The sequence below is a fragment of the Siphateles boraxobius genome, unplaced genomic scaffold (genome assembly GCF_051911475.1).
Source record: "Siphateles boraxobius isolate OS27281-9 unplaced genomic scaffold, OSU_SipBor_1 8, whole genome shotgun sequence".
Taxonomy (NCBI): Eukaryota; Metazoa; Chordata; class Actinopteri; order Cypriniformes; family Leuciscidae; genus Siphateles; species Siphateles boraxobius.
Genome location: NW_027509208.1, coordinates 3,741,543 through 3,946,073, shown reverse-complemented (window position 1 = coordinate 3,946,073; position 204,531 = coordinate 3,741,543). Strand labels below are relative to the sequence as shown.

Genomic DNA, 204,531 nt, shown 5'->3' with positions numbered 1-204,531 from the left:
TAATTATGAGTTGTTAAAAATATTTTCAAAACAGTTTCAGTCTTGGCTACTATACTTTAATATATATATACAGGGCCTGAAATTAACACCTGACCACGCGCCAAATGCGGGTGATTTTGCAATTGGCGGGTAAAACTGTCAATCTACCTGCCACATCGGCGGGTAGCCAATGAGAATTGACTGATTCATTATTATTATTTTTTTTCGTCTGTCCGATAACATCAACAATTTTCATTCAAGCAGCTGATTTCTGTGAATTCATGTAAAACTAAATGTATATTGCATTACAGGGTGAAGTCAGTATATACATTAACAACGATTTGAGACAAATAAATGTACATTTAATGTAAAACTCTGTAAACGGCGCTCTGTGGCGCGGCAGGATTTGGAACAAGGTAGGCCTACTGAGCTGTTGCCGGGCGCCGCGGACAGACGCCGAGTGGCGCCGCTGGTGTGTGTACACTGATAGAAAGTAATGTGTTCGAATTTTAAAGACGTGGTTCTGCGCGACGCGGCCCCGCGCATCCGGTGTGAAACCCCCTTAAGAGTCATTATTACTTGTAATGATTTTGTTAATTACTTGACAGCACTTAAATGTGAATTCTTACAAGTTAAAGAACAATGTTTGTGTGATTTCTATTCTTCACCTTTATGAGGCAAAAAAACAAAACAAACAAAAAAATTGGCTGGTAAAAAGTTACTGTGGCAGGTGTTTTTTTAAATCCACCTGCCACCGTGGCTGGTGGCCAAAAGAGTTAACTTCAGGCCCTGTATATATGTGTGTGTGTGTGTGTGTGTGTTAAAGGGGTGGTATACTGCCCATTTTTACAAGATGTAAAATAAGTCTCTGATGTTCCCAGAGTGTGAATGTGTTTTTGCTCAAAATACCACACAGATCGTTTTTTATAGCATGATGAAATTGTCCCTTTTTCAGGGTGAGCAAAAACGCGTCGTTTTGTGTGTGTCCCTTTAAATGCAAATGAGCTGCTGCTCCGGAGCTTGGAGCTTCAAGAGCTTGTGTGTGTTAGTAACTCCGATTACCTCACGCAGACACTGATAATATCCTGATAATAAAAACCTTTAGCCTTTTATGTTCAAACTGGAATCGGACAATGATGGAGAGACTCAAGAAGAAGTGACAACAGGTAGAATGCAACAGGACGTTTCTGAATGGTTAGTTGATGAATGTATAACGTTATTTGATGTGGAGTTAACTATCTTCTAGGCATTGATTAGCATATTCTGTCATGATAATCTATAAATCGCTCGTGGTAACTGTTGTAAGATGCCTACAGAGTGACATGCTATTGCATTTGTGTTACATACTGTATTGCACGTGAAAAGACAGATGTGACAGCTTGACCAGACTTCGAAATGTGCTCTACTACTACAACTCTTCCTCTTCTCATAGTCCTTGTTGGAGAAATGGACACAGCGACCCCCTTGATTTCATTTTCAACGGAGAAAAGTGAAGCCCGATTAGAACATAGACAGTAAAAGAAATGGACACAGCGACCCCATTGATTTCAACGGAGAAGACTGAAGCCCGATTATTGCACTTCCTGCCTGATGGCTGAGCGACTGCGCAGGCTCAAACTGAGCTTGACGACATTCTGACAGTTGTGAATCTTCTAGTAGCTGTGCCAAGACAAATCTGAATCACCTAATTCCTCAAAAACGTTGTTGAATTATTTTGTCCCATTGATTTTATGGACTCTCTATCTATGGGCTTCTCCCTTGACTTTATGCCTCTATGTCTCCCCGATTGCCTCATAGACAGTAAAAGATTGCCTGCGAGCTTCTCCTGCTGTCTATATGGTACTTTCTCTACTATGCGACAGATAGTCGCGTGGTTATGACCAATCGTTAGCCTATTTTTACAAAAACGGCTTCTACGGGGCCATACCATAAGATACAAAGTAATGGAGCCTTTTATACATTGTCGTGTTTCTTTAGAAATAAATAATGGACAAATGAAGTCTTCGGACGCCTCAGGTGTAAAGTTATTCGCTGTCAAAGTGACGCCAAAATGAATGGGAGTCAATGGAATGCTAACAGCAGGTGAAGTTCTGCTACAATGTCAGCCCCCAGGAGGCTTCAGTTTCCGGCTGATTACCCCCTTGGGTATAAGTAAATTTGAGGGATAGTGATGTCACTAACCCGGGAGGAGAAGCTTGTGTAGTCCCCATCAGTCGTTTGTTGTAGTCCTTAAAAAACGATTTCTTTAAAAGAAAATATCTCCCTTTGGTTTGAACTTTGAGTGTTAACTTTACTGCACCCGTAACTTTGCAGGTGTTGTATATGCTCAAACAGCAACAACTAACTAAAGTTAGAAAAGTGAAATCATAATCAACCACCCCTTTAATATAGGCTATTCAAAACCTATGAAAAGCACATAACATAGTAGGCATGTATTTTGTGATCATGCATTTATTTTGAAATAGTACAAAACACAGTAATCTGTAATATTACAATAATACATGACTAAAATCCTTTCCAAGTTCCAGGCCTAAAGATCTTATCTGCAAGCTTTATGATCGGGCTGTTACATACATGAAGAAGATCTTTGTGAAAACCAAATTATGAAAACCAAAGAAAATAAACAGCACAGCAACACCTTGTCTAACTGCTTAATCACTGTTACAGTGACACATGTGAATATTTGTTTCAGAACTGTAATATTAATACAAATTATACAAACTCGGCTAGATGTTCTATTTCCATAGATCTGTTATATACTATATATATATATATATATATATATATATATATATATATATATATATATATACTATATTCATATATACACACACACACACACACACACACACACACACACACACACACACACACACACACACACACACACACACACACATATGTATATTGTCTCTATATATAAGCTACTTTACTTAGCCTATACAGTATCCATAGAGTTTTTAATCTTTAAATCTTTAAGTGTCTAAGCCATGAACCCGTAACAACATGTTTTAGGAATTAAGTCCAGACGAGGACTTGGATGTTTGGGCTACTCCTTCACGCATGCAGAAAGGATGGAAGCAAATATGGTGTCAGGTGCAGATGTTGTCAGAACACGTTCTCGTGAAGCGCAGACGACCTCGTCGCACGATATAGCAAGAGCTCGCCGTGAGACACACAATACGTTACCACAAAATCATCAAACCCTGCAGGCCCTCTGTGGGTGTGTCTGCATGGCTTGGCCCTCAAGAGAAAATATGTTAGTCTCAAATTGGTTTGCATGTCTTTTTCAAAGATGGAACAGTCGAAAAAAATAATTGCTCAGCGACCCCACAAGCTGATGCAATTTTGTTGCAATTGCTGTTGAATTTGTTCTGAACTATGGTGAAATTAAAAACTCTGATCAAATACTGATCAAAATTAGTTCTTTAAATCCAGTAATAAGATTACTTGACTAAGCTGATCAAAAAAAGATCACTACTGCACACTAGGGGTTGAACGACTTCAGATTTTTTTGCAAGTCGACATTTGTGTGATGAAAGCATATGAGTTGACATCGACTAGTCGCTGATGATGTCATTAATTAACAAATAAGCCTGAATCTCGAGCCGAGACTAAAATGTGGGTCGCCATGTGCTGAGCAATATAGAGAGCCTAAGTGCCTCCCCTCCGCTTCCGGCTTATGGGACCTTATTTCGGAAAAAATATGTATGGTAGTCAATGGCGAGAGACAACTTATCTTTTTATTCCGTCTGAACTGTGCCCTGAATTACACATATGATGTTTATCAATTTAAAAGATAATTATGAAAGTCACAGTTTGACATAAAACACAAGATTAACATTTAGTTTTATGTGAAAATCGCTCAATGAAACATCTCTCGTCTTGCACTATGTCACCAAGCTCGTATGTGTGCAGTCTGGTACAAAACACACAGGCATGGCGGAATCACGTTACAACTATAACATTAGACTATAGAAAAAATGACAGACGTTAGCTTCAGTAAAGTTAGCTTCATTCATGAGAGAAAAGGTATGACGTCACATGCGCGCCTTTTGGGTTTGTACTCTTTGTAATTACGTATTTTCACAGTCTTATACCTCAACAGTTTTACATCAAATATGCGTGTGCGCGATCTGCGAGCAATATAAGCTGTATGTGAGTAGGCCTACATTACAATGCTGAACGGCGATTCATTTATGTGTACAATAAGCTGTTTAAATTGTGCATTCTCCCGATCAATTTTGAGCGTATAGATAGAAGCCTATAACCAAACATCTTATGGAGCACTTATTTAGAGTATGCATTTATTTGTCATTTTAACTGTTTGGACACAGAGCTTTAAAGTAGAGGTCTGCACTCCCGCGGGAGTCCCGCGGGACCCGCGGGTCCCGACGCAAAACAGTGCGGCGCGGGACAAATTTTTAAAGGTCATTGCGGGAGCGGGCGGGATGATGAGGTGCACTTGCGGGTGCGGGCGGGAGGGATGATACGCTGCACTCCCGCAAATTAAATATGAGTATAAAGTAAAATATATAAATTATTAAAGTAGCGTACATAATTTGTAGTTGTGAGGGAGATTCTGATTGGCAGCAATAAAAACGTTTTAAGCAGCCTAAACTTGTGAATGTTGTCGGGTAGGGCGGGGCCTAATCTCACGCACACTTGTTTAGAGACAATTCCTTTCCCGCTGCTCCGAGTTCGAATTCGAAAGCTAGTTCAAGTTCAAAATAGACAGCATGGACGAGGAACAGAGCGCCTCTAGTGCTTCAGATAAAGTACTGTTGTGAATATTATGCTGTTCGTAATATGGGACCAATAAATATGTTACCAAGTATTGGTAAGGAATTTTGTGTGCACGCATTTTTTCCCCCAAGACCTTTCGTCAGACAGAAAGTGCGGGCGGGAGCGGGACATTATATCACAGATGCGGGCGGGAGCGGTACTAAAAATGACAAATCTTTGCGGGAGCGGGCGGGAGCGGGACTGAACACTGCGGGAGCGGGCGGGAGCGGGTCTGAAAATTATGTCCCGCGCAAACCTCTACTTTAAAGTGAACTTCCAAGATTTCTTATCCTGTTGCGCCCTCTATAGGCCATAACCAGGCAGCGACTAGTCGACGTCAAGCTTAAAGTGCCCTGGCAGAGCATTAAAGTCGACTAGTCATGCAACCCGTATACTGCGTACACCAGTCATTAAAGCTTGACAATATGGTAGTCATATATTGATTGTTGTTAACAATCAATATACAGACCTTTGTCTTTTAAGACAACGGCGTAATTTTATTCACTCCGAAAAGCCCTGGCCTAGTATACAAACTTTTAAAACGGTAGCACACATGTCTTTTGCTGGCTCACTTCTCCATAACCCATGGTTCATCTGGAGTTCAACTAAATTCTGATTATTTCCCATTACTGTGCAACTCAACTCAATGGAAGATTCCCATAAATACATAATTAGAACATGTCAAATTATGGGACAATTATTGGAAAATGAGCAAATGTGCATTATGGATTTGTTCTTTTAATATATATTGGAACGTTTGAATCTGCAGGTCAGAGTAAAGTCAGTTCCAGTGATTGTGTTTCAGCAAGTGCAGTCTCGCTTCTCAAACCACATTAAAGGAAGGTGCAAATTCTCTGGAATTTTACTTTATTGCTCTCATGATTGATTGTTCTTCAAATGCTTTTTTTTTTAAGTGACATGTAATTTTTTCTGTATGTGGAGCATGTGTTTAGGTAATCAATTCTATCTGAGGTCTACCTTTTTTTTCTTTTACTAAATCTATAATACAGGCTATAGAATAGGCTATAGAACGCTGAACGTTTCCATTTGAATTTATTTACTTATGCCTAAAAAAATACAATTTACATCAAAACCTCCTGGTTTATGCAAAATTGCAAAATGTCAGCCTAACCAGTTTACAGTAATACAGCTTGTGCATGCAAACCAAAAGTAAAACAATCCAATTTTACTCACGGTAGAGGAAACTATAAATGTTTTGTACAGTTTTAAAAGCAACATGAATGGAATTAAGTCAAGAAATGACAATAATAATAAACTATTATGTTTCCTCTTAAGTGCCTGATTGTGAAATAGATAAGAATGAATAAGTGTCTACTTATGTACATATTGAGTGCATGTAGCAAAAGATTATACAAATAAGAATGGCCCAGGATTGTTTTTAGAGCTCTTTCTTTAGAAGCAGCAAAACATCATATTTTCTAATGGCTTCCAAACTGTGAATTGCTTCTTAAACTATGCATGCTCATCTTTTTGGTTTTCTGTGTACAGAAATTTCATGAGGTTTAAGCAGTACCGTGCTCAAAGAGATCTTTACGTTGAGCTGTGTGTGCAAACGGATGCATCTCATCATGTTAACTGAAGAATAATGAAACTTATTCTTGTCAGATTCCTCCCATTCATTTCATCCATTCTTACTTTCTGCCATCTTTCATCACTCCACATCTGCTTCGTCCTCCTCAACTCCAGCACCACACTCCTTCACTGGCAGCAGTCCATATTCATTGAGGAAGGCCTCCACATCCGTAGCAAAGAACTCCTCGTTGAAATGCTGCGTAACAGCTAGGAAGTTCCCCAGTAGCTCTCCAGCCTTGTACACTAACAAGGTAGGCAGAACGTCATCTGAGAAACGCTCGCTAGCTCCGGTGGCGGCTGCTCGAATGCGGCAGAATTTAACACTGGTATATTCGGAGGCCAAGCAATCCATGCAGCTGTTAAGCGCATCGCACCCCTTCACTCCATCTTTGTAGATGTGCACCACCACCACTGTGAGCCGGTGCTCCTTCTCAATGACCTCTAGAAAGGCCTCGCCACTGTCAAGGTCATACACAGTCTCGAATTTGGGCCCGAAGCTCAGGTGCTCGTGCATCTCCTGCATGCATTGCTTGCGGTACTTACGCAGACTTTTTTCATCATCTTCCTTTATTAACTCATACTCCTGTGCGCTCATCTGGGAAGGGAAAGAAAACGAGGGAAATTGAAAGCTCGCAGAGTTTTGGGAGTAACTGCATTTATATTTGGGAGCAAATCCATTAAATCAGGGGTTTTCAGTTTTTGATGCCAAAGACCTTGTGAGGAACTATTGTTTTCATGTAAAGAAAATTACCTAATTTAGAAATGCATCGTTTTTTTCTCCAAAGTGCTAATTTTTTATTTTGAAATCATAGTCAAAAGGGGCAACCTTGCGATTGAATCCACCCACACAAGCGTCTTTGGGTTTCTGAGGGGATGACATCTGTCTTAGCAGCTCTCTCTTGCTGGGAGGCAGAACCTCCTGGTCCATGCTCTCCAATTTAAATTTACGCCAGTCATTGATGACACCCTTTGGGCCTAGAGATGGTTGGAGAAGAAAATGCCATAAATGAATGAACTGGATTAGATCAATACGTAGACAGCCGTTCATAAAGACAAGCTATATAGCCTACTATAGTCAGTTTCAATGGTGGATGATATCAATTCAGGTCAGACATATTTTAAAGAAATTGATTTTGTCTCTATGGTTAAGATGGGGCGGGCAACCGTTGGTGTAATGCAGGGATTCTCAAACTTTTTTGTCAGGTAAACCTCTTTGACCTTAAATATTTTCTGAGATTTTAAGTTAATATTTAAATTATTTAAGAACACATATGCATGTTCATGTACATGGTTCTCTGATGTCTGTAAATGGTCACATGACGAGCAGGTAAACACTTTTTTAAAAACATTTTTATCTTGATTGGGTCTATTTTTAAATTATTTATTTAATTGTAAATTTTTATGATTTAATTAATTATTAGCTTTTCATCAACTCACAAACTCCCTGCAGTCCTCTCACAAACTTGAGTTTGGGAAACCTTGGTGCAATATATATATATATATATATTTTTATTTTTTTTCTGTTCCCATTCTGCATGCTTTTGATTCATTAGATCACTTCCCCTACCCTATGACACGTAAACTTTACAGTCTCACAAACAATAAGAGCCATACTGACCTGTGTGAGTTACCAGCACTGGTTCCTCATCCACCATTCTGTCAGACATTTGTATCTGTTAATTATCTGTGGGCAAAGATCAAATCTTTATCACATCTATACAAAATTTCAACAAAAGTAAAAAATGTTATACGTCTCTGAACTACTATCTAGTTCCTAGCAAAGAAACCAATAGACATATTAACAGTTATTTTCAGGCTTTTAAGGCACTCAAGAGACATTTAATCAATGTATTAAATTCGTTCATCAAAACTACTTAAGTTGGCATGTGGACAGTGTCTCTGTGTCGCCGAACCTGATCACTCTTTCTTGGAAGGAATAGGTTTATCAGGAGTAAGAAGATTAGATTACCCCATGATCCAATTTGTTTGCACGAGTGGACGTCGACAATATGATGTCATGGAATGACAAATGATCTGTCCTCGATTAATTCAGGACATGCATCAACTCCCATTTCAACCCTGACACTTTAAATTGGATTTAGTCAGTTTGCTTTTTAGTCTTTTTAATGCACCTTACTATTTGATTCTACAAGCAATACAAATAATAGCATTACATTAAACTCTTACATACCACCTTAATGCCAATATTGAAATTACCAATGTAGATATAGTTGTTTGTGTTCAGATCAGACATTAAACAGTTTTTTCCCCCACTTCAAATACATGGATGTCACCGCAGCAGATTAGCAGCTTAATACTGGAGCTTAGAGTCTTCATTTTGCCCTGCTAGCCTCTGACCTCACGCCCCCGCAGCACCAGTACCTTTCACTACTCTCAGTAAATCACAATCGCTAATTGAGATTACAGCTATGATGCAATTCCTCGGCTCAGGTGGCAACAGTTCAAATCCTGTCAAGTTGCTTTGGAGGTTGCTTCAGTTTTCTTAGTTATCTTTTTTTTTTAAAACTTTGACAGTTGTTTTGAGCACACAGATTACTCTTTATGGGTTAAAATTTAATGTTAAAAAGCATGATTTTATCACAGTCTTCCATTTCAGTTTGTGTCTTGGAAAATGGTGTCTTAAGATTCCTATCTTTTCAAAAAAATGTATAGGGGTTTCAGGATAGGACACTTTCCCCCAGTCATCTCAATTGCAAAAATTGTCCCAATAATCCATATTTTCATGTTTAAACATTTATGATTATCGAACATTAAATTTGAGTTCCTCAAAAACTGTTCAAATTTGATGATGGAAATAAGGCTTTGCAATACTGTTTTTAGCCACATTGATTCTATCAAAGTCTTTCTGAATGTTTTTCTTTCATACTGATCTGAATCTTTAAGTCTTGTTGAATCATGCAGAATAATACACATGGGATGAAAGTTTGCATACTTTTCTAAGATAAATATACTGTAGAAAACACTACATAAGATGCATACAAGCATGAAACTGAATAGATTTTAAAAATTCTGTTACTGTATGAGTAAATCAGTTATAACCTGCAAAATCAAAACGTTTGCCTGCTCACCTTTTTTGTACCGTCCGAGTACGTCCCTTCAGTCAGCTAGCCGTCCGTGAGCTGTTATGTGGTCACTATCACCGTTGGCTTGTCCTTCATGCTTTTTGGAGTGTGCATGGGGAGGGCACAAAGAAGCTTTCTTAGGTCAAGATACTTTGGACAATTCTGTGCTGCAGAAATAGCACAGGGAACTTAAGAGGATTTAAGTGCAGTAATTAGACACTATTTAGAACACAACCAATGATAAAGGTACCATAGCTGAGAGAGGAGAGTGGTAAGAGTAGCCTACATGAGTATAAGGACGATATTGAGAATAATGTGGGGAAGAATGAGGGAAAATGTGAAAAAATGATGCTGAAATGTTTTGGTTTCTGACTAATCTAAACTAATCTTAACTTATATGTGTCCCTGGATCACAAAACCAGTCTTAAGTAGCACGGTATATTTGTGGGAATAGCCAACAATGGTATGGGTCAAAATTATCAATTTTTCTTTTATGCCAAAAATCATTAGGATATTAAGTAAAGATCATATTCCATGAAGATATTTTGTAAATTTCCTACCGTAAATGTATAAAACATTTATTTTTGTGAGTGAATACAGCACAATCGCGAACATAAATGGACAACTTTAAAGACGATTTTCTCAATGTTTCGATTTTTTTGCACCCTCAGATTCCAGATTTTCAGATATTGTATCTCAGCCAAATATTGTCCTATCCTAACAAACCATACATCAATGGAAAGCTTATTTATTCAGCTTTCATGTGATGTATAAATCTCAATTTAAAAAAAAAAGACCCATGTGACTGGTTTTGTCATCCAGGGTCACATATAGAGGGATAGCATTTATATATTAAGTGTTTTGGACACTGCAACATTTTAATAGTTCTAATGCTGATGACTGTGAGCCAGAATGTAACTTAAACTTGGTAAAAAGGACAATACTGGCATCTGATATAGTGACTGAAAGGGTTGATTTAGCCCACTCTCTCTCTCTCTTTCTATCTCTCTCTCTCTACTATAATAAAAAAATACACACTACCGTTCAAAAGTTTAGGGTTAGTACGATTTTTCAAAAGAAATTAATGCTTTCGTTCAGAAAGGACACATAAAATGATCAAAAGTGACAGTAAAGACTTGTACCTTGGTACAAAAGATTTCTATTTCAAATAATAATATAATAATAAGAAATGAGCACTAAAGCACTAAATTCGCAGCATATTAGAATTATTTCTGAAGGATCACGTGACACATGCAATATGCATTAAATATGCATTGTAGTTACTAAATATTGGAGGGATGGATGGGTGGATATAAATGAAGAGAATCTGGATAAGTGAAACAGAGACAGAGAGAGCGAGGAATATGGAGATGAGATAAAGCAGCACTGACAGTTCTGGCTCATTGAATGTAAACGCACAGATGGTACATAAATAGGATTGGCGTCATTAGTGCAAAAAAAAAAAAACACTCATCTTTTCAGCCTAACTATTAGCTGTATCCTTCCTACTGACATCACAAACAAAAGTCACTTGACATGACACATCATTTTATTTCTTAAAAACAAAAAGCCATTCTTTAATCTTACAGATTTTGACTATAAACAAAATTATGTATTATTATTATTTAAATTTTCTTATTTTTTCAGGAATTTAAAGTAAAATGTATAAAAACATGATGTGCTCATCTTTAATGGTGACACAATGAACAATGTAACAAAATACACAATTTCGACTGAATAAAAAAAAAAAAATGCATGATAATTTTATTTAAACCATATGGTTTATGAAGACGTGCCAGTATTTCTTTTATTTTCCTTTCCTTTCATTTTCTTATTAATGTAATCGAGAATGTAACCCGTTCCATGGAGGTATACGACTTGAAATGAACAGTCAACAGGGCAATGATTCTGTTTTAATCACACTTTCTGTATTTGTCTCCTGTCAGTGACTAAAGGGAATGTCTCCACGTTTTGTGCTTATCAAAGAGTGGTTTGACAAACCTAAAGTGTGGGAGGTGAACTGTAAGTTATTAGTCATTCGAGGTAAAAGTGTCTGTTTCTGCTCATGGAGAGACACACCCATATCGGGATCACCAGCAGGTAAGAATGCACACCGCCACCCCCTTCAGTAGTTCAAATGGTTTGTCATTGTAACTGGGTGTGGTGTAAATGTAGGTAAACCCCATTAGCATACCTTTCAGGGCTTGCCATGGCACCATTATAACAACAGGGAGTTGTAACCGCTGGTTTTAGGTGAAACCTGCTATGGGTGGGCTTCTTCTTTTTTCCTAGCGTCTGTCCCGCATTTGCCCTGCAGGGTCTGCTTACCTGCTAGGCATGGGCAATATGACACAATTCTTATTTCTGTCAGGACCACTATCGTCAAATACGATTGAAAATTAGCATACAGTTTGGATTGACGGTATGGTTTTGTTCTGGGCAAGAACTCCTTGTGCATCCATGCAGCCTAGCTTAGATAAGAGCAGCAATAAACCCCACTTAGGGTAAACAGAACAGAACCGACATAAATGTATGCAGATATCATTAATTCAAGATTTTAAAGTACAACATAATTGGAGAATTTATTCTGATTTAAGGTGAATCAGAATGCCAAATCCTGACTGAGGAGCTGGGGATGGAGGAGGGTAATTAGCTTCTGAAAAACATGATAGCTGCTGATAATACTTAAGGTGCTTATATATGTATACAGTGATAGGCGTCGTATTCCTATAGGTAGACGTGGATTAGCTGAGAGTCAGCTGATGCGAGTTTGACGAACGTGACCTGCCAGAACTGACGCTACGCTTTTATTTCACGATAACGATATATATCATGATATAGTTATTTTGTGTTATTTTCTCATTTTGTTAAAAATAAGAAAAAAGAAGCAAATTACAAACAACAGGACAAATACTATATAGCAAAAATATGAATTCCAGGTACAATAGGTTTATTTAACATCTAATTAGTACAGAAATGTAATAACCAGATGTTGCATAGTCTTCACTGTATTAATAAGGTCTGTGCACCTTCTGGTCATTTGATTTTCTACTTGATTTTTTCGTTTTATTTATAAAACGGTAAAATGAAAATTAAGCTAGATTTTTCGTATTTTTTGTTTATGGGTAAAAATTGAGATTATGCTCTACTCTTGAGACGCACTGACCCGACTTTGAGTTTGATTTGTTTCGAATGTGTGGGGGTCCCTGAGACGCTCCTTTTCAACTCATCCTGTCATCTGTATAAAGCCTGTTCCATGCAGAGTAAGAGTTCGTCTGATATATGCTCTGTAAATTAGTAACAATAAAGTTTTTTAATACTGTTTGGCTGTTGCATATATTTCTTGCCAATATACATCTTGTATAGAGCACATATATAGAGTAGAGAGAGTGTATATGGATTGTATAAGTGTGATCCCTTGCATTGGTCATTTTGGTCATACAGATCATCATTTGAAGACATAATTTGAAACTGTAAAGGGTTTACTTTTGTTTGCATACACTCACAATAACAAAAAAAAGTTACAAAACAATTTTGAGTGAGTGCACTTTCTACTGCCTCTATCTCCTTGAACAACTTTCTGAAACTCGGCCAATACTTGCGTCAAAGGCATGAGAAACATGTCTAAAGAAATGTTTACATACTTTTCTGATAATGTAATCCGTATGAAGCTGATCCCCTCTGAGATCATTATCATAGGCGAAGCGCAGGCTATATGTGGTAATCATCCATGTGACCATGTAAACATCACCATCGACTTTTTATCGTTTTTGGAGTAATTTGCACTGAGGAATAAGCCTTGAATTTACCTCAGCCTCTGAAGCTCAGAGGAAGAACACGATGCGATGTGCTGCTTGATTCAGGATATCATTTTTGATGAGTTACTTACATTAGTTAAAGTGCTATTTTTACATAAATTTGTACACATTATACTAGTTGGTTTTTCCCAAACTATATCCTACAAAAAAGACTGAATCAACGCAGCGCTTTAAATGATCCGGAATAGTGAAAGTAAAGGCATTAATATGATCTGGCTTCAGTTCATAATTCCAAAGTAGGCCTATAGCATAATAATATTATATATTAAGACTAAAATATTACGGTGAAAATTTAAGCAATATTTTATTACAAATAATATTAGTTATTTTTATGTGGGGTTGGGTTTTTGCCATGAAACACAAATTATTAAAAAAATAATAATAACAAATAAAAAAATAAATATGCTGTTGCTTGGCTCACCTGAATTGAGCTTGCGGTTACTGCATACTATGTAGTACAGAAGACTGGGGAGGTTTGACTAAAGGGGCGTTTCAGGGCCGCCCACACATGCAAAACAAATATTAAAGCATAAAGCATTGTTACCCATGAACCAAAAACACGAAAAACTTTTATTTGTACTTTTTCCATTTCTTAAAAAAAAGTTTCTCATTTCTCTTTAAGTAGAAACTCATATGACCAGAAGGTACACGGACCAAGAGCAGTAAGTTATTTTGTCTTTTGTTTGATTCACATTAATGACAAAGAGCAGCAGGTAGGTATATTAGGCTGCTGTCACTTTAAGACCAAATGCACAGATCCATTATACTGATACACATCTGGTTTACACCCAACTGTTTACTTTCCCTTGAGAAATAACTGGTTGTGTTTTCATGAATACTCCACACGATGGGCATTTTGACTCAATTGTATGTGTATTTGACCATTCAAGCGCAATAAGATGTGAAAGAGAACTGAATTTGCGATCGCATGCTGAGAGGTGAGGCTTTCTTTGCACAAGCGTACGTAGTGTGTCAGTCACCGTGTGCACCGCATTGACTTCTTTTCCACTGCTTATTGTGCATATTGCTTATTGTGCTTTTTAACATCGAGCACGTCTCAAATTTGCATTCGCTTCTGAGAGAGGCAGGTTTCTGTCAGCACTTTAGCAGTGAGCCAGCACGAACACCGCACCGAGTTACTTTTCAGGATATATTGTGCTTATAACTCTTTTTAACTTCAAGCACCGCCCTTTAAATTTTCATCCATGCATTTCATCACTCTGAAGTGTCAATAGTGGTATATATTTATATACCGCGATATACACGACAATATAGCAAAATCTCAAACAATATATATACTGTGGATATATATCGTCATAGTCTAATACCTGCAATTTTTTTCCAAAGCTATTCTAGACTTCTGTTTTTAAATTGCTTTCAGATGTGTACAGTCTTCTCTACACAGCTTACTAGACATTGCATGAATGTTTGAATACTTCTGAGAGATAAGTGGACTAGGTAACGTTCACATTTTCAGTCACTTTCATAGTTTTAGTTGTCGCTATTTCTGGCCATTTATTGGTTTAACAGATTAAAGGAATATTCCAGGTTAAGGAATATATGTGACCTTGCGTCACAAAACCAGTCACAAGTCGCACGGATATATTTGTGGCAATAGCCAACAATACATTGTATCAAAATTATCGATTTTTCTTTTATGCCAAAAATCATTAGTGTATTGAGTAAAGATCATGTTCCATGAAGATGTTTTGCAAATTTCCTACCGTAAATATATAAAACATCTATTTTTGTGAGTGGATGCAAAAGTGTAAACATAAATCGACAAATTTAAAGGCGATTTTCTCAATGTTTCCTTTTTTTTTTTTTTTTTTTTTTTTTACTCTTAGATTCCAGATTTTCAAATAGTTGTATCTCGGCCAAATTTTGTCCTAAACCATGAATAAATAGAAAGCTTATTTAATGACTTTCAGATGATGTATAAATCTCAATTTAAAATTTTTTTACCCATGTTTTCCCTGGTTTTGTAGTCTAGGGTTACATATAAGTAAAGATCATTGACAGCATGTTGACCACAATATATACATGTATATATATAGGCCTATATATTGACTCCTCTCTTGTTAACTTTCATTTTTGGGAGAACTATCCCTTTAAAATTGGTGTGCCCTCTTTTGAAACAATACAGGTAACACTCCCATTTCCTTTTTACAAGCATCTACATGCAAACGAAAGCCAGTATGCACAAAACATAGTCTTAGTGTTTCCCAACCTGTCTGATCGACTTTATGAAAACCACTGACTCAGACTACAGTGGAGTTTCTATTTTCTACCTTTTCAAATGAATGAGGCTGCATCACAATGACCCACAAAGTTACACCTCTCTGTCCTGTCATACGCCCACGTTTCCTTTTAAGTTGAATAGGAATGATCTGAAAGCAAGTAATTCCTCAAGGCTCCTCATTTCCTCTGGCCAGACTGAGAAAACACTATAGGAGACCCACGCTAGCTGAAGTCTGTTCTCTTACGAGAGGTTCTCTCGTATTGCGTAAACTAGCTTACGCTACGGGTAAAGTCATCTTTGCTCGAGATATTAAAGCCAAAAATTATCCTTAATTTTGTATTCATTGTCAACGCAGTGCAGCAGCCAGCAGACCTAGAGCAGGCCATATTGCGTGCTCAGTGGCTGCCCTGCGGCAACTGCTGCAGCCTACCACTGAGCCTCGCGAGTGACGTCACATCCAATGAGGGAGCTTCGCATAGCCCGCCAAAATGGGGGTGGCTTAGCGTATAAAAGCCAGGCTCGTAGGCTTAGTCACTGATTTTATCATCTTCAGCGAAGCTTTCCGCATCGCTGGACTCTGAGAGAAGCCTTCCGCCATTGAATCCAGCGACTAGCAAGCAGAGGAAAGTGCCTGAAGAAGCCGGCCGTCTTCGCCACCTTCAGCCATCCGTGCCTGCTACGCCATCCGGCGTGTATCCTTTTGTACTCTGCAAACTGTGTGTGTTCGCCGCTGCGACACTCACTCTCTCTCACTAAAAGAGTGCGAGCGTGTGTTGCAAAATGCCTCGCCTTTCTTGCGGGTCGTGTAGAGCCCCGCTCAGTGCAGATGGCGAGATGGCGCTCAAAGTCTGCCCTCCCGTCCAAAGCCTGCAGGACCACCTCAGCCCTTGTTGGCCGCGCTTTCGCCGCCGCCGGACAAGCTGCTTCAACCCTGCACTCGATGGCCATGCTGCAAATCCTTCAGGCTGATTTCCTCCGTGAGTGGGACGAGAAAAGCAAGGACCCGGCCGCCATTACGGATTTGAGGAGCGCGGCGGATTTCTCGCCGTTCGAGGGCAGACCGGCCTTTGGCCTGTGGTCAGACCAAGAGAAACGCTTCCACATAAACTGTCTGGAAATGATAGCGGTCGAGAACGCGCTCAAACGCTTCCTCCCGTTCACCTCTGCCATCTGACGGAACGCCTTCTTATATGGTCTCAGGGCCGCCTGCGCTCGCTGAGAGGCATGTGCCAGGCCACTTGAACGACGGTCCAGACAAACTGTCCAGGAACCACATTCCCCCAGGGGAATGGTCCATGCACCCCCAAACAGTCCAGTTACTGTGGCGCCTCTTCGGTAAAGTGAAAGTCGACCTGTTTGCATCAAAAGACAACGCTCATTGCCCGCTGTTCTTTTCAAAGAACGAGGATGCGCTGGCCCAAATCTGGCCCAGCCTCCTACTTTATGCTTTCCCTCCGGTCTCTCTGTTACCACAGGTAATCAAGAGAATCAGGGAAATGCGCCACTCGGTGCTCCTTATAGCCCCGCGCTGGGAGAATCAAACTTGGTTCCCGGAGCTGATGCGGCTGTCCCACACAGCCCCTTGGCCGATTCCGGTGAGGAGAGACCTCCTCTCTCAAGCCCGCGGCTTAATCTGGCATCCCCATCCAGAGCGCTGGTCTCTGCACGCATGGTTGATCAGCGGATACCCGTTGTACTGCCAGGGGGTTAGATGGACACGATTACGCAATCCAGAGCTCCCTTTACGAGGCGGGTTTACGCGTCTAAATGGTCGGTGTTCTCCAAATGGTGCGCTGATAGAGATCTAGACCCACGAATGTGTGGGGGATAAGGGCAGGTCCCTCATGGTAAGCAGATAAAACCCAAGAATTATGAAGTGAGGGGAAGACAACCCAGAGAGGGTCAAAAGTGTAATGGGACTTTGTAGAGTACAGGAGGGGGTAAACAAAAGTGCTTATTGAGATTGAGAGAGGGGGGTGTTAGGTAGGACTAAATCAGACTTTGGTTACAACAAGGGGCAAAGTAGCAGAACACCTCTCAACTTTTGATTTCATGGTCTGAAAGGCGATAATGCTTTGTGGAAGGAAAGATACCGGAAAAATAAATATAATAATAAATAATAATTTATGTATTTTCATTGTAGAAATTATATTTGTAAAAGTGCATTTCTTTGAACTTGATTCCATTTGAATTCTACTTTTTAATTCTGGATACTGTTCAAGAAAATAATTAAAATTTAAAAGGCATTCTCAGTTCACACACACATATTGACCTGCACATTAAACACAACATAAACATGATTTACGCCTTTAATTTTATGCAGATATCAGTAGATTATATTGTTATATTCTATTTGATTGTATTTTATAAAATAATTACATTTCAGTGAAACAAATTAAAGAGTTTCTAAGGCAGTCATTGAAAAAGAGAAGAAAACCCCCAGAGAGTACTGGATTAACACAAGAACAAAATAACCAAGCAGGAGAGAATGGACCACGTCATTAGGCTTTGCATATATCTTAGGTTGTTCGCATACACACAGCGTCATGACAATGACCTCTTTCTTCTGTCACATCAAAGCCTATTCATTGTGAAATCCAATAGTTCTGCTCATTGTGCCCAAAGCTTACGCAAGGGAAACACGATGGTTCACTTTCCTGTTCTTCTTACACACCGATCTTAGTCATTTACTTTCTAAACTTACTCACGCTCATTCATATGCTTTTTGCTATTCTTTCTGTCTGAGGTCCCCTCTCTCCCACTGCGAGAAAAATAAATGACTCATGTAGGGTCTCTTTACTGCCACCAGGTGACAGTACACGCACAGCAACCACTTCCTGTTTGATCTTAAACTGAAGAACAGATACAAACATCATGGAGACAAACTTTATTACACAGTGAATTGTCATTTATCAAATGTTTGTACCCAGAGTAACGAAAAGTACACTTATTAGGGCTGTTGGGGATAAAGGGATTTTTCTATCAAAAATAAAAATATAGGCTAGTAGCCTACTCACCCTCGTGCTGTTCAAACTCTTCGCAAACACACATGATTGTATTTAAAATAATTTGTATAGAATTTCCAGAATTTTGGCTTCTTTTGTGAGAAAACTAAATTTAAGTCGTTATTCATTGATAAACTTGACAAGCTCTCCATGGTGAGTTTATAAGAGAAGTCTGATCTGGGCCCGTAATTATCAAGCTTCTCAAACTGCCATTAGTCTGAAGTGCTGAGAATTCGTGAAATTTACTTCTACTTTCAAACTTATGAATAAAAGCAATTTATCAAATTTCTTAAATAACTGGGAGACCAAGAGTGATTCTTAGCTTTAAGACAGCTCGAGAGGTCTCTCAAGTGGTTAGGAGTTGCCAGTAGGGGCTTGTGATGGCACTGAGGGGACGTGCAAATCTTTCAGGAGAGGAAAAATGTTTTTGGTGACGAGCAGTTAATCAAACGGTGTCATTTGGACAGAGCATTCATCATCTTAGTCAGCGCTGGTTAATGTTGGGATGAACTTTCCTTTTATAACATGTGTCCGCTGTTTGACTAATTCAGCATGCAGTATAGCGCTTCTTCCTCTCACCAGTTCGGTTTTTTTTGGAATCCATGGTGGCTGATTATATCATAAAATCTAAGCTATGGTCAGTTAACAGCACACAGGTTTAAATTTTTAATTTAAGTCATGGTGGAAAACGTGTTTATCTTTCATTTCCAATGTGTATCTACATATATTCCCTTGAAAATTATTTATTGTTGAATGTAAACTCTTAGGAATTTTACCATTCAATATAAATTTATCTGAGAATATCTCATAGATACACTGTCGACTTGGGGTTCCAAGTATGCGTCAAAACTTCCGCCATCTTGGAACAGGGGTCTTGTCATAGGAAGTAGTTAGTTAACGCTGAATTCATGGATGATGCTGGACTTTTGTGCTGGTATGGATATTCACACGAACAAAACTAAAAACCAGACAGCAAGGGATTACATTACACAAGAATGTGAAATTTTGTACATTTTTTAAAATTTCTCTGGACTCATGTCGGACCGTTGGAACGAACCAAAACAACTAAAAAATCGCGTTCATGACGATTTATGGTGATTTTATTTCCGTTTGACATTGACGCTGATGCTTAAAGAGGAGGGGCTCCCCTGTTCCATGATGGCGGCATTTGTTCCAATTAACTGCCGTAGCCAAGGCAACATAGTGTATATATCTATGAGAATATCTTAATTAAGGAATTCTATTCAATGATTGGTCCATGCCTATGTCGTCATCCAAAATCCCGTTTTTGGCACAGCAAAGTGTCGTGAATCATTGCTAAGTCTGACAATTAAGATTTAGTCCTACACTTCACTTAAATTATGACTGAGATGCTTGATAACTAACTTTTAAACGCAGCTTTTACTTTTCTTGTGAGTAATTCCATGAGGCTTGATAAATACGGGCCCTGGTTCGTGAAGTCGGGTCTCTATCATGAATAAATAGTTTGATCCAGTTCATAAAACTACGGTGGCAACAGAATTTTAAAATCAAAAATTCAAAAATTAATGAATCAGACTGATTAAGACTTGAATACGCGAGCAGCGGCTTTTTTCACTAGCCGTTTTTTTTTTTGCGCATGTGTAAGGATGGCGTCAATTTCAAATCAATTGGTAATACTGTGGTAAATATACACAGTAATCGATCACAAAACCATGGTTGATTTTCCTAAGTGGTGGTGAACAGCCTTATTAAAGCAAGAGCTTACAAAAGCTACAGTAAAACACTATAGTAACAATGGCCTAATGTACTAGAGGCAAAGCTTTTTCCTTTGTTTACATTGTAGCAACAACATAAAACTTATAATAGGAACTGTTAAAGCAGCACTATGCAGTTTTTTTTTGCTTAACTGAACAGCTTCGGAGTTATTCGAATGGTTATACGACTCATTTCGGGTTGAATGGTGGTCGTCTCGCCCCCCTCTGGTGCCTGTGATTGGAAAAACCGCACTTGCAACTTTGGGCCGGCGGACCACCGCGATGTAACAAATTGCTTTACGGCACTGCACACATTACACGGATACACGCCCCCATCCAGGATCCGGCTAGCTATAAGAACAACTATTGTCATGGCTAAACTGGCATATAAGAAGCAGAAAGCTAGGAAAGCATTGTCGGAGGAACCGAGAAAGAGGAAACGGCAGACTGACCAAGACACGAAAGACACGAGTAAACACCGGACCTGCGTTTTCAGAATGGTGAAAAAAATGAAGAAAGCGCGGTAGGAAGAGTCTAGAAAAAGGAAAGGAGAATCTGACAGCGCGAGGAACCGGACAAGAGTCCCCCTCGCTCAGGCTTTCACTGTCAAAGTTGATTCCTGCGATTATCATGAGAACAGTTGTCATTATCTCACATAATTATCAGGACATAAGTAAGCCTACACGTTGTAAATAGTGTAAATGAGGGCAATTTGCAAACTATTATGATAAATTGCAATAATCATGTCTAACAACATCATAACGGACATTGTCACAACGGACATTGAAATAATGCGTCATACATGATGTAACTTTATTGATGTCATCTGGCATTTAGGCTCAGGTTAGCCTAACGCGGTAGACTACTTTATTATTATAAATTGCAGAAGCCGTGAGTGCAGATCATAGAATGTCACGCTCTGCGTGAGTTGTATTTACCACAGTACAGCGACTATAGAGGTCGCTGTTTGACAAAAATCCGGGAAATCCTGCATAGTACCGCTTTAATAGAAAACACAAGAAATAATAAGACATAGGCCTACTTACAAATTGTAATCCACCAACTACAGATTGTCCTGACAAAGTGGGAACTGTTCCATTTCAGGAGAAGCTTTTGTGTGTAGCCTGCATTGTACTCTCTTAGGTTCTGAAAGCTGTTCTCCGTAAAATGTGCAGCACACAGATAAACGTTGGGGTTATAATGTTCAGGAACAGTGTTTAAAATAAATTTTAACCACTCTAAGTTCGTCAGCCTTAAAGGGATTTCACCCAAAAATGAAAATTCTGTCAGTATTTACTCACCCTCATGTTGTTCCAACCCCGTAAGACCTTCGTTCATCTTCGAAACACGAATTAAGATATTTTTTGATTAAATCTGAGGGCTGGATCATACTAGTCACACCCCTCTCCATACTAGTCCATAGGCTTCTTCAGGGATTGAAACTTGCCAGCCTCGAAAAGTTATTAAAGACATCGTTAAAATAGTCCAAGTGACTACAGTGGCTCAATCTTAAGTGACGAGAACACTTTTTGTGCGCAAAAACAAACAAAAATAACGACTTTATTTCAACTATTCATTTCCTTCTCTGTGGTCCACTAGTCAGTTAATCTAGTGTGATTGCGTAAGCTTCTGTGTTGTACGTCACACGCATCACACACATGACCAGCGTCGGCCAATAGTGAGTCTATGTGTGACGTAGCTCTATGCTATCACACTAGATTAACTGACTAGAGGCCCACAGAGAAGGAATTTTGTTTGTTTTTGCGCACAAAAAGTATTCTCGTCACTTGATAAACTTAAGATTGAGCCACAGTAGTCACTTGGACTATTTTAACGATGTCTTTAATAACTTTTCAAAGCCGGCAAGTTTCAATCCCAGAAGAAGCCTATGGACTAGTATGGAGGAGTGATACAGCTCTCAGATTTAATCAAAAATATCTTAATTCGTGTTCCGAAGATGAACGAATTTCTTACGGGGTTGGAACAACATGAGGGTGAGTAAATACTGACAGAACTTTCATATTTGGGTGAACTATCCCTTTAAGGTCCTTGCAAACTGAGTCTGAAATTCTTGTCCAGAATTTTTGCGCGTTAAAAAATAAATACGACCTCACGTTGTGTCAATCATGTTTAACCATCGCTTATGAAACTTTCGTCCGTCGTAAAAAAAATTCGGATCGGGTTAGATTTTCTGCGTTTTTCGCATCCGTAGCAAGCATTTTGAGAGGTGTTTTGACAATTCAGAGCCACCGAATGACAAATTCGAAAAAATGCATACGAAAATTTCGGACTCTCTGTGCATGGATCTTTAGGAAGGTCAAACAAACGTGTTTTGGAAACAGGTGGAAAAAAACAGCATCTGCTTGGCATAGCAACAGCACTGTCTTCTGTAATGCAGCTAAACCAGGCCTCGTCCCCTTTTTTGTGTATTCCGTGGGCGGGGATTATTCAAATGAGTAGCACTGTGACTTCACAAAGCCTGGAAAAACGTGCTGTAGTCCAAACGAGTCATTTGTTGTAGTTCTTGGAAAGTGAATTCTGTTCCAAGAAAATGTCTTCCTTTGGAGTGGACTTTGAGCTTTGTAACCTTGCTGATCTTTTTTTCTGCTCAAAAGTTGAAATAGCATAATAGAGGCAGATGATTTCTTTAGCCATTTAAAGTACATTATTATAGTGATAGCAGAAACTAAGTTTTTTAAAACTCTGAAACAATGAATTGCTTCACAATGAACCACTAAACTCTCAACACCTGCTGGTCAAAGCCAGTAAATGCAATGCAAACACAAACCACTCGTGCATAGACCTTTACGAAGCAAACCAATTACAAATCTGTTTTTTATGAAAGTGGACACTGCTAAATGTAATCTAACCCCCCTGATGAAGGCTCGTTAACGCCTATAACGAGTGTACGCCTATCTGTAAACTGATTTAAATTGCCTAAGCGACGACTAAATAAACGCTTTTTTTTATATATAGGCTACAGTATTCACTTAAATTGGCTGAGTGCCAGAGAGCCTTGGCTTGATACGTTTTTATGAGTTGAATTATCCCTACACCCAAAAAGAGCACCGGGATACGGATTTTGCACCCCGTGCAGCGCTTTTTTGCACTCCTTGTTTTATGTAATCTAAAAATCCTTAAATACAATTTTTATATAAAGTGTCTGTTTAATTTGTTTTATTTTATTAATTTTATTAATTTCTTTGTTTTGTGTTTTAGGCACTATATCAGACTTTATCAATTAGATTAACTTAAAAAAATGACAATTAACTCACAAACTATCATGCATAATTATTTAAATTCATTAAAAATGAACCTACATTACAAAAAACTGACCCGAGATCTGTTAAAACCACATATCCAACACTGATTCATGTGTTCACCAGATCAACACCCTTTAGCTATGAGCCATCAGAATTCAAAAAGTATGAAGTGATGAGGCTGCATTTGCTGAAATCATGTGACTTGGCCAGTTTGATGCTGCGAGCTACTGTGGTTAGAAACAAAAGTTTTCAAATCTTCTTGAAGAAGTGCTTCGAGAATGCCAAGCATTGTTGCGCTTCCTCAATGAATGATGAGTGAATAATACATTTTAGTCTGTTCATCACACAATGATATTAAATGGCTTCAGAAGACATGGACCATCTCACAAGTCGTATTGACCACTTTTATGGTGCTTTTGGGTTTTGAACAAAACTTGAAAGCTCTTGTCTGCTTTCACTCAATAGAATAATAGAAAAATCTCAGACAGGTTTAGAAAAACATGAGGATGAGAAAATTATTAAATATTAATTATTACATTTAATTTTGGGTGAATTATTCATGAACATTGTGCATGAACTATTATGATCATTAACCAATACCGCACATTAGCCCCAGCATCACTGTCATGAAAGTATGACAACACTTCCAGAATGATGGACTTCAAAAACATTTTTTTCCAGGTGTTTAATGACTGATTTACCTGTTTCGCCTAAGCCTCGGGAGACGTGAGAAAATCCAGCAATTAGACAGCTGTCACCTACACATTTAGATCGGTTTAACCTCTGCAAAAGGTTAGAACATCCCTGTCATCCCCAGCTCTTTGACACAAAAGATTAAATTCTGTCTTTAATTACTCACCCTAATGTAACCGTAAGACTTCCATTCATCTTCGGAGCACAAATGAATATAACTTCTAATAGAATCTGTCACTCCATTGACAGCTACGCAACTAACACTTTGATGCTTCATAAAATTCATAAAGTAAAAAGATCGTAAAACTAATTTCCTAAATTCAATCTGTTCATCATATAAAGTGATCGAGACTCTTCAGAAAATTTTGACTAAACTACACAATTCACATCAATTAGTTTTACAATCTCTTTATGAACCTTTTGAAGCGTTAAAGTGGTAGTTGCGTAGCTGTCAATGGAGAGTACAAAACTGGCTCAGATTTTATAAAAAAATATCTTCATTTGTATTCCAAAGATGAACAAAAGCCTTACGGGTTTGGAATGACATGAGGGTGATTCATTAATGACTGAAATTTCCTTTTTGGGTGAACGATCCCTTTAATATAATGAAAAGGTTTTGCTTTTATTTTTAAAACTGACTAAATAATATGAATATCTGTATGTGACTAAGAAATATTGATCTGGTATTTTATAGAAGATTGATCTTGAGCCGCACCCAAATACTTACATTAGTCTCTGATGATCTTAACATGATAAAAATATACCCATGAATTGACTTTACAAAAACTTATTACCAAATACAGTTTGTCATGCCTGGATGTGAGTTGTATGACGCAGGTTCTTGTTTATTTGCACCTGTGTTTACATGAGCACATGTGTGTGTGTGTGTGTGTGTGTGTGTGTGTGTGTGTGTGTGTGTGTGTGTGTGTGTGTGTGTGTGTGTGTGTGTGTGTGTGTGTGTGTGTGTGTGTGTGTGTGTGTGTGTGTGTGTGTGTGTGTGTGTGTGTGTGTGTGTGTGTGTGTTGACCTTTAAGAAGTCTTCATGATTCGTCAAGCTTGTTTTAGTGTTTTGTGCATATCTTTGGTTGTTTGCGATGATCAATAAACAAAATCAATCAAATGCAGGACTTGCCAGCAGCAGCCAACCATTTGCTTCAACTAAAAATGTTGTCTTCATGCCACCTGCTAAACATACTGCTTTTTCTTCTCAGAGCCTCCTCAAAATGTTTATATAGTCTAAATCAATGTAGTCACCCTGTTTACATGCTGTAAACAACTGAATAAGTTAGTTGAAGTTACTCTCCTGATAGTTCAGTTTTACAGCCATATACCAAACCAAAAATTACCAACATTTCATATAACTTTTACTCTGTCTTTGAGACATATTGCAAATGAGCAAACATAAAAAAATCATCTTCCAGATGTAAATGCAGACATCAAATAGACATCTCTGTGATGTACGTCATGTGCTATAGGGTTAATAATTGAATATAATTGAGTAATATAGTAAATAATATTAGTCTATTGTCTTAAAATGTAAAAAAAAAAAAGTTTAACTAATTTGGTTCTGATAACCTCAAATTGTTGTCATTTTCCTACAAAAATGTAATTTATGAGGATGTGTCCGTTATTGACATGCATTTTATGTGGCAGCATAAGCTATGACTATGTAAGGATGCTTGGCTGACCTGTGTATCCGTGTTATGGAAACATTCCCCCTCATACAAACAGAGTGAGGAAGTATCATGGAAGCTGGTGCTGTCCCTGATGGGTCTCAAACAAAACCTCTCTGTTTCAGGCTTTCCTTATAGATATCGGTTGTATCAGAGATGTAGTCAGTGGGAAATTCCCCCAAATTACTTAATTATGGTATTGGTGGCACTTTCCCTGAGATCTCTCTCTCTCTCTCTCTCTCTCTCTCTCTCTCTCTCTCTCTCTCTCTCTCTCTCTCCAAAAATGGTCACTATTTGTTAGGGCAAATACAGGTAGAGTGGGGCACTTTTTGACAATTCGTCATTGCTGTTGTTTTTAAAATATGATCCAAATGGCTGCATCAATGCCATCCCATTTTGGTTTAGGGTGAACGTAATGATCATTTTTCATCATGGAAGAATACACACACATAATAGATGATTAGATTCAAATTTAGAATGCCATTTTTATAGCTCAATGTTTGGGACATGTTTAAATAGAGTTTAAAATCACGATGTAGTAAGTAATGACAGATCTTTGGATTGTTACGTATGCATTACAATCAAGTGAAACGGATATCGGAAAAGAAAAAAAGTAGGACGGGACATGGTTCTATCCAAGTGGTTGATTAGATGGAGCTAGATCTAAATGAAACCTTGCAGACTAAATGATTGGACAAGCATACTGGATTACTCCAGCATACTGTCGTTTCACCTGAAGATCAAGTTATGATATTTTGGTTAAGAATTTACGAGATCAAAAATGTATTCATTTAATTTCATGCTGAATTTAAAAACCTGATTTGTGAAATTGTGCTTAGGTAATATAATTTTCTATAGGAATACACAAACTTTTTTTTCATATAAAGAATACTTAAATATAAAAAATTAGGAGTAACGCAATTAGACTGCAAATAATGGTTGAAAATGTAACCTGTAGCTGTCCCTCAGTAGGCTAGGTTGACACCACTTGATGGCTTACTGATACATTTATATTCCTCATAAATAATAATAAAATATCTTTGTTTGATCTGTAGTTTTGCGATAACGTTGTGCTGCAAAGTGTATGTGTTGACCTAAAATGAATGTGACATTGTTGTTCTCCCAGTGACTTAATTTCCAAATTGATGTATGAATGGGGATTTCCTTCTCTTTGTTTTAGTTTAGAGATCAAAATTTCCAGTTTCAGGTGACTGATCACAAAATTGGAGATGCAAGCCAAATATTAGCAATTAAATCAGATCTGAGTATGTGTGCGTGTCGGGGTGTGTGTGCATGTATAATTATTTGGACGAAAAACCCAGTAACTACGTGAACATTTTACATTTTAATTAACATTGATTGTCTGTACAGTCATCTAAGGTTCTGACCTGATCTGCCAGAACTGTTCAGTTATTCCATGAGAACAGACTGCTAATTTACTGCTATATGAGTTTAATAAGTCATTTGATATAATTCAAGTAGAGAAAAGGTTCAAAATTGATCCGAAATAAAATGTGGAATCATGATTAGTAATATATAATTATAATTATGAAAGTTTATTGTTAGATCGAAAGGAATTTATGTTTCATCAATATCAGAATGCACCCATAATCAAAATTATTACATGTGAGAACAGTACACTATTTTTAACTGTTTTTTAAAATGAATTGCACTCATTTGAAGAGGGTTTTGTGAAGACATTTTTTAGAGACTTTTTAGATGATAGATTATTTAGAAGATTATTTATAGATTATTTAGAAAGAATCGTCGTCCCTGTAACAGGATTTCTTAAAATGATAGAATAACAAAAAATATATATTTTTATAATGGACCTATATAGGTGACAATAAATTGACTAGTAACTAGATGCAATAAATCAATTTTCCCAAGAAAGAGTATGAGGAAAAGGTGTGCCATTGTTAATCATATCACTAATTGCATAAGAAGCTAGACAGAAACTTTGTCTTTGTTGCAATGCCTCATTCATGCCTAGAATATACACTAAAACCTATAACTCACTGACGCTTATTATAGCTACTGCATACTTAGTAATCTTAGAGGTATTTTAGGAAGTGTCAATATCAAAATATTAATTCTTGGGAATCAGATAAACATACCGTTTAAGAATTTTCTTTTAATTTTTAATGCATTCTTTTGAAAATGGTCCATAGCAGTGATGAGAGGTATTTGTGACTAATCAAACACTCATTGGGTAACTGCTGCTCAAGACTCGTGTGTTAATAGTAAACTTCAAATTACATCATTTCCTTTCACACCTTGGATTAAATGCCGTTTTTCTGCATGCCATGAGGCAGAAGAATAAGAGCAATTCTACACATAAATACCTTTTTGACATTTTAGTGTTATAGTTTTCATTGATTTCCAGTATACCCCTGCCAGAGAAGCATTACATTAACATTATCAGTAGAGTAATTGCACAGGTGGCTCCAATGAAGTGTACGACGAAGGTGATTAATAACAAAACACTCTTTATTTAAATCTACGTGGAATACTCAGGAGATCATATGAGATCATACAAACACAACCACGTTAATATAAGACGAAACCGGACACTGAACAGAAAGAACTCAAGGATTAAATGCATAGGGAACGTAATCACGGAGAACAGAAACAGGTGTGTGGAAACTAATTAACAACCTGGGAAACTAACTAGGAACTCCAATGGAACAGGAAGGAAAACCAAAACATAACACAATATACATGTTACAGTAGGTGTTGTAAAATAACAAACACTAATAGTGAGCTAGCTTTTCTTTGGCTCCACATCTTTGAGTAAATCTTGAGAGCCTCAATAGAATCATTAATCATGTTATAAGTCTTATGGAGACGCTGGCAGAATGGGGGGGAAAAAGCAAGGTCTCGATGCTCGAAGTTGAACTGATTTTAACTTGAGCGCCGCGTTTTTATTACGCTGTGTCATGAGCGAGACGCTGCAAAAGACGCAAGACGCGAGCGCAATGTTATACACATCCGTCTAGCGAGTGTTTACATAGAAAAACCATGGAAAAGTAGAGCATTGGAATGGAAAAACGCATTTTGTGTGAACCGCCCCTTACTAATATGATTGGCATGTAGTCTGATGTAGGCTATATGCAAGAAGAGTTGGAAAGTAGCAAAGTGTGTGATGTGGCAGTGTTATTGTGAGTAAAAAGGATATTGAGACATGCTGGTTTCTCTGCAGATGTTGTGCAAAGACTGTCTGGTCTAGAATGAGACACTGACCAGTTGATATAGCTCAAGCTGGAATTTTTGAATGGAGGGGTCCATTAGTAGTAGGGTCATGATGCTGATGCATGTGATGTCATAGTTACAATGACATGGTTTTATGACCAGAATGTCTCTACATGAAAGGGCCCCAGGGATCACAACATGCATGAAAAAAATTATTTATTTAAGAATTAAGGAAGACATCTTACCAAAGAACCATTAACTCATTCATGTTTTTGGTTGGGTTTTTCCTCTCTGACTATAATATCCTCATTCCTGTAGTTTCTGACTCAGAACATCAATCTGAAAGATGCTTCAAATAGCACTGACTGCAATGATAAACTCTATGATTTATTGTGCCAGGTCTGACATTTAATACATCATTCACTGATAATTTTGCATTCAAACTTGCCACTTCGTGTTAAGTTATGAGACTTGCGAGAATCGTTTACAATAATGATCTCAAACGGCTTCTTCATGTGACAGTTTATGTATACACATACGCAAGGCCAAGATTTTCAGATTCACAGAGAGAATTACATTTTTTGATGAAAAACAGAGGAGAGCATCAGGAATAAGAGTGTGGCTATGTATTATGCCACTGCATGGTTTAATGTGTTTTATTTATTTATTGTTAAGTATGTGTTCTTTGTAGAAAATTCCACTGTACACTTGTATGGCTGAAATATCAGTAAAGCAAAGTAAACAAAACTTTTTATTATTAGGTCAAGTGCATTTTTGGCAAAGTCCCTGGTTTAATCTGTTTATATTTATTATCTTCCGTTAAGGAGACCACACAGAGAACAAAGTCTGGAATTTTGTTGGGAGATAATACATTCTGAGGCAGTTCAGGGCAGGCTGAAACTTTTATATCATTTTAAAAAAGGTTGTATTTTTCTGTAATTTCAAAGGGGAAAATATCGAATTACATGCCTGTATGTTTCTAAGATTGATGAAGAGATGTCTGTTACTTATGAATGCCAACTTCCTGTTGTGTTTAACTCCCATTTCTTTTAAAAAAAAATATTAAAAACCGGAAACTGTTGGATTTCGACATGCGGTGTGAAGTGTGAGCAGCATTTCCAAAGTATAAAGATGCCTCTCGCTCAAAATAAACATACAGTAATTCATTGTTTGTCATTAATTATTCATCTTTCAAGATAAGAGGGATTCATCTGTAAGGTGCAGATGGGTTCTGAGTGGCTCAGATTGCCTAAACTGGGAATTTTTGCTTCTTCCTTCAAGGAAAGTGAAATCATTTTGAATATGTGAGATATCCATGTGCAGACACAGGCAGACTCTCCTATAAACACAGGCATACGGGAAGGTTCCTTCTTCACTGTCCTCTTCTTTTTTTAAACAAAGATATTACAAATTCAAAACAACCAAAGACACGCACTGTCATCTGACCCAATGAATGAGGCGAGTGGTACATACTGAAGATGTTATATATTTGTCTCTCCTTTTATGGTCTGAGAATGTTTACAGCATTAAATGGAGGGCCACAGACAGTGTGACACACTGTAGTTTCAGTATTGATGAGTTAACACTGTCATCTTGCTCCGGGACCAAACTAAAAGCATTTTTATAAGCATTACCTCATTTGTGTCAGCAAGTATTAACAGGTTTATAGTTTTCTCCAAATATGTTCATCTATATTCAAATTCCTTTACAGTGTGTGTGTGCTACAGTGTTGAGATTTTAATATTAGAGGGTAGTTCACCTAAAAATGAAATTTCTGACATAATATAATCACTCTCATGTCTGTTTTTGTTTGTTTGTTTGTTTTTTGGTCCATGCAATGAATGAATTATTTTTGACCCCATTGACTTTCAATGTAGACTACAGACAACAACAAAAATATTTAAAAAAATATAAAAAAACTTTCTTGTCTTCTACAAAAAGATGTAAAGTTAAAGTAAATGATGACATAATTTTAATTTTATGGTGAACTATTCCTTTAATATGTAATGTGGCTCATGGCAGTTTTTTACACTGAGAGCTCATACACTGTAAAAATGATTTTGTAACAAACAAAAAAAAGATAAAACAAAGATCACTGGAGTTTGCTAAAACAGATTATTGTAGCGTGGTATACAAGGAAATACTATTTCAGCTGACTGTTACATTTACTAGGAATTTCTGATTGAAAATGATTTCTACACCAATTTTCTTTTTTCAGTTAAAGAAGATCATTGTAATTCCTGTTAAAATGAATGTTGAAAAGTGCTTCTTCCTCTGATTCTATTTCTCTCTGCCAAGTTCACACACTGGGAAGTGACCAGGGACCGGATCCAACTGCCCCTCATTTTCATCACTTGTCAAATGGCACGTATCTCCTCTCGAGCCTCACAGCCACACAGGCTTTTCTCGGTTGCACGTCCCCTGGCCAGTGAAAAAAACCTCTACATACACTATCAATCGCTGAGGACACAGTCTGTGCTGAATCACAGATGCGCTCGGAAACATGCGCTCGGCTCCACAATCTTCCCTTCTGGTCCGCGGTGCCAATTTTATGCCAATTTATCACAGAGAATGGGAGATTGTCCTTTAGTCTGCCCACAGAAGTGAGCTAGATGGAGCTCATACAGTAAAGCTTTGGAAAATCAGAGATGACCAGAATGCTCAAATGCAAAGTCCTAATCACTTGAACAATTATGGGGCCTTATCGGACACTTTTCGTCAAAAGCTTTACTCATTGCGATGCTTCTCTTCACTTCACTTTGATGTGGTTCAGTTTTATGAGAAATTTTTGAAAAACCTACTTTTGCGAACTAGTCCTAGGTTTTTGGCCCGATCGGAACCAAACCAGCGCAGCTAGATTCTCTGGAGTCTGATTGTCAATAATTATCAAAAAAAGTAGAAATTCCTTTCATACCTGTCATGGCGCTGTTCTGAATAAGGTCTATGCTAATTGGGCAGAGTCTGTCAGCAGTCGTGACATCACATTGCTAGAATCTACAACCGGCTTGTTTTGAGACACTGCTTATGATTTATGGGGATTAAAAAGAGGACTGGGTGGATTTTTACCATTATAGGGTGGTTGTGTACACACAGTGCCAAAACATTTATGTTCGAACACCATGTAAAAGTAAATTTAGTAAAATAGGTCCCCTTTAAATAAGAAAAACGAACCACAATTAGTGGGGAAATGAGGGAGTCTCAAACTCTTATCGCTGTTCACTATACAAATTAGTATGTTGATCATGTTGATAAATATGTTTTACATGTTAAAAAATAGGTATTCTGAGAAAAAGAATACCACCTCCAGTTCATAGTGAAGTCAGAGCTCCTCATCTTCCCGGCCAGAGGTGCGTTTCCCAAAAGTTCAGTTGAATCGTGTTGTAGTGACAGAACTTGGGAAATGGACCCAAGCTACAATACATGTCTTTTGAACAATAATTTTTATTGACCACATCACACAGAATGTTCATGCAGATTTGTGTTCTAACATCGTGAAAGTCAGACTCTTCCTATCTGAGCATGCTGAACAACTCTTGGACTCTTACTACTGTTTAACCAGCCTTCCTCCATTCATTCCCAAACATCTGCAAATTATCCAGAATGCAGTGGTGCTTTGCAATTCTGTTAATCCCTGACAATGTCATTGATGTACATTCTCAAAGTTCTGAATTGCTCTGCCTGAGTGAGATGTAATTTATGATACAGACTTGCAAATCATTTCAAATCACTTTGAATTTTTACTATGGTGTAATCCAATGAAGATATTTGTATTTTTCAATGTTGGTTTCCAACAAATTTGTGTATGCAAGTCATAAAGCATTCTCTGTAGACTAACAATAATAACATCTGTCATCATAAAGACTAATTTATTGCCTTGGAATTTGCTGTGTGCATATTTTTATTTTATACATTTTCACACTACCACTCAGGGTTGTTGGAATTGCAAGTTACGTCTATTTTATTTATGGAAATTGCTCAGATAGCTAAGAAACCTTGGTCTAATAATTTATACAAAAAAAAAGATTATCCTGTTGCAAAACGTTAATACAAATCTTTTGAAAGAAATTCATTTTTAAGAATTCACAGAACACAAGGTAAAAATATTAATTTGTTGTGATTTATTAATTCATAGTCAAATTTCAAGTATAAAACAAGAAAACATCAATACTTTTTTAGATCAAACAAGTGTTTAAAAAGTTAAAAAACAGTGTGAGACATTTTGTTTAGTTAGTATTCTGAGATCTTGAGATGTTTCATTATGGAGATTGAGAGAAACAAAGGAAAAAAAAGGGAAGACAGTAAACAAACAACACAAGTTAAACCATTTAAACATTGTAAACAATTAGAAATGGGATTCAAGTAAAATCAAGACACGGTATAACAGAATTAGCTGATCAGCATTATAGCGGTGCTGAAATCTGAGGTCTAATGTAAACATTTTTTACAATACATACAATGTACATAATATTTAATAAATAGATACAAATAAAACATCAGATTTGTACAAAACTATTCATCAAAAATACAAAAAATAGGAGTAAAAAGATATTGTTCTCAGTACAATAAATACAATAAATATCCTATAAATAAATAAATAATTAATTAATACATTTTCTTACAGAATGCATCTGTCAGAGCTCAGACGTCCGTTCTTTTAGTAAAACTGTCGGGTTGACGTTTTGATCTGAGTGGGAAGTACTTGCATTAATAGTGGTTGGTACCGAATCTTTTACATTAGGCACATAAAAGGACGCCATAGGGCAGGGCCCTTTGACATTATTGCAAACCAAATTCTGCAGAGAGGCAGTGTTGATAATCTCAAAGCCCACTTTGCCACCAAATGTGCTTGGTTTCCAATACTCAGGGGAACAAATGGGATTTCCCAGAAGTCCTTTGAGGGAGTAGGGGGCACCCATCTCCACCATGGTCTCCCCAAAGATGGCATTGAGCCTGGGTTTCTCAACCAGCAGACCAGTATAAAGCTCCACAGCGTCTACGTCTCCGTACATCTCTTCAAGTTCAGCAGCCATTTCCTTTTCTCCTAAAACATAAAACAAGTTCAGTCAGCTCAAACTGTGGACTGAAATACCACTGATTTTACAATATCTGCAGGGTATCCTTATAAAATACAGCTGAGCTTAGGCAAGTTGATATGCATATTTGTGTGTGTGTGTGTGTGTGTGTGTGTGTGTGTGTGTGTGTGCGGACTAATTACTGTAATAAATATTGTATTTATATTTATAACCCTAACCCTTGCATTAGAAAACATCTATTTTCAGACCTGATAAATATAAATACATTAACTCTCACCTGTCATTTCTTCAAAGGATTTGAATGGCTTCATGTTGAAACGTTTCCTATAGGCATTGATAGATTGGTAGCGCATTTTCCTGCTGTCTTCAATTGACTTTATGGCCACCTTTAATACAGCCGGTGGAACATTACGCCCTCCAGCCACCTGGAGTAACAGAGAAGATTTAAGATTCACCAAATCCTCACCACCAGCGGTAGACTACTACAAAATATGGTAAACCAAACGTATTTATCTTGTCTTACCCTTCCAGCTATCTGATTGGTGAAGGACTCAACCAAGCTGTTGACGCCATGGTCTGTCACTATAGATGTGTTAAAGAGAAACTGCTTGTAATTGTAGACTTCGTCCTGGATGTGAAATTGATCAGGCATAAGGGGGTGCCAGTGGTAAAGGGTGTTGAACTCAGAGGAGATCCGGTTCTGGTACTGGAAACGCTCGTTGAAGAGAAGTTCAGGATCAAACTTGAGCTTAAAATTGTATCCACTAAGGTGTTGGACATAATCTTCAATCACAATTTTAATCGTCTCACCTATTAAGTCAGAATACAGAACAAACGTTAAAACCATAGAACAATCTTGTAAATGTATTTTGAGGTACATCCATTAACACATCCTGCAAAATGTCCAGTTTAAATATTGATCTGAATCTAAATGTCCTTCTCGACAGGACACTTACCAATAAGGATGAGCCGTGCGGTCTGAAACAGCCTCTCGTCATCCCAGTCAGGATGCTCCTGCTTTAGTATATCACACACTCGGTTGTGTTCACGCAGCCAGATGGTGGCATACATCATGAGTCCAGGAACCAGTCCAAAGGCCTCGTGACCCACAGCAAAACGTCGGGACTCAGGTACATGAGGAGGGTAGTGCATGTCTACTTGAACCTCACTGACTGTTGGAGGATAAACCTCACCATCCAGAATCTGGTTAAAGCAATGAACATGAATATAGTCACATTTTCAGACGACCAGGCTTGCGATATGAAAGAGGTAAGTAACAAGACAGGAGAAATGTCAAAATTGCCTAATGGGGAGGGAGGATGTGGTGACTGAGTTCGGTGAACTGGAGGAGGTTTTTTTTAAGTTAATTCTGGGGTGGAAACATTCCTTACCTTATATCTCAGTTTTCCGTCCTTGAAAAGTCTCAGCTTGTGTTGGCGTTCAAGCTCCTGTCCATATATGTGACCCAAGTCAACCTAAAGACACCAAGCAAAGTCAGTCAGATACCGAAGTGAATGTGAGAGGACCATTAATAAGTGCTACTTGAAAAGGTTATACAGTATGTATAAGACACCCACCCCATGATTCAGGGCTCTTGTGAAAGCTGGACCTTTCTTCATGTCAGTTTTAAAGAACTGGTGAGTAAAATGTTGGGCAAAGAAAGCGAACATAAGACTGGTGCGTTGAGGGTCTGGGATGAACTTCCTCCTGAGAAGCAGTTTCTCAGCCAGCAGCTTCACATCTGGCAGCTCTTTCTTGCCTGCAAAAGACAGAACAACAAATGAGTAAAAGACCTCCACTGTATATCTATATCTTCATTTTTGAGTGTTTTCTCGTCCACACACCCAAGACATTAAGGCGGACAGGTTGAGTCCGCAAGCTTCCTGTCTAACTGTGAAGCTAGAAATGTGAAAAAACAGGTCTGAGGAGAAAGAGACTCACCTGCGACTCCCATTGGTGTTGGGCAATCATTCGCGACAGGAGGCAGCGTACGGGTGTAGTAGGAGAGATTGGAATAGGCTTCCCAGCTTTTGTAACCATAGTCAGCGTTGAATGTAGGGGGGCTGTCAATCAAATGCGCACGTGCTGGACCAGGAGAAAATAAACTTTTTAAAGTTAAAGTTTTAATTATAACTAAAAATTAAAATTTAAATCATTATAATTATAATTAAAAGATAATGTATACAAATATATAAATTATAATTTAAAGTAGGCCTATTTCAATTATATCAAATTATAATTGGAGATTTTATTAAAAAGATTATTTCAGGCATGAAAAGAGTCAACTTACATGTTAGCACGTATCGCATTATGGCATTTCTCAAAAACGACACTTTGTTGACAATATTCCACAAGCTTTTGAAGTGTGTGAGAATGTAATGCACCGTGTTGGGAGAAGGCTTCAGAGAAACTTTAACCCATGTGAGAAACTCGGCTGTAAAAACGAAATCAAAGTTAAAAAGTTAGTTGGGTATTGACAGAGAACAGGAAGCTTATTAGTTTACAGAAGTCTATGCAGTTTTCACTTACGTGTTGTGCAGTTTTGACCGTAAAATCCAGTGCGTGTACAGTCACATTCATACGAGTCAGAGCTAGTTTCAGTACAGACACCGCGATTCTGACATGGCTGAGAGCAACAGGGGTAGGCTGCATCAACAAAAAAAAGTTTTATTTTAGACGGCTTGACTTATAGCACATAGGATTAAGTAAATCATTAAAAAAGTCATTTATGAATAGGAATAGAAATTAATGAAGAAAATGGCTTACCTCCTTGGCAAACCATGAACCCCAGGTGCAAAAGAATAAAGAAGATCAAACTACTCATTCCAGTGGCGTGTATTGGTATAGGTCTTGTGTCTTTCCTCGCCAGTTCAGATCAGAGAATGAATTATCTTTCGAGTAAGGGAGTTGTAGTTATATGAGGAGTCAAATGTGACGCAACGAGCTTGACTCATCGTCTACATCATGTTGGTAACGTTAGCATATTGGATGCCATAAACTAATAACCCAAAGGCTCTCGGAGATACGATAATAACCCTTATAGTTTATTTATGTTTTCCTAATTTTTCATTTTTGTCACTTAGCAGTAGAAAGCAAAACAAAACTGTTTTAATAGATTGTAGCCAGCCTAATAATAATAGGCTAATCATATATTTTAAGTTGTTGAAAAGTACATTAAAAATGATAATAAATACATTTCCTTTCAATCTATTTTTGTGGGGCGATGCTGTAACCTCCGGACATTAAAGCATGCTTTTATTAATTATTGAAAACACGAAAGTAGTCGTGAAAACATTTTACTATTAAATTAGTATAAAATAATCATCGTTAATGCATTAACTATATTTGTTGAAAATGTTTAATAAACATTTCTCAAAATTTATGAAACCAACATGAATGCAAAGAACTGCCATCTTGTGGAAGAAATGAAACATGGCTCGACCGCTCAGCAGGTCCGCTAGCTAGAGAAACCTGTTTTTATCTGCTACCTCGGGATATTATAACTCTTTCTTTACTGATTGTTTTGCACAAAATTTAACAGTGAGTGCCGCCCCCCCTTGCCTTTGTAACTTTTTCAGTCTTTAAAACGATGTTCGGTAAATTTTTTATTTCATTTTGTTTTTACTGTAGCCTATAGGCTATTATCATGTAACGGGTATTTTGACAGCAGAATGAAAAGCAAATGCGCACAGAGCGGGACAAGAAGAGACTGACGAAGATGAGATTTTACCATCATAGGAAGCCTGCAGTTCCTCCTCCTCTCCTCTTTAAAATGATAGCTGACTCAAGCGCACTCTCTGCATAGAAGGAAAACCACGACTGATTTTCCCCCCTCTGGATTTCTGGTTTGGCGTGCACTCCAGCCCAGGGGTAAGATGAAATGTTGATTACTCGGTCAGTTAGGCTAGTTGATTACTGTAGGTAAACTATGTTGTTCCTGTAACATCGTGTCAGTTGAAAATAGCGGTGCGTAGTTCGAGGGAAACGTCAGCTCTTATCTGCGGAAAGTTTTTAAGTACGACTGCATGTTTTAGAAGTTTCCATTCGGTTCAGAATATGTTGTTTTATGTCAAAAGCACATCTCTGTTCATCTCGGACACTGAAGGACTGCTGCGAGAGAATGGCTCTGTTGACAGAGAACCAATCTGTCTCAGATCTTCAGTTTTGAGAAGTGAGAAAAACACGGTGCAATCAAATTAAAGTGTAAATTACTTAGCGAGAATAATGCAGAACACAATGTACCTGGTCTGAGTGTAGCGTGTTTGAAATTTTTTAGGGAATGAAGTAGCAGATTTAGAAGCAGCATCACTTCATAAACCTTAGCCTTCTACTAGCCAATATGCTTAATCGATCACAGTGCAATATCATATAATGTTTATTAATGTTAACGAGAGTTTTGAGGCACTGTTAGCTATATTGATTTGATTTGCCGTCATGTCAGCAGTGAAGTGAACGTGCTCTACCCAGCGTGATAATGACACGCGCTGATGAGCATTAAAAGCGTTCTGTGGCACTCAGGGTCCCAAGGGCCAGTTTGGGTAACGACTGATTTGTGTTGCCTTTTTTTTGCGCCAGGATGGGCTAGTTTAGCTAACCAGAGCATCCGACATTCTCCGTTATGCAATTTTAGCTTATGTTGGATTGTGCACTAATATTCACTCCATCATACATATATAATATAAATATAATGCTAGCACATATGCTGATGATGTTTTTGCTGTAATTAATGTCGAAGTCATTGCAACTTACTGTGTGCTCAGTCAGTATAAGAAAGCAGTTTAGACTATGAAAGTCGTACTTGCACAATTTTACCCTCACCACAGACACTATCGCGCGCGGTTGACTGGTTGCACACTTCCCGTTTCTAGTATGATTTCCACGTCTTTTCATTATGTCTGTAAAGCCTTGCCTATATTCCTTCCTTTTTCTTACACACACACACACACACACACACACACACACACACACACACACACACACACACACACACACACACACACACACACACACACACACACACACTTTTTTTTAGTATTTTATTTATTATACACATATGTTCATTTTACATTTTAGTTGTTATTCATTTTACATACTTTAAACTGTACCACAATGCCTTGTACTTTTTTGCATTTTACTTGTCTGTAATTATTTTTTTTAAGTAAGGAAGGTTACATTTAAATGCATTTTTGTTAACTTATTTAGAACTTGTAATATCATCTACCATCCTAACCATGTGTCTAGTCAGGATACTGTTAAGTTATATTATGATAATGTATGTTATGTTCTATCCATGTTTTTAGACAGTGAGTTTAAAGAACTTTAACTTTCTCTTTCCATCACATGTAATCTTTTCATACATTTGAGTTTAGTACCCAATTCAGATCATGAGGAATCAAATTTTTATACATTTTTGATGTAAAATAATTTTCTCTCATCCAAAAAAGGAAACGTATTGTGAAACTGTAAAAAACATCCAGAACTCAAGGTAAAACAATAAAATTATTTAAAAAAACAAGATTAGAGTGTCAGTAATTTCACTATAAAGTATACCCTGTCATTGTAGAATTGAGTTTTGTTTTTATTTTTATTCATAGATATTCTTATTTTTTCAGTGCATTAGATGTCCAGTAGCATTGCTAGAAGATTTCTCTGGGAGCGAAGTTCTTTGAAGAGGTCTTAAGATAACCAGCCTGTTTTGTCTAATTTGGCTGTGCAGCCACCATGTCACTCACAGATCATCACATCTTTGTAAGTAGAACAAAAATCTTAGATTTATGCCTAAGAATAGCTGTAAAAGCCTAAATCAGTGGAGTCTGAGTTTTCAAAGTGGTGAGCCAAACATAAGGTAGTTTGTCAGCACAGATATTTTCGGGGATATGCACTATTTTGGTTTCCAAGAACTTCTTGTATTTCTGTTAAGTTTACACCAGGGATGCTGATGTCATGAAATGTCTCTGGTTGTCTAAGGATCATACATAGGATTTTTGGACTGGCTCTTTGTGCATATATAGATTGTTTCATGAGTAATGAGCAAAATTGGACATATTCTGTGGCATCAAATCAACAGAAACAGAGAAATCAAATGCTTTCAGCCATACATGTACATTAGCCTCCACATAAATTCTGGTGAATATATTAAGATAGATTAAGTTTAAGATAGATATTTGCATGCTGCTGGCTAACTGCCTCAAAATGTGTATTTGTTGGTGTAAAAAAAGATAATAAAGATATATGTTCATCACACCAACCTCGCATTAATCAGCACTTCCCTTTTTTCTTGTATTAAGACAATATTTCTAAAGTTTTTATTTATTTATTTACGCATAATGATGATTATACTGATTGTAAAGATTGAGTGTTTATTTCTTAGGTTGAACAGCAAATTTCACACAAATTCCAAGTGAAAGTTTTGCGGGCTAAAAATGTCACCAAAGGAGCTCTCGGAGACCTGTGTGAGTATACTTTATATTTCATACTTTTAAAATGAAAAGTTTAGGTACTTACAGAACAGTGATTGTACATTACACAGCATCATGCATTGCAATGAGACCTGATTTGAGCACTACAGAGAATGCTCCTAACACTAAACATGCTTGTAGTGGATACCCCTGACCCATATGTGGAGCTGTTCATCCCCACCGCCCCCGAGAGCAGGAAGAAAACACGACATATAGATAATGACATCAATCCAGAGTGGAATGAGACCTTTGAATTCATCCTCGACCCCAACCAAGACAACGTGCTAAAGGTAAGTAAAGAGAAACTGAAAATTAACTTCCGCTTCTAATCTAAACTTTGTCACCTCTTCTCGAACACCACAGTCTTAATAATTGTGAAATTTGTTATTCATTATATGCAGCGAAGGAGCTGAAATTAATATAAAATTGTAAATAAAGTAATGAAATCTTCCACCATAAATGATCATTAAAGGTGTAAAAGTGTGTAATTTCTGGCCAACTAGTTGCACCAGGTTTAAGTGCAAAATGACTGTTTCCAAACAGGTACGCCTTTGTCTATTAGTTTGCTGTTGGGCTGTCTCTGCGTATTAAACTGGAATAGGAGAAGTGTTTTTTTGAAACGCTGAATAAATGACACACTTCCTGATTGCAGTGCACTCACAGTTCAGGTTACTTTAGGAAGGTCTTGCTATTTCCAACTACATGTAGTATTTTGAACCTTCCTTCGAATGTTTTATGCTGATCAGGCTTTTGGAACTTGTTGTTCTTACTTGGTAGTGTATGTACAGTCAATGATATGGTTTCTGTCTCTTGTTTCCAGCTGACATTAATGGATGCTAACTATGTTGTTGATGAAAAGTTGGGTACGGCCTCATATGACATCTCTAAACTCAAAGTTGGACAAACAGTGCTGGTATCATTTCTTATAGGAAAAGTAAGTTATATCTATTTGAGGAGCACTTTCCCTTTAAGAGCACATGACACATGAGTTGCTTATATTTTCAAAGATTTCAAAAGGAAAACTGAATGAATGTACCTTTATGTTGTACATTTTAATGCTTCGATTCCTGAATTCACTTGTTGCATAAAATCATACTATTCATTTCTATACATTTATTTTTTTAATGTTTACATTTTTTATTATTTCATTAATTAATGATGTACTTATTTTTCATTTTTATAATGTCAACCATATTTCAGTTATTAACCATAACATGAAACTAATAATTAGCTTATTATATCAGCAAGAATTTCGAAATCAGTGCATCCACTTTTTTTTCTTTCTTTTACTTGTGCCTAACTAGAAATTCAACATTAAAATCGACAGTTTGTAAATAATTCAATGGTGTGTCACTCCAAAAAAAAAATAAAAAAAATTTGTCTTTGTAATCTTAAAACAAAATTGACTTCCTATGAAACAAATTTCCTTTTCTGCTGATGTCACATTTATTTTTTGTTCTTTCCTCATTGCCGTCTTCCTCCCTTGATCTGACCTGTGGTATTAATGTTTTATCACAGATGACCAATGTGTACTTAGAGCTTTCCTTGGAGGAGTGGTACGTATCACAATGAACAAAACTGGCTTCTGTTGTGTATGTAAGAACATTTATAGTTTAACCGCCATAAATATGACTTTCTTTTTAACTTTTCTCAGCTACACGATGGACCTGCGATTCAATCTGGATCTGTGCTCTAAAGAAAAGCTTTACAGACAACAACGGCGTGATAGAGTCATGCTGGGCATCAAGAAATTGCTGCACATGGAGAAACCTTCCTCCCTTCCTTCCTCTCCTCATGAGGTACCACCTATTAATGAAATGTTTTTGTAACCCCTCCGGTCCTACTCGCCCCACTCTGACCGGGATTCAGGGAAGTGAGGCTTACTCGCACAGCTGATCTCGGATACACTTTCTCCACTGGTCGTGCAGCTGAAGAAATAGTACAGTATGTGTTTGATGCAGATTTGTTTCATTCAGATGGAGACAACTAATAAAGTACAGAAAGCCAAGACATACATTACACATTAAGAAAAGAAAACAGACTGATTAGAGCTGCTGACGCAGGACTCACTCAAACAGCTCAGATTTTCACATAATTTTAGCAAAGTCATTATCTACCAGATTAGATATTTGCCCACATTAAGCAGACGTGACTAAGACTCTTACTGAAAATTAGCACTTTGAAGACTGACAGTGTTTTTGTGACATTCTCTGTATGTCACAGGCCCCCTTCATTATCAAGTTTCTGTTTTCTTTGGTGCATTTATCTGACTCTGCTAGTTCAATTTCAGACTTGGCTCTGCATGTGAAAATGGACATAGTCCAAATATAAAGAGGATGTGTTAGCTAATACCTGTGAGAACTCAAAGGACTGGTGTATTACTTGGTGGATTTCATAAGCCCCCAAAAAAGAAAAAAAAGAACCATAGGCAGGAAATTACAAAAGTTGAAGTGCTTTTCTGCACATAAACCAATCTGGTTTCAATACAGTTACAATGCTGTTAGAAATGCTAGCCTTATGGCTAAGGATCTGCAGCGCAAACTCAAAGATTCTGCGTTCACATCTTGGTAGCACAATTATGATTTTCTGCAAGCTTCAACTTCTCTCACTTGACTTTTAGCCAGGAAAAAACAATCAAAATATCTTTGTTGTCAACCTGTCCACGTTTCGGTTTGGTGTCATTTATCAAAGCCAGTGTTACCTGGTGCGCTTTCCTTGTTCTGAAAAAGTTGTGATGTAACAGAAGTAGCAACTGGTCTTCGCTTCTGTATTGTCGTGTACATCTGAGTGAAATGGATTAACAAAAATCAAAATGTAGGGTGGTTATTAATTATGTCCATCAGTTGTTCATTGGATGGAAGCAGATCTGAATGCGAGTTTGGAATTGATTACATCCGAGAAAGTTAGTAAAGACATCGTTAAAATAGTCCATATGACTACAGTGGTTCAACCTTTTTGTGCAAAAAAAAACCACACAATAACGACTTTATTCATCAATTTCTTCACTTCCGTGTCAGTCTCTGATGCTGTTCACTTTGTAAACAGAGTAGCGTTTCTACGTCAGAACGCCAGCTCAGTATTGGCCGGATCCTGCGTCAGCATCACACGCATGCGCAAATAGGTTGAACCACTGTTACTGGACTATTTTAGAATTGTCTTTACTACCTTACTGGGCCTTGAAAGTGGTAAGAACGCTAAATGGGGGGTCGGGGGGGCAGGAAGCTCTCGGATTTCATTAAAAATATCTTAATTTGTGTTCCGAAGATGAACGAAGGATTTACAGGTTTGGAACGATACGAGAGTGAGTAATGAATGACAAAAAATTTATTTTTGGGTGAACTAACCATTTAAGCTGACAAAATGATTGGAAAAGTCCGGCGTACATCACCAGAGAGAAGTCTGGTCACTTTCACCGACATGCATGAAACATGCATGGATGAATCGTTCACAATCGGATTAATAGCGTGTATTCAGAAATGATTCAATTTAATTTTGACGTTAAATGTTTTGCAAGAGCATGCAGAAGTGAATTAAACTTCAAACTTTTAAATCAACTTTAAACTAGTTCTCATGTTGCATTTTCAATAACTCCACAATGACATAAACGCTGCATAAATTAATGAAATCCACATTCAAGACAATCCCATAATTCTTTACACTCTTTGCAGTAATTGTACAGTAAATCTTTTTGGCTGAAAAAACTATGAAAAGATAAATGTGATGGCTAGCCTATTGCTAGTATTTCACTAGCATACTGCTGTGCTGCTAACATTTGTTTTCTTGCATTCAGGTTCCAGTGATTGCTGTGCTGGGCTCAGGGGGAGGTTTCAGGGCAATGGTCGGGTTCTCTGGGGTTATGAAGGCTTTGTATGAGTCTGGAGTTCTGGACTGCGTCACATATGTTGCTGGACTCTCCGGATCCACCTGGTATGAAGACATGTTCATCTTTTAATTCCTTCTCAAATAAATCCCAGTGCAAACCTACATTTGCTTTTCTATCTCTCACAGGTACATGTCCACTTTGTACTCCCACCCAGAGTTCCCCACTAAGGGCCCAGAACAGATCAACCAGGAGCTGATGAACCGTGTGAACAGTAACCCTCTCAGACTACTCCTTCCCAAACACATCACTAAATACGTACATGCCTTGTGGAGCAAGAAGTCCTCTGGGCAGCCTGTTACCTTCACAGATATCTTCGGGATGCTGATAGGCGAGACGCTCATTCCCGCTGTGAGTATTTGATCTTTTGGAGAGATTTTCCTTTGCTTTTGCCTTTACTTATTTAGACAAATACAATGCACAACTGGCAATACAAAGGCTTCTTTTTCTGCTCTCTCAACAGAGGATGGACACCAAGTTGAGTGAATTGCAGGAAAAGATAAATGAAGCTCAGGCTCCTCTGCCCTTGTTCAGCTGCTTGCATGTAAAACCAGATGTCAGTGAGCTCAAGTTTGCGGGTAAAAGGGCAATTTAAATTCTTCTTTTTTATTTTTTTTATAAATGAGTCTTTCTTAATGCAAAATGTTTCATTATAAACCATATTATCAGTATAACAAATTTCTACAGTTTCTATGATTACAAATGTCAAGGATAGGGTTTTTTTTCACACCATTGTGCCGACTAATTGTGTAAGGTAATACTATACCTTGGAAATACATAAAAGATCATTATCAGCTACATTGTTGTCAGTGTATTCACTGAATGAATGAAGGGGGATCCCATTTATAGTAGTCTGACCTTTTCAATTGCCTGGGGAGAACCTGATTACGTCAGAAGATTAGTTCAAGAATGTGTATAACTATGAAGAATATCTTTTTTTTTTAGTATACTTGTATTGCTTTTCTAAAGCCCTGAAGTGCCACACGTTTTAGTTGTTTAAAGATCTGTCTGTAATTGAATGTATGCCACTCTTAATTCTGTTCACTCACCGATGTGTTTACTAACCATAAAGTCCTCTAAATTCAGTCAAGTTTTTGTTATAAACATGCATCAGTATGCTTTGTAATGTTTAACTGCGGCTGAATGAAAGCAACTATTTAGAGACACTCAAGGGAATCACCCTCACGTCACGTGTCATTGAGTTTCCAAAATAGTCCTATGCAACAGAAAGACATCCGAACCACTCCTACCTCTACAATAGACTAAAACTGTGGTGACTGTCAATACTTCAGACTTTGATTAATCTTTTTTTGTCTAAAAAAGCGTCAGTCGATTTTCCGCAGGCCTTGTTACACAAAATAGCTTTTGTGTTGTGAGCATTTTGTTCGGTTGATTCATGCATTTGCCTTCGTCAAGTGAAATCTGAAACATTGCTTTCGTACATTCCCAGAAACTATTTGAAATATGCTCTTTGTCATTCATTGTGTTTATTTTTAAACTAGTCTTGGTCTGTTGTCCAAAATTATAATTCGACATCCTATTCTTACTGTACTTGTTACTGTTTATTTGTTGTCATGGGCATGTTTGCAGACTTCTGTTGATTGTGAATACATTTCTATTGAGGTTATGGTTGTGTTTTGATTGGCATGTTTTAATTGACAGACTGGGTGGAGTTCAGTCCGTATGAGATCGGAATGGCTAAATATGGAACCTTCATGACCCCTGACCTTTTTGGAAGCAAGTTCTTCAGAGGAAATGTGATCAAGAAGTACAAAGAGAACCCTCTTCACTTCCTTATGGGTATGGACTCTTTTTCTGAATTCTCTAGTAAGCAGAGATCCATGATAAGAAAGAGAAAATATGGAAATAGTGACACCACATAGTTGGAATCTTCACTGTCACCTGATTTAAGGTTGTTGGTTCAGTCATTTGCAATAATCTCATCCTTACTGTATTGCAATGCGAGACAAGTTAGTGTTGCAATTCAGTGGCGCATACTCAAAAATATCAATTGTCGCTGTGACCGTGAAGAAACATTCTTCGATGGGTGTATCGCCAGAGTTTCTCTGCAGATTTACTCTTTATTTTTAAAACAGTGACGTGAAGATCAGCAAATTTGTAATCCACTGTTTCAGGCTTCACATCATCTATACAATGGTATGTTTTAAATTTCTCACATTTTACAATTTTGCATCCTTGCAAAATAAAGACAAAGATTAAATAAATTAATAAATGTCTGGATTATATTTCATCCTAATATTAATTATTGAAATTATGATAATGATAATATGAAGGATCTTTTTAGGACCATTAGGATTTTTATTAAAAAAAATTATAATCATTGGTTGTACTGAATTTATAAATTATTTTTATGCTTTTGATTTTGAGGTAAAACATGATCAAATATACAGCATTAAAGCCCTGTTTACACCTGGTTTTAAGATGCGCTTTGGTCGCTTCTGTCCTGCTTTCTTGATGCGCTTTTTGGACACTTCTGTCCTGATTTCTTCGATGAGAGACATTGTGCTTGGTACATTTTTCGTCTTCAAACCAAATTTGGGTCTTCAGCCAATAAAGTTTAAATCCCATCTGGCTACTGCACTTCCCATAATGTTTATGCATTATTATTATTATTATTAGGCAGAGATTAGGTGGTCTTTTGTGCTGTTTGAACACATTCGACTACATGAGCGTTTACACCACGAAAGCAATCCGTTCTAATGCATTTTCGACTACCTCTGGAAGTGGTCAAAAGTGGACAAGCTAAAAACGTTTTAGACCTTGTTTACACCTGTATTTAGCATCGTCCACTTGTAGATGGTGTGTTTGGATATGTTGCACAGGTGTGTGGGGCAGTGCCTTCTCCATCCTGTTCAACAGAATTCTGGGATTGAATGATGCGTCGAAAGGCAGCACCATGGAGGAAGAACTAGGTACGATCACCAGCTGTATTAAAGATCCAAGACCAGTTTCACATTGCACATTCTACTCTTTTTAGCTACATGTGCATAATCATCTTTTTTCATCTGCATGCCACAGAAATTTCCATAGACTTATGTAGAATTTGAATGTCCTTCACAGGTTTTACATATTCTTTGTCCCTTGTGTGTTATATCTATGTATTAATAATATTCATGTTGCGTCAAAATAGTGATAGAGGAAAATTTTTTTGCAGAATGATGGTGCCTTTAGTGTTTGCATGTCTGATGGTAGCATGAGATTCATAAAACTGTGATGGTTATCAGGCAGCTACACCAAAATGTGATTACAGTTGTGCACATGCAAACATCCTGGTACACACACACACTCTGTATTCTTAGATGACCTGAAAGATTGTGATGGTATTAGTCAGACATCAGTTGGAGATGGTTTGCACTGTGGCTTTGACGCTTGTTTTTATTTTTACTCTACAGAACAGATCAAACCGGAACACATTGTGGGAGAGGACAGTCTAGATAATGATGAAGACTCAAATAAAGGTGAGATTTTAGACCATGTACATTACACAGTAAGTAGTTAGAATAGGGGTTTTCCAACATTTTGATGCCACGGATTCCAAATGTCCCTGCGGATAGGGTTGCCAACTTCTAGAAAGGAAAATAAGGGACAGAATAAGGGACACTCGAAATATTTGTAGACTACTGTGCCACACAGTGCATGTCATTTCAGCATCTGCAGTTGTACAAAAGATGTATAAAAGGTTCTCAGACAAACACATCTGGGTCATTTCGTGTCAAAATCAACCAAATTTCAGAAACTTTCCTGGCTCAAATTTTTGGTTTTGTTAAAAAAAAAAATCTGAAGAAAGACAAACATAAATGAAGAAGAAATCAAAAATATTACATGTGGTTGATATATGTTTACTGAGTAATTTACTGTTTTGTAAAATGGGTCAAAATGACAATTTTCACCTGGGATTTGGAGTCAGATTACAGGGGGGTTAAAATGACATTAGAACAACATCATTATTGTGCTTTTACACAGATCTATTAGTTAAATCGGTTGACTTTAGCCATCTTTGTTAAATTATATGCCAGTGACATTTCAAAAATGGGAAAAAGTAATACTTTCGTTTTTTGCCCAAAGTTTGCATGCCTGCAACTCATATTAAAGATATCTTAATATCCTTTTAGATTCTAATACTTAAAAAACTTTTCATTTGGTTTCTTAATTTTTAAGGCCGAATATGGTTAATCTTAACGCCTAATATACTGGGATGTTAATGTGGCTCTATGAGTAAATTGGAATGCATTTTCAATGGTTTCTGAAGAACACATTGAAGCACATTTTCTGAAGAACAAATAATGTTGAAGCTAGAAATGTATCTTGTTTTTTATTTCTATCAACACCATTGAACATTACTGAGTGCCATAAATAGTATTTTTCCAAAGTTTGTGTGCCTGTAACTCTAAACGTATCTTAATATCCTCTTTATTTTAATTCTTAATAAACTTTTCTTTTGTATTCTTAATTTTAAAGGCCCTATATGTTTCTATCCCATAGATATTCAAATTGATGTTCAAATTGTTGAATTTTACCCATTTTCAATATATAGCTAAACCAATGGATATTACTGTATCATCAACCTCTATTCAAAACGATAAGCATAACAGTTTTTTTCAGGAAGATACATAGATGGCATAAAATTTAAAAGCAAAATAACTGAACATCTTTAAAAATTCCAGTAAAAAAAAAGCATTTAAACAATGGCACTTAGAATTTTGAACTAGGCCTAAATGTTGTTGCAACCATGAATAAATGAAAAGTGCATACTTTCCAGATAAAGAGAACTTAGATATGGGCTGCTTTTGGTGCTTGTGATTTTATTGGTTATTTTGTGTTTCAATAACCAGGTCCAACCAAGTAGCCTACGGTACAAGGTACTTTGATGGAAAATGTTATTCTTTATTTAACATTAGGCCTATCTTACAATGATGAATTTTTTTTTGATAACGTCTTCCCTCAGGTAGATTGCATGTTTTCTTGCGTTCTTGAATTTTGGACTCTTGAACAAAAATCTTGTTGTTTGCAGCCAAAACGAATTAAAAAGCGGACAGCGAAAGAATGGATTTGCCGATTAGCGCGAGTCCCGATGGCTGTGAAGTGGGAGCGACAGCCAGTAGAGGATTCTGCTGGGTCTTAAAACCTTCTGCGAACGGCTATGTTCGTAAATCAAACAAAGATTTCCCTCAAAGAAATGGTTAATTCTCAATTTAGAGCGTATGCCTGAAAATATGGGACAAACCGCGTCCCGTATGGCTTTCATAGGGGACGCTTCATTTATGCCTTAAATACGGGACGATTCTGTGTTATACGGAACGGTTGGCAACCCTACCTGCGGGGGACCTCCTTCTCAAAATATAAAGCCAGCTATGTATTTGCATGTATAAAGGCCAAATTTGTACTGAGGAAAATTAAAAAATATAATTATGTTCAAAATATTATCTGGAAAATATAATTAATGTATACCATTGTGGCCTTATTTTTTTTTAGGAAAAACCCTGATTAAAACTGCAACCTTTTGTTTAACAGCAAAGGCATTTAGGTTTTAGAAGAAAACTTAATTTTTACTCAATGAGATAAATTCTTATTAGAATATCAATGCAAATCCCTAAATATAAAGGATTTTGTTTTTTTGTCTTACACGTACAGAGGACGAGTATCAGGCCAGCTGGATGCAGCGCATGGTTAGCTCTCTCTTCAGTGACTCAGTTTTTTTTAATACACGAGAAGGCAGAGCAGGAAAAGTACACAACTTCATGCTGGGCTTAAACCTAAACAATGACGTGCCATTTTCGTCTTTCACTGAGACCGTCAGTCCCACAGAGGATGAGACTGATGCGGTCACAGGTCAGAGTTCATGTTTGTTATGGTCATTTAAGTTTACTGAAAGGACAATTCTGTCATTAATCACTCACCCTCATGTCGTTCCAAACACGTAAGACTTTCGTTCATCTTCAGTACACAAATTAAGATATTTTTAATGAAATTTGAGAGCTTTCTGTCCCACCATTGACAGCCTACGCAACTACCACTTTCAAGACCCAGAAAGGCAAGCAATTCATATGACTCCAGTGGTTTAACTTAAATTTCATAAAGCGATGCGAGTGCTTTGTTTGCACACACAAAAAAAAAAAACCATAATGTACCACGTTATTTATAAAATATAAATCTCCAACTTGTGCTCACGTAACAACGTCTTCTCTTGCGTCAGAACACACATGCATCATCGTGAACTGTAGTTGGAGATTATTGTTTTGTAAATAAAGTGGTACAATTTTTTTGTTTGTGTGCATTTTTTTGTTTTTGTTCGCTTCATAAAATTAAGGTTAAACTATTGGAGTCATATTATGGATTATTTTATGATGTCTTTACTACCGTACTAAAGTTTTTACTAAAGTTGCGTAGACTGTCAATGGTGGGACAGAAAGCTCTCAGATTTCATCAGAAAGATCTTAATTTGTGTTTCGAAGATGAACAGAAGTCTTAGGGGTTTAGAACGACAAGAGGGTGAGTAATTAATGACAGAATTTAAATTTGCTTTATTGTTCTTTTCTGATTTTGGACACTTTCAGACCCATGGGAGTTTGACCGTATCTACGAGCCATTAGATGTAAAGAGCAAGAAGATCCATGTGGTGGACAGTGGCTTGACCTTTAACCTCCCTTATCCTCTGATTCTAAGGCCTCAGAGAGGTGTTGACCTCATCATCTCCTTTGACTTTTCTGCCCGACCGAGTGACTCAAGTCCTCCATTTAAGGTTAGTGCTAGGGCTGTCAGTTTAACACTTTTATTTAGACTGATAAATTATAAAAAACAACAAAAAAATGATTATCCATGCATAATTTTTTTTAGTGTAAAGAACTATGTCACAGTAAATATTGAAAAATGTGATTTATTTTATTGATTAATTAATCAGCATATCATGTAAAATCATGATCATACGTGCACAGACAACATGAATGACATGTAGGTTTTGTAAATGATTGGTCCTTTGTAGGAACTTCAGCTAGCTGAGAAATGGGCACGAATGAACAAACTTCCGTTCCCCAAGATCGACCCAAAGGTGTTTGACCGGGAGGGGCTGAAGGAGTGTTATGTGTTTAAGCCCAAAAAAGGAGAAAGGAACTGCCCAACTGTCATCCATTTCGTCCTGGTCAATATCGAATTCAGGACATTTAAAGCCCCAGGTGTGTGTCGATTTGTTTGTCCAAGCATCTGTTTACATTAAAAAAAAATTATGAAATGTCAGCTTTGCAGATTTACAATCAAGTCTAGGGATCTCCTTTCTAAAAAAAACTGAGATATTTCCAGTTGCGTCTTTATCTGTTTGCACTGTCCTGTGAATCGCACATTTGTTTGTGTAGACAGTTTGTGTTTGATGCTTTTATGAGCTGGCTGATTTACATTCCATTTTCCATTCCAAAGCATGAAGTGGGTGTGTTTCTATATTTATGTATTCAATCTGTTTATATGCTTTGGAAGACAAAGATTATGTTTTTTTAACATTGAAAATCAATGATCAAAAGATTGGGGACTTGGTCATCGAAAGATCAGTCATTTCAGATCAGTCAAACTAGTTAAAAAAAAGAAAAAGAATAAAATAATATCAAGATGTTTTAAACAAAAGTGTGGTTTATATTGAAGGTGTTCCACGTGAAACAGACAAAGAGAGAGAATTTGCAGACTTTGACATCTTCGATGACCCAGAGACGCCCTACTCCACATTCAACTTCCAGTATTCCAATCAAGCTTTCACTCAGCTGCATGATCTTATGGAATTTAACACACTTAACAACATAGAGGTCAGTCCAGCTCAGATTCATGCTTATTTATATTCTTGTGCAGGCTTGTTTGAATCAGGTTCTGAACTTCAATGTTTCTTTTGCTTCATGTTTAGACTTATTTATGCAAGTCACGTTTTAAATAATCTTTCATACTTTATCTAGGTCATCAAAGAAGGCATAAAGGACAGTATCTTGTATAGGAAGGAGATTCCATCTCGCTGCTCTGTGTCTCTTTCTCTCAGTGAAATACAAAACAAAAAACTCCTGAAGAAGGAATCCAAAGGACAAGCATGCCAATAAGGAGGTGGTGTATCATGGCATTCTTGCCAAAGGAAGTTTACAGATGTCACACATCTCATCATGGAAACTTTTTTTTTTCAACTGGAAACTAACTCAACAGACTGTAGACTGTGAAACCAGATGGTCTGGTTTGGTTCATGAAGCCTTTTAAAGGAGGAGTGAGAACTTGTGACGGAAAATGTAATTGTTGTCATTAAGTTGTGCGGATGTAGCAATTCCAGAAAGTGTTGCGTGAAGTGCCAGAGTAAATGTAAACAAATCAACTATTTCTTTCATGGTACGTAGTTTAAAGTGCTTAGAGATTTACTTCTTGAAGACTTAAAAAGGTTTTTCCCCCCAAAATAGACTTTCATCATCATTTACTCACCCTCATGTCATGACGTTCTAAACCTGTATATTTATCATCTTCTGCAGAATATAAAAGACATTTTCAAGACAGTTGGGGTCCAAACAGCATTTAACTTTCATTGTATAGACAAAGAAGAAATTCATACATGTTTGGAAAGACATAACTAAATGATGACAGATCTCTCATTTTTGGTTGAACTATCCCTTTATTGCATAATTGTCTTCTGATTATAATAAGTGAATCAATCCCAAGAATGTGACTGAAAGCACCTTTGGGCATTTGGTGTGTTTGTGTTCGGTTTAATGGCAACTGCTAAAACAACATATGAGTTCTGATTTATCTTTTATGAACTAAGGAGTGCCTCCTTTTAATAACTTTTTGGAGTGCCTCAAACAAAAAGGAATATCCTGAGGTACAAAACAAAACAAAACATGAAACCATGGAAATCCCACCATCCCACAATCTTGCTCGAGTCTGTTGAACAGGTGTTTTTTTTAACCCTGTCTTGTTATTTTAAGTTTCCCTTTAAATGCAGATAGTTTTTATTTCAAGCTGAATCATTTGCTTTTACCATTAACCACTATTGTCTGTTAGTAAATGAGTAAAAGGGGAAGGAGAGGAGGTGTTAGTTAATCCTCAAATGACAAATCAATATCAGGATGATTTTATAAATTCCTATTACACAGTAAAACCATGCAGTCAATCCCAGTAGGTCACGCAGGTAGCACAAAAAACACTGACTTTATAATATTTGCTCCACTATACCTGATTCATCAGTGAATGAGGACTGGCTGTTTTAGATGACTGAATGTAAAGTGTCGCTCTGATGTCGTACTATAAAGCATATTTTAACATTTGTTAACATTATACCCTAATGGATGCTCATGTGTATTAGCTTATTAGATTTATTGACAGGGAAATTGGTAGTTTGTACGTGTAGACTCACACTGACTAAGTATTAGTTCACTATTTATTCATATAACCATCAATAATAATAATAATAATGTTAAAAAGAGTTGTATGTTTTACTACAAATGATTTGTATGCATGGTTTACACTTAATAAAACATCTTATGATGGTGTGTAAATAAAAAAATCTGACTTTATATGTGTGAACTATGAGCTATTGTCCTTAAAATGCATTTCAATGCCATATCATATTAGTCGAAACTGATGTTTTGAGACCTTTGCAAAAGCTAGGGCCATTCTGACCTACATTTATAAGAGGATCTGTTTTCAGCTGAATGGTCTTTTACCCTCTTATATATTAGAAAAACATCTGAATACTTTAGCAGATGCACATATGTTCTCACAACTGATATCATCTTTCATGATCACATAAAAATCATACTGATAGTTTCAAAACATGCACCATAATATGTAATGTTACGTACAAATACACAAAATATGTATCATAAATATAAATGGCTTTTGTAAGTAGGCCTACAACTAAATATGATACTTTGACTTGACTTTAAGTAGAATATAACAAGCAGTGTTATTTTAACTGTAATCCAAAATGTATACACTTTACAGACATAAACGTGTAGATAAAATGAAGGTTGTTTATTTGGACCTGATGATGCTTTGCGGTTTCTCTTAATGAGGAACGTCATAAGGAATGCCTTTATGTATGTGACCGGAGGCGAACTGTAATGCAAAGTATGAATCTCTCATTTTAAACATCCGCTGCCCACGTTTATTGCATCACAAACACATCACGTCTTTCTTTCAGACAATTGCTCTGAATATAATAGGCTTCTAAAAATAGACACAACAATATATTGAATTCCTAATGTCTTTCAACTCGTTTTAAAGATAAAAAGTCGGTACGGGTGTACGGGTGAGTGAATCTTCAAAAGCTTCTTTTTTTTTTTTTTTTACAATTGTGGGCTGTCAAACAGTGTATCTGATAATGGCCAGGGTAAAGCATCGTTTCACACTTGTATTTTCTACAAGTGTGAATCGATGCTTTACCCTGGCCATTGGGCGCGCACTTTTTTTTAAAACTTTTTTTTTTTTCACCTTGTGTCAAATACAGTATCAGTACGAATTGTGATGCCAGAATGTTTCACAAGTGCTTACCTCAATAAATATCCAAGCACTGCCTATGGTTGCACGAATGTTCGCTCTGTTTGGGCTATATTCATCTGAGGAAAACAGTAAAATATGTTCAATGTTGAGTTAAAGGTGCATTGTGTAATATTTATTTAGTAGGATCTGTAACAATATCGATTATCAGGTAAAATAATCTTACAAACCCACAGTTTGTAAAAACAAAGTTGACACATTCATGCTGTCAATAGAGCTTTCACCATAATATTCCATTAAAAATATACAAGTCAGATCATCAGATGTATATTTAACAATTTATTATTCAATCACACGCACACAGTTCGATCGCGTCTCTCTCTCTCTCTCTCTCTCTCTCTCTCTCTCTCTCTCTCTCTCTCTCTCTCTCTCTCTCTCTCTCTCTCTCTCACACACACACACACACACACACTCCAGCATGCAATTGCAATCTTGACATGAATTCTGACTGCATGAAGATAGATGAGAGAGAGCGAGGAGTGTGGTGCTTAAAACATTAGCATACTTTTGAACGGACGACAGTTTTCTGGTATGGTCCGACAATGTTTTCTTTAGCCCGCTGCATTTTGTAGGATTATATTCTGTTTTCACGCTATTTTTTTCATGCCAGAACCATAGAACGTAAAAAAATAGGCCAGAACACTAGCCTGCTATGCCAGCCCATGTAAACGGGCCAAACATACCCATAATTCTTTGCGTTCTGATGACGTTGCCGCCCAGTTGGTCACATGTCTTAGCGATCTCTATAGTCAGCGAAAACTGACACAATGATGAACAAGTAATAATAATATTCGAATATTGTTTTACTGAATAATAAAGTAAACATAATTTCTTAATTTATCTTCATAAAGAGACCTTATTGCTTAACTGGCTGCTCTCTGCTGTCTCAGGCGAGGACATCTTCTGTCAGCAAACGTAACTTTTGATGGTTGCAATTCGTAACCGCACCACTAGATGCGGATAAAAGTCACACACTGCACCTTTAACTGGTGAGTGAGTGGTGAGAGAATTGTTTATTATTTTTTATGCTTCATAAAACTTAATACAACCAACCAAAGTGAATTTACTTTGAACAATATTTTCACAAACGGACCTGCAGTTATCAAAACATGTAACGTAGGCTTACCATTCGAAAGCGTATTCATTCAGTTAATATCATTGAGCTTAGCTAACAGAGAATGTAAATAGGTTAAGCCCCAGGGTTTACGTCTACAGTGTGAAATCTCGAAACCTGTAGTAGGATTAATAATTTACCGAGAAACAGTGTGAAACAATAAGATTGGATTGAATGAATACGCTTACCCGCCGTTTAGAATGGGTTAATAACATTTTGAAGTGTGAAAACATTTAAAGACAGCGAAAGTGTTCTGGTGCCATCTACCGTCACCCGACCACCACTGCATATTGACATAATAACTGTTGCTATTATATCGACAGAATTAATTAATTAATTTAATTTAAATTAATTTAAATCATATTTTAACATTACATTATAATATTATTATTTTAATTTACAGGCAGGAGCATAAATTTAAATTATAGGCTGGAGGCCAGGAGCAGAAAAAATATTTAAACATTTAAACATTACATTTTACATTACATGCTAATATTGTAAAATATTATTAATTTAAAGTCAAATTATTTAAATATTTTAACATTACATTTAATATTATTATATTTAATTTATAGGCAGGATCAGAAATTGAAATTATAAGCCGGAGGCAAGGAGCAGAAAATGATTGAAAGTCGTCTTGCAGACTAGAAATTTGCTGAGGTCCCCTAGTGGTTTTTTCCCTTTCTTTCTTTCTTTCTTTTTTAGGAACTTCACTGGACTATTTAGGAGCCTCCGCTGTACCCGATAGAGGGCGCGCTATGCGGAAGTAATGGAATCCATCACTGATTACAGACAGTAGGCTGCAGGAACCGCCAGGCTCGTTTAGCATAGAGGACTGTTACATTGTGCCCGTGCAAAAGCGTTTAGCTTAACATCAGACAGGGAATAAGGTGCCATCATCATGTCAAAGAATACGGTGTCCGATCGTTTCCGGAAAGTGGATGTGGATGAATACGATGAGAACAAGTTTGTAGACGAGGAAGAGGGTGGAGAAAACCAGCTGGGTCCAGATGAGGCAGAGGTGGATTCTCTCATCAGACAATATCCTTCTTTATTCACCGACATGTGCATGATTTGATAAAGTCTTGCATTTTCAGAACCTCCAGCTCCTAAAATAATCTCCGTGTGCTTATGCTTGAGTGGGTAATTATGACATCAGTAAAGGACGTAATACGGCTAATTAAATATTTTGCTCCATTAAGTGTGCATAAATAAATAATTGAAAGTAATACCACAAAGTGCTTAATTGGCAGTATAAGCAAGGCAATTTAATTATTTTGTTTTCATTCACCACGTTATCATGTCATGACATGCACTGATTGTTCATAATTCATGTTGCCTGATAGCAGCTGGCCTGGAGATTTCTGTACTTCACAGACTCGACACACACAGAACTGGGTTGTGTGCATTATTCTACTCATTTACATTTATTTACTGGACGAACACCCAACAATGAGATGCAACAATGATAGCGTGGTCTATACAGTGTCCGTCTTTTACAACTTACAAAGTGAGGGTCGTCACAAATGTCCTATCGTGCTGCATCATGAACGGACAGAAGCTCAAATCAGATCTCTGAAATGTCCAGACATGTCTTGACATTCCAGAAATTGTTTGAATAAAAGTGTTTCTGCAAAAAGATGCGGATCTTTAAACTACAACATATTATTTTCCAGGCTGTGTGGGGTTTATAAAAACGTTTCTGTAATTTGAAACGTGCATTATTTTAGTACAAGGAAGTTGAATTCATGTCCTTATATGTCCATTTTGGAGTACCCAGAGCTTTATTTCCTGTTTCTAATGTTTTTTTTAAGTCCCTGCGGTTGCCTTGTGATACCTCAAGTGCAGCCTGTCCACAGCATGCATAGATGATGAAATCGTGTTATTATTCAGATGGTGTCTTTCTTAACTCCACTCTGCAGAGGGAACCTCATGGGTGCTCTCCAGGCAGTGTTAAAAAACCCACCAATCAACACAAAGAATCAGAACGTCAAGGTGAGCCATGGCACATTTTTTCCTAAAAGGAAAAAATATTTTCCTTTGATCAGCTGTAGAAAATCATAGCATTTTTTCAATTCAACAGAATTTAAAATTGTATAGAAAATGTTGCATTAACTGTGTTTGTTCTAGACAAACTCTGTTACTTAAATGTCCTATTAACACTGTAAATCTGCTACAATCCAATTGTTAAAAGCGCTATATAAATGAAGGTGACTTAACTGGACGTTTTGCTTATTAACATAAATATGAAACAACACCTGTGAACATGCAGCTAACTTCTCTATTAATGCATCATACTTGTGAAGTGATAGGAACCAGATTTTTTCTGACCTTTTGAAGGATCGTGCTGAAGGTCTGGTGCTGAAGGTGCTCAGCTCCTTCAAGAGTACTGACATAGAGAAGGGAGTTCAGTCTCTGGATAAGAATGGAGTGGACCTGCTCATGAAATACATCTACAAGGGCTTCGAGCGGCCGTCCGAGAACAGCAGCGCTGTCCTGCTGCAGTGGCATGAAAAGGTAGGGTTAATAGTAAACATAGTAATGTTTTAATAGCAAAGTAGTGTTGTGCTCTTAAAAGAGGTCAGTAGCTCAATTCTCTTCAGGCTCTCTCTGCAGGTGGAGTGGGCTCTATCGTGAGGGTCCTAACCGCCAGGAAAACTGTGTGAACTGCAAGACGATTAGCACAGCGCACAGAAAACAACAACAACCTGCCGAAAACACTCAGAACAAAGCGATGACTTTCCACAGGGTACTGAAGAGGATCTCTCATCAAATTTCAATGCGTTTTCACCCTCTTCTTTTATATCACTCTTCACTCACATAGTCAAAAAACGCATTACCGTGCCATCATTTGTATGTTAGACTTACCGTAGCTTCTCTCAGGAATACTTTTCTATGCTCTTCTGTTTTGTATTCAGCAATTCTGAATACAAGGAACTTGTTAGTTTTATAAAATCTTAAGTTAATTATTAATTTACACCATGTCAAGCCATTCACACACATGCAGACTAAAATAACAGTCACAGATTGGTCGGTGTGTTTTACTGGCACTACGTCTGTCCACATTGACTGTCGGATTATGAATAATACTCTCTGGTGCATTAAACCTTCCTGTCACTGATCACTTCTCGTTTGTTCTAAATCGGCAGACGTTATCCCACAGAATTTAATTTTTCATAAGCAAAGCGCATTTGCTGTTATACTCGTATAAGACAAAGTTGCATTGCTGATCTTATGCATCATCTGAAACAGCTGCTTTATTTTCTTAGCAGATGTAGTTATCTCACTAATCCGTGACTTTCACTAATGCAGTTATAAATGTCGTGTCTTAATGTATCTGTTTCAGCGTTCCAAAGCACTTATTGACATGGACCATTGTTATTGTAGGTGTCATGCATATGTCTGTATCCACTGTATGTCTGGAGGTGTTTTTAAGTCAACTGTGTTGAATACTGCCTCAAAGCAGATCATTACTGATCTGTGACAAATCATCTGACCAGGGACCTGCCTCTACAATGCTGACAGTGCAGACACTCAATAAACCAAACCGGTATAATGACTGCCTTACAAAATATTCCTTTTTTTATGTTTGTGCTTTTGTGATTTAATAATAAATTGTTAAATATACATCTGATGATCTGACTTGTATATTTTTAATGGAATATTATGGTGAAAGCTCTATTGACAGCATGAATGTGTCAACTTTGTTTTTACAAACTGTGGGTTTGTAAGATTATTTTCCCTGATAATCGATATTTTCAGTGAAATAGCATTTAACCCAGAATATTCTTTCTAATGTACACTATAATTCAAAAGTTTGGGTAGTAGTAGTTATATTTTTTGTTTGTACATTATTTTATTTGAATATATTTTAAAATTTAATGTAATGTAAAGCTGAATTTTCAGCAGCCATTCCTCCAGTCTTCAGCGTCACATGATCTTCAGAAATCATTCTATGTTGATCTGATGCTCAAGAAACATTTATCATAAACAGTTGTGCTGCTTAATTTTTTTAATCGAAATTATTTTCCAGAATTGTTTGATGAATAGAAAGTCCAAAGAAAGGGCTCCGAGTTGTGAATTTACCCACCATCCCCCCATCCCTGGCTGGGATAGGAATAATCGAGTGAGAATTTTGAACTTCTGAAGCTCTAGAATGAATGTATCAACCAAAAAAAAAAAAAAAAAAAAATAGATTGTACATTTTATTGCTTTTTTAAAAAAGGGAATACAACATAGTATTACAAATAAAAAACCCAAATACTTATATACATATTATGACACCTTGATTACTGACAAAGTTACAAAAAAATAACTCCAAATGTGTATAAACCTGTAATGGTAATGAGACATTGCTATTATGTGCATAATTACTGGTTGACAATACTCGCGTCTTGAGTAAAGGTAGTGCTTACCTGAGGTGGACTTCCTTTTAATTTTTACTGTAGATGTGGCTCAAACTCAAACCTCATCATTGTGTTAACAAACACAAATTTAAACCGATAAAACCTTCCCCATTTCATAGAAAGCAATGGAGGGAATTGAGTTTCTTTCATATATTCAAGCAATTCCCAATAATTTAATAGGTAGACATATATGCAAATGTATTCTATAACACCACCCATAGTCTTGCTGTACATTCTGCTGAAGGATTCTTGCAGCCAGCGGAATGGCTGAACCGTTAACCCGCCTGCGGTCTTAAAACTGGCTTCAAGTCTCTCCACTGAACTCAAGAGAGCAACGTCATCTGTCTGCAGGACTCTGCAAAAGCTCTTCCAGCCTACAAGGCCTTACACGTCAACATGACCTGTGAGAATCTCTTCAAGTGGCGGATCTGCACTCACACAAACACACTCTCATACAAAGATGTACAGTTCTCAGTCATGCTTGTACAAAAACGGCACCATTCTCAGAGGTTGCGCTTTAAAAAGATTTTATCCACATGGACTGGGTTGTAAATTTTCTATCATGCTCTGTTTTTATCTGTCAGTAAATTTTTTCTTTTAAATGCCACTAATATTACAATAACCTCTGTGCCATGAGCTCTTTGAGTCTTTTTTGGCCTTTTCTGACACATACTTTGGTCTCACGAGCTCGTCACTTGCTTTACTGATCAATATCTCAAATTATTCCACTGACATACACTTGCAATCTCTTGTTTCTTTCCCAAAATCCTCTCTCTGTCAAAACTTAATTTTCTACCCTTTTCTTATCCCATTAAAAAATCCTTAATGTGGGAATATTTCTAACGTAGAGACATTTAGGAGACCAGATTCCTTATTTTTTATCTGTCAAAAATTCATGAAATGACTATTCTTAAGCACAACCTCTCATCATTCCCTCTCTTCGTAGGCTGTGGGATGTAGTAAAGTGCTCAGTATGGATAGGCTGAGACAGCGATGTAGACAATGAAGGTGGTCTGGTACTCTATTCCTCCGTCTGCGCTGTAAGACAGGGCCCGTACCTTCATGCGGTACGTGTGAGGTTCGCGCAGAGGCCGGGTGGTGAACAGAACACCTTTGAGGTTTTCGTCCCGGAGGGCGAAGGGCAGAGTTGTGTCCTCGTCGACCACTAAGAAGGAAGTGCGGGGGTGGACAACTCCATCCTGGGTGTAGGCAACCAGCCGGATCAGGTCCTGATTGGCGGCGATGCCGAAGGGCAGGGACAGCAGTTTGTACTCCAGTGCATACGGGCTCAGGGCGCACTCCAGATCATTGGGTGGACAATTCTTCAGGCAGAACCTAAGAGGAGAAGCAGAACTCACTATATTTAGAATGATCAACTAAGTAAAAACCGACAATTGCAAAGAAAAGAGCGGCAGTCTCACCCTGTGGTTGGATCCCTCTGATAGTTGGGAGGGCAAGGTGTGTCGATGCATTGGTAACTCCCTCTCATGTTGAAACACATCCTGTTTGCACCACACTGAATGTTCAGCTCCAGGCATTCATCTATGTCTGTCCATATAAATACCACAAATGAGCAATACAAAACTCTTAAATTTTGTATATTTAGACTTTTCTTTAGATTTTGTTAGGTTGCTCTCTAGACAAGTTAGCACATGTATTATATGTTTTTTATTGTACGTCTTCATATTCTTACCTTGGCAGGTTTTGCCATTGTTCATAAGGCGATAGCCGTTGGGACACAAACACCTATGGCCGCCTGGTGTGTTCATACACTCATGTTGACATGTATCCCTGTGTTCACATTCATTAATATCTACAAACACAAGATGAGTAATTATTAATGGGGGATTTTCTGGAAATCATGCAATACAAGTGTCTCCATGCCTTACGATTAATATGACTAATAGGACATGTATATATATACATACATAGATCTTTTAAAATGTGTGACTTAAAAAACACATTAAAACTGAGAAATACTCAGATCTAAATTTTAAGCAAAACTACTTCCTAAACTTTTTTGGCACATATACCAGTTTTCACAAAGTATCATAAAAACACACACACTGCATACTTTTTAATACATTCGCTTATCAGTTACAGTAATAGTAGAAGTGTACAATACTCTAACCATTTAAAGATCAAGAATACAGTATAACGTGTCATATCCTAAATATACATACAAGTAGCATTTGACGTGAAACCCAAACTCCACTACAGATCAACAGTTACTCTTGTAGTTACCTAAACACTGGCCATTTTTTGCCTTAAAACCAGGGGGGCAGGTATTAGTATCCCTACGACTGCGTGAAGGGGCATTGTTCAGTCTGTTGGCCACGTGACGCCCCCCGATGGGGACATATGAGTGGTAACTCTGGGAAGTCAGGCTATGGTAGCGCTGCTGGTAGGAGCTCCGATCAGAGGAGGACTGTGATGTTCTGTACCCATATGAGAAACTTTCATAGTTGGGCAAGCGCTCGAGTCCGGCACAGGACTTGCCATCACCCAGCAGGTGGAGCCCAGGTGGGCACAGGCACTTGTAGCTGCCAGGGCCGTTCACGCACTGATAAGCACAGGGCACTGGTACCAGCTCGCACTCGTTTATGTCTGCTCTCACAACAAGGCCAACACAGAGATAGAGAAATTGGGAAAAGAAAAGTAAAAGAAAAAAAAGGAAATAGAGTTCAAATGAAAATAAGAAGATCAAAAGAAGAAAATACAAAGAGGGGGATGAGAAAAAATACTGGACATGAGTAGATATCCCTCAAAAGCATGTTTCTCATGCAAAAATATTACTGTTTTTGTTGTAAAATATTGACTGTATTTAGCAATTCCTCGTTATTTAGATTAAAACCCCCTGTGGTGAAAATGTTTCAAGTTTTTAATGTTGTTTATGTGTCTGTGTGGTGTTATAAATTTGCACATGGCTTGTCTTATAGCATACTAAAAAGTCAACACCATTTCTGAGTATTTTCTCCTGAAAATTGCAGTGAAAAAAAAAAGACTCTCAAAAACGCGGTTTGAAATGGCTGGTGTTTCTGACGTCACACACTACCTTGTAACCAATCACGTCAACGTGTGGGATTTAGCATATCATCATTAGGGGTGGGACGGTTACCACATTACCGCGGTCACGTGACTCCAAGCTCTGAGCCTCTGAGCTCTGGTCTGAACTCCTCACCGTCATCACCGCAAAAAAACAAACAAAAAAAAAACATTGGCCTTCACATGTGTGCACGTTGTGTCTAATGACATGGATTCATTGATCTATTGACATGGATTAGGCTATGTCTAATGATATTGTGTCTTACATGGATTCAAGGTTTTCTAAACAAAAATTATCAAAAGATGGAGCAAATCCGATCTTTCACGAGTTGGGGAGCGCAATGTTCCATGACACATAATAACATTCCATTTGTATTAGAGATGCGCGGTTGTGCTATTATTTCATCCGCAACCGCATCACAAAACTCATCATCTGTTTGCACCAACATTTTTTGATCAATTTTCGAAACCGCATGCGCGACGCTGACTGCTTTAGACCTTATGAGCGATGCAAGGCGCTGCTGCCGCAAGGATAGAGATCTTGGCTGTTCTAGAAAGGAGACTGATCCAATGCAGCAAAGATATTTAAAGGCTAAAGTCCCTAGCATAGCCTATTGGCTATGTTGTATCCCAAGAATATCAGCAGTGAACTCCGTCTCCGATCGGCGCACAGGGATAAAAATAAATAAAATAAATAGCCTATAACGCACATCGGCAAACCTGACATTACCCGACTAGGCTACTGTAGCCTAAAATTTTATCATTTCGTTTTGAATTTTGTTTAAAAGTAGACATTTTAAGCTTTCTATTTATTTCTCATGTCTGTGAGGCTAGGCATAGCCTATACGCCGAGTTTCGGTTCATTTATGAGACGAGCTCCAGTTCACGCGCAAGAGATCACACCGGCGCTTCCACTTCCTCCTGATTATATGTCTGCTATATTTGCTTCTTATTTATTAATTCCAGGCAATTAGTTAATGAAACAGTGAGTAAAAATAAGATACAATTTATACAAAACGAAATTTAATTTAAAGAAAGGCTTTCTACAAAACAAAACTTTGAAAATCATGTCTGACTCATCTTATGATCCTATCTTACTAATGCTGTTCACTTTTCATATAATCGACAATATATTAAATAAATAATAAGATTATATTATGCAAACATAAATATGGAATATAATTTTTGTAATTAAGACATGTTGGAAAAGGTGTTCATCTTTCATTTCTAATGTGAACATCATAATTTATTCTCCTGAAAATGATGAATTCAATGCGAATGTATCTGAGAATATTCTTAAATAAGAAAATCTATTCAAGAATTGGTTCATGCCAAATTACTGCTTGATGAAAATTTGACTATTTCAAATTGTGTTAATTTTTTATCGGATGTAGGTGACAATTTTAACAAAGTCTGTATAGCAAAAGCGATTTCTGGTGTGTGCTCGAAAGTCTGTCTGGGGGTGGTTGTGTATATTTGAAGCGGTTTACCGCTATACCGCGGGAATATCTTGCTTTTCAACCGTGTTTAGAAAAAATCCATACCGCCCCAGCCCTAATCATCATTACTATGCTGCGAAGCTGGGGAGTCTCAAGAGAAGCCAGGTTATTCCAGTATATTTTTCTATTGATATGAAAAATTGGGTACATTTAGCAATATGCCTATAGTGGGTGAATTATGTATATGATGTATATTACGATGTTCTGTTGAACTATATGCCTTATATGCCTATTTTAAAGGCATGAATAGATTTTTTTCACAGGATTTTTTTAATATATATTTCATTTTGGGGATCAACGATGTGTTTTAAGGGATACAATTATGAACTAAAGGGGGACTTTAATACATTATATTCAGTTAACTCAGTGATTCATCTTCTGAATTCAGAACTGAAGAAAAACTCTGAAAGCTAAAACTGTCACTAAAGGACATTAAAAAATTGCCACAGCAAAGCATAGCACTTCTGGGAAGAATCCCAAGCAGGAAGTTGAAGGGTAAGGTCAAAGATGATAGACACAGATAGAGGAATGACAGAGTCATTATAGTCGTGCTGGCCTTGCTGTGAGTGTGAACCTTACCAGTATAATATCACTCACAATTACATCTGAAGCAGCTCAGAGAGACTTGGATCCTTGATTTGGTATCAGTGACTGTGCCTTCTTTTTTTCTTACGGTTATAGGTTGGTTAGTTTAAAAGCACTGTGGCAATATAAGCAAGCTGTGTGGAAAGAAGTGACATCACAGGTTCTGAATGCTGTTTAGGTGAGGGTTGGTAGACAGAAATGAACTGTAGCAAAAGAATGAGGTAGGTAAAGATGAAGGGAGGGATGCAGGTTGGCATTTGGCAGGAGAGCAGCCCGGGATGTTGGGTTGTTGGGAGAGGATTAGAGTTAGGTGTGGGGGACACTACGTACCAAGGCAGGGGCGGCCCACACCCTGAGAGCGGTACCCCCTCGGGCAAGTGCAGTGGTAGCTACCTCTGGTGTTTTCGCAGATCTGATTATACCTGCACTGATGTGTGCCGTCATGGCACTCATCAATATCTACAAGCAGAATGAAAATTTATTATTTGATTTGATCATAATCTAATTATGTAATTAAAAAAATTATAAATAATAACACAAAAATTTATATTTATTCTAAATATAAACAAAACTTGTTTTATTAATTTAAAATTTTACTCTCTCTCTCACACACACACACACACACACACATATATATATATTTTTTTTTGGGGGGGGGGGGGGGTACATAATGGCCCTCAGCCCAAAACATAAGCAACAAGATCTTCACAAACCTATGCATGTGCTATTGCCTCCTTTGGTCATGCCAGTAGGGCAGAGGTCAATACAAGTGTATCCACCACGTGTGTTTTTACACTGTTGATCTGAGCGACACACTCTCTGTTTGCATTCATTTATGTCTGAGTAGAAAGAATCAGCACCTTAGTTTCAGTTGGATAATTTTAAAAACCCAGCAAGACTAAGCTATAAAGAATGAGACAGGTTTTTGGTGTACCAATACAGCGACGATTCCTGGGTTGGTACCCCGGCTCACAAGCACAGCGGAAGCTGCCAATGGTGTTTAGACAGTGCTGATGACAAGGGTTGGATTCCTGACATTCATTCACATCTGGAGAAACAAGATAAAAGCAATTGAAATGCATGCTAGCATGAAGATAAATTAATAGAGAGAATTAATATAAGATGGAGTATGCCATACAAAAGTGCACATATAAATAAAATACATAAATATAAAACTAGGGACAATTGTACACCTAAGCAGCTCAGCCCATCTGCTGTCCTCCTAAAGCCCCGCCCACAGCGCATCACACAGCGATATGAGCCAATGGTGTTCTCACAGTCTTGTCCATCATGGCACATGTGCCCACCCTGTGAACACTCATCAATATCTACGGTAAACAGAAATTAAAGCAACAGTTCAGCTTAGATTACATAAATAACAAATCATACACTATCATTCAAAAATTTGGGGTTGGTAGGATTATTGTTTTTTAAAGAAGTGTCTTATAAATGAAGTCTCTTATGCTCACCAAGGCTGCATTTTGTTTGATTGAAAATACAATAAAAACACTAATATTGCGAATTATTATTAAAATTTAAAATAACTTCCGTACCCTGGCATGTTCTGCCATCAGCTGAGATGGCGAGTCCTCTTGGACAGGAACAGTAGTACATGCCTATAGAATTGTGGCAGGCATGTGAGCAGGGGTTTCCGTCCACACACTCATTCTCATCTTCATCAGCAAAAAAAGGACAAGCAAGCACAGAATCTCATCAATGAAAAAACTCCTTGAATATTCACAAATGTAGACTGTTATCTGTATTATACAGTAAAAGCAATACTGTCTGACTGTACCTGCACAATATGGCCCAGCGGGGTCCAGTTGAAAACCGCTGGGACACTGATTACTGCGCTCTCCTGAGGATGAAAATACATTGTAATTAAAGAAGAATCGCTTTAAAAACTCATATAAACTATTAAATAAAACAAAACTAAAACATAATGATAGGCTAGAATTTAATGATGTTTAGGGATGCACTGGACTATTCATTTTGCATTACATTAAATTAAAAAAAATTTAACCAGGCTTTAAAACATCGTAATATAGAGAATAAAAATGGAAAAAGGTTTAGTATTTCTTAAGTCCAGCATTGAAAAAGCTTGATTTGGAAACAAATAGATGATAAATGATATCTTTAAATCAAATCAAATCAATCAGTATGATGACTGATATATCACAGATACTAAATGAAATTATTTTCTAATGTATTTGTGTATCGTACCTTTAGCAATAGAGGCATGGATGGCAAACTCTAGCATCTCTTCAAGTGGACGGTACAGAGCGCTGATAGCCGAGGCGTGGAGTGTCTGCACCAGATAGGGCATCTTTCCTCTGGAGGGTCCGTATGTGATGGTATGATTCCATGAGTAAGGCACGCTGACCCTGTCTATACTGAACATACGTGTAGACAGAGCATACAACTGACCAGGACCAGTCTGGATGTAGTCTTCAGTGTAGTCCTGGAGTTTAAAATATATATATTTCAATGTGAGTGATAAAGTTTACATTGTTTAGCATTCTATTTTCAAAGTATAAAAAGGTAAAAAAGTTTATGAATTCAGTGATGGAGAATCAACCTTGAGACTGATGTCTGCATTGGAGGGCAGTTGCAGGATGTGTCCGTTCACTACGATGTCCAGCAGAAGCACTCCATCTGAGTCGAGCCCTCGTGCCACATGGGTCATTCGGAGAATCTCTCCTATAGTCAACACAAACAAATTAAACAAAGAAACCTTTGAGGAAAAATGCAGTTTACAAGGATTGCTACAGATCAAGTTGATTCCTCTTACCTGTGGCAAACTCCACCTGAGTTTCACGTCTGAAGATGCCATCTGTGAGGGTGTAGCCATTGACAGCTTCCCCCAGCTCCTGTGCTGTGGTCCAGTAAATGGGGTCCAGGATGGAGATCAACTTCCTCATAGCAGACCCTGGATGATTTAGCAGAACATATACAAGCACAAACTTTAATTGCAGTTTTATTTTAAGTTTTTGATTCATAATCTTCAACTATATGACCTTTTTTCCACCAAAAAGTCATATACTGACTAATACTTTACATTTGGAATATTAAATATGATGCATTGTTGCTCGTAACAAAAACTAAGCAGCAGAGACTGACCCAGACCCCTGGGTATATTAGTGATGGTGGCCTGTATAACTCTCCCTCCAGTGGGACTGCTAGAGATGGTGGCGTTGAGGATGGCAATGCCAAACTCCACATCATTAATGTTCCCAATGATACTTCCTCTCGCTTTCTGAGGGCCACCTTAGAGAGAAAAGTTCAGACAATGAGTACAATCATATCTTGTTTAGTTAACTTAAAATAAAGGTCAGAAAATAACCAGTTGTTGGGGAAAGTTTTTTGTCAAGTTCTCTCATTCTTTTCTAGGCCTATACATAGATTTTTCTCAAAACAGGGTTTTGTGCCTCAACAGTTATTGTAGTGATCTATAGCTAAGTAATCATATTACTTTTTTCAAGTAATGAGAAAAGTATTGCATTACTTTTAAATTTGCAACAAAATATCTGAGTTACTTTTTCAAATAAGTAAATCAAGTTGAGTTGTTTTCCCATTTATTGACTGACACCTCTCCTCTCCCCATGTTGAGAAAAATTGTGAGTAAGTGCAGAGGCGTTGTGTACGCTGTGTTAACATGATGGTTATTGTAGTTCTAGACTAAATGTTAGCTGACATTTATTCATCTCACTAGCACAAAAACAGATACAATATTCCTCAAAACGCATAAAAACAGGGACATGCAAACTCAGAATTTTACAAAAACCTATGTTAAATAACAGATATACTTTATGTAATTAATCTCACTGTCTCGATGTCTTTGCTGCTGACCTTTGATGATCCAGTTCAACCATTCTAATAAGCAAAATTACTTTACATTAACAATACATTTGTGTTTTATTTTATTGCTGAAGTAAGAGTGTTGAACATTCTTCTTCTGTGTAATTTTACATTAGGTGTGAAAGGGCCTTTACATTCGCCAAAAAAAGCACTTTTGTTGTTCTGTTATAATAAAACAAACAAGCAAGGCCACTCCAGGAGAGAAAAAGTAACATAATACATTACTTTCCATAAAAGATAACTTAATTTGTGTTATTATGATATTGTGTGCATTATTTACAGCTATAATTGTATTTGATTAGATTTTATAGATAAGTCATAATTATAAAATTATAAAAATATTAATAAAACATTAATTAAAAATAAATTTGAAATTAAAAATAGATTAAAACTATGTAAAACTAGATGTAAAACTAATAAAAATGAAAATAAACTAATATAAATTAATTTCTGACACCCCTTGTTAAAGACCATGTTAAATTGTTAAAAAACAAAATATTGATGAACGTCTTGATTAAGAACGATACATATTTAGTGGTAAATGTACCTGGACATGGCTGTATGTTACATCTTGATAACTGGGTGGAGTCTCCTGGGCAGGGTCGGCCGCTATTGCTAGGTGATGGATTGTTACAAAGTCTAACACGTGTCCGTTCTCCACCTCCACAGGATGCTGAACACTCACCCCAGGACTCCCATGAACCCCACTTACCATCAACTTCACACACACAAAGACAGAGCACAGAAAGGTGTGTAATCAGTTATGGTCAAAATTAATCCAAAAAAAGATCTTCTACATCGGATGTGGTTTGCATCCTCCATTCAAGTGTTTGTCAATCATAATCCCAAATTCAGGTAGCTTCTCTTGTATATTTATTAATATATAGCAACTATAGAGTGTAGGTATTTGTTGTGCAATATACACTACAGTTCACATGTTTTGGGGTCAGTAAAATGTTTTTTTGTTTTTTTTTAGGGGGCTGCATGCAATTAATCAAAAGGGGCAGTAAAGAATTTTACATTGGTACAAAACCAAAGTCTCTTTCAAATAAATGCTCTTCTTTTGAACTTTCTGTACTAAAATAAATGCTAAATGAGCACCAAATCAGCATATTAGATTGATTTGAAATACTGGCTAGAGAATTGGCAGATAAAAATTCAGCTTTGCCATCACAGAAATAAATTACATTTTAAAATATATTAAAATAGATAAATTATTTTGAGCATAAGAAACTTCTTTGAAAAGAAATAAAAAATCTGACTGATCTCAAACCTTTGAACGGTAGTGTATGTATGAGTGCTTTACCAGGGCAGTTGGCTGTGTTGCACTTCTGGATTTGAGAGTCTGATCCAGTACACGCTCTGCCTCCACTTGCTGGTCGAGGATTGTCGCATGTTCTGTAGCGACGCATTTGTCCTCCGTTGCAGGTCCTGCTACAACTGCCCCAGCTGTTCCATGGGCCCCAGTTACCATGAACTATGAAGAGAGATAATTTGTACTTATAGCCTTCTTCATCACACCAACCTGCCTGTGTTTTTACCATATATAAAATGTATTTCCTCACTGGGACAGGGCTCATTGTGGCAGAAATCAATGTGGATGTCATTTCCCTCACACTGCCGTCCCCCATGCTGGGGGGCAGGGCTTGCACAGATACGTGTCCTTTGCCTCGTACCCCCTCCACAAGAAACACTACATGCCCCCCAGCTTACCCAGGAAGACCACTTGCCATCCACTGTTGAAGATGAGAAGAAAAGATAAGTCTTTTTAAATTTACACTCATGACGATCCAAACTTGTATGACTTTGTGTAAAACACAAAAGGATATTTAGCTGAATGTCCAAGCTGGGGACAGCTGTTTAATTTCACATTTTCATTTCTGAGTGAACAATCTCTTAATAAAAAAATCATAATTTTCACCAAAACGCTTACCAGGGCAATTCCTCTCATTACACACTTGTGTCTGTGAGTCAGGTCCTTCACACGATGGCCCTTCAAATGAGGGCGGAGGGTTGTTGCAGAGTCTGAGTCTTGTCTGCATCCCTTTGCCACATGTTTCACTACAAGGGCTCCAAGGCAACCAGGCACCCCAGTTCCCTGCCACTGACAGATAAGAAGCCAATCAGACTGATAAAGACAGATATGCTCATGTGTAAGCAGGAGAAGATATGTTCCTCCACTCACCTGGGCATGGCCTTATACTACACATAATGGCCTCCACTGCTTTGCCCTCACAGGCTCTGCCCCCATGTTGGGCAGGAGGATTACTACAAGTCCGCACCCTAGTCCTGTTACCCTGACCACAGGTACGAGAGCACTCCTCCCAGGAAGACCACTCGGACCAATTACCATCCACTATGGGGACAAACAGTTGTTTGACAAACTGTTCTCCATGCTTTTATCTATTTTTTTGTTTGTTTGTTTGTTTAGGAGAGATCTTGATGAGTACAGTGAAAAATTCAAGTGAAGAGCTGAACACCTTATGAACAGCTATCAAACCAAATATATTAATATTACTTTACAACACTTAACTCATGTTTACAGAGAAACACTTAAATATTCAAAAATATACGCTATTGTAGTTGGTAAAATTTATATCTACTATTAAATGTTTTTACTGTCACTTTTTATTATTCAATTTAATGTGTCCTTAAAACTGCAAAAAAATACTAACCCCTAATTTTTGTGTATGTGTATGACAGCAGTGTATGAATCTATCAAATATAATGTTTGTTAATGTTTTAATAACAGTTATAACGCATTAACAACATATCATCTATGAAGTGCACATAAACTTCATCGATGATATATGATACAGGCCTGTCACTTGCAATGGTGTGCCCAAATAAAAAAAAAATCAGTTTTGCAAACAGTACAATTTTTACTCACAAATGGTGAAATGCTCACAATGTAGAGCCCTGCAAAAGTAGCAAAAGTGATGAAAAGGTATAATAATTTACCTGGGCAAGGTTTGCCTTGACAGCTGCGTGTTTCTCTTGCTGAACCAATGCAGTGGCGTCCTCCATTTGCAGGAAATGGGTTATTGCACTGTCTCAGTCTCCTCTGCACTCCTGTACCACAGGAAACACTGCAGGCTCCCCACTCCATCCATTCAGAGAAACCTCCATGAACTGCGAAACACACATAATTCAATCCCCCATTATAATACATCTAACTGCATTATAATCCAAATAATTACAAAAGTCCTAAGCTCACCTTGCACTGTTAGGGTCACGCGTACCAGCACAGAGCCTAACAAATTTCTTGCAACGCACTCATACTCAGCTGTGTCCTCTTTCTGAGCACTACTGAGCCGAAGAGAACCGTTATTCAGTGTGGTGATGTGCTCATTACCCAACAGGGGACGCCCCTGACGGGACCACTCAATGACAGGCACAGGCTCTCCCTCTGCTTGGCAGTTTAGCACCACTGTGGAACCAGCATCTACCACTGTCTCTATTGGCTCTACTGTGATGGTAGGAGAACCTATGGAATATCACTAATGTTATTAGAGCAAGAGTCAAGAGTCAAGAGTGAAGCAACACAAGCAAGTGCTTTTTTTAATATCCTTATTAAGGTTTTTATTTTATGTGTGATTATTATATTTGACTTTTACTGCAAATTAATAACTAAAGGATTAATTTTTGTTTTATACAGTAGACTTACTCTGTAAGGTCAGTGTAACTGTTCTCTCCACCACTCCTGCATCATTTGTGGCCACACACATGTAATTTCCAGCATCTTCGATCTACAAATATTACAATCGATACCATTAATTATTTATAAACGTTGCAAAAGGACAGAAATACAAAACATCTAGAAAATGAGGGATAGGATATCCTAGGATAGATGGCAAAAACGTAGCAACTATATTAACCCTCTTGTATCGTGGTAAAAATAATGGGAAAAATATGCAGAAAATGTAAAAATAACTAATATAACGTATTACACACAGCAGAAAATATAAGGCAGATATTAGACTCAGGAAGGCACTTAAACTTTTTTCAGTATATCATTTGCTTTGATATGATTAGCATTCTTGCTTTGATATGATTAGCATTCTGTTGCAAAAGTTACGGAAATATATCTTCTGGAACTACATAGGGGTGAGTAAAAAATGAATACTTTGATTTTTGGATGAATCATCCCTTTAAAACATATAAATGCAGAGCAGATTATATGCTTTCATTTGTGCAGTTGTATCTGCAACTGTAGTGTGCAGTCAGGACTGTTGTGCTGTGTTTGTGTACCACTGTGCTGTAGATGGCTAGAGATCCGTTGTCAAGTTGACGGATTCGATTGCTTATCTGGATATTGATGCCCTTTTTGCTCCACTGGATGGTGGGCAGAGGGTCTCCTCGCACCTCACAGTTAAGTATGGCATTCCCTCCCAGGTTCTCAATGTGATTTGAATGAACATCTCCGTCTATTATTGGTGGTTCTGGAGAAATTGGACAAGAGATTCAAGTTTTTCACAATGGACAAGCAGAATAGGTCATCATTTAATTGAAGATTACCAGATGTATACCTTTAACATAGACAGATCCCAGAGATTTGATGGATCCCACGCTGTTCTCAGCCATGCAGGAATAAGTGCCTGAGTCGTCTTTACTCACACGCTCAATAACAAGCTCACTGTGGCCATTAATACGACCATACTGGGCTGTTGGCAGAAACAATATTTTCCTGAAACTCACATAACAGCCTATTGACACATGCAGCATAACTAAAGGTGCAGAACTACAGAGATGCAAATTGGGGATATCTGTAGGCTCAATTTGAGGGATTATCTATACCAGGGATGATATTGTTGTTGAATGCCCACGTGATCTTGGGTGAAGGGATGCCGGTGACGCCGCAGGTCAGCAGGAGGCGCTCTCCCTTGTTGAGAGCCACATCCCCAAGGAGCTCATTGAAGACTGGATGTGTGTGGATGGACAAATCAATGGTGCGACTGTCCTGCCCAATTGAGTTGGTTCCAACACACGTGTAACTTCCAGAATCCTCAGGCTACATACACAAACTGTCACAATTTGTAAACACTCTGAATGCAAGCAGTTTATAGATTGGGACTCACCTGTGCAGTGTCTATGAGCAGCTCTCCTGTGGGGAGGATTGTGTATTCTCCAGTGGTTTCGATAAGTGCAATATCATCTTTCTCCCAAGTGATGGTGGGCTGTGGGACCCCATCTGCCACACAGGTCAACAAAGCTTGGGTGTTCTCCACCACCGACACCTCTGACTCTCCAACACGGATGGAAGGAGGTACTAAGGTAGAGAGGGAGAAGAAATAAATAATTAAATGTATGACATTATTATTATTATAATTCATATTAATCATGAGACAAATTTAAACAAAAATCCTTATTAATATTATTATTAATCACATAAATCAAATAATTATTAAAAATGATTAAAACATTCTATTTATAAAAGTTATTCTACTGGATCATCATGATTATTATTCACATACAACATTAAATAAATTATAATTACTAATAACATCAACTAATTAAAAAAAAAAAAAATATATATATATATATATATATATATATATTCTACCAACATTCTGCTTAATATTCTACCAATATTCTACTTGACAAAAGTTCTTCTTCAAGATAATCATGATTGTTATTATTACTATTTATCACATAAATCATAAAATAAATTATTATTGCTATTATTATTAATAACATAAACAAATTATTATAATAAAAAAATCTACCAATGTTAATAAAAAAAATTATAATACAAAATAAAAGTTACTCTACCAGATGATCAATGCACTAAACAATATTATCAGTCAATTATAATATGTAAATATTCGTCCATCCATCCAATTTTCCCCTAAATCACTCTGTATAGTGAAGCCATTTATTCAAACCAGTCTATCTATTTCAGTATCCCACTGACTCACTGTGTACAGTTAGGCTCATCTCAAGACTGCTGGTTCCAGCCACATTCGCAGCAGTGCAGGTGTATCTGCCTGTGTCTCCAGGTTGGGAAAAGGCGATCTGCAGCGCCCCTGTGCTGAGGACCCGGTGGTGCACAGAATCACTCAGTGGCTGCCCGTCCTTGTACCAGGTGATCGAAGGAGTGGGGAAACCCTCTGAGTGGCATTGCAGAGTTACAGATGCATCTAGTGCCACAGTGTACACCCTTATGTCTGATGTTATGACAGGGGGCACTGCAAGAGAAGTGAAACTTATAACATTTGAGAGACCATTTCCTACAGACATCTTCATTTTCCTTACAGCCTATGTGTGAGCCTAACCTTGCACTCTGAGTTTGGTTTTCCCCAGTGCAGTGCCTGCTGGATTCTGAGCCACACACATGTAGGTTCCAGAATCCTCAACTCTGGCTTTAGATATCTGCAGACCACCATTGGGGAGCACTGTAAAACCACCTCCTGATGATGAATGGTATTAAGTTGTCAAATTATTTAAAGGGAAATTAAATTAATCAATTCATAATTAAACATTACATTTTAAATAATAATTACAACCATTCAAAAGTTTAGGGTCAGTAAGATTTTTTTTTTAAAGAAAGATTAAATTAAATTTCATTAAATTGATTCAAAGTTACAGTAAAGTCTTTACTTTACCAGTTACCCCCCCTGTAAGTCACTTATCTCCATGGCATGCCAGATTTTGCTTTCACCTGCGGTAAAAATGTTGATGCCCTCTTTCTGCCAGGTAATAGTTGGGTGAGGGGAGCCCGTTGCTCTGCAGGGCAGGGTCACATGATTGTTCAAAATCACATCCAGTGTTGATGGGTGTGACTGTATCACAGGAAGTTCTGTAAAATGTAAATGCATACAATTATTAATTGCATAAATATCCAAATTACAAAAATGGTATAGAGAGAAATGAATGTGGAGCCACACATGGACATTTGTTATTTGTCATCTTATTAGACAAAAATAAATTTAAGAGGCATATTTAAAAGCATGATATGTTTAAGTGTTTCTGCATATCTTATACCGTGTACTGTGAGCTGAACGTGTCGGTGTGCGGTGCCTGCATCATTCTTGGCCACACAAGAGTAACGGCCTGAGTGACTCAGATCTGCAGCTGTGATCTCAAGAGGACCTGAGAGAAACCAAGGAAATAGAAATGTAACATTTAGATTAACTTCAAACATCAATTGTTCCTTTTTTTCACTATAACTACATAAAGCTAACCTGACGGTAGTATCGTATAGCCCTCTCCCTCTTTAGCTAGTCTCAATCCGTCTTTGCTCCAGTATAGGACAGGATGAGGCACTCCGGATGCAGTGCAGCCAATGACCACTGGGGACAGTCTGCTCACCACAAGCTCTGTGGCCTCATCAGCAATAGAAGGAGGAACTGTAGAAGGGAATGAATATTACTTCCTCTTGAAATGCACACGTTGGCTGCGTCCGAAATCGCATACTTCCCTACTATGTATGAAAAACAGTATGTACCAAAAAAGTATGTCTGAATTCACAGTACCCATAAAAGACTAGGCTAAAAGTAACCAAATGACCTATTTCTTCCAGCGAGATTCTGGAGTGTGCATATGTTGGACACTTTATTATCCCATGAGGCCACAGGAGAGTAGTGCGAATAGTAGTGAAGTGACACTGGTAGGTCACATGACAGTGACAACAAGCCAAATATAGTATATCCGGATCACAGTCATACTATACACAATCATACTATATAGAAATATAACATACTTTTTAGCTCCTGCAGAGTAAATACTTTTGTACTCAAAATAAGCACATACTTAAAAAAGTATGGAATTTCGGATGGAACCACACATGTAAATGGATGTCATATATGGCAATACGGATTCACCATGTATAGTCAGCTGAATTTCTCTGCTCTCCTGGCCTGCCTCATTGGATACAACACACTTGTACAGCGCTGTGTCCTCTACTGTCGGTGCGATGACAACCAGAGAGCCTGAAGACAAAAGCCTGAGGACAGATTACAAACTGATTACCTGGATACAAACATGAATCTGTGCAATGTTGAGCATCAAGGTCATATTGTGTCCCAAACCAGGAGTAATGCTCATTTGGTTGATGTTACAGTAAGAGGAGATAAGAGGAGAGGGAGGAAACCTGGCTGAACCTGTACATATTCTGGTTCTGGTCAGTGTTAAGGGCTTGGGTGTTTTTGGTCCAGCTGACTGAGGGTTTGGGGATGCCAGTGGCCTCACAGGATAGCGTGGTCTGGACGTTCACCGTCACAGTGATGTTAGTTGGACCCTCGGCAATGGAGGGTGGCACTAGAGAAGGAGAGAATATTTGTGCTTACTGTATATTAGGACATTTGCTTGGACAAAGAGCCAATATATGAAACAGTTATAAAAAAAACAGTAGCTCAAACAGTAGAGCATGATGCTAGCAATACCAAGGGAATGCATGAACTGAATTCAGTGCTAATTGCTTTGGATAAAAGCGTCTGCCAAATGCATGAATGTGTAAATGTACATGAAAAGACTGAAAATACAGGACTGAAAATAAAGACTGTAAGCTTTAGATCAGTAGTTCCCAAAGTGGATGCCGTGACAACTGGCTAGGGGTGCCACAGAATCTCAGCTTTTTCCCAACTTGAACAGTAATGGCGCTTTTCCACTGCATGGTACGGCTCGGTATGGCTCAGTACGGCGCGGCGCGTTTCGGCTCGCTTTGCTTTTCCACTGCGTGTTACGACTCGGCTCGGTTCGCTTTAGCTCGGTTGCTTTTCCACTGCAGTTAGTACCGCTTCAAAGTGGGATTATGACTGATCGTTATAGTTTATCCGCTCCTCGGCAACCAACAAGAGGAATGTCTGCGCTTCTCGTCCACTGACCACGATTCAGCCATTTCTTTTTTGGAAGTTTTTATTCTTCAAGCAAGTCAAGCAAGTAGTTTTAAAACAGGTGCTACAGCGGTGGCTGTTACTGGCTATTTAAATCTAGCAGGTTTGATATCTCGCAAATACAATGACGCTGACAGTGACGATTCTGTCTGTCTGACCAATCTGTGATCTACAGTGCTTCCACGTCACACTTTAGTATCGGTACGGTACGCTTGGAACCTCAACAGAGAGCGAGCCATACCGTACCGTACCATGCAGTGGAAAAGCGCCACAAGTGAGCCGTGCCGAGCCGAGCCGAGCCGTACCGTACCATGCAGTGGAAAAGCGCCAAAGCGTGCCGTACCGTACCGAACCGTACCATGCAGTGGAAAAGCGCCATAAAATAACCATCCTATCATATAATATTTTTTATAGTATATATTTAGAAAATATATAAAAACACCAACATAATATGAGCATGTCCAATCGGATATAAATAAGCGAAACAACAATGATATATTTCATTCATATTTAAAGTTTAAATCGCCCCACCACTCAGCTCTGCCCTCTGTACTGGTGCGCGCTCAGTTTTATATATCACACAGAGATTGACAGGATAGGGCAAAGATGCGCTAGCGTTCTCATCCCTGGGATACGTAAAAAACAAAAAACGCAGCGCCTGTCAATGGCGCACGATCTACGAGTTGCACTATCCTTGATCTACCCCCGTTTATCAAGAGGTTGTACTCGCAAAAGCAGGCACATGTATCCCATAAAAATGCCCGCAACCCAGTTCCATGCACAGATATTTTAGTTTCACTTTTTTAAGTTAGAAGGTCAGGTTTGAACAAAGCAAATGAGAAACTAAAGAAAAAATGTAATTGGAGTCTGTTATTAGCTATTATTGAAATACACTTGTCTGTTAACTATGAGTTGACAGTTTGAACGTTTTTGTTCACTTTTATTTATTTTGAAGATCTGAGGTGAATTGTTGCTTTCAGTACGGATATAAAATACAAAACATTATATTCAAACTCACACAGACGCGTTTAACATTAAATAAAGCACATAAACAGTACCTGAGATTATCATACTTTCTGTTGTTTTTCCAGCCGCGAAGTTGCAGAAATAGAATATTTGTAAAATAGAATCATCGCGTGTCGCGGCTGGTTAGGACAAAAACTCTGATTAACATGAAAAATATACCTTTTATCGTGTGTCGCGGCGTGTCTGGTTAGGACACGGTGTTAGGCCTATGTCTGTTGTAATGCATTCATAATAAATTCATGCTGCTGTTTATGCTTCCATTTGTTGTTTGCTCCACTGGATTTAATTTTACATATGGGACAAAATCACTATAAAGTGCCTTTGGTGTCCTCCTCAGAATCACTCAGTCATCATGAACAATGCAAAATAATGAAATTCTGAGGTTTTATGATAAATCCACAAACATTTACACACATAGAAGTACAATGATAAATCTCTTGAAATGTGTTTTTCTCATTTTATACCATTTTCTTTGATTGGATGTATGTGACTTTGGCATGTTGCACACGCTGCTCAGCTAACTTCAGTGGGTGTAAAAAGTGGTTAAATGACAAAAAATTTAAAAAAAAATTTTTATATTCTTATTTCTCTCAAGTTGTTTTATAAAACAAGTCAATTTGATCATTTAAATGCTATTCTCATAATAATATTAAACATATGTATGTACCGTGGGTGCCATGGGAAAAAAAAATGCTACAAAGGGGTGCCATGCTTTCAAAAAGTTTGGGAACCAATGCTGTAGATATAGTGAGTTGATTAGTTCTAACTGTTATCTTGTGTTAAACAAGCAGTTCAAAACTCATTTGTTTGCGATTTGAACTAGATTAATCAGAGCTGGCTTCAGACTGCGCTCAGCACGGGGCATTTATTTTCAATGGGTGGGCACTAGGTATGGGGACTTTTTTTCGGATATCAGATATCCTATATTTATTATTGCTACTGCCTTTTCTGTTAGCTATTACCATGAAGTGATGCAACCCATACAATAAACACATAAACCATTACACATTGTTGCAAGACGTGCAACTCTTAAGAAATTTGATTAAATAAGGGTTAAATAGGCCTATACAAAAAAATTGCAAGACCGACTCTGACCACAGCTTTATTATAAACAAAGCTAACGAACATGCACACAGTCTCTCACTGACAGGATAGTAGTTTAACTGCTATCTCACTGGCGGAAGAGAGAAAAACAGCTACACATCTTTATTCTGCTTTGCTCTAACATAAGCGTGCGTTTACAGTAGCCTACCATTAAAAAAGCATCATGTAGTTACCTTTATCAAAACAGTTTATCAGTTTTCATATGTTTGCTTTGTTTTGAATGCAGTCAGGAATCTCGCGCCAACTGAAAGTCATTTCATTCATGTAGGCTATTAACGTGCAAGTGATTGGGGGGGCGGCAGGTGGGTTTTCTCACAGCGCCACACTGTGGTTTTAGGTCGGCTTTATTATATTTTCAGCTAATAAGCAGTTTGTAGACATATATTTTTATTATTTCTCACTGAAATGTGAATTAAATTAAACTGATATTATTTTGTAAATTATATCATAATTCAATTTAGGGGGATTATAAAAGACATTTGGGGGGGCATTGCCCCCTAATGCCCCCCCCCATACCGCCGGCACTGATATTAATTAAGTTGTAGGGTTGTGTTTCAGTACAGCAAAAAATAGCTAATTTCTCTTTTTAGTTTTCATTTTAAATTTAGTTTAAGTATTAGTAATTTTGTTATGTGGTTTTGTCATTTTTATTTTTCATATATATTTTGCCAAAGCAAAATGCCTAATTTTCATTTAAGCTTTTTTTAAAAAGTTTTTCATCTAATATTTATATTTTATTTAATTTCAGCTTTATTTTGTTTATCAAAACGTATTTTTAATAGTTTTTAGATTTAGTTACAATAACTACACTGTTTTTTTTAATCATATTTAATATATGTACAATTACAGTATTGCATGTATTGCTTAAACTTACCATAAACCTGAAGATCTACTCTCTTGCGCTCTGTTCCCGCCTGGTTGGTGGCCATGCAAAGGTAGCGACCCGTATCGGTCACCTGGGCTGAGAAGATGTGGAGTGAACCATCTTCACCAAACCTGTATCTAAACGTATAGGGCGTTTGTTATTTCCCATGAACACAATTGAGTTATGAAATGCTTTGAAGTGATCTGTGCTGCTGACCTGGGATTGTTTCCTGCCAGGTTGGATCCATGCTTCCTCCAGGTAATGCGTGGGGTGGGTACTCCATTCACAACACACTCCAGAACCACTGATTGATTAATATGAACCAACACAGACTGAGGACCAGCCTTTATTGTGGGAGGGGCTGAAGAGAGAATGTATAAATTAGCATATTAGCTCATTCACATAAGCAGTGCTTTAAGTGGCCCAAAAGAGGTGCCGGTACTCTATTATTAATTTTCGTTTTTCTTTTTTTTGCTGACTCCCCTCCTCCCCTGGGGTAACAACAACTATATTGAAGGTTTTTTTTATATATATATATATATATATATATATATATATAGTCAACAGACGACCTTATAAACAATAATTTAATTGTGGATTTGCTTGAGCTAGAAAGAGCTACTGAACATAAATAAAATGTGCAAAAGGGTATTGAAAACATTTTGAACAAAATGTAGGCAACATGAAATAAATTATAAAACATAATAACATAACCATAGAACAGTAGAACATAAACATGAGTCTTGCTATGGTTCATTCATTTCTTTACCCGTTTCACACTCCCTCTCCTGACCACGTTGAGTTGACACCATGATTGACACATGGACACTTATAATGGATTGACGGCTCGATCGGACTAAAAAACCCTCATGTAAACACCTTAATCGATCCGATTGAGCTCGATCCGAATGACATTTCGATCGGATTGAAAGGGGTCGTTCATCCCTTATGTAATCCAATCGAGAGAACATGTAAACACTTGATTGAAAACCGAAACTGAAAGGACTGCACATGTGCAATGACGTTAAATAAACATAATGAGTAGCCTATAACGCGCGGAACGAGCTGTTTTTCCTGTTGAATAAAGTGTCATATTAATAAGCTTCCCGTCATTCTAAAATTCTCATTTTACTCGCGCGTATGTGAAGTGAAGCAGGACAACGTCCCACCAGTCCTTGTTGTGGATTCTCATCCACAGACGCCTGGTTTTGGCCGCGGGGAGGGGCATTTTTACTTCGTGATCAGCGCGGCAAAACGGTTAATATGCTCTAAATTATGACCAGAAACGAATTAATACTACGTCTAATGTTTAAAACAAATAAAGAACAATAGAGGAGAATATTTATGCGCGAACAGCGGGAAACTCTGTATATTCGTGCAGTTTGTGCATGTCAAAAAATCAGATCCGATTTGAAACTTGTGACATATAAACGCTCATAACAACCCGATTACTTTATTTATCATTCATGTAAACACCTTGTTCAGATTCATCAATCGTATTGATTTCATTCCGATTGAGTCCATGTAAACGTAGCTACTGACAGCGGCAAAAGCGACGCATGCTCTTTTCACTTGTAAAACTCAAGGGTGTATGGGTAATGTAGTCTCTGCTCTCGGTGGGACGAATTAGGAAGCGTGCATTGTTAAGGGCGCTCTGAAAAGCGACAGCGCAGCCAAAGGATTAAAACAGATGTGCATTAAAACAGCGGTGACGAGCGCGTCGGAGCTGTGGTCCTACACGCCGGGACGAACGACATCAGGCTGCGGCAGACGGAGGTTCTGAAGAAGGACTACAGAAGCCTGATCGAGACGGTTCACAGCACATCGCCTGAAGCAACGATCATCGTGTCTGGACCGCTTCCCACGTACCGACTAGGACAAGAAAGGTTCAGTAGATTATTTGCTCTAAATGAATGGTTAATGTCATGGTGTAATGAACAGAAACTGCTCTTTGTAAATAATTGGAATCTGTTCTGGGAGCGACCTAGGCTCTACCGCGCTGATGGCCTGCACCCCAGCAGAATCGGAGCGGCTGTTCTGTCGGACAACATCTCCAAGACGTTACACACCATATGACTAGTAAGTCAAAGTCCAAATCACAGTCTTTGCTGTCCCAACTTAATTGATATAAGTAGTGTAGAACATTATATAGAAACTGTGTCTATTCCTCGCTTAGTGAGGCCAAACAATAAATCTAGTGTAGGATCTAGCAAAAATCTTATTGTAATTAAACCAGAAAATCTAAATATCAGTGAACAAAAACAATTTCTAAAGCTAGGTCTTCTAAACATTAGATCGCTCACACCTAAGGCGGTTATTGTAAATGAAATGGTCACAGATAATAGTTTCGATGTACTTTGCCTTACTGAAACCTGGCTTAAACCAAATGATTATTTCGGTCTAAATGAGTCCACTCCACCAGGATACTGTTATAAGCATGAGCCCCGTCTGATCGGTCGTGGCGGCGGTGTTGCAACAATCTATAGAGATATTCTTAATGTTACTCAGAAAACAGGTCACAGGTTTAATTCGTTTGAAGTACTTGTGCTAAATGTTACGCTCTTAGATGCAAGAAACAAATCCATATTATCTCTAGCCTTGGCTACCCTATATAGACCTCCAGGGCCCTATGCTGATTTCCTAAAAGAGTTTGCATACTTTCTCTCAGATCTATTGGTCAATGTCGATAAAGCAATAATTGTTGGAGACTTTAACATACACGTAGATAATACAAATGATGCGTTAGGGACTGCGTTTACAGATTTATTAAACTCCTTTGGGGTCACGCAAAACGTCAGTGGTCCCACTCATCGTCTAAATCATACACTAGATTTAATTATATCATATGGAACCAATCCAACTGATATAAATATTATACCGCAAAGTGATGATCTCACTGATCATTACATGGTAACTTGTATAATACGTACTGCTGAAATTTGTCACGTTGCGCAACGTTATCGACCAGGCAGAACAATCCTTCCAACCACTATAGATAGATTCTCAAATAGCTTACCTGATCTATCTCAGCTGCGCAGTGCACCCAAACAAACAGATGAACTAGAGGAAATGACTAGCAGTTTGAGCACCATGTTCTCTAGTACACTAGATATTGTTGCACCAATTAGATTAAAAAAGGTAAGAGAGAAAACTAAAGCACCATGGTACAACAGTGCTACGCATGCAATCAAGAGAGAAACTCGTAACTTAGAGCGTAAATGGAAACAAACTAATTTAGAGGTCTTTAGAATCGCGTGGAAAGACAGTATGTCACGTTATAAAAAGGCTCTAAAAGCAGCAAGGGCTGAGCATCTCCGCAAACTAATAGAAAATAACCAAAATAATCCAAGGTTTTTATTCAACACCGTGGCTAGACTAACAAATAAACAAACATCACCAGAGCAAAATATTCCATTACAATATAGTAGTAATGATTTTATGAATTACTTCAATGAGAAAATAGAAAGCATCCGAAACACAATTGTAAATATACAATCCTCTATGATGTCTTATGATTCAGCCTCAATTATGGCCCCTCTAGAACAACTACACCGCTTTACAACTATAGGACAGGAAGAGCTAAATAAACTTATCATTGCATCGAAACCAACAACATGTTTATTAGATCCAATACCCACTAAACTACTGAAAGAAGTGTTACCTGTAGTCGAAGAGCCTCTTCTTAATATTATTAACTCGTCTTTATTTTTAGGTCATGTTCCAAAAATATTCAAGCTGGCAGTAATAAAACCTCTCATTAAGAAACCGCAATTAGATCCAAATAACTTAGCAAATTACAGACCCATCTCAAATCTTCCATTTATGTCTAAAATACTAGAAAAAATTGTGTCCGCTCAATTGTGCTCTTTCTTACAAGAAAATGATATCTATGAAAAATTCCAGTCGGGATTCAGACCGCATCATAGCACAGAAACTGCGCTAGTTAAAATTACAAATGATTTACTTTTAGCTTCTGACCAAGGCTGTATCTCAATACTAGTTCTACTCGATCTAAGCGCTGCGTTCGACACTATCGATCATAAAATACTCCTGGATCGACTACAAAACTACACTGGTGTTCAGGGACAGGCATTAAGCTGGTTTAGATCTTACTTATCAGACCGTTACCATTTTGTCTGTCTAAATGGGGAAAAATCAAAGATAACGTCAGTAGACTATGGAGTGCCGCAAGGATCGGTGTTAGGCCCTCTGCTATTCTCAATATATATGCTGCCACTTGGTAATATTATAAGAAAACATGGAATTAATTTCCACTGTTATGCTGATGACACTCAATTATATATCTCATCACGACCAGATGAAAACACTAACTTATCTAAATTGACAGAGTGTCTAAATGATATAAAATGCTGGATGACGTGTAATTTCCTGCTATTAAATTCAGATAAAACGGAGGTACTACTTATTGGTCCAAAAAACTACCCACAAAATCCCTTACAATACAACTTTAATTTAGAAGGATGTCCTGTTACTTTATCCACTACAGTAAAAGACCTGGGTGTTATACTAGACCGCAACTTGACTTTCGAAAATCATATTTCATATATTACAAGAACAGCCTTTTTCCACCTTAGAAACATTGCTAAGCTACGCAACATGCTATCTGTTTCTGATGCAGAAAAGTTAGTTCATGCATTCATGACCTCGAGACTAGATTACTGTAATGCTTTATTAGCTGGCTGTCCTACATCCTCAATCAACAAGCTACAGTTAGTGCAAAATGCAGCTGCTAGAGTTCTTACTAGATCAAGAAAATATGATCATATAACACCTATTTTATCATCTCTACACTGGTTACCTATTAAGTTACGTATCAATTACAAAGTATTCCTACTGACCTATAAAGCCCTAAATGGTTTAGCTCCTGTGTATTTAACAGACCTTCTATCGCCATACAATCCATCGCGCTCTTTAAGATCACTAAATTCGAGGCTTCTGGTCATTCCTAGGATATCTAAGTCCACTAAAGGAGGGAGGGCGTTCTCGCATTTAGCTCCTAAACTCTGGAATAGCCTTCCTGATATTGTACGAGACTCAGACTCGCTGTCCCAGTTTAAAACTAGATTAAAGACGCATCTCTTTAACCAAGCATTCACTTAATGCTTAACCTTTGATACTGCTGAATCAGTTCGAATGCATTAACATTATGAACATCAGCTATGCTAATTATTTCCCATCTGCCTTTCTGCTGTTATCTCGGGACGCTAGTCCCGAGGTAAATAGCGTTCGTCAGCTCCAGTTTGTATCCAGCCTCTCACGGAGACTTCAGATGCCCCAACGCCTGTGAAGAGACGACTCGACGCCTGTGAAGAGACGACTCAAAGCCGGCGATATGTTATGCCATAAATTAATACTTGATTAACTAACTGTATTTTTCTATGTACATTTCCGAAATGCAATTTCTGTAAAGCTGCTTTGAGACAATGTGTATTGTGAAAAGCGCTATACAAATAAATTTGAATTGAATTGAATGTGCAAATGAGCGTACCGGTACGTTAAAAGCACGTTCTGGGCGCACAGAGAGGTGGCGGTACGCTCAAGAGCTATATTTGGAAGTGGCGGTACTGAGTACCGGCGCGTACCGGCCCACTTAAAGCACTGCACATAAGTAACCCCACAATTTTCCTCAGGAACACAGGAGCCTTAATGTGTATAGAAATTGCTGGTCACCATTGACACTAAGGTTGAAGTGGCGTCTGGTTTCTCCAGCAACATTGCTGGCCACACAAGTGTACTGGGCACCATCTCTCAGCTCTGCATTGTTGATCTGCAGGTAACGACCGCTGGACAAAACACGCACTCGTGGAGACATCTGAAGAAAACATTGTAAAAGCTATTTAGCTACCTGATTTAGTGTCAGATTAAAAAAAGAATAAGAAATTAATACTTTTGTTTAGCAAGGATGCATTAAATTGATCAAAAGTGACAGTAAAAACATTTATCATGTTACAAAAGATTTCTATTTCAAATATATGCTGTTCTTTTGAAACAGAACGATTGGTTACAACATTGATAATAAGAAATTTTTCTTGAGAACCAAATCAGCATGTTACAATGTTTTCTGAAGGATCGTGAAGACTGGAGTAATGGCAGCTGAAATTATAAAATCTATAGAAGAGGGGGGGGGGGGGGGGGTTATAAAACTAAATAGTCACTTAACCACATTCAATATTTGTATAAACAGGAAAACCTCTAGAAATAAATTAAAAAAAACTCAAAAAATAAAAAATACTGTTTCCATCGGATACCTCCAGTGGTGCTCCATCTTTAAGCCAAGTGAGAGTTGGAGGTGGAACTGCATCTGATTTACATTCAAGGATCACCTGTCTGTTTTGCAGGACAGACACATCTTGTAAAATTGTGTCTCCAGCGATGTTGGGTGGCACTGTTGGAAAAAATTATCGTTTAGCAAATTACTGTAAATGAGGTGAAATTTTATGTTGATTTGATGGGAAACTTTGTAATTGCTTTTAAGACTCACCATGTACTCTGACTAGAAACTCTTTATCATCATCTCCAGCCGGGCTGGTGGCCAAACAGGTGTATCTTCCAGTGTTCTCCACCTTTCCAAAGATGGGAGATAACACAACATGATTTAGGAACATGTGACGCTTGTGTCACATTGATCAGCATGGGAGAAAAGATAGGAGCAAGAATACTTCTACCCATTTTGACAGCACATTTGTAGTTTTTACCTGAGCAGAAGCAACTCTGAGCACCTCTCCATCTCTGAGAAGCCGTATGCTGTCTGTCTGAGGCAGCGGTCGCCCATCCTTCAGCCAGGTCAGTGTTGGTAAAGGTATGCCGTCAGCTTCACAAACCAGCTCCAAGACATGATTCACAACCACAGAGATCTCAGCAGGCACACCAGAGCCATTGATCCGTGGTGGGTCTGAGAGAGGGGATAGATGTCAATGAGTCTGTGACAGTCACTTTGGTCTTGTTTTATTTTGTCGTACTTTCTCTCACCCAGTACTTTGAGGCTGAAGTGGCGGCTTGCGTCTCCAGCTTGATTATGTGCAGTACAGGTGTAGCGTCCGGTGTTGTTGATGCTCACATGGGAAATCTGCAGGGTGGTGTTTTGGTTGAGGATTGACAGGTGAGCATCTTTAGGCAATGCAGCACCATTTCTTAGCCAAGTAATGGTTGGACTGGGTGTCCCATCTGAAATGCAGATGAAAGAGACCGTATTTCCTCTCACAATTGTTACTTCTTCTGTGCTGCCCGCCCCGTCCAAACTTGGTGGAACTGAGAAGAATGACACAGTAAATGTATGGGGGTTTAATACTTCATGGCATTATCATATTCCTACATTTTATCTCTAAAAATGCACAGGCAAGTTAACTCACCATACACCTGAAGGTTGTATTGTCTGTTGTCCACTCCAGCTCTGTTGGAGGCCACACAAGTATAGCTCCCACCATCTGAAACCTGTGCACGAGCAATGCTAAAACCAAAAATGACAATCAGATGCCGAGCGTTTAATGCCATCAGCTCCATTCATAGCGGGATATTGTAAGACTGAAAAAACTGGAAGAACTGGAAGAGAGGGCAACTCTCTGAGAAAAGAAAATAAATTAACATTTGAACTCTCTCTTGTGAAGTTAGATGCAAGTCTCACCTCAGAATACATCTCTTTCCCTCTTCCCTCACTCCTTTCTCTCTCATGCTGAGATCATCAAAATTCACCCAAAAATCTATATGGTTTAATGTGAATTTTAATCCTACAGTTTTATACATGTTTGGTATCATTTGAAATGTCTCAGTGCGACTGGTACAAATGTCTCATTCCCAAAGAAGTAAACCAAAAGGTAATAAAGTTCTTAAGAGTTTAGAGATAACTAGCACACAGAGGAGGGTAAAATCTAAATGCAAATTCCCATTGTTAGCAAATTTTCCATGTGAAAGAAGTTTCTGTCTATATAAAGAAATGCAGCAAGAGGCTCAGGGTGATTCTGTAACTCAAATTAGCCCATAATGTTGAAGGATCTCAAAGACTTTATGTATTTTCTCAAAATGTCGGGTTTAACCTTCATCTTTTACTCTTTATCTCTGAGCTTTTGATGTTATTGTATTGATTATCTTTGAACCGATTATAAAATTGGCATGATACATTTACCTGACATAATAAATTGTTATTTTATTCAGACTGACTCTGAATTTGTTTTCCCAAGTAGACTAAACGGATTTGTATATTACCGCAAGTTTCGCGTTAGATTAGTGACGACTAATATTTGGATCAGCTGTTGGTCAGCTTATATCTGTAATAGTGGCCATACGTCTACTGAAGTAAACTTTACTTTAATTTCAAGTGTATGCAACCATGGGGGGTATACCAAAGTATCTTTGATTGTGTAAGCATGAATGCGACCAATCTCTTGGTATATAGCAATTACCTTCACATATAACAGAACACAAAAATTAACTTGTGTTCTAAAGATGAATGAGTCTTTACGGGTTTGGAACAACTTAAGGGTGATTAAAAGATGATAGAATTTTCATTTTTAAGTGATGTAACACTAAAATACAAAAAAAAAAAAAAATTGAGAAAAGCACAAAAGTAAATATATATAAAAGCTACTCGGTAACTCAAATTAATATATACTATAATACTATATAAATAATACTAAAATAAATATTAAATTATTAAATAAATTTGAAATAAAAATAGCTTGTAAAATGTAAGACTTCATCTCAAATTTAAAGAAATTAGGCAAGGTATGGCTTAGAAAAAATTATTTCCCAAACTGCGATCATCATGATTTAAACATGTTAGATCTCTTACCGGAGGACCTGGCCAGCAGACAGCAGGCGGATCTGAGACGATATTGGAAGCGGCAGACTGTTCTTTAGCCAGTTGAGCTGTGGAGGTGGAGAACCACTAGCTACACACTCTATATTTATTGAACTGTCCAGCACCGCGGTCAGTTCCTTGGCAGCAGGTCCGTTGCCCTGGATAAGAGGAGGAACTGGGAACAGGACATGCAGCTATCAAATGTTTGGGAAAATACTACTGCTGTGTAGTGAAAAATTATGTTCCCCTTCTCGCACTCATGTAAAGATACAACTCACCATATACATTCAGGCTGAATATTCGGTCTTCCTCTCCGGCCTGATTGGTGGCCACACATGTGTATTTTCCACTGTCGGATATGTGGATGGCTGTCACAGTCAGTGTGCTGCCATCCGTGCCAATTCTGAGGAAAGGTTGACTTACGTTCACCCTTATGACTTGTGTTGTCTCATTACCAAGAGAATCATTATGCAAAAGTACTATGCAGAGAATACACTGGATAGTTTTACAGCATAATGGCACAAAAATCTAACAATGCTCTTACTTGATGTTCTTCTGGGCAGTTCTGCTAAGTGTCTTTCCATCCTTCAGCCACTGGATCACAGGGGTTGGAGTTCCTTCAGCACGGCACACAAGCTGGATGCTGTCATTCAGCAGAACACTCATCTCACTAGGTAACTCAGATCCTACAATGATTGGTGGGACTAAAGAACAGACAATACAGATGGTAATTTGGTAAAACTACTAGATGCATGTGTGTTTAATAAATACTTCTGTACCTTGTATTGTAAGAAGGTAGTTTTTGCGGGCCTTGCCCTCCACATTGGACGCCAAACAGGTGTAAGTGCCGCTGTCAGATAACTGTGAGCGGGCAATCTGCAGCTTACTGCCCCCGGACAGGATATGCATATCCACAGACTCTGAATTCTCTAGAAATACAATAAAAACAAGCATAATTTGACTTTAAAATGTGAAATGTAAAGCTTAAGTGATCTGTAGATCATCTATCTCACCAATCACTCTGCCGTTCATCAACCAGGTGAGCGAGGGAGGAGGGATCCCTGAAGCATCACAGGCGAAGGTGACAGGATTACTGATGGTTTCCACCACACGCTCCACTGCTGGGCCGTCCAGCCGTGGGGGAACTGCATGTCATAATGTCAAAGTGTGAAGAACACCATAATTGTAGCTCTATGCTGTAATACTAGAGGTCTATCCGATCAAATTTCTTCCGCGCGGGATTAAATATCTGATTGAAAGACGGTAGCGGTCTGTAACTCTACTGGTCTACTTTGGACGGGAGTGGGCGGTCCGGCCGCCAACTTCCTTTGACAACACCGTGTTCGCACTTTACTTGAAATGAACACAAATTTTTACAGTGGTGGTGTTCACACAGTAACAAGTTCCCTGCCCTGAGCAACCTGGCAAGATGTGTTCTTTGCATCCCTGCTACAAGCGCAGCTTCAGAGAGAACATTCAGCCTTTGTGGTCAGATTTTGGAGATATGTAGGCTACTGAAACTGTCGTCAGTCAGTGAAATTCTGTTCTTGCATGGATGTTTGTTTGTTTTTTAAATGTATTTGCATCACAGCTAGTAAGCCAACAGTTTTCGTTTATTCATATTCTTGGTTTAGAATTTAAGTATTTAATTCAGCCTATTTTTCGTTTATTATTATTGACAGGTTTTTTTTACTGTGTTGACAGTAAAATATGGTAAAAGAATTCTGAATCATGATAAGGCAAATAAAAATACCAAATAAAATTCTTGTATAGCCAACATTTCATTTTTGTTATCCCCAATCACTCTGTATTTTTAGGGGAAATTTAAATGTGAGACTCTAAAAACGAGATCTAAATTCAACAGGATCAGTCGGGTCGGGAAAAAACTTATTCTAAGCAGACAGCGGGTGAACACTGTGAATTTTAAACAGGAGCAGACAAAAAAAACAATCCCGTGAGACCTCTATATCATACTTAATATAACATGACCCAAAATAAATAAGAGTTTTTTTTTTGTTTAAAGCAGCATGAGGTAAATCTTTTCAACTAGATATTAAGAAAAGTTTCTTGAGCACCAAATTAGAGTCATGCGACACTTAAGACTGGAGTAATGACTGCTGAAGATTTCCGCTTTGCCATCAGAGGAATAAATTACAATTTAAAATGTTATATTAAAATTGGCATATAATACATTTTTAATAATTTAATCATTAATTCATTTATTTGAATATTAATTGAATTAATATAAACATTTTAAATCAATAATTTAAATTGTAATAATATTTCACAAATTTAATGTTTTTTGATCAAATAAATGGAGCCTTGTTAAGCATAAGATATTTGTTTTCTAAAAAACACACACACACACACACACACACACACACACACACACACACACACACACACACTTTTAAGTATATACACACTGCAGTTCCTGTTTCTCACCATGGATGTTGAGATGAAAGTTCTTGTCCACTTGACCTGCTACATTTGTGGCCTTACAGACATACTGCCCAGTATCTGACAACTGAGAGAAAGAGTGATTTAAACTTCTTGAAACAAACTTTTTACTTTATTTTCTGAAGTAAATGTGAGTAGTGCTTGCACATGCATATGCAGTACAAAATTCACCACCATGAATTGGTTGCTAGGTGGCTGCTCACTGGCCTATTATATTTTTTTTCACTCATTTTATCATTACCAATATCAGACATCCAATTCACTTCATCCAAAGCACCTGCTAATTTTCTCACACACACCTCTGTTTCTCTTAGTTCCAGCATTTGTCCATCAGCCAGTATGCGCAGATTAGCAGTCTCAGTGATAGACCGTCCATTCTTGTACCAGGTAATGATGGGAGGAGGCACTGCATTAGATTCACACTCCAAAGTAACAGATTTGCCCACCAGTACATTTAACACCACTGGAAGATCCCCACTGCTGTGTCTGATACTGGGGGGGACTGGGAAACCAGATACCAGTAAATTAGATCAGTGACTTCCAGAAATGTTGAAATATTAAAAATGTGGTTAGTCATATTAAAACAAAGATTGTCTGCCATACTTCACCAAATATTTTTGCAGAGACATGTTTCACTCCAGTTTTATAACAAGCAAATATAAAACACTAAAAAAAACTGTACATACTGACCATATACTGTAAGATAAATTATTTTTTGAGCTTCTCCTGCTGGGTTCATGGCCACACAGTTGTATTTCCCACCGTCAGACATCTTTGCTTTCAGGATCTGGAGAGTACGACCACCTAGACAGAGAATGAGAGTAAGAGGTGGAGTAGAGGAAGAGAGATTTTTGTGTAATATGTATACAGTGAACACTATGTAGTCCCTCTATAATGTGTCAGCATGTGTACCAGGGATTATGAGTGCATTGGTGCTGGCCTGTACAGGTCTCCTGTCTTTGAACCAGCTGAGGGTGGGAGGTGGGAGTCCAGTGGCCTCACAGTTTAGAGATATGAAATTATTCACCACCACAGTCACATTCTCCTCTCTGATGCCCACAATAGAGGGAGACACTGACAACAAACACAAACAAACATGATATCACCAATAATTAGTTATAAGAGTGAAGAGTGAAACTCTAACAGTAGAGTATGGCACTAGCACTCGCAACGTCATGGGTTTAATTCCCAGGTAATGCATGAACTGATAAAAAGCATAACTTAAATGCAATGCAAGTTACTTTGGACTAAAGTGTCTGACAGATGTATAAATCCAAATGTAAAGTAAAACACAGCAACACAAACTGCAGTAAACCCCTAGGAACCATACAGAGACTTAAGACAAATTCTTACTCAAAGATAGACTCACCATGCACTTGGAAGTTGAAGGATTTCTCTGCTGTTCCAGCAAAGTTTTGAGCCACACACACATAGCGTCCTGTATCGGTCACCTGTGCATTCAAAATCTATAAAACACAAAAAATATTTATTTTTACATTTATTATTTATACAGTAAATATTTTATACATATATTAAAAATAACTTCAATATTATATATATATATATATATATATATATAAATCTGTCACTGTTCACTGTTGCATCACAGTTGTTTAGTCTCTCACCTGCAGTGTCCTCCCATTGGATAGAAGTTTGTGTGTGTTGTCTGGGGTGAGGGGTTTACTGTCTTTGATCCAGCTAATTTTAGGAGTGGGACTTCCATCCACCTGACACTCCAGTAATGTGGTCTTATTAACCAGCACTGTGACCTCATCAGGCAGGTCAACATCAGCACCACGAATCGAGGGCGGCACTATCAAAATCCAAGTGCACAGACAAAAAAAGACAACCAATACTTTCAGTTGTTGGCCTTATAATGTTTAGCATTTAAAAAAAGGTAAACACTCAGGTTGGACTCACATAACACTCTGACATCATATTGGATTGAGTCTTCTCCAGCCTCATTCACAGCCACACAAGTGTATCTCCCAGAATCCTTTGCTTGAGCTCGAGGGATCTGGAGGACTCTTCCGCCTGTGTGAGAAATAATGTAAAAAAAAGACAAGAAAAAAAGTGAAATTCTTGTTTACTCATACAGAACATAGTATCAAAGTATCAACATATTTGACAAATTATTTTTCCATGATATAATCAAAATGTTGCAATGCAGCCTCTCACCAGGAAGAATGAGCATTTTATCATTAGAGGTCAGCAGGTGGCCATCTTTGTACCAAGTGAGTACAGGAGGGGGGACGGCATTGGTCTCACAGTACAGGGAGAAGGGATTATTAAGAATCACATCCTTCACGTCTCTATTATTACCAGAGCCAGAGTCAGAGTCACCAAAGCCTCGGAAACTTGGGGGAACTGAGACACAGACAGGATTTAAGTATTATAAACAGGGATAAAGCCTGAAGATAAATTGCACAAAATCCACAGATAAAACAAGCTGAAAACGAGATCCAGACATAATACACTAAGCAGCCGCTAGGGGCAGTCATACTTCTTTAAAGTTGGCATTTCTCAAACGTTCTTTTGAAAAAAGTTTCTTATGATCATTCCTCATAATTCCTGTGATAGCAAAGCTGAATTTTCAGTAGCCATTACTTCAGACTTCAGTGCCACATGATCCTTAAGGAATCATTATATATGCTGATTTGGTGCTCAATCAGAAACATTCAGGATTCTTTGATGAATAGAACATTAAAAAGAACAACAGTAATTTGAAAGAGAAATTTGTAACATTTTACATGTCTTTACTGTTACTTTTAATGAATTAAATGCACCATTGCTGAAAAGTATTTAAAGCCCCCTGTGGTGAAAATCAAGCTTTTAAGGTTGTTTATATGTCTATGAGGTCTTTTTAATAATTATCCTTTAAGACAAACCATGTGCAAATTCATAAGTCAACACCGTTGCATTATTTTCTCCTTAAAACTGCAGTGAACCAAAAACAGTCTCAAAAACAAGGTTTTAAATCGCTGGTGTTTCTGACGTCACAAACTACCTTGTAACCAATTACAACAACGTGTGATCATCAAAGAGTGGATCTCTAAACTGGTGTGAGTGAGTTGAGGCGGGGCTAATTTTCATATTCATAGAACCGCTACACTAAATGAGGCAAGGGTGTAGTTACATTCAAGCTATTTTAAGGCAAGAAGAAAAAAAAAATCGTATTGACCCCAAACTTTTGAACGGTAGTGTATATATAGTGTATATTTAATTCTGCATTCTGAACTTGTAAAACCCTTTTCACCTTGTATATTTACATCAAAGTCCTTTTCATCCTCTCCAGCGATGTTGGTGGCTACACAGGTGTAACGACCTGTATCGGACACTTGAGTGTATTTAATCTGAACTATACGACCGTTTGCTGTGATACTGAGGTGACCATCTGCTTTCAGGATCTGCAGAGAGAGAGAAACACAGTGGAGTGAAAACTCAGAACTCCATATATTTTCTCAAAGGAGTGAAAACCTGCATAGATTTGTCATATACTGTATTCTATGTATATATTTATTTCTCACCTGGCCATCTTTGTACCACACTAGCGTAGGTGTTGGGATAGCCTGAGCTTCACACTCCAATGTAAGGGTGTTGTTAACTTTAATTTTCACCTCTTTAGGGGCCAGACTCTCTCCTGGGATGTCATTTTTATTGATAACTGGAGGGACTGCAAGAAAGAACATATATAAATAGATACAGATAACTGACACACAAAGAGTGTTATATTCCTCTACACCAAAAGGTGGCGATGTAGCTCAGTTCTCACACGCACCGAAAACTTTCACCTCATAGTTCTTCAGTGTCTCTCCAGCCTCGTTAGTCGCCACACATGTATATCTCCCAGCATCCTCTTCTTTAGCGTTCAAGATCTGTAAAGTGCGACCACCTGTCACAAGATACAGTAGTAAGCGAGCTGGTCGCATAACAAATGTTGGATATGAACATCTGAATTATTTTATGCTACAGATTCATAAAGATACCTGACCTGGAAGTACCCTGACGTTGCGGCTGGTTTCAAAGGGTGTGCCATCTTTGAGCCAAGTGATGATGGCAGGGGGGTATGACTGGGCTTCGCAAACAAGAGATGTAGGACTATTCAGTGTCACAGTAACATCTTCAGCTGAACCTTCTGGACCAGAACCAGCGATGGTGGGAGAAACTGGGAGCGGAAACATAAATAAGTACACACACAAGACTACAAAGAGACATTTTAACTCCCCCCATCCAAACATACCTAACACATTAAGGTTGAAGTGTCTGCTCCTGTCTCCAGCGCTGTTAGAGGCCAGACAGCTATACCTGCCTGTGTCGGGCACTTGCGATCCACTGATCTGCAGGAAACGCCCATTTGACATCACCTGCAGCCTTGCGTCACTAGTCAATGGTTGCCCATCCTTCAGCCACGTGATCTCTGGAACTGGTTTACCTAGACAACCCAAAAAATTGGTTAATCAGAGGTAAGAGATCAGGACAGAAGCCAATCTTGTAATTTGTGTCACTCACCGGTGACCTCACATGCCAAAATTATGTTCTGTTTTTCCTTCACTTTCAAATCCTCCACTGTGCCCTCGTTCACAATGCTGGGCGGCACTGAAGTTGACAGAATAAAGATGAAAATAAACATTTCAAAGTCTAGTGATATATTCCTAAACAACATGTTAAGCGTCACATGTGCGCTCCAGACTGAAAGCTTGCTTGGTAAGTAACAAAAGTATGCTAACCTCTAAACTATGCTCGTTGTTTTGTTTTTGCATGGATCCATGGATAAAAACTAATCCCAGAATGAAACCAGTGGAAATTTCCATCCAAGACTGTAGACATAGTCAAGGAAAATTGTTTAAATACAGTATAGCTATTTTCAGAACAAAAATAAAAAAATCCCTCCATATATTGAGTTGTTAGGGTAGCAAGCTTTGAGTCGTAAGCTCATTTGTTGTAAATTTTAGACATAAACTTGACACAAAATTTAGACACAAACTGTTGAGTCAAGCTCAAGATATTTTCATGTTTTATTAAATGACATAAAATCCATTAAGTTTTTCACGTGTCTTGAAAAAGCCAGTTGCTAAAAAGTGCTGTGTTCATTTGTTAATAATTATCTTGATGAACAAAACATGAAAGTATCATAAACTTGTGTTGGTCAGAGAGCATATTTTCTACAATAATCCAAATCCCAATGGTAAAATCCTATTGACTTTTTTCAAGGGAACCAGGGTAATGCTAACTACCAGGTCGGCCTTCAAAAATATGCCACTCTTAGCACTCTAATGGAATAATCTGTGAGTATTAGTCAGTTTTTGTGAGAAGTACTACTGTTGCGAAGTTGTTGCCTATGAAGATTGTTTCAAATCAAGAAGCTAGCTACCTATGTAAACAGCAGACAGACAGCTATAAAAAACAATTCTAACTCATGTACAGTGCTGTGTTACCCAGGACATTTAAGTCGAAGCTCTTCCGCTCCTCTCCAGCAGAGTTGGACACGATGCAGGTGTATCTCCCAGCATCCTCACTTGCAGCATGCATCAAACGCAGGCCTCGTCCTCCTGAGATTATTATAGACATATATGAGACTCATATGTTGCCATGGTAACTGGTAACAGCACAGGTGACTGAATGATGGAATGATTTCTGCACACTGAATTAAAAAGATAGGCCAATTGTACTTCTCTTAGGGAATTACTTAATCGGCTATAAATCAAGAGCCTGAGATTTACTCAGAGGAGAAATGCATCTGCAGAACAAATAACGAGTTTCACTTTGTCTTTGAAAAAACAGGCTTCATAAATGTCCCTATTGTTTTGGAAAGAAACTGGAGACCTTCAAGTTAACAGCTGTTCAAACAGAGCTTAACCCATCAACACAAGTCAAACGTCGCATTTTCACTCTTTAAACGAATAATTATCACTCCCCAGGAGAGCGCTAAGCTGATCACCTGAACAAATACGTCATCCTCTTTCCTTCCCTGGTGTACTTTTCTCTTACAATGAGGAAAGGAGTTTGTGGTCAGCCATAAATGATATACAATATATCTTTGGATGAGCTTTGAAATAGGGGTGGGAATCACAGGCTACTCACGATATTATACGATACATGATACATGGCTCAAGATACCAATAATATCACGATACAGCAATTCTGCGGTAATCAATATATTTCCAGACAATCCTTAATTGATACATCACGATATCTGTCTAACTGTGAAAACAAAATACCTCAAAAGGTTAAGTGCAGGTTTTCTCTCTTTATTCAAATCCAAACTGTTAGAAAACAGCACAAAAATGTTTCAGTCTGTAAATTAAATTGAACATTTTAAGTAAATAACATTTTTTGAAGGAGATCAGACTTGCATTGCAAGTGGCTTTGCAAGTTTGTGGTATTACTTGTGCACTTTACTTTTACCAGGCACTTCTTGTATATTGCGTACTCTTTGTCAATTTCGTTTGTCCCATCTATGGTATAAAAGCCAAACTGTGTCCAGACTTAAGACTTAAACGTGGCTGGGGTATCTATGATTTTACTTACTATGCTGTCCGCAGTCCCGTTTAAAACCTCTTTTTCTTAGGCTAGTTAACTTATGTTCACGTTTCTCCATTCATGTGTTAAGCACCACCTCAAGGAGCCATGAAGTAGCGACGCTGGGAGCAGGGAAATCTATATAGAGCGCCTTATCTTATTAATTAAAATATCGATATTTGGTGCCAGCGTATTGATTCTGGAATTGCACGGAGAAGGGCAACGATATGTTTCGCTATCGATATTTTGTCCCACCCCTACCTGCAAAACAGGCAATAAGGCTAGCAACACTTCTAATCCTTTATGGAGTGGTAATATTACCGACTGAATATGTGATCAATAATGTGTCTATCTTACATATTGTGGTCCTATTTTCTGTCCAGCTCCATGTCTTTGTGGCATACTGGCGGACAGTCTGAGAATAGCTCAGCACAGACTCACTTACAATGTGGTTCATTTATGCAGGTGACCTCCGGGAAGTTTATGATGTCTAAGGTTACAGTGATGGATGTACCTCATACTTGCTGCTAGCAGAGGATCAGTCTCTGTTTACACTGGAAGCCGAAAATGGAGAGTTTATGAGAACATCTGTCTAGCTATTTTTCTTTTCAGTTACCCACTGATTTGTGGTGTTTGGCTGCTTACTGAAGCTATCTTGTTACTTGAGTTATTACACCTGGTTAACCTAATCTGATAACTGGTACTGAGCTCCTTACCTAGACTCAGTGGTGTAGACATTTTGGAGCAAGACAAATGCATTCATTAAAGGTGTTGGTACCTGCGATGACCCGAACAGAGCTAGACATGCTGATCAGTTGGCCGTCTTTAAGCCACGTGATGGCTGGTGGTGGCATTCCAGAAGCTTCACAGGTGAGAACAACCGGGTTCTTCACAACAACACTCACATTCTCAGGCATTTGCGTCTGACCAATGATGGTGGGAGGAACTGAATAGATGATGCACATAAAATGTCAGTATATGTGAATAATGACAACAACAACAAAAAACCTATACATATGGAATATGTATCATTACTTTACTAGTGATTTGAAAAAGTTAGTTTGAATTTTGTTAGTATTATGAACAACAGTTACAGCTGAATTGATTTAACACTAAAATAATAATAAATAATGGAATAAAATGATACACTAAAATAATAAAATTATAAAAATATTTTTAAATAACGTTAAATTAAAATAAATAGTTAAACATTTGGAAGACCAGTGGAAATTGAGAAAAGTTTTCAGGATAATTCATTTGGTGATGCTAGTGACTCAGAAACTGCACAAAGAAACTTTTTTGTTACCATGAATATTGATGTCATATTTCCTGTCAGCCTGTCCTGCCACATTGACAGCGATACAGGTGTATCGTCCGGTATCAGCCACTTGAGCATCCTGGATGCGTAAAAGCTGGGCCTCGTTAAGTATTTGAGCCCTGTTGCCGGTGCTCAGGGGTCTACCGTCTTTCATCCATGATATGGCAGGTCTGGGCACCCCATCTGCTTCACACTTCAGAGTGATATCTCCACCTTGCGTCACTGTCTCCTCATCCTGATTTGAGGAGCTGATGGAGGGACGAACTGTTTGGAGTGAAGGAAGGAAGAAACATGGTGGAATAAAGAGGATTACTGTATCTTTGTGAGGTGCATTTGAGTTAAGTCTGGGTGACGACTCGTGCCATCTCCGCTCCATGGCAGCATTAGTAGCTATGAAGAGGCAACTCTGGGTAAACCTCTCTGGCATCAAGGAGAAGGACAAGACCTTACTCCTTGATGCCCTGCTGTCAACTTCTGTCCTCTACTGTGGCTTTGTCAATTCGGATGCCGAGAGGTTTCAGGAAGCTAAGCGATATTCGGCCGCATTCCAGAGGTTCATCACTAACTGCTATCAGGGGGCAGCCCCAGCCATCAACATTGAGCTCCTTCCACAGACAGCAGCAGAAGCCTTGCTGCTCGAGTCCCCCTATCAAAGAGCCTGGGGGTCAAAACAGCACTCTTCCCCGAAACCTCCTAAAGAGAAAACAGATCTGAGAACTGTTATTCTCGCAAGGAAGGCTTTGGGAGAGAGGTCCTGAGGCCAAACGTAGGCCTCTGTTGGCGGTCCCCTCCAGGGGGAGACGAGAATACACTCCTCCAAGGAGCCCACAGAAAATCGAATTGTTAACTCTGCCGCCTTTGACACTTCAGGGTGCAATGGTTTCCAAACGAACACACATCTCAGTGTTCACCCAAGTTTGTTGCAGCCCTGCAGAGTTCGTTCCATCCAAGGAGGCTTGTAGAAAAATCAGTCCATTTGTTCCCTGCCTGCCAGCCGCTTCAGGGCACCGAGCACAGTATTCAGAGTATACCCGAGGTCGGTCCCCCTAGTACACTAAATGGAGGCTTGGAGTCTCCTTCCAAATGTGTCTCAGTGGGTCCTGTGTACAATAGAAAAAGGCGTACAGAATCCATTTTGGAAACCTTGGTTCCTGTCCCAGGGCACGGTGTTAAAGGGATAGTTCACCCAAAAATGAAAATTCTGTCAGTATTTACTCACCCTCATGTTGTTCCAACCCCGTAAGACCTTCGTTCATCTTCGGAACACGAATTAAGATATTTTTGATGAAATCTGAGAGCTGGATCACTCCTCCATACTAGTCCATAGGCTTCTTCAGGGATTGAAACTTGCCAGCCCCGAAAAGTCATTAAAGACATCGTTAAAATAGTCCAAGTGACTACAGTGGCTCAATCTTAAGTTTATCAAGCGACGAGAATACTTTTTGGGTGAACTATCCCTTTAAGAACATCTTGTCATCGGAAAACAGTGACAACAGATGTGTCCCTCACGAGCTGGGGGGAGGTCATGGAAGGCGGCTGATCATGGGGTCTGAGGAGAGAACATCATCTCTCTTGGCACATAAACTGCCTAGAGATGTTGGTTGTACTTCTAGCTCAGAGGTACTTCCTCCAGTATCTAAGAGGCCATCATGTTCTAGTTCGAACAGACAATATGTCGTTGGTCTCATACAGAAATCGCTGGGGCGGGACGCTATGGTGCAGACGTGGCTGAGGCTATGTCTGTATGCATTTTCCCGATTGCTCTGCTCCTGGGAGTTCTAGATAAAGTGCGCAGGGGAGGGGTTAGTTTGCTCTTGATAGCCCCACTTTGGCCAGCCCGAGTATGGTTCTCGAACCTTATAGTCCTCCTCGACGGCCCCCATGGGAGATTTTAATCAAGAGGGACCTTCTATCACAGGCCGGGGAATAGTATTCCCCCCTCTGCCAGAGTTATGAAAACTGTGGGGCTGGGTCCCTGAGGGGGATCAGTTCATAAATGCTGCTCTCTCAACCGAGGTTGTAGAGACCATCTTAAACTCTACAGCTCCCTCCATGAGGAAAATATTTGCCTTGACGTGGAGAGTTTTCACTTAATGGGGCAGAGAATGCCAGTTGGACCCAGTTCACTGCCCAGTGGCTTCAGTGCTGGAGTTCCTTCAGGACTTCTGCTGGTCTTTCCCCCTCCAGGCTTAAGGTCTACATGGAGGCCTTCCCCAGACCGTTAAGCGATGGATCTTTGGGGAGACTCTTCCCTTCTCAGGGAACAATGGTTACATTTGTAACCTGAGATGTTTTCCTATATTCTTAGTTTAATTTTTTAATACTAATTTATTATCAAAAATGGCATCTAATGAAATGAACTTAAAAAGAATTGTGCTATTCAGTTCATTTTTAAAAATGCAATCAAATGTAAATATAGCAATTTCTTACGAAACATTGCATTTTTTAGTCAAATAAGTTTACTGTGTAAAAAACAATTTTTTTGTATGACCTGAGTCTCAGTGCGTTTCGTTCATTGAAACAAATTATTTTGATAATTTCGTTTATTCATAGAAACATGCAGAATATGCAAAATATGATATTGAATATGATATTGTGGATTTATTTTTCCAATAATTATCTATGATGATTTATCAGCTAGTCCAAGATTGACCGATAGTGCCTGTAATGTGAGAGAAGCTATACCGTAGACTTGCAGATTGTACTCTTTCATCGCACTGCCAGCTGCACTGGAGGCCAGACAGGTGTAAGAGTAAGCGTCTGCCTTCTCAGCACTGGAAATCTGCAGCTGCCGCCCACCAGAAAGAACACGCACACGTGAATCTCCCTTTAGCTCTGAGCCTAAGAGACACACAAAATAATACACAATCTTAGAGTAAGGGTTTGTTGAAATGTGACTAATTATGAGAGTATAAGGTTGAAAATGACAATAAATGTGATGATGGATAGTGATGAGGAGTTTTATAATCTGTAGGAGGATGGTAATGATGAAAACAGTCATGATGAGCCTCACCGTTTTTCTTCCAGGAGAGACGGGGAGGAGGGATCCCTCTGGACTCACAAACAAGTGTCACGAGGCTCCCCTCAATCACAGTCAGAGAAGACACCTCATCAGATCCACGGATACTGGGAGGAACTGGGGAAAAACAAATAATAGAAAGAGAAACAATTATATTATACATTATAATTTGACTCAAGTTCAGTTTATATTATATTTTAAGCACTCACCCAACACGTTCAGGTTATAGTGCTTCTCTGTTTTTCCTGCCACATTGATTGCCTCACATGTGTACCTGCCTGTGTCTTGGACCTGAGCACTGGTAATCTGCAAATACAAAATAATTATCAAATGAATACCATCTAATGCCTTTTAAATTAAAAGAACAGCAATCCAAAATGAACTTCACTTGCTTCATGATGCTAGGGTGTTGTAATTTCCAGGGTGAAGTTATATGGTTCCTATGGTATGCTGGGTGGTTGCTAGAGTGTTGCTAGGGACCTGCTAGTGTTATCTGAGTGATTGCTAAGTTGTTGCTTTCTGGCCTATGTCAAAACAGCTTACAGGCTGATGAATGTACTGTACCTTCAGAAAACTGCTGTCCTCGGACAGGCTTAGTCCTGGTTTTCTATATAGCGGTCGTCCGTCTTTCCGCCAGCTCAATGCAGGTGGAGGGATGGCATCGCTCTGACAATGCAGCTGCACTGACTGACCCATCAGAACAGTTTTGTTTACCTCCTCACCCATGATGTTGGGCGGCACTGAGGGACAGAGACGCACACAGATAAATTCATCTTTGGTTAATAAAAGTGTTATTATTTAAAAAACAACAACAACGTACTGACTTTTGAACAGTAGTGTAAACACATAGAAAATTACTTGTATCAACAACTGAGTTACCCTGAAATACACAAATGATCAGGTTTAGAGTAAGAGTGTTTTCTGAGCTCACCGTACACACGTAAGTCATATTCTCTGTGCTGTTCTCCACCTGCATTCACAGCCACACAGGTATAATGACCTGTGTCACTGACCTGTGCACTAACGAATGACAACACCCTGCCACCTGACAATACCTAGTAAAAGAAGAAATTGAAAACTGATATAACATGTTCATAACCTTTAAATAGAGTTGACTGCAAACCAATATGTATAAATACGTATGAAAGCATCCAAACTCCTACACGCACAGACCTGGACGCCATCTGAGAAGCTGGAGACAGGTCTGCCTTCTTTAAGCCAGGTGAGGCTGGGCATGGGAACTCCTGAGGCTTCACACTCTAACCTGACTGGCTCATTCACCACCACTGTTATCATTCCTCCTTTGCTAGAAATGGAAGGGGGAACTAATGGAAAGAGACAGAGAACATTAGATGATGATCAAAACCAAGAAATATATCAGGAAACATGTTCAAACTTTTGACTGAAAGATTGTTTCATACTCACCATACACCTGCAGACTGTATGTGAGCTCAGTGCTGCCGGCCACATTGATGGCCACACATTTGTAGAGTCCAGCATCTGACACCTGCACCCGGTCAATCTCCAGCACCTGACTTCTACTCAGAATGTTAACACCTGCAGCGTTTGCCAATGGACGACTGTCTTTATACCACGTCACAGCTGCAGCAGAAAAGGCATGAGGGCAAAACTACAGCACCTGTACTTTTGTAAACTATTACTAGCCAGTTCAAATGTAATATTGATCTAAAAAAAAACAAAAAAAAAACAGGAAATGAAGTATGACTCACCTGGCAAAGGACTTCCTGTTGCCTTACACTTCAGATGAATTTGGAAGCCAGCAAGGATGGTTTCATTGAGTGTCTCTCCAGCATACTGGATGCTGGGAGGTTCTATAAAACACATGCACAAACTTATTTACCATGATGCATGTTTCAATCAATCAGTCAATCAATATACAGTATATATAATTTTTTTGATTGATTTAATTCATTATAATGATATGTTTTTAGAGGTTTAGATGAGATGTTAAATGGTTCTACAAATAGGCATTATGCAAAATACAATTTCTTAATTTTTTCTTTTGATTTTGACAGTATTTCGGAAAATCACAGTTAATATGCATATGCTGGCTGTTTTTATAAGTATTTCCTACCATGCACACTGAGGCGAATGTGCTGTTGAGCCTCGCCTGCCGCATTAGTTGCAACACACGTATATTTCCCAGCATCCTCCAGCCTGGCCTTCTTTATGTGCAATACCCTGCCAGCGGATTCCAGCTAAATGCCAGATGGAAAAATAATGAGAGAGGAGATAGTACATGTGGTTATGTAAACCTCCTCAAACACTTGATTTACTTTAAAAGGCTTCTGTCATGCTTTAAAGTCTGACCTTCAGAAATTCTTGTGTCGTGTCCACAGGACGGGCGTCTTTGAGCCATGTAATGCTGGGAGGCGGAATTCCACTGACCACACACTGAAGGCTGATTGATGTGTGGAGAACCACTGACCTCTCAGCAGGACCAGTAGAACGAATAGCTGGGGAGACTGACAGACAAATATTAAAGAGGTAAACAATGACATTTTACAAAACATGTATCTGAAACTTATACTTCATAACTTTTTTATAACTTTTACTTTATAACTTAGAGAAACCTGAAAAGTCACCTTAGGCCTTCCTCTCTGTGAGCAGTCAAGGTAAACATCAAATAAAAATATTAGTAAAAATTGACAGATGTTAAATAAAAATCTATAATGATCATTACCGTGTACAGACACTTTAAACTCTCTCTCTTGTTCTCCAGCCTCGTTGGTCGCTACACAGTGAAAAAGTGCTGTATCAGACACCTGAGCGCGAGAGATGACCAATCGACGGCCGTTTGATGTAATCCGCACCCCTTCGCCCTGCCTCACCGGTACGCCATCCTTCAGCCACCTTCAGAGATAGACAGATGCAAATGAGCGACATTTCAGTTCCCTTTCGTTGTCACTCCGAGTTACGTCGGATGACGACGAATGGGGTTTCGCTTAGAACACCTATCGACTTCGAGTATTACAAAACGAGCCAATGGCAAAGAAATGCCATGGGTCTGCGGAATTTGCATGGCGTAACTCCGCCCCACCTCGTGGGTATAAAAGGAGGAAGCCGCCAACAAGCAGATATGTTTTCGCTTCGGAGCCAAGAGTATTTCTTCACTCCACAGTCATCTCTGACTTCGCTCTACGAGACGAGCTTCTCTCTCCGGTGTTGGTGTGACGGCGATCTGCAGCGAGCTCACAGTGCCTGCTGATCTGTGCAGTAATCTGCCAGTGTGTGTGTGTCTCCCTGTGCGCTTCAACATCGCGGAGTTTTTTCTCTCCTCTCATAAAAGAGCTCGCACGCGGCACGTCTTTTTAAAGACGGCTCGCCCGTGCATTTCTGGTTGCAGCGGACTGGTATCGGACTCTGATGGGCACGAGCGCTGTCTAGTGTGTTTGATCATGCTTGAACAGCGCTCGTGGGTGACTCATGTTCTCGCAAGGGAACGTGATCATCGCGTCATATATAGGTCGAGACTCGGTGAACTCGCAAGAGTGAGAGTCCCCTCATCCACCCCCCGATCTTCGGCTGGTGGCCAGGGTGACCTGAGGGTTACGGTCTGGAACAAGGCGCCGACTAATTGTCCGTGACCCCAGCCCCCCTCTTCAATGACGGTGCCCGCTAGTGAACTGCTTATTCCCGCGAGTCTACCCTCTGGTGGCCCGCGTGTTTCAGTTGAAGCTACAGAGGAAGATGCCATGTCTGTTGCAGCATCACTAGGTGGGCTTGAGTCTTCTAGAAGTGAGGGCTCGTCACAGCTGCCACCTTCCGGTGTGCATACGGCTGTGCCTGAGTCTGATCCGGAGATGACGGCCATGCTTTCCTGGGACGATTGGTTTTGGGTAAGGCCGCCGACCCTCGTCCGCGGCAAACCCCAATACCTCTCTTCCCGGACGTGCATGATGAGATCTCGAAGTCCTAGAAGACCCCCTTGTCTTCTCAGGACCGCTCGCTGATCTCATCCGCCTTTCCTCCCCTCGATGGGGCCGCTGCCCTTGGGTACACTGGGGTTCCCCCGGCTGAACGCTCTGTTGCGATGCTATGTGTCCTCAGAGTGCTTCTTCTCGGCGCAATCCTAAGCACCCGCCCGTGGCCTGTAGTTTTTCGTCTACGCTTGTGGCGAGATCCTATAGTGCCACGGGACTGGCAGCCGCCTCACTGCATGCCATGGTCATTCTCCTGGTCCACCTGACCCAGATGCGCATGGACCTGCACGAGGGCGGGACTGACCCAGGGCTCTTCACTGAGCTGCGCGCCGTCACTGACCTTGCTCTCCGAGCGACGAAAGTGGCCGTACGCTCCCTGGGTCAGGTGATGCTCAACATTCTGTGGCTGAACCTGTCTGATGTGCTGGATGTCGCGCGGACCCGTCTGTCCGACATTCCCATATCCCAGGTCGGCCTCTCCGGCGGTGCGGTTGAGGGCTTGACCAACAGCTCTCAGCCGCTCATGAGCAGACTGACGTTGATTCTGTCCCGACGGCCCCGCCGTCCGCCCAGATCCCTCGGTCTGCCCACCGCCGAAGGCGCCCTTCCACGGCTCCCACCCCGCCCGTTCACCCGGGCCGGCTCTGGGGGCCGCGGGCGGACGCCACAGCCCCTCTCCAGCCCCGCCCCCCGCTACACGCCGGGTTAAGCGGCGCTCCTGAGACGGGCTCCTCGGGGATGGAGCAGACTGAGGTTGACTCTGTCCCGACGGCCCCGCCGTCCGCTCAGATCCCTCGGTCTGCCCACCGCCGGGGCGCCCCCCGCTGCTCCCACCCCGCCCGCTCAGCCGGGCCGGCTCTGGAGGCCGCGGTCGGACGCCAAAACAGTCCTCTCCAGCCCCGCCCCCGCTACACGCCGGGTTAAGCGGCGCTCTTGGGATGGGCTCCTCAGAGATGGGACTCAGTTCTTTCCAGGAGCTGGTAGCAGGACCACTCCTTTCCCCGGGTGAGGGCCGGGGAAGAATCCTTATTCTCCAAAGAACTCACTCTCCCGTCTCTGAGCACAGAGAGTTCGGACGTCACAGAGCGCCGCCCACATGCCGTGCTCTCCTCGTCCCCCTCTGTCCCGGAGGTGGTTGACACGGCGTGCCGTCCACGACCGCTTCGCCCCTGTCCCCCTCTGTCGCCAGACCCTTGACAGAGCAGGCCCCCGTGGAACGCTGGTCCTTCCCTGGCCTCCTCTGTCAGGGTGCGGTTTGACCTTGCCCCCACACCGGGCCGCTATGCCGTCCACGTCTGGGCCGGTCATTCCGCTTCGCTACACCACCGGGGGGACGTCTGTGGTTCTCGACGCCGCTGGCACAGTTGGGAGCCTGCCTAGAGCTTCCCTATCTGTTCCGCTGGGTCGCGCGAACCATCGGCTCGGCTATGCGATTCAGTTCGCACGGTCTCCTCCCCACTTCAGGGGAGTCCACTCCACTTTGGTCGATGGCTATGCCCTATCATGAGAGCGGAGGTTGCTACCCTATTGGCGAAGGGTGCGATTGAGACTGTCCCTCCAGCCGAAAGGAGGCCCGGGTGTACAGCCCCTATCTCATTGTCCCGGAGAAGTCTGGTGGGTTACGGCCAATCCTGGTCCGAACCGCTCCCTTCACAGGCTGCCGTTCAAGATGCTCCTGGCCAAACGCATTTCTGGATGTGTGCGGCCACAGGATTGGTTTGCAGCGATCGACCTGAAGGACGCCTACTTTTATGTCTCCGTTCTCCTTCGACTCAGACCATACCTACGGTTTGCTGTCAGGGCACGCGCATATCAGTACGCTGTTTTCCCATTCGGGCTAGCCCTGTCTCTTCGCGCCTTCACAAGGTTGTTGAGGCTGCCTTTGTTCCTCCATGGGAACACGGGGTTCGCATCCTGAACTATCTCGGTGACTGGCTGTCTTAAGCTCACTCCTGAGACCAGGTTTGCGAATACAGGGACCCAGTGCTCCGGCACCTAGCTCGTCTGGGCCTTCGGGTCAACCGGGGAAGGAGTAACCTTTGCCCCGTGCAGAGGAGCTCTTTTCTCGGTTTGGACTTGGTCGCCTTCTCCACTCAGCCATTGCTGACTTGCCTGAGACTATCAAGCGCAAGAGTGCGGTTCCACTGAAGTTTCTTCAGAGGCTCCTGGGGCATATGGCATCTGCAGCCGCGGTTCGCCGCTCAGATTGCTTCATATGAGACCGCTTTAGCTTTGACTCCGCGACCGAGTCCCGAGTTGGGCATGGCAACACGGCACCCTCCGAGTACCAGTTACTCCGACCTGCCGTCAGACCTTCACCCCGTGGTCGAACCTCAGTTTTCTACGGGCCGGAGAGCCCCTGGAACGAGCTTTGCGGCATGTTGTTGTAACGACAGATGCCTCCTCCACGGGCTGGGGTGCCATGTGCAATGGACGTGCTGCCGCGGGCTCCTGGACAGGACCCCGACGCCTCTGGCACGTCAATTGCCTCGAGTTGCTGGCCGTACGTCTTGCTTTGCGCCGCTTCCGGGCCGTGCTCAAGAACCAACCCGTACTAGTCCGTTCAGACAATACCGCCACTGTAGCGTACATCAACCATCAAGGTGGTCTACGCTCCCACCATATGTCGCAACTCGCCCGCCACCTCCTCATATGGAGTCAGAAGCATCTGAGGTTGCTTCATGCCATTTATATCCCCGGAGCCCTGAACTGTGCAGCCGACGAGCTCTCACGGCTTCAGCCCCTCCCGGGAGATTGACGACTCCATCCCCAGTCGGTTCAGCTGATTTGGGACCAGTTCGGGGACGCACAGTTAGATCTGTTTGCCTCTCACGACTCGACCCATTGCGACCTGTATTATTCCCTGACCGAGGACACGCTCGGCACGGATGCACTGGCGCACAGCCGGCCGCGGGGCCCCAAATAAGCGTTTCCCCCAGTGAGCCTTCTTGCGCAGACCCTGCGCAAGGTCAGGGAGGACGAGGAGCAGGTCATTCTGGTCACGCCATACTGGCCCGCCCGGACCTGGTTCTCCGAACTAGTACTCCTCGCGACAGCACCTCCTTGGCCGATTCCCCTGAGGAAGGACCTCCTTTCTCAGGGACGGGGCACCCTATGGCACCCTCGTCCCGATCTCTGGAACCTCCACGTGTGGCTCCTGGACGGGACGAGGCAGGTTTGAGTACCCTACCACCAGCGGTGGCGGCTACCATCACTTCCGCTAGAGCGTCGTCCACGAGACACGTCTATGCGTTGAAGTGGAACCTCTTCGTCAACTGGTGCTCTTCTCACCGAGAAGACCCCCGGAGATGTTCGATTAGTGTCGTGCTTTCCTTCCTTCAAGATAGGCTGGAGCGAAGGCTGTCTCCCTCCACCCTGAAAGTCTATGTTGCCGCTATTGCCGCACACCATGACCTGGTCGAAGGTAAGTCTGTTGGAAGGCACGACCTGATCATCAGGTTCCTGAGAGGAGCGAGGAGACTGAATCCTCCTCGCCCTCCTATCGTTCCCTCTTGGGACCTCTCAGTGGTTCTAACTGCCCTGCGGAGTGCTCCCTTTGAGCCGTTGCAATCAGTGGAGCTTAAGTTCCGGTCTATGAAGAAAGAGCTCCTGGTTGCTTTGGCCTCCATCAAGAGGGTGGGGGACCTGCACGCATTCTCCGTTGACGAAGCGTGCCTGGAATTTGGGCCGGCTTACTCTCACGTGATCCTGAGACCCCGGCCTGGATATGTGCCCAAGGTTCCTACCACTCCCTTCTGGGACCAGGTGGTGAACCTGCAAGCGCTGCCCCCGGAGGAGGCAGACCCAGCCTTGGCACTGCTCTGTCCAGTACGCGCCCTCCGCGCCTATGTAGACAGGACGCAGTGTTTCAGGACCTCTGACCAGCTCTTTGTCTGTTATGGTGGGAAGCTGAAGGGAAAGGCTCTCTCCAAGCAAAGGTTGTCTCACTGGATAGTGGACGCCATTGCTTTGGCATACCAGCAGCAGGGTCGACCGTGCCCCCTTGCTGTGACTGCCCACTCCACCCGGAGTGTGGCATCCTCTTTGGCTCTAGCGCATGGCGCCTCGCTAACAGACATCTGCAGAGCTGCAGGCTGGGCGACACCTATCACATTCGCCAGATTCTACAATCTCCGAGTGGAGCCAGTGTCCTCTCATGTACTCGCTTCAACCAGCTAGTACTGGACCCGCTCAGGTGTCTTCGCTTGCTCGCCATTCCACTCCACGGACTGGATACGTGCGATATTCTCCTCAGGTGAGCTTCCCCGAAAGCCCTGAGTTCCTCCAGCACTCCTGACGTTGGCGCCAGTGTCTATTGCCTGTGCGTCGGCTAGGTGCCTCCCGTGTGCATGGTCCCTCCCCTGAGCGACCCCCACATGTGTATTTCCACTGTAAGCCTCTTGAGCATGTGTCTTTCCCTTGGCAAGCCACCTTGCCACCCCTGGGGTTGAAATATTCCACCTGCGGCTGGACACCCCAGTGTCCTTCGGGTCACATGTGTATTCTCTAAGTCCCCCCCTCTGGGTTGGCAATAATTGCATATTTCCTCTAAGCTATGGGATATGCTCCCCAGTGTACCTTGGTATTCCTGTGCTAAATAGGAGTCCTTCATCCGTGCCAGTCTCACGACAAGGATCTCAGATTTACGCAGGGCACTGGAAGACAGCCGAGAAGGTGGCGTGATAAGACTGGTAACCCCATTCGTCGTCATCCGACGTAACTCGGAGTGACAATGAAAGGGAACGTCTCGGTTACGTATGTAACCCTCGTTCCCTGAGTAGGGAACGGAGACGTTACGTCTGCCTGCCACTTTCCGCTGTACCGCGGGGATCGCCTGAGCTCAGTCTTGGCTCCTCAGCGAAGAAACATATCTGCTTGTTGCCGGCTTCCTCCTTTTATACCCACGAGGTGGGGCGGAGTTACGCCATGCAAATTCCGCAGACCCATGGCATTTCTTTGCCATTGGCTCGTTTTGTAATACTCGAAGTCGATAGGTGTTCTAAGCGAAACCCCATTCGTCGTCATCCGACGTAACGTCTCCGTTCCCTACTCAGGGAACGAGGGTTACATACGTAACCGAGACGTTCTGCATATACAGTATGATTATGTCATGTGTGGATGTACTGAAGTCCTCACGTAATACTTGGAGTAGGTGTGCCTGTAGCGTAGCAGTCCAGCTCTAGGATATTGTTGATGATGACCGTGGCATCTGTGGTGTCGCTTGCCCCATCAACAACAGGAGGAACTAAATACACACACACAAAAATTATGGTCAAAAACGACAGCATCTCCGCAAAACCAAACGTTTCTTTGAAATAATGCGTGAAAAAACTCACATAATGAAAACGCATAATAAAGTTAATAAATGCCACAATCTTGGGTCACATGGATACTGACTCTACCATTGCCCTTTAATCTTGCTGAATCTTTTATACATTTCCTTCATTTGTTGTTAACCAGTTTACTGGCACATAAAACTCTTTGCTGTTGATTTCCTGCAATATCATTCCAATGATGCAACACAAATGTGGACTGAGTGATTATGGCGGTCTGTTGGACGCATGTATTAGGACCATAATGGTGTACAGATGTTTAGAAGATCAATGTGCACATAGAGACGTGACCTGTCTTTCATGAACACAAAAACACAAGACACCTAAGTTCCTGATTCTTGTGGATAGTGAAGGATGAGATGCCTGAAGAGATTTATAAGTAGGCTACTTTGTGATTTTTATCTCCCTGTTTAGGTGATTTTTTCTTGAATTTTAACAGATCAAAAAAAACATGTCAATGTGTGTCGTTATACCTAAGACACTGACGTCATATTTGATCTCCCTCGCTCCAGCTACACTGGTAGCTACACAAACATATCGACCAGCATCAGATCGAAGTGCACTGAGGATTTCGATTTTGCGACCCTGCTCTAGAACACGCAGGTTCTCTCTAGCAGCCACTGGTGAACCATCCTTTAGCCAGGTCAGTGAGGGAGGAGGGTGACCTTCAGCTTCACATTTCAAAATCAGAGATTTACTGAGCACGACCTTCATGTCTGTGGGACTATCAGAACCGGCAGTGATGGAGGGGGGAACTGAATGATGAGAAAAAAGGAAGAGTGCACATGAAAAAGTGTTACCAAAAGCTAAAACTAAATGGCAATAAAGTATTAAAGTAATGAAAATGACTTGAGTCTAAAAAACCCACCTACCAACCAACCAACCAACATACCATGATAACAATTAAAAAAACAAAACACTAAAGAACTCTTTAGCAAGCCCTCACCATAGACATCAAGCTCATAAATTTTCTCAGCGGTGCCGGCCACACTGGTGACTTTACAGGTATACTGTCCTGCATCTGACATTTGAGCTCTTGAGATCTTAAGGAACTGCCCTCTGTCCACATACTGGGTCTGTCTGCTGGACAGAATGACCTCTCTGTTCTTGTACCATGTGATAGCAGGGAGTGGCACACCCCGTACCTCACACTCCAGAGTCACCACATTACCCAGCAGAACTGTCACTTCAGAAGACGTGTTTCCTCCCTTAATGCTGGGTGGCACTGTGTTGGTAGAATTGAAGGACAGACAAAAAGAGCAGTAAGTTTAGCATTCTGTCAATTTGAAACCCATTTTTGAAACCCAAGACATTATGAGTCAAATTACCAAAGATACTGAGGTTAAAATCTTTGGACTGCTTTCCTGCAGCGTTGGTGGCGCTACACTGGTATCGTGCCTGGTCACCTAAGCGAGCACTCTTTATCTTCAACTGCTGTCCTCTGTTTGAAACTTCAATATTGGGGTCACCCAAAAACAATACCCTAAAACACAGAGTGAAAAGAACGGATAACGCTAATTCCCCTAGTATTGTTTCAAAATGTAAGAATCGGGGGGATTCACTGAAAATGAATTGCGCACCTGATAGTGTTTATTTGCAAGCACAGTGTTGATTTAGCGCCTTATTAGCAAAATGAATTAAGCAAATCAAGTAAGGATACAAACATTCCCTAACATTTACTGGAGAATGCAATTTGCAAGACATAATTCCCAAAAGTCTTTGCTGGGTTATGGAGGATACCAAAATTAATTTGGTAAAAGCACAGCATTAATAGTGCCAGGCAGGAGTTTTGTGAATCTATGATAAGCATAATTTGAAGACTAAAGATGTTTATGCTTGAAACATTGACAACAAATTTAAAGACTCATGGATTTAGTACCTGGTTTAACTAGGTTTCGGGTGGTAAGCGAATAAGCGCAAAACTGGTGCGACTTTTTAGGGAATTCACCCCTCTTTTTTTTAGAAGAGAAGAATTAAGTTTTCTTTACAAAGCTTTTTGGAGTAGCTTACTTCCTGTCTTTGTACCACTGAATTGTGGGAAAGGGATCGCCTTTGACCCTGCATTCCAGAATGATCTCTTGATTAAGCACGGCAGAGAGGTCATGTGACCCAGCTGTCCCAATGATCGTAGGAGGAACTAAACAGAGAAAAGACCAGCTTAATAAGACATAATACCAGCTTGTAAAAAGACAACACTGTTAATGTCATACATCATAGTAAGTGGATGTTATTGCAGAATATTTTACCCAACACATCTAAGTAAAAGTCTCTCTCAGTGCTTCCTGCAATGTTGATGGCCTTGCAGGTGTAGCGTCCGGCATCTGCAACAGTCGCTTTCAAAAGCTTAAGAGTTTTGCCCTTCTGCAGAATCTGCACGTCGCTGCTAGAAACCACCTGGTTAAATGATACAAGCTATTGATAAATTATAAATAACAAACTCAACAAATATTAACATAATTCCTTAAACACTGCAAGTAAATTTTTATTCTACTTATTGCCCTATTTTAAAAATATTCATTAGAATAAATAACTTAAATAAAAAAATATTAATAAAAGGCATTAATAATGATTATCTTTTGTGAAATAAAAAATCCTTGAAATATCTGCTATTCTAACATGAATCTGAATCAGCAGCCTTGAGATGGCTATCCCTGCAGTGTGATTAGAAATTTCCTAATTGTTGACTTCATTTTGGAAATTGATTCTAGTAAAAGCACATTTATGCTCTGAGGTTTTTATGACTGTTCTTGGAGCTCAAACCCAGTGATCAGAGGGAACTCATTTGTGATCGGCGTCATTGAAGGAAATAGCACTTTTATTTCTCATTATGCTTCTTTTTAACTGGTTTAACTTTATGCACATTTCACAATATGAAATGGCATTTGCAATACGCTTAACTTCCATAATGTGATGTAATTCCAAACACAATATTCAGCGGGAAATAATGTAGGGCTGGACTTGATTTTATCCACCGGGAAGTGACTGGATTGGAACGTCTTAGGCTACAATATATTTTTTTATTAAATCATTATTATTATTATTATTTAATCATAGTCTTGGTTTGTTAGGTCAGCAAAAAGGTTGCCTCGGAGGCAAATGGGGTCAATTTTCATCACGTTATTGTTAATGTCGGACCCCGCGTCAAGGTGTGAATTAATAAACAGCAGCACTGACCACGACTCCATCTTTGTACCAGGTGATGACAGGTACAGGTGTGCCTGTGACATCACACACCAGGTTGGTCGGTTGATTCATCACCACAGAGACATTGGACAGCAGGCCATTGTCTCGAATATTAGGTGGGACTGGATTAAGGGGAAAGAGGAGAAAAGAGAAGAGAAAGATTGTGAAATTTGCTGAAAGCGAAACAAGCTTAAGAAATGTTTCAAACTGTACACTAACCATTGACCTTAAGCTGGTATTTTTTCTCTGTTGTACCAGCATCATTGACAGCCATGCAAGTATACTCCCCATTATCCAGAGGGGACACTGAGGCCAGGATAAGAAGTGTGCCATCCTCTAAAATAGACACACCTGGCTCATTCCCTGTCAACTCCTGACCATTCCTAGACCACTTTATTACTGGTTCAGGAGTGCCTGCAACAGACAGAACAAAGGGATTTGAGTAACAACTAATAAATACATATTAAATTAAACAATATTGTGAATATCGCAGTAATTTGAATACATTTTTTGACCATTATGTTTCCTACAGCCGGCAACATTATACTAGATTTGCAATAATTCCTTGCAGCTCATGAGTATGTTAAGACTGGAATGTTTCATTTTTCTTTGATTAATTTCCATGAACCACATCAAGCTGTTAAGGAACTGTCAATGAACTGATTCAAAACTCAGATTGAACTATTTGATTGTGTCATCACTAAATAACAGAAGTCTCTGCATAGCGTTTTTTATATGTTAAACGTTTTAGTAAAAATTATACACAACCGTTCAAAAGTTTGGGGCTAGTAAGATTTTTTTGAAAGAAATTTATATTTTTTTATTTAGCAAGGACACATTACAATGATCAAAAGACATTTATAATGTTACAAAAAGATTTATGTATGAGATAAATGTTATCTTTTTGAACTATCTATCAAATAATATTAAACTTTCTCATTTTAAAATAGAATATTTTTCACAATAAGTTCTGTTTTTACTGCATTTTTGATCAAATTAATGCAGCCTTGGTGACCATAATAGACTTCTTTCAAAGTCATTTAAAAACCGACCCTACGTACAGTACTTACAGACCCTTACCGACCCCAAACTTTTGAACAGTATTGTTGTACGTAGATAAGTACACCCATTTATTACCTTATACTGCATTGGCCAATAAATGAAAATAATTAAATAGGATTCTTGATTTAATGGAAACATGCACTGATTTTTTAAACTAGATTAAATATCTAGATTATTTTTAACTAGTGTTTTAGTTTTGTATTTCAAATTTTTATATCAAAAAAACTTTTATGCCATTTCAGACCAAATATAATCATATAAGTATATTAAATATTGTAATTTTAGTTACATCGCCCAGTTCTAGTGACATATCAGCATCTAGTGATCTTAGTGTATGAATGGTGATTTCTGATGAATCAGGTGCATGTTCACCTTTGGCAGGACAGGGGAAGGCAATCTGCTGGTTAGCCACTCTCTCCTGTAAAGGGCTGTTGAAAGGGGGCTCAGAAACCTCCACCACAGGAGGGACTGTGAAGGGAAGGAGGCAATACATGAGATTTGTAGTTCACTTAAAGCCAAATAGCTGTAATCATAACAATAGTTGCCAATATCTTTCTGACCTTGTACATGGAGCTGAATGATGGCTTCATCTTGCCCGGCGATGTTGGAAGCCACACAGGTATAGAAGCCCTCATCAATAAGCCCCACTTGGTTCAGAGTCAGAGCCCCATCTGAGATCCTGTAATGAGACCCGTCCAACAGAGTAGCACCATCCTTCAGCCAGGACACAGAGGGTTCTGGGACTCCCTGTGCGACACAGGGCAGGTCTATGGCATGTTCCACCTGCACTTTCATGGCTCGAGGACCTGCACGGATGCTGGGAGGAACTAAGAGGGTAAAAAGAGAGAAAGTGGTATCAAGAGTAGAGAGAAGTAGAAAACAGATGCTCTTGCATAACGTGTAATTTGAAGTGATTCTTTGCTCATAAAGCATTGGCTATGCATAACAATAGCAACCTGTCCTTATTTGCCCTTGCCCTTGAATAAATTTTTCACATCTTTTTTGGGTGTTAATCTTCCTGATGAGACATTTGGTAGCTGTGATAAATCAAACGGCGCATTCCTCTTTGCTGTAGCTTTCATTTCTCAGACTCAGTTCTGCTAAAGTATTTGCTCACAGTTTTACAAAAAACTGTAATCAAGATTAAATTGAATAAGGGTTTAATTGTAGTCATTATAGATAACACTATTAAATTTTCACTTACTTATGTGTCTGAGTGTGCTCAGAGTGCCTTTTGTTTGTAAGACTATAATTATTATTGTCAGGTTTTGCTTAGAGCGACTGAGGCACAGATGATCTCTCCTTCCATGCTTTCTCATACATCACATCAGCCCTGCTGAAGTTCAAATGTGGGTATTAGGAGGTCAATGAATCTCACTTGGCCTCTTAACACCAAAGTAAACACTCTCATTTGCAATCACTGCGCAGTGAAATAAATATAAGCAACTATATATATATATATATATATATACACACACATACTAGGGCTGAACGATTAATTGCATTTGCGATAATATCGCGATATGATGAAATGCGATTTTGTAACCGCAAAAGCTGCGATTACACTGGTCAAGTGACACACGAGAGAAAAGTAGTCTGCAGATCAAGCATCAACTTGGCACGCTACGCGGTCTGGTATACAGGAAAGAACTGTTTATTTTTTATGTATGTGATATTGTGTTATTTATTCTCTCTCCAACAATTCTAGATCGATTCAGAGAATTTCAGAATCGAGTCTGACCTTAGTTTTTTTTTTTTTTTTTTTTTTTTTTTTTTTTTTTTTATCAGAACAAGGTACATTGAAAGTATACCGTGACATAAACACTATTGAAGGCCTTGCTTTTTCAAAATGTTCACCCACAAATTCCCATCCTAACACAACTTTCCCCCAAAAAATAAAAAAAAAATAAAAAAAAAATAAAAAAAAATAAAGAAAAGAAAAAAAAATCAATGGGGGGGGGGGGGGTTGTTTAATAATCAAATTATTTTAAAGAGGGAGGAGTATATTCTTCTCAAAATAGTTTATTAAAGGGTCCCATGTTTTGTAAAATGTTCTGGTTGATCCCCTGAGAAAATATTTAATTTTTGCAGTTTTTAGAAACATCATTAGATCACTAAGCCATGCTGACATAGTAGGTGGATTGTGTGATTTCCACTCTAGGAGAATTCTTCTTCTAGCTATTAATGTGGCAAAAGCCAGGGCATTCTCTTTATTTTTAGCTATTTGGAAGTCTAACGCCTCTAACCCCATTATTGGGTTAGGGTGAATATTTAATTTAAAAGCTGAGTTTAAAATCTCAAAGACTGAAATCCAAAATTGTCTCAGTTTAGGACATGACCAAAACATATGGGTTAGATCTCCCTTTGATGCCTTGCAGCGGTCACACGTTTCCTCTATATTTGGGTACATTTTAGCCAATTTTGTTTTACTATAATGAATACGGTAGAGAACTTTCATTTGAATCAGATTGAGTCTTGCACAAGATGAAGTCCCATTTACTCGATCAACAGCTCTAACCCAGGTGTCTTCAGATATGTCGATTCCTAACTCTCCTATCCATTCTGTTTTGATCTTTTCTATTGATACATTTTGGAACGACATGATCAGGTTGTATATTTTTGAAATGGATCCCTTAAGGTGCGAAGGGACCCTCAGAACTAAATCTAAATGCGACTCAGAGGGCAATTGTGGAAACACAGAGCAGTGGGCTTGGATAAAGTGGCGAACCTGAAGAAATCGAAAAAAATCTGAGTTTTGAAGACTAAATTTTTTAACAAGGTCATTGTAACTAGCAAAATTATTATCAATAAAAAAGTCACTACATTTAACTAGGCCTAGGTGCTGCCATTGCTTGAAAGTAGAATCTAGCTTGGCAGCTGGGAAAAGATGATTATTACATATGGGGCTTTCCAAGGAAAAATCTGTGAGTTGAAATGCTTGTCTAAACTGGTTATATACTTTGAGAGTCGAAATTACAACTGGACTTGAGGAGAATTGCGATGGTGAGAATGGTAACTTCATTGTAATCAGCACAGCAAGTGATGTTGACTCGCATGATTTAGCTTCTGCTGCACACCAGTCTGTATGTGGAGACTGGAACCAATAAACGACTTTTTGTAAATTTGCTGCCCAATAATAATTTAACAAATTCGGGAGAGCCAATCCTCCATCCTTTTTTGGTGTCTCAAGAAGCTCTCTACGTATTCTTGGTTTTTTGCCACCCCAAATAAAGGAAGACATCAGCCTATTAGTTGACTGAAAAAAGGACTTTGGCAGGAAAATTGGAAGACTCTGAAACAAATACAATAATCTGGGTAGCACATTCATTTTAACACAATTGGTTTTACCAGCTAGAGACAAATATATAACACTCCCTGACCTTAGTTTTTAAACACAGATGCGTGATGACGCTGCACGTGCTTTAGAAACAACCGTATTCTGCTTGCTTCTAATCTCTCTCTCTCTCTCTCTCTCTCTCTCTCTCTCTCTCTCTCTCTCTCTCTCTCTCTCTCTCTCTCTCTCTCTCTCACACACACACACACACACACAAACACACACCCACACACACACACACACACACACACACACACACACACTACACCGCTCGAACCTTCCGAAAAATAAGCTTTCATAAAGTTCGGGTTTAAGCGAATTACAAGGACCGTCGCGGGCTTCATTGCACAGGTTTTGCCGCAGTGATGTTACTCTTGCAGTGCGCAGTCTTGGCCGCCGGAATTTTCCTTACAAATGCTCCACAAAGGCATTATTTATGTCTTTTGGAATGCAGTTGGCTTATACATTAAAAATATGAAAATCACTGAGAAAGCTGCTTACATTTTAAAATACGCGCGCTTTGTGAAGAGCGCTCGTGCATGCGGCTGTGAGCGACTCATTGGTTAAATGCACTTGCATCTCAAAATGCTTTTGACGCGAAATTAATGTAAACACGGTCAGTTATATCTTAAACCAACAGGACAAACTACATTTACAATTTCAAAAGAGATATGTGCATTAGTGTGAATGCAGCTTATCGTATCTAAACTGAGGGGCGAAAATCACTCCAGCTCTTGAATGGAAAACGTTCAGACAGCCTACTTTTAAATACTGAAAGCACTCTTTGTTTATTGCTTGTAATGTTTTTTTTGTTCCTCTTTATTTACTAGCTTTTATATTTTGAAGCTATATTAGTTTATAGCCCATTTAAAATTCTTAACATGTAATTGGTTTAATTAAATTTGTGTATATATATATATATATATATATATATATATATATATATTTAAAGTATGTATATTTACACATGTAATTATATACATATTTTAAGTGTTATTAAGATTAATTAATAAGAAAAAAATTAGATCGGATCATGAGCTGCCTAAAGATTCCCATCCCTACTGTACAATGATTTATTGCTTGTCTTTGTCGACTAATACAGAAGGTAAAGAACTTAAAGTAATCGCATATTAAATCGCAATCGCAATATTGGTTAAAAAAAATCGCAATTAGATTATTTTCCATAATCGTTCAGCCCTAACACATACATACATATACTGTATATATATATATATATATATATATATATATATATATATATATATATATCACAATACAATTTAGGTTAATCGCAATTTCTTTCAAATTTCTTTTTTACTTTTATGTATGCAAATACCTTAAACTTTAAAAAAGATGAACGTAAAATTCTTTTAAATAATCTTTCATTAAGTTTATTTTCTTACCCCCATAAGCAGTATTTGTCGTTTCTCTTTTTTAATGATTAAAGCAAGCTTGTTTTAACAAAATATAGTTTTGTATAGGTCTGTGCTTAAAACAAGAAAAATCTTAAGAAAAAAATCAACACAAATGAAGTTCTCATTTGTCACCAATGGTGTGTGTGTATTTGTGAAACAAAACTCTAGTTATGCATGTAACTGTGGTTCTGTGAATTTTGGATGACCGCCAGAGGCAGTATAAACACCAGTGGATAATCAGATCGACAGCCAGATAGGCGGAGAGAATATACCACACAAGTGACGTATACTGAGCCCTGAGGAGTTTAAAAGCCACAGCAGTCTGCCTTGGTACGCCTTTCTAGCAAATTGCGAGTGAAAAAGAACTCTTGTGGTCATCCGAAATTCACAGAACCACAGTTTCATGCGTAACTAGTAAACACTAATAAACACTAGTGGGTGACACATACCAGCATAATCATGTGGAATGCCACCCACCTGAAAAAATTAAGGCCACTCCTGATGAACTGCAGAACTCATGACATGATGAGCATCAACATTGACCAAATAAAACTTGGCAAACATGCATGGAGATGGCCAAGTAGCAGCAGTGGAGATGTCACCTAAGGACACTCCTCTAAAGGTAGCATGAAAATGAGATGGCCCTAGTGGAAAACAGCTTCCAATGCAAAGCATAGATCTGTAGTGTGGAAGAAGCCCTCGCATTGGAGATGGTGTGGAGAACTGCAGTGTCGTAAAACTTTAGAGAAATGTTCAACCCAGTAGACAGACTAAAAGCTGTAGGTGAACTGGATACGGATGACTAATGTTGCCCTTCAACTGGGAGAGAAGGTACTTCCTGGGGGGAAGATTCCAAGGTTTGCTTGTCAGAAGTTTCAGTAACAAAAGAAACCATGGTCTGGCTGGCCATCATGGTGCCACGAGTAGCATGCTGTGCTTGCACAGGGAGATCCTGTGTAATGTCACCCATAACAGATGAACAGGTGGAAACACATACAGTAGGCAGTTCAGCAAGTCTTGAGACAGTGCATCCTGCCCCAAGCGATGCTTCTGTCCTTGCAAATCATAAGGGACAGTGAGTGGTCATCTCTGAAGCAAAAAGATCTACCTCTGCTCTTCCAAACCATAGCCAGATCTCCTGCACTACATCCGGATGAAGCCTCCACTCTCCTGGATGTAGTCGATCCCTGGAAAGAGCATCCGTAGTCTAGTTGCATGCTCCTGAAATATGAGCCGCCCTCAGAGAAGTGAGTTGCGGCTGACACCATGTCAGGTTCTAGTGAGTAAGTTGTAGAGACAGAGCTGCATGCACATATCTTGTGAAAACGTGAGGAGCCAGAGACAGCCCAAAAGGTGGAACCTTGAACTGGTAGGGTTGATTTCAGGAAACTGGAACGCAGTAACTTTCTGTGATGAACAGCAATCGGGAAATGAAAGTATGCATCTTTCAGGCTGACACTCACACAGCCAGAGCCATCGATCTGAATTAGGCAAAAGACTGCAGTGCAGACACAGGTCTGTGAGAGTCTTTCTCAGATGTTTAATGCCCAAACACGACGGGCGAGTATCATGACCATTGTACTGGAGAAGATTAAAAGGACACAGCTGTCAAGTCAGTGGGAAAAAAATGGCAATCGAGCTGTGAGCTATTGTCATTCATTAACAACCCTTACTCAGATACCGTAAGGTTTTAAGTCAAGCGGAGTGATGGTAAAAGAAGCAAGAAAAATAAATAATAATACGATTCCTCCGGGTAGAACTGACAGGCAATTCCAAAGAAAATCTCACAAATGAGAAAAATATATCTACAATGTACAGTATATGTACTATAATATATGATTCAAATGTAAAAAACACTTGAAACAACTGAATGGATAATAATTACGTTAACAGGAGGCCGCTAACTTTTAAACACGGAAAACACCAGCCGCCGGATAGCACAGAAAGGCACAGAGTGTTACTGACGAAAAACCCTCAAATCAAAGGAAAAATAAACTCAACAAACACTGGCGAAATATTCCAAATCTGCTGAAAATGGCTTGAAAGTGCGCTGAAACAGCTACTGAGGACAAGCTGCACTTGACAGCGCAAATATCACTTATTATACCATGGTCTGGGTGAGTACTCAATTCTGATTGGCTGCAGGGTGTCCATTAAAAAGTGTTATACCATCGTCTGGGTGAATACTCGATTCTGATTGGCTGCAGGGTGTCCATTAAAAAGTGATAGAGGACACCTAGTAAAGGAGTTCTGGTGAAACTGACTGTTTACCGTTCGCAATTAATAAATAAAAGCGCTGGCTACATCGGGTGTGAGTAACCAAAGTAACAGGCAGTCAAAGTATCCGTTTACAATTTATTATTTCAAAACAAACATCTAATTAGCCGTTAAACATAGCCTACTAATGCAACAATGAGCGACTTCGTTATTTCTTTTAACCTTTTTGGAGAATTTGACAACTTTGATCACTGGGATGCTGCTAAAGAAAGAAAAATTGTTAATGAAACGACATAAGGAGATAACACCGCTGAGCGGACTATAAATATCTCCGGTTGCTAAATAAACCGTCAGGCGTAACCAGGGAATCCAAGTTATTGTTTGTAAAAACTTTAGATTTCGTTTGTAAAACTAATTAAAATATAAACCTCCGCTGCGCGTCGGACGGTTCACACCTTGCCGTCGTCCATAAATACCTGACAATGGACACCTCGTCGGGCATTAACTCTTACTCAAAATATAATCATTCCAAACCAGGCGAGAATATATAACATCCCAGGGTTCAACAAACGTGACTTTGTTGGTATATTCTCTTGAACTACAGTATCTGTGGTAATCCACTAGTGTTTATACTGCCTCTGGTGGTCAGTAGGAATGAAACATAACTGAAGATTCTACCATTATCAATTGCCCCTTAGAGGGGCTACATAATTTGTTTAACCCTCTGGGGTCCAGAAACGCCCCGGCGCGTTTTGCTGTTTTTATTCCACATAGCAGCAACATAGACTTAAAATACTCCTCATTTTTGGTCATATAAATAAAATCAATACATTATTATAAACTATAGAGGGTCTTATTTTTTTTTTGTGTACACTCACATTAGCATCAAAACCGTGTGCTTTCGTAAAATAAAGAAAATAAACAGGGTGTGCTTTCTGCCTCTCTGTCTCCGTTAACTTATTTTCTGGAGCACGTCTCTAAACTTAAACAAAGCTCAGCGAATACTGTTCACACAAGCATGAGCAATATATCTTTATAATCATTTAAGTTTGTACTTTTCAAATATCTAATTCAAAACTAAAATAAATATTCTCTGTTTATGTAATCTATAAAAAAAGAGAGAGGTGTCAGCCGATCTCATTATCGTTCTCTCAGCTCATTATTCTGCTAATGTGACATGCCCAAGGAGAGGGCGCGGTATTCAAACACAAATGATCTGAAGCAACACCTGCAAAGTGTCAACGCCCCTCATAAACACGATAACACAACAAATGTAATCATCAGATTAATGTACTGTTTCTTCTTGCGAGGCTGTGTGAGGAATAATCCTGGGACATTTACCTCAGAACATGTGCTGGTTTATTTTCATTTCGAGGAGCAACGGATCTAGCTGAGAAGTACGGTTTTTTTATTATTGTTCTAATCGCGATATCATAGTGTATGTAAACCGCAAAAAGACTGTTTAAATATGAATCGCGTCTGTGTGTGAATGAATGAACTGAACAGTTTTTACCAAACCCTATTGCTATACTGAGATGAGTGAAAATCGACTGAAATATGTTGAAATAACTTTAAAATGTCTTTGTATTAGCAACGTATTAAACTGCAAAATAATATTTATATGCCCTAATATAGGCTCATAAAAACAACAAACGATATGCCTATGTTACAGACGAAATATGAAAGACAACCTTTCGTTGACTAGTTTTGGATAGATTATTAACTGTTTACTGTAAACTAGACTACTGCCACATTGAATAAGCTTTTGTTCACCAATTTCTGCTCAAATGTTAAATATATTAGGCAATGTTTGTTTTGTCAAAAATAAAGTCATCAACTAGGATGCTATTATAGTGTTTGTTCCAATGTATGCTTTATTCAAACTAATGAATCCTTAACTTTGAAATATGTATGATAAAATGTATACTTTAGTTTTTACAAAGAAATATTACACTTGAAATATTGTTATTTTAATTGTTGCTGTAATTGTAACCTTTTTAATAAAATAGCAAATAATATATTTACAAGGTAGATGTAAACAAAATCTTAAAAGGTCAATATAAGCCTTCTCTTCAAATTATTTGTATTGTGTTTTATTAGTGACAAATTTGGGGAGAGGATACATATCCAAAACTTTATGAAAATACAGTATGAGAATTAACTACACAATTACTAGAAATGTTCACCTTGGGTATTATACAATTTGCAAGCAAAAATACAAGTGTAAAAATACTATTTTTTCTAGATGTTTCCAACTGTGAACCAATTTTGTAGTATATATATATTTCTTTTCTTGTGTCCTTGTATTCTTTCTTGTGGCTCAGTGACACACCTGTGAAAAGCTCATTATGCAGGCTCATTAAGCAGGTCTTTTGTCTTCACAGGTGTGAATCAGACCATTATACATGAGTCGCGCCCATTTCGCATATTGCCTTTCCAAACAAAAAGTGTTTTACTAAATTTAAATCAATGTATTGTTTTATGTGAATGATTTGGCAGGATGATTTTCAGATCATTTTGAAGCAAAAATCCTAGGCGAGAACATCCATTAGTCAAAAGTCTTGTGGACACATATTTAGTATGTTTTTTGTGGCCTTATTTCAGAGACTTTAAGTTTTAGTTTTTTCAATAACCATGCATAAACAATATTCTCTCAAAAATACAAATATGTACATACATCTTGCTCACATATTATGGTAGCCCTGTTTGTGCTATATAGAGTGAATTTACACCTTTGCCATTAACATGTTTATAAATAACTGAAAAAAGCACAAATGTCAGAGCATGTCAGAACACCTCCAGGACCCCAAAAACACCTTAGACCCCAGAGGGTTAAACAGAGGAGACACAGGAACTTGCTGCGTTTACAATAATCTATAATTTATACAGTCATGCTGTGTTTGAAGTGTTCGCTCAATCACTACTTCATTATTCAGTACATAGTGAATACCACATGTGAGTGTCTCAATTCGCTCATTTACAAAGCTACAGACACAATTCTACATTTTGCTCGAAGTGGGCTGGTACGCACCGAGGGACACACACACCCAGCCGGCCTGGGAGCACCGGCACTTCCCCCCCCCACTTCAAGCACTGTTTGACAACATAGTCACGTCATTTCCAAAATGTAAAAAAGCTAGTACCTGAAATCCAAAAATCGTATTTCAAACATGTAAAATGTATGTTTAAACTCTAATTTGTGTCATATATGATAAAAATGGTACTTAACTTAGCATGAGCAAAAACTAATTACGAAATTAGTTTCCCTTTCTGGGAAAATGCACATCGGCATGTGTGAAACGTAAACACATGGAAGTACTTAAAGAGATGAATGTGGTGTGTGATGTGTAATTGACTATCAAATGTTTGCGTCATTTAATGATGCTCGTGCAGCATTGTTTTACACGTGGTTTTCAGTCAAAATTTATTTTATAGTTGTGGGTATGATGTATATTAAAATAAAACTGATTGAAGCCTGATGTCACCACAAGATCAATGTGGAAAAGTGATTCATTTTAACAGATGAGACCTGCTTTTTAACATCTCCGGGCTGATGTGTGCTCATAAGAACTTATATGGCATGACATAAAACTGTTGTTGCTTTGATAAACAAATTTCAATTGCAAGCATAAATTGTGAGAGCGTCCAAGAAAATAAATGTGTTCTGTTCCTCTTACCCAGAACGCTGAGTTTGACTGTCTGAGTGAAGTTTCCAGCTATGTTTGTAGCCACACACCGGTACATGCCACTGTCAGTCACACGTGTTTCTGTGATCCTCAAGGAGCCTGATGGCAGCTGAATGTGTCTATAAGAGAAGAGGTTACATTTGAAAGGAGGAGAAGAGGCTAAAATGTGAGACTAAAGGTGATGATACACAGGGCAAATTTTTGAGCAATGTTGCTGGGCAATCTTGCAGAGTGATTGTTACTTGGGCACTTTCCCATTGAAAATGGGCAATACATTTCTCTCTGGATAATTTAGATCGGTCGTGGGCCCTGTGTCTCATCTGGTTGCCCGTTGACGGCAACATTGCCCAAAAAGTTGCCCTGTGTATCATCAACTGAACTGTTCTTTAGCATACTGTGTGTAAAACCACACAGGTGCTCCCAGTTTACAGAGAAGCTTCCGAAATTATACCCGTTACTTTCATGTTGAGCTGAAAAAGGAGAGTTTAATTACTGTGTAATTTTTATCTAACCGCAGTCTTTCTGCCTCTAGGCTGTAAAGTAAGCATCAGCTCTTGAAAAACAATGCAGAGAAAAGCAAGCTACCTGCATACAAGATTTATAGTTTTTAAAAATAGGATACAAGAGTCTTATTTATAAAATTTATGCACAATGATATTTGATTCCATAAACCAACTGAAAAACAATGCATACAAGCTTTTTTGTGCTTAGATCATGCACGATGACTTAATTTTCTGATGACTTCTAATGATGCAAGTGTGAATAACTGAGTGACAGACTGAATTATTCAACCGTTAAAAAGTTTTAAGTATGATTTTTTCCATGTTTTTGAAAGAAGTCTCTTATGCTCATCAATGCTGCATTTATTTGATCAAAAATACACTAAAACCAGTAATATTGTGAAATATTATTACAATTTAAAACAACTGTTTCCTAATTCAGTATATTTGAAAATGTAATTTATTCCTGTGATGCCAAAGCTGAATTTTCAGCAGCCATTACTCCAGTCTTTAGTGTCACATAATCATTCTGATATGCTGAAACATCCACTGATGAGCCAAAACATTATGACCACCTGCATAATATTCAGTTGGTTCTCTCATCGATTAGGCATGGACTCTACAAGTCCCATGAAGGTGTCCTGTGGCATCTGACACCAAGATGTTAGCAGCAGATTCGGTCCAGCACATCCCACAGATGCTCAGTTGGATTGAGATCTGGGAAATGTGGAGGCCAGGGCAACACCTTGACCTCTTCATCATGTACTGTAGACCATTCTTGAACAATATGTGTATTATCCTGCTGAAAAGGATCCTTCCACCAAGAAACACCATTGTCATAAAGGGATGTGCCTATTCTGCAACAATGTATAGGCAGATGGCAAGTGTCAAATTTACGTCCACATGAACGACCGGACACAGGGTATTCCAGCAGAACATTGCCAAGAGATTCACACTCCCTCATCAGTCCTAGTCCCACAGAGCATCCTGGTGCCTTCACTTCCCCAGGTAAACGGCGCACAAGTACATGGCCATCCACGTGATGTAAAAGAAAGCAGGACTCATTGGACCAGGCGACCTTCCGCTGCTCCAAGGTCCAGTTCTGCATGTCCAGTGTAGGTTCTTTCGATGGTGACATAATAGGCACTTTGATATGCAGCAGAGTGTGATAGACTGTTGTGTTGTGACAAATTTATCCTATAACCCTCGTTAAAATTTTGTGTGACATGTGCCACAGTAAACCTTCTGTTGGCTCGGACCAGACAGGAAAGCATTCGTTGCCCTTGTGCATCAATGAGCCTTGGGCGCCCAACACACTGTCACTGGTTTGTGGTTTGTCCCTCCTTGATCACTGTTGTTAAATTCTCACCACTGGTGACAAGGAGCAACACACAAGAATACACACAGAGATACTTTGACCCAGTCGCCTTACCATAACAATTTGTTCCTTGTCAAAGTCGCTCAGATCTTTATTCCTGTCCATTTCTCCTGCATCAAACACGTTGATTACGGGAACTGATTGTTTGCTTGCCATCTAACCTACAGTACCTAGATCTTAATATGTGGCCTTGTTAGGAGATGATCAATGACATTCACCTGTGACTGTTCATAATGTTTTTGCTCATAAGTGTATGTTGTCATTGTAAGAAATGCAAGAAACATTTCTTATTGTTATGAATGTTGAAAAAAATTGCTGATTAATATTTTTGTGGAAACCGTGATACATTGTTATCAAACAATGTTAAAGTCTTTACAGTGACTTTTGATCAATTTAATGCATCCTTGCTGAGTAAGTATTCATTTCTTTAATAAAAATCTTACAGACCCCAAACTTTTGAACAGTAGTCTAAGCAATAAATTATTGATTATGTTTACATGCACAAGAGCATTTGAATGCTTAGAATGTGGTCATATTTAGATTATGTATGATCAGATTTTGAATTTCTGCAAGACTTTATATCTTTTTTGAAGATTATTTATTAATCATTTAGGAAAATTTTCCATGCATATGGACATTTCATAAATTATGTATAGTAACAATCAGAAAATTATTGTACGTTGACATCCTAATCATTTCTTTATAAATAAGATCCCATGTATTTGTGTATTTTTCACATATACCTTGAAATGTTCTTCCTGAAATCTGTGAAGAAACACAGAGACATAAGCAAAATTGATACCTAGGAGAGAAGGGGGAGATGAGCTGCTTGTCTTTGGCCCAGGTGATGATGGGAGGAGGTATGCTCTCCACCTCACATGGCAGTGTGACAGCTTCACCCACTGTTACCGACACCTCCAACAGCTTGTCTGAGTTATTCTGCATCTCTACACCGCTAGGCCTGGGCTTCACTACACATTTACAAAGACATAATGCAAGTACAACAGGGTGAGATTGGAGGATGCATCAAACTAATATACAGGTAACAAACAAAGCTGAAGAAAACATTAGACGTTTTACAGTATCACAGAACCTCAGAGGACCGGTAAAATGTATCAGACAAGTATGTAGATCAAACTGCTCTAACCGTAGACGGTGAGCTGGACCTTTCTGGAGCTGTATCCAGCAGCATTCGTGGCTGTGCACACAAACTCGCCAGACTCTTCACCACTGGGGGAGACAATGTGAAGACTGCCATCCTCAAACAGAGAAAACACACTGCCAGTCAGATCCAGCAACCCCCCTCGCTGAAAAACATCATCACACATTCATTTTATAGCAACATACGGGTGCAATGTAAAGCTGAAATAGTGAGATTGACCTGCAATTTTTGTGGTTTTGTATGTACATGTACAATTTGAGAAGTCAAAATATCAAATGAGCACCTAACAAAATAATGTGATCAGAAGTTTTAGGATTTTCAAAGAAAAACAATCAATAACATTATTATGCTAACAATTTATTTATTTATTATTATTACAATTAAAAATGACATTTAAAATTAAAACCCTAAGCAAAAACCGACACCAGAGCAAAAAGTTTAAGTGCTGTTTTTCTGACCAGATAAGCATTTAATCAAAAGTCAGTACCCTAAAAAAGTGTATTTTCTGTCCAAATCCTAATTGTAGGAGAATGTGTTTGTGTGAGAGAAAAGAGAGAGAAACAGAAATGAGACACATGTACCTTAGACCAAGTAATATCTGGTTTGGGGACTCCATGTGCACGACACGGCAGAGAAATGGGCGTCCCTTCAATGGTACTGAATACTTGAGGGCCGTGTTGAACAGTGGGCATCACTGGAGAGAAAATGTAGAAACACTTGGTTTAGTATGAGGAGGGATTTAGAAAAACACAAACCTGTGCAACCCTGCACAGAAGGTATTTTAACAGTGTTTAGTATACTGTACAGGCCATGCACTCTATCCTATAATAATGTAGACTCAGACTTTCCATCAGTGAATGTAGACTGCTTAAGACTGATTGCATAAAAAAAAGAGAGTTTTTGTTTCTGTTATTTCTCTGCAGACGTGCTCTGCTCACACTGCTGGTTCTGTTTTTAATTCTCAAATGAATGAACGATGAAGGCATCTTTTGTGGAGCAGTGGGAAATAAAGGCTTATTATATACAGTCATGGAAGGGAGGAAGCAGAAGACTGGGCTATGTCATAGTGGTCTGGATCGACAGAAAATAAATCCTTTACAACAGGCATGATTCTGCATTGTCTTTTAAAGCATAGATCTGATGAAATATTTTATATATTTGTGGAAACCGTGATACAATTTTTTTCAGTATTCCTTGAGAATAGAATGTTCAAAAGAACAGCATTTATTTTCAGCATTATTATAATTCTTTTGTAACATTATAAATGTCTTTACTGTCACTTTAATCAATGTTACTGACTCCAAACTTTTGAATGGTAGTGTATTTCATTATTTGTGTATGTAATTGTTTTAAGTCTTACCGTAGACTTTGAGTATGGTGGTGCGGTTGCTAGATCCCACCACGTTTTCGGCCAAACAGGTGTATTGCCCCCCATCTTGCTGACTGACCCGTTCTATATGTAGACTACCATCACGTCTCACGGTCACATATGGACTTGATGTAACCTGACACACACAAGCACACATTTAAATCACGTTTAATAATTGTGACTGTAAAACTATTTAATGACTACATGAAATGCACACACTTCAGGGCCAATGTGTTAACTCACCAAGCCATTGTCATGTAGCCAGTGTCTCTCAGGAAGGGGGTTTCCAGCTAGTACGACACAGGAGAGAGTGACCTGCTGGTCCTCTATCACACTGACCACTGTGGGACTCAGAGCTATCATAGGAGACACTGCACACAAAATACACTTATTAGGATGGTAATATACAATATTACGGAAGTATTACAGATACACAAATACATTCAAAAGTTTGGGGTGGGTAAGATTTTTTTTAAAGAAATTAATACTCTAATTCAAAAAGGCTGCATTAAATTGATTAAAGTGGCAGTGAAGACATTTGTAATGTTACAAAAGATTCTTATTTTAAATAAATGCCGTTATTTTTGAACTTTTCATTCATCAATAAATTCTTTAAAAATTCTTATGGTGTCCACATAAAATGAAGCTACTGTTTTCAACATTGATAATAGAAATGTTAACCACCAAATCAGCATATTAGAAGGATTTCAGAAGGATCATGTGACTGAAGACTGGAGTAAAAGCTGCTGAAAATAAATTACATTTTAAAATACATTAAAGCAGTTATTTCACATTTGTTTTACTGTATTTTTGTTCAAATAAATGCAGCTTTAGTGAGCATAAGAGACGTCTTTCAACACATTAAAAAAAAATCATACCAATCCCAAACTTTTCAACGGTAGTGTATATGAGAATGCTACAGATGGTTTCAATAGGGTAGTTTCAAAAAGTTTACCAGCTACACATATCACACTGACAATAATGAGACATTACACCAAAACCTGAGGTATTATGCATCCTATGATTTATCCTCATGAAGAGTAAGATGTTTTTAAAAATAAACCTGATTGTATTAAATGTGATTTTCCTAATTCAATCAGACAGAGTATGGTTAAGTAATGGAAACAACGGCACTGAAAACTCATTGGACTAGCCGCACTTCTGTTGTTTTGCTTGTTAAATTTCCATGGATACCTTGGAATACATATAGAAAGTGTCACCGGTTATTAAGGCTCAGCAGAGCAGAATTATGGGACGGCTGAGACACGCTGTGAGACCTCATTAGTGACCTTTAGCTTCAACTCGATGTTATGTTGTTTTACAGGACCACAAAAACGCAGTCACTCCCTCACACACAGAGATACGCTTACACAAGAGACACTTCAGATTTCACATAGTGTTTTTCAACATGACAAAACCAACTGACCCTTGATGAAGTTTTGGTATGATACTTATCATTAGAAGCTTACAGTCATAGGCTTAAGTCACAGTGTAAACTGTATTGATCGAAAATGCCTTCTCTTGTAATATACACATTAGGATTATTTATTAAACCTACTAAAGTTCACCAACATGTACTCCAATAATATATAAGAGCACGGGGTCAGAATCTGACAAAATATTATCATATATTTGACTAATTTTAGCTAAAATCAGGCTTAAAATCAGCCCATATGATGAAATGATGTTCAAAATACTGCTTTCTTCAAAAAACTTGGAATGAGCCTTTTTCTTAGGTGCATGTAAATAAGGGCATTTTATGCAGATGCCATAAATGTACTGTGAGCCACTGCTGGGTTTCCAGCGCTTTGATCAAAGACAAAAGTATTAAAGGATGCCTGATGCCTTTGATTCTCTATTGGCAAAACTGACACATGCCCACTGTACTCTCAAAAGCTCTCCTGCCACGCACATTAAAAACACTCCCATCTAACATCTACAATATAACTGAACAAATACATAAAAGTAATCTAATAACCAAAGTATATACACTGCAATGCAATTATGGATGTTTTAGTGTTCACATCTGGTGCGGCATAGCCCTCGCCACAGAGAATGTATTTGAACTAAGTCTGGTGTTGGCCTTCTATTATTGCATCTTTTCTCTCTTGACCTGAAACACATGTACCCCTGAGCCTTTTACTGTAAAAACATAACTCTTCAGTCGTTACTGCAGCATATTTCAGATGTCATACCGAGTCCAGTGACAGTGACTTTGGCCTTGGCCTGGATTTTGCCAAAGGGGTTTTGAGCTTCACACACATAGGTGGTCTCATCTTCTACCCAGAGGTCTAAAAGGCAAAGAACAGAAAATCATATGAACCTTTGCAATTTGTAAAATTCATTAAAACACTACTTGTAATCTTCTTATAAATAATGAAAAGTAAATATTAAGAAATGCAACTAAATGCAACACACACAAAATATATTTACAATTTAAAAGCATCCACTGCTGAATTTCTCTGAAAATATTCTTTCTTCAGTCATCAATTTTATAAATAAATAAATATATACAAAAATAAATAATTAAATGGGAAAAATAGTAAATAATAAATAGGGAAATAATAGTAGTTATTTGTTGATAAAAACTCAGGTCAAGAGAGAGAGAAAAGGAAAAGAGAGGCACTGACTGGTGATGAAAAGGGCCCCATCAGTTTTTTTAGTGACAGTACTGGGACCGCGGTGCTGAGAGAAGAGTGAGACATTGTCATCTCGTCTCCAGGAGAGCTGAGGTTCTGGGTGGCCTCTTGCATGACACGGCAAGGTGACGTTCGTGCCGATATCAGCAGACAGATCTGATGGTTTTTGTGTGAACTGAGGAATTGCTGTGAAATACAGTTAAAAGATCAAAAGCTTTTAATAGAGAACAAAACAGTAGTCTTGATTCATTTATATATACAGTAGGGGTCTTCAATAGACAGTTAAAAGACGTCAGCCATAAAAAGCCGTCCCCTTGCCACGAACTTGAGACTAGCTTGGAATTTTCTTACTCAAACCACTGCCTGCTGCTGCTTCTGATTGCTTTTAGAGGGGAAAGCTGCCCATAACTCCTGGTCAAGAGTTAGCTTTCTCCGTAATAATAGCTTACTGGCGAAATCGATTTGCCAAACAATTTGGTGCGTTTCTGTGTTTGTGCTATGGAAAGCGTCAAAAGGTTTCTATTTACAACGTGTTTTTGAAGCGTTGAGCAATGTAGCCAATCGCAAACATATCTGTTGACTTCTTGAACACAGTGGACAATCAGAGGTGTTTAAGTTAGAATCCACTCTGTTTTTGTCCAGTGGCGAGTTGAAGTTCTGCACGTTGACAAATCCTCTCATCATAACAAAACAAAAAATTGTAGGTTGTGCGGTGCCACGTAACTAGATAGTATATTTCAATAAAAAAAATTAATCTAAATGTGTTTTTAAAGGGGTATCACATCTCCGTAGCCTTACCCTGGAGTTGGTTCACCCTCCACCTATATGAGTTCAGCTTAATGTCCCAGTCAAACACAAGGTATATAACACTGTACATCTTAAATGATTAATGTAATTGGTTTGTAATTTAATCAGAAGATTATGGAGGTGGGGGAACCCTAATTCGAATAAAGGGTGTGTAACACAGCCTTACATCCCACATCCAGCGTGATGTACCCCTGTGCAGATCCAGCTGAGTTCACCGCCACACATGTGTACTCTCCTGCATGTGTGTCCAGAGTCTGCTGAATGCTCAGAGTGCCGCGCTGAGGGTCCATACTTAAAACTGCAGATGGCTTCAGCTGCATGTCACCTGAAGATCAAACATACAGTACATTAGGGCTGACAGTGCCAAAACAGAAGGTGTGCATAAATGACAGTAGGATGTCCAGAGGTTTAGGAGGACACTAGCTGACCTTTGTACCACAGGATGTCAGGATGTGGAACTCCCATGACCCTGCACTCCATAATGGTTGTTTGTCCTAGACCAATCAGCAGGTCAGAGTGAGGGACTGTCACCTGTGGAGACTCTACAGAGGGGAAAAGATCACAGGAAACTTAATTAAAGACTAGAGCATAACCATAGGGTGGGACTGAATGAGTCAAATGTCTCACTTGTGAGAATTGTGAGAAGTTTAGCAGTAAAAAAAACCCAAATAACATTTTAGACCTTTGGTTTGGGATTTTTTGCTCTCATTTAGTGGTGTTACACAATTTATCTCTTTACTGACCGACGTAGCTGACAAAAGCAGTTTGAGTGTCAGTTCCTGCCACATTACTCGCCAAGCATCCGTATGTCCCAGCATCCTTTGGCCCCGTGTTCCTGATGACCAGTGTGCCATCAGTGGTCATTCTGTGCCTGGGTGAGTAAAGCACAACAAGCTGGGAACACTACAGTAAAGGCTAACAAATAGAGACAAAAGTAAGACTTTTATCTGTTACCTGCTGGAGCCCATAATGAACATATCATTGTGTATCCACACCACCATGGGTGAGGGGTAGCCTTTGGCCGAACACCTGATCCAAACTTCCTGACCGGTGCGGAACGTCTGGTTCCGAGGGTCAACCGTCACCACTGGTGGCTCTAGTATGAAAATGAGGTGATCATGATGTTTGATAACAGCTGTTTCTAAGACAAGTTCTTCAAAATGAAACTTAGTTGCTTCTTGCACTTTTCTGGACACTTTCAAAGTGAAATGTCCAGACAGCTAAAAGCAGGTTCAGTTTTATCCAAAACAGATGAATGGGAATCTGCCAACGTTTTGTCAGGTTGGTTGATGTATTTATCGTGGCAGTTTGGAAATGAAACGTCCGGAGGTAAGTGGCACTAAAAGACTAATGCTCTATCGCATTTACAAATCACATACACCTACACTAAACCGTACCTTCAACTTAACTGAAAAATGCCTTTGCTGAAACAACCATGCCATTTTAGATTGCTTCTTCAAGTCTTTGATCTCTTTTATTGTGAATCATACTCGAGAGCTCTGCATCACAAGTGTAATGCTGTATTTTTGATACAAAAATAAAAAAAATAAAAAAAAGGCTCAGGTGAGCCTGCGAGCAAGTTTATTGATTTGAAAAGCTTTACATATTGAGCTGGTTATGTGATGCAAACATCACAATGTATTGCTTTAGAAGTCAATAGCTTTGGTAAAAGTGTTTTGAGGTCATAACACAATATTGTGCAAAGAACCGTGTGGAAATAAGTCTTTATTAATCCTAATTTGTGTAAAAAGGAATAAAAGTTATTAGTGTTTTACTGCCACTAGTGTTCATTTCAGCAGGAAAAAGCAGTGAATTGTATATATAGGTTCATTTTTGGAGTTTTGCAAAAAGGTAGGTAGAGGCGTGTTTTTAAAGGCGAGTTTATGTTGGATAAAATGGTTCATAAAAAGACAGATAGACTTACCTGAGCCATATCTAAGGGCCAGAATACCCTAGCAACTGCATAGAAACACACTAAAATCCACTCACAACACCTTAGAAACTGCTGGCAACACCTTATCAATACCACAAACAAGCACAGCTCAAATTTACTAAAAGCAGTGGTTCTCAACCAGGGGGCCGGGGTCGACTAGGGAGCCTCAGCAAACTTCAAAGGGGGCCTAAAGATGATTCAAAATAATTTAAAATAATATTTAAAAAAGTGAATTTTTCAATTGTTTTTTTTTGTCTTTAAAGAACCAGAATTCCCACCATCTTATAAAAACTGGATTTAGGAAAGATTTAGGATTGAAGAAACCTTATTTTAAAAGTGTGATTCTAGACCAGAAAAAAAGTTTATTAAAATTGTATACATCCAAGAGAATTTTTATAATGAATATACACTTAGTACAGTTATGACAAGCTCTAAAATATTTGATCGTGTGGAAATTATAAAAACATTTGTAAAATAAATAAATAAATAAATCCATAAACAATATATAGTCATTAGTACAAACTTATCTATAGATGTGTGTTTGTAAAGAACATAACTGCATCTAATGTTCACATGTGGTCTCCACAATACCCTTTTAAAAATGTCCTGCTTTACACCCATGATATGATTCTGAAGCCAGCCAAACATATTTCACAGCAATTCTCCTATCATTTTTTCTTTTTTACAGAAACACTAAAGTGGGATTATTGGTTCCAGATTCTCTGAGCTGCTGAAGCAGAGGCATGCTCTTGATCAATTCATGATGTGCAGCCCCTGCTGAATGAGAGTGTTTTCTCACTGCTGAAGCCAATCTGATGCATGTCTCTACTGTTCTCTTACCTCCACTCTCTGCCTGTCCCATATGCCAACAGAGCAGGATGTGACATCATTGGCAGAGACAGGAAATACACATCATAGCCCTGTTCCTAAACCTAGTGATCTGCCTATAGGCAGCTTACTAGCAAACAGAAATGAAACGGCATACGTGAAATGGAACTGAAATGGAATCATATAAGTGATTTTATTTAGAACGCTCTACATAGACAGCTAGTCTGCGTCTCATTCAAATAAAGCAGGGTCTCGACTTATAACGGATTTCATTAGAGTTTGGCGTTAGCATGTTGCTGAGATAATGCTGCAATATGGCAACAAGCATAAAAAAAACATAGCACATTTTTTTAAGACACTTTCAAAGCATTACAAAAATCTTACTAACCACAAACTTAAAATATTGATAAAAATAGTTTATCTCTTTCTCTCACCTTGTCTTCTACCTTGGATTGGACCTTTGGTTTTCTACCTACTGACCTGGACACAGTATAGTCTGGTATTGTCTTCTCTGTGAAGAATACACGCAATGCTGCCTTAGAATATCAGGTATCTTAGCTATAATGAGCTATTTTAGGGGGTGTTTGGCCATTTTGGCCATTCATTTCCACAACAAAGGAATTTTGGGGGCCTGAAAACACAAACTTTTGAAAACGGGTTTCAAAGTGCCAGTTTTTGAGAACAATACCATTATCACCTGTAAACTACAAGAACGCCAGTGGCGTGATTACTAACGAGCGCCACCTGTGCGACGCACCGGTCTCGTATTTCTCACGGAGGAGCGGAAACATAAAAGGATGAGCGATGACAGTGGAGATCGAGAGAGGCCAGGCTTGGATTTTATTGGTTGTTTTGTTTTATTATGTGTAGCGGCAGTCGACCGTGAGGGACTGCCGTCTTTACTTTCGTTGTTGTATTTGTTTATTTATTTTATTAAAATCTTTGAATGTTCGCCGGTTCCGGCCTCCTCCTTCTCACAACAACGAACTGCGTTACACTGGTGCCGAAACCCGGGAAGAAGGAGGAACGCGCTGTCAAAGAGCCCGTGCCATTCTCCCGCGGCCTCGCCCTACTCGCCACAGTCATGATTAAAGTGGACCCAAAATGAGACCTGGCAGACAAAAATAGTCTATTGTGCAAGCCCTTGTGTGTTGCATGCTCAGGCAGTTAAATCATTGCCGTTGAGAGGTCACTTTGTGTCTAGTAGTAAAGCTGTAATTATCTTAAGTCTTAGTCACTAAATTGTACTCTAATAGACTTGGTCTGCCTAAAGGCCAAATTTTAACAACTCACTGACGCTAAGCATGACTAACACCTCGTCATCTAAGCTTTTTTGCCTGAGGCTACTGTAATTCAAACAGTTACTATGTTTCTGTAAATTAAATGTCTGCTGTATGCAGATTAAAACACATTTTTAGTATGTAAATCCTGGGGCAGCAAGGTCTATCTGGACACTTAAGACACACTTACAGTAAGTACAGTGTAACTGCAAAATGTTCAAACTGTAACTTCATACTTCATGGCAATGTAAATACCAAAAGTAGTTGGAATATCCAATATTAAATGGCTAAATATTCTTTGGGTCTCTGGACCCTCTAAACACAGAAATATGTGATTATATGATCACATGATATGTGATCAGTATATCTGACTGGGACTGGGGTTGTAAACGGTGTGTGTGGACAGTACAGGTCAAAGTAATGTTGTGTAAAGGATTAGGGCAGATGACTCTGTGGACTGGCCAGGTATCACTATGTCAGCAGTCCCACTTCAAAGGGCCTCTAATGACTAGGACAGCACAGGAATCGCAGCAGGTGGTGATTACACTCACACACACACACACACACGCGCGCGCGCGTTAAAAAGCCAAAGACTGACACACAAAAAAACTACGAAGTGGCTTAAAGTGTAGCAGCAGAACAAAAATAGAGGGTAAGGGAAAAGGAAGCAGAGACTGATAGACAATGGCAAGCAGGCAGAGAGAAACAGAAATATTTCTATAAATATTATAACACAAAATTAGAGCAAATACTATTATTTCTATTTGATTTAAATGTAATTAAATTATCGTTTTTAAATGGTGTGTATATGTTTGTGTATTCCATGTAACAAATGATTTGGCCAAGCAAAGCATTTTTTACTATGTCAATAAAGCTTCTTGAATCGTAAATATTGAATTTCGAGAGATAAAGACTAAAAATTATACTGAGGCAGAAAAAAAACGAGAGACAGAAACAGAGAGAGAGAGAGAGAGAGAGAGAGAGAGAGAGAGAGGGCAGAAACCGAGACCGAGCCAAAGAGAATTAAAGTGTGATGCAGGGAAAACCCGTTCCTCAGGTCTTGGGAAAGAATGTTGTGGAAAACTAAGAGACTCATCACTCAACAATGAAGTAAAATTATACAGTTAATGTCACTCCCGCTCTCCTGCTAATAAAACTCAAACCCAACCCTCAAGGGCTTGACATATTTAATCATCATAAAAGACAATCTCAAGTCACATCTATCTATCTATCAATATTACCTCCAAACCACATACTTTCAAATCAAAACAGCTTATTTTTAATTCATTACAACAGAGCATGACTAATAAAAAATTGCCTCAGTATGAGAAACAGAAAACAAGCCTTAATTCTGTAAGCAATATGCAACACTTAAGGTCAGTGAGGTCACATAATTAATCATCTCTGAAGCTCAACCGAACTCAGTCTTTTATCACACTTATCTTTGGTTGGGTGTTATGAGACCTTTTCTTAGAGGCCATTCAGACAGAACACAAATTGTAAAAACAAAATTGTGTTCAGAACGCTGTCATGTGCGAGATGTTGCAAAAAGGTGAGTGCAATAGTCAAACTTATCGGTCTACAGTATGCATACACAGAAAAGTAAAAGCAGCAAAGTGGAATGCAAAAACGTGTTCTCTGTGAACGACCTATTAAACTTCAGTTCTGTTCTGTTAAAAAGCCCATTTCTCTTTTCATTTGTGATCTCATTTGTCATTTTTCTTTTTTACGAAAAGGTTATTTTACCCATGTTAGAGAAAGCAAAGTGATCTGCGAGCATTGTATACTGTCAGAGGAAGTCTTCTTAATTCTGTGTAAGAAAGGGGCGCACAGCCTGTTTCAATGGAAACTGCAGGATCGCAAACAGTGAGTAAGCCCAGCATAAATCACTTTCATAAGTGCTATAAAATATTGCAGTGAAATACAGCAGAAAGGATGCAGTGAAAACATATCTTGTGTTAGAGAGAAGCGGGAGAGTGAACTGCCAAAAGCCCAGTGGGAATTGCTTTTTCTATGCATGTATTAAAATAATAACTAGAATTGAAGTAAAATGAGCAAAAAGTTAATTTTATGATTGCATTGGCAGAACGAATGTGCAAGAAGTAAGCTGCTCTCAACAGTAAAGCTGTTGTAATGATCAATCTTTTGTGGCTTATTGTTTTATCAAAAACACAAACACACTTACCTTGCACATTGAGGTACACACGAGAAGCGGAGACTCCACCCTCGTTGGTTGCGATGCAGGTGTACCAGCCGACATCATCAGGAGTGACTTGCTGGATTTCCAAGGACAGGTTGGCGGTGACATGTATGCGATGGTCCAATTTTGCATCCACGTCCCCTCTCTGCCAAGTCAGGTTAAAGTGCACCGTGCTGGTGACCAGGCATGTCAGAACGACATTTGCACCAGGATACGCTGTCACATTGGAGGGCACTGTGATAGCAGGAGGAGGCTCTGCACAGACACAATGATTCAAGGAAATGTGATTATCAATCTCTTTATACTGGAGCAGTTGAATTAAACAGCCTAATTTGAATCCATTCACATTCACTAATTATTTTCCAGACCTCTCTGAGTTCTCATAAGGTCTTTGGATGTCTGTGAACTCAGCAGATCTGACAGTTTGTGCAATGAGTCTGAAATGTGAAGGGAAACGGGGAGGGTGTTGACAGATGTGTGGATTAGGGCATAAGTGGGGAATTTATACAGGAAGACACATAAATTTCATAAGGGAGGTTTTCTCTGTCACACCTGCTAATCGTGTCACTGGCCCAGCGACAGCACAGTCGGGGAAACAGCTCAGAAAATGGGACAGGGAAAAGGAGACATGTCTGTCTTGATAAACGTTTGGTCAACAATGAACCTATAAGAAAAAAATGACTTCTAGGTGATCATTCCAGCTGAAGGGGAATGTCAGATTCCCAGATTCCATGGTAACCCTGGGTGTTATTGAAGCTGTATCTCACGATACAGCCAAGACAGCAGAGAGGAGCCGGAAGACAGGAAGTGAGGCTATTTGTGCAAGGAGTTTGTGTAAGCACTGTCAGGGACAGTGTGGTGTCAGGTTTCCAACAACGCCACAATGCCATGAGGATACAGTCCTGTTTATTTTTTCAGTCCTTGTTCAACACAAAACCACACATTGAAAAATTTATCTTGTATTGAATTAATAGTAATATAAATCTAATCTGTCTTCCAAGTACAAAATCTGATTGCAGTGACACAAGGACATTAACAGTGTCTCAAAAAATCTAGTGAGCTATCTACCTAAACAGCTTTTTTGAGCATGAAATTCAGTCCGATATTTGAATCCGATTTGTCTGAAAAAATGGCAGACGAGCTGAATGAAAATGAAAATTCACTTTCTGACAGTAGGTGAAACTTATGGAAAAGCAGAAATATTTTTGTGTTACCCCGGTACACAAAGCCCTATACATACTTTAAGAGTCGCATTTGCATGCGTCTAAAAATGCTGTCTAGGTAGCAAAGGATTATATACTGTAAACAGACATGAATTTAGACTTGTTAGGAGTTTAAATGTATATTAATCTTTACTGCTAGGGTGCAAATAACTTTTATAAAAAAAAATTAAAGCTGAACTTGTGTAATCTTTGTGCAACTAGCATCACAAAACTGCAAAAATAATTTCTTGAATACATAACCACTCACTCGCATGCATGAGATTGTTCATGGGCAACACATGTGTTACACAGAGCATGAAGTAAACCAAAGATTATAATGGGCCATTTATTCTGAGGAATCCAGTGCGCTCTCCACTTTGGGTGAAATGAGGGCAGATTTTTGGAACAACGCTTAAATCTGAGTGGATCACATTGGGATTCGAGCTGGGTGAATTGAACTCACACACATGTAAGTGCACTCATGAGAGAATATGAGAGAGAGCTTCTAGGCATGTCAGATGTGGGACATCTCAATAATTTGCCTCATATGTATTCCTCACATGTTATCTATTACGCAGCAGAGTACAAGGTTGAAATGCCTGACCGTTCAGTCATGCACAGAGTTTAGCAAATGCAGCATGCTTCAGTGCTCTCCTAATGGTGGGCATCTCCCTGAATCTTTGCAAACATTGAATGATTCATGTTCAACTTTGTTATAGTGTTTACTTCATCATGACTGTTAAAGGTACAATATGTAAGAATTTGTATCAAAGTATCCAAAAACCACTTGCACAGTGTTATATATTTCTTTCAATTATGTACTTACATTATCCTATATGTTTCAAAGAATTTGTAAATTCAGAGAAATTCCCAATTTTAAATAGTGCCTGTCCCTTATCATTTGTCGCCTGTCAATGATGTAATATTATCATTATCCCTGGTTTCCTCTTGTACTGCCATAGTAAAAAATGGTGACAGATATGGACAACTGCGTAATGTCTAGCGGCCCTGCTAGCGGCCCGCTCACGCTGTTGTTGTTTCGTTCAAACATTATGGACCATGGCAAGCAGACTCTGGGACAAATGGAGAACTAAAACGTTTTTGAGATGCCGTGAGCTTCACGTTAGGGTTCTGTTCACATTTGACAGAGATGCCACTCTTGCATGTACTTTATTAGACAGGTGAGCAAATGAACATAAAAAATTGTTATATAGCTCAACATGATGAAATGTTTGAATATGATCAGTATGTTACTCTAATGTTGATCTAGCTTACTGCTAGTGTCATCTTTACTGCTAGTCTCGCTTTCTGCCTCTCCGTCTCCGTGAACTTTTTTTCTGGAGCACGTCTCTAAACTTAAACAAAACTCAGCGAATACTATTCACACAGGCATGAGAAATATATTTTTATAATCATTTAAGTGTGTACTTTTAAATTATCTAATTCAAAACTAAAACAAATATTCTCTTTTTATGTAATCTATATAAAAAGAGGGATGTCAGTCGTTCTCATTTCAGCTCATTATAGCTCATTATATGTTAATGTGAACACACCCACAGAGAGCGCGCACTATTCAAACGCAAATGATCTGAGGCAATACATGCAAACGTGTCAACGCCCACATCAACTCGATAAAACACACCAAATTTAATCAGATTAATGTAATATGTCGTTTTGCGAGGCTGTGAGGAATAATCCTGGGAAATTTACCTCAGAAGTGCTGGTTTAGTTCCATTTTGAGGAGGAACGGATCCAGCCGAGGATTGTGAATAGTAAGTTTTTTATTCTTAAGTGCTTTGTTCTAATCGCGATATGGAATAGTGTCTGTAAACCGCAAAAAGGCCGTTTAAATATGAATCGCGTGTCTGTGTGTGAATGAATGAACGGCACAGATGCGCACTGTTGTTTACTATGTTACAGACGAAATATGAAAGAAAACATTCCATTGACTAGTTTTGGATAGATTATCAAGTTTTTACTGTAAAATAGACATCAAATAAGCTTTTGTTAGCCAGTTTTTCTCATATGTTAAATATATAGTATGTTTTGTCAAAAATAAACTCATCACCTAAGATGTTATTATAGTATTTGTTCCAATGTAGACTATATCAAACTAATGAATCCTTAACTTTGAAATATGTATGATAAAATGTATACTTTAAAAAAAGAAAGATTACATTTGAAATATTGTTAAAATTATAATTGTTGTTAAAATAGCAAAAAATATATTTACAAGGTAGATGTAAAAAAAATCTTAATAGGTCAATATAAGCCTTCTCATTAAATTATGTATTATTGTTTTTTATTAGTGACACATTTGGGGAGAGGATATATTCCAAAACTTTCTGAAAATACAATATGAGAATTAACTGCACAATTACTAGAAATGTTTACCTTGGATATTATACAATTTGCAAGTATAAAAAATTTGTGGGAAAAGACAATTCTTTTTTCAAGATGTTTCCAACTCTAACTTTGAATGGCCCATAGCCTATTTGAACATATATACATATAATTTTTTTCTTTTTTTCTTTCTTGTGACACACCTGAACGAAAGGCTCATTATGTGGCTCATTATGCAGGTCATTGTCTTCTCAGGTGTGATTCAGAGCATTATTCATGATCCATCACGCCCCCCAGCATATTGCCTTTCCAAACAAAAAGTGTTTTACAAAATTTAAATCAATGTATTGTTTTATGTGAATGATTAGGCTGGGTGATTTTCAGATCATTTTGAAGCAAAAACTCTAGGCAACAACATCCATTAGTCAAAAGTCTGGTGGACACATATTTAGTACCTGTACGTGTTTTGTGGCCTTATTTCAGAAACTTTATTTTTTAGTTTTTTCAACAACCATGCATAAACAATATTCTCTCAAAAATACAAACATGCACATACATGTTGCTCACATATTATGGTAGCCCTGTTTGTGGTGAATAGAGTGCAATTACACCTTTGCCATTAATATGTTTATAAGCAACTGAAAAAGCACAAATGTCAGAGCATGTCAAAACATCTCAAGGACCCCAAAAACAGCTTAGGCCCCAGAGGGTTTATATCCGCGGGACTCGCGTGTGGCGCTGATATCTGTCTCTCATTAGCAATCGCGCCCTGCTTCATACCACAGTCATGTTCAAGGCACACTATGCAGGAATTCCGTTTTTGTCTAACAGCGACCCCTAGAGTCGCTGTAGAGTACTTGTATTTAACGTTCCTGTCATAAATACCACTCACGCAGAGCGTCTCTGAACTTTATATTAATAAAGTATCCTACCCCGTTTGATGGCTTATAACGTTTTTGCATGATTGCAGCTAAATTACAAGTAAATAGCCTATAGCCTAGGCCTACATTATAATTTCATTTGTGTTTTTTGAGTGTAATGTAAACATTACAAAATGCCAGATGATATCAATAAAGTTACATGTACGTCAAATTATTTCGTAACAATGTCCGTTATGATGTCGTTAGACATGATTATTGCAATTTATCATAATAGTTTGCAAATTGCGCTCATTTACCCTATTTACAACGTGTAGGCTTATTTATGTCCTGATAATTATGTGAGACATTGACAACTGTTCTCATGATAATTGCAGGAATCAACTTCAACAGTGAAAGCCCGACAGAGTGGGACTCTTGTAAAGCATGTCGTGATTGGCGCAAGATTTGTCGGGGGCGCTCTTCTCAAACTTGCATTGCTGGTTTTTCCAGCGGCGTCCCCCCAAGTTTTACTACCAGGATGATTCGCCCTACTATAAGTTTGTTTACCACCGAAATGACTTTATAGCTGTTATATTAAGTACAATTCTTGCACTAGCGACCCCTAGTGGTGAAAAAATGACATATTGTGGCTTTAATGTTACTGATAATAACAGGCTATGATGTAGTTAAAAATGAAAGGTGACATTCTAACCAGAAACATCAAGGAAGGTTTGAGCCCGTCCTGTTCCGGCACTGCTGATGGCGATGCACTCATAAAAGCCCTCGTCCTTCAAGGACACCTGAGCGATTCCCCATGATGCATTAGCAGACTCCCTAAAAAGATAATGAAAATGTAAAGCCATATAAAATAAATCCCTTCCCAAATAAACACCCAAAGACGCAAACTACACTTATAATGTTAAAGGTTTCTTCCTATATAAAAAAAACAGTATTAATTTAGATCTGAAGGATCATGTGACACTGAATATTGGAGAAATGGATGCTTAAAAATCAGCTTTGCCATTACCGGAATGAGTTATACTTTAAAATGTATTAAGATATTTTAAATTGTAATAATATTTCACATGATTTTTTTACTGTATTTTTTATTTTACAATAAAAGCATAAGAGACTTTTTTCAAAAACATTAACAAAAATCTTACCAACTCCAAACTTTTGAACAGTAGAGCATGTCACTTTGCACAACATGTCAACTACCCATCTACCATTAATAAGCATTACCTGAAAAGTTGGTCCACACCTATGCGTAGTCCCTCCCTAGTGAAACGCAAGGTATAGGGGATCAGGCTATCCACAGAACACGTAATAGCCCCTTTCTGCAGGTAGTAACCCGGAGTGTGAGTGGGCATGCTAACTTTGGGTGCATCTAAAAAAAATGAAGAAAAAAACACTAGTAACACAGACAGTAAAATATAGGGAAAACTACAAATATGATACTTAGATTGAATATTTGTGGTGGTATCCGTCTACACAAATCTGACCTGGCACAATGCTGGAGTAGGAGACACTGGACACTCTTTGAAAGAGGAAGCCATCACTGTCGTATCCAGTGACTCGCAGAAAAAAGGCCTCTTTGGGTGGAACAAATTCTGTGATGTTCCAAATGCCATGAGGCCGTCGCTCAGGGAAGTAGCGAATGGGCAGCGTCTTCATTACATCACCAGTGATGCTCAAGAGTTCCAGGCGGTCAGCACGAGCAGGAGGGGAAAGACCAGTGGTGTTTAGCAGGATGAAGGTAGGGATTCCTTTGAGTGTGTGTGAAAGAGTGCAGAGGTTAGAAAGGTTAACCAAAACATGTTTTAAATGCTCAAGTACACAGCCACTATGTTGACCTCATAAATTTTACAGCGTGTGTGGTCCAATCAGAATTACAGCAAGGAGAACCAATACAGCAAGGAGGATGATCAAAAGTGACAGTAAAGACTTTTATAATGTTACAAAAATTTCTATTTCTAATCAAATAAATAAATAAATAATCCTGAAAAAAATGTCAAAATAGTTTCCAAAACAATTATAAGAACAACTGTTTCCAACATTGATAATAATAATAAATGTTTCTTGAGCATCAAATTAGCATATTTGAATGATTTCTGAAGAATTATGTGACACTGAAGACTGGAGGAATGACTGTTGACATTTTTAATTTTAAAACATTCAAATAGAAAACTCATTTAAACAGTAATAATATTCACAATATCACATATTTACTGTATTTGTGATTAGATAAACACAGCCTTGGTAAGCCAAAAGAGTTCTTTCACAAATATTTAAAAAATCTCATAAAAAACTATTGAATGGTGGTGTACCTTCTATGACTTCAAACACCTTTAACTAACCTTTAAATAACCTATATATAAATCACCTTGGACTGGCCTGCTGGATGTCATTTTGAAGTCCAACGTTTGTTTTCGGGAAAAGCCAGCTCGGAAATCGATGGTGCTGAGGCCTGATATACGGACTGAGTGTCTGCCCTCACTGGACGTCTGATGTCAAATTGACAACACCACGAAGAAATAAACAAATAGAAAAGTTATTTGTATTTGTTAAGATAACAGCTTTCAATTGTAATGATATAATTTGTTTTTCATATGGAAGAAGCATAACAAAACAAATTTATGTTGACAATCGGCGCAAGATCCACAGATACAGCACGCTTAAAATTCTTGAACATTAAGAATGACTCTCTTTCTTTCTTCACTTTTGGCAGATGGAGCAGTCCGAGTCATTTAAACATGATCCCTGCTGTTTCGTACTGCCCTTTATGACTGTTTTGGTGCTGAGGGTCTGGCGTACGCTTGATGTTGTCTGCAGTTCACTGCTCCAGGGCGAGCCATGGCAACCCATCCTCTGCTTGCATTCTTTTGAAATTACAACCATCCTAAAGAATTAACATGGGCCATGAAGCACTGCATGATATGACGCCAAGAATGATGAGGAGAAGATCCTGAAATATTCCTCTGAGAGATGTGGAGGAGAGAGAAGGAAAGACATGGGATATGGGGATAAAGGGGCATTCAAGAGATTCAAGGGAAGGCCTTCTCAGAGCAATTTACAGAAGATTAAGATTAAATTATATCCATCCATCCGGTTTTTAAAGCCTGTCTTGAATTAGTCCTGCCAAGTGAAATTCAGGCCAAACATTTACTAATCCAACCTAAAACAACCCTGAGGCAGAACACCCTGTCAGACGCCACCAAAAACATGGAAACACTCAGAGATCGTGGTCACAATCTGCATGCTTTCTGACAAACATTGACATTATTTAAACACATTAATTAAAGTTGTTCTGGGAAAAATAAATACGAGAAGGGATTTTTCTATTTCAGCTCATGTTCTTGTGAGAGATGGGCTGTCTGAGCATTTATGTTTATAAATACACTGAAGGTCAGGAGAGTATTAAAAGTGATCACGTTAATGATACAAAAGCTTTAATAAAGACAGAAAGATGGAGAACATATGAAAAAGAGAAGCATGACGGGATCTTTGGCCATTGTTTTTTTTATTTTATTGACATGAAACAGAACAATTTAAATAGCCAAAGTATGAATAAACTTCATACTGAACATGAACATAACCTCCTCTGAACATAGCAATGCCTTTTCCGGGAATGATGTAAGGGACTACAATTCTCTTTAACTTTCAGTAAACCCATTAAAGTTACAGTCCACATAAAAATATACATTTTGCTTTACATACAGGATTGCAAATTCTGCCCTTTTTTGTGTATTTTTTTATCAAATGAATGCAGCAGCTTTAAAAAAATTTTTTTTTAAAATCGCACTGACCTCAAACTTTTGAATGGTAATGGAATGTGTAAACTACATACATTTTCACACTCCATTTTATCTGAGCATAGCTGAACCAAACCTGTTTGTCACAGGACAGATCATGTTCTAAGAGAGGCAATTTCAGCACACATACTATTTACACGACTTGTGAAGGGGAGAGAGGAGAAGAGGTCGTGCGGAAGAAGAAAATAAACTAACAGATATAGGGTGGACTCTGCACGGATCATGCCAGACGAAGATCTCACCCCTCTCTTCAGTCCTAAAGTAAATTGAGGATGACATGGTCTCTCTTTACATTCCTCTGCACATAAATCATCAAGCTCTCCAAATTTAAAGAACAGCCATCCTGCAGATCGAGCAGCCTTTGAGAGGTTCCCTTATGTGTACACGAGCCACAGGGCACAAATCAATCAGGCAAAAATGTTGTCGTTTCTTTTAACTGGCCCTTTGGGACTTTGTGTACCCTGAAGCAACCCACTACCCAGTGGGCTAATCAATGGCCCATACAGAAGATTCCACAACATGTGTAGAGCAACGACATAAATGACTTCACCACACAACCTTGGCCTTCAGTACCTATCCATCAATCTGCAATCTGTTCTTATTCTGAGGAGATAAAACAGACTAAAGCAATAACTTTACCTTTCTGGAAAGCCACCAGTTAAAGTTAAATCATCTACAATGGTACAAAAGCCCTGTCAAATGTGTATGTGCATCTTAGTCTGCGATAAACCAGTTCATCACCTTTATGGTCCACATTCCTGGCGCTGGGTCTTTGAGGTTGAGGACTTTGGCAGAGTTTGGGATGTGAAGGAGCTCAGACAGACCTTCCTTCATCCCGATAAGTTTTCCTAGAAGCACAAGAAGTTCATGCTTCAGTTCTTCATCACTCTACACTATGTGTTTGTTCTGGGAAGACTCTAAACAGGCAGAGGACAAAGATGTTCTCCTTACCCTGAGAATTTCGAATTTCGATGTTTGGTGCAGGGCCGCTTAAGGCAACAGTCACTTCCTTCAGGCTAGGGTCAAAGGGGATCCGCCAGGTGTTAGCAAGCCCGTTTTGGTGATCAGTCGAGAGCAAGTGAACCTTAGAGGACTGCACTGCCTCCTCTACCCATTTCAACACCTGCAGTGAATTTTTTTTTTTAAATTAGTAAGTTTGGATGGTTTGATGACGTTTATGGATGGCTTATAACTAAGTTAAATGTTTCTATGATTATCGGGCAGGGTTCTGGATTTATGGAAAAAGGACAGAAACAAGTTTCATTTAAGCTTAAGGACAGAGACATTGAACACATCTATAGCATAGCAAAGGGCTAGGATTTTAGAGATTTTAAAATGAAAGTACATTTTGAGAAGCCGTGCTTTTGGAATTATAACTCCAAATAAAGTATTTTATGTCTTCTCAAATATTTCAGTTTGTGTTTGACTCTAATATCAAAATTCTGGAGGATCACCATAACCGCATAAGATTGATAGGAATTTTTGGGAACATCAAAAAAGAGCAAACTTATAAATCCTTGGTTTTCAGAGAACTATAAAACAGTATCCGAGACTTCAGGATCATGTTCATGTTACCATGCTCAAATTAAGTAAAGCCTTCATCCATGAGCATACTACTGTATATCACTGGACCTCAAGCACTTCTATTATCTTTTCTAATCTTTCTAATAATTTGTTCACTCTGTCATCTTATGGTTGTCGTCAAAGACTGTATATGGTGGTGTAGTCTAGTGAATAAAAATCTGGCCTGGAAACCAAACCAGAATATTAAGAGATTTCATTATTACTCCTTGGAAATATACAATAGCAGCAGTGTGCTATTCCCTGAAACGCAAAGAAACAGCAAATTGACATTCTTTGAGTAAGTCAAACAAGGCCAAGCAGTCTTACCTCATTGACTTGTTTCTTGTCGAGATGGAATACCTGTCCTGAGCTGGTCGAGGCGATCTCCTCATATACCTTATAGCCGATATGCGATCGGTCATCACAGTCACCGGTCAACACAAACACCACCTGCCCACATACATGCACACTGATAATTTAGCAGATGCTTTTATTCAAAGTGAATTACAAATGATAACAATGTACTATGCTAATATGTATGCTGAATGATTTGAATGATTTGACCTGTGACTGTTTCTGCTGAATGAGCTGAAGAACGTCATGGGTCAACTTGTAGTCTTTTGATCGGGCATCCGTAAACACATAAATGTAGGACCCTGGTAGGGAGATTTCAAGGGCAATCTTGATGGCTCCAATGCTCATCTCTGGACAATCTCCACCTCCCTGAAACGATCCATAATTATTTGTTTTTAGTTTTTAGGGAGAACAAGTCTCTATACTCACTAAGGCTGAATTTATTTAAAACACAGTAAAAACAGTAATATTGTTCAATATTATTTCAATTTAAAATAACTGCCAATACTCCCTGATCCAATAGAAGGTAACTAGATCCTTCAGAAATCCTTCTAATCATTTTGTGCTCACATTTCTTATTATTATCAAAATTGAAAAGTTTTGCTGCTTAATATTTTTATGGAAACCATAATAAATTTTAACAGGATTCTCTAATGAATAGAGCATTCAAAAGAACAGGATTTATATGAAATAGACATCTTTTGTGACATTATAAATGTCTTTACTGTTACCTTTTGATTCATTTATTGCATCCTTGCTGAATAAAGGTAATAATTTCTTTAAAAAAAAACTGACCCAGAACTTTTGAACAGTAGTTTATATATAATATACATGGGATTTTCTGGCACATTAATAAGAACTTACAACTAATACATTGTATGTTTAGTTAGCTACTCCAATTATCTGTCCATTTTCTTAACATTGCATTTCCTCAATGGTTTCTTCCTCATTTATGTAGACATTCTAATTTTTCCTTGCCACTATTTACATTTATGCTTTCTGGCATCCATCTAAAGCAACTTTAACTAAATTCAAGGTATTTATTTGGTCAGTTCTTACATTCATTGAGGATCGAATCCAAGACCTTGATGTTGCTAGAACCATGCTCATCTGTTTGAGCTACAGTATTACCTTTTACACTTGGCTTGCTCATTGTAACCCTATTTTTCTTTGCCTCTTATCTTCTTTATTTATCTTCTCTTCTCTGTCAAACTGCTTTTGGTCAAACATCCCTGAGCGTTTTAAGTAATAATAATAAAATAAAATGTGTATTGTAAAAAGTGCTGCAAAAATAAATCAAAATTAATGTGAGCACACAGTCAATGTGTTCTGTCGATGGAACATTCAGGTTCCTCAAAGGCAGATATTCATCTTAATTGACCCTTCGTAGGGAGTTTGATTGACAGGCGATCTGACTAATCATAATCCGCCATCCGCCATTTTTGTCCGACAAAGCAGTCAGGAGAGTTAGTAAATTAACGTTGGAGGATTTGAACTTGAAAAAAGGTGTGTACTGACGTCTTTCCGTGGCTAAAATAACATTCCTTCTTATGTTCATTCATGTTAATTTGATGCTATAAATAAACTAGAATGAACAGATGATCGGTTCACGGGCAGCTTTAACTGAGGCTCTACAGCGATCTGTCTAGGGCTGCAACTAACGATTATTTTAATAATCGATTAATCTGTCGATTATTTTCGATTAATCGATGAATAGGATAAAAAAATAAAAAGCATTCATTTCCAACCCTCTATTCAAAAACAGAACTGACAGTGCAAAAAATCTTCAGAAAGTGCACATACATGCTCCTTGAACATCCTTGAGCGGTTTAAGTAATAATAATAAAATATAATAAATAGTACTAACACAAAAAACATACACATGTATGCTTTACATCCACCAAATATATAGGCTTTATCGGCTTTATTTGGCGCCACCATATTATAACGGCCCACGTATTAAAAATAGTCGAGTCTAAATAGGGCTCCGGGTCATATTACATTTAATGCCGTCAGCCGGGATCAGAATCAACGTGCACGGGTTGGCCTTGATTTTTTTTTTTTTTTTTTGCCCGATCTGGTATTCAGTTTCTGAACGGTGTAGGCACAAGCCAACAGTTTGGTGACGCTGTCTGAGCCTTATGTCATAATTTTTAATTAGTCACGGTAATACCGTATACCCCGGTAAAATAGGGAGGAGGTTTGACGGTATCAAAATTTGGATACCGCCCAAGAGTAACGAGCAGGTCAGAGAACAAGTAGATTTGGCCAAATCTTGAAAGTAGAAATGTACAGCATGCTGTAAAGCTTGTCATGGGAGTCATGCCTGCAACTGATGTTGACCTTGGAATGAAACGTGGAGCACAATCTTGGACCTAAATGGATGACTTCCAAGAGTTGTTAGAAACGTTCCTTCCCTTAAACCGAAATGGATAAAAGTAAACTGTTTTCTTATGTTTGTGTACATCTATGTTTCTGATATAGGTATGTCTGTCTTTTCTCACATGGAGGGTTAAGATTCTTGTCTCCATGCGTTCCAGGGGGCACGTGTCTAAATGAAACATCTGGAAGCGAGTGATCTTTGCTTCTCTGTTCTTTACACAAACACACACACACACACACACACACACACACACATACACGCAGGCACACAGCAGATAGCAAATCCAAACACAGAACAATGAAAATATTGTAGGAAAGGTTATGAAGGTTGTTCAAAAGCACTGGAAAAGACATTACCAGCAAAAAGTGATTTAAGTAAATAATCCCTTTTACAAAACTAGACCGAATCCTGCTCTGCTTGAACTTCTGCCTCAGAGAGAGAGAAAAAAAAATCTTTGTGCCAATACAGAACTGCAGTTAATCAGTGAGTCTGCATTTCCACTGCTTTGCCCCAAACAGCTGAGACAGATGCTGAGAGCAAGAAAAATACACAGAGGATACTTTAGACTCTCTAAACTCTCTAATGTCTGAGCAGACATTGCTTCCTTAATGGGGAGTCCATGTCAAACTGTTAACATGGCAATTCACCTCCGCAATCACATCAATTAAAAACTAGGTCTGTCAATAATATAATATCGAGATTTAAGATTTTCAACCAGAAATCTGAATGAACATCATAAATTAGTCAATTAAATATTGAATGTTAAACACGTTCAAAATTATTGGTTTAAAGATCTTTAATTAATATCTGTTAACTTTAAAATACCTAAAACTTAATTTGGTAAAATCTTTTCTTTTTCTCTCTAAATTCCTTTGGACCCCGGATAACAATCTGGATCACTTGGAGAGTACATTACTGACAAATCACAAAGGTGCTCATTCAAATCATTGTACCTGCCAGATATACTGTCATACAAGCCATAGATGCTATGTCATGGGTGCAATACTTTGGTTTCATAAAAAATATCAGTTTTGAACAGCAGTCATTATTCTCTATTGATTACAGTACAACAGGTTTGCAGTCTTTATTTGGCAGTTAAGGCTCATTCTTGGACTGAATATGGATTCAAACAGAGCTGTGATCAAACATGTCAACAAACCCAATGTAAAGTGCATGAACTCACCTGGACGTAAAGCTCCCGCAGCTCATCCTGGAACTTCTTTGGATCTGTTGTTATTGTAATCGGTCCAATCTCTGCAGAAACACAATGATTGCTGTTAGAGGCAAAAATAAGCTGCTGGATCATGGTCAAATGACCTCATAAGTTGAAAGATAAAAATGGGTTCTGGTTTGTCCACACAGATGCTAAATATTTGTGCTGGCAGCCAGTGGCGGATGTCTAGGATCAAGGGTCACAGTTGAACCGGGGTGACAGGGAGTTTCCTGTTCAGTGCCAGAAGGTTTTCTGAGACCTAGAAAGGTCACAAAGATGCAGTGGCAGAGAACTCATACATAGTGGCCAAAATTGAGAACACTATTTTTTCTATTGAAACCTTATACTACATTGAGTTTGTGTGCCCACTGCCCATATTACAAGCTTAAAGGCCAGACTAAGGTACAGATAAACTGTTATGTGAGTACATTTTAATAGTTTAATAATTGGACAAGGCAATATCACAAGTTACATTTATTTAATTGTGCAGTTTAAGTATAGAATTAATTGGCGTAGGTAACCCTGCCGGGTCTAACTGGCAGTGGCTTTGTTCTAAAAGACCAGCCTGTTCTCATTATGTTCCCATCAGCTGTTCTCCTTCATAATAGGAAAGACCTTATAACTCAGGTATGCTCTTCTGTCAGCTGCGAGAGAGTCTGGCGTGAGGTCATTGTGCTGCGGTTGCCTGTGTCGGTGTGCAAGGCCAATGACTTTGTGTGCTGTTTCTAAAGCCATGTTGTCTCTGCTTTCCAGCTTTCTTTCTTTGTTCAAGGTTTGATGACCTGTAAAACTGTCAAACATGTTTTTTCCCAATGAAGCATAAAAGATAACTATAGTAGTGCCAAGACGACAGCCTGTACTGAACTTAACAAATCCCACACAACATTCATACAAATTGCAATCAGGCACATATTTAATAACACAAAATAGTCACATTAGTATGATTATTTTGTTAAACGCAGGGAGAGTTTCAAACAAAGTCTATAAAAGCGAAGCTTTTCCCAAACCACTCAGCAAATGCATCCCCTTTAAATCATTTCAAAAGCATTTTACGTTGAAGAAGTCAGAAAGTGCATTAGAGTCCAAAAAATACAAATTTCTTGACACAAAAATGATAGGGGCTGTCCAAGAGAGACTGATATATTTTTGATGCATTTTTATCAAAATGTATCTCTGAAGTGTATTTTGATTTTGAATATAGTACCATCTTCAGGATAATAAAAATGTATAACTGGTTTTCTATGATTTGCTTTTAGTTTATGGTGAAAAAAGAAAAACACTGTATAAACAAATGCTTGCAGAACTCTAAAATCTCCCTCGAGAGAGAGAGAGAGATCATTTCAGAGCGACCATATTTTGTGAGAAACCCTTGAAGTGTAGAAAAAGAACATTTAGGCGATCAAAGCCGTGTTTAAGAGTAACAGGATAGTAATTTTGACTGCTGTGCATGCTGAACTGCCTTTCAAGTGAATGCTTTCATGAATGGAAAAGTTTACACAGTCCTGGGACGTTTCTCTCGAATACAGAGTTTTATCTTAGCAGCCTGGGCACTGGTCTTCTTTTACCTCTCCTCTGGCATAAGAGCGGCATCACAGTTAAGGGGAGCTGGGCAAAAAGTACATGGAAACATTAAAAAGAAGAAGCAGATAAATGGTAACATGCTATGGGGGCTCTTAAATGCCAGTTGCATTTCCTTTGAAAAGGAAAGAAAATAATGACAATTAATTTTGTAAGACATTTAGGAGAAGGATGGTCGAAAAGTGATGCATTTAAGATCATGGAGCATAAAAGAGAGTAAAAACCTTATAGAACCTCGGAACGGAAATTAACCATAATAAAAAGAAAGAGGAAGTGATATATTTAAGCTATTCATTTTGGCCAGTTTAGATCATTAAGACATGTTTGCAGTTACCATTAACAATCAAGTGCTCATAGTATGAGGAATCACGTTTACCTTGATCTTTTGAGAAAATAAATGTCACAAGAACAATGTAAGCTCCAGAAGTTTCAGAATTGCCTTATCTGCAACTTTCTAACCTCAGACAGATTACATTTGAACAGATTAACACAAGAAAGAAAGATTAGGTGGAAAAGTCTCACAAAGAGAGGTTATTAAACTAACAGACCTAGGAATGCTATCCCTATGCTCTCTGCCTTCTATTATTATTATTAAAATATAATTTTCAAAAATAAAAGCTTAACTTCACTAAAGGCCAAATTACTTTGATATTAAGGAAAACGCTTAAAAAGAGATGGATGGAGCCTGGGAAACCACTGTGGAAGTTGAGTTACTAACCCTCCACCACATCTCTCCTGCCAAAGACCAGAGAGTTTATATAGATGTGGAAGCAATCATATTAACAGCCCTGAACATTTGTTTTCATCTCTTTTATTCTAGCAATCAGGAGAATCTGAATCAAACTCATTATGTACTATGAAATTGAATGATTAAGAGCATCAGATGCTGTTTATGCTCCAGGGATAAACGTTGCATTTATTACAGGGCGCTGACCACAATGACAAACTATGATGCCAGTGTAGATAGTTGAAATTACTGTTTCACTGCTGTGGCACTTTTATGAGATCATCCTCTATTTTTTTAAATGTTCACATAGAAAGCTTTCTGAAGCAATTTTCTTTACATCTCATTTTGCTGGTAGATCCAAGATGGGACATTTTCTTAAAATCTACTTTTTTAAAATCCTTCATTAGTCTGATCAAAAGAACTTTGATAAATTGAAGTATTGCAAAGATAGAAGGTAATTAATCAGTGAGGCTATTTTTCTGAGTTGACCTATAGCTGCTGAACGCAATATCCAAGCTTAACACACAAAGAAACAGGACATTGAGGACACACACACAAAGTTTTGTAAAATTCCACCAATAGGGGGCCTCCAGCAGCCAATCAAATTTCAGCAGCTAACAGCAAATCTGAGCGGCCTACTGTTATGAAAAACAATATATTTGTACATTGTGTGACAACACAGGATAAGGACTCTTTTAAGCCTAATGTTTTTTATCGTTTTCCATCGATCTGAATGGAGATAAATGCATAGATCTAATTCATTTGTATAACTATAATTTGTATACTGCTGTCCATTTAAAATGAATAGACCATTTTATGTCTTTGTCACAATAATAATAATTATAATAATAAAGTGCCTTGAGATAAATGCTTCAGATAAATAAAGTTTTGAGCTGCAAATCTTCACATTCTTTTAAAATTGTCCTGTGCTCCTGTCCAAGTATTTCATCTAAATTTAGATGTTGAATATGAGCCCACACATACATATACCACATCTATTTTGAACAAAACCATTCAATTGGATCACTTATTATTCACATAGGCCATTGGTGCTTGGACCGCGATTATTGCTGCTTGCGGCTATATTTATGAATTGTAGTTACATGAGTCAGCAATCGAGTCCAAAAATAACATAATGAATACACCAAATTACTAACAGAATTGACATCATGTACTGTTAAACATGTGGAGGAAATAACAGTAATAAAATGTTTAAAAACATCCACTGACTGCAAATATTAATAATAAATAATGGAGTATGGAGACAATAAAAATGCAATTTAGCTGACACTGTAGCCTTCACATAAGATATTTACAAATTGTGTGTTAATGATATAGCAGAAGCAAGCTATTGCTGACAACTTCAGAATGTAAGGACTACACTTGATTCAGGGGTCTAAAAACCAATCTGTTTCTAATTTAGGCCAGTAGCATGATTGGTTTGGACTTGGGTGTATGTCATTGGCTAAGGAAGACTTGAGGTTTCCAGTAGGAGCTCTCTGGAGGAGTGTCCTAAACTTGATTGACACCTTAGAATGGCTGTTGATGCGACAGCACCCCATAAAACTGTCGAAACAGGTGAAGATGTTTCCTTCAGTATGTGACTGCAGCTGCCACCAGCACAACAAAAAACTTCAAATAATCAGAACTTACGTGTGTGCAAAACTTAAATGGTTTGTACTGAATATCAAAGGATATAATTAAAGTTTATTATAACACAAAAGTACGGTGGCCGAGAGAGCTCAACGCGCTGCAACTCATAAAAAACAACCGCAAATTAAGAAAACATCTTAATCAGTTTTACAACACAAGTGTGCTCCAAATACTCACAACACAAACAAATACAGAAACGCGCTGCAAAAGATCACAACACAAACAAATACAGAGACGTGCTGCAAAGATCACAACACAAACAAATACAGAGACGTGCTGCAAAGTTCACAACACAAACAAATACAGAAACGTGCTGCAGATGGCACTGACCACAACAGAAATATTTTCAGGGGACCCCAATAAGTGACGAACCCGACTGTGTTCAGCCGATGTACGATCAACGGCTGTCCGAATTCACTCCTTCAAGTGAACTGTATTACTGGACTAACGTAGGGATTCATGAATGATGGTATAGGGGGCATTTCCGGATTCAGCTAACGTAATTTCTTCATTATTTTCACCTAGGATGTTCCCTTGAAAACGCAGCACGGCGTCTATCAGCTGAATAGCTGTTCTTAGGACAGAAATGTCTTATTGCTGTTAACATAACTGTTGTAAATAAATACATTTTATAAAAAAAATGTTTTATAATATGCTTTATTTATCTGTGTGTGTGAGTGTCTCAACTTTAAAAATTGCTGTTTCATCTTTGGACCCTATATTACCTAACATTTCTTACCTATGAAACTTATTTAAACATAACATTACAAAAATCTGTACAATCTTACTGATGTATAGATCAATAACTTACCCTCATGTTCTTTTTCTCTTTCTTTTGTCTTTTATTTTTCAGCTCTTTGTTAACTAATACATTTTGTATATTGTATACAAAGTTTTCCCCTGGAAACATTTCCGTTGTAGTCTGTGCTATTTGCAGCGCGTTTCTGTATTTGGTTGTGTTGTGAACTTTTGCAGCGTGTTTCTGTATTTGGATGTGTTGTGAGTATTAAGAGCACACATGTGTTGTGAAACTGATGAAGATGTTTTCTTAATTTGCGGGTGTTTTTCTATTTGCATGTGTTTTCTTCATTTGCACAGCGTTGAGCTCTCTCGGCCACCGTACAAAAGCCATTATTCCCCCCAAAGTGCGTAATCAGCCATTATACAACTATACAAGATGAGGAGGGAATATATAGGGGGACAAAAAAAATTCCGAAAACCGTGCATTGAAGGAGACGTGTAGGAGACTTTTCAAACAGACTTGGGAGGTGGGCTCTTTTGTCGATTTGATTCAGTAAACAACCACCTAGCAGCCACCCAAAACACCCTGGCAACCACAAAGAACAACTTACAATACCCTAGAACCGTGGGAACAAGTTATACATAGGCAAACACCAGAAAATGTGTTCATAAAACAAACAAATCTACTTCAATTCTATTGTGTTCCGAGTGAGGAACTTCAAAAGCAGACGAATACTCTCTGTAAGAGTTTTTACTACAGTATTAAAAAAAAAGTAGTTTACAATTGATATACTACCTTTCAAAAGCTTGAGATGAATAAGATTTTTTAGGAAATTAATACTTTTATTTAACAAGGACTAAGTTGATCAAAAGTGACAGTAAAAATAGAAATAGAATCATCGTTTCGTTCCACAAAATATTAAGCAGCACAACAGTTTTCAACTGATAATAATAAGAAATGTTTCTTAAACACCAAATCAGTATATTAGAATGATTTATGAAGGATGATTTCTTTGTCTTTCTACCTCAATAACGAAATATACTTACGGGATGTTGTTCCCAACATTCACTGCTGCTGGATACTCTGAAGGTTTATTGACAGTGAGCGTAAGAGCTAAGCCCTTAGGACATATCTGACTGTCTAAAAGTCTCTTATTTGACTTTTTACTCAATATTTGACTCAATGGCCCATATTTAGAAGAGTTAAAATAAGTTATAGGAGGAGAGTAAACTTTACACACAGTTTATGTCATAGTCTGGACCATGTTCAAAAAATTTAATACTTAAAAATTAAGTTTCTTGGTCCTTTTCTTGAGCAATGCTTCACTATAAATCAGCTCATCTCAGCAACATATGAATGGTATCTACATAACATGTGGCTTCTATTACTCTCAACATACAATAATCTAAAAAGCAGAAACATTGGCTGCAATGTAAGACTGCTGGCCCTAACACATAGAGTGGTGGTTGATGTACATTTGTTTTTAAGCCTTGCCAAGTCACTGGTTGCAAAACTTTCTCATGACATAAATGGACTTAACTGAATTGTAAAATGCAAACGCTGCTGGTTTACAATTGTGACCAAAGTAATGATATCTATCTGGATAACATAGCTGCACAAACTGTTTTGTTAAAAATGCGAGAGCTTTGAAAAGCTAGGCTGACCCAAGTGTATTGGCATCATCAGCTTGAATAGGATGAATGTAACAAACAAATCCCGCGTTTACAGCAAAACTTGATCCAGTTTTGGTACAGTATGAGCTTGTTAATTGCAATGGCAAGTATAATGTAAACCAACTGTAAATTGGTGCAAAGCATTTGTCAATATTCATATAAGCCCAAAAGGGCCAACAAAAAAATTATTGTTGAACCACAACATATGATATAAAGTACATTTGTTTCATTGTGTCAGATATCGTATAGACAAAGACCTGGGACCATTGGCCGAATCATCTCAAAACCACAAACCCAGAGAGGACTCAGTCTAACCATCCATTTCCTAACACTTCTCTCATCCTCAAACCACAAAACCACATCAGCAGGTTGGCCTCTAAAGAAAAGCCTAAATTGAAGGTCAGAAGGTCTCCATCGCTTGCTCTGTAAAACCAAAAGTCAGACCAGAGATCATAACACAGACACAGCAGATGCGGACATGCCAGCTGGGAGCTGAGTGGCGTTTTTTCAGCCGCTCAGGAAATGTTTCGGCAGTGAGACGGCGACTCCCCAGGGAGAAAAAAAATGGGAAGACAGAGAGGGATGAAGAAAGACAGGAATAGACAGACCCAGAAAGGAATGCAAATCAGGGGTCGAGAGCAGGGGAGAGATGAAAAAAGACATGAAAGCTAATCAAATCCGTGAAAAGGACAGAAAATCATTAAGAAGAAATCTCTTGCTACTTCCAATCTTTCAAAATGTTTTTCTAGGAATACTAGACATTTTGATAATGTAAAACAAAAAATGTAATGTTTTTTTTTTTTTTACATTTTGAAACAAGAAGGTCTCACTTCTTGACAGCACTTCAGCTGTTGTCTTTTGTAAACTACCCATGTCATGTCAGATGCAGTATAAAGCTGGATCTCATTCGGATGAGACAAATTTTCCCCAGAGGAGGATGTCAGGTAAATGAGCCTTTAACATACATGCTTAATTCCCAATTGAACATGTCAGTGTTTTTCCTCACACAGCCTCCATAAAATTTACTAAACAAATTACGTACTGATGTTCAACTCATTTAAAGCCCCTCTGAGAAATCTAACTCCAGTCGGATTTAGGAAGGTCTGTGATTGTGTGTATAATTTTTTCAGTGCTAATTTATTTTGACCTTTGTCAAACTGTAACTAAAGCTAAAAGGTCTTGTTCCATCTCAATATGGATTTGGACATTTCCCCCAAATTTCTGGGTTAAAAAAACAAAATCAAAGATATTTGGTGACAGTTACTGCTGGCTTCACATCCAATGAAAACAGTCAATTACATCCATATAATCACAGGCTGCTCAGAATGACCACTGTTGTTGCACCATCAGTTATAATCCTCACCTTAATCAATTCTTCCCTTAAATATATTCATAATTTTATAATTTTATCTTATGTATAGGACTTGATCATTTCAATGTTTTTTTTTTAATGTATATATCCATACTCCCATAGCAATAAGTGGTCAACAGGTATAGGTATTTTGATAGCCTATGCTGATGCCGATATCTTGGAGCAACATTAATTTTACATACAGTACAGAGGGACTATGGCATAAGTATGACTTGGCAGCATATAGGGCAGCAGGAAAATTATACCTGCGAGTTATAGGTGAACTACTATTAGTCATATACCGTAATTACAAAGATTCTGATCCCATCCAAATCAGTACATGCAATCACCAACATCCCACCGTATGCTAATAATCGTAAAAAACAAAAGTAATTTAAAACCCTATCAGAATGTTTTTTGTGCAAACAAAGCATTTGCGTCACTTCACAAATTTGAGGTCACTGGAGTCACATGGATTATTTTAATGATGTCTTTAATGTGGTAGTTGCATTGCTCCCAATGGAGGGACAGAAGGCTCTCGGATTTCATGAAAAATATCTTCATTTGTGTTCCGAAGATGAAAGAAAGTCTTACGGGTTTGGAACAACATGAGGGTGAGTTAATAATGACCGAATTTTCTTTTTTGGGTAAACTAATCCTTTAAGAGATCTCTGACAACAGAAGAGAAGCATGCCACATGCTTCATTTCAAACAAAAATGTACCCATTTCACATGCTTCATAGAAAAAAAAACTGTTATTATTTTTAATAGATAAATATTGACTCACATCATCCAAAATCATGTCACTAAACAGGGTTGGCAAAAACATACTCCATTAATTCAAACCAAATGAGTCACCCAATCAGAGCAAAAAAATAAAAAAAGATTCATATTTTGATCATAATAAACTGTTGTGAAGTGCTGAGTAATCAACTCCTTAGAGCCTAGCGTGTTTTGAGAAATGCTTTCACATTTGACTATTTGTGACATAGAATTGCATATTCGTTGTTTTTATATGAGGTCCTAGGACTGTCAGATCAGTGGTAGTCACTATGAAATCACACTTATTTTTTAATGGAATATTGCGGTATATTATAAATGACTTATCCGTAAACATCATTTTTTCATTTAATTCATATGCCCTCATAATCTTTAATCAAAATAACTTCCCCTCCTTCTTGGTTAGTTCATCTTTTCTCTTCTCGGATGACGTGTTTACTGGCACGAGGGCAGGACAACCTGTCACTCACATGAGATCACAGCAATAGCAAACCACAATGATACAACGATCCAATCATTTCCCCATGGACAAAATCAAGTCCTGCCCTACATTTTTGCTTGTTTGAGAAGCCGTTTTATTCGGATATACACTGCCGTTCAAAAGTTTGGGGTCGGTAAGATTTTTAATGTTTTTAAAAGAAGTCTCTTCTGCTCGCCAAGGCTGCATTAATTTGATTAAAAATACAAAACAAACCCAGTAATATTGTGAAATATTATTTCAATGTAAAACAGCTGTTTTCTATGTGAATATATAGTAAAGTGTAATTTATTCCTGTGATCAAAGCTGAATGCTCAGCATCATTACTCCAGTCTTCAGTGTCACATGCTCATTCAGAAATTATTCTAATATGATGATCTGATGCTCAAGAAACATTTATGATAATTTATATATCTAATTTATACATTAGATAATTTATACATTTATAATAATATCAATGTTGAAAATGTTTTTTTAGGATTCTTTGATGAACAAAGTTAAAAACAACAGCATTTAATTAACTAGAATATTTTGTAACAATATAAATGTCTGTACTGTCACTTCTGATCAATTTAATTCCTCCTTGATGAATAAAAGTATTTATTTAAATACTTTAAATACAAAAATAAAATAAAAATTCTTACTGACCCCAAAGTTTTGAACGGTAGTGTTTAAAGTTACAAAAGATTCTATTTCAGATAAATGCTGTTCTTTTGAACTTTCTATAAATCAAAGAATCCTGAAATAAAAATGTAAATAACTGTTTTCAACATTGATAATAATGGGAAATGTTTCTTGAGCATCAGATCATCATATTAGAATGATTTCTGAAGGATCATGTGACACTGAAGACTGGAGTAATGATGCTGAAAATTCAGCTTAGATCACAGGAATAAATTACACTTTACTGTATATTCACATAGAAAACAGCTGTTTTACATTGAAATAATATTTCACATTATTACTGGGTTTGTTTTGTATTTTTAATGAAATAAATACAACATTGGTGAGCATAAGTGACTTCTTTTAAAAACATTAAAATCTTACCGACCCCAAACTTTTGAACGGCAGTGTACGTCACAATACGGAAGAAGACACTACTTCCACTTCATGCCGACTTAAAAATAAATGTCCTCAACAGAAAACAAAAATGAGCTCAGGTGAATTAAATGTTAGGATTATCATGCTAATGTAATGTTAATATTGCATTGATTCTTCTCTCCAGATCTCAGGAATTGAACTCTATGTAATGTAGATCTATCAGTTTAGACTTGTAAGACAATTTAGGTTGTACTGTAGGTCTCAGATATGCATTTTGAAACTAAAATTGACAAAATAACTTTTAAAGATTTCTCAAACTTATATTTAATAGTAATATAAGCTACTTAAACATCTAAACTTTCAATTAAAACACCTGGTAGATTATAATGCCCTGAAAAGCTCAGACTCAGTAGCACCACTAACAGTAGAACTAAGAAAAATTAAAAAAAAATTTGGCATAATTGAGCCAAACATATCTGTCAGATCATATTCAAACATCCCCAATTTCATCCATAAATCAACTTTGTGTACTGTGTGTCTTTCGACTTTGTAAGGCAGTATGGCTCAATGAGGTATCTATCTAGTGAATAAAAATGTATTGTTGATATCAAAGTACTTCAATAAAAAAGCATAAGCAACTATTTGGCCTAAAGCAAATGAAACTTCTCAACATCTAAAAAAGCGCCTATAATTTTCCACCGACTTATAGAAGCTTCTAATGCAATTATGCTCTAACGGTATCCATGTTTGTCTTTCAAACATCTGAAAATCATACTCTGGCCAAATGTCATCTTTTGCCCTTTCATCTTTCATTCCAAACTCATCTCAAGTTCAACATCCCAGCAGACTTCGACCTTTGCACGGCACCAGTCACAAAAAGTCACAAAATCTCTCCGTGTCCAATCAAAACAAAAGAAAGCGCAATCAATGGTCTAATATATGGTCACAATCTAGCTGGAATCCCAAGACATGCAGTAAATATTTCATAATACTTGTAGTTTACTACCGTTCAAAAGTTTGTGGTCAGTAAGGTTTTTTTTATATTTTTGAAAGAATTCTCTTATGGTCACCAAGGCTGCATTTATTTAATCATAAATGCAGTAAAAAAACAGTACTATTGTGAAATATTATTACAATTTAAAATAATAATAGTTTTAAGTGCTTTACAGTTACTACATTTTAAATGTTTTTACAGTCACTTTTGATCAATTTAATGTGTCCTTGCGGAATTAAAAAAATAACTTTTGATATATGTCAAGCCCCCATATAAACATTAGGTTGTTTGAATAGTTTTAAGCGCTTAACGGTAACTACTGGGTGGGTACAGTAGCACTTTTTTGAAAATGGCTCCTTGTGTAACACCTGAGGCACTGGAATCAGAACACGCACTGTTCTCAAATTAGAGAGTGTAATATTATTCTGTCCTCATCATTGAAGAGATGAAACAGAAGAATTACACCATACTCCAACGTATTCTGAAACCCTATTTAACCCACCCCACCCACCGTCACAAATTCCTGCCTAATGGCATCGTTACGGGCTGTGCTCATGCCAATCCCCTTGTAATCTAGGGGTATTCCGAGATGAATGATGCTTCTAAAGACGAGCACAAAAGGGTCAAAGAGCTGTTTAGTTGAGGAATGAGCTTTGAAAATGTTAAAAGCATTGCACGCATCAATGTTCCTCCTATCCCGTTTTAAAACAGTGGTAACTGTTCTACCTAAAGGGAGCAGATGCGACCAATCAGATTGAAGAGAGCTGCAATGCTCCTTAAAATTATTTAGGTGATTATTAACAAGTTGTAAGCATATCAGCATAGGCATAGCTTGACATTTGAGCTTGGGGGGGGGTCAAACATAGCCAGTCGATTTAGTCAGTCACACTTTTAAATACATTTTATATTTTCTATAGAAAACTTACAAATTCACACTCCGTGTACCATTTAAGTGGTTTACTGATTACGTAGAGCCGCAGCATTCGTGAGGTACATCTATTTTTGCAGGGCTAGCAATAAACACATTGAAAATAATCCTACATGTTTGTCAACCGAATTTCAAAAGTAGGAGTGATATAAAACAGATATCTGTTGGGCATGATTAAAGTTAAATGCACATTAGCAGGCACAAAAACACTTCATATTGATTCAATCTTACTGAAAATGGCCGATTAAGCAATTTAAATATTCTAAAATGTATGTTTAAGTTTTGTTCTTTTGGAATTAAATAACATTTGGATGTAAATGGTCTTGTAGATGTGGATCACCTTTATGAGATTGTCTGGGTCTGGAGTCATCAAGCACAGCATCAGCAACCATTATTTTGGTTAGGTCCAGATTTATCTGTAGTTTTTATATGTTATAATAAATTTAAAAAACAGTAAATATCCATTCACGCAACACCGCAGTATATACCATAGGCATAGGCTATTATCCGCCAAAATGCAGATTTGTCAAGCAACGACTTCTTACGCAAATGAGATTGGGGGAGGCATTAGGAGTTGATTTGGTTTATTAATTTAATTACAAAATAACCATTTATAATGTATTAAAATAACTACATTATTTGCATATTACTTTTGAGTTTAAAATATTAATTTTTAAAAAATTGTCCCCCCAACAAGCTAAGTATGTGAGTGTTCATTCACAAAGCACTATTTGGTCAGTTCAGCTATTTTTAATTGCGATGCGATGTAGAAAGATAGTGAGATAAAGCTCATCCCAAAACAGCTGATTTTTTTTTTCTTTTACTACAGAAAAACAAAGGGAACTATTTGCTTTGGAAGCAACAGGTGACAGATATTCATATCCACCCAGCTGCCATCATTAGGATCTTCAGGAACCTGGAAAAATTCAGCCTGGCGTCTGTAGTAATGATCCCATAAGAATGCCAATTCTGCTTATTCTCTGTCTGAAGGTTATATTATTTGTCACGACATTTCCTGACAGTTTTAAGACAATTTCCCGATTGTCTCTGATCTGACTCTCAAGCTCCCTAAAGCTTGTCCAGAAGATTTGGACATTCAAAGCATGCACATAATAATATGATTTAAGAAGTGCTATTGAAAGTGCAAAACCTTGAAAAGAGTGAGCAATTGTGTGAGAAATACTATTAGTATTCAGTCACCGACAATGTTATCTCGGCCGAAAATCACACATTTAAATACATGCAAGTTAAGGAACTAGATTACAACGATATTTACAGGCCTAGCCTACATGTGTGTACTTGTAAATGCACAGTATGTGTGTGTGGGAAGTACATCACTGGACTCTCAGGAAAGCAGTAGCATAGGGAGCCTGTGGCCACACACTGCTCAACGGGCCAAAGTACTCTTTTAAAAGATCTCTGGACATCTGAAACTCATTGAAACCTCCACTGACTATTAACCCTTATTCAGTGCCCAAGGGACTTTCTATTTCCTCTTCCAGGTTATAGTCAAGAGAGTTACTAGAGGATTAAGCTTTTTAGCCTTTATGCATGAGTTTTATCCACACATACTTTAGTATGGCCTGAATAAATCAATCAACCTACCAACCAACCAACCTTTATATGTTTACTTGGGTTGGATGGTTAATCAAACAAACAAACAAACAAACAAACAAGAAAATGGACCCAAATGTCTCACTAACAGGTAGTACAACTCAACTAGGCTTTTCCCTTACCATTCTAATCCATAGCAAATAATTGGTGGTTGGTTAGATTTTCATTTACTACTGAAATTCCTTGAGAATTGTGGCTAAATCTGAAACCGAATGTGCTAAATGACCCAATTAATATTAATTTAAATACATTAAAATCTATACACAGAACCAGCAGTCAACAGAGTTTGATCCAAACCTTCCTATCCTGGGAGGAGGATTGTTTTTTGATTTATGCAATAAAAAACATGGACACTATCCAGAAAGCCACTCGCAGATTGACAATTTCTTGACAAACAAGCTGTTCATGTTATCTGTTGTCTAAATAATGCATATTCCACTCCTTTGGCCGCATCACCCATCTGCTAGGCTTCGTAAAACGATCTACAATAATGCAAACAAACAGACGACAGCCTGATTTCACTACATGATTGCACACATCTGGAATACTGATTTTGCGAAGGAACAGGCAATCTTATGCTCCCTCTCCCTCTCTAAGAGACTTCTTTTGTGTTGCAAATCTTTCAGTTTAGTTACACTGGACAGTGCATTCTAAAGCAATAACCAGATACAGAGTGCATCTTGAAAGAAATTCCTGAGCGCCCCAAGGAATGGATGGAAAATGTATTTGGCATGCTGCATTTGGACACATTAGGTCAGATTCAGGTTGGAACGAAAAAGGGGGAGGCTTTACATCTCTTGAGACAATACTTTCTTTTGAGACTCTCACTCTTCAAAGGCGTTTGGAGAGTCTAGATACATCGTTGTGTAGCCTAAGCACCATATTAACCACAAGATGTTACCTTCCCTTCAATTTTATCATGCCATTTTTTCTTTCAGACTTTGCCAGGATTAGAGAAGTGAACTTGCCTTTGTACTTGAACTAATTACAAAGCCAAAACACATCCATCTCCTCTGTTCATATGACAGAGACCGCACAATGTTCAGAGGTTGAATTACGCATAAAAAAATAAAGTGTGAGTCGTTTCATCCTCCTTTTAGACATATCAGGGATATTTTAGACAAATCAAATGTGCATGCAACATATTGAATCTTAACCCATGCCTCTCTACTCAGAAAATACCTATTATTACAAATGCTAGAGTATTTAACTGTCCTGTACAGTCATTAAAGTGTGACTGCACTAGCAGGTTTTCAGATGCTTCCAAGGTCGTTCCGCCTGGATAAATGGAATGATAATGACAGTGAATTCAGCACACAGAACATCTGGGCACCACAAACAATGCTTTGATACCTCCTCTAGGTGTGATACACTCCAGCATGAAGCAACTCTCAGCAAACTAACAGATTTGTCATGTTTCTGGCAACAAGTCTCTCTTTCCGACGAGCTACCTATGTAAATATCCTTAAAACAAGATACATTTACTTGACAAGCAAGTTGTGTAGCACAATACTTTATTTTCAGAGAATGTGTAGGCTAGTTATTTTCTACATCATCAAAATGATTATTTAAGAATAAATCAAACTAAAATGCATTAGATTTATGCTTAAACAAGAAATAAAAATGTAAATACTCTTAGATATACTCTCAAAGTCTTAATATCTAACAAAACTGAGCTTTTCAAGTAGATTTATCTTATTTGATGTGTAGATGTTTTACTGGAATTTTTTTTAAGTTCTCTATAGGGATAAAGAAATAGGTTATCTTTAATCACGCAAAACATTTCCTATCTGTCCTAAGAATAAGTACGAATGAGAATTTTGTCCAAATGTGCAAAAAATAACGGAAAATAACTAAAGGTCATTTGCGTTTTGATATACCTGGGTCATGAAAAGGCACCAAGGCGAAGTTGTACAGAGGTCTCTGGGGTCTGCTGAGGGATGTTTCCAAAATCTTCGATGCTCCTTCAATAACTTGCACTAAATCATCGTACATGGAGCCTGTGACATCAAACACAAACGCCAAGGTAGACGCTCCCTCAGGGATTTCTTCATTTGTATCCTGGGCTGCTGATAAAACGTTAAGAACTATTATCAGACCAAGAAAAAACGGCGAAGGTCTCAAGTCCATCTTGAGATTTCCAACTGCTCCTCGGCAAAAAAAATTACCTCGACCGAAAAATAAATCAGCGACGAGCTAAAGGAAATTGACAAGACATTGGTTCGAAATGTCAACACGGGCACTTGTGGGAAAAAATCAAATCTTTGGGTGACAAAAATGTGAGGAAAAGATTCAGAGTCGGATTTCTCCTGACAGTCGCATGCGCGAGGATGCTTAGAGTTTTTTTAATACGCGCGCCTCCAGCTCCTCTGAAGTCTCTCAACAAACTGTCGCCTTTCAAACGGCTGATCCACTATTAACTTCTTTTCACCAGACGCGTCACGCGAGACAAGCACCTCGGGCAAACACTGACTCGCCGCATTAAGAATCTGCACTCTGATTGGTTCACAGCTCTTTTGGGGTATCGGGGGTCCGTGCGTATTGACAGACTTATGGGCGTACATTTCATGGGGTCTCTATATAAGAAACCAATTTTAAAAAAGCAGATAGTAAAACGAAACAATTAATCACAATACACAATAAACATGAAGAATTAAACTGAATACTTGTCCCTCTTACAGATGATAAAATGAATGCACTAAAATAATAGCCTATGTGATGTAAAACACCACAGAAAATCATGATATTAAACAAATAAACACTCAATACTTTGTTAAAAAAAAGTCATAAAACAATAAATACCACTAAAGAATAATACCTCGTTATAAAATTCAGGTTCTCTAGACTCCATACACAGAGAGTTCAATGTACAGTTCTGTCGTTTTTGTTCCTTTATCACCACCTATTGGCAAATTATAGATCTGAGACAACTTCTACAACATCATTAGCCTGCCAGGCAACCAACGTAAAGGGGCAATGTAATTGTGGAAGGTCAGAAAATAGGCGGTGTGTTTTATGTAAAATGTTGCAGTCAGCGAAAAGTTTGGTTGTAACTGTAAAAAAAAAAAAAAAGGAAAAAAAAGGATCAGGGTCAGCAGATTTTTGTGAGTAGGCCTAATGGAGTGGTAAAAAAAATTTAAAGACTGCAAAAGAAGAGCCAAAGAAATGGCAATGCATGGCTGAATTAATGAACATATCCTGGTTCACAGTTTTGAGTTGGAACCCTGTCAGACCACAACACATAAATACGATTTTGGTTGATGAGATGGTAATATTAAGTCATTTGGAAAAAAGTGCAAGGGAATAGTTAATTCACAGACCATGACGTAAATGAGTTGTGTTTTGTGTTTTGCAGTATCGTCCTAATTATAAAATCCTTACTCTAAAATGGCAATAAGTGTTTTCTACCTCCAAAATCAAAATTAAAAGCCAAAAAAAAAGCCTTCTCCAATCTTTCTTCCAAAGTATGCATCTTTCTTTGAAGCATCTTATCCACTTTTTTTGAACACAGTTTACAAAAAAATGGGAAGCAAACATGGAATTATAACAACAAATGATAGGCTACTGAACATGCTTCAACTATATATACTACTGAACTACTGAACGTGCATCATATATATATATATATATATATAATTTCTTGGAATGGATTTCTTTAAAGTCAATGCCAGGATATTCACTTAATTCATTCCACTTTCTTCCTTGAATCAACTGATACTTTACAATTGCTAAAAGGAGGGAAAAAGAGATTATTTTAACCCAATTAGCACCCAATTTCCTTTGGACTTTGGTATATTAATCCAAGTAAAGACTAATCGAAACCTCAAACTCCATGTAAATGGTAGCTCAAAGCTGGGCTGTTAAGGGCTTGAGTGATTACAAAGGTGTATTCTCCCACACTGCCCAATCCACAGAACAAAAAAAGTAGGGGAAAAAAATTTTGTCCACTAGAGTGCACCACATCACATGCAAAAGTAGCATTGCATAAAATCCTATGGACCTTTGTTGTATAAAAAACAAAAACAAATAACAACAAAGAAAACACAACGAATAACAATGTTTTAATTTATAGTAATATTTCCATTACCTATTTTAATGATTATTATTTATGTATAAATAAATTGAGCAAGCATTTTAACAAAAGCTAAAAACACATACCACCACTGACCAATTCATGACACAAATTCGAATCTACAGTACATTAGATTATAATATCAGTAAACAATTCTAACAGTCACACCCATGGCATCTTAAAATCTCACCTTTACATACTGGATTACTTGGAATTGACCGATAATCAACTCTCAAACCTTTTCTGTGTTAGCACAAGTGTTTTGATCTTGAATCTTCTTTGGTTTTAGCTGATGGTATGGAATCAAGGCAGGATGTTTATGTTGGATATGCCCACCGATCTGCTGGTTGTGGCTTTGAATCAGGGCCCAAAATCAGCAGGCTGCCTGTGTTGGTGGAAGCCAAAAGTCAAAGACACACAATGGTATAGGAAAATATGACCGAAACAAAAATTGTACCAGCTACACATTACTACCTTGACATCCAAACTTGTACACACTACTTAAGTAATGGGTATTACTGCTGCAATCTACTATTAAGGGTTATATCAAAAGATGAAATTAAATCATGCACCTGAATATATTGCACTTAAATGTTCATTCTAATTCTATATCATTCTGTTTACGTACAAGACAAATACATGCATCTGTACATAGTTAATGCAGAATCTGTTCACCTAAACATGACCAACCTTACACCAGCTTTACACCTAACTAGTTGGGAATTTCAGCAGTGAGGTGCCAACCACAATAAATGCTGTTTTTACAAGCAGGAACCAGGGAAATGCAATATTGTGCAAAGCCTAATTGCCAAATGGGGACTGGATACACAGTTAAGCAAACCAGTTCTCTGCAAACTCAAGAGAAAGTTTGAGTCTGAGTGAAAACTTTCCAATTTTATGCAACCTACCATACACATTACTACTGACATAACTTCTGTTGTAATGTGTGTTGCACCACCCTGTGTACATACAATGTTCACTTGTTTTTCTACTATTGCACCATAATTGAACTTAAGGGATCAATAAAGCACTCATCATCTATCTATTTTGGCAGATCTGAAGCTCTGTTGTGATTTATGGGTTTTTTATGCTCCACATAGTTACACAAGTTTGCTCTTTAGTACATAAAAAATTGTCGCCACCCATGTGACGGATATCAACAATGGGCATCAAGCTTTTTCAAAGCATGTGCTTTTGTCCTGAAAACAGCACACGTGAAATCTCGTCCCATCCTTCCCCACATCCCAACACCCCAACACAAACTGACCAGTAGAGAAGCCCCCTCAGCTCTGTAATTCAATAGGCTTAATCCCTGGGATTATACTGGAACCTAATCTCCACAGAGACCCTCTTTGTGTCCTACTATGAATCAATCCAGTCCACTGCACCTGCACTAAAGCACACCGAAATACACTGGTATAAACATGTAAACTGCACCCCAATAAAGACACAAAATAGTCACCTGCAAAACTGCATTATACACTAGTAAGAATTTACATCTTAATTTTAAAGCAGGTTGTTGAGAATGCTGATAAGATCAACTGAGAACATTTATGGAGTATTCAATATGATTTATGAAATTAAGACACTATGAGGATTGGCTCTGGAAAAATACACAACAGAAATACACAAATGAAGATAAAGAGGCATGGGATACGAGACAGGTACAAGTGGCACCCTAATGAAGCCCACATGAATGTTGAGTAGCTGCCATGTGAATGTGCGGACTGCACATTTTTCAGTCCAGTAATGACGCACCCTACAATGCTTTGTTTGGCACTGAAAGAGGTACGCAGAGAGCACGGGCCACTGGATAATGAAGCGAGCAATACTGGCTGGATGTAACATACAGCAGGGGGAAGCCCTGTGGCGCCCACCCAAACCCATATACGAGAAGAATCTGTTCCCTTACCAGGGTTCAAGCTTTTGTTTTATAGTTTACAACAAAAAATAAAAAATGCAACCAAAAGACTTTTATTACAATTATTTATTCTTTTTAATTTATTTATTTTCAAACAGATACCAGGAAGAATCAAAGTGGAATTTAAAAGGTTAAAAACTCATTTTTGGAAACTTGCATAAATGTTTCAATAGCAAGCCATAAACAGCTGCAAATTGCAATCAGTGCTGTGGTTATAGATAATGAACTGTTAGTGATGAATAAAACATTATGGCTGGTATATTATCCTTAAGAGGCTCTGTAATGAAATCAGCTCATTAGAGTGAATTAAGTTAGCAGAGACCAACAGAAAGATTTATGGCAGCAACTGGGCATTTTGTAAATTATAAATGCAGTTTACACAGCTTACATAAGCTTATTTTGTTTAGCAAATGTTGGAGGAAGATCGATCAAATTCCCATGGGCCATAATATACCCAAATAAACAGTATAAAGATTGAAATGGGATATAATCTGGCAAACAGATGCAAACAAATTCCACAATCTTTATCTAGCAAGGCCACAACATCCTCAAACAGTCACGTTTGTTATCGTATGCCTGCTGCTTCTTTTTGTTTACAATAACTGCGTTTCAAGGGAAATGTGTCATTTCAATTGCACAAAAGCCTAATCGCACTGTCATTGTACGATAATTCTTATTCATAATACTATCTGCTCATCTGTATGCCTCCTTCAACACTCAATCTCCTTTACGAATTCCCGCTGTCTACTCTCCCGTTCCGACAGGAGACGGCTGGCATGGAGGTGAACAGAGGGGCAGCCTCTGGCTTCAGGGTAACTAGGAAACCGTGTTACATAATCGGGATGTGATGTGAGGAAGAGCGATGTTCTGATTTACAAAGTGAGTGGGGGGAAGGGATGAGCAAAGATTGGCTGAGGCCTTTTTCAGCTGAATGAAATGTATAGGGTGCATTGGGTGAATTCAGCAGTATGCAACAAATTTTGGTAGTGTTGCAAAAAGCAGTCACAAGACTAGCATTTTACAATGAAAATATTTTTTCTACCTGCATTACATCCAACTATTAACTGGCATCAGAGAAACGATGAACGTGCGAATGCTTGTTGAATTAGCTATCACATTACTATTTACATTTCAAGTAAATATTTTTGGTCGAAGGGGTCCAGCAGACAAAAAGTTTGAGAATCCCCATTCTTTGGTGATCATAGTGGAGGTGCAAACTGATTAGCATATCCTGCTATAAAATACTTTCCCATATCCCAAGTATCTTTTCCGGGCTCATACATCGCATAAGACTCCAGGTTTAGCTGATTGGGTGACCATGAATGACTGGAATGTCAAACAGGAACAGTGCATATGTGGGAACAACACTGTTTCCATCAGACCAGACTTAGACAATCTATGACAACAAGGGATGGAGCACAAGGTACAAACAACCTGGGAAAGAGATACCGTTTCCTTCATAACAAGTGTCCGTGGGTCACACGGTAGTCATTTACAACACATGATAATCTTCTCTGATTAACTCTTTTTTTATAGATTAGAGTCACACGTTTATACTGTAAGCAGAGACGATGTGTTTGGAGAAAAAGTCTTTATCAAATTGGGGTCATTCATTATCAGAGTAAATGGGAATCATGTGAAATGTCTTTAGACAGAAAAGTTAAAGGCTTTTCTGTTCTTGAAGATCAAATTGAAATCTGACTTGTGATCTAAAGCGTTTCGCATCACCTGAAAAGCTCCCAAAGAATTTTGCTTTAAATTTACTGATATCAACTGGTTCTGTATGAAGTGAATGTTCAGGGTGGACTTTGGGAATTCATTTGCTTTTATAAGCTTCTCCGTTTGCTCAACCCAAAATAAGATCATTTACGATAATGATTAATTCGAGACATAATGTCTCAGTATCTTGTACTGGGAGCTGTGTGTATGTGTGAGACTGTCCAGAGCTGGTGCAGAAGTCTTCTGGCAGCACTATATGCCCGAAATACAAACAAAAAGTTGAGATTCTCACAGCATGAATTGGCTTAATGTTTAATAGAACAACATAGAGCTCAAAAGCAGGTCCATTTAAAAGCTGAACATCTTGACAAAAGAGACGACTGACATTGATTAACTTAACCTCTTTATTTCTTTTCTCATGTGTCCTTGAATAAACTCTTTTTTTCCTCCCTCATAGTACTTTTGAGGCACTTTCTCACCCTCCTTTTTGGTTAAGCCCTCAATTCTTTAAAAAAAAAAACTCTCTCTCTCTTTGGATCTGCATGACATGAAGAGATATTTACATGTATTTATAATCACAGCATTCTCTGAAAATTTACAATGGAGATCCAGCTGACTTTCCTGTAACCGCTTAATGCAATTCACTAGAATACAGTTAACAGCATATAACCCATAGACTCTTCAAGTTAATACTTTCAATACAAAGAAAGTCAGCTGAATCTCCACCGTAAAATTTCAGGGAATGCTGTAATTTTAAAATTACATGTAAATATCTAACCATTCATAACTCATTTCTATCCTCTGTGTCCTTGGCAAAGTGACTTTGTGTCTGTGTCTGTGAAATTTTATGTGAGCTGCATTTGTATTCTGAGTGAAGTCAGCACGTGGCCTTCAAGAGCTCCACCATGTGATTCCTTCCTGAGGGCAAAAACAGAACCCTGTCAGAATATCACTCTATTCCGTCTTTCTGTCTTGACGGATATGTAAATTATGTCAGGACAGACCGACAGACAGACAGATAGATACTTTGTCCATAAAATACACACAGCCCTTTGCTGTCAGTCAAAGAAGGCGGACAGAATGAGGAAAAAGACATGTCTAGATGAAGGTCATTCTTATTATCTTAGGGAGAAATGTAATGCTTGCTTGGTATGAGCATGTGAGGAAGTCACAATGACACCTTGGAGTGCATGTGGGGGCAGCTGAGTGAAAGGGACCATGAAGAAGCTGAGGGGAGACGTTCACATACAGTATCAGCACTGCAAAACAACAACAGAAAACACCTACACCAGCATTCTGAGCCAACAACAGTGGGAAACGTGAGCGTAGTCAGTGTTCCAAGAAATATGCTGTTTTTGCAACACAGAGTGTGGAGGTAGACATAACAAAGCACTGAACAAGATTTGGGTTATTCATGGTCAAAGGAGGCCACTGTATAAATATACAGGTGTTTAAATTTCCGTATCTGCGTGAAATTACATTTAAACAGTACCTTAACATCTGACCAAATTCACTCGATTGAGAGAGAAAGACATCAGATGAAATTATTTTCAAATGATAAAGCTGCGTTAGCTCAGCTTGGAGTCACTAATGAGATAACATGTTGATTGCCTATAATGCCTGTCTGCACTGAGCATGTGCAAATACACACACCAACTGAGGGTCATTATCTTTTTAAAACAATCCAATAATCCAAAAGTGAACAGCAAGGACCAAAAGTTTCAGTACTCACTTTGTACAAACATTTTTTTGAAAATTTCTTACTGTTTGGTATGTCATCATTACAACAAGAAATAGTACAAACTCTTATATACAGTAGTTAAATACTTTCAGATTTTTTACTGGTTCTAAGCCACTGTAGGTGGACATAACAAATACTAACAAATTTAAAAATGTATTTAGCTTAATTTAGTTTTACATCATAATGCTCAAAATCCAAATAATAAAAGTATGTTTATTTCCAGGTTCAGTTGTTTTATTGTAGATTTTAAATGTTAACGTTTAACCCCATACTGTCTACTATGTCAATAAACTTAAGAAAAATAAAATCTCATCTTTAGTTAATCGTAATGTGTTACTCACTGGACATTCAGTTCTCAGAAAGCACATGATATGATCATGGGAGCATGAAAAGTTATCTTGTTCAGATATCCGATATCACTTCTACCACTACAATAAGCAGTGCATTCATAAACAGGAGTACGGACATTCATAAGAGGGCCAGACTGCTCCATTTTTCTGTCCTTTTTTTCAAAGCAGTAGCTTTACATATTCACAAAGCCTTTAAAAGTTAAACAATTTATTGATACAGCGTCCACTATTTGCGGTCAAGTCTGGAGCTGGATCAGTCAAAAGGACTCACATGTTGCACAGTGATTACCCTGAGCTGCACCTATCAATCACTTCCAGACTTTTGGTCTCAATCATAACTCTGCTTCAGTTACTGAACCATTACCTGATTGCTGTTAAATGTTTACATTATACCTGTATGAGATCACCTGGCGCCCTTGAATGCTGGGTTGTGAATGAAGGCCACAAATATCATTACAGAAGTAGTGAGAAAGTATCTTTAAAAACTCTTTAAAACCACTTCCTATGTATTGTAAGTAATTTGTTGGTTTTATAAAGGCAAACATTATTATTATTATTGCACTTATTAGAATTAGAACACCATGTCCTAACCAGAAGACAACAAGCAATTTATTCCTGCAAAACTGCTGTTCAAAGTTACACAATCACAGCCAGTCAGATGTTTAATGTATATATATACTGAACAAAATTATAAACGCAACACTTTTGTTTTTGCCCCCATTTTTCATGAGCTGAATTCAAAGATCGAAGACTTTTTCTATGTATACTAAAGGCCTATTTCTCTCAAATATTGTTCACAAATCTGTCTAAACCTGTGTTTATGAGCACTTCTCCTTTGCCCAGATAATCCATCCACCTCACAAGTGTGGCATATCAAGATGCTGATTAGACAGCATGATTATTGCACAAGTGTGCCTTAGGCTGCCCACAATAATCATTTTTTCATTGTATCTGTGTTTCGTTCAGACTGATCCGGCGTTTTGGGAGACTGAAATAACTTATTTTTTTAAATCTGGGTCCCAGAGTGGATAAATCTGAAAACGACACCCTTGCGTTTTCGTGTGTACAGCCAATCCGTATATTTTGTGAAACAATGATGTCATCAGCCCACGTGTCCACCCTAGACAGACACCGCTGTCACGTAACAGCAACAACAACTGCGGACTACATGCGTGTGTTCGTGCTGCAGAAGCTACCAAGCCTCTTTTATTTCTTTACTTATTACTTGAATGTATCTTTATTTTATTTCTTTATTTTACTTCTTTATTTATTTATATTTTCTTTCTAATTCTATGACGCTTGTCTGCTGTCTGATTAAGACATTTCATATTTTGAACCAGGCCATTTATGGTTGTTTATATTGTTCAATAAAGTTCTTGGTGAAAAGAAAAGAAGAAGCTACTGAGCCATTGTCATAGACAGTATAAGAGGTGGACAGAGCCATCTCATTGGAACTCAGTTGAGACAGTTGAAGCCCATTTTTAGCGATTTTTTAGCACTTCCGTTCCTGACGCGCAGACTCAGACCGACTCAAACTAAGCTTGATGACGTGAGCAACCTGTCTGACAGACGTAAATCTTCTAGTAACTGTGCGTAAAAATTGCCAACGTTAATCACTTCATATGTATTCACTTGCCACATACCGAATTATTTCCAATTCCCCAGAAACATTTTTGAAATATTTTGTCCCGTTGCTTTTATGGACTCATTATCTATGGGCTTCTTCTCCCTTGACGGGACGTCCCCCGATAGCCTGCGAGCTTCTCCTCCTGTCTATACGGTAATGTCTCTATTGTGCGACAAAAAGTCGCGTGGTTATGACGCAATCGTTAGCCTGTTTTTAACAAAAACGGCTTCTACGGGGCCATAACGTAAGATACAAAGTAATGGAGCCTTTTATACATTGTCGTGTTTATTTAGAAATATATAATGGACAAATGAAGTCTTTGGACGCCTCAGATGTAAAGTTATTCGCTGTCAAAGTGACGCCAAAATGAATGGGAGTCAATGGAATGCTAACAGCAGGTGAAGTTCTGCTACAATGGCGGCTCCCGCGAGGCTTCAACTTCCGGCTGATGGATTACCCCCTTGATTATTGTACACAGCGCGTTTCTGCGCATGCGGCAAGTCTTCTCCGTTTTGTGTATCTCTGTAGCAGAATTGCAGCGCCACAAACTGGTCTGGCATGTATACTACAACGTTTTGATTCAGTTTCAGTGGTTTCGTGTGTACGCAGATATTTCTTGAGATGACGCGTGTTTACGGATTTTTTTTAGAACGAGGGGGAAAAAAACATCTGATAGGGAAAGCTCTGGCTTCGTGTGGATGTGGCCTAAATAGAGGCAGTGATCAAGGTGATGATGACGTGCAAGTGTGTGTGATTAGGAATGATGTGCAGGTGTGTGTTATTAGGAATGACGTGCAGGTGGGAACAGAGGAGAGTGATGGGAGATGAAGTGTAGAGAATGGTGACAAGGCTGATCTGTGACACCAGCAAGGAACTAAGTTTGTTTCAACTACCAACTTGTTCTGCAAGGGTCTGCAATTGAACAGAAGGCATTTGAGTGTAGCCTCGCTCTACATCAAAATTCAGTGCTATTGAAGAGTACAGCTATTATTTCTTTCTCCATTTACAACTCACTAAACTAGACTTATTCACAGACACAAGCTAATTTAGAGGCTCACATATCAAGAGAATGTTCAGGAATAGTATTCATTAAAGGAGAGAAGGATGAAGGATTGATCAAAGTGCTTTGAGAGAAGTGCCGGCGAACTGCCACATGATGGGAAAGCAGAAAATGATTATACAGTATTTTCATTTATTTACACTAGCGTTTTTCTATGGGTGTCTGTCTATTTTGAATATAGCCCATGTCCATTTATTTTTTGCTAGAATTATGATTGCATTTATGTTATTGCTCTTTCAGTGTTTAAAAATGAATGCTGATACAATGTGGTGGATTTATCTTAATAAAACATGTGCTTATGAAATATACAGCATCTTTGAATCAATGTGCTAAATGAACGTACTCCAGGCAATGAAATGCAAATCCACATTTGATAAAGCATTTCCTGTGTCTGTGCACATGACATCCTGAATTACATAACCACTCACCACATGATCTAACCTCACCCTCTCAGATATGACCCTCTCAGGGAATGACATCTATATTGGGTAACCATAGAAATGGCTGTTCCTCCTATTGAAAATTGATTTATTTGGTTGAATAGGACGAGGCCAATGCTTTAACATATTGCGTAAATGCCTGATCACAAGGGCAAGTGTGTCCAATGGATGGGCTATTGATTCTTAGTTTCCCTGAGTGTGCAATTTTACAATCAGCCTTGGTTTGATTGACTTATCACAGTTGGTTTAAAACACAGGATAGTCAATTTGGTCTAAAGAATTTCTATGAACACTGATTTAGACACTGTTCAATTGGACATGAAATCTGAACACACTGGTAAGATTTGGACAAACAAATGAATCAACAATAATCAAAGGCTTTGTCAGTTTTTTAAGAATTTAGAAAAGGGACAATAAAGCTTGTGTTAAGATTATGTAACGTTGCATTTGTTCTTTAAGGATGAAGCATGTCACTATATCCAAATGTCACTTATTGTTTTCCCAATCACTGCCGGTTCTGAAACTGGTGTTAAACTTGTAACAAAATGATTGACCAAAATGTTAATTATCGAAGGATGATTTGAATATTTGGTCTAATTTAGCAATTGTAGTTAATTAAAATTTTAAATGTTTTGTTGACTAAAATTAGATTCCATTTACACAGAATTAATGAATATAACATGACAAAATATTGAGAAATTTATAAATTATTTCTGTCAAAAGACTATAACTGAAGAAAACAAGAAAAGCTGCAAAACATTAACACTGGCTTAAACAAATAGATAATGCCCACCAACATAATGCACCAATATAATTTCATTGGTGTGTCTGTCACAAATATGAAAATACATAATTGTAAACAAAATCTATTCCTATCCAAAATCCTGTCATGTTGGGACATGTGAATGGAGAAATGTAAAACGAGTTCAATTAATAACAAATCCTTTGAAAAATCCCATGATTGGTAATTAATAATACAGTCATAACGTTAATTAATTTCAAGTTCAAGTAGTTCAAAAACAACAGGGAACATCCACAAAAGGGGTGAGTGAGTTAATGTGGGAAGAAAGAGAGGGAGAAAGTAAGCAAAGAATAAAGAAGGCAGGTGGGAGAGTTTTATAATTTAATTAGAAGCTGTGTGTGTGTGTTCCCTGATTTAATGACCAGAACTAAATCTAAATAGCAAAAAATAAAGTTCTATCGCCATGGAGCTCTTGTTAGGAATCAGACATTAACTGCCTCAAAGTTTTTCTGTGAGTGAAGATTCTCTAATACTACTATAGTGGTCTGGTAAAGTAAACACGTCTGCTGGATTAAGGCCAACAAGGAGCAGCACAGTTCTAAAGTGTGTGAGCAAATTTCTGACCTACTTACCACGGTCAATGAAAAAGGGAGGGGTTGAGTAGAATAAGGATGCTGGCTGGACTAAGGGCATCTGAGGGAAAGTGGACACAATAACCACAAATAACCAGTAGATGGAGATACACAGGCTCTGTCTGAACCCTGAGGAAACTGAACTGCTTCCCAGTCAGTGAATGACTCAACAGCAAGTGTTTTATGTAGGCCTGTTTCTCAAATGGTGGGTCACAACCCAAAAGTGGGTCACAAGACTGTTCTTTAGTGGCCGTCAAAGAAACATCAACAACAAAAACGTAATTCTAAAAGTTTTTCTGATGCAAAACTTTTAGTGCCTGAGAAAGTGTGAGTGCCTGAGAAAAACGTGTTGTCCTGATTCAGTATTTGCGGCCAGATGAAATGTTGTCAGGCTATATGTCAGTGTCACTATTCTAACGTTATATTCGTAGCTTGTTGTCACGAAATAAAAAGTCTCTCACCTCAGAAAAACAAGACGTTTTTCCTATCAGACGTTATACTGTGCTCATAGTGCGAGCTCTTCAATTGCAAGCGCAAATGCGGCAGTGCACACGTATATTACTTGATTATAAATGAAGTTTTAGAGATCATGTATATGTATATTACTTGATTACAAATGACGTTTTAGAGATCACAATGCTCATTTTGCTAAAGAAATTTAATCAAAATTTGGACCAAACATTATTTTAAACAAGGACCATCTACTATGCTGCCTACAAATTCCAACCAGATCAAAGTCATTTATTAAAACAGTATATACCTTCCTAACTCTATACTGCCTGTGTAGCCAACAATTTCTACACATAACGAGCTTCTACAATTTTCAGCAATGCAGAATCACTTCAAGTGAGCAAGCAAATGTAATATGGCACAATCATTTCCTGCAACAGTGAGACAGAAAAGGAGAGAGTGGAGAGACTAAATTCAGCAGACACACAAACCTTCACAGTATGTTTCACTGCAGTATTCCTGAAGGGGAAGGTATTGTCTTGAGAGAGAGCAGCAGTAGCTGCAGACTGAATCCTCCATAGTGCAATCAAATCAACTTAGACTTAAAATAGTATGTTTTCAGTACTACTGCAGGTTACTCTCTAAAAAATGCTGGGTTGTTTAAACCCAATTTTGGGTCAAACATGGAAAAAACAGCCATTGGGTTAAATTTAAAAAAAATATTTTTTAACCCAATGTCTGAGTTTTTCCATATTTTACCCAAAATTGATTAAAACAACCCAGCATTTTTTAGAGTGTAACTTTGTTAAGGTCCCTTTCTTTTTGTTGAGTGGAAACACACATAGGCTTTAGAAATATCTGCATTCAGCAAACGCAGCAAATACACCATATTAAAGCATAGAGGTGCTGATTTTATCGACTGTGTCTCAGCCAACCGTGACAGAAGGATGGAACTGAAGAAAATGGATCTAGCAGCAGTACAAATTCTCATTCTCTCACAGAAGGATTCTTCCCTCGAGGAACACACACAGGACTTCTTAGACCTTCTCCACCTCGAGCCTGAGCCCGCCACGACATCTAAGACGAAGCCCAGCGAGGATGTAAAGCCAGAGCCCACTGCAGACCCAGTGCCTAGGACAGCCAAGTCTGGTGCGTGTGAGCGAAGCGCAGCGCTGTATTCCACTCTATGCACATGCACTCCACTCAGTCATGCTCATGTTCACCGGTAAAACAAATCCTGCTCAGATACCACTCTGACATGAAATTTCTCTTTAATTAGGCTAATTGCATCACGTTTGTAGATCTGTAAAAGCCCATACCACCCATAGACCCTCCCCTCGAAGAAATCAGGACAGAAGTGGTTGGCAGTGGACAAAAGAGACAGATTTAAATACCAGGTTTTAACTTGTGATCTGATCGACCAAAACACATCTTAATTCCATTGTGTAAACAGCGCCTAAGTTGTTTGGTCAATCACAACGCACTGGCCTGGGTCAATCAGGCCAATTGACTTTTTTTCACAGACTATGATGATGTTTTAATGGTCATCAGTATCCTAAATCCTGCTAAGTTTTTTACATATATATTGTACGTATGAAAATTTATAACACTATACTTGGTATTATATTACCTTTGCATCAAATTACAAAAAACTATTTAGTTAGAATGCTGTTTCTAATACAGTGGCTGTGGGAGTGACAGTAAAGTTGACATCTTTCTCTCTTCTGACTGCCGTTATCAATCTCTTTCTGCTTTTAACTCTTTTTTTAAAAGTTGTGAAAACACTATTGGGGAGTTTTTCTTTTGCTATTTGAGCAAATGGGAAAACAAAAATATACTGTATATTGGACGTAGTCTCTCATTCACCGGTATAGAAGTTTACCCAACTATGACGACTACCGCTTCTGAGAAACCCAGAAATGTGAAAAGGGTCTATCAGAATTCTCTGAACTTTTCAGAAGAAGGGGCATTGTAAAAATGATATGTAGTAATAAAATGAGATGCACTACATTCATCTGCTCAATATATGCAATATATGTCAGATTAAGATCGCTGCTGAATTAATGCGCAGGCTGCAGTCTTAAATGCAAGCAGCCAGGATGCCTGCAACTCATAAGTCTAATGAGCCATTTTAAGGTGTAAAACAATAGTGATAGTTCTTAATTCATCGCTGATTCATTTGTGGTTCAAGTTTCAATTGGTTTCATTGTTTTAAATGAACACATGGGTATATCTCATTCAGTTTATATATGTATTATGATGATACTACTAGGAGTCATGAACTGAGAAATCTGAGAAATTTTCCTTGAGTTTTTTTTACATATCACAGGTCATCATACTATAAGAATATCTTGTAAGTTTAAAAAATAGAAAACTTCCTTGTTATTCCTAAAACAATTTTTATTGTTACCAAGCCCAGCGAACGACTCGTTCATGAATGTGCCTCTTTATGACGTAATAAGGTAGTGAAAGACCGCCTCTGCAGAAGAAAATCAACGCCTACTTCATCGTCGCAACTTTGGCCCCGCCCACTGGCTTGTTGAGACTGAGATGACGAGAGGAGATACAGGATGGACCACAAATAATTTCCAAAAGATCCTAATACTAGGAATGTGGTTATTTTATTTATTTTCAACAATGTGAATGTCTCAGTTGAGCATATTTGTATTCGATTCATTTCACTGTGGACTCTTTGGTAAAACAGTCACAATTTTGGCACAGGCTTTACTCGACAATGCCACAACATGCAAGTTACTGTTTCATTCTAATGCCTGGTCTGTGACCAGTGATTTCTGATAGTGATAGCCTAATTATAGCCTGTATGTTCAGTCAGATGATCTTTGTCTATGTGCCAGTAAATAAAACCAGTGTGTGAATTAACGGTCTACTTCACATTGTTACTCTAAGTAGGATGAAAATAATCTGTTATTTAAACTGTGATTAGATATAGCCTAGAACGCGACCAAAGAACGCTCTCTTTGCAATCGCTGGAGCTGTCAATCAAACGCCACCTGTTTATCAGTGACTGAGTTCTGGACTCAAGCCAAAACTCCTGTAATAATTAACGAATCTCTAATTTACATTGTTTTTGCACTGTTAGTTATGATGAAAGCATCCGTTATTGTTCACAAATCGAGTTGCAATGATCACATTCATGGGCTGAACATGTCTGTAATCGGCTCCGATGTTCATCACTGCAACCTTTCTAAATGTACCGATCTAAATATAATGCCATAGATCTAAATATAATACTATATAATCAACACTTTACACGGTTAGTAAACCTTGAGAGCTGTAATAGTGAAAGCACGTTGAAAGTTTGAGAGTTCCACATGTAATACCATTTCATATGCAAAGCTGTCAGCCAATCACAGCAGTGGGTGTTTACACTGAAGTCCCACAGCAGACACGCCCCTTCAAATTCAGCGCAAATCAGAGGCTAAAATCAGGGTAGGAATAATGCCTTTTTATTTCTAAATTATGACAACTTTTTATGTAAAAATCTTATTAACATTATAAATGCGCCACAGGAAACATTATAAAACAATGCAGTTCATGACGACTTCAGGGAAATTGTTAAAACATGTTATACTGCTTTTATATCCATAGGGACATTACAGACATGGATGATGTCTTAAATCCACCCTGGAAAGTTATTATGTTCTATTTAAGACACCACCCATTGTGTTTTTATCTTAAGAAAAAAAAAAAAAAAAAACTTTTATAGAGACAAAATTACAATAATGTTAACCAACTGGCATGAAGTTGGTTTGACGTTGGACGTTCGATATTCGCGTATTTAGGGACCGTCTCTAAAGTTACATGCGACACTGGTATAAACGTTTTGTAACTTCAAAAGCGTTCGAAGACAGTGACTTACAGTCATAAAACCTACTGTACATTGTTCACCCAGGTCTCAGGAATGATGCACACCTTTCAGATTTTTGATATGTATGACAATAAACTGTTAAATCATATGCAAATATTGATATGTATTTCACTACTGTATCGGATCATATGGCAATATTTAAAGCTCAATAGGTGTGCATCATTCCTGAGACCTGGGTGAACAATGTACAGTAGGTTTTATGACTGTAAGTCACTGTCTTCGAACGCTTTTGAAGTTACAAAACGTTTATACCAGTGTCGCATGTAACTTTAGAGACGGTCCCTAAATACGCGAATATCGAACGTCCAACGTCAAACCAACTTCATGCCAGTTGTAAACCATGAGCCTGTGAGAAAACCATGGAGGTAACTCTTTATGACTCATAAAGACATCATTTAATTCACCAGGATGCTCTGATATCATTACCTTTCACCAAAGAAAAACAGACACGCCAGTTTCTTTAAGTACAGTGCAGTATACGGAGAGTATAAGCATGCATTAATTATGTAGTATACGTCTTCATACTGTACACCCTGTGACCTAGTTTTCTAGTTAAAATATAAATGATCATTACCATTTTTGTATCTGCACTGAACATCTACTAATTCTTTTTTTTATATAAAATCTAGAAAATTATTAATTATAACAACTATTAAATTTAATAATTATGTTAACATTTTCTCCCATTAATATGCAGAGACAACAAAAACTAATTGACTCGTAGGTTGATTTCCCAAAAAAGTATAAACACTGGCTTTGTGGCACTATCAAACACTGCACTTGTTTGAGCATCACAACAAGCCCAACATGCCAAATCCATGTTTTTCTGACTAAAAGGAAGACAAAGGGGGTGTTCTGGAAAAGTGTTTGAAAACAGTCATCATTATGGCAAATCCAAATGGTGGCGCTAGAGGCACTGAAATTACATGGGTTCCATTCACAAAAAACAAGTAGTGATTCATAAAACCAATATTAATTGTTTTATAAATGAAAAAAATTAAATAAAAATCACACTCAAACATGCTATAGTGACAATGAGCTGCACTGGTTTTCATAGTCATATTCCCTTTTATAGCATTCCTTCTGCTGAACAGTTTTTTTGTTTTTTTTGCTGAGCTAATTCAAATTTCCTGCTGAAAGCATTCCCCAGACTCATCGCGTGTTAGTTGCAGTTGTGAGAAATTGCCTCTCACCTGAAATATTAATACTGCTGCTGTCAGAACACATCTGTGCCAGTAGACTGAGTCTGAGGATTTCAGACGAGCTAACCACACAACTACCACGTGCACGCACATCACACACATACACAAACAATGTGATTAAAGATCTAACTATGCATGAGGATTCAGATTTGTCGTGAATCCGTTTTTAACTCGAGGGGACAGGAACATCGCGCTGGGTCAAAACTGACACTACAAATCTCATCAGTCTCATAAAGTTCTGGAGGGCGCTACATATGCTTCATATCTGCTCTCTTAAACTATATATACAAAAGAGATGTGTTATGTAATGCTATATTTGTGATTAGATTTATTATTGCAAATCCACATATAACATGTAGGTGTCTGATCTGCACTTTTTGATATATTGCTAATATAAAATATATAACAATATAAAACTATTCAGTTACTCTTGTTACTGTGTGCATCTGAAATAATATAATCAATATAAACAATATATTTTAAGATCCTGCATTATGTGATGCAAAACCGCATTACTGTAATTATTCTGGACTCATGAGCAGTCATGTTGCTTAGGAATGGTCCGGTCATTGGTCAACACTTTAAATAGCCACAAATTACAATAATTACATCTCAACAAAGAGAACAAGCCCAATCTCTGGCCCCCTGGATGGACACTGATCTGGCCACCTGAAATGGCCACATTTGCTTCGTGTGTAAACAGGATCTCCCGTTAAATCCTGTCCTTCAGTCATGCCTACAACTTTGTTTTTAAAAAAACCTGATCCGCATGTCGACAATCGCTTGTCAGTTCAGTTGTAGGCGTGGATTTGCTAACAAAGGCCAGGATGTTTCTCGAGCTTCTGTTACTGGCATTGTCTGGTCAGTGCATTACACTGGCTGGCAGTTACAGAATGGGCAGCTTAGCACTGCCTTGGGCTCATGTGTCTATAGTCATGCCGCTGATCCATTTATCCAATTATGATTAACAATGCTGGCTAAAGCAGAAAGTCTTACCTGTGCAGGAGAGAGAGGATCATTTGTAAAAATGTGCACATCATGCATCACAGAAGAAGCTAAGCTTCTTTACACATGGGGAGGTGAAGGAATGCATTATCGGATATGGAGTATTGGAGGTCTGGACATCTAAAGGCCATAATCAGGACACTCATCATTCTCTAATTTGTGCCAATGTGCACTGGCCACCACATGCAAAGATCAAAATCACCTGACAATCACTGACAAAAATGCCAGTGAAAAAAAGCATGTGGTTCTCAAACTTTTTGCCTTTAAGGCCCTCTAAAAAAATGTGTAGAGGCTTCGTCCTCTGAAACTAGTACTGTCAATAAATTAAAATAAAAAGTTAAAACGGTATATATGTTCTTCATTAAAAACAACAATGTCCGAGAAGAAAAAATATTATAAATTGTATGCGTTTTCACATAAGATTGAATTGTCAATTTAATTGTTTTAGAACCTCATTTTGATTTTAAGTATTTTAACTACTTCAATATAAACTATTTTAACCCATTTTAAGTCGTTTACTGACGCCGCCTAGTGGACCACGCCTCCGTTTGAAAACTAAGACTGACTGACTGAGCATGTAATTTTTTAAAGCAAATGAGATACATGCAGAGAACACAGGTAATTTTCCAAAGGTTAAAAAACAAGCCATTTGTATCAACCAAGACTAGTTTTACTAGCCAGTTTCCCCCGACTCCAGGGTTTGACCTCACCTCACTGTCCGTCGGTACTTTTCCGCAGGCGGAGCTCTACCGTGACGTCACGCGCGATACAGCTCCAGAGTCGCTGTTAAAGCTCGCTCGCTCACCGATCTAATAATCTCGATACCCGGAACGACAGGGTTGGTCGGACGCAGAAACGTGCCATATCTATTGCTTTTGCGATATCCCCAACCTACAGCTTTTAATTGACCTTAAATATGTCTACCATCGTCTACCGTCAAACAGATCAGGTAGGAATCAATCTTATCAGTAATGACTGAAGCTTCATGTCTCCTGTCCTCCCAGGATTCTTTCATACTAACGTTACGTGTTTATTTTTAAAGCTCGACAACTGAATTTTTTGCTTGTACGTTGTTATTTTGTGTTACACATACAGACACTCGTATGTAACGTTACTCACGCGATTGCCATATGGTGCGTTGTAATCTGCTGTACAATCGGCAACTGCATGCGTTGCTCTCATCAAGAGATAGAATCGCTCGCGTGAGATTAACGTTTGCAGTGTGCAGCAAACCGTGATTTTAAAAAAATATTTGTAATTTATTTTAAATGGACAAAATAAAGTAAGTAACATTTCCTACGAAATAAACGGACGATTTTACAGTTACACCTAGTGTAACGTCACCAACTGGCATTTTTACTATTGCGGGTGCTGAAATATTGCACATTCAATTCATTATTAGTTACATTGGGCAAGTAGCTCTACACCCACTACATTCATGTAATTTTTGTTTCATTATAAAAAAGGCTTCATAAACTAACATTTAGCTGCTTTGCCTTGTAAAATTTGATTGCGCAAACATGATAAAATATATACTTTTATATTTAATTTATATTTCCATTCTTAAAATGAAATAATTCTTTATCCTTCATCGTCATTAAAAAGAACAGTAAATGTCGACTAACACACGAATGAAATTAATGAAAAATAGGAACGGGACAATTTTTTCAAGGTTAAAAAAAGAGTGACCGGTGTGGTTCATTGAAAGCAGTGCTCGTGTATTTTGACGCAGAACATACATTTTACCTCATCGTTGATCTTTAGTCAGGAATATGTTAATATTACGACCAGGTCCTACTGACCTAGTTTTGGATTTTACTGTAGGCTTGGTCGAGGGGTTCAGAAACGTTCTAGGTTGCAAGCTTCATTGTGCGGGGAACGTGGATACGAGACGTGTTGATGGACACTTCATCTGGCCAATCGTATCGCTCGGAATCATACGTTCTGGCCTATCAGGATTCGTGGATATAATGGGGCGTAACCACAGAAATGTGTCCCTGCATGTTTTATCGTTTGCACTTAGCATCGATGATATTTGATTGGAGTTAACATATGGTCTCATACATTTAGTAGATATTTGGAAATATATGTGAACTATGTATATTTGTAGAGTTTAAATTATTTACATATTATTCTGAGCACTTTTTTATTAAGCTGCATTTGTCTAAAATCATCTTAAGTATTTCCGAACCTGACTTACTGGTACCTATTTGTTTAAGTGATATATATATATATATATATATATATATATATATATATATATATATATATATATATATATATATATATATAAGTATATAATATATATGTATAATAATATTCACAACCTATGTTCCCACTTCCACAGTACATCCCATTTACCGGGTTGTACACATCAAATCTCCAGTCATATTTAACAATCCCATTTACAAGTCACAGGAATCAGCAGTTTTACTACTCATAAAGCCGTTTCTGTTCCTTAACTCCACATCTGCCTATGGATTACCTAATTGTCACTGCAATGCTTCATTTGTATGGGAAATGTATGCAGCAAATGCTGTGCTTCCTAGACTACAACCTTTCCTTGTGCATTTTGATACATAGTTTCTTAGAGAGTAGAAATAAAAGTCTGTTTTTTGTATTTATTTTCAGACAATTACTTGGCTGTTTAACTGCCTTTCCTCCATTGCATTGTTAATGTGAATCACACAGGGACATTTTCTTTTACGGTCACTGTGAATAAAATCAGTGTTCTGTCTCTAAATTTTCAAACATTCTTTCCATACGTGGTGAAGGATTATGCAATTTCCAGCCTGTTTTCATGTGTGAGATCACCCAGAGGCTTTGTTAGCTCACTCCTTAAATTGTGTTCTCCCATTAACCTTTTTCCATAAAGCTTAACGTTTCATTAGAGAGGGGCAGATATAAATAAAGAAGCAAAGATACCAGCAGCTTTGCTGCCCTTTGCCCTCAGAATGTAATCTGTTCATTCACAAAGTAATTAAATAAATACAATTTTACAAAATAATTATTATGATGGAGCAGTCATAATGTGTTTCCTTTCCATCTTTCTAATTACGAGTTTAAATTCCATAAGCTCTTCTGCTGCCTGTGGGTTTATGGAAAGAGTAGCAGTGTGTTTTAGTTTAGGCTAAGAGAGAGTAAATCACGGATTTTGGCAGGTGTTATCTAACCCCTGGAAATGCGCCTCAGTCTTTAGTTCACATCTGAATATGTTTTTATTATATCATTTTCCACCATGCTTCTTCCATAGCCTCTCATGATCTTGCACAACCATTTGACCAGAATGTTATTTTTTGTTGCACACCCAATGCCCTTCCTACACATTTTATGCAGACTCTACATAAGTTTATCACTGTTGTGCAAGCCATTCATGAGCTTAAAGGTACATCAGGGGATTTGTCAACTCAGTAAAAAAAAAGTATGTTGGAGCTTATTTGTTACTATAGATGTCCACGGCCATTCATTAAAATCATTATTATTTGTATACAATGCCAAGGTCATGACTCATGTTTTTGATTCCTGGTAAAATTTGCTGTGAATCAATTTGCATAGAAAAATCTGGCCATTGATTAAATCTAAATGTTATCAAGCCTGTGTGTTTCGGACACTGAGTAATGTAGTTCACCTTTTTCTCAGAGCTGGCTGAGTTCCCAGAGAGAAAGCGTGACTTGCAAAAAAGGGGTCTAACAAAGACCAATATAATTGTATATGTCGCTTGTGGTCATGGGCACACTATAGCTATAAAGCTCTATATCTAAAATAGCATGCAAGGAACACAATGTCCTCTTTAGCCTCTGTTTTATTTTTTAGCATGGCCATAAGCGATGCATTAAGTTGTTGCTCAATCTGGGTTATCTGTTGAGTACTGCTGCAGAGTCAATAGAACAACTGTTGCTGTGTGTTTCAACCCATTCTCCTCTTTCTTTCTCGCCTCGCTGTCTGTCCCACGCTTACTGACTGAGCGGGCTGTTCTCTGCATGCCAAAGGGGACAAAAAAGATTATATGCACACAATGATCTTTCAAAGTGTTTTTCTGCCACCACGCATTTCAATATCTGTCCGTCTTTTTGTCTTTTCACCCTCTGCTTTGTCAGTAATTGTATGAGGATGCTGTGGTTGTCAGCACACAATGAACAGATTTGTGAGTCCATCTGAAGCTGCGAACTCACCGTAGGCTTTATCTCTTGTCTAACCCGTAAGTGCCCTGGTTTAAAGTGTCAGTTCCTGATTCCACTCCAATTGGACCAACAGCTCACAGATTAAGGTCACTAGCTTGACACTGAACAGTTCAGACTTATCAATGAGTGGAAAGTTTCACGTTTAAAGGGTCAATGACATTACTTTTTTTTTTAAGTAACTATTTTTTTACCTAACAATATTTTTGTATTGTCAAGATCAATACATATCTTAAAATATCAGATAATTTGACCGTTTACTGACGGGAGATGGTTAATTCAGTTTTTGGGGAGTACACCACATTTTACAACCTAAGAAAAAATAAATAATGAAAATTAAATAAAGTGTATATATAAATATATTAAAACATTTTTAAAATACTGCCATTTTTAACTTTTATTTGTTTGAACACATCCACTTAACAGGTTATATTTTCATTTATTTAAAGGGAGCTTTCCTTTCGGATGATCTTATGGCCCTTCATTGATTTTATTAACATCTCTTGTTTGTTTTTTTTAAATAGGAAAGAGCTTGGATTAACTTTAGATCTGAGATTTAGTGGAATAAACTTCAGTGTTGAAGATCATACAGGTGAAACAAGAAAGGTTTTGGTGCTTATTTAATGCTTCCATCTTTTTACTCATCCTTGTGCTTAAAAGTGTTTCTCCAATGCCACTTATCTTCAAGAGAAAGCATCTCTATGAGGAGGTAAATTAAGGGCTAGAGTTTTCCGATTACTGTTTTCAATAATCAGCCACTGCGTAGGAAAGGGCAAGAGAGGATGAGCAGATCATCCAAAGACCTCCACTGCCTGCATTTACTCCGACTGAGGCTGAAGTGAATAAAAGGATGTGAGTGGAAAAATACCAGCAGGTTTTCATGCAAAACACAAGGATTCCACACACTAGAGCTCATTTGTTTTTCGCTTCGCATTTTTCCATCCCCACACAGCTGAAGCCACATAATTGTGGGAGTGTGATAAATCAATCAAAATTCCTGACCGAGTGAGTGCTTGGTTTTGTGACCATCCTCCGCCCCTAAAATTGGGCCATCTGCTGGCTGAAAAAGCATTGAAAGACCTGTGGAAATTTCCAGAATTGCGGGTGTGGTAGAGCCACGTGGTTAACGGGGGAAGGACATGGAGAGAGTTTGTGTTTGGTTGTTGTAGAAACGGTCTGACCAAGGGAGGCTTGATGGGAAGGTTGGAAAAGCATGTCCTGAGATTTAATTCAAGAAGCTGCCTAAGTCTGTATGAGACAGATTCTGTCCGGATTAATTTGAACTGTCTGTGCAGCAGAAGTGAAGGCTGATCCCGAATAAGGCACATGTTTAACACCATGAAAGCAATCAGTAGTGCAAAGCTGGGTCAGTCTATTATCTGCAGTGTTTCTTCCCTTGAGCGACACATGAACCTTTCAATTCCATTGGTTCTTTTTACATCAGTAATAGATGTTGTGGCCATTGATGTGATCAGTGTTCCTGATAAAAACCTGCTATGTGGCATCATTACAACCTCTTGTTTGTTATTTGTCCTGCAGGTTATAATGCACGATCAACACAGAAAAGGTTTGAGTCTATAGCCAACGGGACACCCGAGGACTTGATTGCAGTCACTCTAAGCCTGAGAGTTTGAGTCACCTCTGACCCCCTGCTGTGCCCTCTGGTTGCCTGGCATTGCCTTTTCCATCCACTTCCAGTGAACGAAGACTTTTTACGGCTTTCCCAAGAAATCTATCTCTCCCAGACAAACGTCATTCGGTATTAGGTAAGCGCATGACTTATACATGAGACTTAGTGTTATGTAGATGGTTTTATAGTGATTATAGACTGCGACAGCTTTTTAGCCAGCAGCTAAAATGAGTGATACATTGTATTTGTTTTGTGTGCGTGGGTGATGTTTATGTAAGATGCCTTGTGTGGGAAAGCTATTTTGAGGTAAAATCATAAAATTGACTCAAGATTGTTTTTAAAAAAAATTTTTTTTGCTTTTGCAAAGGCTTAATTTCCAAAAATGATTCCCAACGGATATTTGATCTTTGAGGACGAAAGTTTCCTGGATTCCACCGTGGCCAAAATGAACGCCCTTAGAAAGAACGGACAGTTCTGTGATGTGAGACTTCAGGTAACACACCCTTTTTTTTAACCTTATTATTCTCGGTGTCATTACAAGAAGGCTGAAACATGACTCAGGGAAGAAGAGTGTGTTTCATTAGACGCAGGTCCTGGATCTTTGAATGGCCTTTAGCTGTGTGACGTTCGTTAACAGACAAAGCCAAACCCTCTGTGTTCAGAATATTTCAAAGAATGCTTGGAAGCTTTAACAAGAGATTTAAACGATAATTAACAAGATTAATTTCGTAAAAGACTTGTTCCAAATTGAAATATTGTAAGTTGTATTTAGATATTTGTTTTGGTAGGCCTATTTAAAGGGATATTTCACCCAAAATGTTTAATTCTGTCATTATTTACTCACCCTCAAGTTGTTCGAAACATGCATGAGTTTCCTTCTTCTGCTGAACACAAAAGAAGATATTTTGAAGAATGTCGGTAACCAGACAGTTGGCGGTAGCCATTGACTTCCAAGTATTTTTATTTTTCCTACTATGGAAGTCAGTGGTTACTGTACGTCATCTGTCTGGCTACCAACATTCTTCAAAATATCTTCTTTTGTAAATGATGAAAGAATTTTCATTTTTGGGTAAAAATTCCCTTTAATGATGCTGCCAAGGTATTACTATTGCTAACACTTAATATTTGGGATTTGTTTAGCAACATACTAAAAACCACACAGTACACCTTAGAAACTGCAAAGTAACATACTAAAACACACTCAGAACACCTTAGCAACATTTGAATTGCAAAATATATCTGAAAATCCAGATTTACTTGAGTTAATTTACTTTCTGTTTGTAAGTTAAAACAAATGGTGCCTATTTCTTTGTTACAATGCCATCGTAGACTTAACCGTTGCCCTTTTTATCTCTGCAGGTGTGCGGCCATGAATTGATGGCTCACCGGGCAGTGCTGGCTTGTTGCAGTCCGTACCTGTTTGAGATTTTTAACAGCGACCTGGAACCTCACGGAATCTCCCATGTGAAGTTTGAGGATCTGGACCCTGAGGCTGTGGAGATCCTTCTCAACTACGCTTACACTGCCCAGTAAGAGACGCACAACATGCAATCAACCAATCAGGGCCATCATAGGGCACTTTTTCTACCATATTAAAGGCTTCCCATTTGTGGTGATCAATGATTTCTGATATTTAATTTATCTTTCTGCAGGTTGAAGGCAGATAAAGAACTGGTTAAGGAGGTTTACTCTGCAGCCAAACGGCTCAAAATGGACAGAGTGAAGCAGGTAGTCATATTAAGCATGTTTTTGTGTATTTGTGACAGGTTTACTTTAGATAAAGCCCTAACTTACTCTTTTGTATCTGCTACCAGATCTGTGGCGACTACCTTCTCTCCAAGATGGATTCCCAGAGTGCCATCTCCTATCGTAATTTTGCCAGCTGTGTGGGAGACGGGCGTCTGCTGGGCAAGATCGACAGCTATATCCAGGAGCACCTTCTAGACGTGTCTGAGCAAGAGGATTTCCTCAAGCTTCCACGCCTTAAAGTGAGCTGGCCTTTAACCTTTCGGGTCATGTACTATTCTTGATTGCACGCTTATGCTAACCACGTACTTTCTTTTGGTCCGCTTTATAGTTGGAGGTGATTCTGGAGGATAACTTGACCTTGCCTAGTAACGGCAAGCTGTACTCCAAGGTCATCGGCTGGGTGCAACGCAGCCTGTGGGACAATGGCGAACCCCTGGAGCGACTGATGGAGGAGGTCAGTACTGCGCTCCACTGTGAGCTCCTCTCTCTCCTCCCTCACTTCTTCCCCCTCGTAATTCATCCCATTCACAGATTTAACAGGTCCGTTCACACCAGCCATCTTAATGGTAGAGGTCGGTTGGGTTTGTTCTTTGGCTTCCATATATATTTTTTTGTTTGCTCTCCCCCTTTACCCACAAATCACCCCACGGCTTTTAGAATATACGTTTAGGTACAGAACGGGGCTGTTATACTCTCCGCAAAGGCGAGTGGGTAGTCCAGGTGAGCCAATCTAAAAGCCTCCTGAATGTTCAGTGCTGTGCAGTAACTGCAGCTACTCTTGTCTGCTCGCAGAGAGTGACATGGCATGTTGCCGTCCCAATGACATCTCTCTCTTCTCTAAGCAGGTGTGTGAGTGTGTGAGTGAGTGCGTTCTTTGGGAACCAGCACTAACAATTCTTCCTCCCCACTGATTTATCTCTCCTTAGGTTTATTAGAGCAAACATCAGCAGGATTCTCACAAGACTGAAGAAACCAAGACTGGGGGCCTCCAGGGTAATGAGTCAGTGAATGAAAGAAAATAACAAAAGAACAAGAGGGAACCATGGTGAAACAAGTGCTAGGCTCCTGTCTGTTAATCAAATGCATTCACCAACAGTACACAGTTCATTTAAAATGACACTTCAGATCTCCAAGTATCAATTCGTTGAACACTTCAAGACATTCACGTATAAAGTCCACCTCACATATGACACCTCACACAACACAAGTCAACTCGCATATGCATGCATTGCAAAGTACATAAAAGCATGTTACACAGTTGTTCATGCACACACTTACAGGATATTCAGATAACTGACTAAAATTAATGGTTTATGCCACTTGGGCATTTTACATTTACACAGTATACATTTGAATACTGATTACGTACCGATGAATGTAAAGGAAGAGGCCATCGGCTTCATAATGGCACCTATAATGTCTTTTCATCTAAATAAAGGAAGTGGAAACTGAGTGCAGCTTAGAGGGATGTTTTCAAGTCGCTCTCAGTTCCTAGTTCCTTTTAATCTGCTTTTGGACACATTCCCAGTAGGGATGGCCACAAGTACTCAAAAGTGACAGCTGCGATAATTGCATTACATTATTTTTTTTTCTCGTTTTAGAACATTTTACAGCAATCAGTATTCAGTAAACTACACTAAGCTACTATAGCTATACACAAAAGGCCTCATTTGTCATTTTTATTTTATTTTTAGCGTTACCTACTGGTCCTAATCAGTTGGCATCAGCACTGACAGTCGGTCAAGGGCAGCTCCTTAAAAATGTGACGCTCATGGTGCAAGACACTTAAAAACTGCAACTGTGCTGTACTCACTTAATATATCTGTCGAGTACCCATAGAAAAAAATACAGAAATGCCCATCCCTAATCAACACTGATGCAGAGATATATATTTATATATATATATTTTTTTTTTTACTTCTTTACATTTATTGTACTACTTTGTTTAATTTCAGTGGATTTTTGCAGTTATTTTAACTGAAGTTTGTATTTAATTTGGTTTTGAATTCACTTTTCTTTAAGCTTGAAGGCGATCCAAGATTATTTTTTAACGAGGGACTCATTTTTTGAGCTGTTAAAGTTGAAAACAGCTAACCAGTGTTGACTTGGAGTTTATGTGATGACGTCTGATTTGACTAACCCCCTCAGCTGAGAAGATGGCTGCAGGATGACCCCCTGAACATGCACTGATGAAGCTTGTTTGTTTCCTTCTCCAAACTTAAATGAAGGTTCCCAAGATGCTTTGTGGCGAAAGTATTGTGATCCACATTCTGCTGTTTTCAGTGCAGTGAAAAGTCCCGAAGATCTTGTGAAATGATCCACAGCCACACTGTGTTCATATTCTTAAAGAAGCTTTTTTTTTTACCAGCATCTTGCAGTGAACGAGCACTATGGCCCTCCCCTTCTTAACTTTTCTTCCTTCCCTGACCCACGTAGTTGGGTGTTCTGTTGTCATGGAGACAGCCACATGGGTTTGTTGTCGCTGTGTGTTTTGCAGGTGCAAACGCTGTACTATTCGGCCGATCACAAGCTGCTCGATGGGAGCCTGCTTGACGGGCAGGCTGAGGTGTTTGGCACTGAGGATGACCACATCCAGTTTGTGCAGGTACACAACCAGCGCCGAGCTCTTCTCAGGCTGGACCGAGGCAGACCCATAGCGAATGCAGGATTTTAAGTGTAATGCTAGTAGAGCAGCTGCTTTGTTGTGCTGGGCTGTTGAGTCTGAGCCTTTTAAGGCTGAAGAGATCACGGTGTGTCCGTGATGAGTGTGTGGATTGGGTTTTAGTGCTGCTTATAGTGTTGGGATTACATTGGGATTAGATTAATGTAGATATAAGGTCAAAGGAATACTCCAAGGTTCAGTACAAGCTCAATCAAAAGGATTTGTGGCATGATGTTGATTATCACAAAAAATAATTTCCCCAAAAAGAGAAGCGAAAATGTGAATGAGGCCATTTTGTAAAATTTTAAATACTCCCTTCCAATAGTATACTCAAAATGTAAACAATATGCATGTTAAAATGACTTTAATGTGACAAGAAATTGACTAATCTTTAAACGTTCTATTCTAAATGTTAATCTTCTTCGAGTTATATTCAACTCTGTTGCCATGACAAAGTAATGGCTAAAATGCCTGTAAAAATGAAGATTTAAACCGCCTTACAGCTCAAGTAATACATGGGTGTAACCGAAGAATCAATGTATGTCTAAAAGTGATAAGCTTCATATTTGTTTTAAATCCTTTAAAAATGGGCCCTATTCACTAAAATTGTTAGTACCTTACCAAAACCTAATGGTTTGCTTTTTAAAAGAAAATGAGGCATGAGTCAAAATGATTTTTGTGGTAATCAACATTATCTCAACTGCGCTTAACTTTCATAGAACTGGGAATATTCCTTTAACCTGATGTAGTCTGCATCTGATAAGTTGAGTCGGGTTTACGCCTAGACGGGTCTGGGACTGTGTGAGGTTGTATGTGTGTGGACCATGGGCTCGGAGTCTGTAGCTGCACTGTGCCTTTGCAGAAGAAGCCCCTACGTGAGAACGTACACCGACAGCTGAGCACCAGCTCCTCTGGCAGCCTCTCCCCAGGATCTGCCAAACATTCCTGCAGGCAAGAGTGGAAATGCATAGCTTCTGAGAAGACAACCAGTGAGTTTGCACCTTTGATGTGTTCATCAGATCGTTGAGACTTCTCTGCGGTCCCTTCAAGTGATCTTTTCCTCTCCCCATAGACAATACATACCTGTGTCTGGCTGTGTTGAACGGCATGCTGTGCGTGATATTTCTGCATGGGCGCAGCAGTCCCCAGGCCTCGCCCTCATCCACACCTTGCCTAACCAAGAGTCGGAGTTTTGAGGGCCAGCCGCTGGAAGAGGAACCTGAAAAGCTGATGGCACCCATGCGATATGCTCGCTCTGGCCTGGGCATCGCTGCTTTGAGCGACCGACTCATCGCCGCAGGTTAGTGGACGGCACAAAGAAACTTCTGAATGTCTCTCTTGCCTTTGTTAAGCATCTCTGATCTGTTATTCAGGAGGCTACAATCGGGAGGAGTGCTTGAGGACTGTGGAATGTTACGACATGAAGACTGACAGCTGGACTTTCATTGCTCCAATGAGGACTCCACGTGCTCGGTTTCAGATGGCCGTGCTCATGGTGTGTACATGGTCAAATGTGTATGAAGAAGTAGTATTTGAAAGTGCTGTAAAATAACTTGTTTTTACACCATCAGGGTCAGCTTTACGTGATGGGTGGGTCCAACGGCCATTCTGATGAACTGAGTTGTGGGGAGACTTACAACCCCAGTGCTGATGAGTGGACTCAAGTGCCAGAGCTCAGGACCAATCGCTGCAATGCAGGTAAAAACTTCACTTGTAGCATTTAAAATGTTTTTCATTTAGATAAAATACTATAGCTTATTGGCCATAACATAAAACGAAAAAATGATCTGTGCATCCCTTCAAGAGATTATGAATTTGTCCATTCAACACAGAGAATACAGTAGGTTTAGATTAATCAATTGTTGTCTTTCTTCAGGTGTCTGCTCTCTGAACAACAAGCTGTACGTTGTTGGGGGATCAGATCCTTGCGGACAGAAAGGTCTGAAGAACTGTGATGTTTTTGACCCCGTGAGCAAGGCATGGACCAGCTGTGCCCCTTTAAACATCAGTAAGTCATGTTGATGTCAAAAATATCCCCATAATTGCTTCCACAGGGGTTTCTGGCACTTAAGAAATCATAGCTTAAGCGTACAGAAGGGATTACACTGATAAAAAGCCAGATGGATCTGCAGAAATGGTTCTAAATGTCATTTTCGTGCATATACAGGGAGGCATCAGGCTGCCGTGTGTGAGTTGGATGGCTTCATGTACGTGATCGGAGGAGCAGAATCTTGGAACTGTCTGAACAGTGTGGAACGTTACAACCCAGAAAACAACACTTGGACCCTTATTGCCCCAATGAACATAGCCCGCAGAGGAGCTGGAGTTGCTGTCTATGAAGGTAAGCAAAGGACAAATTGCCAGTATATGACCATGAAGCTTACGTATGGTGACTGATTTTTATTTTTTGTTGTTGTCTTTCTCAGGTAAACTCTTCGTGGTGGGCGGCTTCGATGGCTCTCACGCCCTGCGTTGTGTTGAAATGTATGACCCCGCCCGCAACGAATGGAGGATGCTGGGGAGCATGAACTCACCACGCAGCAATGCTGGTGCGGCCGTGCTCAATGATGTCATCTACGCCGTTGGCGGCTTCGATGGAAACGACTTCCTTGACTCAGTTGAGGCCTACAACCCTAAAACAGACGAGTGGAGCTCCTGTGCCGATGCCTTCACCAATTCCTAAGAGCCAGGGCTTGGGGAACCAAATGGGGACGGGGGGTTATCTCTCTCAAACTAACAGGCTTAGTGACGTAATCGTGCTTTGTGATGTCCTGTATGTATGCGGGAGGGTGGGCTTTTGAGGTGTGAGGGTGGTCTCGTTGGGTTCTTCTTCACAGGAGTCACCCATGAGGCTGATTTTTCTTACAGTGTTTGGGTGGGGGAGGTCCATTTGGGGTTGCTGAAAGCAACATTAAGCCTTTGCATATTGCATACTTAATTTTTTGTTGTAAATATTGTTGTTTCTTTTTTTCTTTTTTTTCATTTTAAGAAGAATGCCAACATTTATTGCACACTGAGTGTACCTTTTTGAGTTGAGTAGTTTTGAATTTCTCAATAATTTTTAGCGAGTTGAAGACAGGATTGATTGGTTGAACCCATTAAGGAAGTGATTTTTTTTTTTTTTTGCTCACTTCATTTGAAGCTCCATGCTTATACAAAGCCTTATTTTACAAAACATTCAAACACATGGCTTTCCTTTTTGTATCATTAGCCATGACGTAGGATTACTGTACCAGTCTTTAAAGATTGCCTTTTTTATATTTTTGATACACTGCAATGTAACCAATAGATAGATGGATGAGCTAGCAGGCACAAAACACCCATGAGGTTATGAACTCTAACCAGTGCCAGTTTAGTTACACTCACATGCGTATAGTCAACCACGCTTCAGTGCTCTTGCACGTTAGATCTTTTGTTACTATTTCTTTTGTTTGACTGATTCAAACAAGTGAGACGATGCTCATTTCCTTCTTGATATCTTCTCTTTTTAATATTTTCTGTGTTTAGCAATTGGAAGCAACAAAAGAGTTTTTTTGTTCCATGGTTTTGTTTTTTCCCTCAATTATTTGGCGGATACAATTCTGTACTACATTTGTTATGAGCTGATATTTCCTTACTAATAAAACCATTTCAGCCTGTGAAATTATTTTGGTTTGTGTCTCTAGAAACAATATTGAAAAGGTCTCATTTACTTGGATTGTGCATTTGAGGATGTTTTGCACATTTTATCTCAAGAACTGAATTTTGGTTTGACTTTGTGTAACATGATACTGGTAGGATTACACTAGTGTTTAGTTTATACGTGGGTTTAGGATCAGATGAAGGGAAAAAACGCAAAAGAAAACTGGATAATTTATTATCAGATCATTTATTTCTCTTCTTATCCAACTTCCACTCTCCATTCACAAATACTAACCTGTTTTAATCCTAGACAAATCACATTAGTCATGCTGACAGGAATTAGGCCAAAATCACAAGGTCTACAGGAGGGATTATATAGGTCTTTTCACTTTATACAGTCAGTCATGAAGTCACTGCTATAACCCTCTAGTAGGGAAGACCGAGGACAGTTGCAACACTTTTTGCATTTTGCTCTGTTACTAAGAGATGGGTTGGATTAGACAAACCAATTGTGTATACAATAAACTTTCATCTGTATGTTAATAGTCTAAACCATTTAAAGATAATAACAGAATCTACATTTTTCACAATTTGCATTTAAATGTAAGAAGTCAGATGTTGCAACTGGGGCCCGGGGACATTTGCAACATTGTTTTGGGGTGGTTGGAAAAAACGAGGAACTAGTGTCTCAATAATTGAGACGTTAAATATTTACCAAAAAGAACTACAAACTATGAGTTGTTTGCATTACACTGCACTGCTTTGCCCTTATTTCCCTATGTAAGATGCACTGACTAGACAGTTGCCCTGGTGTCTTGCATATGACGAGGGGTTCTAAAAACGCGGTGGTAAGGT

General features: G+C 38.5%; 6 protein-coding genes across 9 annotated transcripts; 3 read left to right on the top strand and 3 right to left on the bottom strand.

The window, feature by feature from the left end:
• Positions 1–5,806: 5,806 nt before the first annotated feature.
• Positions 5,807–9,573, bottom strand: pdcb (phosducin b). Its single transcript, XM_077219708.1, has 4 exons — positions 9,447–9,573; positions 7,976–8,041; positions 7,184–7,332; positions 5,807–6,952 (listed from the first exon to the last, which is right to left on the bottom strand). Exons 2-4 carry the CDS (start codon positions 8,022–8,024, stop codon positions 6,437–6,439), a joined length of 714 nt encoding a protein of 237 aa, XP_077075823.1. The 5' UTR covers positions 8,025–8,041; positions 9,447–9,573; the 3' UTR covers positions 5,807–6,436.
• Positions 9,574–33,157: 23,584 nt separating this feature from the next.
• ptgs2b (prostaglandin-endoperoxide synthase 2b) lies at positions 33,158–37,044 on the bottom strand. Its single transcript, XM_077219707.1, has 10 exons — positions 36,862–37,044; positions 36,625–36,741; positions 36,386–36,529; positions 36,037–36,180; positions 35,673–35,854; positions 35,487–35,570; positions 35,052–35,298; positions 34,619–34,905; positions 34,373–34,520; positions 33,158–34,103 (listed from the first exon to the last, which is right to left on the bottom strand). Exons 1-10 carry the CDS (start codon positions 36,917–36,919, stop codon positions 33,694–33,696), a joined length of 1,821 nt encoding a protein of 606 aa, XP_077075822.1. The 5' UTR covers positions 36,920–37,044; the 3' UTR covers positions 33,158–33,693.
• Positions 37,045–37,516: 472 nt separating this feature from the next.
• pla2g4ab (phospholipase A2, group IVAb (cytosolic, calcium-dependent)) lies at positions 37,517–53,975 on the top strand. Of its 2 annotated transcripts, none has more exons than XM_077219705.1 (19): positions 37,517–37,635; positions 37,733–37,965; positions 39,708–39,843; positions 40,466–40,547; positions 40,695–40,843; positions 41,374–41,487; positions 42,072–42,109; positions 42,208–42,352; positions 44,344–44,480; positions 44,562–44,784; positions 44,897–45,011; positions 46,096–46,233; positions 47,277–47,366; positions 47,847–47,912; positions 50,086–50,283; positions 51,009–51,193; positions 51,434–51,623; positions 52,081–52,238; positions 52,383–53,975. In XM_077219705.1, the coding sequence occupies exons 3-19, from the start codon at positions 39,817–39,819 to the stop codon at positions 52,518–52,520; spliced, it is 2,193 nt and encodes a 730-aa protein (XP_077075820.1). In that variant the 5' UTR covers positions 37,517–37,635; positions 37,733–37,965; positions 39,708–39,816; the 3' UTR covers positions 52,521–53,975. The 2 variants fall into 2 exon arrangements, with proteins under 2 accessions (XP_077075820.1, XP_077075821.1); XM_077219706.1 differs by lacking the exon at positions 37,517–37,635 and adding an exon at positions 39,540–39,580 and having other exon boundaries at positions 37,874–37,965.
• Positions 53,976–56,804: 2,829 nt separating this feature from the next.
• Positions 56,805–59,701, top strand: arpc5b (actin related protein 2/3 complex, subunit 5B). The gene is made up of 4 exons (XM_077220050.1): positions 56,805–57,116; positions 57,998–58,069; positions 58,415–58,591; positions 58,678–59,701. Exons 1-4 carry the CDS (start codon positions 56,976–56,978, stop codon positions 58,738–58,740), a joined length of 453 nt encoding a protein of 150 aa, XP_077076165.1. The 5' UTR covers positions 56,805–56,975; the 3' UTR covers positions 58,741–59,701.
• Positions 59,702–60,267: 566 nt separating this feature from the next.
• On the bottom strand, positions 60,268–173,422 carry hmcn1 (hemicentin 1). Of its 3 annotated transcripts, none has more exons than XM_077220048.1 (107): positions 173,249–173,422; positions 155,398–155,468; positions 152,042–152,200; positions 151,805–151,927; positions 150,866–151,037; positions 150,656–150,762; positions 148,486–148,606; positions 147,605–147,868; positions 147,345–147,489; positions 146,815–146,936; positions 141,683–141,952; positions 136,411–136,552; positions 136,200–136,327; positions 135,885–135,998; positions 135,623–135,781; positions 134,641–134,835; positions 134,206–134,301; positions 132,254–132,381; positions 132,002–132,146; positions 131,223–131,335; positions 130,627–130,786; positions 130,282–130,450; positions 127,593–127,720; positions 117,510–117,776; positions 117,322–117,417; positions 116,107–116,301; positions 115,879–116,009; positions 114,951–115,098; positions 114,715–114,841; positions 114,033–114,187; positions 113,651–113,929; positions 113,178–113,459; positions 112,508–112,616; positions 106,132–106,301; positions 105,759–105,913; positions 105,523–105,646; positions 105,158–105,259; positions 104,853–105,029; positions 104,601–104,752; positions 104,359–104,482; positions 103,992–104,167; positions 103,637–103,733; positions 103,422–103,544; positions 103,094–103,249; positions 100,397–100,672; positions 99,869–100,036; positions 98,007–98,120; positions 97,081–97,167; positions 96,812–97,003; positions 96,563–96,736; positions 96,350–96,463; positions 96,099–96,244; positions 95,828–95,978; positions 94,750–94,938; positions 94,492–94,605; positions 94,197–94,384; positions 93,941–94,037; positions 93,484–93,645; positions 93,262–93,375; positions 92,871–93,073; positions 92,557–92,638; positions 91,125–91,256; positions 90,891–91,040; positions 90,656–90,815; positions 90,390–90,514; positions 90,103–90,286; positions 88,667–88,764; positions 88,287–88,565; positions 88,013–88,209; positions 87,799–87,880; positions 87,566–87,702; positions 86,988–87,129; positions 81,513–81,657; positions 81,306–81,433; positions 77,570–77,726; positions 77,291–77,412; positions 76,652–76,816; positions 76,452–76,559; positions 76,129–76,266; positions 75,743–75,877; positions 75,386–75,655; positions 74,546–74,736; positions 74,265–74,478; positions 73,997–74,131; positions 73,719–73,909; positions 73,135–73,216; positions 72,685–72,954; positions 72,429–72,599; positions 71,653–71,823; positions 71,401–71,571; positions 71,033–71,203; positions 70,774–70,944; positions 70,015–70,185; positions 68,730–68,876; positions 68,401–68,538; positions 68,188–68,309; positions 67,833–68,070; positions 67,405–67,467; positions 67,163–67,282; positions 66,803–66,937; positions 66,544–66,657; positions 66,323–66,448; positions 65,940–66,068; positions 62,725–63,087; positions 62,174–62,293; positions 61,902–62,028; positions 60,268–61,815 (listed from the first exon to the last, which is right to left on the bottom strand). In XM_077220048.1, exons 3-107 carry the CDS (start codon positions 152,177–152,179, stop codon positions 61,449–61,451), a joined length of 16,527 nt encoding a protein of 5,508 aa, XP_077076163.1. In that variant the 5' UTR covers positions 152,180–152,200; positions 155,398–155,468; positions 173,249–173,422; the 3' UTR covers positions 60,268–61,448. The 3 variants fall into 3 exon arrangements, with proteins under 3 accessions (XP_077076163.1, XP_077076162.1, XP_077076164.1); XM_077220047.1 differs by lacking the exon at positions 173,249–173,422 and adding an exon at positions 170,867–171,427; XM_077220049.1 differs by lacking the exons at positions 62,725–63,087; positions 173,249–173,422 and adding an exon at positions 170,867–171,426.
• A 17,130-nt stretch (positions 173,423–190,552) lies between these two features.
• Positions 190,553–203,698, top strand: ivns1abpa (influenza virus NS1A binding protein a). The gene is made up of 15 exons (XM_077220109.1): positions 190,553–190,785; positions 195,554–195,780; positions 196,012–196,137; positions 197,004–197,173; positions 197,297–197,372; positions 197,459–197,632; positions 197,722–197,847; positions 199,891–199,998; positions 200,918–201,044; positions 201,128–201,355; positions 201,429–201,550; positions 201,627–201,753; positions 201,932–202,063; positions 202,223–202,396; positions 202,482–203,698. Exons 3-15 carry the CDS (start codon positions 196,027–196,029, stop codon positions 202,736–202,738), a joined length of 1,932 nt encoding a protein of 643 aa, XP_077076224.1. The 5' UTR covers positions 190,553–190,785; positions 195,554–195,780; positions 196,012–196,026; the 3' UTR covers positions 202,739–203,698.
• The last annotated feature ends 833 nt before the right edge of the window (positions 203,699–204,531 follow it).

Excerpts from the sequence above, each read along its gene's own strand:
- arpc5b (XM_077220050.1), top strand. The coding sequence starts at position 56,976 with ATGTCAAAGAATACGGTGTCCGATCGTTTCCGGAAAGTGGATGTGGAT. Across the intron at positions 57,117-57,997 it reads TGGATTCTCTCATCAGACAA|GGGAACCTCATGGGTGCTCT; the intron begins TATCCTTCTTTA and ends CCACTCTGCAGA. Across the intron at positions 58,070-58,414 it reads CAAAGAATCAGAACGTCAAG|GATCGTGCTGAAGGTCTGGT; the intron begins GTGAGCCATGGC and ends GACCTTTTGAAG.
- pla2g4ab (XM_077219705.1), top strand. The coding sequence starts at position 39,817 with ATGTCACTCACAGATCATCACATCTTT. Across the intron at positions 47,367-47,846 it reads CACCATGGAGGAAGAACTAG|AACAGATCAAACCGGAACAC; the intron begins GTACGATCACCA and ends TTTACTCTACAG. Across the intron at positions 51,624-52,080 it reads CAGGACATTTAAAGCCCCAG|GTGTTCCACGTGAAACAGAC; the intron begins GTGTGTGTCGAT and ends TTTATATTGAAG.
- ivns1abpa (XM_077220109.1), top strand. The coding sequence starts at position 196,027 with ATGATTCCCAACGGATATTTGATCTTTGAGGACGAAAGTTTCCTGGAT. Across the intron at positions 197,174-197,296 it reads AACTACGCTTACACTGCCCA|GTTGAAGGCAGATAAAGAAC; the intron begins GTAAGAGACGCA and ends ATCTTTCTGCAG. Across the intron at positions 202,064-202,222 it reads CTGTGCCCCTTTAAACATCA|GGAGGCATCAGGCTGCCGTG; the intron begins GTAAGTCATGTT and ends GTGCATATACAG.
- hmcn1 (XM_077220047.1), bottom strand. The coding sequence starts at position 171,116 with ATGGACTTGAGACCTTCGCCGTTTTTTCTTGGTCTGATAATAGTTCTT. Across the intron at positions 91,041-91,124 it reads GATGAACGGCAGAGTGATTG|AGAATTCAGAGTCTGTGGAT; the intron begins GTGAGATAGATG and ends TTGTATTTCTAG. Across the intron at positions 73,910-73,996 it reads GGGATCTGTCTATGTTAAAG|AACCACCAATAATAGACGGA; the intron begins GTATACATCTGG and ends CAATTTCTCCAG.
- pdcb (XM_077219708.1), bottom strand. The coding sequence starts at position 8,024 with ATGTCTGACAGAATGGTGGATGAGGAACCAGTGCTGGTAACTCACACA. Across the intron at positions 7,333-7,975 it reads AGTGCTGGTAACTCACACAG|GCCCAAAGGGTGTCATCAAT; the intron begins GTCAGTATGGCT and ends AACCATCTCTAG. Across the intron at positions 6,953-7,183 it reads TGGGTGGATTCAATCGCAAG|ATGAGCGCACAGGAGTATGA; the intron begins GTTGCCCCTTTT and ends TTCCCTTCCCAG.
- ptgs2b (XM_077219707.1), bottom strand. The coding sequence starts at position 36,919 with ATGAGTAGTTTGATCTTCTTTATTCTTTTGCACCTGGGGTTCATGGTT. Across the intron at positions 36,530-36,624 it reads CGGTCAAAACTGCACAACAC|CCGAGTTTCTCACATGGGTT; the intron begins GTAAGTGAAAAC and ends TCGTTTTTACAG. Across the intron at positions 34,104-34,372 it reads ATCCTTTGAAGAAATGACAG|GAGAAAAGGAAATGGCTGCT; the intron begins GTGAGAGTTAAT and ends TTTATGTTTTAG.